Genomic DNA, 288,358 nt, shown 5'->3' with positions numbered 1-288,358 from the left:
GGAATTCTTTTTTCTTACCTATATTGTGGTTTCTCTGCAACAGGGAACCTTTGAAGAATTTGAGCCTTACTGGGCAGCGTCTTTAACCGGGATTCATTATTCATGTAGATCACACTGTCTGGAAGATGCCTGTTTACGTAGAAATATAACTAATGTCATCCTCATAACCAGATAATGTATAGTAACAGAGTTTTTGTGCAGGGCAAAATGTGAATTTACAAAGAATATGGATCTCAGACTGCACATTCTGGACATATATATATATAATTGGAGGTGCTACCTGTGGAGACATTGATATATACACAAAGAAGAAATACAGGTGCACAACTCCAAATTAACTGATTATGTATAAATAAATATATTTTGCAGTAAATACAATAGAGGTATTTGGCATAATCTTATGGGCCTGCCCACCATATCCGGGTAACCTCTTGTCAGCCAATCCACCCCAAAGCACCGCTCTAATAAGAAAAGTGAAGTGTTATATATATGTATTTCACTTTTTAATTTTTATGCTTTATATGCGGCCAGTGGCTGCTCTTAACACTTCACTTTTCTTATTAGAGCGGTGCTTTGGGGTGGATTGGCTGGGCTAGTTTGGGGGTAACCTACACTCTGGATTTGAGCCTTAGTATGTTAGGGACCTGCCCGACAAGAGGTTACCCAGATATGGTGGGCAGGCCCATAAGCTTGGCCAAGATTATGCCAAATACCTCTATTGTATTTACTGCAAAATATATTTATTTATATATAATCAGTTAATTTGGAGTTGTGCACCTGTATTTCTTCTTTGTGCAAAATGTGAATTTCCCTGATCAAACAATTGATGTGTCTTTCATGGCTCCCGTGTTACTCCAGACCCCCTTACATCTTTCCATCCTCAGGCCCCCTATGGTTCTCCGGGCTCCCTGTGTCTCTCCATCTCCAGGCCTCCATGTATCTATCCAGGACCCCATATGTCTCTCCAGGACCTCCTGCGTCTCTCCATACACATGCCCACCTGTAGCTCTCAGCCTCATTTCCCCAGCCCCCGTGTGTCTCAGCCTCATTTCTCAGCCCCATTCTCCCAGACCCAGTCTGTCTCTCAACCCCATTCCCTCAGACCCAGTTTGTGTCTCTCAACCCTATTCCCCCAGATCCAGCCTGTGTCTCAGCCCCATTCCCCCAGACCCAGTGTGTCTCTCAACCCCATTGAGTCAGGCTCATTACCCCCAGCCCCAGTGTGTCTCAGCCCCATTCCCCCAGCCCCAGTGTGACAGCCTCATTCCCACCAGCCCCAGTGTGTGTCTCAGCCCCATTCCCCCCAGCCCCAGAGTGTGTCTCAGTCCCAGTGTGACAGCCTCATTCCCTCCTGCCCAAATGTGTGTCTCAACTCCATTCCCTCAGACCCAGTGTGGGTCTCTTAGACCCATTTTTCCCAGCCCTAGTGTTTGTCTCAACCCCATTCCCCAGCCCGTGGGTCTCAGCCCCAGAGTGTGTCCGCCTCATTCTCCCCCACTGCAATGTGTCTCAACCCTGTTCTCCAGCCCCAGTCTATCAGCCTCATTCCCCCCAGCCTCAGTATGTGTCTCAACCCCATTCCCCAGTCGCAGTGTGTCTCAGCCCCAGTGTGTCAGCCTCATTCCCCCCAGCCCCAGTGTGTCTCAACCCCGTTCCCAAGCCCTAGTGTGTGTCTCAGTCCCAGTGTGTCAGCCTCATTCCCCCCAGCCCCAGTGTATGTCTCAGCCCGTGTGTGTCCACCTCATTCCCCCCAGTCCAGTGTGTGCCCACCTCATTCCTCCCAGTCCCATTGTCTCAACCCCACTCCCCAGCCCAGTGTGTGTCTCAGCCACAGTGTGTCAGGTCCCCAGCCTCAGTGTGTCTCTCAACCCCATTCCCCAGCCTCAGTGTGTCTCAGCCCCATTCCCCCCAGCTCCAGCGTGTGTCTCAGCCCCAGTGTGTGTCCACCTAATTCTTTCCAGCCTGTGTCTCGACCCCATTCCACAGCCCAGTGTTTCAGACTCATTCCCCCCAGCCCCAGTGTGTGTCTTAACCCTGTTGCCCAGCCCCAGTGTCTCAGCCCCATTCCCCCCAGCTCCAGCGTGTGACTCAGCCCCATTCCCCCCAGCCCCAGTGTTTGTCTCAGCCCCAGTGTGACAGGCTCATTCCCACCAGCCCCAGTGTGTGTCTCAGCCCCATTCCCCCCAACCCCAGTGTGTGTCTCAGCCCCAGTTTGTGTCCGCCTCATTTCCCCCAGCCCCAGTGTGTGTCTCAACCCCATTCCAAAGCCCCAGTGTGTCTCAGCCCCATTCCCCCCAGCTCCAGTATGTGTTTCAGCCCGTGTGACAGCCTCATTCCCCCCAGCCCCAGTGTGTTTCAGCCCCATTCCCCCCAGCCAAAGTGTGTCTCAGAGCCCCAGTGTGTGTCTTAGCCCTACTGTGTGTCTCAGCCCCATTTTCCCAGCCCCAGTGTGTCTCAGCCCCAGTGTGTCAGCCTCATTCCCTCAGCCCCAGTGTGTGTCTCAACCTCATTCCCCCCAGCCCGTGTGCCCTAGCCTCAGTGTGTCTCAGCCTCAATCCCCCAGCCTCTGTGTCTCAGCAGTGCCTGTGTGCCCCAGCCTCAATGTGTGTCAGGCTCATTCCCACCAGCCCCAGTGTCTCTCAACCTTTCCCCCCCATTCCCCCCGTGCAGCCGCTGCTGCCGCCACTTACTTGCAGCTCTTCTGTCTGCCCGCTGCTTGTCTCGGCTGCATGGTGTCACTGTATGCAGGCTGCTGTCCTGGTTGTGGGAAGCCTCAGGAGGGCCGCAGAGAGGCTGGACGGAGGCGGAGGCGTCAGTGATGATTGACAGGCTCCGCAAACGCTTGTGGGAGGAGCTCCCCATCAGACTTTTTTTTCCATCAGCAGCGTTTGCGCATGCGCTGCAGAACTTGTAGTGCTGCCCGATCGGAGCTGAGCTTCGATCGCGGCAGCATTGGGTGGACAAGTGCTGGGTGGCCGCAGGCCACTGTGGGGATCGGCCCAGCGGGAACCAGCCAGACTTCCTGGCGGCCCAATCTGCCCCTGGTTGTGGGTGAGGGGGAGCACAGGGACTGTTGCACGGGTTTGAGGCTAGACCTGCCACCAGGGAGGAGTGAAATGGAGAGTTGTGGTTGAGGGGGGCACCAGACATGTCACACTGACATAAGAAGCTGCTGAGGAGCAGCTACACCAATGAGTAGGGACAGGCTATAGAAAGAAGGAGGCAGCAGCAGATGGCCTGACACAAAGCTCTCCACTAGTGTATCATGGCTTCTCAGGTCCAGGAAGAGGTGCCATGTATTGGGCAGTACTCTATGGTACATAGGGCCTGATTCAGAGCCGCTCGTAAGCGGCCGCTCTTTCGTTCCGAGCGATGTTTGCCCAACTGCGCATGCGTACGGATCGTAATACGCATGCGCGAACTAGTCAGTGCGGCCGAAAATCGTTTGTTCGCTAAATAGCGAGTGCCTGCTAATATGAGTGACAGGAGGAGGCGTATGTGGGTGGTAACAGGGGAAGGTGCTTGAAAACGGGGAGTGGAGATCAGAACGCAGGCGTGCTTAAAGGTCAAAACGGGCGTTTTAAGGGAGTGCATAATTAATACAGCAGCGTCACTGACCACGTCACTGGGTTATTTTATAGTCAGAACTGCTCGCAAATTTGTGGTAGGAAAAACCAACCACAAGAATAGCGAGCAGTTCATACGCTGTTCGATGTACTCGATTAATCTAATAAATAGCGGACATGACGTAGGACGCGAGCAGCCAGGGGGCGTAGTTATCCAAAAAACGACTGCAAGTTTTGTTCGGTCGTTCAGACATAGAGGCGTGAACAGACCGCAAAGAGCGAACGGTTCATTTGAATAGCCACCCCTTTTTTCTGAACGAACGACCGCAAATAGCGTCCGGCTCTGAATCAGGCCCATAGTTACAAGTAGGGTGAATATATTGTGGGCAATGGAGGAGGTGCCCCTTCAGTGCTCACACCGGCAGGCACCTCCATTGTCTCCCATAGTTCTGCCTCTGCGAAGGAGTAAGAATTGATCAGCGTGTTTCCTTTATATACATCCTCTTTGGTAAGACCTATAACATGTAGTACGGCTCTCTCCATTAGCTTATAACAAATTATTTATTTGTGTTGATATTTGTACCTACAACCATAGATAGCTTTTAACACTGTCGGTGCCACTTCAAAAGAACCGCAGGAGGCACCTGGTTCACATGTAGATAGCAATCATGTGGCCTCCTGGAGGCCCTGTATCTAATTAGACATATGCGGAAAGTGATCTCATAGGTATCACTGCCCAATAGCTTATAATAGCACCACTAATGTGGCAATATCACTGGTGTATTCAACATCAAGGAAACAATGTGGGCTAGTAAACCCAGATCCTTTGGCTACAGTGCCTCTAGTGTCAGATAAGGGTATACCCTGTGATATCTATCACATCCAAGTCTTTTTAAAAAATATTTTATTCTAGGCTTGTCAGAAACAAATCAAACAAAAGTGGCATTTCTGGTATATGATACATAATCTTTTGAGTTTAAAGTAATACAGTATTGCATTTAAACACATGCTTTGGTGAGTAAATGTAAAGGTTAAAGTTGGCATGCAACTTAAAAAAAAAGCGTTAAAAGAAGAATTGAAAAATACATTAAATTAAAGTGTAATACAAAAAAATTATATTTGTGTCCATTTAAATCTTACAGTAGAATCAGCAGAATTAAATAAGCAGATTGTTCTGTTGATTTCACTAGTAATAAATACAAAGAAATATATTCCTGCAGAAATCAACGTACCACGAAAAGTGTGAAATATGTTGCATCCTTCCGATGTACAATGTTGGCATTGACCCCTGACAGCAGAAAGGTTACAGAGAGCCACTTGACATATTTAGACAGTGCTTTTTCTTTAACGAAATGGAAAAAAGAACGTGTACTTATCAAGGTAAGACCTCATCAATATGTGTCATTCATGCTGTTAGCTTTTAGGACAAATTCACTAACAATTTATCAATCCAGCCCCATTTCCTTAATTAAGTCACACTTGCCTATCTATGAAAATGCATTTCATAGAGATTGTGAAAGCATCACCTATGTGCAGCTGCTGTGAAGAAAGTGTGTACGACTGCATCCGTGAGGCATCATAAAATTGAATTACTGTACATCCAACTGTAACTGTTTCCCATAGCTTGGCACACATAGACCAAGCTAGATTAAATGGGTAGGGTGCAAATCTGATAGGAGGCTGTTCTTTGTACCTAGTATTTAAGTGTTTCACAGTTGTCACATTTTACCACTTGTATAGCGTGGCTTTACCTGACATGGTCGCATCTGATACGATCAGTCAGAAACAAAATACCCACTAGGCGGCTGCTAGAAGATATTGAGGGAGATGTATGAATGGCCGATATGGCAGAGGAGTGGTATCAGCGCATGTTATGTGCGCTGATACCGCTTCTCCCCTAATGTATTATTTTGGGGTTCATTAAGTGATTGGACACTTACAGCAAACATATCAACAAGATCTTATTGACATCAGTACTTTGTAGGTCCACCACATGCAGTGAATACTGCAGACAACCTTCTTGGCAAACTATCCACAAGTCCCTGAACAACAGCAGGCGGTATGTTTTCACTCCCCCACTCCGGCAGATAAGATATTCATACATCTCATCGGTAGTGCTTCCTGCTTCGCTTCGGTAAAGGAACAAAGCAGGAAGAGTTATAGCGGCACAGTGCGTGCCATTATAACACATCTGACACATTATTCCTGAGAGAGGTATAGAACCCAAATTCACCAGAGACCAAACTCAATACTTAAAATATTTTAAAGACGGGGGAGATGCACTAAGCCTTGAAAAGTGATAAAGTGGAAAGTGATAAAGTACCAACCAATCAGCTCCTAACTGTAATTTTTCAAACACAGCCTATAAAGTGACAGTTAGGAGCTGATTGGTTGGTACTTTATCACTCTTCACTTTATCACTTGTCAAGGCTTAGTACATCTCCCCCTATACTGTGAAAATAATTTCTCTCCCATCCATTTTTTTCTATCTTTGACATTTTTTAGTTGCCATAAAGTGAAACCCAAGATGGTAACTGCATAGAAATGTGATACACCTGGTGCTGACAGGGCCAATGCACATTTCAATATAGGAGACTTCCACCAGGTAGTGCCATTGTGTGCCAAAACTGAGACAAGTCAGCAACATAACAGTGTGTTTGTTGGTTGCACATGTGCAGTGGAGATCAGGAGACACCAAGGAGCAGAGTGCAGAGCGGGGGTGAACTGCTGCAGGTGTGCTGTAAGAGACAAGAGACTAGGCAAAGCATTATCGCTGAAGTGGTGAGGTGACAAAACCATTGAATAGCCGCTGATGATGTGCTGAGTAACCACTGCAGAAGCTCCAGCTGATAGCCGGTGACAGTTTGTGAGCACTGGGATCCACATTTGAGATCTGTGGAGGATGCGAGTGAGTATATAATATACAATATATACTGTGCTCTTTTCTTATGTGTAGTAAAACAGGAATGGTATTACAGTGAGCTGTAATAAATACTGACTGAATAGATACACATATGTGGGCAACATGTCAGAATAGAAGGTGATATCAATAGGTCGGTATAGTCTTTGTTCCTCTACATGATTGGCTATAAAGTCAGATGATGGGGTAATATATAATTCAGGAGCCCTGTGTGGTCTTAATTCTACAAGTAATAAGGTCTAGGGAGGGGATGTTGCTGGTTGGGTTCCTAAGAACTTGTCCCTTCCACTGCAGAGACTTACCTTCCTGTCCTTCCACCATTGCTGGGTCTGTATTCTCACCAGCTTCCATCTGGGGTCAGTTGCTTCTGGCCTTCCCGTTGGACTTCCTTGTTGGCACACCACCAGGGCCAGCGCCACCATTATGCAGCCTTGGGCAGCTGCGTAGGGGCGCTGATCACTGAAGGGCACCATACGCCACTGATAAATGCACTTGCTTGCGCTGTTGGCTGTCTGTGATAGTCTAGCGGCGGTGTGGCACTGGTCTAGCCAGCCGCAGCCACCGCTGTTAATGACTGTGACAGTACACACTGGTCTCCTTGCTCATTCCCCGCAGCATCACGATCTGCCCGCCATTCCCGGGGTGTCTGTCAGTGTCAACGCTGATGGCTTGCTTTCACTTCTTTACAAGTGAATGAATCAATCACCTCTGTAGAGCCCGCCCCCTAGCTTCCTATTGACTTCCCTTTGCTCCTCCTCTTCCTCTCAGGGATGAGGAGCCGTCTGAGCTTAGAGCCTGAGAAGAGAGGAGAGACTCAGTCAGTCACAGTCTTCATAGTAAGTGTAATGACGCTGTATATAATATCTATTAACAAGAAATGTTTGTGTGTGTCTTGTGTCAGTAAGTGTAATGTTACTGTAGAGAGCATATTATATACTGTCTACAGTGCCTTTACACTTACTGACACACAACATACATTTGTTAATATATATAAGATACTGTATATTATATATATTAACAACAAATGTATGTGTGTTGTGTGACAGTAAGTGTAATGGCACTGTAGACAGTATATATAATATAATATATATATATATATTTATAAAAAAATGTATGTTGTGTGTGGCACAAGGCAAAACATAAAAATAATTAAAAAAATCTGGGGGACAACGACAGTGGGCAGAAGGTTTGCCAAGGGTGCAGAGCAACCTTGTACTGGCCCTGCATGTCATGTGACTGCTTACTATGGAAGTTAGGAGAGCAATCTTAGTATACTAGCAGCACACCCCTCACATTGTCCTTAGTCCTCAGTGTGCTGGTGCACGTAACATTGTGAGTAAGTAAAAGAGCTGTGAAAGGGAGACATCCTTACTAAGCTGTAGTGCCACTGAGAATTGTTTAGGAGCTACTGAAAACTGTTACAGAGCTATAGTGAGAGTATATGAGAGATACTGAGAATTATCAACAGATACTGATAATTACTGATAGAGAGATCTGCTATATTTCATATATATTTAATCCTGACTTGTGCAAGAGACTGAGTATGAGAAAACAGCTTGATAGTCCTCTTGTTTGAGCTACTAGAGAAACAGTGCCTGAGTTTGTCAAGAGTGGCAACCATTTTGTGTGAATAATGAACTGAGTTAAGGAACATGTTGGGACTGAGTTATTTCTACTATGTTGTGCTGAAGATAATTGGGATATATTACAAGTGGAACTGCATTTATTAAGCCTTATCATTGGAATGCCAAAGCTATTGATCTCTGGAATCAGGAAAGAACGGCATTAGATGCTAAGCTTATTGATGTTACTAATTATGGATTATGAGTACATGCATTTAATAGATCAGTGATTGTCCACTAACACAATACTCCAATGACAGAACTTTGCATGCACTTTAATGTAAAATACTGAAGTTTTGGGTGTTTTGCTAAATCTGTGTTGCTATTACTGTATGTCTGTGTTTTGCAAAGTTAAATGTATGTTTAAAGTATAGTAAATTGAGATAACTGAGAAATTGCCTTTTCCTAGTTATAGCTAAATAGGTGCTGCAACAGCAAAGATAAAGCCAGTTTAACTATTGGAAAAAGTTATTGTTCATTGCCTATACAACTAAATTGCTAACTAATTTGTTGAAAACTTGAAATTTCTACAGATGTGTCCTCATACATCTAGCTTCAATACGCCATGCAGCATGACTTGCCTGGCATGAGTGAGCCTCCAGGCCCCTTTTTTGACAGAAAATTCATGTTGCAATGCGATGTGACTATAATGCACCAGCCAACTGTGCTGATTAACACTTGTATATCTGTGTGCACCTGAGTCTGAATACTGTATGAAGCACAACTGAACCTGGAATAAAAAAAGCTGTGGCCGCTACATAGTAGCATTGCGTATACAGATTCAGGGACTCAGTCGCACACAAATATATACAGATATATAACTGTCACATATCAAATTTATTAGCAGTCTGCTGGTGCATCTTAGTCGTATCGCATTGCAACTTAGATGCATTTTTGGCAAAAAAGACACCCAGCACTAGCAGAGGCTCACGGGACCTGGCATGCCGATAAGGGATTTATGGCGCAACTGCAGCAAAGATGAGTAGGGGCACGCCTGTAAATTCCTTTTTATGCTGCAATCTCCTGTCATATGTATGGTGTAACACTGGGTATTAAAATGAGGATTCCAGACAGGCAGGTATATATTTTGGTAAAGCAGGCTTTAAAGCAGGCTTTTTAATAGCAGCATACGTGAGTTTAGGCCTGCACACATACAGGCATATGACATAAAATAAACAAACATAAAAGTCTCAGCACTCCTTGCAGCCACAATTTGGGCATGCTTTCCCTATCGCCTGGCTAGCTTATCCAGCATCAGGAGCAATGAGCAACAAGTGTGTGAGAGTTTTAAATCATTCCAGTGCTGCTGACTTCCTGCTGGCTCTGGGCGACCTGGAAAACGTGGAATTCTATATGTCCAGTTTGAGCTGCGCAGCCCAGAAAACCCGGAATTCCAAACTTCTATTGTAGGTGCAAAATGTGCCAATCTTGTTTTCCTCTGGTAATCATCATTATCATAGTGACCTGCCCTGGATCTAAGTCCTTGGCAAATGCCAAGGTACCCAGAAGGCTGCAGAATGCCAAGCTGAATGAGAGGCTGCAGAAAGAGAGACTGAATGCAGGTACCAGCTAAAATTGACAGTCACTCTGCAGTCAGAGACCCAAATATATTATCGGGAATCTGCACATGTGCAGGGCCCATTCTTAGAGTGTGCAGAATGGGTCCTTCTAACACTTATTGACAGACACAGGCATTTAAGGGGCGGTGCGGGGGCACCCCATTTTCCGGGAGTGGCTATCCCAGAGATTGCGTGGATGTATGCAGTTTGCTGGGCTCGCAAGCCGGCTAGCCTGATTGAGCTGAGGCTTACTCAGCTGGCCGGGTCCCCGGCGCTGTCATACACCTCCTGCTGCATTTGCATGATTGCAAGGATTGATTGCGATCCTTGCTGAATCAAGCCCTCTATCCAGAGTACGTCCCTGTGCTGGAGGAAGATTGGGATTTGGATACTTTTCTCAGGGGATTTGAAAAAACCTGCAGACTGTATGCACTGGCCCCTAGTCAGTGTGCCCTTTATTTAACTATTGGGCTTTGAGGTAAAGCCCTGAAGGCCTTTGCAGACTTTCTAAAACCCAATATTAATAATTCAAATAAATATAAGTAATCAATAAAGAATAAACTACACCATCATCTTAAACAAGGACCAAAACCAATTTAGACACAAAGAATACTATACAACGCTATTTTTTCCTAAGGGGAGAACAGAATAGACTCAGATACAGAGAGCATTATGCAAGATTACTCCATATTAGGAATTAACAGACCTTAATTCCAAAGGTTGCAGTACAACAGGATTCTTTGTGAAGAGATACAAAAATAATTATCTATTTGGCAATAATTGAGAAAGAATTCTATCTCACTTAAACCACCATCTATATTTTATGTTTTGATTTAATGTAACACAGTATCCGACTGTACAATTTAATAAAAAATAATAAAATGTATATTTTAACCAAACTTTTTCACAATGAAAATAAAATGTGTAACTGTATGTAAATTAAGGGTATGTGCACCAAGTAAGAAACCCTTTCTTCTATTCTTCTCCAGATGGTGGAAAAACCTGTAGGTGTAGGGTGTGCCCTTCTTATACCCCTGCCCATCATAGCAGTGCCCTTTGAATGGGTTGCTATAGATAGTGAGAGGCTCCTAGCAGTGATGTGCAGTGAGGTCAATGGCTAGAGAGGCACACATGAAGATGGGTCTGCATGCTGGGAGCCTGTCTCACCTCCTCCTCACTGTAACTCTGCCCTCACTACACTAAGCTTCAGTGTCCATTGATTCTCCTACCTGCATCACTGTGTCCTTTCTTGCTGCTGCTGACTGAGCTTTGATCTCTAAACACTGCAGTGCACTTCTAAGGTGTCCATCAGTGCTCAAGGCAAGCCCCCCATACTCAGAGGCATGCCTCTATTAGCTCTCTTTCTGTGCTGCTTCCTGCCCGTGGTGTGGTCCTGTCCCCAGCTCTGCAAGCAGTGTATCTTGGAACTGGGTCTGTGACACTATAAATAAAGTCTTACTTTAAATTGGCATGCTCACAATTAGGTTAAAAAAAAACATTTTTATAAACATTTTATATAAAAAAAAAATTTTAATTGACAAAAGCGGAACTAGAAACTCAAATCCAGGGTTACAGTTCCATTGTACATCCACGAGCCGACAAACCGGCTCAGGCATGCCCAGATCCCCCCAAGATAAAAGGTGAAGGGCTAAATCGAACAACTCGCGATTTGCGGGAGCCGGCACGATTCTGGTGATATAATCACTAGATTTAAAATGGCAATTAGTTTAAAGACAAAACCAACCTGATTTTCCCTTTAAACTAATTGCTGCTTTAAATCTAGTGAATATCTCACCGGAACTGCGCTGGCTCCCGCAAATCACGGTCTATTACATTGGCCCCAAGTGTTGAGAATGCTCTTAGTTTTGCCGGCAGCTGAATATCGCATAGCTGCTCAAGTGAAATTTTCTATTTCTGCAATGAGTTATGATAGAAAATCTATGTTATCACTGCTTCTTAACAAATAGGGTCCTGATACATTAATGTCAGGACTCATGACACTGCTGGAATTAGAGTAGGGGAAATTGTTGGAGAAATTGCTAGGGTCAAAGTGCATGTTTAAGTGGAATTGTAAAGAGAACAGAATAAAAACAGAATTGCAGTATATGGGCTGGGGACATGGACAGGTTTATTTGACTATAATGCATTTGTATACATTATTTTCAAATGGCACTCTGTGTATAAGTGATGCCTGGCAGTTATCAGTGGCGGAACTCCCGGAGACAATGGAGTCATTTGCCGCCGGGCTCCAGCCCTTAAGGGGGCATCTGGCTCCCTTGTCCCCCGGGCCGTTTCGGGCACTGCTATGGAGATGGAGCGCCGCTGGAGGTGGAGCACCCCCTATTTGCCGGGCGCACGCTGAGTGTGTTACCAGCGGGCACCCGGCTCCTTCTTTCCCCCCCGGCGGTAGTCGGAGGAACGGAGCTCACTCCTGAGCTCCGCTTCTGGGTCCCGCAATGCACTATGCAAGTGACGTCATGACGTCACTCCCATAGTTCTGAGGAGCGGGTGCCAGGGACGGAAGGCAGCAGCACTGGAGCGGGGTTTCAGGTAAGTATTGTTATTTTTTTGTATGTGTGTGCGCTCGCAGGGGGGGGGGCTCACTACATGGGGCATTATTGGTTGCTCACTACAGGGGGCATTATTGTGGGCTCACTACAGGGGGCATTACTGGGGGCTCACTACAGGGGGCATTATTGTGGGCTCACTACAGGAGGCATTACTGGGGGCTCACTACAGGGGGCATTACTGGGGGCTTACTACAGGGGGATTGAATGGGAGCTCTACAGGGGGCATTACGGGGCTTACTACAGGGGGCATTACAGGGGGCTTACTACAGGGGGCATTACTGGGGGCTTTCTACAGGGGGCATTACTGGGGGTACTACAGGGAGTTTACTACTGGGAGCACTACTGGGGGCACTACAGGGGCCCTTACTACTGGGGCACTGCAAAGGGGGACAACTAGTGGAGGTTCTGCATAGGGGGACCATTACTGGGGGGCACTACATAGGCGGCACTGTATAGGGGGACCTCCACAGCTGCATAGGGGGGCGGCAGCTGGGGCTGGCATAGGTGCTGGGGGGATGGTACATTTTAATTTGGGGGGGGGAACCAACATTTATCTTGCCGCCAGGCATCTGGGATGAAGTTACGCCACTGGCAGTTATAAATCAGCATTAACTTACTGCTTTGGTCTCTTACGGGTCATGCTACTTGCACATTCTTACTTCAGCATTTAAATGTCATAATCACTTTATACAGATGTCAAACACATTTTCTGTATGTTATAGATAGGAAAGAGGAGCTATCAGGTATATACTATCTCCTTTATTGTACAATAATTCGGCATCCATATCATATTTTGGTTGCTACTTTGCTGCAAAGCCTGGACACCGCTGCCACAGCACAGTGACAAGTGAAGCAATTGTTTTTTCAGGTGGGGGAACTCATTATGTGCTGCAATATATAACGCTTCATCATGTTTTTGATGCTGTAAATCTGTAACTAGAAATGCTTATTTTCCTAAATTTCTAACTCCAGATGTGCGTAGAAGATTAACAACATTTGTAGGACAATATTACAAATCCTTCAACATAGTTCAAAGCTAAAAGAAACCAGGAGCATCTTTTATCTGGTGAACAAATCTGATGGGGGTGTTCTAGCTTTAAAAATATGAGAAACTTGAATCTTCTGTGAGAAGCTTCATTCACTAGTTCAAATGACACTGCCACATCAAGGGCTCTATTTACTACTACTAATGCAGATTGTAGAGTGATATTACTGACTGAATTCGCATTGAGAATTCAGGCAATATCACAGGGATTTATTACAAATCCCTTGCAGGGACAGAGAATGCGAGAAAGCTCTGTCCCTGCGAATCCCCTCCGCACACTAGTTACGGTATTTTCGCAAAAAAATACCATGACTAGTGCCGCCGCAGCTACCCCCCGGCGCTAAGCCCCACCCCCGCGATCGCAGACCCCCCGCGACCCCACCCTCTCCCTTACTTACACTTACCTGCATGATCCGGGCTCTGGTGATGTCCTCCGGTCAGGTGATATCCAATACTGCGCTGGGACCCGATCACCTGATGACCGTACCGCAGTGCAGCATTGGAGACCAGCTGACCGGAGGGGAGACATCACCGGAGCCCCGACCACCGGTCCCTGGAGTCAGGTAAGTGAATTTTGTTTTTACTTTTTTTTTACACTGTATCAGCTTGCGGTCTGTTTAGACCACACAGCTTATCCCTGGGGCCGCCACCCGGCTCTGCTCTCCCCGTTAGAGCAGGGTAGGAGTCCGGTAACAGGGGGAGACCCTGGATAACGCCACCTCCATGTGGTGTTATTATCACAGGGCTTTCTCCAGTATTTTTTTACAATTTATTTTTAGTAACTTTGGCCAGATCACATTTCCCATTACAATTATTGGAAATGCGATCTGCTTACTTAAAATAAGTGATACTTAGGGGTTGGAGTAGAATTTTATGAATTCTACTCCAATTGCCCTGTAGTAACTTTAGGTGAAACTAAAATAATGTGAAAAGGGTGTGAAAACACCCTTTTTCATTTTATTTTAGTAAAAATAATGTTAATAAATAGAGCCCCAAGTGTCTTACTCAGCCAGAGTGAGCTAGCAGCAATGGAGATAGCTGGTATATAAAATTAAGTGATTGAGAGGTCCATTCATCATGTTAATTATGGGGGCCAGGTGGCTCAGATACTTAAGTATCCAACTCGCTGCGAGTAGCAGCGGTGGTAACATATTCACCTAAGCAATGAAACATTGCTCCAGTGCAGAGACAGCTGATCAGAAAATCAGCTGTCTTCACAATCCCCTTCGCTGCTACTTTCGGAGCAGTGAATGTTAGCACTGCCGAATCTGACTCAGCAGTGCTAGTGCGCCCGCGTGAACTGAACTTCACGCAGGCACACAATGCCCCGGTGTCTGGCGGAAGCAGTCGGACAGGGGCGGGGGGTATCCTAAAGAATCCCTCTTCGCAAACTGGGACTCCTTCCAATAGGGAATAAGCAGGATGCGGGAGCAAACACAATCTGAATATGGAGAAAGCTCCCGCAGTCAAGCTCTGAAAATATTATATTTGTTATTTTTCACCTACTTTTCTAGAAATGAAGTGATGATGAATGGACCCCGATAGGGATTATTAGAGCCAAGGAGTTTGAGTAACCACAACCTTTATTTTGTGATAAATATCAGATGGTTAGACAGCACAAGGATTTAGATCTCTAGAATAATATAAATCCACAGACAGTAGCCACTGAAGGCCTATCTAGCTGGTAGTCATGGTTTATCATTTATTGTTCTTATTTATTTTTGATTTATTTAAAAATTTATTTTTTAGTTTTGCATGTTATATTTTATTATTCAGGCCTTTTATTGTTTTATGCCTCTTTATCTATCTGATACTGATTCTTGTTGCAATATCTTTATTTACCAACTGCTTTTATATTACCTCTAACTTCTTACTTCCCCACTTTCCTACCTCTCTCTTACCCTTAAACTAAAATTTGCAAGTGTGGTGAAGCATTTGTCTACCGCTCCCCGCACAGGGAGGAAGGGAAGAGAGAAAGAGAGTGAGCCAGATGGAAGGAGGGGGAGACAATACACACAGAATTAAAAGAGGAGGAGGGAAGAAAGGTCTGGAGTTTATCCCAAAAATGTATTGTATCTGCCACATCAGCACCACACTAACTAGTCACTCAGATGTGGTGCAGATGGGAAGAGAACATTGGCTTGCAAGGGGTTATTCAGGAATGATTTGTAGGTTTGGGGTTGGAGACGGGTTAATGGTTGCACTGCAGAAAAGTTGAAGTGAATTTCAACTTTCTTTAATACGTGGACACCACCAGGTGTCTTCTACATTACACCACTGTTATAAGAGTACAGTCTCTAAGTTACGGAAATCTTCTACTCCCCTAATTTATACTTATTAAAGATGACTCCGGGGTTTGTATTGCATAGTAATACAGTATTTTCTATTTTAATAGATTTGTCCTTTTACTTAGAGGTAGCTTTGTTCTGGAATCTCAGAGCCAGAGAGTCAGATGCTGGCAGATTGGTGCAAATAGCAGTATCAGCTGAGTCTAATGACTTCAGTGCAGGGCACTATGAATATTTATGTAAACTACATAAGGGGGCGTTAAAGAATTGTTCTGTTTGATACTGTAGGTATTATCCTTTCTTAGTCGTGAGCTATTTGGTATGTTTAGGAGCCTTTTTTTTTAACAATATCATGGTTCTAAGTCCTCTTAATAGCATTAGAAAACTTCAAATACATGTTGGTTTGAATAAAAGAGCTCCTAAGAATGGCTTTTATTTAATGTATTGGGTGTGTGTGTGTAAGCGTTATCCCCCCCTCCTGACAAACTTCTGTTTAGTCTCAGCGTTAAAAGATCTGAAAAGAAATACAAGCATACCTGAACTGTAAAACAGGACTGACTGTCCAAACTATTTTCTGGAGACATACGGGAGATGTACTAAGCTATGGAAAGTGATAAATTGAAAAGTGATCAAGTACCAGCCACTCAGCTTCTAACTGTCATGTTACAGGCTGTGTTTGAAAAATAACAGGAGCCGACTGGTTGGTAGTTTATCACTCTCCAATTTATCACTTTTTATAACTTAGTACATCTCCCCCATATATCAGCAAAGTCACGCTGATGTGGCGAAGGCGGTTTTGTTACTCCTGGAACCCAGAACTCTCTAAAAGGCATCATCTGTCTGTGTCACACATGGTATAAGAGACTCTAGAGTCAACGGGAAACCACTGAATCATGGGACCATGGGCCTGATTCAGATGTGTACGCAATGTCGATATTTACAGGGGTGATCAGTTATCAGCAGACTGCGCATGTATCTTAGCCACAATGCGCATGCGCAGCAATTGAATTGTAATCAAAGTTGGCTACGGTTGAAGTGAGGATTTATTTACAAGTGATTGACAGACAGAGGCACGTGTTGTGGGAAGTAGCAAAGAGTGGAGGCAAAGACATGGGCAGGTCGTGACCATTTTTAGGGTGTGTATCTGCCTATACTTGCGATCCTGTACGCAGAAAATATGGTGCAAGTGTCTCCGTTCCCGCAGCAATTTAGCATTGCCATAGGATTACTGAGATGGCCGATTATGGAAGGATCTGCGACCACTGCTACGTGTTTGTACGCACTTGCTTGGATCTGCAATGCTGCCTGGGGGCATCTTAATACATTTCCAGGCAGCTGCATGCATTAGCGTATAATTGCACAGCAGAAGCGTACGGGATGGCAGCTGTTATTGCATTAGCATACATATCTGTATCAGGCCCAGAGTGCACTGGACATTCACCACTCAAGGGCTTCAGTAAGTTGGCTGGCTGTAAATAGTGATAGACACAAGGGCACAAACACAGAGTGGCAGATAGGACGTTTGAGAATAGAATATAAACCAAGGTGTATATTTGTGTATGCGCAGCAAAACCCTAATTAATAGTGTAAAAAAAAATGCAAACAAAGTTCAAATGTTTCTTGATTTACAAATCATGGTGGTTAAGTGTGGTGGGTATTGTGTGAGTGTCAGTATCAAATCGCTGATAGCAGGCAATACAAATACATGGTGATGTTTACTGTAACTCTGAGCAAAACCCCAAAAAGAATAAAGCTTTTTATGTTAAACAAACCAATTATGTCAGTATGAATGATATTGTGGGGCAGTGTCTGAATTATAAGATAACCGTCTTTCCTTTCTCTATTTCATTGCGTGTTCACTTAGGAGTATATTTACCAACAACTGCGAATACGGTTGTGGTAAGATCATTTTGCCTCAACTCGCAACGTGGTCATGAAAATGCACTTATCAGAGTTCGGTCTCTTAATAGCATTAGAATACTTAAAATACATGTTGGTTTGAATAAAACAGCTCCTAAAGAGGGGCTATTAATGAGGAGCTTGTTTCCATGTTATATTATATGGCGTTAGTTTCCAGGGGCAAGCTTGGTAAATCCGACTTTCATAGCAACCCCAATAAAAACCTGTGGGGGATGCTTTTGTGGTTGGAAATGAAGGGACCATGGCAGATATGGGAGATATCTTCTGTAATCTCTCCTTGTTATATCTAAGCATGTAGAAATAATTATTGCATGAACAGCAGAATTCAAATATTAGGGCACTTGTCATGGTATTTGAATTCTACACGCTGTTGCTGACAAGTGAGTGCTGTTCTCTGCTTTGTCTGGATGGATGGGGTAAGTGTTGATATACAGTAGCAAGTATGATTGATGGACCCTGCACCTTATATTGGATTTAAATGAGTGCTGCCTCTCAGTAACTACTCGCTTGTTAATCTAAGGGATGCTTAGTTTTTGCAGGGATCCCCTAAAAATATCTGTTTATGGGGGATTTCCTGCAAAATACGAGGGTGGATCAATAAGTACCTCTCACGTGTGTAATGTTCTCTATTTCATTCTAATTTCCCACCAGACCAGAGCAGATAGACCACTGCTCCACCTTTAGACTGCACCTCATATCAGTCATATTGTCCCAACATTAGTTTTAAGATGGCGGGGCTGGCGGAAACATGGCCAAACATTGAGGTGCGTAGTGTGATCACATTTGTGCATCTAAAGGGCACATCAGCAGCAGTATTCATCGTCAACTTGTCAAGGTGTATGATGATAATGATAATGTCATGTCATGGAAATAGGTTTGGGTTTGGTGCAATGCCTTTGATAACGACAAGAAACACATCCAAGATGAGCAGCAATCCGGCTGCTCATCTTGAATGCATGAGCAACAAGCACATCCACCACTGATGACAATTTGTGCCAAACTGAAGGTCTGATTCAGGAGGACAGACGCATTCAAGTTAGTGATATTGCTGATGAACTGAACATCTCAGTGGGTTCTGTGCACAATATCATCCATGAGCAACTGATGTACAGGAAAAAGTGTTCATGCGGGGACTGAAGCAACTCACAGAAGATCACAAAACCAATAGGATGGGATTGTCTCTTGTGCACTTGACATGGTACTATGATGAGGGAGTGCAGTTGCTACACTGTATTGTTGCAGGCGATGAAATGTTAGTGCATCAAGTGACACCGGAGATGAAGCAAGCACCCATGACATGGTAACACACATCATCCCGACCTTCAGAGAAACTCAAAACAAATCCATCAGCAAAGAAGGTCAGGGTGACCATGTTTTGGGACCACAAGGGTGTGCTTCTTGTTGATTTCCTCACCAAGGTAGATACTGTGAATGCTGTCCACTATTGTAACATATTGAGCCGGTTGTAGAGGGCAATTCGTTGACCTGAGTCATATTGCTGCACGATAACGCCAGGCCACATTCAGCCAACTGCATGCATGAGTTATTACAACGTTACCATTGGGAGGTACTGGAGGGATTTCCATCTTTTTGGACCATTGAAGAAGCACCTGGGTGGAAGGTGATTCACACCTGACGGTGAGGTTCAGCAAGCCATCATGTCCTGGCTTCAGGCACTTAACACTGATTTCTTCTGTGCCAGGACAGATGCCTTGGTGTACTGTTGGAACAAATGCTTAGTATGGGGAAAAATAATCTGTACCAAGACCATACTATTCTATTGATTATACGTATAAGTTGAATAAATTTAAGCAATGAGAGGTCTTGTTAACTGATTTTTTGAACCACCCTTGTAGCTTAAATAAATAGGCCCTTAGTGTGGTGGCACTACAAGTATGTATCAACATCTTTAATGAAAATAGCTAACATCCTATACACCACCTAAAGTGATAAGTAAAGGCACAGACTATGGGTATTTTTTTACCAGTAAAGGTCCTACTACTTATGATTAGACAATTAGAGGGAGGAGACCGGGCCAACAAATTACTTAAGTTGGAATCTAGATGGATTTACATACTTAACACTACAGCACCCAATGGTTTGAATGAAAAGATGCAGTGGACTGTATATCTTTAATATACATTGACATTTACTCCACTGAACCCGTATATTTAGTCTGTTTTAACTTCCTAATTTAGAAGTAGTTTTACTGTGTATACGATATTATGACCCTATTGCAGTGGTTCCCAAACTGTGCCGTGGCACCCTGGGGTGCCTCAGGGCACTTGCAGGGGTGCCTCGGGTTGGTGGTCCAGTTCCAAATAAAATTATTTTTAGTCAGTATGATAGGCAAAACCAGTGCTAATGACTGTCAATCAAACAATATGTGGACACAAAGAAGCGCAGCCCTATCAGCCACCACATAACTGAACCTAAGGGTGACATAGAAGCACAAATGACTCCCATTTAATTTTTGCTGAATTTCTCAGTAAGAAACTTCTGGCTTAGGGGTGCAATGGAAAAAATGCTGATATTCTAGGGTGCTGTGATTCGAAAAAGTTTGGGAACCACTGCCCTATTGGGTGTTACCTATTATGTCCTTGCTTTATTATTCCAGTGCATCTGTTCATGCACTTTAGTTGGAACCCATTGACAGTTTCTGCAGGCTTTCTATTGTATATAGCTTATTAAAGTGCTTGAGACCCATTAACAGATCCCTAGTACTGGTTATAATTAATTTCTCTTGGTGGAGGTATCTGATTCACATAACACTTTGTTTATTCACATTCTCCGACAAGGGTGCGTGGCTAGGCGCACGCTGCATCTGGGTGCCTTGGTTACCAGCTCTGCAGTGTGTAGGTGGACACGTTATCACCCCCGGACACCGATGCACCACACGTGGGCGGCCAGGACCAGAACAGGAGCTGCACAAACACCGGTGGCTTAGTACGTAAGGTAGAGGTTTCCAAACTCGGCCCTCAAGGCACCCTAACAGTCCAGGTTTTAAAGATATCCATGTTGAGCTCAGGTGACTTAATTAGTACCTTAGTCACTTTGATTCAACCACCTGTGCTCAAAAAATATCTCTAAAACCTGAACTGTTGGGGAGCCTTGAGGACCGTGTTTGGGAACCTTTGACTTTAGGTAAGATTATTTTATTATACACGTTACCTTGGCAAAAGAGCGGTGTGCACTATGAAATGTTGGAATTGCTTCAGTATATATATATATATATATATATATATATATATATATGTGTATATATATATATATATATAAAATAAGCAAGAAAGTGTCTGTGTGTCCTGTATGCACGGCCACAGTTTTGGGCCTAGCTCCACCAAATTTGGCATGGTGGTGCAGTTTGACCAGGATTAGGTTTTTACTTAGGTTTGAACTTCGTCAGGGCCACACATTGTCACATAATCGCTGAAAATAGGAACACTCTTAAGGCCCCCATACATCAGAGATTGATTGCAGCAATCGTGCAATTTGCAATCGATTATGTATAAAAATCTTTCCCTTTTTCAATCGATTGCAGATTGCAGAATTGCCACAATCGATTGAAAAAGGGAAAGATTTTTATACACAATCGATTGCAAATTGCACATTTGCTGCAATCAATCTCTGATGTATGGGGGCCTTAGATTACACAAATTCTAGGGCTGGTTCCAGTGGAAATGAGCAGTCTGCCAAAAACCTGTGAGAATGCAACAAAAGTATAATTTTCACCTCTGAGCAAGCTTGATGACTCATGCAAGTTCATATTAAATACAAAGCATCTATATTTGCATGCAAGGGTGTAATCACCACATGTGGTGATGTGTTGTCCTGTTTGCACCTTGTGCTATTGTCTTGATGATGTTTCTGTGAGGACCGAAACGTCGACTGCTATGACATTTTAGTAAGTTCTAAATAAAGATGTGATTTTATTTTTCAAATAGCTTGTGAGTGCCCTTTTTTTCTATTTTTCTATATATTTGGATATCTCTGGGATTCATGAGGAGCACCGCCGTGACATGTCTTTGATTAAGATTTTAATGGGAACTTAGGGCCCGATTCAGCAAAGAACGCAGTTGCTAATACGCACGTGCGCGAACCAGCCACTGCAACCGAGACTGCGATCGCAGACCCATCGCAGAGTGATTGACAGGAAATGCCATTTGTGGTGATGGGGAGGTGGTCGGGGAAATGCAGGCGTGCCAGGGCATTTGAACGCCATTGCAGGGGCATGCATAAATTATTCACTGCGATGCTCTATGCAGCCTGAGGCCTGATAGCGTGCGTGGCAGTTAGCAATTACTGAGTAAGATCAGGGCTTGTGTAAGTGTGCATGAGGCTGCTATGGTACTTGATTGTACTGATGGTTTCAAAGTCCTGCTAAACATTATGGATGTGTGTAAGGTAAAGTGGGCGTTCTTATGTAGCACAAAGGCGGCATTGAGATCACAATGAATTAGCAAACTATCGCAGTTGAACTGCGTGCGTAGTTGCTATTGCATTCGCAGTTGTGTTCCGTAGTGAATCAGGCCCTTAGACATATATATATAAATAAACAGTATGTATATATATATATATATATATATATATATATATATATATCTATATATATAAACAGTATATATACAGTAATAAATATGCTTGAGCCGGCACTCAATTGGTTCACTCAAACTACATACTAACTGCATAAACTATAGTACCCGGAAGTGCAGCAGTGTTTGGAGTATCTTCGGGAGTTATTATGTCAGGTTTGCCTTTAGTGAATCCAGGGGTATCAAAACTGCTGGAAAACCGCAAAAACTGTAAATGCAATCCTAGAGGCTGACTCTGAGGTAGTCACAGTTCACGGTCTCAGAAAACATAAACATACAAAAACATACACACATTTACTGATTTTTCATTTCTAACACCATCGAAACTAATGACCTACCCTCCAACATGACCCTCCCATCAGGTACATAATGCTCTGCTCCTGGATTTCCCACCTAATGTATGATTGCAGTCACCTGTGTTGAACTAGTTAACTGTGTAGAAAGGTGTTTCAGCTCAGGTGTGTGCAATCATACATTAAGAGGGAAGTCCAGGAGCAGAGCATTTTGTACCTAATGGAATGGGTCATGTTGGAGGGTCTGTAATGATAACATTATTTTTATATATGCTTTATATATATATTGAATTATTGAATGCTCATATCCAATTTCAGGTGTCTGCAATTTTCCCTCTGGGCAGATTTACTGATTAAATATGAGTAAAAACTATTCCACTGCTATTAGCCCAAACACTTGCATTGGCTCCTCTTAGCAAAGCAGGGTACACATGTAATATTGGCCACATATACTATATGCAGCATCTGAAGAGTCTGTATATACAGAATAGAAAAGCATCCCACCACAATCACATTTTGGACCCTGTTTATTGCATTCATACTCTGATAAAATTAGAATTTTGTCCTCTTGACTATAGAGGACAACATAATCAAATGTCCACCGGCACTAGTACTATTCACTTGGTGAAAGCATAGTGAAATTCCAGTCTTGCATGGAAAAGGCTGTTTCGCAGACATGTTCAGTGTTTCTCTAACTTGGTCGTCAGGACCTCAACAGTTAATAATAATATAATAATAATAATAATAATAATAATAATAATATTATTATTATCATTTATTTATATGGCGCCACAAGTGTTCCGCATGCTGTTCATGCTTTCCAGGTACATAGGTACAGTCATTACTAATGGTCACATTTTAAAAGATGTGCTGAATTCATTACTAATTAATTGATACATTCTAAAGATCCACAGGTGGTCTGGAAATGTGAACTGTTAGGGCTCTTGGGGATCGAGTTTAAGTTGAGAAACAGTGAGTTATACAATCTTTGAGTACAAGCATTTCATCAGTGCCAATGCAGGGCTCAGTGCTGCCCTGTGTGTCCCCCGAATACGTGATATCATCTGAGGGGGCGGGGTCACCAACAGGCAGAGCATAGGCATTTTAAGCGAATGCCTAGGGTGACAGGAATGCCCTCTGAGAGGGGCTGGGTGCGTGTGTGTAATATTATATACGCTAGGGGGCACCAGCCAAAGTTTTCCTAGGGCACCGAAATGGCTAGGGACGACTCTGCCAACAGGAGAAAATATAGAGAGCTCCCCGGACACTCTGAGTTGACTCTACATGCTGCAGGGTGCAGCACTGCTACTGGACACAGGATGTCATTCCACGTACCCTGCTAGCCAGATGCAGGGGCTGTAGGGCAGCAACTGTGCTGCCTGTAGGGCACTGTGATTCGGGCAACGGCACTGTGCGCACAGCTCTCTCTGCAGCCCTACGTTTCATTCACTATACCACCCTGTATTGGTAAGTTTGAATTTCACAGAATTAATAGAACTGGGACAATAGCTGTTAATTAATTAAGGCAGATATTTTTTTTGTAGACATGCTTATTAAAGGCAAATATATCACATATTGACTATATTAGGGCTCTATTTAATAACCTTAAAAACATCTTTTCTCCAGCATCTTAGTTGGTGAAAACAAAACTTTTCTCTGCCTTTTTGTTTCTCCATTAATGATCCTGCAGCCCCCATTGGTTTTAATGGGGAGTCTCACCTTTTTTTGACAAACATATTGGCATCTCTGTATGACGTTATGTTTCTTTTTTTAACTGATGAAGTGGAGAAAAGCAGGGAAGAAGCAATCTCTTCCTGCTGTCCCCCAGTCTCCTAGCCGGCTCTCTGCCCAACGGCTTACTCTCTGCACCCCTGGCTGGCTCTCCCTCTTTAGCGCTCCATCATCCAGCTCTCCATCATGCGCAGTGGCATTAAAAAAGGAAGCAGGCGTCTTTCTCTTAGGAGAAAGATGTAAACTCTCTCTTTGCCAGGACAACCCATTTTCGCATGGACTGTCCAGGCAGAAGCTTTCATATAAACATGGTAAAAAAAAAATATGCCTGTGAAAAGCAGTGAAACATATCAACAACAGTAAGTAATATTTAAAATAATAGAAATGAAGGTAAATGGAAAAAGCATTCCCCATATCTGCAGACCTCAGATAAGGTACTCTTACTATTATAGGAATTTATCAAAATAAAATCATGGTGTATGCAATGGTAACTAAAATACACAAAATTACACATTATGAGTTATGACATATATTTTTCTCTTAAATATAGGGACCAAATTATTGGCACTAGTTATGTTCACATCTAAGTTTGAAATGTAATCATTCCACAAATGTATCTGTTTTATAACTACAAAAAGAAAGAGAAGGGAAGGACCAGGGCTGTAATTACACGTGGTCTTTGCGAGCAGTAGCACCAGAAGGTCACAGGAGTGCATAGGAATCATAGTCACACCCTCTCCAGAGGCCACACCGCCTACAGAGCCCGGGCCTGCAATGATTGACCACAAAGGGCGCAAAGCTGAAGGGGGGAGCAGGGGACCTAATATTTTAGGTTCATTTGAGGTTATTGGTCTTCCTTATTGTCTCAGGCATCAAAATATCTACAGCTTTGGATAGAACATCAGAGTGAGAATAAGAGCTGCAAAAGGTAAGGTATTTCAAAGAAATAAAGGTTCTATAAAAATAGGTGTTGTAGGTATACGCCTGTGACAGAAAAAACAATTATTAAATGGAGATGAGAAGCTCAAGTTTGTTGAAAACCGAACACACCCAAACTTTGGGGCTCCAAGTTGAACCGAGGCATGCCTCAACACTCCCAGCAAAATCCAGGACTGAAATTGAGGCAAGATATCATAATCCCGGAAATGTCAGATCTTGCATGTTTTGGATTGCATATAAATCCATACTTGCCTACATTCTGATTTTCCTCTCCAGGAGAAGCCCAGAAAGGAGATTCAGGTGGGGGGTGGGGGGGGGGCAGACTATTGGTGTCATTATACTTCACCCCCTCTTGCTACAATATAGCAAATGCCATATATTTAAATAAGGGGCGGGGCCACATGGCATGATTCTCATAGAATCACATCATTAGGCTCCACTCCCTGCTCACGGACCACTGATCCCTGGGAAAATTCTCCCCATTCTGTCCTCTAAACTAGGAAGTGGGCGGGAAGTGGGAGAAAATCCTACTCCTCCGGCGGTGCGGGCAGGGGTGCAGAGAGGGGGGGGGGCAGGTACTAATTACCTGGGCCTGGTCTTTTGGAGGGATCCGGCGGGGGCCCGGGTCTGACACCACCCCACCTCCCTCTTACCTGTCAGCACATGCTGCTGTGTAGTGGTCTGCAGAGGGAAGCCAGGGAGGCTGCTAGCTGCCTTTGAGAAACAGTAGCAGCAGTCTCCTCTCCTCTGGCTGCGGGGGGGAGCGATTACACTGATCGCAACCCCCTGTATTTGCACCAGGCTAACGGTCGCACAGCGGCCCCTCCCCAGCGCATAGCTCTGCAAATAGGGTTTTTTTCCTAAGGGGGTGTGGCCACGCCTCCCACGATTAGTCCACGCCCCACTGCTGTGCCACAATATGTGCTATAATCTTTTAAACTGCCATGTGTTTGTGCCGTTGTTCTGTCACTTAGTTTAGCTATCCAGCTCGCTGCAGCCTGGAAATTACTGGGATTTAATTTTAATAAAGTTAATAATACTGTAGGAACAAATAAAAGGTATAATTTTCATGATTTTAGCAGTTTTTATCAATCGAAAACCAAACCATTTTAGGGTGGTTTTACCAAAACCAAAACACAATGAAGATTTAGTACCAAAATATGTGGGTCAAATCTCCACTATTAAAATGAGATATATATATATATATATATATATATATATCAGTTTAACAAGTCAAAGTGCTATATACTGTAAATGGAATGTTTTTCCAATAAGATTAGACAAAATAATCTATTTAAATAGCAATGATGCTTCTAAATCAGACACTGGAGGTCATTTATTTACCACAAAACAGTCACTCCACCAGACACCCTGATTTCAGTAAGTGCACCTAGATTTCCCATATCTTTATTGAGCAGGGTGACTACATTCACAGAGGAGCAGTGGGTTGTTCAGGTACAGGAGAGAAGCTGGGAAGACTGATGACAGTCCCAGTAAAATATGGACGAGGTGCAAACCTGCACTACAATTTTCTGGAGCAGAGCAGACAAAAAGATTTTATTATTTTTTGGAGCAAGCATATTGCATATTCTAGATAAAGGTAAAGAGAGGATACAGTACGTTTAGTGGTGGTCTTTGGGTGTTATCCGACACTTTAATTGTCCCGTATTACTCCCCTATGCTGAAATTTCTTGAAGTGCTTCAAACAATGTTATACAAAATCTACGCTCAAATGTAACAAAGACAGTCTCACTGTCCCTTCATCCATTTCAAGGGTGTGGAAACATCTAATGAGACCAGAGGGTAAGTTAACAACTTAAAGCGCACTGGGCAGGTGCAGAAACTTAAGTGTTGCATATATCAATTACCTACAATGATGTTTTTGAGATTTTGTAGAATAAATGTAATAAATTATACCCAATAAACTCTAAAATGCTCTTAAAACTTCCTTACCATTTGTCTTGTTTTGAAAACTGATTATGTGCTGCCCTCTAGTGGATATTGTGTAAATCTTGAGATAAAGATCTTTGAGCATCAGGGCTCATTAAACACAGCCTTAATAGTTTACATGGTGGTTACATTAAGTACTCTGGTAAATAACTTTGGTAATGGTGCAAAAATAAATTAGAGACTGTAATGTAATGACGTAGTGCCAAAAAAGAAATTGCCTGATCTGCAAGACTCTATTATGGAGCAGTCTTATAGCCTATATAAATATTGAAATAAAATAGGGGTGTGCACCGGCCACTTTTCGTGTTTTGGTTTTGGATCTGGATCTTTCTTCGTGTTTTGGATCTGGATTGGTTTTGCCAAAACCACCATTCCTTGTTCTGGGTTCTGGGTTTTGTGTTTTGGATCTGAATTTTTTTTTTTTTTTAAAAGCATAAAAACAGCTAAAATCACAGAATTTGTCGGTTTTTCTGCTCCTATGCTATTATTAACCTCAATAGCCTTAATTTCCACTCATTTTCAGTCTATTCTGAACACCTCACAATAGTGTTTTTATGTCCAAAAGGTTGCACCGAGGTAGCTGGATGACTATGCTAAGCGACACGAGTCGGCGGCACAAACACGTGGCCCGTCTAGGAGTGACACTGCAGTGGCAGACAGGATGGCAGTTTGAAAAACTAGGCCGCAAACAGTACATAATGCAAAGAAAAAAAAGAGGTGCAAGATGGAATTGTCCTTGGGCCCTCCCACCCACCCTTATGTTGTATAAACAGGACATGCACACTTTAACAAACCAATCATTTCAGCACCAGGGTCTGCCACATGACTGTGGCTGAAATGATTGGTTCGTTTGGGCCCCCACAAAACAAGCTGGCAATTAATCTGTCCCTGCACAAACTGGCTCTACGGAGGCAAGATGTCGTCCACATCCTCCTCATTCACCGATTCCTCACCCTCTTCAGTGTTGTGTACATCCTCATCCTCACAGAGTATTAATTTGTCCCCGCTGGAATCCACCACCACAGGTCCCTCTGTACGTTATGGAGGCTGGTCTCCCTGGAAGAGTTGATAATTCATTTTTATGAACATCATCTTCTCCAGATTTTGTGGAAGCAACCTCCTACGCCTTTCGCTGACAAGGTTCCCGGCTGCACTAAACACTCTTTTGGAGTACACACTGGAGGGGGGGCAACTCAGGCAAAACAGAGCCAGTTTGTACAGGGGCCTCCAAATTGCCTCTTTTTCCTGCCAGTACATGTACGGACTGTCTGACATGCCTACTTGGATGCGGTCACCGATGTAATCCTTTAGCAGACAGACGCACGCTTGTCGCTGCTGCTTTGAAGATTCAGGTGCGGCTACAGCCCACACAATTCACAAAGACAGAAAAAAAAAAATTTAAAATTTTTTGTGGAGCGCACTTTGGGGGTTACACCACCCTTTAACAGACAGACACTCGCTTGTCGCTGCTGCATTGAGGATGCAGGTGCGTCTACTGCGCATACATTTCACACACAAACACAGAAAAAAAGATTATTTTATTTTGGTTGGAGTGCACTTTGGGGGTTACACCACCCTTTAACAGACAGACGCACGCTTGTCGCTGCTGCTTTAAGGATGCAGGTGCGGCTACAGCCCACACAATTCACAAAGACAGAAAAAAAAAGATTTTTTTTATTGTTTGTGGAGCGCACTTTGAGGGTTACACCACCCTTTAATAGACAGATGCACGCTTGTCGCTGCTGCTTTGAGGATGCAGGTGGAATCTAGATGGGATTTGGAACCGGGGACACACTACCTCCATCAATTGTCTAAATCCCACTGCACTAATGGCGGATACCGGACGCACATCTAACACCAACATAGCAGTCAAGGCCTCAGTTATACGTTTTGCTTCAGGATGACTGCTGTCGTACTTCATCCTCCTCGCTAAGGACTGTTGGAGGGTCAATAGATTAGTAAAAGTAGTGGTGTTCCTACTTCCTGTCTGGGATGATGAACAACTCCCAGCAGCAGCAACAGCACTAGGAGGAAGTGGTTCTTGATCTTTCCCTATTTTATTTTTATCGGAGAAAGTTTGGTCCTCCATTTATGTTATATTGATATATACGTGCGGCTAAGGCACACACAAACACAGAAAATATTTTTTTATTTTTGTTGGAGACTAGTGCACTTTGTGGGTTATATCACCCTTTAAGAAATGAGCCAGCCGGCCCTTTACTTATGAGACACAGGCGCATGCTTGGAACTGCTCCTTTGTTGATGCATGTGCAGCCACAGTGCACACAATTCACAAACACAGAAAATATTTTTTTATTTTGTTTGGAGTGCCCTTTGGGGGTTACAGCACCCTTTAACGGACAAGCCAGCCGGCCCTTTACTTATGGGACACAGGCGCACGCTTGGTGCTGCTCCTTTGTTGATGCACATGCAGCCACATTGCACACAATTCACAAATACAAAAAAAAATATTTTTTTATTTTTTTTGGAGTGCTCTTTGGGGGTTACAGCACCCTTTAACGGTCAAGCCAGCTGGCCCTTTACCTATGACACAGGCGCACGCTTGGCGCTACTTTGTTGATGCACGTGCGGCTACTGCGCACACAATTCACAAACACAAAAAAATATATATTTTTATTTTCTTTGGAGTGCACTTTGGGGGTTACAGCACCCTTTAACGGTAAAGCCAGCCGGCCCTTTGCCTATGGGACACAGGCGCACGCTTGGCGCTACTTTGTTGATGCACGTGCGGCTACTGCGCACACAATTCACAAACACAAAAAAATATATATATTTTTTTTTTTGGAGTGCACTTTGGGGGTTACAGCACCCTTTAACGGTCAAGCCAGCTGGCCCTTTATCTATGACACAGGCGCACACTTGGCGCTACTTTGTTGATGCCCGTGCGGCTACTGCGCACACAATTCACAAACACAAAAAAATATTTTTTTTAATATTTTTTGGAGTGCACTTTGGGGGTTACAGCACCCTTTAACGGTCAAGCCAGCTGGCCCTTTACCTATGACACAGGCGCACGCTTGGCACTACTTTGTTGATGCCCGTGCGGCTACTGCGCACACAATTCACAAACACAAAAATATATTTTTTTAAAATTTTTTTGGAGTGCACTTTGGGGGTTACAGCACCCTTTAATGGTCAAGCCAGCCGGCCCTTTACCTATGTCACAGGCGCATGCTTGGCGCTACTTTGTTGATGCCCGTGCGGCTACTGCGCACACAATTCACAAACACAAAAAAATATATATTTTTATTTTTTTTGTAGTGCACTTTGGGGGTTACAGCACCCTTTAACGGAGAAGCCAGCCGGCCCTTTACTTATGGGACACAGGCGCACGCTTGGCGCTGCTCCTTTGTTGATGCACATCCAGCCACAGTGCACACAATTCACAAACACAGAAAATATTTTTTTATTTGGTTTGGAGTGCACTTTGGGGGTTACAGCACCCTTTAACGGTCAAGCCAGCCGGCCCTTTACTTATGACACAGGCGCACACTTGGCACTACTTTGTTGATGCACGTGCGGCTACTGCGCACACAATTCACAAACACAGAAAAAATATTTATTTTTTTTGACTTGGGGGGAGCAACCCTGATGGAAGAGCACCCCCTAGACAACACTACAGCACCCCTTTAGGACTGGGACACTGCACAGGACTTTGGAGTGGACACAGCCCCTATGGACAACTGACTGCACAACACAGTCCAGCCAGCCCCTATGGACTTTGGACTGGAGGAGTGGACACAGCCCCTATGGACAACAGCAGCACAGCGCAGCACAGCACAACAGTACACTGCATTACACTACACTGCACTACACAGCCCAGCCAGCCCTAACTCCCACCCTCCCTCTTCATTGTCCAAAGCCGAGTGAGAAAATGGCACCGATGCGGGTACCTTATATAGAATCCAAAACCCGCGAGACCTGGAAGGCGGGATGATGACGTTGTGCCTCGATTTCAGATCCGAGTCAGGCGGGAAAAGTCGAGCCTAACTCGGATCGGCCTCGGATCGGGGGGGCTCGGGGGGGTTCGGATTTCAGAAATCCGAACCCGCTCACCCCTAAAATAAAATTTAACTTTTAATGTATCAAGAAAATAGATTAAAATGGATTTACAAAACATAAACAATGAAATAATTATTATTTTGTTTTTTAAAGAAGATGTGTAAGGTTTACGGAAAGGGCTGTGAGGGATTAACCCTCGTGGGGCGGCGAAGTATGAAAAAAGTGATAAACTTTAACCGATATATAAAAAGAACTGCGCAGTGTGGGACACCCCTACACCCAGATTTTATGAAGACACATGTCCTTGATTAATTAATTGCTGTTATACATCCATGCTTTCATCTATTATTCAACTGCAATAAGTATCTGTCAGTTCTTTAAACAGACTGCAGTGTGACAATGCGATGTGTTTTTTCTTTTAGAGAATATATACTGCATACGTTTTCTCTACATTACTAGGAGATTTCTCTTTATGGTGCACTTTATGCTAGTACTGCTGCTAAATGATTATCTAATACCCCTTTTACACCGGAGCTAAAACCCGGGTTTTCGAAGGGTTAACCGGGGCAGCTCCCTGGTGTAAAAGGGGAGAGAGTTGGATCGCTGGGTCGAGGGACCCGGCAATCCAACCCAGGTAACTAGCAGGGTTTAACACGGGCGTAGCCCGTGAAACCCTGCTGTGAGAACAGCGCACTCCGGGTCACGATGACCTGGAGCGCGCTACTAGCCGGCCGATTGGTCCGGCTTCAGTGGCGCTTGGAGATGATGTCATCTCCAAGCGACCACTTTGACTCCGCAAAAGCCGGGTCTATGCAGACCCGACTGCGGTGTGAGCGGCGCTGACTCGGGAATATCCCGAGTCGTGGCCGGCAAAATTCCGGGTCTGATCCGGATAGGAACTTTGTTCCAACTCCGGGTCAGACCCGGAATTTAGGTGGAAAAGGGGTATAACTGTGCACCATATGCTGTTCTATACTTGCTGCTACAGGTAATGCACAACTCCACTTTATTATTGAGAAATAGCTACCTCAGCAAGGTGTTTTTTCCTTCAAAGAATATATACTGCATATATATCTTCTCTATAATACCAGAAGATTTTTTAATTTATGATGCACTTTATGCATATACTGCTGCTAAACAACTGTCTTTGAATTGTACAATTTATGCTGCTTTATACTTGCTGCTATAGATTATGCACAATTGCACTTCTTGATTGAATAATAGCTACTTCAGCATAATCCTTGACAATACTATTGTATAGTAGATGACTAATGCTGGGCATCCACTATGCAATATTCTGTCAGATATCTGTCCAATCTGGCTGGTTGGAATGAAAACCTGGTAATGTATGGGAGCAAATGACAGTCATCATATGGTTTTAAACACTAAAAAAAGGACAAAAAAATTGTTCAAATTGGTTAAATGTTTGTGTTTTACCCAATTTGTCTGAACGACCATTTTGGCTATTTTCCAGTGTTTGTGAGCAAATGGACGATTGTCATTTGCTCCCATACATTACCAGATTTTCATTCCAACCAGCCAGATTGGACAGATATCTGACAGAAAATTGTATAGTGGATGCCCAGCTTTAGACAATTATGTTGTGATTACAAGAATTTCTGCACTGGCATGTAATAAGCTGATACTGACATCAGAGGGAATCAGCATGAAGGACCGTCGGACGTCAGCCCGGCAGTTCAAATCCCGACGCCGGCAGCCCGATGGGTGGAAATCCTGACAGCACAGGTAAGTATACTATCCCTACCCATCTCCCCCCCTAACCCTAACTCTCCCTTAGGGGTGCCTAACCCTAACCTCCCCCCCTAGTGTCTATATCTAACCCCCCCTCCCCACACCCTAAACCTAACCCTCTCGGGGGGGCGCCCAACCGTAACCCTCACCCTAGTGCCTAAACCTAATCCCCGCTTCCACTAGCCTAACCCTAACCTTCCCCGGGGGGTACCTAACCCTGAGTCCCCCTGGGGGTCACTAAACCTAACCCCCCCATCCCTCCACAGAGGATGAACGGTCCGTCATCCTCTCATCGTTCCGGCACCGGGATTAACATAGGCGATGTTTTCCACATCCTGACAGTGATGAATGCATTATCATTTATCACAACCCTATTCTATATGAGCACTAATAATACCCTTGTCATAATCCCTTCCCATTTTCACCCAGCTAATTACAACACCATTCACTATCACTACCAGATTAGCCTCCCCTATCAGGTGTCCCATCACAGTTGAGGCAACAGTCAGGCAGGAGAATACAGTGCTGCATCATAGGTCCCTCCATTTATACCAACTGAGCCATATGCAAAGAAACTGCATTCCAGCCTAGTATATAGAACTGGAAGTGACACCGTATCCTGTCACCCAGTCACACAACATAAAAACACTGATTACGTAAGAAATTTATAGCAATGACAGGTCTATTGTCAAGCTGGTCAAATAATACTTTATTATACCCCTTTTACACCTAAATTCCGGGTCTGACCCGGAGTTGGAACAAAGTTCCTATCCGGATCAGACCCGGAATTTTGCCGGCGCTGACTCGGGATATTCCAGAGTCAGCGCCGCTCACACCGCAGTCGGGTCTGCATAGACCCGGCTTTTGCGGAGTGAAAGTGGACGCTTGGAGATGACGTCATCTCCAAGCGCCACTGAAGCCGGGCCAATCGGCCGGCTAGCAGCGCACTCCAGGTCTTCGTGACCCGGAGTGCGCTGTTCCCATAGCATGGTTTCACGGGCTACGCCCGTGTTAAACCCTGCTGATTACCTGGGTTGGATTGCCGGGTCACTCGACCCGGCGATCCAACCCTCTCCCCTTTTACACCAGGGAGCTGCCCGGGTTAACCCTTCAAAAACCCGGGTTTTAGCTCCAGTGTAAAAGGGGTATAAATTTCTTCATCATTAAAGCAAATCACTCCTTGTTCAACTTGTTCCCATGGGAACGCCTCCGTCTGGGCAGCAACGCCATCGGCACGCCCACCAAAGGGGGTGTGCTGTCACTCACCATCGACAGCCCGCCCCCTTTGGTGCGAGACCCATAGCGACGGCTTGGCCATCGCTATTCGGGTCTCGCACATGCGCACGACGGAGCTCCCTCTGTCGTGCGCATGATTACTAGGGCACCATCGACCCGCTTGCGAGCACTCAGCGCTCGTGAGCGGGTCTGAATCAGGCCCAGACTCTCCTGTGTTCGCACCACCACACCCCTGTTACCATCGATCACCCCCCGTCACCACCCGCAAACGGCATGTCCTGTCACTCATGCTTGGCAAATCATCTGTATACAGGGTATGATATAGCAGAAATCTCCAGAATTTTAGAGAATGTAATGACTATTGTACATTGGTGATTACCAGCTAAGCTGGTGTAAGCTGTTTAAGTGTTTTACTTTTAAGACTCACCACCTCCAGAAGATTGAAGCTGACTGATGTGCTGCTTGAAGGCTCTGATACTATGCTGGCTCACAGGTGGCAGCCAGTGCAGCGTCTTAATGACATTGGCTGTATGTTGGGGGTCGTTGTCCTATCGTTAAATAAATTTGGAGCAACTCAGATACCTCCCTGTTAATAATGCAAGTACCTGCCTGTATTTCTCAGCATTGAGGACACCATTAATCCTGACCAGATCCCCAACTCCACTTGCTGAAATGCAGCCCAAAACTTGCAAGAAACCTCCCCCATGCTTCACTTTTGCCTGCAAGGGTGTAATCACCACATGTGGGCAGCACAGACGGTGTAATGGTTAGCATTACTGCCTCACAGCACTGAGGTCATGGGTTCAATTCCCACCATGGCCCTACCTGTGTGGAGTTTGTATATTCTCCCTGTGTTTGCGTGGGTTTCCTGCGGGTGCTCCGATTTCCTCCCACACTCCAAAAAATATACTGGTAGGTTAATTGGCTCCCAACACAAATTAACCCTAGTGTGTATGTATGTGAGCATGCGATAGGGAACATAGATTGTAAGCTCCACTGGGGCAGGGACAGATGGGAATGGTAAGATATTCTCTGCAAAGCGCTGCGGAATATGTGTGCGCTATATAAATAATTGGTAATAATTAGGGGTGAGAGGGGTTCGGATTTCTGAAATCCGAACCCCCCCGATCCGAGTCCGATCCGAGTCAGGCTCGACTTTTCCCGCCTGACTCGGATCTGAAATCGAGGCAAAACGTCATCATCCCGCCTTCCGAGTCTCGCGGGTTTTGGATCCTATATAAGGTACCCGCGTCGGCACCATTTTCTCACTCGGCTGTGGACAGTGAAGAGGGAGGGTGGGAGTTAGGGCTGGCTGGGCTGTGTAGTGTAGTGTAGTGCTGCTGTTGTCCACTACTTCAAAGTCCATAGGGGCTGGCTGTGTTGTGCTGTGCTGCTGTTGTTAATAGGGGCTGTGTCCACTACTTCAAAGTCCATAGGGGCTGGCTGGACTGTGTTGTGCAGTCAGTTCTCCATAGGGGCTGTGTCCACTCCAAAGTCCTGTGCAGTGTCCCAGTCCTAAAGGGGTGCTGTAGTGTTGTCCAGGGGGTGCTCTGTCCATCAGGGGTGCTCCCCCCAAGTGCTAAAATAATAATATATTTTCTGTGTTTGTGAATTGAGTGCGCAGTAGCAGCACGTGCATCAACAAAGTAGTGCCAAGCGTGCGCCTGTGTCATAAGTAAAGGGCCGGCTGGCTTGACCGTTAAAGGGTGCTGTAACCCCCAAAGTACACTCCAGTCCAAACAAAAAAAAAAATTATTTTCTGTGTTTGTGAATTGTGTGCGCAGTAGCCGCACGTGCATCAACAAAGTAGTGCCAAGCGTGCGCCTGTGTCATAAGTAAAGGGCTAGCTGGCTTGACCGTTAAAGGGTGCTGTAAAACCCAAAGTACACTCCAGTCCAAACCAAAAAAATATATATTTTCTGTGTTTGTGAATTGTGTGCGCAGTAGCCGCACGTGCATCAACAAAGTAGTGCCAAGCGTGCGCCTGTGTCATAAGTAAAGGGCTGGCTGGCTTGACCGTTAAAGGGTGCTGTAACCCCCAAAGTACACTCCAGTCCAAACCAAAAAAAAAATTATTTTCTGTGTTTGTGAATTGTGTGCGCAGTAGCCGCACGTGCATCAACAAAGTAGTGCCAAGCGTGCGCCTGTGTCATAAATAAAGGGCCGGCTGGCTTGACCGTTAAAGGGTGCTGTAACCCCCAAAGTACACTCCAGTCCAAACCAAAAAAAAAATTATTTTCTGTGTTTGGGAATTGTGTGCGCAGTAGCCGCACGTGCATCAACAAAGTAGTGCCAAGCGTGCGCCTGTGTCATAAGTAAAGGGCCGGCTGGCTTGACCGTTAAAGGGTGCTGTAACCCCCAAAGTACACTCCAGTCCAAACCAAAAAAAAAAATATTTCCTATGTTTGTGAATTGTGTGCGCAGTAGCCGCACGTGCATCAACAAAGTAGTGCCAAGCGTGTGCCTGTGTCATAAGTAAAGGGCCGGCTGGCTTGACCATTAAAGGGTGCTGTAACCCCCAAAGTACACTCCAGTCCAAACCAAAAAAATATATATTTTCTGTGTTTGTGAATTGTGTGCGCAGTAGCCGCACGTGCATCAACAAAGTAGTGCCAAGCGTGCGCCTGTGTCATAAGTAAAGGGCTGGCTGGCTTGACCATTAAAGGGTGCTGTAACCCCCAAAGTACACTCCAGTCCAAACCAAAAAAAAAATTATTTTCTGTGTTTGTGAATTGTGTGCGCAGTAGCCGCACGTGCATCAACAAAGTAGTGCCAAGCGTGCGCCTGTGTCATAAGTAAAGGGCCGGCTGGCTTGACCGTTAAAGGGTGCTGTAACCCCCAAAGTACATTCCAGTCCAAACCCCCCAAAAAAAAATTTTCTGTGTTTGTGAATTGTGTGCGCAGTAGCCGCACGTGCATCAACAAAGTAGTGCCAAGCGTGCGCCTGTGTCATAAGTAAAGGGCCGGCTGGCTTGACCGTTAAAGGGTGCTGTAACCCCCAAAGTACACTCCAGTCCAAACCAAAAAAATATATATTTTCTGTGTTTGTGAATTGTGTGCGCAGTAGCCGCACGTGCATCAACAAAGTAGTGCCAAGCGTGCGCCTGTGTCATAAGTAAAGGGCCGGCTGGCTTGACCATTAAAGGGTGCTGTAACCCCCAAAGTACACTCCAGTCCAAACCAAAAAAAAAATTATTTTCTGTGTTTGTGAATTGTGTGCGCAGTAGCCGCACGTGCATCAACAAAGTAGTGCCAAGCGTGCGCCTGTGTCATAAGTAAAGGGCCGGCTGGCTTGACCATTAAAGGGTGCTGTAACCCCCAAAGTACACTCCAGTCCAAACCAAAAAAAAATTATTTTCTGTGTTTGTGAATTGTGTGCGCAGTAGCCGCACGTGCATCAACAAAGTAGTGCCAAGCGTGCGCCTGTGTCATAAGTAAAGGGCCGGCTGGCTTGACCATTAAAGGGTGCTGTAACCCCCAAAGTACACTCCAGTCCAAAACAAAAAAATATATATTTTCTGTGTTTGGGAATTGTGTGCGCAGTAGCCGCACGTGCATCAACAAAGTAGTGCCAAGCGTGCGCCTGTGTCATAAATAAAGGGCCGGCTGGCTTGACCGTTAAAGGGTGCTGTAACCCCCAAAGTACACTCCAGTCCAAACCAAAAAAAAAATTATTTTCTGTGTTTGGGAATTGTGTGCGCAGTAGCCGCACGTGCATCAACAAAGTAGTGCCAAGCGTGCGCCTGTGTCATAAGTAAAGGGCCGGCTGGCTTGACCGTTAAAGGGTGCTGTAACCCCCAAAGTACACTCCAGTCCAAACCAAAAAAAAAAATATTTCCTATGTTTGTGAATTGTGTGCGCAGTAGCCGCACGTGCATCAACAAAGTAGTGCCAAGCGTGTGCCTGTGTCATAAGTAAAGGGCCGGCTGGCTTGACCATTAAAGGGTGCTGTAACCCCCAAAGTACACTCCAGTCCAAACCAAAAAAATATATATTTTCTGTGTTTGTGAATTGTGTGCGCAGTAGCCGCACGTGCATCAACAAAGTAGTGCCAAGCGTGCGCCTGTGTCATAAGTAAAGGGCTGGCTGGCTTGACCATTAAAGGGTGCTGTAACCCCCAAAGTACACTCCAGTCCAAACCAAAAAAAAAATTATTTTCTGTGTTTGTGAATTGTGTGCGCAGTAGCCGCACGTGCATCAACAAAGTAGTGCCAAGCGTGCGCCTGTGTCATAAGTAAAGGGCCGGCTGGCTTGACCGTTAAAGGGTGCTGTAACCCCCAAAGTACATTCCAGTCCAAACCCCCCAAAAAAAAATTTTCTGTGTTTGTGAATTGTGTGCGCAGTAGCCGCACGTGCATCAACAAAGTAGTGCCAAGCGTGCGCCTGTGTCATAAGTAAAGGGCCGGCTGGCTTGACCGTTAAAGGGTGCTGTAACCCCCAAAGTACACTCCAGTCCAAACCAAAAAAATATATATTTTCTGTGTTTGTGAATTGTGTGCGCAGTAGCCGCACGTGCATCAACAAAGTAGTGCCAAGCGTGCGCCTGTGTCATAAGTAAAGGGCCGGCTGGCTTGACCATTAAAGGGTGCTGTAACCCCCAAAGTACACTCCAGTCCAAACCAAAAAAAAAATTATTTTCTGTGTTTGTGAATTGTGTGCGCAGTAGCCGCACGTGCATCAACAAAGTAGTGCCAAGCGTGCGCCTGTGTCATAAGTAAAGGGCCGGCTGGCTTGACCATTAAAGGGTGCTGTAACCCCCAAAGTACACTCCAGTCCAAACCAAAAAAAAATTATTTTCTGTGTTTGTGAATTGTGTGCGCAGTAGCCGCACGTGCATCAACAAAGTAGTGCCAAGCGTGCGCCTGTGTCATAAGTAAAGGGCCGGCTGGCTTGACCATTAAAGGGTGCTGTAACCCCCAAAGTACACTCCAGTCCAAAACAAAAAAATATATATTTTCTGTGTTTGGGAATTGTGTGCGCAGTAGCCGCACGTGCATCAACAAAGTAGTGCCAAGCGTGCGCCTGTGTCATAAGTATAGGGCTGGCTGGCTTGACCGTTAAAGGGTGCTGTAACCCCCAAAGTACACTCCAGTCCAAACCAAAAAAAAAAATATTTCCTATGTTTGTGAATTGTGTGCGCAGTAGCCGCACGTGCATCAACAAAGTAGTGCCAAGCGTGCGCCTGTGTCATAAGTAAAGGGCCGGCTGGCTTGACCGTTAAAGGGTGCTGTAACCCCCAAAGTACACTCCAGTCCAAACAAAAAAAAAAATATTTCCTATGTTTGTGAATTGTGTGCGCAGTAGCCGCACGTGCATCAACAAAGTAGTGCCAAGCGTGCGCCTGTGTCATAAGTAAAGGGCCGGCTGGCTTGACCGTTAAAGGGTGCTGTAACCCCCAAAGTACACTCCAGGCCAAAACAAAAAAATATATATTTTCTGTGTTTGTGAATTGTGTGCGCAGTAGCCACACGTGCATCAACAAAGTAGTGCCAAGCGTGCGCCTGTGTCATAAGTAAAGGGCCGGCTGGCTTGACCGTTAAAGGGTGCTGTAACCCCCAAAGTACACTCCAGTCCAAACAAAAAAAATATATATTTTCTGTGTTTGTGAATTGTGTGCGCAGTAGCCGCACGTGCATCAACAAAGTAGTGCCAAGCGTGCGCCTGTGTCATAAGTAAAGGGCCGGCTGGCTTGACCATTAAAGGGTGCTGTAACCCCCAAAGTACACTCCAGTCCAAACCCCAAAAAAAATAATTTTCTGTGTTTGTGAATTGTGTGCGCAGTAGCCGCACGTGCATCAACAAAGTAGTGCCAAGCGTGCGCCTGTGTCATAAGTAAAGGGCCGGCTGGCTTGACCGTTAAAGGGTGCTGTAACCCCCAAAGTACATTCCAGTCCAAACCAAAAAAAAATTATTTTCTGTGTTTGTGAATTGTGTGCGCAGTAGCCGCACGTGCGCCTGTGTCATAAGTAAAGGGCCGGCTGGCTTGACCGTTAAAGGGTGCTGTAACCCCCAAAGTACACTCCAGTCCAAACCAAAAAAAAAAATATTTTCTGTGTTTGGGAATTGTGTGCGCAGTAGCCGCACGTGCATCAACAAAGTAGTGCCAAGCGTGCGCCTGTGTCATAAGTAAAGGGCCAGCTGGCTTGACCGTTAAATGGTGCTGTAACCCCCAAAGTACACTCCAGTCCAAAAAAATATATATTTTCTGTGTTTGTGAATTGTGTGCGCAGTAGCCGCACGTGCATCAACAGAGTAGTGCCAAGCGTGCGCCTGTGTCATAAGTAAAGGGCCGGCTGGCTTGACCTTTAAAGGGTGCTGTAACCCCCAAAGTACACTCCAGTCCAAACCAAAAAAATATATATTTTCTGTGTTTGTGACTTGTGTGCACTGTGGCTGCACGTGCATCAACAAAGGAGCAGCGCCAAGCGTGCGCCTGTGTCCCATAAGTAAAGAGCCGGCTGGCTCATTTCTTAAAGGGTGGTGTAGCCCACAAAGTGCACTACTCTCCAGCAAAAAAAAAAAGATATTTTCTGTGTTTGTGTGCGCTTTAGCCGCACGTATATATCAATATAACATAAATGGAGGACCAAACTTTCTCCGATAAAAATAAAATAGGGAAAGATCAAGAACCACTTCCTCCTAGTGCTGTTGCTGCTGCTGGGAGTTGTTCATCATCCCAGAGAGGAAGTAGGAACATCACTACTTTTACTAAACAATTGACCCTCCAACAGTCCCTAGCGATGATGATGAAGTACGACAGCAGTCATCCTGAAGCAAAACGTATAACTGAGGCCTTGACTGCTATGTTGGTGTTAGACGTGCGTCCGGTATCCGCCATTAGTGCAGTGGGATTTAGACAATTGATGGAGGTAGTGTGTCCTCGGTTCCAAATCCCGTCTAGATTCCACCTGCATCCTCAAAGCAGCAGCGACAAGCGTGCGTCTGTCTGTTAAAGGGTGGTGACACCCTCAAAGTGTGCTACACAAACAATAAAAATATTCTTCTTTTTTTTCTGTCTTTGTGAATTGTGTGGGCTGTAGCCGCACTTGCTTCCTTAAAGCAGCAGCGACAAGCGTGCGTCTGTCTGTTAAAGGGTGGTGTAACTCTCAACGTGCTCCAAAAACTAAAAAACTATTTTTTTGAAGTGTTTGTGACTTGTGTGCGATGTAGCCGCACTTGCATCTTCAAAGCAGCAGTGACAAGCGTGCGTCTGTCTGTTAAAGGGTGGTGACACCCTCAAAGTGTGCTACACAAACAATAAAAATATTCTTCTTTTTTCTGTCTTTGTGAATTGTGTGGGCTGTAGCCGCACTTGCATCCTCAAAGCAGCAGCGACAAGCGTGCGTCTGTCTGTTAAAGGGTGGTGTAACCCTCAAAGTGCGCTCCACAAACAATAAAAATATTCTTCTTTTTTTTTCTGTCTTTGTGAATTGTGTGGGCTGTAGCCGCACTTGCATCCTCAAAGCAGCATCGACAAGCGTGCGTCTGTCTGTTAAAGGATTACATCGGTGACAGCATCCAAGTAGGCATGTCAGACAGTCCGTACCTGTACTGGCAGGAAAAAGAAGCAATTTGGAGGTCCCTGTACAAACTGGCTCTATTTTACCTGAGTTGCCCCCCCTCCAGTGTGTACTCCGAAAGAGTGTTTAGTGCAGCCGGTAACCTTGTCAGCGAAAGGCATAGGAGGTTGCTTCCACAAAATGTGGAGAAGATGATGTTCATAAAATGAATTATCAACTCTTCCAGGGAGACCAGCCTCCAGAACGTACAGAGGGACCTGTGGTTGTGGATTCCAGCGGGGACAAATTAATACTCTGTGAGGATGAGGATGTACACACTGAAGAGGGTGAGGAATCGGTGGATGAGGAGGATGAGGATGACATCTTGCCTCCGTAGAGCCACTTTGTGCAGGGACAGATTAATTGCCAGCTTGTTTTGTGGGGGCCCAAACGAACCAATCATTTCAGCCACAGTTGTGTGGCAGACCCTGGCGCTGAAATGATTGGTTTGTTAAAGTGTGCATGTCCTGTTTATACAACATAAGGGTGGGTGGGAGGGCCCAAGGACAATTCCATCTTGCACCTCTTTTTTTTCTTTGCATTATGTACAGTTTGGGGCCTAGTTTTTCAAACTGCCATCCTGTCTGCCACTGCAGTTTCACGCCTAGATGGGTCACGTGTTTGTGCCGCCCACTCGTGTCGCTTAGCATAGTCATCCAGCTACCTCGGTGCAACCTTTTGGACATAAAAACACTATTGTGAGATGTGAGGTGTTCAGAATAGACTGGAAATGAGTGGAAATTAAGGTTATTGAGGTTAATAATAGCATAGGAGCAGAAAAACCTACAAATTCTGTGATTTTAGCTGTTTTTATGATTTTTTTCAAAAAAATACAGATCCAAAACACAAAACCCAGAACCCAAAACACGGAAGGGTGGTTTTGGCAAAACCAATCCAGATCCAAAACACGAATAAAGATCCAAAACCAAAACACAAAACACGAAAAGTGGCCGGTGCACACCCCTAGTAATAATAATAATAATGTGTTGTCCTGTTTGCACCTTGTGCTATTGTCTTAATGTTTCTGTGAGGACCGAAACATCGACTGCTATGATATTTTAGTAAGTTCTAAATAAAGATGTGATTTTATTTTTCAAATACCTTGTGAGTGCCCTTTTTTTCTATTTTTCTATATATTTGGATATCTCTGGTATTCATGAGGAGCACCGCCGTGACATGTCTTTGATTAAGCTTTTAATGCGAACTTAGGGCCCGATTCAGCAAAGAACGCAGTTGCTAATATGCATGTGTGCGAACCAGCCACTGCAACCGGGACTGCGATCGCAGTAACTGTGCAGACCCATCGCAGAGTGTATGACAGGAAATGCCATTTGTGGTGATGGGGAGGTGGTCGGGGAAATGCTGGTGTGCCAGGGCATTTGAACGCCATTGCAGAGGCATGCATAAATTATCCACTGCGATGCTCTATGCAGCCTGAGGCCTGATAGCGTGTGTGGCTGTTAGCAATTACTGAGTAAGATCAGGGCTTGTGCAAGTGTGCATGAGGCTGCTATGGTACTCGATTGTACTGATGGTTTCAAAGTCCTGCTAAACATTACGGATGTGTGTAAGGTAAAGTGGGCGTCCTGTTAAATTCGTCAATAAACCTTTTAATATATTCCTTCCTATAAACCTCTAAGATTCACCTGCCTAGAACCTCTAAGACAAAAACCTGCCTAAAACCTCTAAACAGAACGCTAATTGCGTACGCAGTTTAACCGCAAATAAGGACAGGAGTGGAATCTGTGTTTCCAATGCACAAGTATTATTCAGGTAAAAGTACAGTCAGTTACACGCAATATATGCATACACAAGTTAGGCGTAAAAGGAAATAATACAGACCCAAGTACGGTTATACATACGCTTCGCCTCTGGACCCAGAGATAGACTTCTGACTAGATATCCTCAGTTCACCCAAAATTCAGCATGAACTGGCAAACCAGTGTTCGGACACATGTATTTGTTCCCCCCCAGACTGAAACAGGACAAAGGGGGAACTTCCTGCTGATCTCATTGGTTCCCAGAGGAGAAGCATATGTAACGACACATTTAACAGGTTGTTTCAAATAGACTTTCCCTGCCTCTAACAGCCAGAGTCTTTCTGGTAACGCCTCCTGTAACATTCCATCAACTAAACATTTTGTTGCTTGTAAGTTCTGCTATCCGTAACTTGAGTTTGCATGATGCGATCTCTCCACCGATAACACCGGGATTCTGTAAAAAGCGTACGCATCAGAACAAAACCAAACACACCTTGCTTATCATGTATAATACCTTAGATATCAAAAACCTCTATTTCTTAGCATTTAAACTAACTTAACCAACTTGAATCATACAATTTGATGCTAATGGAACCTTGTGTGCGAATATGTAGTGTGTGAGTATTCGGGGTTTGATATAAGGACGCTAGTTATTAATGGGTGAGATTTAAGTGCATAATTTCTCATACACGAAGTGAACATCCAGCAGTGTGGATGGCTGAGGGTTGTAGTTCTACATGCCCTCTGTCAGCAGGCCCCCACCTGTTGTGTGTTCAAAGGAAAACAAAACCTCTTTTGTTCTCACAGACTCTTGTGTGAAATGCAAATGTATTACCACCTTAAGCTGTGGAATTTTGGGGCCATCCTGTCTAGGATTCAGACAAATCCAATTGTGTAGATATTATATTACAATTGCCACAACTATACTTTATCTGCATCCAGGGATTCCCAATTTGTATGTAAAAATACCCATTGTCTCTTCTTATTTACTAATACTCAGAAAGCTTGTTTTTCCAGTTGCCCTTGGTAGGTTAACAAAAACATTGCCATCTGTTCTTAGCTCCTGAGTTATAACTTGAATTGACGCTGACCACAAAAATGGTGTCTTGCGATCTCATTTCCAAAATGGAGTCTTGCGGCCATTCGCAAGATGGCATCGCCGCGATTAAATTTTAAACTGAACTTGTCTCAGCCAATTATTCAGCTTCAACAGTCCACCCTTTGATAGCAAACAACATGCTATCACAATCTGCTATTAGAATTTAATTTAGGCTTACATTTACATATTATTTGGTGTTATTATGGGATGGCACAAGGTGGTTCTTAATCCATCAATAATGTGTCTCTAGGCGGGGGCATAAAACTACTATTATACGCACACCACGGATCTTGGGAGATCATGTGACAGATGTGGGAATGCACCAGTCTTATAACAGCAGTTTTGAAGGGGAATTTGAGACTTTACATTGTCTGGGTGTTCTATAAATAAAATTTCAATAATATCTTCTATGCATGTCTAAATATTATACATTTAAATGATGGTACTTCCTAGCTCAGGGTTGTAGTGCAGCTCTGTATCTACCTCGGTATACATATTATCATTTCTGACCACCATCATAGTTTCATTCCTTCGTTTCACTCTGTTTTCACATTTTCCACACTTCAACACAATAGGAACACACCGGACGCATATGCCAATTACTATGATGACAATCAGTATAAGGATCAAGAATTTGCCTACGCTGGCGACCACTTCCTGGATCCACTCTCCTAGACCCGAGAATCATTTCACTGGGTTCAGCCATGACACCCATCCTTCTATCTTTTCCCCTGCTTCAGCCACTGATGCGTTATGGTTCTTACGAAATTCCCACTTTAGCTGCAGAATCTCATCCATCTTCTGGTCTATCACCTCCTTAGGGTTGCTGGCATCATTGGTGACATAAGTGCAACACTTTACTCCAAATTGGGTGGCTAACGTTACGCAATACCCTCCAGTAACAGCAGTTAAATAATTCAACACTAGCCTGTGTTGCACTAGTTCTTTCTTGTACGCTTGCAATTCTCTCCCTGTGTACCTGAATGTGTCATCGTACATCTCGGTGATATTATCTATTAATTTAGCAAGTTCCTGGAGATATCTAAAATTTAATGTACCCCTAGCAATTCTGGTGGGATCCAGGGCGACTAAAACTTGGAAGCCAGTTGTCTCACTGATTAACTGAGCGGCTTTATGCATATCACCAGGTATCATATTTCTCTTGCCTCTGTGTTCATATTGTGTGTGAAGATATGGTGACGGTGTGTTTTTATATATTCCCAACATTTCAACATGTGTGAGGGTCATAACTTCTGGGACAACTCTTCCCAGATAACACAAACCTTCGGAACTCGGGGAGAGCCATTTATACGCTTTTCTTCCACATATAAAATATACATTATCAGGGAGAATATAAGGAATGGTATGCATCATTATCATTAAACACATTTCTCTTGCAAACAATCCTATCTCAGGCTCTTCCATCTGGTATATGCAAGTTTCTGGTTGTATTATTTTTGCACAATAACCATCAGGTACTTTACCAATCATTTCTTTGGTGGAACTCAATGTATACCGGTACCTAAAATATTTCCCACTTGATTTAATTGAGCGTAGCAGATCATAGTTTATGGACTCATTATCAGCTCTTTGTGAGAAGGTCATCGTCTGATTATTCCCTGTCACTTCCCAACCTCCGGGTTTATTGGGGTTGGTTATGTTTAAACACAAAAGTGATTTATCTACTTGAAATTGATAGAGTTTGAAATGAGGCGGTTTGGATGAGAGGAATTTTCCATCCAATGTGTTCCCCTTCTGTAATTCTAAAATTTCCGTGATATTCAGCGGAAATGGCACCAACCCTACATTATGCTGTCCCTGTGGCACATGTGAACACACCCAGCAATCGGTTTGATTTAACACTTTGCCTACCATGCTGTGATAATCCTCTAAAGGATACCCTCCCCAGTACGGGTTATATTTAGGTTGGCACCGTTGAATACAGTTCTCATCAACTAGGGACCCACAAAACTCACAAATACAGGAATCTTCAGACGATAACCCTTCACACCTTCCCCGAGTATCCGGAATGACAGCTCTCTTAACAATAACAGTACTAAGATTGGTCAGACACTCCCCTGATTGGCATTGCACTCCTCCTGACTCCACTCCATCAGCTCCGCCATCAGCTCACATCTCCTTTATCGGTCCCCCATCACAGACACTGAGTATCCCCAAACAGATCATCATGACAAAAACTCTGGAAAGAAAAAGAACTAGGATGACCACAGCAGACCACTCCATTGCTGGAAGCACTGATCTACACATTACTTTAGCTAAGATATCTCACCGTCACCTTTTTAATCCTTCCGGCACAAGCTCGCAATCGACAGGTCCACGTTATCGGCCTTGTCTCTGCCTTGTATCTCCACCGGTTGGTTAACCTCCCTATAGTGAGTGGAATGGACCCACGTATCTTCCCCGGCCACCCTTTGAGGATGCTGTATCGTCAGATACGGACCTTTCCACCGATAAGTCAAACAACCTGAGCTAAAAAAAATTTGGATCATAACAAATTCTTCCAGATTTTGACATCATGACAGTTTGCATTAGACATGTTAGTTAATAACACTTTCAATTTCGGTTATTCTCATTCATCTTCGTGAGACCCTGCACAGTAACCTCATTATCATATTTTCACATGAGGCTGCCTGTTTGGACAGTATCTCAAAGGGGGGGCAAATAAAGGAAAAGACAATCTGGGATAATCTCAGTGTTGTTACCCATCATCTTACACATGTTCTTGGAAACGTCACCTATAAAATAAGTCCCCCTATCATTTTTAATAATTCTAGGGATATAGGCCCTCATTCAGAGCCAATCGCTAGCGGCAGTACGCTCGTTCCGAGCGATGTTCGCACATCTGCGCATGCGTACGGTTTTTAGTACGCATGCGCGAACCAGTCAGTGTGGCCGAAAATCGTTGGTACGCAATATAGCGAGGGCCTGCTATTTTGAGTGACAGAATGAGGCGTATGTGGGTGGTAACAGGGGAAGGTGCTTGAAAACGGGGAGTGGAGATCCGAACGCAGGCGTGCTTAAAGGTCAAAACGGGCGTTTTAAGGGAGTGCATAATTAATACAGCAGCGTCATTGACCACGTCACTTGGTTTTTTTTAACTCAGAACTGCTCGCAAAATAGCGGTTGAAAACACCAACCACAAGAATAGCGAGCAGTTTATACGCTGTACGATGTACTCGATTAATCTAATAAATAGCGGACATGACGTATGGTGCGTGCGGCCAGGGGGCGTTTTTATCAAAAAAACGAGCGTATGTTTTGCTCGCTCGTTCAGACTTAGAGGTGGGAACAGACTGCAATTTGCGAACGGATCATTTGAATAGCCACCCCTTGTTTTTGAACGAACGACCACAAATAGCGAACGGCTCTGAATCAGGCCCATAGTATCTGCATACAGGTTCCTGCAATTAAATCTTGTTATCAATAGCTACTGCTCTAAATAATGCCTGTGCCACTGGGTTGGATAGTATTCCGAGTAGTCGACCTCAGCCTGGCATGGCTGCCGTTTATCCTTAGCAACCTTGTGTCCTATGAGTGGGAGATAAAGCAAAACAGTTTAATATCATTTAAACATGCAACAATAAATCGTCCACATTTTTCATTAGAACAGATCCATTGATAGGTTGAAAAGATTGTAAACAGTCATATAAGGCCTGGGAGAAGATACTGGGGTTACCTATGAACCCATGGGAAACTCGTGTTCCTGTGTGGTGTTCTTCACTTTGCAGTACTTACTTATGTGTCCCACTTGGTGACAGTTAAAACATAATTTTGAACGGGGTGGATGAAAAGATTGTTGTGGGATTTGAGCAAGAGGGAAAGGTGGTGGGTATGGGTAAGGATAGGGAGGGTAAGGATATTGTGGGGGATATGAGTATGGGACCTGTGGTTGTGTATGATATGTGGGGTAAGGATGTGTTTGCTGTGGTGTGGGATTGGTGAGGACGTGTAATTGTTCAGGTGCAGGTGTGTGTGTGGGTGCAGGTGTGTCGGTTGGCTGTGATGTTAACGTCATTCTCTCCAGAGCTTGTATACTGACAGCCATTAATTTTTCGCTCTGGGTCTCCCTCTTTTTTTGAGATGTTTTTGTCATGTTCTATGGCAGACTCTATGAGGTTTTCTATTGTAAGTCCCCGCCAGCCAGGCTGTGAGGTCTGAACCCGAGTCTTTAAATCGTCTTTCAGACCGTCCATGAGTACCGTGACTATCATTCCCCTATGGTGAGTGCTATCTTTAATATCTTCTATCCCAGTGTACTGGGTGATAGCCTGCAGAGCCCGGTCGCAATATTCTTCTGCAGTTTCACTCTCTTTTTGTTTGATTGTGAAGATTTTGTTCCAGTTAACTACTACTGGAAAATATACACCCAATTGAGTCACAATGCGGGAAATGTTACCTTGGTTTACTTGGTCTGTTAAGGGAACGTCGCCATCCAATACACAGTCCGTGATAAATTTTGTCACGTCGGTATTGTGTGGCAGGCAGGCCCTTAACACCACACGCCAATCTTTATTAGTGGGCTCATGAGAACTACCCAAATTTCTCAAAAATCTTTGACATTTGGCTAGTTGCTTTTTGGGATTGGGGAAATCATTTATGATGGAATTCAGTTCTGCTCTTGTCCATGGACAATGCATTACGACTTCCCTCGTGGGCACTACATCGTTTGCATCTGCATTTCCATTTGGAACAGTTATTGTCCGAATGGGATGCAGACCTGCAGCGTTGCTACCTCTGACCTGGTTACCTGGCTGGGGGTTTAATCTGCTGCTGCTACGTATGGTATTAACAACTTCCTCAATGGGTGCCGAGTGTATTAACACTTCCCTTGCTGTTACCGATGGAGATGGCGGCACCACCCGTGATTGTGGTGATGCAGCATCTATCATTTGCACAGCATGGGAAATGGCAGACATTACAATAGGCTCATCTTCTACATCATAAACATTTTCTTTATGGTTACTTAAGAGGGGGTACAAATTACTTGTTACATTTTTATTGGTATTTTTGGTAACTGTACTTGCACCTCCATCCACATAAGGTGGGGGAGGTGAGAGTGAACTGCTGGCAATACTCTCCACAACGCTACTTTGCCGTCCGTGTGCGCCAATTTGCGGCTCGCCCATATTGCAACTCAGCGTCGCGGATGTATTTTCTGGCAATGCGTTCGCAACGCTAGTTTGCGTCATTTGCACATTTTTAAGCCAAGCATCCCCTTCATGCTGCCATATTTTTAAACATTCAAAATACTTAATCTTTTTCTCTCGGGATCGCACCATACTGATGTGATCCTGGACATTATCTAACACATTTTTGTCAAAACTACCAATTCTGGGAAACGGTCTAACACTCTTTCTCGTCATATTAAACCATATATAGTATGCATAATACGACGGGCTGATCCACCTCCATTAGCAGCACATCATTGCTTAACCATTCTACCGTTTGCGTGGCTCCCATTTTGAGACAACTCCTACGCTTTTCAATAAAAATTTAAACTGGTGAACGACAATCAAGATACTTTCACTTACCTGTGAACGATTTAAGTCGGCGGCGCCCACACACCTGGATAAGATTTCGTAAGGCCACTTCCACACCTAGATAAGTTTTGAAACAGGCAACTTCCAGACCCGGATAAGCTTTAGTAAGGTAACTTCCAAACCTATGAGAGTTTGTATGTCGGCCACTCTCACGCACCTCTATACAACAAAGACAACATGTACACCTGCTACTGTGTTTAGAACGGTAAAGCTGCTTACCGAGCGACTAGGCTAACCCTTGCACCTAGCCCTTAAGGATCATACGGTACCCTTAACTTTAGGGAATAAATTACCCCTACCAACAATACACACACTGTTACACACTTTTTCTCTGCGCAGAAAATAAATGTTTAACCCAGATATTGGTAGATAGAAAAAAATGTAAACCTCAATGGCTTTGTTCAAACACGTGGCAGCAGAACCGGAAATGCGTATACGCTTATTGTGCGACCGGCCGCATACACAATTATGCGACTACCACACAAGCGTATAATTACTTTTTAACTGCGTACGCAAAAATGCGTCTCAGCCGCATACTCAATACTGCGGCACCCCTCTAAAGGTAAGGTTCTATCAACAGAGAAAAAAAAAATTTTTTTTTTCTCTCTTGTCCCTGGATTCTGATCAGCGCTTCCTCTACACAATAACCGGCAGTACGCTCTCAGCAACACTGTGGTAATGAAAGACTAATGCGTCTCCCAAAAGGCGCCTCCACCCTTTTGCTGAGAGAGGACTGACCGAGTGTTATCGTGTATCAGATAGTGTGATATCCCGGATAAGCCCCCACTGTTAAATTCGTCAATAAACCTTTTAATATATTCCTTCCTATAAACCTCTAAGATTCACCTGCCTAGAACCTCTAAGACAAAACCCTGCCTAAAACCTCTAAACAGAACGCTAATTGCGTACGCAGTTTAACCGCAAATAAGGACAGGAGTGGAATTTGTGTTACCAACGCACAAGTATTATTCAGGTAAAAGTACAGTCAGTTACACGCAATCTATACATACACAAGTTAGGCGTAAAAGGAAATAATACAGACCACAGTACGGTTATACATATGCTTCGCCTCTGGACCCAGAGATAGACTTCTGACTAGATATCCTCAGTTCACCCAAAATTCAGCATGAACTGGCAAACCAGTGTTCGGACACATGTATTTGTTTCCCCCCAGACTGAAACAGGACAAAGGGGGAACTTCCTGCTGATCTCATTGGTTCCCAGAGGAGAAGCATATGTAACGACACATTTAACAGGTTGTTTCAAATAGACTTTCCCTGCCTCTAACAGTCGGAGTCTTTCTGGTAACGCCTCCTGTAACATTCCATCAACTAAACATTTTGTTGCTTGTAAGTTCTGCGATCCGTAACTTGAGTTTGCATGATGCGATCTCTCCACCGATAACACCAGGATTCTGTAAAAAGCGTACGCATCAGAACGAAACCAAACACACCTTGCTTATCATGTATAATACCTTAGATATCAAAAACCTCTATTTCTTAGCATTTAAACTAACTTAACCAACTTTAATCATACAATTTGATGCTAATGGAACCTTGTGTGCGAATATGTAGTGTGTGAGTATTCGGGGTTTGATATAAGGACGCTAGTTATTAATGGGTGAGATTTAAGTGCATAATTTCTCATACACGAAGTGAACATCCAGCAGTGTGGATGGCTCAGGGTTGTAGTTCTACATGCCCTCTGTCAGCAGGCCCCCACCTGTTGTGTGTTCAAAGGAAAACAAAACCTCTTTTGTTCTCACAGACTCTTGTGTGAAATGCAATGTATTACCACCTTAAGCCGTGGAATTTTGGGGCCATCCTCTCTAGGATTCAGACAAATCCAATTGTGTAGATATTATATTACAATTGCCACAACTATACTTTATCTGCATCCAGGGATTCCCAATTTGTATGTAAAAATACCCATTGTCTCTTCTTATTTACTAATACTCAGAAAGCTTGTTTTTCCAGTTGCCCTTGGTAGGTTAACAAAAACATTGCCATCTGTTCTTAGCTCCTGAGTTATAACTTGAATTGACGCTGACCACAAAAATAGTGTCTTGCGATCTCATTTCCAAAATGGAGTCTTGCGGCTATTCGCAAGATGGCGTCGCCGCGATTAAATTTTAAACTGAACTTATCTCAGCCAATTATTCAGCTTCGACAGTCCTTATGTAGCACAAAGGCGTCATTGCGATCACAATGAATTAGCATACTACCGCAGCTGAACTGTGTGCGTAGTTGCTATTGCATTCGCAGTTGCGTTCCATAGTGAATCAGGCCCTTAGACATATATATATATATATATATATATATACAGTAATAAAAATGCTTGAGCCGGCACTCAATTGGTTCACTCAAACTACATACTAACTACATAAACTACAGTATATAAAGTATATATACTGTAGAATCTGTCACCAGCAGGGACTTTCTTGCAGTGGCAGTGACTTCCCACTGGAATTATTCACTGCTAATCACAGACAAACAGGCAGTCTCAGGGAGAGGTGTTTTCTCCTCCTGGGATTGCCAGTCTGGACTGCTATAGCAGAGAGAGCGCTTCCAATGGGAAGCCCCTCCCCTGCTATTACAGCAGTAATATCTCCAGCTGTATTTTGACAATAGATTACTAGTAAAAATTCTTACCCTGAGTCACAGCTCACATGAGCAGCAGCAGATATGAAGGTTTGATCATCAGGGCTTTAACAGGGCTTAACAGCAACCCTGTGCTGGCCTTTCCCCCTTTGCGCATGACATCATGATATTGTGCATAGAGGGCGGGGCCACCAGCACCCGGAAGTGCAGCAGTGCTTGAAGAATCCAGCGGTATCAAAGCTGCTGGAAAAACCACAAAAACTGTAAATTTACTCCTAGAGGCTGACTCTGAGGTAGTCACAGTTCACGGTCTCAGAAAACATAAACATACAAAAACATACACACATTTACTGATTTTTCATTTCTAACACCATCGAAACTAATGACCTACCCTCCAACATGACCCTCCCATCAGGTACATAATGCTCTGTTCCTGGATTTCCCAGCTAATGTATGATTGCAGTCACCTGTGTTGAACTAGTTAACTGTGTAGAAAGGTGTTTCAGCTCAGGTGTGTGCAATCATACATTAAGAGGGAAGTCCAGGAGCAGAGCATTTTGTACCTAATGGAATGGGTCATGTTGGAGGGTCTGTAATGATAACATTATTTTTATATATGTTTTATATATATTGAATTATTGAATGCTCATATCCAATTTCAGGTGTCTGCAATTTTCCCTCTGGGCAGATTTACTGATTAAATATGAGTAAAAACTATTCCACTGCTATTAGCCCAAATACTTGCATTGGCTCATCTTAGCAAAGCAGGGTACACATGTAATATTGGCCACATATACTGTATGCAGCATCTGAAGAGTCTGTATATACAGAATAGAAAAGCATCCCACCACACTCACATTTTGGACCCTGTTTGTTGCATTCATATGGTGCATACACACTGGGCGATTAAAGTGGACGACTGAACGATAACGATATCGTTATCGTTCAGTTGTCCACTTTATCGTCCATTTTTAACACAAAAACGATGAACGATAACGACGACGCGCGTTCCCCCGGGTCGTTTGTCATCATCGTTCATCGGGTTAACATGCAGGCCAACCTGACGATGTTGTGGAATGGGGGAGAGAGCCCGGCGCTGAACGATATCATTAATGATATTGTTCAGCGGGTGTGCTCAATGTCATCGCTCAGGGAGCATATCGTCTAGTGTGTACGCACCATTGCTCTGACAAAAATTGAATTTTGTCCTCTTGACTATAGAGGACAACATAATCAAATGTCCACCGCCACTAGTACTATTTACTTGGTGAAAGCATAGTGAAATTCCAGTCTTGCATGGAAAAGGCTCTTTCGCAGACATGTTCAGTGTTTGTCAAACTTGGTCGTCAGGACCTCAACAGTTAATAATAATAATAATAATAATAATAATAATAATATTATTATTATTATTATTATTATCATTTATTTATATGGCGCCACAAGTGTTCCGCATGCTGTTCATGCTTTCCAGGTACATAGGTACAGTCATTACTAATGGTCACATTTTAAAAGATGTGCTGAATTCATTACTAATTAATTGATACATTCTAAAGATCCACAGGTGGTCTGGAAATGTGAACTATTAGGGCTCTTTGGGATCGAGTTTGAGTTGAGTAACATTGAGTTATACAATCTTTGAGTACAAGCATTTCATCAGCGCCAATGCAGGGCTCAGTGCTGCCCTGTGTGTCCCCCGAATACGTGATATCATCTGAGGGGGCGGGGTCACCAACAGGCAGAGCATAGGCATTTTAAGCGAATGCCTAGGGTGATAGGAATGCCCTCTGAGAGGGGCTGGGTGTGTGTGTGTAATATTATATATACGCTAGGGGGCACCAGCCAAAGTTTTGCCTAGGGCACCGAAATGGCTAGGGCCGGCTCTGCCAACAGGAGAAAATAGAGAGCTCCCCGGACACTCTGAGTTGACTCTACATGCTGCAGGGTGCAGCACTGCTACTGGACATAGGATGTCATTCCACGTACCCTGCTAGCCAGATGCAGGGGCTGTAGGGCTGCAACTGTGCTGCCTGTAGGGCACTGCGACTCGGGCAATGACACTGTGCGCACAGCTCTCTCTGCAGCCCTGCGTTTCATTCACTATACCACCCTGTATTGGTAAGTTTGAATTTCACAGAATAGAACTGGGACAATAGCTGTTAATTGATTCTGCTGTTGTGTGGTTGGACTGGGAACATTTTAAGGCAAATATTTTTTTAATTAATTAAGGCAGATATTTGTTTTGTAGTCATGCTTATTAAAGGCAAACATTTCACATATTGACTATATTGTAGGTGACAATGTAAGGAGAGCCTTAGGGCTCTATTTAATAACCTTAAAAACATATTTTCTCCAGCATCTTAGTTGGTGAAAACAAAACTTTTCTCTGCCTTTTTGTTTCTCCATTAATGATCCTGCAGCCCCCATTGGTTTTAATGGGGAGTCTCACCTTTTTTGACAAACATATTGGCATCTCTGTATGACGTTATGTTTCTTTTTTTAACTGATGAAGTGGAGAAAAGCAGGGAAGAAGCAATCTCTTCCTGCTGTCCCCCAGTCTCCTAGCCGGCTCTCTGCCCAACGGCTGACTCTCTGCACCCCTGGCTGGCTCTCCCTCTTTAGCGCTCCATCATCCAGCTCTCCATCATGCGCAGTGGCATTAAAAAAGGAAGCAGGCGTCTTTCTCTTAGGAGAAAGATGTAAACTCTCTCTTTGCCAGGACAACCCCTTTTTAGCATGGACTGTCCAGGCAGAAGCTTTTATATAAACATGGTAAAAAAAAATATGCCTGTGAAAAGCAGTGAAACATATTAACAACAGTAAATAATATTTAAAATAATAGAAAGGAAGGTAAATGGAAAAAGCATTCCCCATATCTGCAGACCTCAGATAAGGTACTCTTACTATTATAGGAATTTATCAAAATAAAAACATGGTGTATGCAATGGTAACTAAAATACACAAAATTACACATTATGAGTTATGACATATATTTTTCTCTTAAATATAGGGAACAAATTATTGGCACTAGTTATGTTCACATCTCAAGTTTGAAATGTAATCATTCCACAAATGCATCTGTTTTATAACTACAAAAAGAAAGAGAAAGGAAGGACCAGGGCTGTAACGTAGTCTTTGCGAGCAGTAGCACCAGAAGGTCACAGGAGTGCATAGGAATCATAGTCACACCCTCTCCAGAGGCCACACCCCCTGCAGAGCCCGGGCCTGCAATGATTGTCTACCCTGTGTGTGAGAGGATTAACCACAAAGGGTGCAAAGCTGAAGGGGGGAGCAGGGGACCTAATATTTTAGGTTCATTTGAGGTTATTGGTCTTCCTTATTGTCTCAGGCACCAAAATATCTACAGCTTTGGATAGAACATCAGAGTGAGAATAAGAGCTGCAAAAGGTAAGGTATTTCAAAGAAATAAAGGTTCTATAAAAATAGGTGTTGTACGTATACGCCTGTGACAGAAAAAACAATTATTAAATGGAGATGAGCAGTTCAAGTTTGTTGAAAACCGAACACACCCAAACTTTGGGGCTCCAAGTTGAACCGAGGCATGCCTCAACACTCCCAGCAAAATCCGGAACTGAAATTGAGGCAAGATATCATAATCCCGGAAATGTCAGATCTTGCATGTTTTGGATTGCATATAAATCCATACTTACCTACTTTCTGATTTTCCTCTCCAGGAGAAGCCCAGAAATGAGATTGAGGTGGGTGTGGGGGGGAGAGGGCATGGTGGGGGGCAGACTACTGGAGTCATTAAACTTCACCCCCTCATGCTAAAATATAGCGAATGCCATATATTTAAATAGGGGGCGGGGCACATGGCATGAATCTCATAGAATCACATCATTAGGCTCCACTCCCTGCTTACGGACCACCAATCCCTAGGAAAATTCTCTAAACTAGGAAGTGGGTGGGATGCGCGAGAAAATCCTACTCTTCCGGTGGTGCGGGCAGGGGTGCAGAGAGGGGGAGGGCAGGTACTAATGGGCCTGGTCTTGTTGGAGGGATCCGGCGAGGGCCTGGGTCTGATGCCACCCCACCTCCCTCTTACCTGTCAGCACATGCTGCTGTGTAGTGGTCTGCAGAGGGAAGCCAGGGAGGCTGCTTGCTGCCTTTGAGAAGCAGCAGCAACAGCAGTAGCAGCAGTCTCCTCTCCTCTGGCTGGGGGTGAGCGATTACACTGATCGCACCCCCCCTGTATTTGCATCAGGCTGAGGGTCGCACAGCGGCCCCTCCCCAGCGCATAGCTCTGCAAATAGGGTTTTTTTCCTAAGGGGGTGTGGCCACACCTCCCACAATTAGTCCACGCCCCACTGCTGTGCCACAATATGTGCTATAATCTTTTAAACTGCCATGTGTTTGTGCCGTTGTTCTGTCGCTTAGTTTAGCTATGCAGCATGCTGCAGCCTGGAGATTACTGGGATTTAATTTTAATAAAGTTAATAATACTGTGGGAACAAATAAAATGTATAATTTTCATGATTTTAGCAGTTTTTATCAATCCAAAAGCAAACCATTTTGTAGTGGTTTTACCAAAACCAAAACACAATGAAGATGTTGAACCAAAACATGGCTCTACTATCTAAATCTATTTAAATAGCAATGATGCTTCTAAATCAGACACTGGAGGTCATTTATTTAGCACAAAACAGTCACTCCACCAGACACCCTGATTTCTGTAATACCCCTTTTACACCAACTGAATAACCCGGGTTATTGCCGGGTCAATCCGGGTGGATGGTCTGTGTGAACGGCTTCCAGAAAAAAATCCTGGGTTGATTTACCCGGAAATCTTACTCGGGTTGAGAGCAGGGTTGAAAACGGGTTGTTCCCGTGTCATGCGGCAGTGTGAACGGGTGCTACCCAGATTATTTTTCCCGGCTACATTCTGCTATTAGCTGATTGGAGCTTCTGGGGCGCTGGCAGATGATGTAATTTGTCAGGGCCCTGCAGAGAAATGCACACGCAGCCATTACTTACCTGCCTGACCACCTGCACACAGCCTGCACCACAGCCTGTCCAACTCCCACAAAACGCAGGCTGATACACAGGCTGCCACAGTCAGAACTGCAGCCTGCACCACAGCCTGACCAGCAGCTCCAAACGCAGGCTGATACACAGCCATAACAGCAGCCTGATCCACAGCCTGTTGCTACAGCAGCATGTGTGCTGCATCAAACTGGACCGATGCCGATATCCGAGAGCTACTGCTCATAAGGGTCGGAGGAAGAAATTAAACGCCAGATGACCGGCACAGTGAAAGATGCAGTAGTGTACCACAATATAGCCCAGATGCTGGAGTCCCGAGGGATAAAACGCACGCAGCAGCAAGTGGTCAATAAATTGAAGGTCTTGCGTAAGCAGTTCACTAAAGTGCACAATCATAACCGCAACAAAAGTGGTGCAGGCCGCAAGGAATGGGTGCATTACCAATTGTGCTACAGCGCTTTTGGAAATACAGCGCTTTCAAACCCCATAGCACTGTCCTCCCCAATTGTGCCATCCTGCTCCAGCCAGCAGGAGGACAGTCAAGAGGTACCGGCTACACAGGTTACCCTGCCGTCCTCGCAAAGCAGACCAACATCACAGCTCCTACTGACCGATGAGCCTGGAGAAGGAAGTGGGATGGATTCATCTGTGAATGCTGACAGGATGGATTCATCTGTGAATACTGACAGTGTCACTACCACCATAGATGAGGTAGTTGAGACAAGCTCAGAGACTGCGCCCCCTAAAAAGACCCCTCCGCTACGCGCTAATAGTAAGTATTTTAAAAAAGAAAAACACCCACATTACACACACACACACACACTGCATTCACTTAAATCCAAATGGTAACTGTTGCAGAGTGCTGCTAGCGTGCAGGTAGACAGAAGGCCACAAGCACATGTACGCAAACACCACTGCTATCTTTATGTCGGCTCAGTGCATATTATATATATATTTTTTTTTTTCCCCTTTGCAGTCTACAATGTGCCACCCAGAAAGAAGAAGTTCAACAGGTCGGAGCAAGCGGCTAGAGCGATGACTTCTGTGATCGTGGAGCATCTCCGCAAATTGGATGCCGACATTCAGGCAGGAGGATGCTAGATTGGATCGGTTTCTAGAGTCCGAAAGGCAAATGCAGCAGTCATTTATGAGGCAATTAATGGATATGCAGGAGAGACAGATGTCTTTTTTAGAGCGCACATTTGCTCGTGGTTATCCCAACCAAACACAGCCATTACCACAGGCCCCAGTGTACCCAGAACACAGATTTGGGCAGTGCAATATGGGGCCCAATTATTACAACCCTAGCACTAACCCTAACACAACCAAACCAAGTGTCACCACAGTATACAGTGTATAGGCAATTGCCGTAAACATGGCCATTTTAAATATTTTATCGTTGTACCAACCGGTACATGTTCTATTTTAGTTTTTTTTTATGTTGTGTGGCTAAAATTATAATGTTTATTGTGTGAAGGCACTTTTCATTTTTTTATTACTTTTATAGTATATTGTTTTGCCCGCAGGGATCTATAAGGCACTTTTCTTTTATACTGGGCATACGATGTTTTACATATGTTTTTATACTTTTTCAACAATCTGAGAATGTGTTAAAACTGTTCTATAAAAAAACACAATATATGCACATGGTTAAAGTAAAAAAAACAACAACTTTAAAACCAAATAAACCAAAAACATGTTTGGAATATGAAATTTTGCCTTTTTATTTTAAATCAATAAGGGAAGGTTTGTTGCAATGGTGACCCGGATGAGCTCGGCACTGTCCTCATGCTCCCCCACGTAGCTTACTGCATCACTTGTAATGCCCCCCACCTCAGTGTCCTGCACATTCCACTCGGGAAGGAAGTGGTCCTTTTGAATTTCGCAAATGTTATGAAGTACGCAGCAGGCTGCTACTACATGGGGCATGATTTTTAGGTCCACATCATTCCTCTTCATGAGACAGCGCCAACGTCCTTTTAAACATCCAAAAGCATTTTCCATAGCCATCCGGGCAGAGCTAAGGCTGTGAGTGTAGGTGACCTTTTCCGGGGACAACTGTACATGTTGTGTATAACCCTTCATTAGCCAATGCTTCAAAGGATATGCCGCATCGCCAATGATGTGGGCCGGGACCTCCACGCCATCTACGGTCACCGATTTCTGTAAAAAAAAAATATGGTCACTATAATGAGAAGTGGCATAAGGTGTATTCACATGGTGGTCAAGTAGGTTTCAAAAATGTCATGTATTTAAACCTTCTATCGGATGAGGTGTTGTCATGTGTGCAAACCACTTATCATACTAACATAAAATAAAGACACTGAGACGTGGATTTGGCAGATAACTTGATGGCGATTTATTGGAGCAATAATAATTATTATTTATTTAAGGATGTATGGTGGCAAAGAAAGGACGGCCAGAAATCAGCCAGATCTGCTATGCCCACACACAAACAACAAAAGGCATAGCAGGCGTAGATCGCCCAGAGTGCATACACATAACCATGTAACTCATATCATCAACAAAAGGTAACGCTCACCCCCATCTTGACTTCCCACCCGTTTAGGTGGTGATACTGCCCCCCGTTAGGTTGGTACAGCCAACTACCAGTCAACGAAGGGAGCGCCCTTAAATCATAATTGCACCCGGACTGGCGACCTGCCGTTCTTTCCCGCCACAGCAAGGTTCAGCTTATAGAACCGCCGCACCGCCACCATACCAAGTACTACCCCAATAACGCCAACTCCTCAAAAAGATCCCCAATAAACAATGACACACCCTCCTCTGTTAAATGAACTCCATCGGGTCTATACATATAACTAAATCGAAATTGAATGTTATTATGGTAAATGAAACGGCCATAATTGGCCATCACAAATTTGGCAACTGCGAAATTAAGTTTCTTCCTAGCTTCGTCATTAGTAGGAAAACTCCTAACCCCACGCCAGACCTGTCGAGGTACAATGCAAGACCAAATTAATTTACACAAGGGCCAGGCCAATAGCACCCTCGCCAAATCGTTGACAATATCAACTCGTAATTCTACAGTGGACCTCTGCCCTAAGTCGTTGCCTCCTAAATAAGCCACCAAAATACGTGGCCTACCAAAAAGCCTTGCATACTCTAACAGTTTAGGACAAAAGGAATGCCATCTCATACCTCTGGAACCTATCCAACGGACCCTAGCTGAATATTCAAAAATTGGAGCTTGATCTGAACTCAAACCTAGCAGCCCAGAAAATATATGAGTGGCCTATAACCCAAATGTCCTGCGTGTCAAAGAGCAATCCTAAAGGTGGAGGAAAGCAGTAAATAAAAAATTAGTAATTGTCATAAAACAATAAAATTTTATGGTGTATTAGTGGGATCTGATAGAACATAAGTGAGTATCTGCCAAAAAGAAAAATTTTCTATTGGTCGCCGACTTTACTATTTGAAGTGGCTGAGACAAACAGAAGACACAAAGGGGAAGAATGGGTGGGGGGGAATTGGGAAAAAACAGGTGAACTCGGCAAGAGGTAAAATAAAAACCTGCTGAGGGATGGACTATGGCCTAATTAAATGATTGAGAATAGCCGAATTGAATCCGTCAGTTCAGGTAAAAATTGTAAAATCCCTCAAGACTCCCATTGCCAGCAATGGCGAGTAGCTAATCCCGAGTAGGACGGACAGGGGTAACAGACAAGACAGGACAGTACATGAGACAAGACAAAAACCAGGCAAGCATAAAATATAAACGTAACCGGAACAGACTGTGAAATGACTTTAAACAAAGGGCCTTCATGCCTAGGTCGAATGTAACCTTTATAACTATCCGATTTCCAATGTCCTAGGGCCTTAATTTCTGATGCCGAGAAACCCGCAGCTGCCGCCGAAGTTGCGGCTCCGATCAGAAACGAGTGTGTACCAAAATCTTGAGGCGGGAGGCCTAAAACTGATACACACCTCTTCAAAAACCAACCAAACTGGTATTTGGTAAGCGGAGTCCTGTCCATATGCATGAGTCATGAACCAGGAACATCCGGCCGCAATAACTCATACCGCATAGCTAGTGCCACGGGGCAGATCTGTTCGTCCCTAGATGGACCCAACGAGATCCACCTACCCCTACCAGTCTGGTCGGTCTTCGACTGCCGAATCCTACAGAGAACAGACCTCTCACTGACCAGGATATCCGAGAGGAGCATGGCGGCATCAACCCATTTGGATGATGCCACCAGCTCCGATACCCTCAAGGTGCCGTGAAAAGCCTCCGAAAACACCACTTGAATCAGGACCGCCTCATACGCAGTAAGAGCCACTCCGAGAACCGCCCCTAATACTGCCGGAAGCAGATGAGCGTCCACAGGTCTCCTACGGTCAGCTACTGGCCGGGAGACCCGTGCCCAACCCTTTAAAGCCTTCACTATCAGAAAACTTTTAGTAAAGTCAGGTTGGCCCTTCAATTTACAATAAAATGCAATGCCCCCCAAAGAGCGCGCAACAGAAGCCCTGGATCTGCCAGCCAAACGGAGACTCCAAATAAAAGAAAGCATCGAACGATGCTGACTCTTACCTGCCTGTTTGCTGCTACGGGAATAATCTTCCCATTCATTCCATGCCTGCCAATATGCTCGCAACGTGGAGGGGACTAAAGACTGTTCTGCTTAGCCCTCCATGCCGGCTCGATCACCTGCCAAACATAAGAGGGGCAAAGCACAACGTCAGCACCAGGGGCCACAGATCGGGACCTAGCCCACTGGAAACGTGATAACGCATCGTCTATCTCATTCTCCACCCCAGGAACGTGTCTTGCCTTAAACATGATGTTACAGCGCAAACATGTGAGCACAGCTGCGCTAGCAAGCGCAAAACCAGCAGGGAAGCCGCATGTTGCTGATTGTATCGCATGGACCATGCCCAGGTTGTCACACCTGATAATGATGCTGCGATTGCGTAACCATTCCCCCCAGATTTCCAAGGAAACCATTATGGGAAAGAGTTTGAGAAGGAGTAAGTCCTTAGTCAAACCCTTTCCCACCCATTCTTCCAGCCAACGGCCAACGCACCAGGAGCCATCAAGGTAACATCCGAACCCCGTGGTGCCTGCTGCGTCGGTGAACAGCTGCAGCTGCAAATTGTCAGCGGCTGGAGACATCCACAACCGAACGCCATTAAAATCCCGAAGAAACGAGAACCAGACAGAGAGGTCCTGCTTAATCTCTGAGGATAAACGTAGCAAATGTCTCGGTTAGTGACACCAGCCGTGGCCCTTTCCAATTTACGTGAAAAAGCTCTGCCCATTGGAATTACTTTACAGGCCCAGGAGGGATTGCGCCTGCCGCAGGGTAATTCTACTGGAAGCCGTGCATTCCGCTATGGCATTACTTGACAGGCTTATCGAGAGGAATGCGACAAGAACCCACCGAGGTACAGATCTCGATACCCAGGAATGACAAGGGAAGGGCCCTCCATTTTGTCCACAGCAACGGGAACTCCAAATGAAAAAACAGCGCTCGTAAAGAAAACAAAAGATAACTGCATCTGCCTGAACCGGAAGGGCCGACACACAGAAAGTCATCGAGATAGTGGGCTATTCCATGACTACCGCAAAAATTAAATAAATAAATTCCGCGCACCAGTGTAGGAAGGTGCTAAAATGCTCGAAAAACGCACAGGACACAGAACACCCCATAGGCAAGCATTTGTCTATGCAATATCCGTTGTCCAAGCTAAAAACCCATAAACTGGAATGACTCTGGGTGCAAAGGAAGTAGACGAAAAGCTGACTCAACATCTATCTTAGCCATCAGTGCGCCCGGACCATAACACCTAATGACGTCCAAAGCATCGTCAAAAGACTGGTACACCACCGAGGAAACCTTAACTGGTATGGCATAATTTACTGACGAGCCTGGCGGATAAGACAGATGTTGCATGAGCCCTTATTTTCCTGGAATTTTCTTGGGAACCACTCCCACCGGGGAATTCACAAGATCCCTAATGGGGGTTCTGCAAAAGGCCCAGCAATGCGCCTGCGCTAACCTCGCCAGCCACTTTTTCCCTAAGAATGTGAGGCAATTCAAAGGCAGACTTCAAATTTCTAGGCGAATATGTGTCGACATCCCTGCAAATAGGTAAACGAAAACCAAAACTGAAGCCTTTTAACGAAAATTCTGCGTCCTGCAGAACCGGGTACCAACTCAACCATTTTGCTATCGCTGTGACACGGACAGGGGATGGAACTTTACTTAGCACTTGTGCCTTTTGCTGGCTGTGCAGGCTGCTGCTGGGCACCCCCCTTGAAACACTTGGCAACTGGGTGATTGCCACCACATCGCAAGCAGAGGTGACGAAAACGACATTTTAATGTGGAATTATTAAAGGCGAAGCATTTTCCCCAGACGCCTGCTGTTAGCCCTGACGAACTGAACTAGCTGCTTTGCACGCGTTGTACCCCTCATAGGCAGGACGCGAAGGCTGCGTGACCTCCAGCAATGTATATTTGTGGAAGTAGGAGCATAGCTGAGAATGGAGCTTCCCGGTGATAGCTGCTTGGGGCAGTGATTGCAATAATAAGCTGTGCACCCTGTAGAAATTCACTGTAGCACATGTATTCTGTCTATTTTGTAAGTTAAATGCTCAGAATACAGTATATAATACAATCTCCTCTATTGGCTGATAATAATGATTCAAAGGAGATAAAAGCTAGATCTTAGGTGCTATAGATAAATAAAGCAGTGTCAAAGCCATTACCCCTTACTGTCATATAACGCATCACTAAAGCATTCTATTCCCCCAATGATACCTCAATGCCCAGCATAATACTGACACTGTTTGCTGCAACTGTTTTCTACCATTAAGAGGGCATAATCAGCACTTAGACCATCTATAAAATACATCATACGAATGTACTGAATGATATAATTCTGGCATATACAGGACCAGCAGACACAGTAAGTAATTATATGTAGAAGTAGAGCCATCCTGTCTGAGCTGAATCTTTTTATTTCATGTGCCGGCTCCTTTACAGATCATATGAGCAAGTTGGGGAATCTGGGAGAGGGCAGAAAAAGAAACCATGCACTGTCCTGGACATAGATGCACAGATTGGTCCCCTTATGTACTGGATGGTGTATTATCCAGTATTAATAATTGATCCAATAGGTGGTCCATATCAGTGCACCCCGTACAGTGCATGTTTTCCAGATCTAGTTGGTGCACAACAATATTCATTACTGGCTTTTTAACTTTTTCTACTGGCTGACACATTTAAAAGATCAACAGGGACTGTAGTGCTAGTTATTTCATTTGTGACACTGAGGGGATCCTAAAAAACATGCAACTTTAGTATTATATGCTATTTCTATTGTAGTCATCATGGTGTGGGCTGAGGGGGGGGGGTTCAGGCAAGGCACTCATAAACTAGGGGTGTGCACCGGCCACTTTTCGTGTTTTGTGTTTTGGTTTTGGATCTGGATCTTTCTTCGTGTTTTGGATCTGGATTGGTTTTGCCAAAACCACCCTTCCGTGTTTTGGGTTCTGGGTTTTGTGTTTTGGATCTGTATTTTTTTGAAAAAAAGCATAAAAACAGCTAAAATCACAGAATTTGTGTGTTTTTCTGCTCCTATGCTATTATTAACCTCAATAACCTTAATTTCCACTCATTTCCAGTCTATTCTGAATACCTCACACCTCACAATAGTGTTTTTATGTCCAAAAGGTTGCACCGAGGTAGCTGGATGACTATGCTAAGCGACACGAGTGGGCGGCACAAACACGTGACCCATCTAGGCGTGAAACTGCAGTGGCAGACAGGATGGCATTGAAAAACTAGGCCACAAACTGTACATAATGCAAAGAAAAAAAAGAGGTGCAAGATGGAATTGTCCTTGGGCCCTCCAACCCACCCTTATGTTGTATAAACAGGACATGCACACTTTAACAAACCAATCATTTCAGCGCCAGGGTCTGCCACACAACTGTGGCTGAAATGATTGGTTCGTTTGGGCCCCCACAAAACAAGCTGGCAATTAATCTGTCCCTGCACAAACTGGCTCTACGGAGGCAAGAAGTCGTCCTCATCCTCCTCATCCACAGATTCCTCACCCTCTTCAGTGTTATGTACATCCTCATCCTCACAGAGTATTAATTCGTCCCTGCTGGAACCACAGGTCCCTCTGTACGTTCTGGAGGCTGGTCTCCCTGGAAGAGTTGATCATTCATTTTATGAACATCATCTTCTCCACATTTTGTGGAAGCAACCTCCTACGCCTTTCGCTAACAAGGTTCCCGGCTGCACTAAACACTCTTTCGGAGTACACACTGGAGGGGGGGCAACTCAGGTAAAACAGAGCCAGTTTGTACAGGGACCTCCAAATTGCTTCTTTTTCCTGCCAGTACAGGTACGGACTGTCTGACATGCCTACTTGGATGCTGTCACCGATGTAATCCTTTAACAGACAGACGCACGCTTGTCGCTGCTGCTTTGAGGATTCAAGTGCGGCTACAGCCCACACAATTCACAAAGACAGAAAAAAAAAAAGAATATTTTTATTGTTTGTGGAGCACACTTTGAGGGTTACACCACCCTCTAACAGACAGACGCACGCTTGTCGCTGCTGCTTTGAGGAAGCAAGTGCGGCTACAGCCCACACATTTCACAAAGACCGAAAAAAAAGAACAATATTTTAATTGTTTGTGTAGCACACTTTGAGGGTGTCACCACCCTTTAACAGACAGACGCACGCTTGTCGCAGCTGCTTTAAGGATGCAGGTGCGGCTACAGCCCACACAATTCACAAAGACAGAAAAAAGAAGAATATTTTTATTGTTTGTGTAGCACACTTTGAGGGTGTCACCACCCTTTAACAGACAGACGCACGCTTGTCGCTGCTGCTTTGAGGATGCAAGTGCGGCTACATCGCACACAAGTCACAAACACATTAAAAAAATAGTTTTTTATTTTTTGGAGCACTTCGTGAGTTACACCACCCTTTAACAGACAGACGCACGCTTGTCGCTGCTGCTTTAAGGATGCAGGTGCGGCTACAGCCCACACAATTCACAAAGACAGAAAAAAGAAGAAGAATATTTTAATTGTTTGTGTAGCACACTTTGAGGGTGTCACCACCCTTTAACAGACAGACGCACGCTTGTCGCTGCTGCTTTGAGGATGCAAGTGCGGCTACATCGCACACAAGTCACAAACACATTAAAAAAATAGTTTTTTATTTTTTGGAGCACTTCGTGAGTTACACCACCCTTTAACAGACAGACGCACGCTTGTCGCTGCTGCTTTAAGGATGCAGGTGCCCACACAATTCACAAAGACAGAAAAAAGAAGAAGAATATTTTTATTGTTTGTGTAGCACACTTTGAGGGTGTCACCACCCTTTAACAGACAGACGCACGCTTGTCGCTGCTGCTTTGAGGATGCAAGTGTGGCTACATCGCACACAAGTCACAAACACATTAAAAATTTTTTTTTGATTTTTTGGAGCACTTTGAGAGTTACAACACCCTTTAACAGACAGACACACGCTTGTCGCTGCTGCTTTGAGGATGCAAGTGCGGCTACAGCCCACACAATTCACAAAGACAGAAAAAAAAAGAACAATATTTTAATTGTTTGTGTAGCACACTTTGAGGGTGTCACCACCCTTTAACAGACAGACGCACGCTTGTCGCTGCTGCTTTGAGGATGCAAGTGCGGCTACATCGCACACAAGTCACAAACACATTAAAAAAATAGTTTTTTATTTTTTGGAGCACTTCGTGAGTTACACCACCCTTTAACAGACAGACGCACGCTTGTCGCTGCTGCTTTAAGGATGCAGGTGCGGCTACAGCCGACACAATTCACAAAGACAGAAAAAAGAAGAGGAATATTTTTATTGTTTGTGTAGCACACTTTGAGGGTGTCACCACCCTTTAACAGACAGACGCACGCTTGTCGCTGCTGCTTTGAGGATGCAAGTGTGGCTACATCGCACACAAGTCACAAACACATTAAAAAAAATTTTTTTATTTTTTGGAGCACTTTGAGAGTTACAACACCCTTTAACAGACAGACGCACGCTTGTCGCTGCTGCTTTGAGGATGCAAGTGCGGCTACAGCCCACACAATTCACAAAGACAGAAAAAAAAAGAACAATATTTTAATTGTTTGTGTAGCACACTTTGAGGGTGTCACCACCCTTTAACAGACAGACGCACGCTTGTCGCTGCTGCTTTGAGGATGCAGGTGGAATCTAGACGGGATTTGGAACCGAGGACACACTACCTCCATCAATTGTCTAAATCCCACTGCACTAATGTCGGATACCGGACGCACGTCTAACACCAACATAGCAGTCAAGGCCTCAGTTATACGTTTTGCTTCAGGATGACTGCTGTCGTACTTCATCCTCATCGCTAGGGACTGTTGGAGGGTCAATTGTTTAGTAAAAGTAGTGATGTTCCTACTTCCTCTCTGGGATGATGAACAACTCCCAGCAGCAGCAACAGCACTAGTAGGAAGTGGTTCTTGATCTTTCCCTATTTTATTTTTATCAGAGAAAGTTTGGTCCTCCATTTATGTTATATTGATATATATACGTGCGGCTAAAGCGCACACAAACACAGAAAATATTTTTTTATTTTTGCTGGAGAGTAGTGCACTTTGTGGGTTACACCACCCTTTAAGAAATGAGCCAGCCGGCTCTTTACTTATGGGACACAGGCGCACGCTTGGCGCTGCTCCTTTGTTGATGCACGTGCAGCCACAGTGCACACAAGTCACAAACACAGAAAATATATATTTTTTTGGTTTGGAGTGTACTTTGGGGGTTACAGAACCCTTTAACGGTCAAGCCAGCCGGCCCTTTACTTATGACACAGGCGCACGCTTGGCACTACTTTGTTGATGCACGTGCGGCTACTGCGCACACAATTCACAAACACAGAAAATAATTTTTTTTTTGGTTTGGACTGGAGTGTACTTTCGGGGGTTACAGCACCCTTTAACGGTCAAGCCAGCCGGCCCTTTACTTATGACACAGGCGCACACTTGGCACTACTTTGTTGATGCACGTGCGGCTACTGCGCACACAATTCACAAACACAGAAAATATATATTTTTTTGGTTTGGAGTGTACTTTGGGGGTTACAGAACCCTTTAACGGTCAAGCCAGCCGGCCCTTTACTTATGACACAGGCGCACGCTTGGCACTACTTTGTTGATGCACGTGCGGCTACTGCGCACACAATTCACAAACACAGAAAATAATTTTTTTTTTGGTTTGGACTGGAGTGTACTTTCGGGGGTTACAGCACCCTTTAACGGTCAAGCCAGCCGGCCCTTTACTTATGACACAGGCGCACACTTGGCACTACTTTGTTGATGCACGTGCGGCTACTGCGCACACAATTCACAAACACAGAAAATTATTTTTTTTCGGTTTGGACTGGAGTGTACTTTGGGGGTTACAGCACCCTTTAACGGTCAAGCCAGCCGGCCCTTTACTTATGACACAGGCGCACGCTTGGCACTACTTTGTTGATGCACGTGCGGCTACTGCGCACACAATTCACAAACACAGAAAATAATTTTTTTTTTGGTTTGGACTGGAGTGTACTTTCGGGGGTTACAGCACCCTTTAACGGTCAAGCCAGCCGGCCCTTTACTTATGACACAGGCGCACGCTTGGCACTACTTTGTTGATGCACATGCGGCTACTGCGCACACAATTCACAAACACAGAAAATAAATTTTTTTTTGGTTTGGACTGGAGTGTACTTTGGGGGTTACAGCACCCTTTAACGGTCAAGCCAGCTGGCCCTTTACTTATGACACAGGCGCACGCTTGGCACTACTTTGTTGATGCACATGCGGCTACTGCGCACACAATTCACAAACACAGAAAATATATTATTTTTTTAGCACTTGGGGGGAGCACCCCTGATGGACAGAGCACCCCCTGGACAACACTACAGCACCTCTTTAGGACTGGGACACTGCACAGGACTTTGGAGTGGACACAGCCCCTATGGAGAACTGACTGCACAACACAGTCCAGCCAGCCCCTATGGACTTTGAAGTAGTGGACACAGCCCCTATTAACAACAGCAGCACAGCACAACACAGCCAGCCCCTATGGACTTTGAAGTAGTGGACAACAGCAGCACTACACTACACTACACTACACAGCCCTAACTCCCACCCTCCCTCTTCACTGTCCACAGCCGAGTGAGAAAATGGCGCCGACGTGGGTACCTTATATAGGATCCAAAACCCGCGAGACTCGGAAGGCGGGAAGATGACGTTTTGCCTCGATTTCAGAATCCGAGTCAGGCGGGAAAAGTCGAGCCTGACTCGGATCGGACTCGGATCGGGGGGGCTCGGGGGGGTTCGGATTTCAGAAATCCGAACCCGCTCACCCCTATCATAAACCCCTCCTGCATTTGCCTATGGTGCTGGCCATTGCAGCCACAAAGATGATATTGACCAGGGGCATTAAGGACTAAAGGGAAGCACCCCTCCCCCGCACTGGCACACCTTCCACAAAGCTGCTGCAGCCTGAGGGGGGATAGAACTATCAATAGGGGAACCACACCTGCAGCTCCTAATAACATGGGGGCACTGTGGAGCCAGGGACCAGGGTCTGGGGAGGCTCATTACTAGGCAGGACATAGCTACACCCACCCCCAGCAGAACAAGAAATCAGAAAAGACAGTGATTGAGGACAGAAAGGAAAAGTAAAAGCAATGATATGAAGTAAATGAAAAGAGACTAAATACAATAAGGAAAAGGAGGAGAGAAGAGGAGAAGAAGGAGAAGCACGAAGAGAGATTTATTAAGGAAAATGACAACTGACAAAATGCACTTCCCTGTCCTGGAGGAATCTGGAACAAAGAGGCTTTGGCCCACACTTTTATCCCACTATATAATGTTCCTGTTACAAACCCGCCCCTGCTTGCCCTAGGCTAACTCCCACAAGTAATTTGCATACATGCCTGCCCCCATCCTAGAGGTTTAAAACACCTCTTTTCTTATGCAATCTTTCGGTTTCTCTTATAGCACAATATGTATGTTGGCAAATACTTTGGAATATCATGCATTCCACACCATTTCACACTTCATATTTTGCTAAAGCACATAAGTATAGTGGACAAAAAGAGAAAAAGGACCATATATTCTTTCTTACCTCTCTAGGGAAAAGCCATCCACCCCGCTTTTCCTCTGCAATATTGTACAAGTCAGAGTTGGCTAGTACTCTGGCATCATGTGCCCGTCCAGGCCACACTATGAAAACATCTGTAAAACTAAAAAAAAAAAAAATGAGTATTCTACCAACAATAAACATAATATAAAAGTAGATATAAAAGAATAATTAGTACAAATTTACTTACCAGTATCGGTGGTCCACAACAACTTGAAGAATAATGTAATGCCACCCTTTCCGATTATAATAATCCACAGGGTTTTCATGGGGGACGATGATGGGAATGTGGGTCCCGCCTATGGCACCAGCACACTGCGGATACCCACGCCTGAGGAAGCCTTGGATGGTTTCATCTAGGTGCTGTCCTTCTGGCAAGGAGATAAAGCGCTGGTACAGGGTATCCACTAATGCCCGCGTCACCTGGTAAATGATCTTGCAGACTGTGCCAATCCCAACACCAAATAGACAGGAGAGTGTGCGGTACTCTCCGGGGGTAGCATACCACCAGAGTGCAATGACTAATCTCCCGATTGGGGTGATGGGCTTTCGGTAGTTGGTGGTCTGCATCATCAGTGCTGGTGCCAGTAATTCCAATATATAATAAAAGGTGGCAAGCGACATCTGAAAGTGTTCCAGCCACTGCTCCATTTGGAAAGCTTCTACAGTCTGCATGAAAGCTTCTCCATGGTGGCGGTCTCTGGCCCACATTCATCTATTTCTCATGGTGGTCAATCTCATCATGGTGGTGATATTGACTAATATCAGTGCTCAAATATTGCCATCGAAATCTGGCCCTCTCAGCCAAGAATTGCGCTCTCCTCCTCAAACCCTGCACAAGGTGCCACATCATAAAAAGCTGCATCCAATTCTCTGTTGCTGAAATCAACAGAAAGCTAAAAACAGTGAGGACATCGGGAATACCCACATGTGCTCCGTCTGCCATCATTGCTGCAATGCTGTAAGCAGTCCCCACCCCTCTCTTTTTTTGTTGCCTTTTGTGACCTCATCTTTGTCAGCCCTTAAAAAAGTCAATTTTTAATAACATCTATAGGAAAAAGCAGGGAAAAGCAGGGATTACCCAGGTTCAGTGTGAACGGGGCAAACCCGGGAATAACCCGGGTCAAGTTGCAGTGTAAACGGGGTGTGAAGCCAAGTTCGACCCGGGATTGACCAGTGTTCAAATTCCAGGGTCGGACCCGGGATTTTGGTGTAAAAGGGGTATAAGTGCACCTAGATTTCCCATATCTTTATTGAGCAGGGTGATTACATTCACAGAGGAGCATTGGGTTGTTCAGGTACAGGAGAGAAGCTGGGAAGACTGATGACAGTCCCAGTAAAATATGGAGGAGGCGCACTTCTGCACGTCAATTTTCTGGAGCAGAGCAGACAAAAAGATTTTATTATTTTTTGGAGCAAGAATATTTCATGTTCTAGATAAAGGTAATGAGAGGATACAGTACGTTTAGTTGTGGTCTTTGGGTCTTATCCGACACTTTAATTGTCCCGTATTACTCCCCTATGCTGAAATTTCTTGAAGTGCTTCAAACAATGTTATACAAAATCTATGCTCAAATGTAACAAAGATAGTCTCACTGTCCCTTCATCCATTTCAAATCTTGAGATAAAGATCTTTGAGCATCAGGGAGATGGCTCATTAAACACAGCCTTAATAGTTTATATGGTGTTACATTAAGTACTCTGGTAAATAACTTTGGTAATGGTGCAAAAATAAATTAGAGACTGTAATTAGGGAACAGTTATCAGAGGATTCTTTGATGGACGTAGTGCCAAAAAAGAAATTGCATGATCTGCAAGAGTCTATTATGGAGCAGTCTTATAGCCAATATAAATATTGAAATAAAATATAACTTTTAATGTATCAAGAAAACAGATTACAATGGATTTACAAAACAAAAACTAATAAATATATATATTTTTAAAGAAGATGTGTAAGGTTTACGGATAGAGCTGTGAGTGATTAACCCTCGTGGGGTGGCGAAATATGAAACAAGTGATAAATTTTAACAGATATATAAAAAGAACTGCGCAGTGTGGGACACCCCTACACCCAGGTTTTATGAGGACACATGTCCTTGATTAATTAATTGCTGTTATACATCCATGCTGTCAACTGCAATAAGTATCTGTCAGTTCTTAAACAGAGCAGTGTGACAATGCGATGTGTTTTTTCTTTTAGAGAATATATACTGCATACGTTTTCTCTACATTACTAGGAGATTTCTCTTTATGGTGCACTTTATGTTAGTACTGCTGCTAAATGATTATCATTAAACTGTGCACCATATGCTGTTCTATACTTGCTGCTACAGGTAATGCACAACTGCACTTTATTATTGAGAAATAGCTACTTCAGCAAGGTGTTTTTTCCTTCAAAGAACAAATACTGCATATATATCTTCTCTATTATACCAAAAGATTTTTTCATTTATGATGCACTTTATGCATATACTGCTGCTAAACAACTGTCTTTGAATTGTACAATTTATGCTGCTTTATACTTGCTGCTATAGATTATGCACAATTGCACTTCTTGATTGAATAATAGCTACTTCAGCATAATCCTTGACAATACAATTGTATAGTAGATAACTAATGCTGGGCATCCACTATGCAATTTTCTGTCAGATATCTGTCCAATCTGGCTGGTTGGAATGAAAACCGGGTAATGTATGGGAGCAAATAACAGTCAATCATATGGTTTTAAACGCTGAAAAAATTGTTCAAATTGGTTAAATGTGTGTGTTTTAACAAATTTGTCAGAACAACCATTTTTGACTATTTCCCCGTGTTTGTGAGCAAATGGACGATTGTCATTTGCTCCCTTACATTACCAGGTTTTCATTTCATTGAATATCTGCACCTTGGCAAAAGAGCGGTGTGCACTCTGAAACGTTGGAATTGCTTCAGTGACATGCCATAAAAGATTTTTCTGCATATTAAAGACTCAGAGTGCCGCCCTTCATTTCTGTACCACTATATATATATATATATATATATATAATTATATATATATATATATATATATATATTAGGCAAGAAAGCGTCTGTCTGTTTATCCTGTATGCACGGCCAGAGTTTTGGGCCTAGCTCCACAAAATTCGGCATGCAGTTTTACCAGGATTAGGTTTTTACTTAGGTTTGAACTTTGTCAGGAACACATACTGTCACTCAATCGCTGAAAATAGGAACACTCTTAATTACACAAGTTCTAGGGCTGGTTCCGGTTGAATTTAGCAGTCTGTGCGCGAACCAGCCAATGCAACCGGGACTGCGATCGCAGTGACTACTCAGACCCATCGCAGAGTGTATGACAGGAAATGCCGTTTGTGGTGATGGGGAGGTGGTCGGGGAAACGCAGGCGTGCCAATGCATTTGAACGCCGTTGCAGGGGCATGCATAACTTATCCACTATGATGCTCTATGCAGCCTGAGGCCTGATAGCGTGCATGGAAGTTAGCAATTACTGAGTAAGATCAGGGCTTGTGCAAGTGTGCATGAGGCTGCGATAATACTCGATTGTACTGATGGTTTTAAAGTCCTGCTAAACATTATATATATATACAGTAATAAAAATGCTTGAGCCGGCACTCAATTGGTTCACTCAAACTACATACTAACTACATAAACTACAGTATATACAGTATATATACTGTAGAATCTGTCACCAGCAGGGACTTTCTTGCAGTGGCAGTGACTTCCCACTGGAATTATTCACTGCTAATCACAGACGAACAGGCAGTCTCAGGGAGAGGTGTTTTCTCCTCCTGGGATTGCCAGTCTGGACTGCTATAGCAGAGAGAGCGCTTCCAATGGGAAGCCCCTCCCCTGCTATTACAGCAGTAATATCTCCCCCTGTATTTTGACAAAAGATTACTAGTAAAAGTTCTTACCCTGAGTCACAGCTCACACAAGCAGCAGCAGATATGAAGGTGGGATCATCAGGGTTTTAACAGGGCTTAACAGCAACCCTGTGCTGGTCTTTCCCCCTTTGCGCATGACATCGTGATGTCGCGCATAGAGGGCGGGGCCACCAGCACCCGGAAGTGCAGCAGTGCTTGGAGAATCCAGGAATATCAAAACTGCTGGAAAACCACAAAAACTGTAAATTCACTCCTAGAGGCTGACTCTGAGGTAGTCACAGTTCACAGTCTCAGAAAACATAAACATACAAAAACATACACACATTTACTGATTTTTCATTTCTAACACCATCGAAACTAATGACCTACCCTCCAACATGACCCTCCCATCAGGTACATAATGCTCTGCTCCTGGATTTCCCACCTAATGTATGATTGCAGTCACGTGTGTTGAACTAGTTAACTGTGTAGAAAGGTGTTTCAGCTCAGGTGTGTGCAATCATACATTAAGAGGGAAGTCCAGGAGTAGAGCATTTTGTACGTAATGGAATGGGTCATGTTGGAGGGTCTGTAATGATAACATTATTTTTATATATGCTTTATATATATATTGAATTATTGAATGCTCATATCCAATTTCAGGTTTCTGCAATTTTCCCTCTGGGCAGATTTACTGATTAAATATGAGTAAAAACTATTCCACTGCTATTAGCCCAAATACTTGCATTGGCTCCTCTTAGCAAAGCAGGATACACATGTAATACATACTTGCCTACCCTCCCGATTTGGTCAGGAGCCTCCCGAAAATCGGGTGCCGCTCCCGGCCTCCCGGAAAGGTAGGCAAGCCTCCCGGTCCCCGGCGATCTATCTACCCCCCCCGCGACTACAGTATAATCCCCGGCAGCGGGGGGCCGGTGACGTGATTCGCGCTGAATCGCGTCATCGTGGCCCCGCCCCCTGCTTCACAATGCCATTTATCTCGGCATTGTGAAGAGGGGGCGGGGCCGCGATGACGCGATCGTGCTGTCACGCCCATGCCCCGCCCCCATTGTAGAGTCATTTTCTGGGCCAAGCCCCCTTTTGATGTGGCACGCCTCCCTGCTGAGGACACCCGACAGCTCCCTCCCGGAAGGAGGGAGCTAGAAGTCGGCAAGTGTGATGTAATATTGGCCACATATACTGTATGCAGCATCTGAAGAGTCTGTATATACAGAATAGAAAAGCATCCCACCACACTCACATTTTGGACCCTGTTTATTGCATTCATACTCTGGCAAAATTTGAATTTTGTCCTCTTGACTATAGAGGACAACATAATCAAATGTCCACCGGCACTAGTACTATTCACTTGGTGAAAGCATAGTGAAATTCCAGTCTTGCATGGAAAAGGCTGTTTCGCAGACATGTTCAGTGTTTCTCAAACTTGGTCGTCAGGACCTCAACAGTTAATAATAATAATAATAATAATAATAATAATAATAATAATAATAATATTATTATTATTATCATTTATTTATATGGCGCCACAAGTGTTCCACATGCTGTTCATGCTTTCCAGGTACATAGGTACAGTCATTACTAATGGTCACATTTTAAAAGATGTGCTGAATTCATTACTAATTAATTGATACATTCTAAAGATCCACAGGTGGTCTGGAAATGTGAACTATTAGGGCTCTTTGGGATCGAGTTTGAGTTGAGAAACAGTGAGTTATACAATCTTTGAGTACAAGCATTTCACCAGCGCCAATGCAGGGCTCAGTGCTGCCCTGTGTGTCCCCCAAATACATGATGTCATCTGAGGGGGCGGGGTCACCAACAGGCAGAGCATAGGCATTTTAAGCGAATGCCTAGGGTGACAGGAATGCCCTCTGAGAGGGGCTGGGTGTGTGTGTGTAATATTATATACGCTAGGGGGCACCAGCCAAAGTTTTCCTAGGGCACCGAAATGGCTAGGGACGGCTCTGCCAACAGGAGAAAATAGAGAGCTCCCCGGACACTCTGAGTTGACTCTACATGCTGCAGGGTGCAGCACTGCTACTGGACATAGGATGTCATTCCACGTACCCTGCTAGCCAGATGCAGGGGCTGTAGGGCAGCAACTGTGCTGCCTGTAGGGCACTGCGATTCGGGCAACGGCACTGTGCGCACAGCTCTCTGTGCAGCCCTGCGTTTCATTCACTATACCACCCTGTATTGGTAAGTTTGAATTTCACAGAATTAATAGAACTGGGACAATAGCTGTTAATTAATTAATTAAGGCAGATATTGGTTTTGTAGACATGCTTATTAAAGGCAAATATATCACATATTGACTATATTAGGGCTCTATTTAATAACCTTAAAAACATCTTTTCTCCAGCATCTTAGTTGGGGAAAACAAAACTTTTCTCTGCCTTTTTGTTTCTCCATTAATGATCCTGCAGCCCCCATTGGTTTTAATGGGGAGTCTCACCTTTTTTTGACAAACATATTGGCATCTCTGTATGACGTTATGTTTCTTTTTTTAACTGATGAAGTGGAGAAAAGCAGGGAAGAAGCAATCTCTTCCTGCTGTCCCCCAGTCTCCTAGCCGGCTCTCTGCCCAACGGCTTACTCTCTGCACCCCTGGCTGGCTCTCCCTCTTTAGCGCTCCATCATCCAGCTCTCCATCATGCGCAGTGGCATTAAAAAAGGAAGCAGGCGTCTTTCTCTTAGGAGAAAGATGTAAACTCTCTCTTTGCCAGGACAACCCATTTTCGCATGGACTGTCCAGGCAGACGCTTTCATATAAACATGGTAAAAAAAAAATATGCCTGTGAAAAGCAGTGAAACATATCAACAACAGTAAGTAATATTTAAAATAATAGAAATGAAGGTAAATGGAAAAATCATTCCCCATATCTGCAAACCTCAGATAAGGTACTCTTACTATTATAGGAATTTATCAAAATAAAATCATGGTGTATGCAATGGTAACTAAAAATACACAAAATTACACATTATGAGTTATGACATATATTTTTCTCTTAAATATAGGGACCAAATTATTGGCACTAGTTATGTTCACATCTAAGTTTGAAATGTAATCATTCCACAAATGTATCTGTTTTATAACTACAAAAAGAAAGAGAAGGGAAGGACCAGGGCTGTAACGGGTCTTTGCGGGCAGTAGCACCGGAAGGCCACAGGAGTGCATAGGAATCATAGTCACACCCTCTCCAGAGGCCACACCCCTGCAGAGCCCGGGCCTGCAATGATTGACCACAAAGGGCGCAAAGCTGAAGGGGGGAGCAGGGGACCTAATATTTTAGGTTCTTTTGAGATTATTGGTCTTCCTTATTGTCTCAGGCACCAAAATATCTACAGCTTTGGATAGAACATCAGAGTGAGAATAAGAGCTGCAAAAGGTAAGGTATTTCAAAGAAATAAAGGTTCTATAAAAATAGGTGTTGTACGTATACGCCTGTGACAGAAAAAACAATTATTAAATGGAGATGAGCAGCTCAAGTTTGTTGAAAACCGAACACACCCAAACTTTGGGGCTCCAAGTTGAACCGAGGCATGCCTCAACACTCCCAGCAAAATCCGGAACTGAAATTGAGGCAAGATATCATAATCCCGGAAATGTCAGATCTTGCATGTTTTGGATTGCATATAAATCCATACTTGCCTACATTCTGATTTTCCTCTCCAGGAGAAGCCCAGAAAGAGATTCAGGTGGGGGGTGGGGGGGGGGCAGACTATTGGTGTCATTATACTTCAACCCCTCTTGCTTCAATATAGCGAATGCCATATATTTAAATAGGGGGCGGGCCACATGGCATGATTCTCATAGAATCACATCATTAGGCTCCACTCCCTGCTCACGGACCACCGATCCCTGGGAAAATTCTCCCCATTCTGTCCAATAAACTAGGAAGTGGGCGGGATACGGGAGAAAAGCCTACTCTTCCGGTGGTGCGGGCAGGGGTGCAGAGAGGGGGGGGGCAGGTACTAATTACCTGGGCCTGGCCTTGTTGGAGGGATCCGGCGGGGGCCCGGGTATGACACCACCCCACCTCCCTCTTACCTGTCAGCACATGCTGCTGAGTGCTGGCCTGCAGAGGGAAGCCAGGGAGGCTGCTTGCTGCCTTTGAGAAACAGTAGCAGCAGTCTCCTCTCCTCTGGCTGCGGGGGGGAGCGATTACACTGATCGCAACCCCTTGTATTTGCACCAGGCTGAGGGTCTCACAGCGGCCCCTCCCCAGCGCGCAGCTCTGCAAATAGGGTTTTTTTCCTAAGGGGGTGTGGCCACACCTCCCACGATTAGTCCACGCCCTACTGCTGTGCCACAATATGTGCTATAATCTTTTAAACTGCCATGTGTTTGTGCCGTTGTTCTGTCACTTAGTTTAGCTATCCAGCTCGCTGCAGCCTGGAAATTACTGGGATTTAATATTAATAAAGTTAATAATACTGTAGGAACAAATAAAAGGTATAATTTTCATGATTTTAGCAGTTTTTATCAATCGAAAACCAAACCATTTTAGGGTGGATTTACCAAAACCAAAACACAATGAAGATTTAGTACCAAAATATGTGGGTCAAATCTCTTCTATTAAAATGATATAGATATATATATTAGGGGTGTGCACCGGCCACTTTTCGTGTTTTGGGTTTTGGATCTGTATTTTTTTTTTAAAAAAAACATAAAAACAGCTAAAATCACAGAATTTGTGGGTTTTTCTGCTCCTATGCTATTATTAACCTCAATAACCTTAATTTACACTCATTTCCAGTTTATTCTGAACACCTCACACCTCACAATAGTGTTTTTATGTCCAAAAGGTTGCACCGAGGTAGCTGGATTACTATGCTAAGCGACACGAGTGGGCGGCACAAACACGTGGCCCATCTAGGAGTGACACTGCAGTGGCAGACAGGATGGCAGTTTGAAAAACTAGGCCCCAAACTGTACATAATGCAAAGAAAAAAAAGAGGTGCAAGATGGAATTGTCCTTGGGCCCTCCCACCCACCCTTATGTTGTATAAACAGGACATGCACACTTTAACAAACCAATCATTTCAGCGCCAGGGTCTTCTACACGACTGTGGCTGAAATGATTGGTTCGTTTGGGCCCCCACAAAACAAGCTGACAATTAATCTGTCCCTGCACAAACTGGCTCTACGGAGGCAAGATGTCGTCCTCATCCTCCTCATCCACCGATTCCTCACCCTCTTCAGTGTTGTGTACATCCTCATCCTCACAGAGTATTAACTCGTCCCCGCTGGAATCCACCACCACAGGTCTCTCTGTACGTTCTGGAAGCTGGTCTCCCTGGAAGAGTTGATAATTAATTTTTATGAACATCATTTTCTCCACATTTTGTGGAAGCAACCTCCTACGCCTTTCGCTGACAAGGTTCCCGGCTGCACTAAACACTCTTTCGGAGTACACACTGGAGGGGGGGCAACTCAGGTAAAATAGAAACAGTTTGTACAGGGGCCTCCAAATTGCCTCTTTTTCCTGCCAGTACATGTACGGACTGTCTGGCATGCCTACTTGGATGCTGTCACCGATGTAATCCTCCACCATTCTGTCAATTGTGACAGTATCATATGCAGTGACAGTAGACATGTCAGAAATTGTTGCCAGGTCCTTCAGTCCGGACCAGATGTCCAAACTTGGTCCTGCCTGCCCTGCATCACCGCCAGTGGGTTGCTTAGGATACCTAAGTTTATTCCAGGCAGCCCCAGTTGCGGGAGAAAATGAAGAAGGAGTTGTTGACGTGACACGTTCCGCTTCAGCTGACAGTGTTTTCACCAGCAGGTCTTTGCACCTCTGCAGGCTTGTGTTGGCCAGAAAGAGAGACACCACATAGGCTTTAAACCTAGGATCGAGCACGGTGTCCAAAATGTAGTGGTCTGATTTCAACAGACTGACCACCCTGGAATCCTGGCAAAGCGAATGAAGGGCTTCATCCACAAGTCCCACTTGCCGAGCGGAATCGCTCCGTCTTAGCTCCTCCTTCACTTTCTCCAGCTGCTTCTGCAAAAGCCTGATGAGGGGAATGACCTGACTCAAGCTGGCAGTGTCTGAACTGACTTCACGTGTGGTAAGTTCGAAGTGCTGGAGAACCTTGCACAACACAGAAATCATTCTCCACTGCGCTTGAGTCAGGTGCATACCCCCTCCTTTGCCTATGTCATAGGTGGATGTATAGGCTTGAATGGCCTTTTGCTGCTCCTCCATACTCTGAAACATAAAGAGGGTTGAGTTCCACCGCGTCACAACCTCTTGCTTCAGGTGATGGTGGGGCAGGTTGAAGAGTGTTTGCTGGTGCTCCAGTCTTCGGCACGCAGTTGCTGAATGGCGAAAGTGGCCAGAAATATTTTGGGCCACCCAAAGCGTCTCCTGCACGCCCCTGTCGCTTTTCAGAAAATTCTGCCCCACCAAGTTTATTGTGTGAGCAAAACATGGGACGTGCTGGAATTTGCCCAGATGTAATGCCCGCACAATATTGGTGGCATTGTCAGATATCACAAATCCCCAGGAGAGTCTAAGTGGGGTAAGCCACTGGGCGATGATTTCCCTCAGTTTCTCTAAGAGGTTGTCGGCGGTGTGCCTCTTACTGAAACCGGTGATACACAGCGTAGCCTGTCTTGGAACGAGCTGGCGTTTCTGAGATGCTGCTACTGATGACGCTGCTGTTGTTGCTGTGTAAGGTGATACATCTACCCAGTGGTCTGTCACAGTCATATAGTCCTTAGTCTGCCCTGTTCCACTTGTCCACATGTCCGTGGTTAAGTGGACATTGGGTACAACCGCATTTCTCAGGACACTGAGGACACTTTTTCTGATGTTTCTGTACAGTCTCGGTATCGCCTGCCTAGTGAAGTGGAATCTAGACGGGATTTGGAACACACTACCTCCATCAATTGTCTAAATCCTACTGCACTAATGGCGGATACCGGACGCACGTCTAACACCAACATAGCAGTCAAGGCCTCAGTTATACGTTTTGCTTCAGGATGACTGCTGTCGTACTTCATCTTCCTCGCTAAGGACTGTTGGAGGGTCAGTTGTTTAGTAAAAGTAGTGGTGTTCCTACTTCCTCTCTGGGATGATGAACGACTCCCAGCAGCAGCAGCGGCACAAGGAGGCGTAGCTATGCAGGATCCTCCGGAGGAATCCCGGATAGGAGAGTCAGTCATGCCAGTGACATGGCCTGCAGGACTACTTCCGATCCTGACTAAGGAGGAAATTGACGAGGAGGCAGTTGATGGTGTGGTTTGCAGGCGCTTGGATACAACAGGACAACGGGATGTAGGTGTCCCTGGACTGCTTACGGTCTTAGCCAAAGTTTCTGAACTTGACAGTAACTTTTTATGAACGCGCTGCAGGTGCCGTATAAGGCAGGATGTTCCTAGGTGGTTAACGTCCCTACCCCTACTTATTTCACCTTTACATATTGTACATATGGCAAGACAGTTGTTGTCCGGATTTGGATAGAAATATTGCCAGACCAAAGAGGTGGACTGTTTGGTCTTCTGCCCAGGCATGACCGTGATGGGCTTTTTCATCCCACGGACAACAACTGTCTCCCACAGAGCCTGATTTAAACAAACCACATCACCATCAGAATCCTCCTCGCCAACTTCCTCCTCAGCGCCAGCTACACCAGTATCCTCATCCTGTTGTACTTCAACAGTGACATCTTCAATTTGCATATCAGCAAGTGGACTGTGGGTGCTCCTTTCAGCACTTGCAGGGGCCGTGCAAATGGTGGAAAGAGCCACCTCTTCCCGACCAGTGCTGGAAAGGTCAGGCATCGCAACCGCCACCACACTTGGACTCTCCTTGGGGATTTGTGATATCTTCTTAGAACGCACAGTTCTTCGCTGTGCTTTTGCCAGCTTAACTCGTTTGATTTTTTTAGCGGGAGGAGGGCTTCCATCGTCATGTGAAGCTGAACCACTAGTCATGAACATAGGGAAAGACCTTAGCCGTTCCTTGCCACTCCGTGTCGTAAATGGCATATTGGCAAGTTTACGTTTCTCTTTAGATGATTTAAATGTTTTTTTCAAGGTCATTTTCCTGAACTTTGTCATTTGGGATTGTATGTGCCCTCTACTATGACATTGGGCATCGGCCATGGCAGACGACGTTGATGGCATGTTATCGTCTATGTCATGACTAGTGGCAGCAGCTTCAGCACTAGGAGGAAGTGGTTCTTGATCTTTCCCTATTTTATTTTTATCTGAGAAAGTTTGGGCCTCCATTTATGCTATATTGATATATACGTGCGGCTAAGGCGCACACAAACACAGAAAATATTTTTTTATTTTTATTGGAGACTAGTGCACTTTGTGGGTTACACCACCCTTTAAGAAATGAGCCAGCCAACCCTTTACTTGTGGGACACAGGCGCACGCTTGGCGCTGCTCCTTTGTTGATGCACGTGCAGCCACAGTGCACACAATTCACAAACACAGAAAATAATTTTTTATTTTTGTTGGAGACTAGTGCACTTTGTGGGTTACACCACCCTTTAAGAAATGAGCCAGCCGGCCCTTTACTTATGTGACACAGGCGCACGCTTGGCGCTGCTCCTTTGTTGATGCACGTGCAGCTACAGCCCACACAATTCACAAACACAGAAAATATTTTTTTATTTTGTTTGGAGTGTACTTTTGGGGGTTACAGCAGCCTTTAATGGATAAGCTAGCCGGCCCTTTACTTATGGGACACAGGCGCACGCTTGGCGCTGCTCCTTTGTTGATGCACGTGCAGCCACAGTGCACACAAGTCACAAACACAGAAAATAATTTTTTTTTTTGGTTTGGACTGGAGTGTACTTTGGGGGTTACAGCACCCTTTAACGGTCAAGCCAGCCGGCCCTTTACTTATGACACAGGCGCATGCTTGGCACTACTTTGTTGATGAACGTGCGGCTACTGCGCACACAATTCACAAACACAGAAAATATTTTTTTATTTTGTTTGGAGTGTACTTTGGGGGGTACAGCATCCTTTAATGGACAAGCCAGCTGGCCCTTTACTTATGGGACACAGGCGCATGCTTGGCGCTGCTCCTTTGTTGATGCACGTGCAGCCACAGTTCACAAACACAGAAAATATTTTTTCATTTTGTTTGGAGTGTACTTTGGGGGTTACAGCACCCTTTAACGGACAAGCCAGCTGGGCCTTTACTTATGGGACACAGGCGCACGCTTGGCGCTGCTCCTTTGTTGATGCACGTGCAGCCACAGTGCACACAATTCACAAACACAGAAAATATTTTTTATTTTTGTTGGAGACTAGTGCACTTTGTGGGTTACACCACCCTTTAAGAAATTAGCCAGCCGGCCCTTTAATTATGGGACACAGGCGCACGCTTGGCGCTGCTCCTTTGTTGATGCACGTGCAGCTACAGCCCACACAATTCACAAACACAGAAAATATTTCTTTATTTTGTTTGGAGTGCCCTTTGGGGGTTACAGCACCCTTTAACGGACAAGCCAGCCGGCCTTTTACTTATGGGACACAGGCGCACGCTTGGCGCTGCTCCTTTGTTGATGCACGCGCAGCCACAGTGCACACAATTCACAAACACAGAAAAAAATTTTTTATTTTGTTTGGAGTGCCCTTTGGGGGTTACAGCACCCTTTAATGGACAAGCCAGCTGGCCCTTTATTTATGGGACACAGGCGCACGCTTTTCACTACTTTGTTGATGCACGTGCGGCTACTGCGTACACAATTCACAAACACAGAAAATATTTTTTTATTTTGTTTGGAGTGTATTTTTGGGGTTACAGCACCCTTTAATGGACAAGCCAGCCGGCCCTTTACTTATGGGACACAGGCGCATGCTTGGCGCTGCTCCTTTGTTGATGCACGTGCAGCCACAGTGCACACAATTCACAAACACAGAAAAATGTTTTTTATTTTGTTTGGAGTGCCCTTTGGGGGTTACAGCACCCTTTAATGGACAAGCTAGCTGGCCCTTTATTTATGGGACACAGGCGCACGCTTTTCACTACTTTGTTGATGCACGTGTGGCTACTGCGTACACAATTCACAAACACAGAAAATATTTTTTTATTTTGTTTGGAGTGTCTTTTGGGGGTTACAGCACCCTTTAACGGTCAAGCCAGCCGGCCCTTTACTTATGACACAGGCGCACGCTTGGCACTACTTTGTTGATGCACGTGCAGCTACTGCGCACACAATTCACAAACACAGAAAATATTTTTTTATTTTGTTTGGAGTGTACTTTGGGGGTTACAGCACCCTTTAACGGTCAAGCCAGCCGGCCCTTTACTTATGACACAGGCGCACGCTTGGCACTACTTTGTTGATGCACGTGCGGCTACTGCGCACACAATTCACAAACACAGAAAATATTTTTTATTTTGTTTGGAGTGTACTTTGGGGGTTACAGCACCCTTTAACGGTCAAGCCAGCCGGCCCTTTACTTATGACACAGGCGCACGCTTGGCACTGCTCCTTTGTTGATGCACGTGCAGCCACAGTGCACACAATTCACAAACACAGAAAAAAAATTTATATTTTGTTTGGAGTGCCCTTTGGGGGTTACAGCACCCTTTAACGGACAAGTCAGCCGGCCCTTTATTTATGGACAAAGGCGCACGCTTGGCACTACTTTGTTGATGCACGTGCGGCTACTGCGCACACAATTCACAAACACAGAAAATATTTTTTTATTTTGTCTGGAGTGTACTTTGGGGGTTACAGGACCCTTTAATGGACAAGCCAGCCGGCCTTTTACTTATGGGACACAGGCGCACGCTTGGCGCTGCTCCTTTGTTGATGCACGCGCAGCCACAGTGCACACAATTCACAAACACAGAAAAAATTTTTTTATTTTGTTTGGAGTGCCCTTTGGGGGTTACAGCACCCTTTAATGGGCAAGCCAGCTGGCCCTTTATTTATGGGACACAGGCGCACGCTTTTCACTACTTTGTTGATGCACGTGCGGCTACTGCGTACACAATTCACAAACACAGAAAATATTTTTTTATTTTGTTTGGAGTGTATTTTGGGGGTTACAGCACCCTTTAACGGTCAAGCCAGCCGGCCCTTTACTTATGACACAGGCGTATGCTTGGCACTACTTTGTTGATGCACATGCAGCTACTGTGCACACAATTCACAAACACAGAAAATATTTTTTTATTTTGTTTGGAGTGTACTTTGGGGGTTACAGCACCCTTTAACGGACAAGCCAGGTGGCCCTTTACTTATGGGACACAGGCGCACGCTTGGCGCTGCTCCTTTGTTGATGCACGTGCAGCCACAGTGCACACAATTCACAAACACAGAAAATATTTTTTATTTTTGTTGGAGACTAGTGCACTTTGTGGGTTACACCACCCTTTAAGAAATTTGCCAGCCGGCCCTTTAATTATGGGACACAGGCGCACGCTTGGCACTACTTTGTTGATGCACGTGCGGCTACTGTGCACACAATTCACAAACACAGAAAATATATTTTTTTGTTGTTTAGAGTGTACTTTTGGGGTTACAGCACCCTTTAACGGACAAGCCAGCTGGCCCTTTACTAATGGGACACAGGCGCATGCTTGGCGCTGCTCCTTTGTTGATGCACGTGCAGCCACAGTGCACACAATTCACAAACACAGAAAAATATTTATTTTTTTTGCACTTGGGGTAGCACCCCTGATGGACAGAGCACCCCCTGGACAACACTACAGCACCCCTTTAGGACTGGGACACTGCACAGGACTTTGGAGTGGACACAGCCCCTATGGACAACTGACTGCACAACACAGTCCAGCCAGCCCCTATGGACTTTGATGGAGTGGACACAGCCCCTATGGACAACAGCAGCACAACACTACACTGCACTACACTATACTACACAGCCCAGCCAGCCCTAACTCCCACCCTCCCTCTTCACTGTCCACAGCCGAGTGAGAAAATGGCGCAGACGCGGGTATCTTATATAGGATCCAAAACCCGCGAGACCCGGAAGGCGAGATGATGACGTTTTGCCTTGATTTCAGATCCGAGTCAGGCGGGAAAAGTCGAGCCTTACTCGGATCGGCCTCGGATCGGGGGGGGCTGGGGGGGTTCGGATTTGTGAAATCGGAACCCGCTCACCCCTAATATATATATATATAATCAGTTTAACAAGTCAAAGTGCTATATTCTGTAAATGGAATGTTTTCCCAATAAGATTAGACAAAATAATCTATTTAAATAGCAATGATGCTTCTAAATCAGACACTGGAGGTCATTTATTTAGCACAAAACAGTCACTCCACCAGACTTCTGTAAGTGCACCTAGATTTCCAATATCTTTATTGAGCAGGGTGATTACATTCACAGAGGAGCAGTGGGTTGTTCAGGTACAGGAGAGAAGCTGGGAAGACTGATGACAGTCCCAGTAAAATATGGAGGAGGCGCACTTCTGCACCTCAATTTTCTGGAGCAGAGCAGACAAAAAGATTTTATTATTTTTTGGAGCAAGCATATTGCATATTCTAGATAAAGGTAAAGAGAGGATACAGTACGTTTAGTGGTGGTCTTTGGGTCTTATCCAACACTTTAATTGTCCCGTATTACTCTCCAATGCTGAAATTTCTTGAAGTGCTTCAAACAATGTTATACAAAATCTACGCTCAAATGTAACAAAGACAGTCTCACTGTCCCTTCATCCATTTCAAGGGTGTGGAAACATCTAATGAGACCAGAGGGTAACAAGAACTTAAAGTGCACTGGACAAGCGCAGACACAAAAGTGTTGCATATATCAATTACCTACAATGATGTTTTTGAGCTTTTGTATGAGAAATTTAATAAATTAATAAATTATACTCAATAATTTGAATAAATTATACCCAATAAACTTTAAAATGCTTTTAAAACTTCCTTACCATTTGCCTTGTTTTTAAAACTGAGTATATGCTGCCCTCTAGTGGATATTGTGCAAATCTTGAGATAAAGATCTTTGAGCATCAAGGAGATGGCTCATTAAACACAGCCTTAATAGTTTATATGGTGGTTACATTAAGTACTCTGGTAAATAACTTTGGTAATGGTGCAAAAATAAATTAGAGACTGTAATTAGGGAACAGTTATCAGAGGATTCTTTGATGGACGTAGTGCCAAAAAATAGATTGCATGATCTGCAAGAGTCTATTATGGAGCAGTCTTATAGCCAATATAAATATTGAAATAAAATATAACTTTTAATGCATCAAGAAAACAGATTAAAATGGATTTACAAAACAAAAACAAATAAATAAAAGAAAATATTTTTAAAGAAGATGTGTAAGGTTTACGGATAGGGCTGTGAGGGATTAACCCTCATGGGGCGGCGAAATATGAAACAAATGATAAACTTTAACAGATATAAAGAACTGCGCAGTGTGGGACACCCCTACACCCAGGTTTTATGAGGACACATGTCCTTGATTAATTCATTGCTGTTATACATCCATGCTGTCATCTGTTATTCAACTGCAATAAGTGTCTGTCAGTTCTTTAAACAGAGCAGTGTGACAATGCGATGTGTTTTATCTTTTAGAGAATATATACTACATATATATACAATTGTATAGTAGATGACTAATGCTGGGCATCCACTATGCAATATTCTGTCAGATATCTGTCCAATCTGGCTGGTTGGAATGAAAACCTGGTAATGTATGGGAGCAAATGACAGTCAATCATATGGTTTTAAACACTGAAAAAAGAACTAAGAAATTGTTCAAATTGGTTAAATTCGTGTGTTTTAACCGATTTGTCTGAACAACCATTTTTGTCTGTTTTCCAGTGTTTGTGAGCAAATGGCCGATTGTCATTTGCTCCCATACATTACCAGATTTTCACTCCAACCAGCCAGATTGGACAGCTATCTGACAGATAATTGTATAGTGGATGCCCAGCTTTAGACTATTATGTTGTGATTACAAGAATATCTGCACTGGTATGTAATAAGCTGATACTGACATCAGAGGGAATCAGTATGAAGGACCGTCGGACGTCAGCCCGGTGGTGCTGAGCTGCTAAGCCCGGGACCATATGACTATAGAGCACTAGCCCAATGCAGCACCTATCATTGGTGAGAGGCTGAACATTGGAAAACTCATCTTATTTTATGATTTGTTTATTTGTTCTTTTATCTATTTTGCCTTTTAAAATGTTGTATGCAGGAATAAATAGTTTGTCCCTTAATTGGGTAATTTTACTATCCAAAGTTTTGACTCACCTTCTAATTCCGATTTAACAAGTAGCACCAACCAATTACACTAATTTATTTTGTAATTCCTGAGTAAGGTCAGAGCTTGTGCGTGAGGCTGCGATTGTACTCGATGTTACCTTTGGTTTCTCAGTCTTGATAAGTATTATGGATGTGTGTAAGTTAAGTTGGGTGTCTTTATGTTGTGCTGTGACAGAATAGAGATCGCAGGACTAGCATATCTTCACAGTGAGACTGCTTGCGTAATCACTATTGCAACTGCAGTTGCGATCTGTACTGAATCAGGCCCACACAAATAAACACAAATAAACTTGTTGGTTCAGAATTTCTTAAAAAATTACAGGTACGTGTAAGACATGCTGCCTGTGGCTCGAGATATTTCTGGCCATTTTTGGCATTCAGCAACTACATGTAGAAGATTGAAGTAGCTGCAAGAACAGTTCCATTAACCTTGTCACCAACTGAAGCAAGAGGTAGTGACCAGGTGGAATTCCACCCTTTATATGCATTAGCTAATGGAGGAACAGCAACAAGTCATCATAACGTACACATGAAGCCATGATATAGGGAGAGGAGGGACATGTTACCACCTTACTGCAACACACTGGATAATACTCTCGGTTTTATGCAAGCAACTAAAACCATTTGAAATTATAACCTGTGAAGTGAGTTCAGACTCTACTAGCCTCAGCCAGGTCATACCCTTAATTAGACTACTTGGAAAGCAGCTGAAGGAGGAGATGAAGCAAAGCAATACTGCTAAGTATGTTCAATGTGTAGATCAAGTTCTTTTATCAGTTTGCAAAGGACCAAAGGGTTTGCAACATCTGACAATTGGATCAAAACATTTGGCAACTATGCTTGACCACAGATTTAAGTTATAATGTCTTTGGCACACTCCTGTTATTCTGTAGATCCAGCTTGGGACCCTTAGGTATGATGGATGTGCATAGGAAATGTGGAGGCTTAATAATACTTTGGCTCATGGGTATAAACAGGAATGATAGGTACACTAGTGACGATGAAGACAGACTTTTGATATGCATGGATACTGAACTGGAACTGGAGTAAACAGACCAGATCCACTGGGCAATCCCTCGCCTAGTGACCTGTGAATGCCAGCAAGTCCAGGGTCACACTACAGGGACAAAGGTGACCGGAACTCAGAACAATACAGTACTAGTAGATTGGAACTCAGAACTCAGGCCGGAAATCTGAGTCTAATGTAGTACAGCTTGAGGAAGCTGCAACTCTGGTTCTGCTCTAACACAAGACCTGGAACTGGAACTCGGTGAGAAACTCAGAAACTGAGAGTGAGGATAAGTAATACAGCTTACTGGAATCCTCAGTGTACAGACCATATTCTGCACACTGGACTCTAGCCTTGGAACTTGCACCCTTCTCGGAACCAGCCCAAGACAATAGCACACAGTACAGGGAAACCAATACAAGGTCAGCACAATAGTATAACCCAATAACCTGAATAACCGCCAAGCTCAGAGTAATGTAGTATAGGTAACTTGCATGCACTGTCCCAGCGGTATGATGAAATGAAGGCTGTGGCTACTCTCACCGGCACTGCACTTTGTAGTAGCAAGTTGGTATTCAACATGGAAGCTGCCATGCTGAATACCAATGCATCTGCCGCTGTGATGATACACAGTGTCAGATGGAAAACATGTAACGGTATACTTGCTGGCTGAAGGAAGTGGTTGGAGCAGGTCGATATGCAGCATAGAAGCTGTGGTGGTAAATAGTGATGAATCCACACAGTAGCAATGAGAGCTCAGAATACAACGAGTAAACCTGGAGCCTAGAACTGTCCTGGGAAAGGAACAGGTTGTTCAAGCAATGTACTGAATCCAGGTGCAGCTTTAAATATCAGACGATCCAGCCCCATTGGAGCATAGGATCAGTTAAACACTGCTGAGTTACTCAGGTGCATTAGGTAATTGCAATGGACTGTTTCTGCATAGGCCTGGAGTCAGCTATGAAAGAGTGTCTGAGCTTGTAAGAAATGCTAAGACCCAGATTTGTGACAGTCTTTCTGTCAAACTCACAGAGATATTAAGAAATGCAAAGAGCTCCTTGAGTGCAACTTGTCAGCTCAAGTGACAAATGAGATGATAATATCTCCTGCTTCAGTTTCTCCTGAAAATGCTGCTGCCAGGAAAAAAACTGACCTTTTCCAAGAGACCCACTGGTGATAATGATGAGGCAACTCAGCACACCAGAGTGAAACAACATTATGACATCTGACCAGGCTTAAAAGAATTGCCCACAATTATTGACATCTCTACCATGACTCACTCTGATACAGTAAGCATCAATAGAATGGTGGATAAATATTTTAATGAAACAAATTAGCATGATTAGCATGTCACAGTCCCTTTGAAGGAGGAAAAAAAGGCAATTTGGAGCCCCTTGTACAAACTAGCATTGCTTTTACTTAAACTGCCCAACCTCCAGTGTGTACTTGGAAAGAGTGAGTGATCAGCGTAGGAGGCTACTTTCCAAAAAATGTGTTAAACCTGATGTTTATAAAAAAATAAACTATAAATTCTATGAGGAATACCTTTGCCGCCAATGAAAACAAAGTACAGAGACTTTTGTAACGGTGGATTCTAGTGAGGATGAGCTAATATTGTGTGATGATGATATTAACACAGATGAAGATAAGGATTATAATGACATCTTCCAACAGTGACAATGATTAACAACACTGTTGGCTGCCTTAAGCCAATTTGTAGCTTTGTTTATGGGGGCCCAAACAAAACAAGCACTTCAGCCACAAAAGTGACAGTCCCTGCTGCTGAAGTGCTTGGTTTGTTTAACTGTGGATGGGAGTTCCCAAGGACAATTTCATTGTGTGCCACTTTTAATTATGGGCTTTGCCAAGTTTGTGTGTGTTTAAAAGGCAATTTTTATTACTGGGGTGCTCATGTTTTTTTGCATCTTGCAATGCCATCCATCATTAGCTTCTTATCCAGGAGTATAATATAATATACAGTATATATAATAATAATAATAATAATAATAATAATAATAATAATAATAAAAAGAATACGATATAAATAAATGAAATATTGTTTAAAAAAAGTTACTTTTTTTCCAAAGGGATTCATGTGAACTGAGTAGATTACCCCTTCTTGATCTTCCCTCTTCATACTCTAAACTTGGGGTCATCAGTAGCACTCCTACATATAGGATATGATCAAATATGTGTTTTTTTTTGTCTATGTGTGTAAGGGCACTGGCACTGGCACTGCATAGGGGGGGGTGGTACTGGGGGCACTGTATAGGGGGTTGGCCACTACTAGGGGCACTGTATGGGGGGGTGCTACTGGGGGCACTATATAGAGGGGGTGGACGCTATTGGGCACTATAGGGGGGACTACTACTGGGGGCAATGCATAGGGGTGATTACTAATCGAGGCAATGCATATGGGGGACTACTACTGGGGGCACTGCATATGGGGGGACTACTACTAGGGGCAATGCATAGGCTGACTACTACTGGGGGCACTGTGTAGGGGGGACCACTTCTTGGGGCATTGTATAAGGGGCACTACTGGGGGCACTGCATAGGGGGACCACTACTGGGGGCACTGTATAAGGGGCACTACTGGGAGCACACCATTGGTGGACCACTACTGAAGGCACTGCATAGGGGGGCCCAAAGCAAATTCTTGCACCTGGGCCCACCACTCTCTAGTTTCGCCACTGATGTGCGGTGCTGAATAAAACGGCCGATCTGCATACGTAGTTGCAATTGTGGACGCTGCTGAATCAGGCCCAATATATGTTTTTGCATACAAGTGTTCATGTTGACTGTTTTGTTCTTAGAGTATTGTTGTGTTAAATAAAGATTTAGATTTTTTCAAAAGTGAATGTAATTGACTAATTATGTAGATATTAAAAAAGATTGCACAGCACCAGCAACATGAGCATTGGCAAATAATAACTCATCCGAGATTGGCAGTAATTTGTGTGTGTGCCAACTGAAATAAAAAGAGAGAGTATGATCTACAATTTGATTAGTACTCCGGGGGCTACTGCAGATCGTGTGTGGAAAGTAAACCAAGACTGTAAATGGATATAGTGCAGTGGTTCCCAAACTGTGTGCCGCGGCACCCTGGGGTGCCTCGGGACACTTGCCTCAGGTTGGTGGTCCAGCACCAAATCAAATTCTTTATGGTCAATGTAATGTAAAAATGTGCACAAAAAGGAGCACAAACCTGTTCACCACTATATAACCAGACCTAAGGATGACAGGTAAGCACAATTTACATCACTGTACTACTTCACTACATTTTTTTCTGAATTTCTCAATAACAAACTTTTGGCTTAGGGGTGCTATGAAAACAATGCTGGGGTACTAGGGTGCCGTGATTCAACAAAGTTTGGGAACCACTGATATAGTGTGAAAATGTTGCCATCTAGTGGACAGAAAGCATAACTATTTACCTGTAATGAGAAAATTAAATTCAAGCCCTAAGTAAAGTATCACTCACAGTGGTGTATCTATAATTACCTGGATGCAGGGTGTGCGGTGCACATGGGGTCCCCAGGGAGGCCCACACCCTGCACCCATTTCTTCAATACTTGCCTCTCCGGAATCTCGCATTGTTGGTAGCATCACTGTAGAAATCACCAGCAAAATGGCACGGCGGATAGAAAGGAGAGGGCCCCAGACGGAGACTGCACACAAACCCCTCCTCTCTTAATATGCCCCTGGTATCATTGTTTAATTCTTTGACCAAACCACCAGGACAGCCACCTGGCAAAGCTTCATTTGGTTCATTGAAAGTTACTTTGTGAAACCCTACTGTTTCCAGTTGAACTTGTTAATACATATCACATGGATCACATGGTACATTTATTATTATATATTCTTGTTAAACAGTTACAAATACTTGGTAAAATTAATAAGACCTCTAATAATATTATCAGTGAGCTACAACATCAAATAACCTGTAAAATTATCGTTACTGGTATTTACACCATTATAAATGCATTTAACACTTCTAACGATTCGATTTTGTCTTTTATATTGGAGCATATTGAGACTTTGAGCAGTATTACAGGAGTTGATTATACAGTCAGGTCCATAAATATTGGGACATTGACAGAATTTTCATATTTTGGCCTCTATTCACCACCACAATGGCTTTGAAATGAAACAAACAAGATGTGATTTAACTGCAAACTTTCAGATTTAATTTGAGGGTAATTACATCCAAATCAGGTGAACGGTGTAGGAATTACAACGGTTTCTATATGTGCCTCCCACTTTTTAAGGGGCCAAAAGTAATGGGACAAACTAAACAATACTAAATCTAACTTTCACTTTTTAATACTTTGTTGCAAATCCTTTGCAGGCAATTACAGCCTGAAGTCTGGAACGCATAGACATCACCAGACGCTGGGTTTCATCCCTGGTGATGCTCTGCCAGGCCTCTACTGCAAATGTCTTCAGTTCCTGCTTGTTCTTGAGGCATTTTCCCTTCAGTTTTGTCTTCATCAAGTGAAATGCATGCTCAATCGGATTCAGGTCAGGGGATTGACTTGGCCATTGCATAACATTCCACTTTTTAGCCTTAAAAAACTCTTTGGTTGCTTTTGCAGTATGCTTCGGGTCATTGTCGATCTGCACTGTGAAGCGCCGTCCAATGAGTTCTGAAGCATTTGACTGAATATGAGCATATAATATTGCCCGAAACACTTCAGAATTCATTCTGCTGCTTTTGTCAGCAATCACATCATCAATAAATACAAGGGAACCAATTCCATTGGCAGCCATACATGCCCACGCCATGACACTACCACCACCATGCTTCACTGATGAGGTGGTATGTTTTGGATCATGAGCAGTTCCTTTCCTTCTCCGTACTCTTCTCTTCCCATCACTCTGGTACAAGTTGATCTTTGTCTCATCTGTCCATAGGATGTTGTTCCAGAACTGTAATGGCTTTTTTAGATGTTGTTTGGCAAACTTTAATCTGGTCTTCCTGTTTTTGTGGCTCACCAATGGTTTGCATCTTGTGGTGAACCATTTATATTCACTCTTGTGAAGTCTTCTCTTGATTGTTGACTTTGACACATATACATCTACCTCCTGGAGAGTGTTTTTGATTTGGCCAACTGTTGTGAAGGGGTTTTTCTTCACCAGGGAAATAATTCTTCTGTCATCCACCACAGTTGCTTTCTGTGGTCTTCCGGGTCTTTTGGTGTTGCTGAGCTCTGCGGTGCGTTCTTTCTTTTTAAGAATGTTCCAAACAGTTGATTTGGCCACACCTAATGTTTTGCTATCTCTCTGATAGGTTTGTTTTGATTTTTCAGCCTAATGATAGCTTGCTTCACTGATAGTGACAGCTCTTTGGATCTCATATTGAGAGTGGACATCAACTGATTCCAAATGCAAATGTCACACCTAGAATCAACTCCAGACCTTTTACCTGCTTAATTGATAATGAAATAACGAGGGAATAGCCCACACCTGTCCATGAAATAGCTTTTGAGTTGATAGTCCCATTACTTTTGGCCCCTTAAAAAGTGGGAGGCACATATTGAAACCGTTGTAATTCCTACACCGTTCACCCGATTTGGATGTAATTACCCTCAAATTAAATAGGAAAGTCTGCAGTTAAATCACATCTTGTTTGTTTCATTTCAAAGCCATTGTGGTGGTGAATAGAGGCCAAAATCTGAAAATTCTGTCAATGTCCCGATATTTATGGACCTGACTGTACATTGGATTATTGTATGATTATATGCAGAGCCACTAGATTTGATTGTATTTAGAATGGCACAAGGCAGTACTGATCTATGATGAGGTATTGTTATCGCAAGTTGAACAAGGAGTGATTTGCTTTAATGATGAAGAAATTAATAAAGTATTATTTGACCAGCTTGACAATAGACCTGTCATTGCTATAAATTTCTTACGTAATCAGTGTTTTTATTGTTGTTGTGACTGGGTGACAGGATACGGTGTCACTTCCAGTTCTATATACTAGGCTGGAATGCAGTTTCTTTGCATATGGCTCAGTTGGTATAAATGGAGGGACCTATGATGCAGCACTGTATTCTCCTGCCTGACTGTTGCCTCTACTGTGATGGGACACCTGATAGGGGAGGCTAATCTGGTAGTGATAGTGAATGGTGTTGTAATTAGCTGGGTGAAAATGGGAAGGGACTATGACAAGGGTATTATTTGTGCTCATATAGAATAGGGTTGTGATAAAATTGATAATGCATTCATCACACTCAGGATGTGAAGAGATATTGACACTTTTGATAGATATCCACAGAGAATGGGAAATAAGCACCATTTAATGGTCTTGACCATCGCGACCATCACCTTAGGTGGTCGTAAGGCTGTGGGTGTTAACCCACAGCCTTACCACCGCAAAGGAGGACGTCTTCAAAATTCAAGACGTCCTCCCCTCATTCAGACTGACTGCACGCTCTGTGCGACCGGCTCTGAATGAGGTCCTCAGTACCTGAGCTTCGACGTACAAGGCTCAAGTTCCCTGGCTTGTTAGCTTTAGTCTCCTTGCCTTCTCCAGCTGTGATTTCACTCCGGCTCTAGTTGCTAAAGCCCGGTCCCACTCCGGCTCCAGTTACTAAGTCTGTATCCACTCCAACTCCAGTTGCTAAAGCCCAGTCACAATTTGGGTCCAGTTGCTAAGTCCAGTCACACTCCAGCTCCAGTTGCTATAGTCCAGTCCCACTACGGCTCCAGTTGTCTGATTCCACTCCGACTCCAGTTGCTAAGTCTGGTCTCATTCCAGCTCCAGTTACTAAGTCTGTTTCCACTCCGACTCCAGTTGCTAAAGCCTGGTCCCAATCCAGCTCAAGTTGCTAAGTCCGGTCCCAATCCGGCTCCAGTTGCTAAGTCTGGTTCCACTCGAGTTGTGCTGCCATCCAGTACATGTCCCAGAGGCTTACTCCAGTGCCCTGCTCTCCATAGTATTGTCTTGTCACTTACTCCGGTTACCTTGCACACCTATGAGGAAGTGGTACATCCTCACTACTCCAAACCTCCTGAGTTGTTAGCGAGCAGGTACCTAGACCTCATCCGGCAAGTCCAGAGTCCCCTTTCCTGACAACTGGCCAGTGTCTTTGAATTATATTTCTTAAGTCTCTGCAATCATGACATGAGTCACTTACAAGTCTAGCAAATTTGTTGGACATTTTGTCTTTGGTATTTTCTTTAAAGAAGATGGACTCCCTTTTGTTTTTAGAAATGACTACTAGGCTTTGTTGATACATCTGCCATTGTAGCTTCTCTCTTTTATCCTGTGTGATAGTTCAATTCTTTTTTTTTTTGTAGGTCTGATCATCCAAGCAGTTCCTGTGCAATGTCAGAAATCCATGGGATGTTTTCTATAGTGGCTGGGAAGTGTAACCTAGACTGATGCAGAAAACTATTGCTTACTGTCTTCTTCCTATATATGTCAGTTGCCAACATGTCATTGGGATGCCTTTAACTTTTCAAATCAAGGAAGTCTTCATTGATTTTGTGGTTTAGTCTCATATGGAAATTGTTATTACCGAGAGTCTGTATAAAAGGGAGGAGCAGTTTTTTACTCTCTTCCCAGATGAAAAAAATATCATCTATGTATTTTAACAACAAGATGACATGTTTGGTTACATGATTATTCTTGTCATTAAACACCCATTTGTGCTCCCACCAGCCAAGAAAGAAGTTTACATATGTGGGGGAACAAGGAGCCCCCATTTATGTGCCTCTCACTTGCAGGTAGAATTTATCATAGGAAGTGAAATAGTTGCTATATAGGACAAGTGTAACATCATGAAGGAAAGCATGGAATTCACTGGAACCTTTCTTAGTGAAGAAGTATTTAATGGCTTTGAGACCAGTTTCATGCCTTATACTGGTATACAGTACAGCGACTTGTCTTCAAGCCAAACTAGAAGTTGTTTTTTATCCAGTTTAATGTCATGATTTTTTCTGGGGAAGTCCTGAACATATGAAGGTAAGTTGAGAACATGATGTCTGAGGGTTACTGTAATGGTACTTGCTTTCTTAGCGGTTCCACCTAAACCTGATGCAATTGGTTTGCCCAGTATACAGTATGTATGCATCTTTGTGGACTTTGGGCAGTAGGTAGATGGTTGGTGTCTTAGGTTTATCCATTTTTAAACATTCATAGTCTTATTTTGTGATTATCCCAATAGTAAGAGGTCCCTGTATTATTCTCTCAAGGTAAAGGTTACAGTTGTCAGTGGGATTAACAGTGGCGTAACTAGGGTATTTGGAGCCCAGGGCAAATTTGAAAAGGGAGCCCCCCCCCGATGTGCGAAAAAAAATGGGCGTGGTCACTTAAAAATGGGGCGTGTCAACATGACACACCCCTTTATTTTCACACTGAACATTCCTATCCATATGCACCTTTACCCCAGTAGTACCCCTTATACAGTACCCCCAGTATGGAGTTGTGGTCCCTCTTATGCAGGCCCATAGTAGTGCCCCTTATACAGTATCCCCAGTAGTGGTCCCCCCAAATGCAGTGCCCCATGTAGTGTTCCCCCTTATGCAGTGCCCCCAGTAGCAGTCCCCACAATGCAGTGTGCCCAGTAGCGGTATCTCCTTATGCAGTGCCCTTTATATGGTGCCCCCAGTAGTAGTCCCCCCCCTATGCAGTGCCCTTTATATAGTGCCCCCAGCAGTAGTCCCCCCCATGCAGTTTTCCCAGTAGTGGTCCCCTTATGCAGGCACCCAGTAGTGATCCCCCCTATCCAGTGCCCCCTGTAGTGGCCCTTCCTATTATTGCCCCCAGTAGTGGTCCCCCGAGTGCAGTGCCTCTACTAGTAGGCCCCTTTTATAATGCCCCCAGTGGTAGTTCCCCCCCAAGTAGTAGTCCCCAGTAGAGGTTCCCCCTCCCGATTAAGTGCCCCCAGTAGTAGCACCCCCCAGTAGAGGTCCTCCCAATAATGGTGCCCCCACCCCCAGTAGAGGTCCTCCCAGTAGTAGCCACCCCCCCTCCCCCGTTCTGCAGATAGGTTAAAAAAAATATATATGTATATATATATATATATAAAAACATACTTACCTGCTGCTCCGGTCCGCGCCGCTGCTCCCGCCGCCGCCCGCCAGTCCTCCCAGGCTGGCGCGCTCAGCATTATGGGACAGACGTCATGACGTCAGTCCCATTACCCACTGCAGGAGCCGGACGGAAGTCCGGCTCTTGCAGTGGGTGCTGCTGCAGTCAATGAGAGTCTATCTGACTCTCATTGGCTGCTGTTTAACACACGCATCGCCGCCAGCACTGGCGGCGATGTGTGTGTTATGCACAGCCTGAGCCCGCCTCCTGGTGCTATTGGCGCCGGTCCTGTGTAAATGTGTAGCGCCGACCGCAATCACTGCGGTCGGCGCTACACTTGTGGCTAACTAGGGCAGGCCGGACCGTGGCCGGCGGCGCCCCCCCGTGCCGCCGGTCCCACGGCGCCCAGGGCACGCACCCTGCCCGACCCCTCCCTAGTTACGCCACTGGGGTTTAAACATAATCATACCAAATTTTGATTTAGTCAAGTGCTTCCTTTCAATGGTTCTGTTCTGTGCTGAGAGATTGATTCTCTTTAGGTTGTTGTCCTTGTTTAATTGCCCCAGGTCACCCAGATTTGATACCTTGGTTGATCTCTTCCTCTTTTTGTTGCCCCTCCTCATATTCCTCTTGGGCAACCTCTGCTGGTGTGCCTTGTTTTCTCTAAAAACAAAAATGGAGGTGTTGCTATTATTTCTGGAGCGGTATTTGTATAATATAAATTGTCTTCACCTTCTAATGCTGGGCATACACTGCCAGATAAAATGTCTGTCAGACCGACAGACATTTTATCTGGCTGGCTGCCAGCCGCAGATGTCCGCGGCATACACTGTGAGAGAAATCTCACAGTGTATAGCCCGACATCCGCACTCCGCCCCCGGGGGAGGAGACATTTCCCTGTTCCTTCCGTAGGAAGGAACACAGGAAATGTCTGTCTGTCGGCCGCGCTGGCATACACTATAAACTATATGAAGTCTTGTGTATTATCTATTGTTATGTGCGATACCTGACATCATGTAAATGACTCCATAGAGGGCTATGGGGGAGATTTATCAAAGCTTGGAGATAAAGTGGAGAGAGTTAAAGTTCCACCCAATCAGCTTCTAACTGTCATTTTATAGGCTGTGTTTGAAAAATGACAGGAGCGATTGGTTGGTACTTTGAGGTCTATGTACTGAGCCAAGAGAGATAAAGTGGATGGAGATAAATGGGACTATGGGCCTGATTCAGAGCCGGACGCTCTGAACGAGCGCCCGCTGTGAATCAGGGCGTGTTTTTTTTTTTGCGAATCGGCCTTTTGGACACTCGCATAGCTGTGGGTTACCACCCACAGCTTATGCGAGCGTCCATGATGATGGTCGTGATGGTCAAGACCATCGCGACCATCGGGCTTGCGATGAGACCCTTGCGGTAGGGTCTCGTTGCCGCAAGCCCTGGAGTGATTTTGGCTCTATCAGAGCCAAAATCACTCCCACTGACATCATTAGTGATGTCAGTGGGGCCGGACCCAGACGGTAGGCCACGCCCCCGGCACGCCCACCAAAGGGGGCGTGCTGTCAATCACCATCGACAGCACGCCCCCTTTGGTGCGAGACCTGGAGCGACGGCTTCCCCGTTGCTCGCCGGGTCTCACGCATGCGCACAACGGAGCTCCCTCCGTCGTGCGCATGTGCACTTGGGCACCATCGACCCGCTTGCGAGCGTACAGCGCTCGCGAGCGGGTCTGAATGAGACCCTATGTACTAAGGGGAGAAAAGGGGTAAACATGCAAAAGACAGTGAAAATCCCTGTACATATCACTTCTCAGTACGTACTAATGCGATTTTCTCTTTCGGCAGCCTGCCAATGCTAAGTGCAGGCTACAATATCGCACTGCACCAGGGTCACTTAGTGCTGCAATAGACACCTATGGCAGCGCTAAGTGCCCCAGGTGTTACTAAGAGGAGAGGTCACTTACCAACGGGGGTCTTCTCCAGTGCTGATATCACTTCATGTAGCTGCCAGTATCTGCTTCTCCTCACTGGAGCAGCAGAAAGTGAGCTCTGTAACTTTGGCAGTGTGTCAATAAAGTTGCTGAAAAAAAAAAAATTCTCTGATTCCTCTGCACAGGACTAGGGATGGACATCAGAAGCCCGACATCAAATTATTGTCGGGCTCCCAACATCATATCCAGCGATGCCTACACATCACAACCATTTCATAGTATAACCATCGCGATGGTTATACCTGCAGACAAAAAGTGGGTGGAGCCTCGGTGGAAGGGACGGAACCTCGCGGCATCCCCTGTCCACGTCACTGTGGGGGCGTGCCCAGCACTCTCCGAGATGCTGGCCTGCCCGTAGGCTCCCCCTACACTATTCTTCTGCTGCTCACTCGCTGCTCTGCATAGCCAGCCATCGGATGGGCATCGGAAAATTGCCTCTGATGGCTGGCAACCATCAAATTCCCAGTATTCGATTGAAACAGTACTTCCATCAGAAACATCGATGGTTGCTAACTATTGACTTCCGATGTCCATCCCTACACAGAACAGGACTCCAGAGAATTGGGGAGTCCAGTCTCTGCTCTACTGCCTACTTAACGTTCATCCTCCTCGGCAGGTCTGTTATTAGTAACAATCATGGAAGCAGGCTAAGCAGGAGCAGCTTTTATACCTCAGTGTCCCCTTAATACATACACACCAAAGTACAAATTAATCAGCTCCCAACTGTCATGTTACAGGCTATGTTTGAAAAATGAAATTTAGGAGCTAATTGGTTGGTACTTTATCTCCATCCACTTTATCTCTCTCCAAGGCTTAGTACATAGGGCCTGATTCAGCAAAGAATGCACAGGAGAGAATACACGCACTTGGCCGATATCTTTGCTCTGCGGATGCATCGCACTGCACGTTCCTGAACTTGCCAGTGCGATTAGATTATGGTACGCAGACTACACGCAGTGTGTATGCAGACCATTCCAAAAATGATTGACAGGAAGTGCCATTTGTGGTTGGTGGTCAGGTTGAACGCAGGCATTATAACGCCGTTATAGGGGCATGCATAATTAAGGCAGTGTGGCAGCATACACAGCCATACCGTAATCTGTACGCAGGAAGTGGCCAAATTCCTGTGGCAGGGCAGGTCAACCACTATTATGCTAATGGGTCTGATGGTTCTCGATGTTACCGATGTTTACACTATCTTGCGTGCTGATCAGGCTGTGAGTAAAGGTAGATGGGCGTCTTAATATGGGGCTTGGCGTCTGCATCTTATGCTGCGGTCTTCGTGCATTTGCATTGATTAGCATATTCTCGCAGCAGACAGGTGCGTGCGTCTGCTTGCGTGCGTTCCTTGCTGAATCAGGCCTATAGACCCTTAGTACATAGATTCCTTTATCTCTCTCCACTTTATCTTTATCCAAGTTTTAAAAAATCTCCCCCTATAACCCAGAGTCATTTTGGGAATTATAAGGAGTCACATTTGTGTGTATTTATCACTTATTGTCTAAGTGTGATATCAAAATTGATCTACTGTATCTACCATGGCTCCATAGCAGGCTATACCTGGGGCTACATTTATCAACGGTCGATTTGGCATTTTGAGTGATTTGAGGTGTGATTTTCATTCGATTTGTATTCGATTTTGCTTTTGGGTATTTACTAAAGGCCAAATCGAATGTAAAATCGAATTTCCAATCGAATTTGTAGTCAAATCGACCATCAGAAAAACATTGGTACTGTTACATAGCCCAACACACAAAACCCTTATTTACTATAATTCGATTTGAAATCGACCTCAAAATCGGACTTCAAATCGAACTTCAAATCACCAAATGAATAGACCTGCTTCATGCTTTCGATTTGAGCATGAGCAGGTCGGATTGACACAGATACCTGCACAGTGAGATGCCTGCATGTATCTGACTGTAAAAAGTAATGAAACAGTTAAAAGTAAAAAAAAATTGATGTGAGGTCCCCCCCAAAAACAGAACCAGCCCTGGACTGTTCAAACCCAGGTCTGGTTGACTAAGTACAGGGAAAAAATTACGTAGGGTCTCCCTGTACTCAGTACAACCAGCACTGGGCTATGGGAAGCAGGGCTGGTTCTGGAATTACAGGGAAAAATTTGCGTAGGGTCTCCCTGTAATTCACCGAACCAGCCCTGGACCCTTTCTAATGGGGGACTGATGCCACAGCCAGGGGAGCCCTATCACTGGGCCCCCAGGCCGCAGCATCAGCCCTGACCGCTAGTAAGCCCAGGCCAGGGATTCCTGGGGAGTTGGAGACCCCTCCAATAAAAGGGTCTCCCTCTCCAGGGCACCCCTAGCCTGAGCTGATAGCCCGGGGCTAACCCCGCCACCCCTGGGAGGTGGGTGGCGGGTTGATTGTGTTAGTGTAGTGTAAAAATAGAATATAAACATTGTCTTTACAGTAGAACTGCAGGTCCCAGCAAGTCTCCCCCGCATGCTGGTACTTGGAGAATCACCAACCAGCAAGTACCAGCATGCGGGGCATTAAGGGCCCACTGGGACCTGTAGTTCACCTGTAAAGAAATGTTGAAAGAAACACACCTTACACAGTATAAGATTAATACATACATACATACACACTCACACATACTCACCTATATTACCTCGAGTGGTCCCCTTGTCCAGTAGGCATCCATGGGTCTTCTTAAAATAACAAAACGATAAACACGACCATCGTACTTAGTAATATTCATCGAAACCAGGATGAATATTCCTTCCCGAATGAAGCGCAGACGCGGCTTCCTCCTTTTAAGCTCCGGGTCTGAGCGCTCATTGGCTGAGAGAGGTCAGACCCCGTCTCTCAGCCAATGAACGGCTAACTGAACTCAATGGTGGGAGCCGCAAGATAAACTTTAGTTACCCTGCGGCTCCCACCATTGAGTTTAGCATTTAGCAGTTATATTATTAAGTTAAGCATGGTTAGAGTGTGCACTTGCATTTGTCTCTTTTTGCTTGCAGCACTACAAGTCTCAGCAGGTAGCACCTCACATTGTGCATAGGGTGTGCAATCTAGGGCCCCTCCCCCTAAGTATTTTGCACTGTGTATATGTATGTACACCGGAAGGATGAGACTACTTCCACCTTGATTAGCACCCCTCCCACCTGTTCCTGGGTTTTTTTTAATCATCAAGGAGTCCTTGCACTCCAAGACTGCACATCTAATGAGGCACACTGAGGGTAAGACCTATTATATATATGCTGTGTCCATTTTGGGACTGGTATTGGGGTGCGGGGCTCTCTGGGCTGGTGTAGCTGGGCTGCTTCATAGCATCATAATGTACACTTCTTTAGTTTGTTTTTTATACATGTAGCACTTTATACACTTTTTATTATAACCTCCTACTTATGTAGGACTTAACACATAGGCTTTCTTTATTATTCTTTAACCCTCACTTTAAATCTCACAGTAGTGTGATGCCATGGGGCGGTTCTGCTGGGTTGGCCTGGGGGGTCCCGTGCCCTATATTTGTTCCATAGGAGTGTTAGGGACCTGTCTGATGGAGGTCACCTGGACAATAATTATGGCCATTATTATGCAAAGAACCTCTTTGATGCTATTTAGCAGTTATATTATTAGGTTCAGCATGGTTAGAGTCTGCACTTGCATTTGTCTCTTTTTGCTTGCAGCACTACAAGTCTCAGCAGGTAGCACCTCACATTGTGCTTAGGGTATGCAATCTAGGGCCCCTCCCCCCATAGCGTGTTTTATTGCCAGCATAAAATATTGAGGATTAAAACATTGGTGCATTGTGGACAGAGCTGGATTAAGGCTTCGGGGGGCCCGGAGCACTTAAGACTGGGGGGCCCTAAAGACCAACGTTTGGGATACAGGGATTGTGTTCTCATGGGCAAGCCTTCGGTGCGCACATGAAAAGGGGGGCATGGCCACCTATCACACCCCTATTCCTTTCTCACTTCCTCAGCCTCACCGAGCAGGCGAGAGTGTCCCCTAAATGTAGGACAGTACTGTCAAAATTGGGGTAGTTGAGGGTTATGCATACATACATACATAGGGAGGGATTTATAAAGCATCGCATGTGAGGGCTTCCCGGGTTTATGACCTGGGAGTCCTACTGCAGATGCGTGGCCGCGGGGGACACTGGGATAGATCTTATTGGATCCCTTTTGGGGAGTTATGCGAAATGAAGCCCATAGGCTTCTATAAACAACACCATCTATAGAAGACATTGCCTATCTGATAGCTTGATACATATGGGGAATGCGGTCAAACATTAGAAAACATCAGTTTTTAGAGGTTTGACCACACATTGCCGGTAGTACATCTTGCCCATAGCCACACACATATACACTTACATAGTCACACCCAGGGTTGCCTACCTTTAATATTCTCTTCCCGGGAGAAGCCCGGGTAAGAGAAGCAGCAGGGGGCCAACGGGGGCGGGGCTTGATGATTCGCAGAATCACAGCTTAAGCCCCGCCCCCTTCACGGAGACCCGCGATTGCCGCGGGTATTCTCCTAATTCTGCCCACTTCACTAGGAAGTGGGCAGAATGCGGGAGAAATGCCTACCCTTCCGGGGGTGCGGGGGGTTACCCGAAAAATCGGGAGCCTCCCGCGAAAACCGGGAGGGTAGGCATGTATGGTCACACCACACATATATACAAATACATAGTAAAACACATGCACACATATATACAGTTACACACACATACAGTACATACAGGACAGTTATTCGCACACAGACACACTAACACAAACACACATACATACAGTCACACACTAATACACACACTTATACACACACATGCAGGAACTCCTGAACCTCTCATTAACTATGACATAATGTCCTGGGCCAAAATATATTTTCTATAAGATAAGTTTTGTCTTCAAGACCCTTTTGAGTGCCTTCCTTTCTAAATACTATATACTGTATGTATGTATATACATATATATATATATACTAGGGGTGAGCGGGTTCGGATTTCTGAAATCCGAACCCCCCCGAGCCCCCCCGATCCGAGTCCGATCCGAGTCATGCTCGACTTTTCCCGCCTGACTCGGATCTGAAATCGAGGCAAAACGTCATCATCCCGCCTTCCGAGTCTCGCGGGTTTTGGATCCTATATAAGGTACCCACGTCGGCGCCATTTTCTCACTCGGCTGTGGACAGTGAAGAGGGAGGGTGGGAGTTAGGGCTGTGTAGTGTAGTGTAGTGTAGTGCTGCTGTTGTCCACTACTTCAAAGTCCATAGGGGCTGGCTGTGTTGTGCTGTGCTGCTGTTGTTAATAGGGGCTGTGTCCACTACTTCAAAGTCCATAGGGGCTGGCTGGACTGTGTTGTGCAGTCAGTTCTCCATAGGGGCTGTGTCCACTCCAAAGTCCTGTGCAGTGTCCCAGTCCTAAAGAGGTGCTGTAGTGTTGTCCAGGGGGTGCTCTGTCCATCAGGGGTGCTCCCCCCAAGTGCTAAAAAAATAATATATTTTCTGTGTTTGTGAATTGTGTGTGCAGTAGCCGCACGTGCATCAACAAAGTAGTGCCAAGCGTGCGCCTGTGTCATAAGTAAAGGGCCGGCTGGCTTGACCGTTAAAGGGTGCTGTAACCCCCGAAAGTACACTCCAGTCCAAACCAAAAAAAAATTATTTTCTGTGTTTGTGAATTGTGTGCGCAGTAGCCGCACGTGCATCAACAAAGTAGTGCCAAGCGTGCGCCTGTGTCATAAGTAAAGGGCCGGCTGGCTTGACCGTTAAGGGTGCTGTAACCCCCGAAAGTACACTCCAGTCCAAACCAAAAAAAAATTTATTTTCTGTGTTTGTGAATTGTGTGCGCAGTAGCCGCACGTGCATCAACAAAGTAGTGCCAAGCGTGCGCCTGTGTCATAAGTAAAGGGCCGGCTGGCTTGACCGTTAAAGGGTGCTGTAACCCCCAAAGTACACTCCAGTCCAAACCAAAAAAAATTTATTTTCTGTGTTTGTGAATTGTGTGCGCAGTAGCCGCACGTGCATCAACAAAGTAGTGCCAAGCGTGCGCCTGTGTCATAAGTAAAGGGCCGGCTGGCTTGACCGTTAAAGGGTTCTGTAACCCCCAAAGTACACTCCAAACCAAAAAAATATATATTTTCTGTGTTTGTGACTTGTGTGCACTGTGGCTGCACGTGCATCAACAAAGGAGCAGCGCCAAGCGTGCGCCTGTGTCCCATAAGTAAAGAGCCGGCTGGCTCATTTCTTAAAGGGTGGTGTAACCCACAAAGTGCACTACTCTCCAGCAAAAATAAAAAAATATTTTCTGTGTTTGTGTGCGCTTTAGCCGCACGTATATATATCAATATAACATAAATGGAGGACCAAACTTTCTCTGATAAAAATAAAATAGGGAAAGATCAAGAACCACTTCCTACTAGTGCTGTTGTTGCTGCTGGGAGTTGTTCATCATCCCAGAGAGGAAGTAGGAACATCACTACTTTTACTAAACAATTGACCCTCCAACAGTCCCTAGCGATGAGGATGAAGTACGACAGCAGTCATCCTGAAGCAAAACGTATAACTGAGGCCTTGACTGCTATGTTGGTGTTAGACGTGCGTCCGGTATCCGACATTAGTGCAGTGGGATTTAGACAATTGATGGAGGTAGTGTGTCCTCGGTTCCAAATCCCGTCTAGATTCCACCTGCATCCTCAAAGCAGCAGCGACAAGCGTGCGTCTGTCTGTTAAAGGGTGGTGACACCCTCAAAGTGTGCTACACAAACAATTAAAATATTCTTCTTCTTTTTTCTGTCTTTGTGAATTGTGTGGGCTGTAGCCGCACCTGCATCCTTAAAGCAGCAGCGACAAGCGTGCGTCTGTCTGTTAAAGGGTGGTGTAACTCACGAAGTGCTCCAAAAAATAAAAAACTATTTTTTTTATGTGTTTGTGACTTGTGTGCGATGTAGCCGCACTTGCATCCTCAAAGCAGCAGCGACAAGCGTGCGTCTGTCTGTTAAAGGGTGGTGACACCCTCAAAGTGTGCTACACAAACAATAAAAATATTCTTCTTTTTTCTGTCTTTGTGAATTGTGTGGGCTGTAGCCGCACCTGCATCCTTAAAGCAGCAGCGACAAGCGTGCGTCTGTCTGTTAAAGGGTGGTGACACCCTCAAAGTGTGCTACACAAACAATTAAAATATTGTTCTTTTTTTTTCGGTCTTTGTGAAATGTGTGGGCTGTAGCCGCACCTGCATCCTTAAAGCAGCAGCGACAAGCGTGCGTCTGTCTGTTAAAGGGTGGTGACACCCTCAAAGTGTGCTACACAAAGAATAAAAATATTCTTCTTCTTTTTTCTGTCTTTGTGAATTGTGTGGGCTGTAGCCGCACTTGCATCCTCAAAGCAGCAGCGACAAGCGTGCGTCTGTCTGTTAAAGGGTGGTGACACCCTCAAAGTGTGCTCCACAAACAATAAAAATATTCTTTTTTTTTTTCTGTCTTTGTGAATTGTGTGGGCTGTAGCCGCACTTGAATCCTCAAAGCAGCAGCGACAAGCGTGCGTCTGTCTGTTAAAGGATTACATCGGTGACAGCATCCAAGTAGGCATGTCAGACAGTCCGTACCTGTACTGGCAGGAAAAAGAAGCAATTTGGAGGTCCCTGTACAAACTGGCTCTATTTTACCTGAGTTGCCCCCCCTCCAGTGTGTACTCCGAAAGAGTGTTTAGTGCAGCCGGGAACCTTGTTAGCGAAAGGCGTAGGAGGTTGCTTCCACAAAATGTGGAGAAGATGATGTTCATAAAATGAATGATCAACTCTTCCAGGGAGACCAGCCTCCAGAACGTACAGAGGGACCTGTGGTTCCAGCAGGGACGAATTAATACTCTGTGAGGATGAGGATGTACATAACACTGAAGAGGGTGAGGAATCTGTGGATGAGGAGGATGAGGACGACTTCTTGCCTCCGTAGAGCCAGTTTGTGCAGGGACAGATTAATTGCCAGCTTGTTTTGTGGGGGCCCAAACGAACCAATCATTTCAGCCACAGTTGTGTGGCAGACCCTGGCGCTGAAATGATTGGTTTGTTAAAGTGTGCATGTCCTGTTTATACAACATAAGGGTGGGTGGGAGGGCCCAAGGACAATTCCATCTTGCACCTCTTTTTTTTCTTTGCATTATGTACAGTTTGGGGCCTAGTTTTTCAATGCCATCCTGTCTGCCACTGCAGTTTCACGCCTAGATGGGTCACGTGTTTGTGCCGCCCACTCGTGTCGCTTAGCATAGTCATCCAGCTACCTCGGTGCAACCTTTTGGACATAAAAACACTATTGTGAGGTGTGAGGTATTCAGAATAGACTGGAAATGAGTGGAAATTAAGGTTATTGAGGTTAATAATAGCATAGGAGCAGAAAAACCTACAAATTCTGTGATTTTAGCTGTTTTTATGCTTTTTTTCAAAAAAATACAGATCCAAAACACAAAACCCAGAACCCAAAACACGGAAGGGTGGTTTTGGCAAAACCAATCCAGATCCAAAACACGAAGAAAGATCCAGATCCAAAACACAAAACACGAAAAGTGGCCGGTGCACACCCCTAATATATACATATATATACATTCTATAGCTCTACCCCCAATTCCTGAACCTATTTATTTTCAGAAAGATAGCCCTTCACACACACGCATACATCATACTTGCCGACATTCAGCTCCCTCCTTCCGGCGTTGTGAAGCAGGGGGCGGGGGCACAATGACACGATTCAACACGAATCGTGTCACACCCCACCCCTGCTGCGAGAGTTTGTATATTTACTCTGAGGAGGTCCGGTAGGGTCAGCGGTTGCCAGGAGGCTTGCCTGCCTTTCCGGGGGGCCCGGATCGGCACCTGATATTCGGGATTCTCCAGCCCAAATCGGCAAGCCTGACATACATGCAGTTACACACACACACACACACACAAAATATGGTGGTCCCCTACACCCTCTCATTTTACAGAACACACTGTCTGTATCAAAGTAGCTCTTCCGTCCCCTCCTCTCTCTAATCTCTCCCATGCTGCTGGCCTTGCACTGACGGAATCGGTATGATATCCCGGCTGCCGAAAGGCCGGGAGTTCGAATCCCGGCAGCCTGACAAAACAGCAGAGCCCGGCAGCGGAAGCCCGACAGAGCTGGAAATCCCCGATCGTGGTAAGGTAAGTATCTACTAATCTACCCTAACCCCTAACCTTAACCCTTACCCCCCAGGCTAAAAGTTGCCAGCCAGCCCCTGCTTAGGGGTGCCTAACCCTAACCTCCCCCCCAAGTGCCTAACCCTAACCCCCCCTTCCCTGCTGCCTAAACCTAAGTCCCCCGGGGGGGTGCCTAACCCTAAGTCCCTCCCGGGTGCCCTAAACCTAACCCTCCCCCTCCGAAGCTGTCTGTTCGCGGCACCCGGCATCGGCTTGATCGGGATGCCGGGCGCCGGTCTCCCGGCGTCGGGGAAATGAGCAGCGTCTAGATATAGACGCCGGTCATTTATCCCACGGTGGGATAAAGCAGTCGGTGAGCCGGCTGCCGGGATTCCGGCAGCCTGCTTCCCGATTGTATACCGCACTGACTGACTGTGTCGTGTAGCACCACCCTCTGCCCCAACTCCACCTCCCTCCCTTTTAGCCTCCTCCTATAGCTCGAAGTGCAGTCCTGCTGCACTGCAACTATATAATCAAAGGCCGGGGGCCCCCAGAGAGAGGGGGCCCGGGGTGGCATGCCCCTTGTGCCCCCCCCTTTAATCCAGCTCTGGCTGTGGATAGTGGCCCCCATGGGACAGTAACGGAGGTGCCTTCTCAAATTTCCAAAGTCTGTGTATTTCCTAGATCTTGAGGAACACATCATTGTGTTAGATGATAACTGGATATCTGTAATATTTACACCCTGAAAGGAACATACAGTTTTTATGGCTTGTCTCTGGAATCACTATTGTATGTCTTACAGAGAAAAGTTATATACCTCAACTTAATGGATCTTGGTAATATATTATAAAAAAAAAGTCAACATGGCTCTTCCAGCAACTGGCCAAGCCTCTTACTGGACCTCTGTGATTGCATTCTCCTGGTGAGACCTTCGTACCCCATTCCGACACTAGTGCAACTAGCACTGGTCTTCATCTGTAGAATACATCTAGGGGTATATTAACTAAAGATTGGATTTTCAAAGCTGCTGATTCTACTTGAGTTTGAGCGTTTTATTTAAAAGGGACACAGTAGTACATGCAAACTCAGGCTTGTTTTGCATGTATTACTATTGCCCTTTTAAATCCAGCCCTCAAAGCTGCCGAGAATGTGGAGCTTTGAAAAACTTATCTTTAGTAAATATGCCCCTGAGATTGAGTTAATTCGACCAAACTGTACTGAACAACATCCTGGCTTGTAGTAAATCTTCAAGGTCAAGTCCTTAGCAACTGGGGGCCTGATTCAGCAAGGATGGCAATTCTGCTTATATGTACGCACCGCAGTTGCTCATATCAGTGGTGATATTTAAATGTGTGCATTCACATTGCGAATGCAGTCTGACATAAGGACGCCCACTTCCCCTTACATCCATATACATGGGCAACATAGTGAAACAATCGGTAACATTGAGTACCATCGAACCCATACTCACAATTAAGGCCGGTCAGAATTGCTAACTTCTGCACACGCTATGAGACCTCAGGTGGTATCTAGTATTGCAGTGGCTAATTTATGCACGCCCACGCAACGGTGTTGAAATGCACTAGCACACCTGCATTTGCCCGACCACCCCCCCTTCACCACCCACAAACGGCACTTTCTGTCAATCACTGCTGCCAAACGTAGTTTCCATCGCAATTGCTAGTTTGCACACTGCGATGAATATGCATGCACAATGCAAATTAATCTACCGTTTGCGTGCATATTAGCAACTGCGTTCCTTGCTGAATCAGGCCCTGAACTAGTTGGCAAGCTTATTATGAATTTACCAAGGACTGACTTAAGATATTGGCCCTCATTCAGAGCCGGACACTCTGAGCAGAGCGCTCGCTCTGAATGAGGGCCGTCCTCCATAAAAATGGAGCGTCCTCCTGGACGCTCGTATAGCTGTGGGTCACCACCCACAGCTCATACGAGCGTGCAGGATGATGGTCGTGATGGTCTTGACCATCGCGACCATCGCCAGTGCGACCAGAAGCCTGTGGTCGGGGTTTTCGACCAGAAGCCCTGGAGTGATTTTGGCTCTATCAGAGCCAAAATCACTCCCACTGACATCACTAGTGATGTCAGTGGGGCCGGCTTCTGAAGGTAGGCGTTCCCTTGGGAACGCCTCCGTCTGGGAGGCACGCCCCCGGCACGCCCACCAAAGGGGCGTGCTGTCAATCAACATCGACAGCACGCCCCCTTTGATCAGACACAACGAGCGAAGGAAAGTCCTTCGCTCGTCGCGTCTGGCGCATGCGCACGACGGAGCTCCCTCCGTCGTGCGCATGCGCAGTGCACACCATCGACCCACTTGCGAGGGGACAGCCGCTTGCGAGTGGGTCTGAATGAGGCCCATAGTTGATATAAACTGCAACTGGAGGAAGAGTATTAATGTTGTCATGTAGTAAATGTTTACCTTTTTCTGGTTCAGTTCATAAGTATCATTCCTTTTCACAAAGGGGTAAATATAATAGCCTGTGATTTACAGGCATCGGCAAGATCCCGGGAAGTCTGGCCGATGTTTTAAAATTATGCCATTATATTAGCTCATGCATGTCACACCTCCCATTGAGTCTTATAAATGCAACTGCCATTGCAACTGCCATTAATTGGTGTAAGGCCATCAAGAGCCGACAAGAGCCTGGGTACTGGGGGGCGTGGCCAAATAGGGTTACCCTGGGCCACTCTTAGTCTAGGGCCAGGTAATTAGTACCCCCCCCTTCTAGGCACCCATGTGTAAGTGTGCCTGAATGTTTGCCTTTAAACTGCATTAGGCGTGCAGTTTTTAAGACTCTTTCTTTGAACGGAATCGGTATGATTTACTGCCGGACCCATGCCCGGCGGTTGGAATCCCGACAGCGGCATCCCGGCAGAGGAGGAAATCCTGATCGTCCTAAGGTAACTATTGACTAACCTATTTCTACCCCCTAACCCTCCCTTAGGGGCAGTGGCGGGCTGGGCTGGGGGGCAGGGTGCCATGTGCCCCCCGGGCCGCAGCGTCATGTGGGCCGCGGGCAGTCTGTGTCACTGTGACACAGGCTGCACCGCGTGTGTAGCGCTGACCGGATGGAGTTCGGTCAGCGCTACACAAGTGCCAAACACACAGCCGCCGGCTCCGGCAGCTGTGTGTTTGTTGTTATCAGCAGCCAATGAGAGTCTGTCAGACTCGCACTGACTGCCGCTGTGCCCACTGCAGGAGCCGCTCCATCTTCCAGCTCCCGCAGTGGGCAATGGGAGAGGCGTCATGATGTCATGACATCTCTCCCATAATGCAGAGCGGCCCGGGAGGACAGATGGAGGAGCGGATGGCGGCGGGAGCGGGGATTCAGGTAAGTGTTTTTTTATATTACGTGTGTCTACTGCGAAGGGGGTCTGGCACTACAATGAGGAGACCACTACTGGGGGCACTACTACTACTACTGGGGGCACTACAAGGGGGGGACTACTACTACTGGGGGCACTACAAGGGGGGGGACTACTACTACTGGGGGCACTACAAGGGGGGGGCTATTACTACTGGGGGCACTACAAGTTGGGAACTACTACTACTGGGGGCACTACAAGGGGGGGGACTACTACTACTACTGGGGGCACTACAAGGGGAGGGGACTACTACTAGGGGCACTGCATAGGGGGGAGGGGACTACTACTAGGGGCACTACATAGGTGGGCGGGGACTACCACTGGGGGCACTGCATCGAGGGATCACTGCAGGGGGCTCTATATAAAGGGCAATACTGGGGGTACTGCATAGGGGGAAGACTACAACTGGGGCCACTATTTAAGGGGCAATGCAGAAGGGTTACCACTATTGGCCCTGCATGGGGGTGGACTGCTACTGGGGGTACTATATATGGGGCACTGCACAGGCGGGACCACTACTGAGGGAACTATATAAGGGGCTTACTACTGGGGGCACAAGGGGCACTGCATAGGGGGGGATCACTACTGGGGGCACTACTGGAGGCCTGCATAAGGGTGTCCTCTCCTGTGGCACATGGGGGCACTGCATATGGGCACTACGACAGGGGGCTGCCCCTAATCTTTATTTTTACCTTACATTAATCCCATATGGATCCGCCTCCTCCCTGGAACACTTGGGGGGGCGCCATAGCACGCACATTCTTCGGGCACCCTGGCAACACGATACTCCTCTGCCAGGGCTGCCTGCATGCATTTACCCCCCAGGCTAAAAGTTGCCAGCCAGCCCCTGCTTAGGGGTGCCTAACCCTAACCTTCCCCCCCAGTGCCTAACCCTAATCCCCCTTCCCCTAGCCTAAACCTAACCTCCCGGGGGGGTGCCTAACCCTAAGTCCCCCCCAGGAACCCTAAACCTAACCCTCCCCCCCACGCAGCTATCCACGCTCGGCGCCCAGCATCCCTTCGATCGGGATGCCGGGCGTTGGGCTCCCGGCGTTTGTCTAATTACAGGCGCCGGCATGCCAACGCCTGCCTTTAGACCCTTGCCGGGATATGACAGTTGGGAAGCCGACTGTCAGGATTAGGTTCGCCGGCTTCCCGACTGCATACCCTTTGAACACATAAAAATGACTGCCAGGATGAAGTCACTTCTCTAGAACTCCTTCAGAGTCTAGTTTCCAGTGCTGCGTTTCAGTCATGCTGTATTTTGTGTTTTCCAGCACCATTTTCATCACTTGCGCACAAAAAAGTCAGTGGGAGACCATTGTAAATGTACTCTGTGCATCACCATGTCACCATCATGCATTTTTGAATGCAATTTCTGAACCTTCTGAACCTTTCCATAACAACCCATGTAATGTTTATTTGCAGACCTTCGCAATGAATATGGAAGACTTAGGAGCTCATTCAGAGTCGGTCGTGAGCGCTGAGCGCCCACGACCGACTCGATGTTGCCCCACAGCGCATGCGCACGACGGAGCCGGCTCCGTCGTGTGCATGCGCAAGACTCGGCTAACGACGGGTGATCCGTCGTTAGGGGTCTCGTCGTAGACGGGGCGAGCTGTCGATGTTGAGTGACAGCTCGCCCCGTTTGCTGGGCGGGTCGGGGGCATGCCTGGCCAAACGGAGGCGTTCCAGTAGGAACGCTTGCCGTTTGGGGGCGGCCCCACTGACATCATCAGTGATACACCGGAATAGAACCAGACTGGATACACCGGAATGGAACCAGACTGGATACACCAGAATGGAACTGGACTGGATACACCGGAATGGAACTGGACTGGATACACCGGAATGGAACTGGACTGGATACACCGGAATGGAGCTGGACTGGATACACCGGAATGGCACCTGACAGGATTACCAGAATGGCACCTGACAGGATTACCAGAATGGCACCTGACAGGATTACCAGAATACCCCTGGACAGGATTACCAGAATGGCAGGAGAGCAACTGGAGCAATGCAGCAAGATGGGAATCTAAACTGAGTAATAGAGAATTCTGCAGACACTCAACAATAGGCATGTATATGTCTGGACTGGAATAGGACCGGATAGGATTCACCGGAACGGGACTGGACACTCTGGAATGGAACAGGACTTTATACCAGTGTTCGCAAAATACGCACTATAGCGCGTATTAAGGTGTTACAGATGATTATGGACTCAGGGCCTGATTCAGAGCCGGACACTCTGACCAGAGCGCTCGCTCTTAATCAGGGCCCTCCTACCTAACATTGGAGCGGCCTTTTGGACGCTCGCATAGCTGTGGGTTACCACCCACAGTTTATACGAGCGTCCATGATGATGGTCGCGATGGTCAAGACCATCGCGACCATCGGGCTTGTGACGAGTCCCTGCGGTAGGGTCTCGTTGCCGCAAGCCCAGGAGTGATTTTGGCTCTATCAGAGCCAAAATCACTCCCACTGACATCACTAGTGATGTCAGTGGGGCCAGACCCAGACGGTAGGCGTTCCCATGGGAACGCCTCCGTCTGGCAGACACGCCCCCGGCACGCCCACCAAAGGGGGCGTGCTGTCACTCACCATCGACAGCACGCCCCCTTTGGTGCGAGACCCCGAGTGACGGCTTCCCCGTCGCTCGCCGGGTCTCGCGCATGCGCACGACGGAGCAGCCTCCGTCATGCGCATTTGGGTACCATCGACCCACTTGTGAATGTCCTGCGCTCGGGAGCGGGTCTGAATGAGACCCTCAGTTTTTAAAAATGACCGGGTCCTGGAATGACCCGGTCTGCAGCATCTTCTCCTCCAATCGCCATCTGAGTCTCCGCCTCATGGTCACGTGATGCTGCCAGGCTTTCTCTATTCAAGGTCTCTGCAGCTCCGAGTCCTGCCTCCTGTACTGACACCCTGCACGCATACAGAGGGCAGCACTGACTGGCAACACTTGCTGATATGTGACTGTGCCCCGGCCCTCCATGCTAAGGTGTGCGGCTACTGGCTAAGTGACTCAGGATCCCCCCTTCTGCTCCTGGGCCGATCCTCTGACCCCAGCTGTGTCCAATATCGTCTGCCGAGATGTCCTGAACAGTGAGTAGCTGCTGCCGGGTTCTTATGAGCTTCCCTGAGCTACCAGTGTGTGTGGTGCAAGGGTGCTCCCTCTGTGTAGTGGGAGCCTTCTTTGTGTTGCCACTATGTGTTGGGACCCTACTGTTTGGAAACAGGGTGCTGCCAGTGTAGTACCAGTGTGTGGTGGGACCCTTCTGTGCAGTGCCAGGGTTGTGCCATTGTGTTTTGGGACCCTTCTGTGTAGTACCAGTGTGTGGTGGGAGCGGACCCTTCTCTGCAGTGCCATAGTGGTGCACCTGTGTTTTGGGACCCTTCGATGTGGTGCCAGTGTGTAGTGGGGCCCTTAAGTGTGGTGCAAGTGTTTGCTGGGATCCTACTGTGCAGTGCCAGTGTTTGCTGAAACATGCTTGTGCAGTGCCAGGGTGCTGCCAGTGTGTGGTGGGACCCTTCTGTCTAATGGCAGTGAAATGTCGTAACCTCCTCCTTGTCCCCCAGTACTGCACCAGCTGCTATTTACCCTACTCCCAGTCCTGCCTGCCCCTTGTATCCTCCTTGCCCCCCAAGCACTGTCGCAACTGCTGTTTGCACTTAAGCCCTCACTACTCCTAGCACTACCTGCCCTTACTCCCCTCTACCCTCAGCGCTACCCCAACTTCTCCCTGCCTTTACACCCAGCTCTATCCTAACTGCTACTTGCCCTTAACCCCCTCTAACCCAACTGCTACTTGCCCCCAGCACTGTCACAACTGCTGCCTGCCCTCACCCTCCATAATATGTGATGGGACCCAGAAACAGTAGAGTGGGACCCCAATTTTCTAAAGTGAGGGGTCCCCGGGACCCACAATTTTTTATGCTCAGCGCGATCACTCTATATACCAGAATGGAACTGGACTGGATACACAGGAATAAAACTGGACTGGATACACTGGAATGGAACCGGACTGGATACACTGGAATGGCACCGGACAGGATTACCGGAATGGCAGCGGACAGGATTAACAGAATGGCACCGGAAAGCAACTGGAGCGGTGCAGTGAGATTGTAACAGATAATTCTGCAGGTACTCAAACAAAATCTCACAGATAGGCTGAAGATAACATTGCACTGGCAACTTGCACAGTGCTGGGAACTTCCTTAAATACCCTGGGTTAGCCAGGGATTGGATAGTGGAGTCAGGTGACGGCAGATTGGGATTCCATTGGCTGTGAGTTAGTCACCTGATTGGCAGCAACATGGTACGCCCATCTCTGATATTGGCATGGAACACACTGTGGGCATGCAGAGAGAATGGCAAGCCCTAAAGGACTGGAAACAATACATTCACATGATCTCTGCAGTTCAGGTCCAGCAGGTAAGCTGGATTGCCAAACTCTGCTTGTAATCAAAAGTCTGCAGATCTCACAGACAGAGAGGCTCTCAGATGCACAATCAGTCCAGAAGGGGAATCCATCAATTAGCAACACAGACACATGCTGCAACCTGCATACTGAGCAGATCTCCCAGGCAAATCTGGATATCCTAACCTGCAGAGATAAGTCACAGGATAAACTAGTAAATATGAGGGAAATAAGGGCCTGATTCAGCAAGGATAGCTATTCTGCTTATACGCACAAAACGCAGTTGCTAATATCAGGGGTGATATGCAAACGTTTGCATTCTCATCAGGGGCGGATTTACCACAAGGCAGTACAGGCGACCGCCTCGGGCCCGGTGGTCCCAGGGGGCCCACCTGTCAAATGCCGCTGGCAAGTACAGATGAAAAAAAAATCCTATTCTAGTTTTCACCGGCCGCTGGAACTGCACTGACCGGGCGGGGGAAGGAGATACTAGTTATTCCCACAGAGAGAAGCAATATGTGGCCATCGCACTTTCAGTGCCAGGGGGAAGTGGTGGAACAGTACGTACGGTGCGCATGCCGTGGCCCCTGACCTCTCTTCTGCTGGCCGGGTGCTCACTTCCTTCCTGGGCAAGAGGAGAGGATAAGGTACCAATGAAACTGCTGTCTGCTGAGTCTGATGACGCCCCCTGGGATTACTGTGACATGTGACGATCGTAGCAACTGCCTTGTTATTCAGTTGCACTACAGTCAGTGCACTTCCTGGACACTTCTGCTCCACCTCCTCCCCGTGCTACTATCAATGAATAGGTACAGTAAGTGTTTGTTTACCCTTTCCCAGTGTGTATGATCCCATCACCCACTGTCTCTGTTCAACCCTGTGTTTATAGGTACTGTATCTGTGACTTTAATAGTGCACCTGTGTCTAGTCCCCTAACTGTCCCTCTGTTTCTCCATCTGTCTTCGTTTCCACCCCCCCATTACATAATGTGATATATATAATGTATATGTGTGTATGTATGTATGTATGTGTATATATATATATATATTAGGGGTAAGCGGGTTCGGATTTCTGAAATCCGAACCCCCCCGAGCCCCCCCGATCCGAGTCCGATCCGAGTCAGGCTCGACTTTTCCCGCCTGACTCGGATCTGAAATCGAGGCAAAACGTCATCATCCCGCCTTCCGAGTCTCGCGGGTTTTGGATCCTATATAAGGTACCCGCGTCGGCGCCATTTTCTCACTCGGCTGTGGACAGTGAAGAGGGAGGGTGGGAGTTAGGGCTGTGTAGTGTAGTGTAGTGTAGTGTAGTGTAGTGTAGTGCTGCTGTTGTCCACTACTTCAAAGTCCATAGGGGCTGGCTGTGTTGTGCTGTGCTGCTGTTGTTAATAGGGGCTGTGTCCACTACTTCAAAGTCCATAGGGGCTGGCTGGACTGTGTTGTGCAGTCAGTTCTCCATAGGGGCTGTGTCCACTCCAAAGTCCTGTGCAGTGTCCCAGACCTAAAGGGGTGCTGTAGTGTTGTCCAGGGGGTGCTCTGTCCATCAGGGGTGCTCCCCCCAAGTGCTAAAAAAATAATATATTTTCTGTGTTTGTGAATTGTGTGCGCAGTAGCCGCACGTGCATCAACAAAGTAGTGCCAAGCGTGCGCCTGTGTCATAAGTAAAGGGCCGGCTGGCTTGACCGTTAAGGGTGCTGTAACCCCCGAAAGTACACTCCAGTCCAAACCAAAAAAAAAATAATTTTCTGTGTTTGTGAATTGTGTGCGCAGTAGCCGCACGTGCATCAACAAAGTAGTGCCAAGCGTGCGCCTGTGTCATAAGTAAAGGGCCGGCTGGCTTGACCGTTAAGGGTGCTGTAACCCCCGAAAGTACACTCCAGTCCAAACCAAAAAAAAAATTATTTTCTGTGTTTGTGAATTGTGTGCGCAGTAGCCGCACGTGCATCAACAAAGTAGTGCCAAGCGTGCGCCTGTGTCATAAGTAAAGGGCCGGCTGGCTTGACCGTTAAGGGTGCTGTAACCCCCGAAAGTACACTCCAGTCCAAACCAAAAAAAAAATTATTTTCTGTGTTTGTGAATTGTGTGCGCAGTAGCCGCACGTGCATCAACAAAGTAGTGCCAAGCGTGCGCCTGTGTCATAAGTAAAGGGCCGGCTGGCTTGACCGTTAAAGGGTGCTGTAACCCCCGAAAGTACACTCCAGTCCAAACCAAAAAAAAATTATTTTCTGTGTTTGTGAATTGTGTGCGCAGTAGCCGCACGTGCATCAACAAAGTAGTGCCAAGCGTGCGCCTGTGTCATAAGTAAAGGGCCGGCTGGCTTGACCGTTAAAGGGTGCTGTAACCCCCAAAGTACACTCCAGTCCAACCAAAAAAAAAATTATTTTCTGTGTTTAGCCGCACGTATATATCAAATCGATATAACATAAATGGAGGACCAAACTTTCTCCGATAAAAATAAAATAGAGAAAGATCAAGAACCACTTCCTCCTAGTGCTGAAGCTGCTGCCACTAGTCATGACATAGACGATAACATGCCATCAACGTCGTCTGCCAAGGCCGATGCCCAATGTCATAGTAGAGGGCACATACAATCCCAAATGGCAAAGTTCAGGAAAATGACCTTGAAAAAGACATTTAAATCAGCTGAAGAGAAACGTAAACTTGCCAATATGCCATTTACGACACGGAGTGGCAAGGAACGGCTAAGGTCGATCCCTAGTATGTTCATGACTAGTGGTTCAGCTTCACATGACGATGGAAGCCCTCCTCCCACTAAAAAAATCAAAAGAGTTAAGCTGGCAAAAGCACAGCGAAGAACTGTGCTTTCTAAGAAGATATCACAAATCCCCAAGGAGAGTCCAAGTGTGGTGGTGGTTGCGATGCCTGACCTTCCCAGCACTGGACGGGAAGAGGTGGCTCTTTCCACCATTTGCACGCCCCCTGCAAGTGCTGAAAGGAGCACCCACAGTCCACTTGCTGATATGCAAATTGAAGATGTCACTGTTGAAGTACAACAGGATGAGGATACTGGTGTAGCTGGCGCTGAGGAGGAAGTTGGCGAGGAGGATTCTGATGGTGATGTGGTTTGTTTAAATCAGGCTCCGGGGGAGACAGTTGTTGTCCGTGGGATGAAAAAGCCCATCACGGTCATGCCTGGGCAGAAGACCAAACATTCCACCATCTTTGGTCTGGCAATATTTCTATCCAAATCCGGACAACAACTGTCTTGCCATATGTACCATATGTAAAGGTGAAATAAGTAGGGGTAGGGACGTCAACCACCTAGGAACATCCTCCCTTATACGGCACCTGCAGCGCGTTCATAAAAAGTTACTGTCAAGTTCAGAAACTTTGGCTAAGACCGTAAGCAGTCCAGGGACACCTAAATCCCGTTGTCCTGTTGTATCCAAGCACCTGCAAACCACACCGTCAACTCCCTCCTCGTCAATTTCCTCCTTAGTCAGGATCGGAAGTAGTCCTGCAGGCCATGTCACTGGCATGACTGACTCTCCTATCCGGGATTCCTCTGGAGGATCCTGCATTGCTACGCCTACTGCTGCCGCTGCTGCTGTTGCTGCTGCTGGGAGTCGTTCATCATCCCAGAGAGGAAGTAGGAACACCACTACTTTTACTAAACAATTGAGCCTCCAACAGTCCTTAGCGAGGAGGATGAAGTACGACAGCAGCCATCCTGAAGCAAAACGTATAACTGAGGCCTTGACTGCTATGTTGGTGTTAGACGTGCATCCGGTATCCGCCATTAGTGCAGTGGGATTTAGACAATTGATGGAGGTAGTGTGTCCCCGGTTCCAAATCCCGTCTAGATTCCACTTCACTAGGCAGGCGATACCGAGACTGTACAGAAACGTCAGAAAAAGTGTCCTCCGTGTCCTGAAAAATGCCGTTGTACACAATGTCCACTTAACCACGGACATGTGGACAAGTGGAACAGGGCAGACTAAGGACTATATGACTGTGACAGCCCACTGGGTAGATGTATCACCTTACGCAGCAACAGCAGCAGCGTCACCAGTAGCAGCATCTCAGAAACGCCAGCTCGTTACAAGGCAGGCTACGCTGTGTATCACCGGTTTCAGTAAGAGGCACACCGCCGACAACCTCTTAGAGAAACTGAGGGAAATCATCGCCCAGTGGCTTACCCCACTTAGACTCTCCTGGGGATTTGTGATATCTGACAACGCCACCAATATTGTGCGGGCATTACATCTGGGCAAATTCCAGCACGTCCCATGTTTTGCTCACACAATAAACTTGGTGGTGCAGAATTTTCTGAAAAGCGACAGGGGCGTGCAGGAGACGCTTTGGGTGGCCCGAAAAATTTCTGGCCACTTTCGCCATTCAGCGACTGCGTGCCGAAGACTGGAGCGCCAGCAAACACTCTTGAACCTGCCCCGCCATCACCTGAAGCAAGAGGTTGTGACGCGGTGGAACTCAACCCTCTATATGCTTCAGAGGATGGAGGAGCAGCAAAAGGCCATACAAGCCTATACATCCACCTATGACATAGGCAAAGGAGGGGGTATGCACCTGACTCAAGCGCAGTGGAGAATGATTTCCGTGTTGTGCAAGGTTCTCCAGCCCTTCGAACTTGCCACACGTGAAGTCAGTTCAGACACAGCCAGCTTGAGTCAGGTCATTCCCCTCATCAGGCTTTTGCAGAAGCAGCTGGAGAAAGTGAAGGAGGAGCTAAGACGGAGCGATTCCGCTCGGCATGTGGGACTTGTGGATGAAGCCCTTCATTCGCTTTGCCAGGATTCCAGGGTGGTCAATCTGTTGAAATCAGACCACTACATTTTGGCCACCGTGCTTGATCCTAGGTTTAAAGCCTATGTGGTGTCTCTCTTTCCGGCCGACACAAGCCTGCAGAGGTGCAAAGACCTGCTGGTGAACACACTGTCAGCTGAAGCGGAACGTGACACGTCAACGGCTCCTTCTTCATTTTCTCCCGCAACTGGGGCTGCCAGGAAAAAACTTAGGTATCCTAAGCAACCCGCTGGCGGTGATGCAGGGCAGGCAGGACCAAGTTTGGACATCTGGTCCGGACTGAAGGACCTGGCAACAATTTCTGACATGTCTACTGTCACTGCATATGATACTGTCACCATTGACAGAATGGTGGAGGATTACATCGATGACAGCATCCAAGTAGGCATGTCAGACAGTCCATACCTGTACTGGCAGGAAAAAGAGGCAATTTGGAGGCCCCTGTACAAGCTGGCTCTATTTTACCTGAGTTGCCCCCCCTCCAGTGTGTACTCCGAAAGAGTGTTTAGTGCAGCCGGGAACCTTGTCAGCGAAAGGCGTAGGAGGTTGCTTCCACAGAATGTGGAGAAGATGATGTTCATCAAAATGAATTATCAGCTCTTCCAGGGAGACCAGCCTCCAGAAGGTACAGAGGGACCTGTGGTGGTGGATTCAAGTGGGGACGAGTTAATACTTTGTGAGGATGAGGATGTACACACTGAAGAGGGTGAGGAATCGGTGGATGAGGAGGATGAGGATGACATCTTGCCTCCGTAGAGCCAGTTTGTGCAGGGACACATTAATTGCCAGCTTGTTTTGTGGGGGCCCAAACGAACCAATCATTTCAGCCACAGTTGTGTGGCAGACCCTGGCGCTGAAATGATTGATTTGTTAAAGTGTGCATGTCCTGTTTATACAACATAAGGGTGGGTGGGAGGGCCCAAGGACAATTCCATCTTGCACCTCTTTTTTTTTCTTTGCATTATGTACAGTTTGGGGCCTAGTTTTTCTAACTGCCATCCTGTCTGCCACTGCAGTGTCACTCCTAGATGGGTCACGTGTTTGTGCCGCCCACTCGTGTCGCTTAGCATAGTCATCCAGCTACCTCGGTGCAACCTTTTGGACATGAAAACACTATTGTGAGGTGTGAGGTGTTCAGAATAGACTGGAAATGAGTGGAAATTAAGGTTATTGAGGTTAATAATAGCATAGGAGCAGAGAAACCAACAAATTCTGTGATTTTAGCTGTTTTTATGCTTTTTAAAAAAAAAATACAGATCCAAAACACAAAACCCAGAACCCAAAACACGGAAGGGTGGTTTTGGCAAAACCAATCCAGATCCAAAACACGAAGAAAGATCCAGATCCAAAACCAAAACACGAAAAGTGGCCGGTGCACACCCCTACTTCAAAGTCCATAGGGGCTGGCTGGACTGTGTTGTGCAGTCAGTTCTCCATAGGGGCTGTGTCCACTCCAAAGTCCTGTGCAGTGTCCCAGACCTAAAGGGGTGCTGTAGTGTTGTCCAGGGGGTGCTCTGTCCATCAGGGGTGCTCCCCCCAAGTGCTAAAAAAATAATATATTTTCTGTGTTTGTGAATTGTGTGCGCAGTAGCCGCACGTGCATCAACAAAGTAGTGCCAAGCGTGCGCCTGTGTCATAAGTAAAGGGCCGGCTGGCTTGACCGTTAAAGGGTGCTGTAACCCCCGAAAGTACACTCCAGTCCAAACCAAAAAAAATATATTTTCTGTGTTTGTGAATTGTGTGCGCAGTAGCCGCACGTGCATCAACAAAGTAGTGCCAAGCGTGCGCCTGTGTCATAAGTAAAGGGCCGGCTGGCTTGACCGTTAAGGGTGCTGTAACCCCCGAAAGTACACTCCAGTCCAAACCAAAAAAAAAATTATTTTCTGTGTTTGTGAATTGTGTGCGCAGTAGCCGCACGTGCATCAACAAAGTAGTGCCAAGCGTGCACCTGTGTCATAAGTAAAGGGCCGGCTGGCTTGACCGTTAAAGGGTGCTGTAACCCCCGAAAGTACACTCCAGTCCAAACCAAAAAAAAATATTTTCTGTGTTTGTGAATTGTGTGCGCAGTAGCCGCACGTGCATCAACAAAGTAGTGCCAAGCGTGCGCCTGTGTCATAAGTAAAGGGCCGGCTGGCTTGACCGTTAAGGGTGCTGTAACCCCCGAAAGTACACTCCAGTCCAAACCAAAAAAAAATATATTTTCTGTGTTTGTGAATTGTGTGCGCAGTAGCCGCACGTGCATCAACAAAGTAGTGCCAAGCGTGCGCCTGTGTCATAAGTAAAGGGCCGGCTGGCTTGACCGTTAAGGGTGCTGTAACCCCCGAAAGTACACTCCAGTCCAAACCAAAAAAAAAATAATTTTCTGTGTTTGTGAATTGTGTGCGCAGTAGCCGCACGTGCATCAACAAAGTAGTGCCAAGCGTGCGCCTGTGTCATAAGTAAAGGGCCGGCTGGCTTGACCGTTAAAGGGTGCTGTAACCCCCGAAAGTACACTCCAGTCCAAACCAAAAAAAATATATTTTCTGTGTTTGTGAATTGTGTGCGCAGTAGCCGCACGTGCATCAACAAAGTAGTGCCAAGCGTGCGCCTGTGTCATAAGTAAAGGGCCGGCTGGCTTGACCGTTAAGGGTGCTGTAACCCCCGAAAGTACACTCCAGTCCAAACCAAAAAAAAAATTATTTTCTGTGTTTGTGAATTGTGTGCGCAGTAGCCGCACGTGCATCAACAAAGTAGTGCCAAGCGTGCGCCTGTGTCATAAGTAAAGGGCCGGCTGGCTTGACCGTTAAAGGGTGCTGTAACCCCCGAAAGTACACTCCAGTCCAAACCAAAAAAAAAATTATTTTCTGTGTTTGTGAATTGTGTGCGCAGTAGCCGCACGTGCATCAACAAAGTAGTGCCAAGCGTGCACCTGTGTCATAAGTAAAGGGCCGGCTGGCTTGACCGTTAAAGGGTGCTGTAACCCCCGAAAGTACACTCCAGTCCAAACCAAAAAAAAATATTTTCTGTGTTTGTGAATTGTGTGCGCAGTAGCCGCACGTGCATCAACAAAGTAGTGCCAAGCGTGCGCCTGTGTCATAAGTAAAGGGCCGGCTGGCTTGACCGTTAAGGGTGCTGTAACCCCCGAAAGTACACTCCAGTCCAAACCAAAAAAATATATATTTTCTGTGTTTGTGAATTGTGTGCGCAGTAGCCGCACGTGCATCAACAAAGTAGTGCCAAGCGTGCGCCTGTGTCATAAGTAAAGGGCCGGCTGGCTTGACCGTTAAGGGTGCTGTAACCCCCGAAAGTACACTCCAGTCCAAACCAAAAAAAAAATAATTTTCTGTGTTTGTGAATTGTGTGCGCAGTAGCCGCACGTGCATCAACAAAGTAGTGCCAAGCGTGCGCCTGTGTCATAAGTAAAGGGCCGGCTGGCTTGACCGTTAAGGGTGCTGTAACCCCCGAAAGTACACTCCAGTCCAAACCAAAAAAAAAATTATTTTCTGTGTTTGTGAATTGTGTGCGCAGTAGCCGCACGTGCATCAACAAAGTAGTGCCAAGCGTGCGCCTGTGTCATAAGTAAAGGGCCGGCTGGCTTGACCGTTAAGGGTGCTGTAACCCCCGAAAGTACACTCCAGTCCAAACCAAAAAAAAATTATTTTCTGTGTTTGTGAATTGTGTGCGCAGTAGCCGCACGTGCATCAACAAAGTAGTGCCAAGCGTGCGCCTGTGTCATAAGTAAAGGGCCGGCTGGCTTGACCGTTAAAGGGTGCTGTAACCCCCAAAGTACACTCCAGTCCAAACCAAAAAAAAAATTATTTTCTGTGTTTAGCCGCACGTATATATCAAATCGATATAACATAAATGGAGGACCAAACTTTCTCCGATAAAAATAAAATAGAGAAAGATCAAGAACCACTTCCTCCTAGTGCTGAAGCTGCTGCCACTAGTCATGACATAGACGATAACATGCCATCAACGTCGTCTGCCAAGGCCGATGCCCAATGTCATAGTAGAGGGCACATACAATCCCAAATGGCAAAGTTCAGGAAAATGACCTTGAAAAAGACATTTAAATCAGCTGAAGAGAAACGTAAACTTGCCAATATGCCATTTACGACACGGAGTGGCAAGGAACGGCTAAGGTCGATCCCTAGTATGTTCATGACTAGTGGTTCAGCTTCACATGACGATGGAAGCCCTCCTCCCACTAAAAAAATCAAAAGAGTTAAGCTGGCAAAAGCACAGCGAAGAACTGTGCTTTCTAAGAAGATATCACAAATCCCCAAGGAGAGTCCAAGTGTGGTGGTGGTTGCGATGCCTGACCTTCCCAGCACTGGACGGGAAGAGGTGGCTCTTTCCACCATTTGCACGCCCCCTGCAAGTGCTGAAAGGAGCACCCACAGTCCACTTGCTGATATGCAAATTGAAGATGTCACTGTTGAAGTACAACAGGATGAGGATACTGGTGTAGCTGGCGCTGAGGAGGAAGTTGGCGAGGAGGATTCTGATGGTGATGTGGTTTGTTTAAATCAGGCTCCGGGGGAGACAGTTGTTGTCCGTGGGATGAAAAAGCCCATCACGGTCATGCCTGGGCAGAAGACCAAACATTCCACCATCTTTGGTCTGGCAATATTTCTATCCAAATCCGGACAACAACTGTCTTGCCATATGTACCATATGTAAAGGTGAAATAAGTAGGGGTAGGGACGTCAACCACCTAGGAACATCCTCCCTTATACGGCACCTGCAGCGCGTTCATAAAAAGTTACTGTCAAGTTCAGAAACTTTGGCTAAGACCGTAAGCAGTCCAGGGACACCTAAATCCCGTTGTCCTGTTGTATCCAAGCACCTGCAAACCACACCGTCAACTCCCTCCTCGTCAATTTCCTCCTTAGTCAGGATCGGAAGTAGTCCTGCAGGCCATGTCACTGGCATGACTGACTCTCCTATCCGGGATTCCTCTGGAGGATCCTGCATTGCTACGCCTACTGCTGCCGCTGCTGCTGTTGCTGCTGCTGGGAGTCGTTCATCATCCCAGAGAGGAAGTAGGAACACCACTACTTTTACTAAACAATTGAGCCTCCAACAGTCCTTAGCGAGGAGGATGAAGTACGACAGCAGCCATCCTGAAGCAAAACGTATAACTGAGGCCTTGACTGCTATGTTGGTGTTAGACGTGCATCCGGTATCCGCCATTAGTGCAGTGGGATTTAGACAATTGATGGAGGTAGTGTGTCCCCGGTTCCAAATCCCGTCTAGATTCCACTTCACTAGGCAGGCGATACCGAGACTGTACAGAAACGTCAGAAAAAGTGTCCTCCGTGTCCTGAAAAATGCCGTTGTACACAATGTCCACTTAACCACGGACATGTGGACAAGTGGAACAGGGCAGACTAAGGACTATATGACTGTGACAGCCCACTGGGTAGATGTATCACCTTACGCAGCAACAGCAGCAGCGTCACCAGTAGCAGCATCTCAGAAACGCCAGCTCGTTACAAGGCAGGCTACGCTGTGTATCACCGGTTTCAGTAAGAGGCACACCGCCGACAACCTCTTAGAGAAACTGAGGGAAATCATCGCCCAGTGGCTTACCCCACTTAGACTCTCCTGGGGATTTGTGATATCTGACAACGCCACCAATATTGTGCGGGCATTACATCTGGGCAAATTCCAGCACGTCCCATGTTTTGCTCACACAATAAACTTGGTGGTGCAGAATTTTCTGAAAAGCGACAGGGGCGTGCAGGAGACGCTTTGGGTGGCCCGAAAAATTTCTGGCCACTTTCGCCATTCAGCGACTGCGTGCCGAAGACTGGAGCGCCAGCAAACACTCTTGAACCTGCCCCGCCATCACCTGAAGCAAGAGGTTGTGACGCGGTGGAACTCAACCCTCTATATGCTTCAGAGGATGGAGGAGCAGCAAAAGGCCATACAAGCCTATACATCCACCTATGACATAGGCAAAGGAGGGGGTATGCACCTGACTCAAGCGCAGTGGAGAATGATTTCCGTGTTGTGCAAGGTTCTCCAGCCCTTCGAACTTGCCACACGTGAAGTCAGTTCAGACACAGCCAGCTTGAGTCAGGTCATTCCCCTCATCAGGCTTTTGCAGAAGCAGCTGGAGAAAGTGAAGGAGGAGCTAAGACGGAGCGATTCCGCTCGGCATGTGGGACTTGTGGATGAAGCCCTTCATTCGCTTTGCCAGGATTCCAGGGTGGTCAATCTGTTGAAATCAGACCACTACATTTTGGCCACCGTGCTTGATCCTAGGTTTAAAGCCTATGTGGTGTCTCTCTTTCCAGCCGACACAAGCCTGCAGAGGTGCAAAGACCTGCTGGTGAACACACTGTCAGCTGAAGCGGAACGTGACACGTCAACGGCTCCTTCTTCATTTTCTCCCGCAACTGGGGCTGCCAGGAAAAAACTTAGGTATCCTAAGCAACCCGCTGGCGGTGATGCAGGGCAGGCAGGACCAAGTTTGGACATCTGGTCCGGACTGAAGGACCTGGCAACAATTTCTGACATGTCTACTGTCACTGCATATGATACTGTCACCATTGACAGAATGGTGGAGGATTACATCGATGACAGCATCCAAGTAGGCATGTCAGACAGTCCATACCTGTACTGGCAGGAAAAAGAGGCAATTTGGAGGCCCCTGTACAAGCTGGCTCTATTTTACCTGAGTTGCCCCCCCTCCAGTGTGTACTCCGAAAGAGTGTTTAGTGCAGCCGGGAACCTTGTCAGCGAAAGGCGTAGGAGGTTGCTTCCACAGAATGTGGAGAAGATGATGTTCATCAAAATGAATTATCAGCTCTTCCAGGGAGACCAGCCTCCAGAAGGTACAGAGGGACCTGTGGTGGTGGATTCAAGTGGGGACGAGTTAATACTTTGTGAGGATGAGGATGTACACACTGAAGAGGGTGAGGAATCGGTGGATGAGGAGGATGAGGATGACATCTTGCCTCCGTAGAGCCAGTTTGTGCAGGGACACATTAATTGCCAGCTTGTTTTGTGGGGGCCCAAACGAACCAATCATTTCAGCCACAGTTGTGTGGCAGACCCTGGCGCTGAAATGATTGATTTGTTAAAGTGTGCATGTCCTGTTTATACAACATAAGGGTGGGTGGGAGGGCCCAAGGACAATTCCATCTTGCACCTCTTTTTTTTTCTTTGCATTATGTACAGTTTGGGGCCTAGTTTTTCTAACTGCCATCCTGTCTGCCACTGCAGTGTCACTCCTAGATGGGTCACGTGTTTGTGCCGCCCACTCGTGTCGCTTAGCATAGTCATCCAGCTACCTCGGTGCAACCTTTTGGACATGAAAACACTATTGTGAGGTGTGAGGTGTTCAGAATAGACTGGAAATGAGTGGAAATTAAGGTTATTGAGGTTAATAATAGCATAGGAGCAGAGAAACCAACAAATTCTGTGATTTTAGCTGTTTTTATGCTTTTTAAAAAAAAAATACAGATCCAAAACACAAAACCCAGAACCCAAAACACGGAAGGGTGGTTTTGGCAAAACCAATCCAGATCCAAAACACGAAGAAAGATCCAGATCCAAAACCAAAACACAAAACACGAAAAGTGGCCGGTGCACACCCCTAATATATATATATATATATATATATATATATATAGATATACAGATATATATGCATCTCTGTGTGTATACATAATATAAATATATGTAGGTGTGTCTGTACAGTATGTGTGTGTGTGTGTACTGTGTATATATATATATATATATATATATATATATATATATATATATATCTCAAAGAGCTCAGCACTCGAGATCCTGCAGTATAAATATATAAGCAAATAAATAAAAAAATAAAAAAATATATATATATACATATATACAGTCAGGTGCATAAATATTGGGACATTGACAGAATTTTCAGATTTTGGCCTCTATTCATCACCACAATGGCTTTGAAATGAAACAAACAAGATGTGCTTTAACTGCAGACTTTCAGATTTAATTTGAGGGTAATTACATCCAAATCAGGTGAACGGTATAGGAATTACAACGGTTTCTATATGTGCCTCCCACTTTTGAAGGGGCCAAAAGTAATGGGACTATCAACCCAAAAGCTATTTCATGGACAGGTGTGGGCTATTCCCTCGTTATTTCATTATCAATTAAGCAGGTAAAAGGTATGGAGTTGATTCTAGGTGTGACATTTGCATTTGGAATCAGTTGCTGTCGATTCTCAATGTGAGATCCAAAGAGCTGTCACTATCAGTGAAGCAAGCCATCATTAGGCTGAAAAATCAAAACAAACCCATCCGAGAGATAGCAAAAACATTAGGTGTGGCCAAATCAACTGTTTGGAACATTCTTAAAAAGAAAGAATGCACCGGAGAGCTCAGCAACACCAAAAGACCCGGAAGACCACGGAAAACAACTGTGGTGGTGACAGAAGAATTATATCCCTGGTGAAGAAAAACCCCTTCACAACAGTTGGCCAAATCAAGAACACTCTCCAGGAGGTAGGTGTATATGTGTCAAAGTCAACAATCAAGAGAAGACTTCACAAGAGTGAATATAGAGGGTTCACCACAAGATGTAAACCATTGGTGAGCCTCAAAAACAGGAAGACCAGATTAAAGTTTGCCAAACAACATCTAAAAAAGCCATTACAGTTCTGGAACAACATCCTATGGACACATGAGACAAAGATCAACTTGTACCAGAGTGATCCAAAACCTACCACCTCATCAGTGAAGCATGGTGGTGGTAGTGTCATGGCGTGGGCATGTATGGCTGCCAATGGAACTGGTTCCCTTGTATTTATTGATGATGTGACTGCTGACAAAAGCAGCAGAATGAATTCTGAAGTGTTTCGGGCAATATTATATGCTCATATTCAGTCAAATGCTTCAGAACTCATTGGACGGCGCTTCACAGTGCAGATGGACAATGACCAGAAGCATACTGCAAAAGCAACCAAAGAGTTTTTTAAGGCTAAAAAGTGGAATGTTATGCAATGACCAAGTCAATCCCCTGACCTGAATCCGATTGAGCATGCATTTCACTTGATGAAGACAAAACTGAAGGGAAAATGCCCCAAAAACAAGCAGGAACTGAAGACATTTGCAGTAGAGGTCTGGCAGAGCATCACCAGGGATGAAACCCTGATGTCTATGCGTTCCAGACTTCAGGCTGTAATTGCAGCAAAGTATTAAAAAGTGAAAGTTAGACTTAGGATTGTTTAGTTTGTCCCATTACTTTTGGACCCTTAAAAAGTGGGAGGCACATATAGAAACTGTTGTAATTCCTACACCGTTCACCTGATTTGGATGTAATTACCCTCAAATTAAATCTGAAAGTCTGCAGTTACAGCACATCTTGTTTGTTTCATTTCAAATCCATTGTGGTGGTGAATAGAGGCCAAAATATGAAAATTCTGTCAATGTCCCAATATTTATGCACCTGACTATATATATATATATATATATTAGGGGTGAGCGGGTTCGGATTTCTGAAATCCGAACCCCCCCCCGATCCGAGGCCGATCCGAGTCAGGCTCGACTTTTCCCGCCTGACTCGGATCTGAAATCGAGGCAAAACGTCATCATCCCGCCTTCCGGGTCTCACGGGTTTTGGATCCTATATAAGGTACCCGCATCGGCACCATTTTCTCACTCGGCTGTGGACAGTGAAGAGGGAGGGTGGGAGTTAGGGCTGGCTGGGCTGTGTAGTGTAGTGTAGTGTAGTGTAGTGCAGTGCAGAGTAGTGTTACGCTGTGCTGCTGTTGTCCATAGGGGCTGTGTCCACTACTTCAAAGTCCATAGGGGCTGGCTGTGTTGTGCTGTGCTGCTGTTGTTAATAGGGGCTGTGTCCACTCCTAAGTCCTGTGCAGTGTCCCAGTCCTAAAGGGGTACTGTAGTGTTGTCCAGGGGGTGCTCTGTCCGTCAGGGGTGCTCCCCCCAAGTGCTAAAAAAAAAAAATATTTTTTCTGTGTTTGTGAATTGTGTTCGCAGTAGCCGCACCTGCATCAACAAAGTAGTGCCAAGCGTGCGCCTGTGTCATAAGTAAAGGGCCGGCTGGCTTGACCGTTAAAGGGTGCTGTAACCCCCAAAGTACACTCCAAACCAAATAAAATATTTTCTGTGTTTGTGAATTGTGTGCGCAGTAGCCGCACGTGCATCAACAAAGTAGTGCCAAGCGTGCGCCTGTGTCATAAGTAAAGGGCCGGCTGGCTTGACCGTTAAAGGGTGCTGTAACCCCCAAAGTACACTCCAGTCCAAACCAAATAAAAAAATATTTTCTGTGTTTGTGAATTGTGTGCGCAGTAGCCGCACGTGCATCAACAAAGTAGTGCCAAGCGTGCGCCTGTGTCATAAGTAAAGGGCCGGCTGGCTTGACTGTTAAAGGGTGCTGTAACCCCCAAAGTACACTCCAAACCAAATAAAAAAATATTTTCTGTGTTTGTGAATTGTGTGCACTGTGGCTGCACGTGCATCAACAAAGGAGCAGCGCCAAGCGTGCGCCTGTGTCCCATAAGTAAAGGGCCGGCTGGCTTGTCCGTTAAAGGGTGCTGTAACCCCCAAAGTACACTACAAACAAAAAAAATATATATTTGTTTGTGAATTGTGTGCACTGTGGCTGCACGTGCATCAACAAAGGAGCAGCACCAAGCGTACGCCTGTGTCCCTTAAGTAAAGAGCCGGCTGGCTCATTTCTTAAAGGGTGGTGTAACCAACAAAGTGCACTACTCTCCAGCAAAAATTAAAAAAATATTTTCTGTGTTTGTGTGCGCCTTAGCCGCACGTATATATCAATATAACATAAATGGAGGACCAAACTTTCTCCGATAAAAATAAAATAGGGAAAGATCAAGAACCACTTCCTCCTAGTGCTGTTGCTGCTGCTTGGAGTTGTTCATCATCCCAGAGAGGAAGTAGGAACACCACTACTTTTACTAAACAATTGACCCTCCAACAGTCCCTAGCGAGGAGGATGAAGTACGACAGCAGTCATCCTGAAGCAAAACATATAACTGAGGCCTTGACTGCTATGTTGGTGTTAGACGTGCGTCCAGTATCCGCCATTAGTGCAGTGGGATTTAGACAATTGATGGAGGTAGTGTGTCCCCGGTTCCAAATCCCGTCTAGATTCTACCTGCATCCTCAAAGCAGCAGCGACAAGCGTGCGTCTGTCTGTTAAAGGGTGGTGTAACCCTCAAATTGCGCTCCACAAACAATAAAACAATTCTTCATTTTTTTCTGTCTTTGTGAATTGTGTGGGCTGTAGCCGCACCTGCATCCTCAAAGCAGCAGTGACAAGCGTGCGTCTGTCTGTTAAAGGATTACATCGGTGACAGCATCCAAGTAGGCATGTCAGACAGTCCGTACATGTACTGGCAGGAAAAAGAGGCAATTTGGAGGCCCCTGTACAAACTGGCTCTATTTTACCTGAGTTTCCCCCCCTCCAGTGTGCACTCCGAAAGAATGTTTAGTGCAGCCGGGAACCTTGTCAGCAAAAGGCATAGGAGGTTGCTTCCACAAAATGTGGAGAAGATGATGTTCATAAAAATGAATTATCAACTCTTCCAGGGAGACCAGCCTCCAGAACGTACAGAGGGACCTGTCGTTGTGGATTCCAGCGGGGACGAATTAATACTCTGTGAGGATGAGGATGTACACAACACTGAAGAAGGTGAGGAATCGGTGGATGAGGAGGATGAGGACGACATCTTGCCTCCGTAGAGCCAGTTTGTGCAGGGACAGATTAATTGCCAGCTTGTTTGGTGGGGGCCCAAACGAACCAATCATTTCAGCCACAGTCGCGTGGCAGACCCTGGCGCTGAAATGATTGGTTTGCTAAAGTGTGCATGTCCTGTTTATACAACATAAGGGTGGGTGGGAGGGCCCAAGGACAATTCCATCTTGCACCTCTTTTTTTTTCTTTGCATTATGTACTGTTTGGGGCCTAGTTTTTCAAACTGCCATCCTGTCTGCCACTGCAGTGCCACTCCTAGATGGGCCACGTGTTTGTGCCGCCCACTCGTGTCGCTTAGCATAGTGATCCAGCTACCTCGGTGCAACCTTTTGGACATAAAAACACTATTGTGAGGTGTGAGGTGTTCAGAATAGACTGGAAATGAGTGGAAATTAAGGTTATTGAGGTTAATAATAGCATAGGAGCAGAAAAACCCACAAATTCTGTGATTTTAGCTGTTTTTATGCTTTTTTAAAAAAAAATACAGATCCAAAACACAAAACCCAGAACCCAAAACACGGAAGGGTGGTTTTGGCAAAACCAATCCAGATCCAAAACACGAAGAAAGATCCAGATCCAAAACCAAAACACAAAACACGAAAAGTAGCAAGGAGCGTACACACTAGACGATATGCTCCATGAGCGATATCATCCACTGTGTCCCCGGCAGGGTGTGCTCAATGTCGTTCATGACATTGTGCACACCCGCTGAACGATATCATTAACAATATCATTCAGCACCGGGCTCTCTCTCCTATTCCCCAACATGCAGCAACCTGACAATATCATCAGGTTGTATATGGGAAGGATTCCTGGACTGCACACCCTGAATATATATAATGGGAGGTGCTACCTGATGAGACTAATTGCAGGCACAGAAACAGACAAACTCCAAATTATTGATAATATATAAATGCAATAAAATGTTGCAATCAATAGAGTTTTTTAGCATAATCATGGCCAAGGTTATGGGCCTACCCACCATATCCAGGTAACCTCTTTAGGTTAGGTCCCTAACATACTAGGGTTCAAATCCAGAGTGCAGGACCCCCCCTAACTGGCCCAGCTAAGCTTCCCCAGGGCACTGCCATAGTAAGAAAAGTGCAGTGTAAAGAGATAGTTAAGAGCAGCCACAGCTGCATATAGAGAATGAAAATAACAAAGTGAAGTACATATATATTAAACACACAGTGAAGGGTTAAAATGTGTTATAAAAGAAAAATGTGTTATAATGCTGTGCCCTGAAACAGATCAACCAAAGCAATCCAGGGGGACCCACGCCCCAAAAATGAACCAAAGTTGCACTACAGTATATAACTTGTAGGACTTACCTAGAATTGTGCCTAATACCAGTGTGCATATACATTACCAGACTCCATGCTTTTAAACCAATAAGGAAGGGTGCTTTCCAGACTGAGGGCATCTCCTTTCCCTCAGATGTGCAATAAAGCACATTAAATGGACTATATGGAAAAGATTCCTGGACTGCACAACCTGAATATACTGTATATAATGGGAGGTGCTACCTGATGAGACTAATTGCAGGCACAGAAACCAACAAATCTCAGGTGCACAACTCCAAATTATTAATAATATATAAATGCAATAACATTTTGCAATCAATAGAGGTTGTTAGCATAATCATGGCCAAGGTTATGGGCCTACCCACCATATCCAGGTAACCTCTTTAGGGTAGGTCCCTAACATACTAGGGTTCAAATCCAGATTCATGTCGTCAGATTGGCCTGCATGTTTGCCGGATGAACGTCAATGACGACCAACCCGCGGGAACGCGCATCGTTGGTTGTTTGTCGTTATCGTTCATAGTTTTGGTGTGAAAAATGGACGATATAGTGAACGATAATGATATAGTTACTGTTCAGTTGTCCACTTTATCGCCCAGTGTGTATGCACCATAAGTCGCTTATTACTGCTGCCAGCCAATAGCGCCAAGGAGCTGAACATCACTCAGCTGTCCTGGCTTTATATGTTAAATTGAATTAATAGAATATTTTATGTCTCTGCAATAAGTGGCAGCAGAAATTTTAATACCGTCCCAAACAGTAGATATACCCATAAGGTAGAGTGGAAGCGGATGGAGAAGGTGGGGGGGGGGCAAACTTGCACTGTGCCTAGGGCCCTTTGGGGCCTAAATCCGGCTCTGATTCTCATTGCGATCACAGCCTAACATAAGGACGCCCACTTCCCCTTGCTCACATCCGTATACTTGGGTAACATAACGAAATAACCGGTAACATCGGACCCATACGCACAGTTAAGGTAGGTCAGACCTCACTCAGGAATTGCTTCAGCGCACGCTATGAGACCTGCCTCAGGCTGGTATTGCAGTGGATAATTTATGCACGCCCATGCAACGGCACGCCTGCGTTCGGCTGACCACCCCCCCTGCCCGTCATCACCCACAAACGGCACTTCCTGTCAAACACTTTGTGATGGGCCTGCGTGGTCACTGTGATGGCAGTCCCGATCGCAGAGGGCGGTTCACGCAGGCGCAACAATTGCCTGATTGTGTGCGTATAAGCAACTGCAAACCTTGCTTAATCAGGGCCTAAGTCAGGATCATGACAATCTGAAGCCAAGCATGCCAGTAATGACCTTCCGCTGAACCTAGTGGAGGCCATCCGGACTTAGGGGCCTATTCATCATCACTTAATTTTACAAAAGCAGGTGAAAATGCACATTTTCACCTGTAATTGTAGAAATTAAGTTATCGGGTCATTCATCAAGAGGGTAAAGCAGGAAATACCACAGATATCTCCTACCTACCGTCCTTTTGCGGAATGGCCTGTAATATTTTTGGAGCTTGACTGCAGGAGCATTCAGATGGCGAATGGTACTGCTCCAGCCTCGCAAAACACGCTCCTTCCCTATGGGAAGGAGGTCCGGGTCGTGAAGAGGGATCCTTTTGGATCCTTCCGTCCCTGTCCGGCTCCTTGTGCGCATATATGACCTGTAGGTCGCGCATTCACAGTCCCGTCACTGCTCCGACAGATTACTGCTCTGAAAAGGAGCAGTGAAGCTGCTCATGGGGACAGCTGATTTCGCATCAACTATCACCGCGCTGGAGCAATAATGAATTTCTCCAGCAGCCGCGGTGAGTTAGAATGGTATGATAATTAACATCATGAATAGGCTCCTAAGGGCCTTATTCAGTAGTGGATGTATGTATGCATATGCGCAGTACGGGTCCTACTGCGTCCTCTGCTGAATCACCCTCTTAGTGCATTTGCCTTCCTTTGCAGGGTCTGGGATCGGGATTTTCCAGGTAAATGCCCAATTTAAGGATTGCCCTGCCATTTTCAGCCAGCCCTAACACTGGCACAGCCTGGTGCTGGTTTCCACTTGTGCTGGGGGACGCCACACTTGTTGTCATCCTGTTTAAGCAGTAAGCAGCCAAGGCTATAGTTTTGCATCTAGGGATCACTATGTCAATTTTTACTGTATGTATTATTTTTATATGAATGTGGCATTTTGAAAAAATAACCTTCACAATTTGTGGCAAGAGCCCTAAAGCAACCAGCACTGTTGCTACATGCAAACCACAATTACAATGTAAAATAGTAACCCATTAATGGAGTAATGTGGTAAAATGTGATGCTCTGGGTGTCCATTTTTAACTTACTACAAGAAGTCATCAAACACCACACTATCATCACGGAATGGAATTGATATGGCGGCGGCTTCAAATCCCGACAGCGTCAGGCAGAGAGAATGAAATCCCGACAGCGTGAGGGTAGTTACCTAACCCTCCCCTCTCCCCCACCTAACCCTAACCCTTCCTTAGGGGTGCCTAACCCTAAACTCTGGGGGTGTTGCCTAACCCTAAGTCCTCTCAGGGGGTGCCTAAACCTAACCCCCCTCCCCGCACCCTAAACCTAGACTTCCCAGGGGAATGCCTAACCCTAACCTCCCCCCCAGTGGTGCCGAACTCTAACTCTCCCCCCTAGGGGTGCCTAACCCTAACCCCCCCCAAACCTAACGCTAACCCCGTTAGAGCTACTAATCCTAACCCTCGCCCCCCCTGCGGTTAACGCTAAGGACGCCCTGGACTCACCTTCATTCGGGCTGGCGTCCTCGGCGTTCCGGCTTCGGGATTAACATAGGCGTCGGTATTTCGATGCCTATATTAAATCCCTTGCTGGGATTCCGCTGTCGGGATTGAGACCGGTGGCTATGTGGCCGCCGGTCTCATAACTACATCCCATCATCGCTATTACTTGACTCAAGGCCTGATTCAGTAAGGATTGCATTTGCAATAACGATTACGCACGCAGTTCAACTGCGATAGTATGCTAATCCATTGAGATGGTTATGCCGCCACAGCACTACATAAGGACGCCCACTTTACCTTACACACATCTGTAATGTTTAGCAAGACTGCAAAACCATTGGTACAATCGAGTACCATCACAGCCTCACGCACACTTGCACAAGGTCAGACCAAGACCAAGGTCATAGTGTGCGCTAACTTCAGCGCACACTATGAGTCCTCAAGTTGCGTAAGGCATCGCAGTGGATAAGTTATGCACACCACTGCAACAGCGTTCAAACGCACTGGCACGCCTGTGTTTCGCCAACCACCCCCCCGTCACCACCCTTCACCCCTTATCACTTCCAGCCAATCACTCTGCGATGGGTCTGCATAGTCACTGCAGATCGCAGTGGATGGTTCACGAATGCACACTGCGATGCATATGCAATGCATGCGCAGTACGCAACAATCGGCCGGTTGCGTGCATATTAGCAGTTGCGATGCAGGCTGAATCAGGCCCTCAGATAAGTCTAACTGATCACCACCTTCAGAAATACAATAATCAATTTTAAAGTTACCCCATTCATCACTGTCAATATCACTTGTCGCACTGGCAGACAATCATCACTATTATAACCAAAAATGTAATACATCCTCTCTTGGTTTCATCCCCAGTCCTAAGCCCCCATACTTGTTCTGCGATTTTAATAGTTCAAAATGCAATTGTGGAACTATCACCATTGTTGAGAGTACCCGTCCTCACCTCTAGCCACAGCATCCACTCCAGTAGTTCTGCCACTGATTGTAGACAAAGATTCTCTTTAACAACCATATTTTGAATCAACATTTATATTACACCATTCTTTGTCACCATGTCTAATTAAAATTATTAATAAAATAAACAAAATTATATATTGGAAGAAGGTGAGAAACAGTGAAAAAATGTTGCACAATTGACAAAACAGTATGAAATGTCACAGAGCAAGGAAAAATCAATTCTCACAGTGATCAGTAAGTGTAAGCTAATAGATCGTTGGCATAAATGAGTAACCAACAAACAAAAATGTCAGCTGCTCAATCAATCTAGCAGTACTAATCAGGTACATGAAAGGGAGGGGTCATACTAAGTAGAAAAAGGAGGGGTGTTTAACCCTCTATTGTTCCTCAGCACACTGAATAATACTTGCAACAATATATGAAGACTATATGGTCATAGAAATTCAGAGATATTGGTTGCATGCATTTGCAAATACATGGGAAGCTGCTAGGCCACGTCACGGCTTCTCTGTCACTAGCAGTCCCTAACACTAAGGGGTTCACACCCAGGGCGCAGTGCACCCTGAAAAACGTCCAGCCCAGGACCCCCCCAGGGCATCACATGAAAAATGGAAAAAGAGTGACAGTGCAAATTATAGATGTGTAAGACTAATTAATAAGTGTTGAAAAAAGGGGTTAAAATATATGTGAAATATTACATGAATAGAATACAAACATAACAGGTAATGTGAAAAGCAACTATGGGCCTGATTCAGAGCCGTTCGCTATTTGTGGTCGTTCGTTCAAAAACAAGGGGTGGCTATTCAAATGATCCGTTCGCAAATTGCAGTCTGTTCCCACCTCTAAGTCTGAACGAGCGAGCAAAACATACGCTCGTTTTTTTGATAAAAACGCCCCCTGGCCGCACGCACCATACGTCATGTCCGCTATTTATTAGATTAATCGAGTACATCGTACAGCGTATGAACTGCTCGCTATTCTTGTGGTTGGTGTTTTCAACCGCTATTTTGCGAGCAGTTCTGAGTTAAAAAGAACCAAGTGACGTGGTCAATGACGCTGCTGTATTAAATATGCACTCCCTTAAAACGCCCGTTTTGACCTTTAAGCACGCCTGCGTTCGGATCTCCACTCCCCGTTTTCAAGCACCTTCCCCTGTTACCACCCACATACGCCTCATTCTGTCACTCAAAATAGCAGGCCCTCGCTATATTGCGTACCAACGATTTTCGCCCGCACTGACTGGTTCGCGCATGCGTACTAAAAACCGTACGCATGCGCAGATGTGCGAACATCGCTCGGAACGAGCGTACTGCCCTATGTGTATTAAGTGGTGATTCCCTGAGAAGGCCCTGCCCCGTGGGCACTACGCCCAAACGCTCACCCCAGTTCTCAGGGGTGACTCCCAGGTAAGCTGCCTCTCAATTTGGATGCATTTATGTAGTCTATTCCATCACAGTGGTATAGCACTGACTCCGCAGGTCCACCCAATGCGTTCACAATGTGACTCCATATTTGGGTGCAAGAAAACTCTACAATAATAAAAAAAGTAAAAAAAAATAAAAAAGTTAAACAAATAAATATTAAAATAGTTGTATTTGTTTGTACTGTGCACTGCATCCCAGTACGTTGTAGTACCCCAGAGCCAGTAGCGCATGCAGGTGGGGTTTCTGAGTGCCCAGATACCCCCCCTGACAGACTAGAGTGCAGGCAATGTGTTCTTAAGCCCCGCCCCCTCGCTGCAATTTTGTCGCGATTCGTGTGTCAATATGGAGATGGCGGAGCCAGTATGACACAATTTTATTAGATTAGAGTCATTTGGCTCTGCCCCCTCCCGATTGACACGCGAATAGCGGCAAAATTGATGCGAGGGGGCGTGGCTTAAGGTCATGGTGGCAGCCTACTAGATCCTGTCTCTATCAGATCTGCTGCAAGGTAAGTTCTTTGTAATGTATGTGACATATGTTTGTGTGTGTGTAAGGTATGTGTGACATATGTATGTGTGTATGTATATATGTGTGTATCCATGTATATATGTGTGTGTGTGTGTATGTAAATTTATGCGTATATCATATGTATGTATGTGTATACAAATATATATATATATACTAGGGGTGAGCGGGTTCGGATTTCTGAAATCCGAACCCCCCCGAGCCCCCCCGATCCGAGTCCGATCCGAGTCAGGCTCGACTTTTCCCGCCTGACTCGGATCTGAAATCGAGGCAAAACGTCATCTTCCCGCCTTCCGAGTCTCGCGGGTTTTGGATCCTATATAAGGTACACACGTCGGCGCCATTTTCTCACTCGGCTGTGGACAGTGAAGAGGGAGGGTGGGAGTTAGGGCTGTGTAGTGTAGTGTAGTGTAGTGCTGCTGTTGTCCACTACTTCAAAGTCCATAGGGGCTGGCTGTGTTGTGCTGTGCTGCTGTTGTTAATAGGGGCTGTGTCCACTACTTCAAAGTCCATAGGGGCTGGCTGGACTGTGTTGTGCAGTCAGTTCTCCATAGGGGCTGTGTCCACTCCAAAGTCCTGTGCAGTGTCCCAGTCCTAAAGGAGTGCTGTAGTGTTGTCCAGGGGGTGCTCTGTCCATCAGGGGTGCTCCCCCCAAGTGCTAAAAAAATAATATATTTTCTGTGTTTGTGAATTGTGTGCGCAGTAGCCGCACGTGCATCAACAAAGTAGTGCCAAGCGTGCGCCTGTGTCATAAGTAAAGGGCCGGCTGGCTTGACCGTTAAGGGTGCTGTAACCCCCGAAAGTACACTCCAGTCCAAACCAAAAAAAAAATTATTTTCTGTGTTTGTGAATTGTGTGCGCAGTAGCCGCACGTGCATCAACAAAGTAGTGCCAAGCGTGCGCCTGTGTCATAAGTAAAGGGCCGGCTGGCTTGACCGTTAAGGGTGCTGTAACCCCCGAAAGTACACTCCAGTCCAAACCAAAAAAAATATTATTTTCTGTGTTTGTGAATTGTGTGCGCAGTAGTCGCACGTGCATCAACAAAGTAGTGCCAAGCGTGCGCCTGTGTCATAAGTAAAGGGCCGGCTGGCTTGACCGTTAAGGGTGCTGTAACCCCCGAAAGTACACTCCAGTCCAAACCAAAAAAAAAATTATTTTCTGTGTTTGTGAATTGTGTGCGCAGTAGCCGCACGTGCATCAACAAAGTAGTGCCAAGCGTGCGCCTGTGTCATAAGTAAAGGGCCGGCTGGCTTGACCGTTAAGGGTGCTGTAACCCCCGAAAGTACACTCCAGTCCAAACCAAAAAAAATATTATTTTCTGTGTTTGTGAATTGTGTGCGCAGTAGTCGCACGTGCATCAACAAAGTAGTGCCAAGCGTGCGCCTGTGTCATAAGTAAAGGGCCGGCTGGCTTGACCGTTAAAGGGTGCTGTAACCCCCAAGTACACTCCAGTCCAAACCAAAAAAAAAATTATTTTCTGTGTTTGTGAATTGTGTGCGCAGTAGCCGCACGTGCATCAACAAAGTAGTGCCAAGCGTGCGCCTGTGTCATAAGTAAAGGGCCGGCTGGCTTGACCGTTAAGGGTGCTGTAACCCCCGAAAGTACACTCCAGTCCAAACCAAAAAAAAAATTATTTTCTGTGTTTGTGAATTGTGTGCGCAGTAGCCGCACGTGCATCAACAAAGTAGTGCCAAGCGTGCGCCTGTGTCATAAGTAAAGGGCCGGCTGGCTTGACCGTTAAAGGGTGCTGTAACCCCCGAAAGTACACTCCAGTCCTAACCAAAAAAAAATTATTTTCTGTGTTTGTGAATTGTGTGCGCAGTAGCCGCACGTGCATCAACAAAGTAGTGCCAAGAGTGCGCCTGTGTCATAAGTAAAGGGCCGGCTGGCTTGACCGTTAAGGGTGCTGTAACCCCCGAAAGTACACTCCAGTCCAAACCCAAAAAAAAATTATTTTCTGTGTTTGTGAATTGTGTGCGCAGTAGCCGCACGTGCATCAACAAAGTAGTGCCAAGCGTGCGCCTGTGTCATAAGTAAAGGGCCGGCTGGCTTGACCGTTAAAGGGTGCTGTAACCCCCGAAAGTACACTCCAGTCCTAACCAAAAAAAAATTATTTTCTGTGTTTGTGAATTGTGTGCGCAGTAGCCGCACGTGCATCAACAAAGTAGTGCCAAGAGTGCGCCTGTGTCATAAGTAAAGGGCCGGCTGGCTTGACCGTTAAGGGTGCTGTAACCCCCGAAAGTACACTCCAGTCCAAACCAAAAAAAAAATTATTTTCTGTGTTTGTGAATTGTGTGCGCAGTAGCCGCACGTGCATCAACAAAGTAGTGCCAAGCGTGCGCCTGTGTCATAAGTAAAGGGCCGGCTGGCTTGACCGTTAAGGGTGCTGTAACCCCCGAAAGTACACTCCAGTCCAAACCAAAAAAAATATTATTTTCTGTGTTTGTGAATTGTGTGCGCAGTAGTCGCACGTGCATCAACAAAGTAGTGCCAAGCGTGCGCCTGTGTCATAAGTAAAGGGCCGGCTGGCTTGACCGTTAAAGGGTGCTGTAACCCCCAAGTACACTCCAGTCCAAACCAAAAAAAAAATTATTTTCTGTGTTTGTGAATTGTGTGCGCAGTAGCCGCACGTGCATCAACAAAGTAGTGCCAAGCGTGCGCCTGTGTCATAAGTAAAGGGCCGGCTGGCTTGACCGTTAAAGGGTGCTGTAACCCCCGAAAGTACACTCCAGGCCAAACCAAAAAAAAATTATTTTCTGTGTTTGTGAATTGTGTGCGCAGTAGCCGCACGTGCATCAACAAAGTAGTGCCAAGAGTGCGCCTGTGTCATAAGTAAAGGGCCGGCTGGCTTGACCGTTAAAGGGTGCTGTAACCCACAAAGTACACTCCAGTCCAAACCAAAAAAAAAATTATTTTCTGTGTTTAGCCGCACGTATATATCAAATCGATATAACATAAATGGAGGACCAAACTTTCTCCGATAAAAATAAAATAGAGAAAGATCAAGAACCACTTCCTCCTAGTGCTGAAGCTGCTGCCACTAGTCATGACATAGACGATAACATGCCATCAACGTCGTCTGCCAAGGCCGATGCCCAATGTCATAGTAGAGGGCACATACAATCCCAAATGGCAAAGTTCAGGAAAATGACCTTGAAAAAGACATTTAAATCAGCTGAAGAGAAACGTAAACTTGCCAATATGCCATTTACGACACGGAGTGGCAAGGAACGGCTAAGGTCGATCCCTAGTATGTTCATGACTAGTGGTTCAGCTTCACATGACGATGGAAGCCCTCCTCCCACTAAAAAAATCAAAAGAGTTAAGCTGGCAAAAGCACAGCGAAGAACTGTGCTTTCTAAGAAGATATCACAAATCCCCAAGGAGAGTCCAAGTGTGGTGGTGGTTGCGATGCCTGACCTTCCCAGCACTGGACGGGAAGAGGTGGCTCTTTCCACCATTTGCATGCCCCCTGCAAGTGCTGAAAGGAGCACCCACAGTCCACTTGCTGATATGCAAATTGAAGATGTCACTGTTGAAGTACAACAGGATGAGGATACTGGTGTAGCTGGCGCTGAGGAGGAAGTTGGCGAGGAGGATTCTGATGGTGATGTGGTTTGTTTAAATCAGGCTCCGGGGGAGACAGTTGTTGTCCGTGGGATGAAAAAGCCCATCACGGTCATGCCTGGGCAGAAGACCAAACATTCCACCTCTTTGGTCTGGCAATATTTCTATCCAAATCCGGACAACAACTGTCTTGCCATATGTACCATATGTAAAGGTGAAATAAGTAGGGGTAGGGACGTCAACCACCTAGGAACATCCTCCCTTATACGGCACCTGCAGCGCGTTCATAAAAAGTTACTGTCAAGTTCAGAAACTTTGGCTAAGACCGTAAGCAGTCCAGGGACACCTAAATCCCGTTGTCCTGTTGTATCCAAGCGCCTGCAAACCACACCGTCAACTCCCTCCTCGTCAATTTCCTCCTTAGTCAGGATCGGAAGTAGTCCTGCAGGCCATGTCACTGGCATGACTGACTCTCCTATCCGGGATTCCTCTGGAGGATCCTGCATTGCTACGCCTACTGCTGCCGCTGCTGCTGTTGCTGCTGCTGGGAGTCGTTCATCATCCCAGAGAGGAAGTAGGAACACCACTACTTTTACTAAACAATTGACCCTCCAACAGTCCTTAGCGAGGAGGATGAAGTACGACAGCAGTCATCCTGAAGCAAAACGTATAACTGAGGCCTTGACTGCTATGTTGGTGTTAGACGTGCGTCCGGTATCCGCCATTAGTGCAGTGGGATTTAGACAATTGATGGAGGTAGTGTGTCCCCGGTTCCAAATACCGTCTAGATTCCACTTCACTAGGCAGGCGATACCGAGACTGTACAGAAACGTCAGAAAAAGTGTCCTCAGTGTCCTGAAAAATGCCGTTGTACACAATGTCCACTTAACCACGGACATGTGGACAAGTGGAACAGGGCAGACTAAGGACTATATGACTGTGACAGCCCACTGGGTAGATGTATCACCTTACGCAGCAACAGCAGCAGCGTCACCAGTAGCAGCATCTCAGAAACGCCAGCTCGTTACAAGGCAGGCTACGCTGTGTATCACCGGTTTCAGTAAGAGGCACACCGCCGACAACCTCTTAGAGAAACTGAGGGAAATCATCGCCCAGTGGCTTACCCCACTTAGACTCTCCTGGGGATTTGTGATATCTGACAACGCCACCAATATTGTGCGGGCATTACATCTGGGCAAATTCCAGCACGTCCCATGTTTTGCTCACACAATAAACTTGGTGGTGCAGAATTTTCTGAAAAGCGACAGGGGCGTGCAGGAGACGCTTTGGGTGGCCCGAAAAATTTCTGGCCACTTTCGCCATTCAGCGACTGCGTGCCGAAGACTGGAGCGCCAGCAAACACTCTTGAACCTGCCCCGCCATCACCTGAAGCAAGAGGTTGTGACACGGTGGAACTCAACCCTCTATATGCTTCAGAGGATGGAGGAGCAGCAAAAGGCCATACAAGCCTATACATCCACCTATGACATAGGCAAAGGAGGGGGTATGCACCTGACTCAAGCGCAGTGGAGAATGATTTCCGTGTTGTGCAAGGTTCTCCAGCCCTTCGAACTTGCCACACGTGAAGTCAGTTCAGACACTGCCAGCTTGAGTCAGGTCATTCCCCTCATCAGGCTTTTGCAGAAGCAGCTGGAGAAAGTGAAGGAGGAGCTAAGACGGAGCGATTCCGCTCGGCATGTGGGACTTGTGGATGAAGCCCTTCATTCGCTTTGCCAGGATTCCAGGGTGGTCAATCTGTTGAAATCAGACCACTACATTTTGGCCACCGTGCTCGATCCTAGGTTTAAAGCCTATGTGGTGTCTCTCTTTCCGGCCGACACAAGCCTGCAGAGGTGCAAAGACCTGCTGGTGAACACACTGTCAGCTGAAGCGGAACGTGACACGTCAACAGCTCCTTCTTCATTTTCTCCTGCAACTGGGGCTGCCAGGAAAAAACTTAGGTATCCTAAGCAACCCGCTGGCGGTGATGCAGGACAGGCAGGACCAAGTTTGGACATCTGGTCCGGACTGAAGGACCTGGCAACAATTTCTGACATGTCTACTGTCACTGCATATGATACTGTCACCATTGACAGAATGGTGGAGGATTACATCGGTGACAGCATCCAAGTAGGCATGGCAGACAGTCCATACCTGTACTGGCAGGAAAAAGAGGCAATTTGGAGGCCCCTGTACAAACTGGCTCTATTTTACCTGAGTTGCCCCCCCTCCAGTGTGTACTCCGAAAGAGTGTTTAGTGCAGCCGGGAACCTTGTCAGCGAAAGGCGTAGGAGGTTGCTTCCACAGAATGTGGAGAAGATGATGTTCATCAAAATGAATTATCAGCTCTTCCAGGGAGACCAGCCTCCAGAAGGTACAGAGGGACCTGTGGTGGTGGATTCAAGTGGGGACGAGTTAATACTTTGTGAGGATGAGGATGTACACACTGAAGAGGGTGAGGAATCGGTGGATGAGGAGGATGAGGATGACATCTTGCCTCCATAGAGCCAGTTTGTGCAGGGACACATTAATTGCCAGCTTGTTTTGTGGGGGCCCAAACGAACCAATCATTTCAGCCACAGTTGTGTGGCAGACCCTGGCGCTGAAATGATTGGTTTGTTAAAGTGTGCATGTCCTGTTTATACAACATAAGGGTGGGTGGGAGGGCCCAAGGACAATTCCATCTTGCACCTCTTTTTTTTCTTTGCATTATGTACAGTTTGGGGCCTAGTTTTTCAAACTGCCATCCTGTCTGCCACTGCAGTTTCACGCCTAGATGGGTCACGTGTTTGTGCCGCCCACTCGTGTCGCTTAGCATAGTCATCCAGCTACCTCGGTGCAACGTTTTGGACATAAAAACACTATTGTGAGGTGTGAGGTGTTCAGAATAGACTGGAAATGAGTGGAAATTAAGGTTATTGAGGTTAATAATAGCATAGGAGCAGAAAAACCTACAAATTCTGTGATTTTAGCTGTTTTTATGCTTTTTTTAAAAAAAATACAGATCCAAAACACAAAACCCAGAACCCAAAACACGGAAGGGTGGTTTTGGCAAAACCAATCCAGATCCAAAACACGAAGAAAGATCCAGATCCAAAACCAAAACACAAAACACGAAAAGTGGCCGGTGCACACCCCTAATATATACCGTATATACAGAAATGCCCCCACCATTCGTTAAAGCATTGAGGCCGTACTCCCTTCGTGCCATGCCACATAATATCACAGATGTTTTGACATTAATAGAAAAAGAAGCATTGTGCAGTTATCTATGCATACATAATAAAAACAGATAACGCCTGCATCTCCATTATAAAGTTATTCTGTCATACAAATTGCCAGGCATGCTGCCAACACCACAATGCCATCTGCATTCCACAGACAAACCAAATCATTTTGCTATTCCCTGGGACCACCGCACAGACGGGGTTCTTTAGTTTTCAAGTAGACCTCTCTGAGATTTTCTTGCTAAAGTTAATATGCATCCTCTATCTAACTTCATTGTACAACAGAACAGTAAAGGTGCCCATACACGGTATGATTCTTTACCAGATATGGACAGTTTCGACAGGTTATACAGACCAATCGTATGAAAATAGGTGTTTTTTGTGTGTTCTGCGACCCCGATGCGCGTCCCCGCTGTCCTCTAGTTGCATCGCAGATCAGATGGTTTTGCAGAGAGATCTACGATCTTTTGAGTACTGTCACGGCCAGTGTATTTCAGCATGGCGCTAGGCGGGTGTTACCTGTGAGGTCATTGTGGCGTGGGCTGTCTGGTGGCGGAGCTGGTGTCTGGCGGGGGGCTTTGATTGCGCGCGTTGTTGTGCGGCCCTGTTGTCACACTGCGCTGGTGAGGCCTGGCGGCGTCTCTGTTCCGTTTGGCATGGGCGCCGCCATCTTGCCTTCTGGCCATGTGATGCGGCTGGCCAATCCTGGTGAGTCACATGTTCCCTCCGGCCAGTAACAGCACGGCATGGGGTATTTAGGAAGGGTCAGTGCCTTCCTTCTTTGCCAGTGCAACATGTATCTCAGCCTAGCTGAGAGGGAGTTCTCTGTGCTTTCCTGTTCCTGTGAATTCGCTGTCTGTCAGTCTGCCTGTCAGCTCCTAGCTCCCACTGGACTACCCCGCTTCCTCCATCACCCTTGCCCATACCTGAGTGCCTAAGACTGCTGACATCCTGCGCTTCAGTTCACTACCTGCAAACCTGGCTTGATTATTTTCAGTTTCACTACCTGCACACCTGGACAGCTCTAATTGTTTCTATTTGGACATTAACCCTTTTGCACCCACCACAGAACTCTTGTGCACATTTATATATTCCTGGACTTTTATTTACTGCCACATTATATGTCTACTCAAGCACTTATTAAAAATCCTAGTTTTATTTTCAAATCTGCTTCTGTGATCGCTCCTGCTACCACCCCGGGTCCACAAACAACCCAGAACATAACAAGTACATTGTGATACACTTCTATGCATCTTATCCTATGATCTTAACGATCAATCGTACACCATTTGACCACATCGTATGAAGAATTTCAAGGAAAGAATTTCATGGGCAATTGTACAACACATCTTACCAACTTTGAATTGCACCGTGTATGGGGGCCTTAACTTCTGTCTGTGCCTGTTGCTCCTTCTGTTGCTGCTTTTACAATTCTGTTAGTAGCAGACAGGCCCTTACATGGATTATGGCATCATTAAAAGTAGAAGCAAAGAGTTAATAATAGGAAATAACAGGTTGCAAATAGTACATGAATTAACAAAAGGTGTAAAGAAAAATGTAGACCATGCCCGTATTATAAATGATTAAGCATATAATACCAAAATCTGGACAAAAAGTAAAAACAGGTGAGAAATATTAATAGAAAATAATAAAAAAAACCTTCAAATATAGAGGGGACCATAGTGAATTGCATAGGAGTTTGTTGAGTATAAGATAATTCTCTTCAAGGTTTATATAAAAGTAACCTGATGCAAACTGAAATAATCCAAAGTCTTTAGCACATGACGAAGCTGAAGTTGGCTTCTTATTCGGCCAGCTTCTTATTCACTTCTCATTCAAGCTCTAGCGTCTTATTCACGCTCCAGCTTCTTATTCACTTCTCATTCAAGCTCCAGCTTCTAATTCACTTCTTATTAATTTTCCAGCTTCTAATTCACTTCTTATTAATTTTCCAGCTTCTAATTCACTTCTTATTAATTTTACAGCTCTTATTCAGAAAATGTTGTATTAAAACATTTAAATAAAGTTAGATCACTAAACTAACACTATGTAAGCAAAGAATTGTGTCCCTTACACAGTTTTCAATTGTTATTTTCCTGGCACAATAAGGATTTGAGCATAAATAGGGCAGTAAAGCGGGCACAGGCACCACATTTTGTCATTTTGAATAATAAGCTGTAGTTGTGCAGGGGTTAACTAGCTTCGGTCATCAAATTTTACACTTAAAACCCACAGAGGGTGATCACATACATATGACCCACTTGCCATTTGCCTTGACCAAAAAGGATTTTGGCATAAATAGGGCAGTAAAGCGGGCACAGGCACCAGATTATGTCATTTTGAGTAAGAAGCTGTAGTTGTGCAAGGGTTAACTAGCCTCAGTCAACCAATTTTACACTTGGAACCAACAGAGGGTGGTCAGGTACATATGACCACTTGTAAAAATTAGGAAGGGGACGCGCTAAACTGTTATAGTAGGGCTGTGGTATGCGCTTAGTGCCTTTTCTTTACATATGACCCACTTGCCATTTGCCGTGACCAACAAGGATTTTGGCATGAATAGGGCAGTAAGCGGGCACAGGCACCACATTTTATCATTTTGAATAAGAAGCTGTAGTTGAGCAGGGGTTAACTAGCTTCGGTCATCAAATTTTACATTGAAATCCACAGAGTGTGGTCAGGTACATATGACCCACTTGCCATTTGCCTTGATCAACAAGGATTTTGGCATAAATAGGGCAGTAAAGCGGGCACAAGCACCACATTTTGTCATTTTGAAAAAGAAGCTGTAGTTGTGCCGGGGTTAACTAGTCTCGGTCATCAAATTTTACACTTGAAACCCACAAGTGGTCACATGCATATGACCCACTTGCTATTTGCCTTGACCAACAATGATTTTGGCATGAACAGGGCAGTAAAGCTGGCATAGGCACCAGATTATATCATTTTGAATAAGAAGCTATAATTGTGCAAGGGTTAACTAGCTTCGGTCATCAAATTTTAAATTGAAATCCACAGAGTGTGGTCAGATACATATGACCTACTTGCCATTTGCCTTGATCAACAAGAATTTTGGCATGAATAGGGCAGTAAAGCAGCCACGGGCACCACATTTTGTCATTTTGAATAAGAAGCTGTAGTTGTGCAGGGGGTTAACTAGCTTTGGTCAACAAATTTTACACTTGAAACCCACAGAGGGTTGTCACATACATATAACCCACTTGCCATGTGCCTTGTCCAACAAGGATTTGGGCTGCCTCAGGCCTAGTGCCTACCTTCTAGGGGATCAATGACACTATATAGGGCCTATTGCCCACATAACAATGGGTTAATGATGTGGAACCCAAATGAACCCTATAGGGCCTAATGCCCCTTATACCTTGTGGGACTAGTGCCCTCTCTGGCTCAGGCTTATTGTCCGCCTAACAAAGGCCGTCCCTGCTGATTAGAGCTTAATGCTCACAGTGGCCACGGGCCTAATGCCTGACAATTTAAATACCATGCAATTGAATGAAAATACAATGCAATTAGACTTACCAGTCCAGTAGTCTTCGACTGAACTAAGCCTAGTTCAGCCACGACCACTATGTGTTCTTCACCTGAGGTGGGCTGACTCCCACGATCTCAGGGCTTCCTGTAGCATTTACCTTGAGCTGGCAAACTCCCACTGCCAAAGCAGTCTTCACCCCGGTAGCAGTGACCAAGGTCCAGGGGCATAATTAGGGTGTTTGGTGCCCAGGGCAAGATTAGAAGTTGGCACCCCCCTTATTTATTTGACCTGGGCCTATTGCACAGGGTCACTTATAGCCTTAGGAGCACCAGCCTAATGTCCACTTATTTGTGCCACATGCCTAAGGCCTGGTGACCCCCACGTGCCTACTGATTGTCAACCTGTTGGTCTAAGGAGGAGTTAATGATGGTAAGTCCTCATAGAAGGTATACCTGTCCGGTGGGAGAGGCTGCAGTGAGGAGCTTCATTTGGTCTTTTACTTCCCAACCACTGCAGTACTCTCCGGTCCGCTGCCGGAGCTACTCTATTGAGACCGGTGTCTCCTGGCGTCTTCTGCAGCCGCTGGAGCTCTTCTCTTTTGAGCACAGTGTCTTCTGGACTCTTCCATGGCCACTGGAGCTCTTCACCCATTTCCGCCAAACTGACTCTTCCAACCAGAGCTGTCTGATGTCAGACGCTACGGGCTCATATTCAAATTGTCACCCCTCTTCAATGGGCGGCGGTCCATGAGCTGCATGTAGCTAGCAGCCAATGCCACATGTCAGCCTCCGCTGATCCTAGACATACTGTCCCAGCGCCAGACACTTATATGTCCTGGTGGGGATACATCTCACCGGACTGCAGGACTAAGACGCTGGTATCAAACACATGGGCACAGCACTGGTTGTGGCGTAACTAGGGTATATGGAGCCCAGGGTAAATTTAAAAATGGAGCACCCCATCCCCATGTGGGCGCGCTGAAGAATGGGCATGGCCACTTAAAAATAGGGCATGTCAACATGACACAAACCCCTATCTCATGAACATTCCTTTCCATTCCATATGCACCTTAATGCAGTGCCCCTTATACAGTGCCCCCTGTAGTGGTTCTCCTTATTCAGTGCCCCCAGTAGTAGTCCCCACCCCCCATGCAGTGCCCCCAATAGTGGTCCCCCAATACAGTTCCCCAGTAGTAGTCCCCTCCCCAGTAGTGCCCCCAGTAGTGGCCCCCCCTGATGCAGTGCCCCCCCTAGTAGTCGTCCCAAGTAATAGTCCCCAGTAGAGGCCCCCCTGATGCAGTGCCCCCAGCAGTACTAGTTCCCCCCCTCGTTAGTAATAGTCCCTAGTAGAGGTCACCTCTCCCCCGATGCAGTACCCCCAATAGACAAACGCACAAGTAAAAAAAAAAAAATACCACTTACCTGAATCCCCGCTCCAGCTCCTGCTCCCGCTGCCGTCCGCACCACCGCAGTCCTCCCGGACTGGCATGCTCTGCATTATGGGAGAGGCATCATGACGTCTCTCCCATAACCCACTGCAGGAGCCGGAATGCAGAGCTCATGAGTGAGCTTCAGCCAGGCTCTTGCAGTGTGCAAGAGTCTGTCTGACTCTCATTGGCTGCTAAAACACACACATCACTGCAGGGGCAGCGGCGATGTGTGTGTAAATGCACTGGCAGCTCTACGGGCTAGCCTGAGCCCGCCTCCCACCCTTCGCCTGGCGCTATTGGGTAAGCACTCAGGGGGATGGAAGGGGCGCGGCTCTGCAGCACAGGACGGCGCTGGGCGCAGGGAAGCCTAGTGCCGGTCCTGAGCAAATGTGTAGTGATGACCGCACTCACTGCTGTCGGCACTACACTGGCCAACTAGGAAAGGATGGGCCGGTACCGTGGCCAGTGGCGCCCCAGGCACATGCCTCGGCAGTCCTGCCCTAGTTACGCCACTGCCAGTGTACCAGCTGTCCGAGAGATTCCAGAACTGGGCTGAATAGTTTAGGGCTGGCTAATTTGATGGCAGGAGGACACCACGCTGTGTGTCTCCCTGCTATAGCGTTGCCCACCTAACACCCTATAACCAGCCAAGTGCTGGTTATCGGAATAAAAGGTGAACCCCGCACCAATTTTTATTCCTGTATTCCAATACCGAACCATGCTTAGAGGTGTGGGGCTTTTACTAATTTGGGAAATGACTCCAATTGTCAAATTTGTTGACCAAGGCTAATTAACCCTTGTAAAACTACAGCTTCTTCAAAATTACAAAATCTGGTGCCTGTGCCCGCTTTGCTGCCCTATTCATGCCCAAAACATTGCTGGTCAAAGCAAATGGCAAGTGGGTAATATGTACCTGACCACCCTCTGTAGGTTCCAAGTGTAAAACTTGATGACCGAAGTTAGTTAACCCCTGCACAACTACAGCTTCTTATTCAAAGTGAAAAAATGTGGTGCCTGTGCCCGCTTTACTGCCCTATTCATGCCAAAATCCTTGTTGGTCAAGGCAAATGGCAAGCGGGTCATATGTATATGACCACCCTCTGTGGGTTTCAAGTGTAAGATTTGATGACCGAAGCTAGTTAACCCCTGCACAACTACAGCTTCTTATTCAAAATGACAAAATGTGGTGCCTGTTCCCGCTTTAATGCCCTATTCATGCCAAAATCCTTGTTGTGCCAGGAAAATAACAATTGAAACTGTGTAAGGGACACAATTCTTTGCTTACATAGTGTTAGTTTAGTGATCTAACTTTATTTAAATGTTTTAATATAAAATTTTCTGAATAAGAAGCTGGAAAATGAATAAGAAGTGAATAAGAAATGAATAAGAAGCTGGCAGAATAAGAAGCTGGAAAATGAATAAGAAGCTGGAGCTTGAATAAGAAGTGAATAAGAAGCTGGCAGAATAAGAAGCTAACTTCAGCCTCGTTTGGTCATGTAGCTCTAAGTATACTATATGTGAAACTGAGATGTGAGGACCAGTCAATGTGTCCCGGGTAATTCATAGTAAAAGAGGAAGAGAGGTCAGAAGATGGAGAAACAGGTGTGCAAGAATTACTGTGACAAAGGAAGAGGAGGAAGTGTAGCAGCAGAATGGGAGGTGAGAGAGGGGGAAGGTGTGAACCAGGAAAAGAAGGACAATGAGGGTCAGAGTGAGGCGGTGAAAGAAGTTAAGAAAGAGGAGGTGGGTGGAGACCTGATGTGTAAGGAGGAGAAAGGAAGAGGCACAGACAGTAGGCAGACAAGGAAGAGGAGAGGATCATCATGTGAGCAGGACAGATCAAAAGTGAAGGAGAGAAAGACGTGAGACAGAAGAAGTGCAAACCACACAGGGAGTGTATAGGAGACCACAGCGAGATAACGGAATACAGGCATGGCAGGATGCTCCTTCTCCAGGAAAATCCATACAAAGTTTCTGGCCAGCTGTTTTGTACCTGTCAGTGCATCGGTAAGAAGTGACACTCCTATCATACAGCATACAGTTCATCACACACACACACACACACACACACACACACACACACACACACACACACACACACACACACACACACACACACACACACACACACACACTACCACTAGTGTAGCACATAGACTCACCACATACCACATGTGTAACACACACACACTACATACCACATGTGTAACACACACATAGTACATACCACATGTGTAACACACAGACACACCACATATGTTACACACACACACTACAAACCATGTGTAGCACACACACATACAGCGCATACCACGTGTAGCACACACACATACAGTATATACCACATGTGTAACACATACCTATCATGGAGCACATACCACATGTGTAACACACACATCTATCATACAGTAGATACCATATGCGTAACACACACATACCACATGTGGAACACACACAGTGAATACCACGTGTAGCACACACACATACAGTACATATCACATGTGTAACACACACCTATCATGGAATACATACATGTGTAACACACACCTATCATACAGTACATACCACATATGTATAAAACACACACACACACAAACACAAACCCAGCAGCACTTCACAAAGAGCACACAAACACTAGAGCAACTCAGGTTTCTCTGCCATTGCAAAGGCCTGCACCTCAAGTTTACAAAATATCTGGCAAAGCTATAGCAAACACTACAGAAATATAGTAAACACTAAAAAGGTATAATAAACATTGCAAAAAAGTATAGTAAACATTTAGCTCTGCTTAATCTCTGACATTTTAGGGCTGTGGGCGTACATAGCAATAGTTCATTTCACTTCCTTAATAGTAAAGGTTAATAGTAAAGGTTGGAATACAAAGGACATTGTTTAAACACATTTTATACTGAGATAATCAATGTTCAAATGATATAGCATACAGGTATTCACAATGTAACAGATGCTCCCTGCAACAATCCTCATACTCAAGCCACCTCAATTTAGTGGTAAAATACAATCATTTGTTTTACCAATTGTTACAAGAAAGTAATAGTTGTCAGTGGGTATAACTAAATAGGATGAAACATAAGGGAATAAATAGGACTCCTATCTCGATGAATGGAACAACTGTATCTAAAATCAGATGCAAATGTGAATTTAAATTTAACTGAATCTTTTCTGTACTGTATCTCCCATGCTCTAGATCAGGGATGGGGAACCTCAGGCCCTGGGGGTCGTATAAGGCCCACGTAATAATTTAATCTGGCCCTTTGAGCTTTTTTTCTGCTGGCCTCATCTGGCTAGCAGGGTGCCTAGAATGTTAATCTGCAGCCAGAATCTATGCAGCAGTGCCGCCTGGAGCATCCTTAGGACGCTTCAGATGGTCACACCGCTGCCCTTACAGTCATTGCTGTAATCACCAGCGATTGTGATCCGCCCCCGTGTGATGTCACATGGAGGGGGCGTGGCCTGCACTGGGCCCACAAAAGTTTTTATATATATCAAAATGGCCCTCGGCAGAATAAAGGTTCCCCACCCCTGCTCTAGATTACTGATGTATGACACATAAGTTTGTGCTTAAAATTAATCAGCAGTTTATCACAGGTAACCAAAGTCTGGCGGACCATGCTTGGACTTGTAGTTCAAAAAAGTAGGAGATCTTCAGGTTTTCTATGCCTGGACTGTAAACACTAACATGAGTACACAATTTCCTGCACTAACATCCTGCTTATTTCCATGCACTGATGAACAAGAACACATACATTCACTCAGGTATCTTTGCAACTTTATACTTTAGAAACATACTGTATACTTTTACATGTTGCTGGGCTAAAGGCATGCTGTACTAGCTACACATTATTTGAACAAGGTGCATAATCTTATCTTTGCTGTAACCAATTTATCTTAAAAAAAAACTGCTATGCAAATACAGGTGATTTATCTAACATTAAATGTACAATACATCATGTGAGATTAGTTGCAGCATTGCTACAGTGTTGCATGTAAATTGCAGGAGAGAGAACTAGAAGCAGCCAATTGCTTCTTTAAAGGGTTTTCCCATCTCTATTTTTTCCTAACTCACTCCTAGAGGCCATTTATTTTAATATTAACTTTAATATAAAATATTGCTACACATATACTGTGCATATATATATATATATATATATATATATATATATATATATATACTATAATGCACTGAACGATATTGCTGTACTTTAATTTTCTGGGTTCTGGCTTTCCTGGCTCGCCTGCCATAACTCACTGATTATAATATGGCAGTATGCTATAACTATATTTCCCCAAATGATAATGTCCCATAACTGTATAGCATGTTACAATCACACGTGTACTGTATGACAGGGAAGCCAATATCTGGGAACAACGTCAGTCACTGTAACCATAACTGCCTGCAGCCAGCTCACATTGGCAGAGCAGAACCTGCAGTTGTAGCTCTCAGACCTGAATAGTGTTTGTAATATAATAGTGTTCTTAATATAATAATGGCTGGTCTAATATTATTTTATTTTAGTCTATAAAGTGGGGAGGGCCGCTCTAGGAAGGGTTGCAAACCATCATAAATTTGCTGACCAGGAAAATAGATGTGAAGGAAAAATTTTAAGTGAAACCCTTCCTGCACTACAATACACAAAGAAGTGTCAATCCAATGTTTTTGACATTGTGTAAGGTGTTGAGCACCTTTTCTACAAACCTGTGTCCAGTCGTGTAGATTGATTTACTTCTTTCAGTTCTTATTTTATATATATAGATAGTTAGAAGCAGGCGGCATTCATCCGGACTTATTCAAAGTGTAATATGCTTTTTATTACGCCGACGTTTCAAGGCCGGAATGGCCTTGTCATCAGGGTGTGAAATACAAACAGTGAAAGTGCTTACCTTATACAGTATAAGATACCAGTAACGGTAAAAGTGCAGTTGTGCTGGTACCATTACTGGTATCTTATATAAGGTAAGCACTTTCACTGTGTATTTCACACCCTGATGACAAGGCCATTCCGGCCTTGAAACGTCGGCTTAATAAAAAGTATATTACACTTTGAATAAGTCCGGATGAGTGCCGCCTGCTTCTAACTGTAGGAGAACTGCTTGGTATACATCACCCCTAGGAAGGCACCACGGCAATAACCATTGTGATACCCTGAGTGCCCATCTACATACTGCTATATATATATTTTTTTTTTCTAGGAAAATACATGGGAGCGCATACTGTAGTAAGACTGTACATTTTATGTAATAAGAATCTCATAAAAAACGTACATTGAGGTAACCATTAATCAGCTCACGAAAACAGCTTGATAGCCTGTGGATTGCCCGTCACTCCAGACACTACCGTTCACCGCTACTTCAGCTTTATGCCAAGCCTTGACTCCGATCCCCAGTGGGAGCTCTTTTCAGCAGCCACCGTCAGCACAATGGATGTCTCGCCACAGAGTTCATGGAGTTTCTCATGCACAGTGCTAGTACACGTCACCGTCCTAGGCATGCCCGAACGCGCTTCGTCATATGAAGGACTTCATCAATGGTCGAAGTCCTTCATGTGATGAAACGATTTTACGTTTACAGTTTTACTACAGTGTGCGCTCCCATGTTTTTCCTAGCAAAACAGCAAACATACAATGGAAGCTGCTCAAATGAATTTGGCAAAATGCATGCAACAAATATCTCTGAATTTCTATTACCATATAGTTTTCATGTATTGTTGCAGGTACAATTTAGTGTGCTGGAGGATATTTAGGGGATGCTCCCCTATCTGTTTTTCAGTTCTGTAGAATAGCCTATTCCGCTGTCAAATTTGGTTCATGCCAAATGCACTCACAACTTTGCTCATCTCTTATAGAATAATAATGTGTTAGGAAAAATTATACTTGTCAGTAAGTTTGCTTTTAATTAAATTGTCAGTAACCATATTTTCAAGGGTAGACCACACTTACACTTGTGGAAGAACCTCTTTAATAGGTTGTAAAAAATTAACCAAATTGTTATGAACATACACAAACACCATATTTTGCTTAGCCACAAGCTTGTTTCTAAACGTATAATATTACAAATATTTATATACAGTCAGGTGCATAAATATTGGGACATTGACAGAATTTTCATATTTTGGCCTCTATTCACCACCACAATCGTTTGAAATGAAACAAACAAGATGTGCTTTAACTGCAGACTTTCAGATTTAATTTGAGGGTAGTTACATCCAAATCAGGTGAACGGTGTAGGAATTACAACGGTTTCTATATGTGCCTCCCACTTTTTAAGGGGCCAAAAGTAATGGGACAAACTAAACAATCCTAAATCTAACTTTCACTTTTTAATACTTTGTTGCAAATCCTTTGCAGGCAATTACAGCCTGAAGTCTGGAACGCATAGACATCACCAGACGCTGGGTTTCATCCCTGGTGATGCTCTGCCAGGCCTCTACTGCAAATGTCTTCAGTTCCTGCTTGTTCTTGGGAATTTTCCCTTCAGTTTTGTCTTCATCAAATGAAATGCATGCTCAATCGGATTCAGGTCAGGGGATTGACTTGGCCATTGCATAACATTCCACTTTTTAGCCTTAAAAAACTCTTTGGTTGCTTCTGCAGTATGCTTCGGGTCATTGTCCATCTGCACTGTGAAGCACTGTCCAATGAGTTCTGAAGCATTTGACTGAATATGAGCATATAATATTGCCCAAAACACTTCAGAATTCATTCTGCTGCTTTTGTCAGTCACATCATCAATAAATACAAGGGAACCAGTTCCACTGGCAGCCATACATGCCCTCGCCATGACACTACCACCACCATGCTTCACTGATGAGGTGTTATGTTTTGGATCATGAGCAGTTCCTTTCCTTCTCCATACTCTTTTCTCCCCATCACTGGTACAAGTTGATCTTTGTCTCATCTGTCCATAGGATGTTGTTCCAGAACTGTAATGGCTTTTTTAGATGTTGTTTGGCAAACTCTAATCTAGTCTTCCTGTTTTTAAGGCTCACCAATAGTTTACATCTTGTGGTGAACCCTCTATATTCACTCTTGTGAAGTCTTCTCTTGATTGTTGACTTTGACACATATACATCTACCTCCTGGAGAGTGTTCTTGATTTGGCCAACTGCTGTGAAGGGGTTTTTCTTCACCAGGGAAATAATTCTTCTGTCATCCACAGTTGTTTTCCGTGGTCTTCCGGGTCTTTTGGTGTTGCTGAGCTCTCCGGTGCGTTCTTTCTTTTTAAGAATGTTCCAAACAGTTGATTTGTCCACACCTAATGTTTTTGCTATCTCTCTGATGGGTTTGTTTTGATTTTTCAGCCTAATGATGGCTTGCTTCACTGATAGTGACAGCTCTTTGGATCTCATATTGAGAGTCGACAGCAACTGATTCCAAATGCAAATATCACACCTAGAATCAACTCCAGACCTTTTACCTGCTTAATTGATAATGAAATAACAAGGGGCTAGCCCACACCTGTCCATGAAATAGCTTTTGAGTTGATAGTCCCATTACTTTTGGCCCCTTAAAAAGTGGGAGGCACATATAGAAACCGTTGTAATTCCTATACCGTTCACCTGATTTGGATGTGATTACCCTCAAATTAAGTCTGAAAGTCTGCAGTTAAAGCACATCTTGTTTGTTTCATTTCAAAGCCATTGTGGTGGTGAATAGAGGCCAAAATATGGAAATTCTGTCAATGTCCCAATATTTATGCACCTGACTGTATACACACTTACAATAACTTGTTACATAGAACACTTAAAATAGCATGACCAAACATATTGCATTTATGTGACATATGTAGCATAAACAAAAGTATGTGTACATGTATTATACCAAACAAAACCATAGATATATATGTTCTGAAAAAAACAGTCACTCGCTCAAAATAAATCTTTAAAGCCCAGGTGTCAGAGTCCAGTATTGTTAGTAAGAAATGAAAAAACTCCCTGAGCTTGGAAAAGACACTTACTGATTTGAAATGTTGATGCTTGTACAATAAACACATTGGTTTATTGCAATTAACCCTGAGTGCCATTTAATTGCATTTCTGTATTGGCCATTTCCATGTCAACCTTTTGTACGAGTTGACCTTCTGTACCATCTAACTTTTGTAATGTCAACCTTTTGGTGTCGACCAAATTATTGTCAACCTTTTCATTGTTGACCTTTTGTACCACACTCATGAAATCATCACCAAATTTTCTCTTTTCAGATGCCATGTCGTGTCACAGAGTAAGTTAATACTATTTTAATACTCAACTCACTTAACCTATTATTATGTTTGACTTCTCCTAATAGACCCTCATATTATTCAATATATTCTTTACATGTGACCTCTCCCATTAACTCCTCCTGTTAATTGATTTAACCTCTCTATAACTTCTCCCTATTACTCAGTAAAACCTATCCTTATTCCTCACGTTACTCCATATAACCTCTCCAAATAAAACCCCTACAATTCCATTTACCCTTTTCTTGTATCTAGTCCTGTTGCGTCATATAACCTATTCCTCTCACTCTTATTACTCCGTACGTCATCTCCACATAATTCCTTCCTTATTACTCCATATAATCTCTCCCTATATCTCCTCCTATTATTCCACATAATCTCTCCCTATTACTACTCTTATTACTCCACCCAACCTCTCCTTGTAACTTCTACTATTACTCCACATAATCTTCTGCTATTACTACTCCTATTACTCAACATAATCTCTTCCTATTACTACTCCTATTACTCCACATAATCTCCTCCTATTACTACTCCTATTACTCCACATAATCTCTTCCTATTACTACTCCTATTACTCCACATAATCTCCTCCTATTACTACTCCTATTACTCAACATAATCTCTTCCTATTGCTACTCCTATTACTCCACATAATCTCCTATTACTCCACATAATCTCTTCCTATTACTACTCCTATTACTCCACATATCTCTTCCTATTACTACTCCTATTACTCTATATAACATCTCCCTATGGGGCCTATTCATCATACCTAAAAATTCAATGGAGGTAATTCGGTTTAGAACTTGCATGGAGTTCTACCTAATTACAGGAGGAATTCATCATTCCTCCTCTCCATAACTATTTCGAAAAGCTGCCATTTTTGCGATGACAGCTTTTCAGGAAATAGATAGTTATCTCTATCTACACTAACTTACCGCAGCTGGAATCCGTTCTGTGCATGCGCTGTTACATTCGTAAAGCCAGCGCATGCGCAGCACTGCCTACAGTGGCGGTAAGTTTGTATCCCCCCCAACCCCCTCTTCTCCCCCGCTCACCTCCCCCCGTCCCCGCACTTACCTGCCCGCTGTAGCGGATCCGGTGGCTGTGCTGACACATGGTCTCCCAGCAGCACACTGTACAGTTTAGATTTAAAAAACAAAAAAGGTTTTTTTTTCTAAACTTTATTGTGTTCTGCTGTGAGAACACGTCTCAGAACAGCCAACAGAGCCAGAGGAGGGACCAGAGCGACGGAGAGAGCCGGGGGATCTGCCCACGCTGACACAGGTAGGTTTTACCTGCTATTCGCCACCTCACAGTGGTGAATAGTAACACCATCAACTTCCGAAAATACATAATTTTCGGAATTTGAAGAATACCATAATTTCCACATCCCCATACTAATGTATGGGGAGTGTGGAAATTAACGCAGGGGGACTTAACCAGGAGATATCAGTGTTAAGTCTCTTCATGAATACTAAAATAACATTAATTAAGGAAAATGTCCTTAAAAACGTTATTTTAGTGTTGATGAATAGGCCCCTATATCTCCTCCTATTACTCCACATAACCTCTCCTTGTAATTCCTTCTATTACTCCATATAAGATCTCTCTAGGTCTCTACCTGTTATTGTTATAACCTGCAGTAGATATTATAATATGTGGGCTTTTGGCTACAAATTCTTGATTTTCTGGTCTTCTTAGTCTTGCACAATGATGCTCTCAGTGGAAATATAATTGAGAGGTATCTTTGTCCAGGAAACACGGTCTTAAAGGGACACTTTCATAAACATATTATTTTGTTTGTATTTAACACAATAAAGTGCAAAAAGTGTTTAAGCGCTTGTGGTGATCTGAGCGGACAAACAAAACAAACATACAAATAACACATATATGTTTATGCTCTTTTGTTACTAATGAGAGTGGCAGCTTGCTGGTATCTTATCAGCGTTGCTGTGGGTGGGAGTCCGTATGTCCGTTCCTCTCCTAACTGTCCCTTACTATACCTCAGAATGTCCGGTGATAGCGGCGGTCTTCTCCCTTGCACGGGGTGCCTTCTCACTCCGGAACACGACTCTGCTTGCAGCGCTGTAAGTGCGGCCGCGGCAGCCGGGTATCTGCAGGCTCTAGCGGTGAGGACTGTTCCACGTGACTCCAAACTCTCCTGCTCCAACGCGTTTCGGACCTCGCTGGGTCCTTTGTCATCCTTGACAAAGGACCCAGCGAGGTCCGAAACGCGTTGGAGCAGGAGAGTTTGGAGTCACGTGGAACAGTCCTCACCGCTAGAGCCTGCAGATACCCGGCTGCCGCGGCCGCACTTACAGCGCTGCAAGCAGAGTCGTGTTCCGGAGTGAGAAGGCACCCCGTGCAAGGGAGAAGACCGCCGCTATCACCGGACATTCTGAGGTATAGTAAGGGACAGTTAGGAGAGGAACGGACATACGGACTCCCACCCACAGCAACGCTGATAAGATACCAGCAAGCTGCCACTCTCATTAGTAACAAAAGAGCATAAACATATATGTGTTATTTGTATGTTTGTTTTGTTTGTCCGCTCAGATCACCACAAGCGCTTAAACACTTTTTGCACTATTACTATTTTAATTTTAAGCAGCTAATTAGTCAAGCGCATACACTCCATTTCTTCCATTAACACAATAAAGACCAGTAATAAACACAGTAGACATTTATTCCAATTATAAAACATTGGAAGCAAAAACTTTTTGTGGCGGATTTTACCTAGAGGCTGCCATATAATACAGAGAGGTTCGCAGTGACAGCCAGATCAGGAAGAATCACAGTGACTGCTATATAATGTAGAGAGGTTTGCAGTGCCTGCCAGATCAGGGAGCGTCGCAGAGATGTGCCATATACTACAGAGAGGTTTGCAGTGACAGCCAGATCAGGGAGTGTTGCAGTGATGTGCTATATAATGAAGAGAGGTTTAAGTGACTGTCAGATCAGAGAGCGTTGCAGAGATGTACCATATAATACAAAGAGGTTCGCAGTGACAGTGAGATCAGGGAACATCACAGTGACTGTCCTATAATGCAGAGAGGTTTGCAGTGCCTGCCAGATCAGGGAGCATCGCAATGGGTGCCAGATAACTCAGTATCAAATCATGCAGAGACCATCAGTGACCCACATATAACACAGATATTATGAATATACCCTTCACACACAATAATAATACCCCCCCCACACACACATTATTACACCACCCTCAGCACCTACGGTATTAAAACAACCTCCTCCCCACAAAAATAAAAACAACTACACCCTCCCTCATTGCATAAGTATTCCAACCCCCCTACTCCCCCTCAAATATCATTTAAACATTTTCACACCTCCCCTGGCACTTACCTGCCTAGAAGGATGTTCTGTCTCTGGTCCCTGAGGAGCTCCAGGGTACAGGAAGAGATGACACACACAGGATAGACTAGTGAAGGGGCGGAGACCCGGGGGTGAGGGGGCAGGGACAGACTATTAATATAGTCAGACATGGTAGGAGAGGGGGTGGGCCTCCTGGTGAGGGGGCGGGATCTTAGCCAGGGACAGGAAGGAGCCAGACACAGAGAGCCTGAGGAAGATAGTGTAAGTGTACCAGTACAGCCCCTGCAGCGGAGCAGTCACGGAAGGAGCGCTGCTCAGTGTGCAGTCACAAGCTGCATAGATGTGACAGGCAGCCAGGTAACAGGCAGAGAATGCTGCCCAGCCGCTCTGATGCTGCTATAGTCGGAGCTACTGAGAGCACTTTCTGCCTGTCACCCAGCCGTCAGTCCTGCATGTGTAGCAGGGTGTGGGGAGCCGGCTGTGCTCTCTCTCCTCGGCTCCTCGATGACAGCATGTCACTGACACCCCCCCAAGACACGGAGCACATTACACAGGCTCAGATCACAGCACAGGCTGAGCACAGCCTTCTCAGCTCAGTGCATGATGCGGACTGTGGGCCTAATTCAGAGCCGGACGCTCTGAACGAGCACCTGCTCTGAATCAGGGCGTGTTTTTTTTTTTTTGTGAGGCGGCTTCGTGGACGCTCGCATAGCTGTGGGTTACCACCCACAGCTTATGCGAGCGTCCATGATGATGGTCGCGATGGTCAACACCATCGTGACCATCGGGCTTGCGACGAGACCCTTGTGGTAGGGTCTCGTCTGCCGCAAGCCCTGGAGTGATTTTGGCTCTATCAGAGCCAAAAACATTCCCACTGACATCACTAGTGATGTCAGTGGGGCCGGACCCAGACGGTAGGCGTTCCCATGGGAACGCCTCCGTCTGGGCAGACACGCCCCCGTCATGCCCACCAAAGGGGGCGTGCTGTCAATCACCACCCTTTGGTGCGAGACCCATAATGACGGCTACCCCGTCGTTATTCGGGTCTCGCGCATGCGCATGACGGAGGCGCCTCCGTCGTGCGCATTTGGGAAACATTGACCCGCTTGCGAGCGCTGAGCGCTCGCGAGCGGGTCTGAATGAGACCCTGTGCTAGGGGGGGGGCGATCGCTCCAACCGCCCAACCCCCCCCGTGGATCCGCCACCGCCTAGTACTGGCTCCCATTGGAAGTGCTCCATGCTAATCACAGCCGGACAGACAGTCCCAGGGGGAGGTATTTTCTCCCCCTGGGCTGCAAGTCCAGACTGCAATTAGCAGAGAGCGCTTCCAATGGGAAGCCACGCCCTGCTATAACATCAGCCCAAGCTGATACAGGACCTCATTCAGAGTCGGTCGTTGCGGCCGCACGGTCGTATGGGAAAAGGGGCCGGATATGCAAATGATGCACTCGCATGTTGCGTCCTTAAGATCGGATCGTTAGCTGGTCGACCAAAGGGAGGAAGCGGCCGGAAGACAAAAAATACGCCCCCTTCTTGTACGCAATACACGTCATCTCCGGGCATATAAGGATTAATAGAGACCATCGGGAACCATCGAAACTGGTCGTAGAGCTTAAGGTTGACCATACCCTCTCTTAAGCACTACGATCAGGTCAGTGTACAAACCACCCATGTCACGTGTGCCATGACACTACTTTGTTAATTATGCACTCCCATTAAACGCCGTTCGCATAATTAGGCATGCCTGCGTTCGGATCTCCACTCCCCCGTTTTCAAGCACCTTCCCCTGTTACCACCCACAAACGCCTCATTCTGTCACTCAAACTACCGACCTGGCTGTGTTCAAGGAGAGAGAAATTTCTGATCGTAGCAGCTAGTTTGCGCACGCGCATTGCGAACTTTACGCATGCGCAGTTCAGCGAACATCGGTGGCGTACGAACGTGTGGCCGCAACTACCGACTCTGAATGAGGTCCACAGTCCCTAGAAGCCTGCTTGTTGATTTGTGTGCATGCACCTGCGCACTTTTCAGACAGCTTCGGCAGTGGGCACCAGGCCCCCCAGGAGCTAGAGGTATAGAGGTAGGATTTGCTGCTGATTATAAATAATGCATTATGAAATTTCCATACTACTAGGGCTGCGTCATGTTTAGTTTAGTATCACAGTGATACTAACAAAAATACCACAATATAAACTACCAGCCAATCAGCTCCTAACTGCCATGTCACAGGCTGTGTTTGAAAAATGACAGTTTGGAGCTGGGTGGCTGGTACTTTATGTCTGTTCACTTTATCTCCATCCGAGTCTTAGTAAATAGACCCCAAAATCACATAAGTTATATGTGGCCTTAATATGTAAAATTGGAGAGAGAGGATACTAAGCTTTGGAGAGAGAGAAAGTACCAAACAATCAGCTTCTGTCTCTCCAAGGCTTAGTACCTAGACCCCATAATCTTTACTGAATCAAAAAGGTTACGTCAATTGCATCTCTTACTGTCATATATGAGTGTAGTGAAGTTAGACAAGTAATCCATTTCCAATCAGACTGCCATAATGATCACCAATGCACAGCATGAAATGAAGTCAGCAGATTATTTACATCTGTAGCTAATACCCCTTTTACACCAACTGAATAACCCGGGTTATTGCCGGGTCGACCCGGGTCGATGCTCTGTGTGAACGGCTCCCAGAAAAAATTCCCGGGAATCTTACTCGGGTTGAGAGCAGGGTTGAACACGGGTTGTTCCCGGGTCATGAGGCAGTGTGAACGGGTGCTACCCTGCTTATTTCACCCGGCTAGCTCTGAAAGATGCTGATTGGAGCTTCTGGGGCACAGGCAGGTGATGTAATTTGTCAGTGCCCTGCAGAGAGAGACACACATGAAGCCATCGCTTGCCTGCTTATCCTTCTACACCACAGCAGCCTGACCAGCAGCCACAAAAGTAGGCAGGCACACAGCCTGCCACAGCCAGAACTGCAGGCTGCACCACAGCCTGACCAGCAGCCACAAACACAGGCTAATACACAGCCTGCCACAACCAGAACAGCAACCTGTAGCAATGCTGTAAGCAGTCCCCACCCCTCTCTTTTGTTGCCTTTTGTGACCTCATCTTTGTCAGCCCTTAAAAAAGTCCATTTTTAATGACATCTATAGGGAAAAGCAGGGATTACCCGGGTTCAGTGTGAACGGGGCAAACCCGAGAATTACCCGGGTCGAATTGCAGTGTGAACGGGGTCTGAAGCCGAGTTCGACCCGGGATTGACCAGTGTTCAAATTCCAGGGTCAGACCCTGGATTTTGGTGTAAAAGGGGTATTATTGTAGTTTACTTCAAATTTATGTTTCAAAGCATAAATATTTTATGGGAACTGTTGGAGCATTACATCATTGTGTGTTGTTAATGTCTTAGTAACATGATATGTACAGGTCTATGAGATATGTTAATGCTTTTTAAATAAAAAATAATAGTGTAGGATCAGGCGGCTTTTATAAAGTAGTATATGATATAATAGCAGATATTTATTTTATTTTGGTCTCATTTTTCTGGCATGTCTTACTCACACAGTGCATTTCTTGTGTAGGTGTCTGGATGGCTTTTCCTGTTGTGATTCACAGAGCAAAGTCTACCTGGACTACAGCTGGTATGGGTAGGTCACTTACACCATATCTATTCTTAATTTTTTGGTACTCTGCTGAGCATCTGTCTGGATTGTGTCACATGTGACAACAATGGAAAAAGACATCACACAAATAAATATTTAGACTAGGTTGATGTCACATTCCTCTTACTGACAAAGACAGATTACTCATCCTGAGTCGGCAAAGGCATAAAGCCTGTAGTAATTGCAGCCTTGTACTTGTTGATCCCCCTAGAATAATCAGCATGCTTTTTTCCTAAGTGTCAGACCAGTGCCAGGAAACGTTCTTATCTAATAACCTTGCCAGCGCAAGGCAAACAAGAGCAATGCTGACAATTACAGCAAACATCAGGCTATTTGACTTGCTTGGTAATGATGCCAGTATGTTCACTCACCAACTGACACAATGTTCTGGGTGGAGGAAATTAAAATAAGAAAATGATTCCCATAAAATAAAAACAGAATATATCTAATAAGGTATTGTCTAACTTTAGTTGGTTAAAGCCAACTCTGCATCCTCTGCATTGGTGGACTGCAAATCTCTCACACATTAATTTGGTGTGAGTTCTTTAGTGATCCCTCCAGTGGTAGATTTCCCACTGGGTCCTTAAGGCACATGCCTAGGGGCACCACCTGCTAGGAGCAACACAGCAGGCTGCCCCCTAGCCCCGTCCCTGCCTGCATTAGAGCTGCTGATCTATGTAGCACCAGCAGGGGGAGGGGAAGTCTATAGAGGATGCACTTGTCACGGAAAAATGGCCGCGGCGGACATTTTCCAGTAGTTTTTACAGCGCCGGACACCCGCGCCGACTTGGGACTCCAGAGAGGTAAGTAATCCTATGGGTGCAGAGTGTACGGTGCGAGGCCCCCTTGGACCCAGGGGCCCGTGTTCCCCGCACACCCTGCACCCATTATAGATACGCCCCAGCAGTTAGGGTCATATATATTTGGGCAGGTTGGGTACGGAATCCTGGTGGTTGGGTTTCTGGCTTCATAATACCGACAGCAACATCCCGACAGTTCTAGACCTAACCCCTAACCTACCTTTCCCGCAGCCTAACCCTAGCCCTCCCTCTCCATAGCCTAATATTAACCCTCCCTTCCGCAGCCTAACCCTAACCCTCCCCCTAGTGCCTAACGCCTAACCCTCCCCCTAACCCTAATACTTACTGTCAGGATTCTGGAGCCGGTATTACGACTGCTATCGAGGTTCCGGTGACAATATTCTGAGCGCGGGCATCCCACAATTTTTGTAATTTTAGTTGTTTACCAAAATATATTAAAGTTACAGTTATATAATTACAGTTATATAATTAAATATATTATACATTATCCAAGTCTAGCATAAAGAGGAGACTTCACTAGAGCAAATACAGAGGGTTCATCACAAGGTGCAAACCGTTCATAAACCTCAAGAACTGAAAGGCCAGATTAGACTTTGTCAAAAAAAAACATTGAAAGAAGCCAGCCCAGCTCTGGAGCAGCATTCTTTAGACAGATTAAACTAACATCAACCTGTACCAGTATGATGGGAAGACAACAGTATGGACAAGGCTTGGAATGGCTCATGATCCAATGAATACCACATCCAGGGCCGGCTCCATGGGCAGTTGTGCCCCTGTGCCACCCGGGTGATGGTCGTCCCTGTAGTCGCCCCCATTCCTCTCCCAGCACTGAATGAATGCCGCGCGCATGTGCGCAGCATCCATTCAGACTCCGGGGTCCGGCACCGGCACACAGCTGCGGCGGTGGGGGTACCCAACCTCCCGATTTCACCACCCGCGGGCCACTTCAGCCCACGGGCGGAACATTGGGACAGTGCTCTGGTGGTCGCATGCTCCAGCAGTGTGCTACGCAGGGCAGGCACACCTCCTCTCAGCCATGTCTCCTCCCAGTATCAATGAGGAGAGGCGGGGCCGACCGTGAGGGCAGATGTGCCACCTTGCACAGCACACTGCTGAAGGACATGATCACGGCAGCGGATGGCCTGGCAGCGTAGGTGCAGGGGGACGGGGGTGGTCCCTGGGTCGGTCTGGGCCCCATAGCAGCCGTACCCCCTGCACCTACGGTAGTTATGCCAGTGTCTGTAGTGTGCATTGGTGGCTAGTACTCATGAGTACGGTTCAGCATTAGCTAGATGCTCTATCCCAGAGAGCCTCCAATATCCCAGCTGGTCTAGTGGACAAGTGTGAGGAGGATCAGGCACAGCAGCATCTCTCACTTCAGCTCCTTTATACAGCAGGCTGCCTCCAGGTACCGAGCCCCGTAGCAAATATTTAGCTCCCCTTCCTGACCTTTGATAGTGCCGGCTGCTGCAAGGGCTGGAACACACCGGGCACAATGTCAAGGAGCTCCGCCCTGGCAGACAGTGCTCCTGCTTCACTGTCTGCCCACCATCCTCCTGCCAGCAGCAGGTCACCCCTTCTGCTCCACTCCCTTCGACCAGCTGCTGCTCACTTCCAACTGTCACTTTTATTATCACCTGACGCTGATCATGTGATGTTTTCCTGATCTCTTCAGGAGCTGCAGAAGCTGCTGGGAGTTGTGGTCTGCCTGTGTAATGGCATACACATGTGCTGGAGCACGATGCACAGCGGCAGACGTAATACCTCGCATAGCGGGGTATTACACACTAATAATCCCAAACCACACATTATACCCCACTCCTTCCCCCCGTGAAACAAACACAATCAATCGTGTCTCTGAGGTCTCAGGGGAAAGTTATTGAACTGCACTGCGTGCGTGCCTGCTCACTGACACAGTCTGAAGAGGTTGGTCCAGGCAGAGGGGCAGGCTAGGAGGTGTGCCACAGACATGCCAGGGGCGGGCAGAGGTGGATGGTTGCGCCCTTCCAGGCTACATCACTCCGGATGATGGCCATGTCAACCCACCATTCAAGCCTCCCATGTTACTCACAATAAAGCACTATTCTAATCTCTACTCTGAGTCATATTCACTTTGTCTACCTTGCACGTATCCCCTGTTTTATGTATTTCATTTTACTCTACTGTCTAGAGCTGCAAAGCACTGTGGTATCTGACAAATCACTAATAAAGTTATGATAATAATATAGATTGAAAGGTTGCGAGCTCGGCCCTCTCTCCTTTTTGTCTGTCAGTTATTTATTACCCAATTATTACCCAGTTTTGTTTTATTACTGTATTGTTCCCAATTGTAAAGCGCAATGTAATATGCTGGCGCTATATAAGTTTATGTTAATCATACTTGTCGACTTTTGATTTGTTCTATCCAGGAGAGGTCTGATCACTTTGGGGCTGGGCTCTTTGCGTCAGTCCGCCCCATTACTGCAAAATTACGCATATCATGGATCCACCTTAAGGGGGTAGGGCTACTATGATGTCGATTGCACCATGTTGGCACTGCCCCCACCCTACAGACCCGTGATTCTATGTATTATCTCCCAATCCTGCCCACTTCAGTAGGATGTGGGTGATCCACCCACTCTTCTGGGGACTATATGAAAAATTTGGAGTCTTCCTTGAGAAAAGGCAAATATGATGTAATAAAAATTTCAGAGACTTTCACTCCTTAACGTTTTACTCCCTATAAGTTGCATCAGGTCCATGTTTAACTTAGAGCATATACAAAGGCTCAATTATACTACATTTAAGTGCTAAACCAGTCATATTTTCATTTAACTTTAACTAAACAGATAAGAGAGTATATTTTCTAAAGATTGTTTTTAGTTTTATGTTGTATTTGTTGTCAATTTTCATTCTTTTTTACAAATCAGAGATTTACTAAAGGCAAAATGGACTATAAAACCAAATTCCAACCAAAACCAAATATCGATACTTTTACAGACGACTACAGGAACCCCGGACTTATTATCAGTCAGTTTTAATAATAAACCGACTTATTAATCACCCAAACAAAAGACCCATTTGAGGCAGTTGTGTTTGGGAGAAGCACTGCACAGAAAACTATGATCTGTGCAGGCTTCTTAGGGTTAAAAGCAATTCAATAGTTAAAAATTAAAAAAAAATTGGTGTGGGCCCTTCCCCTCACCTCAAAAGCATAACCAGCCCTGGACCTCTGAGCCCATTCTGGTACAGGAAAATTGGTGGAAAAACTGGAATGAGATTCCCCCTATTTTTCTATAAACAGCACCGGTGAGCCAGTCGAGGTAGTAATGCCATAACAAGACACACAGCGTGGTTTTCCCCTGCCTAAGCTTTAATCAACCCCAAACTGGTCATCCCAGGGTTGGCAATCCTCGAAAAGTGGGGTCCCCAAAAATAAAATGAGCCCCGCCCTCCCGAGGATCATACCCTGTTATAATTCATATGCATGCAGTATCCATATTAGTGACCACCATGAATCACTTTTCAGTAAAACGAAACCAGTAAAAAAGTAACATCACTTTACGTGAAATCTTAAAATAGCGCTAAAATATGATCTTGACATTGATATATCTTTAGTTGAAAATGATTTTGTGCCCACAATCCATGTTGATGTGCTGCACAATACGTTATCTGTATTATTGTGTCTGGATGAGCCTTGAATCATAAATAAATAATACATACAATTTACAGTGTTTCAGTATATTTTTGGTATCAACTATAAATTATTTAACATGATTTTCTATCTTAGTGTCTCTGTGATTAAGCATAGTGTCCTTAACTTTCACTAACAAGCTGCAGATGCAGTTACCTTAATGTCTCCAAGGCAGTTTCTCCTCTTGCATTAGGTGAGAATAGTGATAGTCCTGCAATAAAGCAGTATACATCACTTTTTTGTACTATGAAAAAAGGGAATCAGTATGATTTACCGCCGGCCGCAAGAATGAAAGCCTAACCCTAACCTCCCCCAAGTGTCTAACCCTAATCTCCCCTCTAAGTGCCTAAACTTAACCCCCTCTTCCCCTAGCCTAAACCTAACCTCCCGGGGGAAGGCCTAACCCTAAGTCCCCCCCGGGAACCCTAAACCTAACCTTCCCCCCCCTACAGCTGTCCGCGCCCGTCGCCTGTCTTACCTTCAATCGGTAAGCCGGGTGTCGGTCTCCCGTTGTAGGTAAAATGACAGGCATCGGGATTTCGACGCCTATCATTTAACCCTTGCCGGGATTGTACAGTCGGGAAGCCGGCGGTCGGCATTACGTCCATCGGCTTCCCGACTGTTTCCCGAAAAAAGGTAGTGGTACTCACCTAAGTTGCTGTATTTATAATAATTTCATACTCCGGCCAAAGCTTCAGGCTCTTTTTTTTATTATATTCTGAAGTGATTGAACTAATTTCTTCCTGTTTCTAGAACTACTGTAGGTACAAGAATAAAAAATCATACTAGAAAAAAAGTTGCCGCTACTGCATATCATTGAAGTTTCACTACAACAAAGCACTGTCAGTATGCACAAAGTCTGTGCCTTACTTCACACATCTTCTCCCAAGTCTGTCCTCTTTGATTTTTCAAATGTCGAATCCTATACACGAGTTATGACTAGGGGTGTGCACCGGCCACTTTTCGTGTTTTGTGTTTTGGTTTTGGATCTGGATCTTTCTTCGTGTTTTGGATCTGGATTGGTTTTGCCAAAACCACCCTTCCGTGTTTTGGATTCTGGGTTTTGTGTTTTGGATCTGTATTTTTTTTTAAAAAAGCATAAAAACAGCTAAAATCACAGAATTTGTGGGTTTTTCTGCTCCTATGCTATTATTAACCTCAATAACCTTAATTTCCACTCATTTCCAGTCTATTCTGAACACCTCACACCTCACAATAGTGTTTATATATCCAAAAGGTTGCACCGAGGTAGCTGGATGACTATGCTAAGAGATGAGTGGGCGGCACAAACACGTGGTCCATCTAGGAGTGACACTGCAGTGGCAGACAGGATGGCAGTTTGAAAAACTAGGCCCCAAACAGTACATAATTCAAAGACAAAAAAGAGGTGCAAGATGGAATTGTCCTTGGGCCCTCCCACCCACCCTTATGTTGTATAAACAGGACATGCACACTTTAACAAACCAAACATTTCAGCGCCAGGGTCTGCCACACGACTGTGGCTGAAATGATTGGTTCATTTGGGCCCCCACAAAACAAGCTTGCAATTAATCTGTCCCTGCACAAACTGGCTCTACGGAGGCAAGATGTCGTCCTCATCCTCCTCATCCACCGATTCCTCACCCTCTTCAGTGTTGTGTACATCCTCATCCTCACAGAGTATTAATTCGTCCCCGCTGGAATCCACAACCACAGGTCCCTCTGTACGTTCTGGAGGCTGGTCTCCCTGGAAGAGTTGATAATTCATTTTATGAACATCATCTTCTCCACATTTTGTGGTAGCAACCTCCTACGCCTTTCGCTGACAAGGTTCCCGGCTGCACTAAACACTCTTTCGGAGTACACACTGGAGGGGGGGCAACTCAGGTAAAATAGAGCCAGTTTGTACAGGGACCTCCAAATTGCTTCTTTTTCCTGCCAGTAAAGGTACGGACTGTCTGACATGCCTACTTGGATGCTGTCACCGATGTAATCCTTTAACAGACAGACGCACGCTTGTCGCTGCTGCTTTAAGGATGCAGGTGCGGCTACAGCCCACACATTTCACAAAGACAGAAAAAAAAAGAAGAATATTTTTATTGTTTGTGGAGCACACTTTGAGGATGTCACCAACCTTTAACAGACAGACGCACTCTTGTCGCTGCTGCTTTAAGGATGCAGGTGCGACTACAGCCCACACATTTCACAAAGACAGAAAAAAAAGAAGAATATTTTTATTGTTTGTGGAGCGCACTTTGAGGGTTACACCACCCTTTAACAGACAGACGCACGCTTGTCGCTGCTGCTTTAAGGATGCAGGTGCGGCTACAGCCCACACATTTCACAAAGACAGAAAAAAAAGAAGAATATTTTTATTGTTTGTGGAGCGCACTTTGAGGGTTACACCACCCTTTAACAGACAGACGCACGCTTGTCGCTGCTGCTTTGAGGACAGTATCATATGCAGTGACAGTAGACTTGTCAGAAATTGTTGGCACGTCCTTCAGTCCAGACCAGATGTCCAAACCGGCCCTTGACTTATGACACAGGCGCATGCTTGGCACTGCTACTGTGTTGATGTGTTGATGCACGTGCAGCTACATCGCACACAAGTCACAAACACATAAAAAAAATAGTTTTTTATTTTTTGGAGCACTTTGAGGGTTACACCACCCTTTAACAGACAGACGCATGCTTGTCGCTGCTGCTTTGAGGATGCAAGTGCGGCTACAGCCCACACAATTCACAAAGACAGAAAAAAAAAGAAGAATATTTGTATTGTTTGTGGAGCGCACTTTGAGGGTTACACCACCCTTTAACAGACAGACGCACGCTTGTCGCTGCTGCTTTAAGGATGCAGGTGCGGCTACAGCCCACACATTTCACAAAGACAGAAAAAAAAAGAATATTTTTATTGTTTGTGGAGCACACTTTGAGGGTTACACCACCCTTTAACAGACAGACGCACGCTTGTCGCTGCTGCTTTGAGGATGCAAGTGCGGCTACAGCCCACACATTTCACAAAGACAGAAAAAAAAGAATATTTTTATTGTTTGTGGAGCGCACTTTGAGGGTTACACCACCCTTTAACAGACAGACGCACGCTTGTCGCTGCTGCTTTAAGGATGCAGGTGCGGCTACAGCCCACACATTTCACAAAGACAGAAAAAAAAATAAGAATTTTTTAATTGTTTGTGGAGCGCACTTTAAGGGTTACACCACCCTTTAACAGACAGACGCACGCTTGTCGCTGCTGCTTTGAGGATGCAGGTGCGCTACAGCCCACGCAATTCACAAAGACAGAAAAAAAAATAATATTTTTATTGTTTGTGGAGCGCACTTTGAGGGTTACACCACCCTTTAACAGACAGACGCACGCTTGTCGCCGCTGCTTTGAGGATGCTGGTGGAATCTAGACGGGATTTGGAACCGGGGACACACTACCTCCATCAATTGTCTAAATCCCACTGCACTAATGGCGGATACCGGACCCACGTCTAACACCAACATAGCAGTCAAGGCCTCAGTTATACGTTTTGCTTCAGGATGACTGCTGTCGTACTTCATCCTCATCGCTAGGGACTGTTGGAGTAAAAGTGGTGGTGTTCCTACTTCCTCTCTGGGATGATGAACAACTCCCAGCAGCAGCAACAGCACTAGGAGGAAGTGGTTCTTGATCTTTCCCTATTCTATTTTTATCGGAGAAAGTTTGGTCCTCCATTTATGTTATATTGATATATATGTGCGGCTAAAGCGCACACAAACACAGAAAATATTTTTTTATTTTTGCTGGAGAGTAGTGCACTTTGTGGGTTACACCACCCTTTAAGAAATGAGCCAGCCGGCTCTTTTTACTTATGGGACACAGGCGCACGCTTGGCGCTGCTCCTTTGTTGATGCACGTGCAGCCACAGTGCACACAATTCACAAACACAGAAAATATATATTTTTTTGGTTTGGACTGGAGTGTACTTTGGGGGTTACAGCACCCTTTAACGGTCAAGCCAGCCGGCCCTTTACTTATGACACAGGCGCACGCTTGGCACTACTTTGTTGATGCACGTGCGGCTACTGCGCACACAATTCACAAACACAGAAAAAAAATTTTGTTATTTGGTTTGGAGTGTACTTTGGGGGTTACAGCACCCTTTAACGGTCAAGCCAGCCGGCCCTTTACTTATGACACAGTTGCACGCTTGGCACTACTTTGTTGATGCACGTGCGGCTACTGCGCACACAATTCACAAACACAGAAAAAAATTTTTTTTATTTCGTTTGGAGTGTACTTTGGGGGTTACAGCACCCATTAATGGTCAAGCCAGCCGGCCCTTTTCTTATGACACAGGCGCACGCTTGGCACTACTTTGTTGATGCACGTGCGGCTACTGCGCACACAATTCACAAACACAGAAAAAATATTATTTTTTTAGCACTTGGGGGGAGCACCCCTGATGGACAGAGCACCCCCTGGACAACACTACAGCACCCCTTTAGGACTGGGACACTGCACAGGACTTTGGAGTGGACACAGCCCCTATGGAGAACTGACTGCACAACACAGTCCAGCCAGCCCTTGACTTTGAAGTAGTGGACACAGCCCCTATTAACAACAGCAGCACAACACAGCCAGCCCCTATGGACTTTGAAGTAGTGGACAACAGCAGCACAGCGCAGCACAGCACAACACTACTCTGCACTACACTACACTACACAGCCCAGCCAGCCCTAACTCCCACCCTCCCTCTTCACTGTCCACAGCCGAGTGAGAAAATGGCGCCGACGCGGGTACCTTATATAGGATCCAAAACCCGTGAGACCCGGAAGGCGGGATGATGACGTTTTGCCTCGATTTCAGATCCGAGTCAGGCGGGAAAAGTCGAGCCTGACTCGGATCGGCCTCGGATCGGGGGGCTCGGGGGGGTTCGGATTTCAGAAATCCGAACCCGCTCACCCCTAGTTATGATGCATGGGGCTTCTTCCTTGTGTTCATACACCTGACAGACACATCAGGAGAGTAGAATGTTTCATTATCTTCTGTAATATTTTTGTGCAGTTATAGATGGTGATATGTGCACTGTACAGGTCAATAAAAGGATGTTAGCAGGTCAGTCATTCAGAATCAAACACGGCAAGTGCAGTATGCCTGCTGGTGGTACAGTATTTGTGAAAGACATGGTGCTAAGGAGCTCATTCAGACCTGCTCGCAAGATGCAGTCGCTCGCAGACGAAAAGGGGCCGGATATTCAAATTCGTCAATCGCACTGCGTGGCATAAGGGCGCCAACTATGTCTTAGCGAGCTATGGCACAGAGCGCTCGCTAATGTATAAAGACGCCTCCTTTCCCCTCGCAACACATGTCATCTCCTGGATTTGTTTGATTAATATGTAACATCGAGAGCCAATGGAGCTGCTCGCAACCCTTGAGGTAGCCTTTCCCCGCTGCAAGCACTGCGATCAGTGCTGGCTGAAATGCATTCAGGTGACAATGACGCTACTTTGCTAATTATGCACGCCCATTAAACGGCATTTTGGCGGCCTGACACGCCTGCGTTCGTAACACCACTCCCCCGTTTACAAGCACCTCCCCCTGTTACCACCCACAAACGGCACTCAAAGCAGCAACCTGATAGTGGCTTACGATCACAAACACTGGCTTGCGCACGCGCACTGCGAATTATACGCATGCGCAGATGGGTGAAAATCGCTCAGAGCGAGCGAGCGCGACTTAGCGACCGGATATGAATCAGGTCCTAAGTCTGTTATCCCAATGGACCTTAGGGCACTTTAGTCCTGCCATGTAATGTTTATTGAGTGTGATTATAATGTTCTATTTTGCATTTTAAATGCTTCACTTCAATATATATATATTAAGGTTACAGAATTAAGAATAGATTGTGATGTTTTTTTTTATAACAGCTATGCATTCATTCCTGGTTTATGCACTTTAATGTTACACAGGGTTGTCACAATGTTCATATTTCAACTTTGTTCTCTGGATTATGCACTTTTTTGAATATAAAGAATTCCCAGATTTAAATGGGTGTACTGGTGTATTTGTATGGGTGTATTTGTCATCTTGTGTGCAATTGACCTGTTTAAGGACCGTTTACTGTAACATTTTACATTTAGTTGTGCCTATGTAAAAGTCCTAATTTTTTACACAGTACACTACACACTCACACACATTTCCCAACTCCAGTCCACACCCCTAGCAATCATGTTTTCCAGTTCTCCATTGACCTATGAACTCAATGTCCCTTTCAGTCACTCAAGGACCTTCAAATAAAGTATTTTTCACTACATATGAACTGGTGTGCATATCTATCGATCTATAGTTTGATAGGCATATATAAAAATATATATTTTTTTCTCTTTCTTCCTACAGGCCCCTGTTTATCTGTATGTTGATAGTTTTCACAGTTCTGTGCCTTTGTGGGATCTGTAATAATGTCTGCCGCTTCCGACAGCGATCCCCACCATCACCACAACAGACACCATTCATAGACATGAGTGCACCACCACCGTATAGCGAGGTAAGTTACAGCAATGTCATAACATGTGTTACCTACACTACATTGCTGCTGAACAATTTAGTCACACACCCTTGTGTATGAGAGAGTCAGAGAGACCATAATCTATTTCCAGGTCACCCACACCACTTGTACAAGAATAATCTATTATTAAAAGTATCTCAATAACTCCAGTATTTTTATCACTTTCACTTAATGGTGCCATTAAGGATATTTGCATTGAACATCAAAGAAGCAGATCATTGGACAACTTGGAAGGCTATGTTCCACTGATCTTGTTGTTCACATAGCAATTCATGTCGCTGAATACTATTTTAAAATATTTTTTAAAACTTACAAATGGCACTTAGAGGCAAGAGATTTATAGTACATTTAACTAAAACATACACGCCATACCATACCTCCCAACATTTATATAGGCAAATTCAGGGCATAGTAAGTGATGCCCGACCAGCACAAATCACTATCGCTATTCATACCAACCATGCCAAATGTACATAGACATGCCCACGTTCTGACTCACTATGGCATCTCAGTGACAAATTCACAGTGAAATTGGGACAGAAGTGAGGTATGCCATACATTGATTATTGTTATGTATGACATACATTGCAATAATCATATTCTAATTGTAGAAGCAAGAGCACTTTAAGAAGGTTATACTTTTAAGTTTACCTGGTTGCATATTTCAGATTTGCCTTCTAAGGCATGCTTAGCCACTGCATTTATTTTTCAGTAAACCCTACAGATAACACTGTCAGTTGCTTGCTTATTACAATGTGTTGTGATATTCACTAATATGAGAACTCTTATTCTCTCACTTCCCACAGGTTACTGCCAAGCCTTTCCTTTACCCTCCAAGTACAGCAAGTCCGCCGTCTTACAGCAGTGTGGTACAGACAGGACAAGCGCCTCCTCTTATGGGAGATCAGAGTTGATGATAAAAACATTGGACTGTCTGGACAGAAGTTCCTCTATTTATGTTCACTCAAAGACGTTGTCATTCAGAACAATAGGAGTGCCATATGGAGCAGTTACATGGAGCAATAGCAGGAGTTGTAGTAGTGAAGGTGTATACTGCATGAAACCGTGGTAGGGGTTGTTAGCCATGGTTATTTGCAGTCATTGAATGATTTAAACAATGGATATCCTTTGTAGTAATAATAGCAGGACTAATAGGGAGAAGATTGAAAAGTAATAAGAGTTATATGAAGAGGAGGGGAAAGGGAAAACTTATATGGAGGAAAAGCTTATATGGAGTAATAGGAAAATTTGGGAGGACAGGGTATATGGAGTAAATGTTATGGGTGTAATAGGAAGAGTTAATGGGGTTTATTTTCTAAACCTTGGATGGAGATAAAGTGAACGGAGATAAAGTTCCAGCCAATCAGCTCCTAACTGCCATGTTAAGGGCTGTGTTTGAAAAATGACAGTTAGGAGCTAATTGGCTGGAACTTCGTTCACTTTATCTCCATCCAAGGCTTAGTTAACAGATCCCATAGGGAGATATATGGATTAATAGTCGGATTCATAGGGACAGGTTGCTGTATATAGAGTAGTAGGAGGATTCATAGGTACAGGTTGCTGTATATGGAGTATTAGGAGGATTCATAGGGACAGGTTGCTGTATATGGAGTAATAGGAAGAGTCATAGGGACAGGTTGCTGTATATAGAGTAACATGAAGAGTTATAGGGACAGGTTGCTGTATATGGAGTAACAGGAAGAGTCATAGGGACAGGTTGCTGTATATGGAGTAACAGGAAGAGTCATAGGGACAGGTTGCTGTATATGGAGTAACAGGAAGAGTCATAGGGACAGGTTGCTCTATATGGAGTAATATGAAGAGTCATAGGGACAGGTTGCTGTATATGGAGTAATAGGAAGAGCCATAGGGACAGGTTGCTGTATATGGAGTAACAGGAAGAGTCTTAGGGACAGGTTGCTGTATATGGAGTAATATGAAGAGTAATAGGGACAGGATGCTCTATATGGAGTAATAGGAAGAGTCATAAGGACATGTTGATGTATATGGAGTAATAGGAAGAGTCATAGGGACAGGTTGGTGTATATGGAGTAATATGAAGAGTAATAGGGACAGGTTGCTCTATATGGAGTAATAGGAAGAGTCATAAGGACATGTTGCTGTATATGGAGTAATAGGAAGAGTCATAAGGACATGTTGCTGTATATGGAGTAAAAGGAAGAGTCATAGGGACGGGTTGCTGTATATGGAGCAACAGGAAGAGTTAGAGGGAGATGTAATATGGAGAAATAGGAGTTGAGGGAGAGGTTATATGAAGTTATAGGAGGAGTTACAGAGATGTAGGAGTTATAAGAAGATGTTATTTGGACTAATAGGAAGATTCACATCAGTTATATGGAGAAATAGGAGTTATATGGAGAGATTATAATTGGAAGAGATATAGGGAAAGGTTACGTGAGGTAACAGGAAGAGTCATAGCGTGTATATGCAGTAATATGTGGAATAAATGAAGAAAATAGAGAGAGGTATTTTATGGAGTAATAGGAGGAGGTATATGGAGGAGTTATAAGAGAAAAAAAATGAATTTTGAGTAAAATCTTAGATGGAGTAATAAAAGTTTTAGAAGGAGAGGTTTTATGGAATAATATGAGGCATTATAGGGAGAGATTATATGGGTAGGATGAGTTATATGGAGAGCATATATGATTGAATAGGAATCTTTGGAGGACACGTTGTGTGGAGTATAGTAGTAGGTGTTACAGGGAGAGACTATATAGAGTAGTAGAAAAGTTATATGGAGAGGTTATATAAATGAATATGAATCTTTACAGTAGAGGTTATGTGGAGTGGTAGGATGCATTATAGGGAGAGATTGTGTGGAATAATAGGAAGATATATAAGCAGAGAATATATGAAGAGGAAGTTTTAAAGGAAAGGTTATATGGAGTACTAGGAGGAGTTCTATGGAGATATTACATGGAGTAATAAGAGGAGCTACAGGGAGAGATTATGTGGAGTACTAGGAGGAGTTCTATGGAGATATTACATGGAGTAATAGGAGGAGCTATAGGGAGAGATTATGTAGAGTAATAGGAGGATTTAGTGGAAGGGATTATATGAAATATTAGATGGAGTTAATAGGAGATGTCCCACAGAGTAATATAAAGCGTGTTGGATAAGGATATCAGGAAGACATTATGTACAGTAATAAGAGGAGTCCAGCATAGAAGGAAATGCTTTTTTATTATTAAAGGTAGCAGTAAAATGGTTATATTAGATATACATGGACCAAATATAATCTCAGCTTCTGTTTTTATTGAGGAAATGTTTGCATACTGAAAGAGTGTGAGATGCAGTGATTACATGCTTGGATGTATATATATATATATATATATACTGTATATATGTATAATGTGTGTATGCAATATGGCTATTGAAGCGCAGTTTGTGAAAGTGGTAACCTGGACACTTGCTGCCACAGCTGCAGTAAATCATTCATTTCCAATAGGACCATATAGAAAAGGCAGCACTATCTTTTCTCTTATCTCCAATACCAGTATATTTAAAGATAAGTTAATTATAATGACAACACTCTAAATCATTTAGATTTATTAAATAGCAATCATAAATCAAGAAAACTAAACATGTTATGAGTAACAACATAGCAATATGTAATAGTCAGATATCTATTTTAAAAATACAGCAATGTCTGGAACCCTTTATATCTATGTTAATTATTGACAGTTTCACCAGATCATTGTAATTCTGCTTTATTTGGTAATTAGATGTTCTTCAATGTATATTCCATACTAGTGATACAGTATATACAAACATTGCAAAACTCTTTCTTAGGAACATACACTTCCACTCAATTATAGAGCTAAATGTGACCCATGTTATGGTCAACAGTCAATTGCGGACTCCAGCTTCACTGTTCCCTACCTGTTCTCATGGCGCAATGTGTCAGTCATTTGTTCTGTGTGCGGACACTTTGATACTTTATGTAAAAATACAGGGTTCCAGCATCAAGTCTATTCTTCTTTTCTTGAGATACATTTAGTAATACATATACACATAATATAGTTTTAAGTTCACAAATGAATTATCAATAATATATAACAAAAGGAATGATATGATTTGGAGGTGCTATGCACTTGTGGTGCATGATGAGAACAGACAGATATTGCTATTGATTCATCTATAAGTGTCTCTTGCTCATCCGTTGTTTGAGCCTCTTTTTCAGCATCAGTAAGTCCACATACAGGATTCTATTAAGAACAGCTGAAGCACAAAGCAATCCTCCGTGTACAGCACCTGCTATACCACTACTGAACACATCCTGTCCTGTAACAACAAACATGACAAGATTATTTCTACAATTTACTTGCGACTTTCTGAAGCCAGTTGCTATTAGGTTATTTTAGTACATTCTTTGGACTTATGTACAAATTTCACTCCACTGTTGCTACCTGATTTATCATCAGCCTAAATGCTCTTGGATCTATACTTTTGACCTTCACTGCAAATAACTTTATCTTCCTGTCAGATGATCATTTGAAACTTTCCACTCTTTAGGTAGATATACACCTGGTATTTCCCTGTAGCTCCAGTCAGACAGAAACCTTACTCTTCCTGTACTCTAGTTACATTAGGTAGCTGGAACACCCTTTTCTCCTGTCAAATATACACCTGGCATTGCTGCCAGAGACTGGGAATGGACTGATTGTACTGCTAGCGGCTGGCGCTGAGGCGAGGAGTCTACACAAGCTTTTTGTTTTCACTAGAGACTTCTGTCTCATGTACGCCCATTACTCTGCTGCTCTCCTGTCTCATATGTACCCATCACTTCTCTGCACTGCTGCTTATACACAACCATTACTCTCCTGCCCTCATGACTCATACACAACCATTACTCTCCTGCCCTCCTGTCTCATTCACACCTATTACTCTCCTATCTGATACACATTACTCCCCTGCCCTCCTGTCTCATACACACCTCCTATCTGATACACACCCATTACTCCACTGCTCACCTATCTCATACACACCCATTACTCTCCTATCATACACACCCATTACTCTCATGCCCTCCGATCTCCTACACACTCATTACTCTCCTATCTGATACACACACATTACTCACCTGTCTCATACACACACATTACTCCTCTGCCCTCATGTTTCATACACACCCATTACTCCTTTGCCCTCCTGTCTCAAACTTCTCTGCCCTCCTGTCTCATACACACCTAATACTCCCCTGCCCTCCTGTCTCATACGCACCCATTACTCTCCTGCCTCATACACATCTATTACTCCCCTGCCCTCCTGTCTCATACGAACCCATTACTCTCCTGTCTCATATGCACCCACTACTCTCCTGTCTCATACACACCCATTACTCCCCTGCCCTCCTATCTCATACATACCCATTACTCCCCTGCCCTCCTTTCTCATCCACACCCATTAGTCTACTGCCCTCCTGTCTCATACACCCAGTACTCCCCATTCCCTCCTGTCTCATACACACACACATTACTCCCATGCCCTCCTTTCTCATACACACCCATTACTCTCCTGTATCATATGCACCCATTACTCCTCTGCCCTCCTGTCTCATACAAACCCATGACTGCCCTGCCCTCCTGTCTCATACGCACCCCTTACTCTCCGGTCTCCAACACACCCATTACTCCCCTGCCCTCCTGTCTCATACACACGCATTTCTCTCCTTTCTCATTCACACCCATTACTCTACTGCCCTCTTATCATACACACCCATTACTCCCCTGCCCTCCTGTCTCATACACACCCATTTCTCTCCTATCTCATACACACACATTAATCTACTGCCCTCCTATCATTCACACCCATTACTCTACTGCTCTCCTGTCTCATGCACCCCCATTACTCCCCTGCCCTCCTGCATGATATGCACCCAGTACTCCCCTGCCCTCCTGTCTTATATGCACCCATTACTCTCCTGCCCTCCTGTCTCATATGCACACATTACTCTCCTGTCTCATACACACCCATTACTGCCATGCCCTCCTGTCTCATACACACACATTACTCTCCTGCCCTCCTGTCTCATACGCACCCATTACTCTACTGTCTCGCACACCCATTACTCCCCTGCCCTCTTGTCTCATGCGCACCCATTACTCTCCTGCCCTCATGTCTCATACACACCCATTACTCCCCTGCCATCCTGTCTCATATGCACTCAGTACTCCCCTGCCCTCCTGTCTCATACACACCAGTACTCCCCTGCCCTCCTTTCTCATCCACACCCATTACTCTACTACCCTCCTATCTCATACACACACATTACTCTACTGCCCTCCTGTCTCATACACACCCATTACTGCCCTGCCTTCCTGCATCATATGCACCCAGTACTCCCCATGCTCTCCTGTCTCATACACACACATTACTCCCATGCCCTCCTTTCTCATACACACCCATTACTCTCCTGTATCATATGCACCCATTACTCCTCTGCCCTCCTGTCTCATACACATGCATTTCTCTCCTTTCTCATACACACCCATTACTCTCCTGTCTCATACACACCCAATACTCCCCTGCCCTACTGTCTCATACGCACCCATTACTCCTCTGCCCTCCTGTCTCATACACACGCATTTCTCTCCTTTCTCATACACTCCAATTACTCTCCTGTCTCATACACACCCAATACTCCCCTGCCCTACTGTCTCATACACACCCATTACTCCCCTGCCCTCCTGTCTCACACACACCCAATACTCCCCTACCCTACTGTCTCATACACACCCATTACTCCCCTGCCATCCTGTCTCATATGCACCCATTACTCCTCTGCCCTCCTGTCTCATACACACACATTTCTCTCCTTTCTCTTACACACCCATTACTCTCCTGTCTCATACACACCCAATACTCCCCTGCCCTACTGTCTCATACACACCCAATACTCCCCTGCCCTACTGTCTCATACGCACCCATTTCTCCTCTGCCCTCCTGCCTCATATGTACCCATTACTCTCCTGCCCTCCTGTCTCATACACACACATTACTCTACTGTCTCACACACCCATTACTCCCATGCACTCCTGTCTCATACACACCCAATACTCCCCTACCCTACTGTCTCATACACACCCATCACTCCCCTGCCCTCCTGTCTCATGTGCACCTATTACTCCCCTGCCCTCCTGTCTCATACACACCCATTTCTCTCCTATCTCATACACACCCATTAATCTACTGCCCTCCTATCATACACACCCATTACTCTACTGCACTCCTGTGTCATGCACCCCCATTACTCCCCTGTCCTCCTGCATCATATGCACCAAGTACTCCCCTGCCCTCATGTCTCATACACACCCAATACTCCCCTGCCCTACTGTCTCATACACACCCATTACTCCCCTGCCCTCCTGTCTCATGTGCACCCATTTCTCTCCTATCTCATACACACCCATTAATCTACTGCCCTCCTATCATACACACTCATTACTCTACTGCACTCCTGTGTCATGCACCCCCATTACTCCCGTGTCCTCCTGCATCATATGCACCCAGTACTCCCCTGCCCTCATGTCTCATACGCACCCAATACTCTACTGTCTCACACACCCATTACTCCCATGCCCTCCTTTCTCATACACACACATTACTCCCATGCCCTCCTGTCTTATACGCACCCATTACTCTACTGTCTCATACACCCATTACTCCCCTGCCCTGTCTCATACACAAGCATTTCTCTCCTTTCTCATTCACACCCATTACTCTACTGCCCTCTTATCATACACACCCATTACTCTACTGTCTCATACACACCCAATACTCCCGTGCCCTCCTGTCTCATACGCACCCATTTCTCTCCTATCTCATACACACCCATAATCTACTGCCCTCCTATCATACACACTCATTACTCTACTGCTCTCCTGTCTCATGCACCCCCATTACTCCCCTGCCCTCCTGCATGATATGCACCCAGTACTCCCCTGCCCTCCTGTCTCATATGCTCCAATTACTCTCCTGCCCTCCTGTCTCATATGCACCCATTACTCTCCTGTCTCATACACACCCATTAATCTACTGCCCTCCTATCATACACACCCATTACTCTACTGCACTCCTGTGTCATGCACCCTCATTACTCCACTGTCCTCCTGCATCATATGCACCTAGTACTCCCCACCCTCATGTCTCATACGCACCTATTACTCTCCTGCCTTCCTGTCTCATACACACACATTACTCTCCTGTCTCATACACACCCATTACTCCCCTGCCCTCCTGTCTCATACACACCTCCTATCTGATACACACCCATTACTCCACTGCTCACCTATCTCATACACACCCATTACTCTCCTATCATACACACCCATTACTCTCATGCCCTCCGATCTCCTACACACTCATTACTCTCCTACCTGAAACACACATTACTCACCTGTCTCATACACACACATTACTCCTCTGCCCTCATGTTTCATAGACACCCATTACTCTCCTTTCTCATACACACCCATTACTCCTTTGCCCTCCTGTCTCAAACTTCTCTGCCCTCCTGTCTCATACACACCTAATACTCCCCTGCCCTCCTGTCTCATACGCACCCATTACACTCCTGCTCTCCTGTCTCATACACATCTATTACTCCCCTGCCCTCCTGTCTCATACGAACCCATTACTCTCCTGTCTCATATGCACCCACTACTCTCCTGTCTCATACACACCCATTTCTCCCCTGCCCTCCTATCTCATACATACCCATTACTCCCCTGCCCTCCTTTCTCATCCACACCAATTACTCCTCTGCCCTCCTGCCTCATACACACGCATTTCTCTCCTTTCTCATACACACCCATTACTCTCCTGCCCTACTGTCTCATACACACCCATTACTCCCCATGCCCTCCTTTCTCATACACACCCATTACTCTCCTGTATCATATGCCCCCATTACTCCTCTGCCCTCCTGTCTCATACAAACCCATGACTGCCCTGCCCTCCTGTCTCATACGCACCCCTTACTCTCCGGTCTCCAACACACCCATTACTCCCCTGCCCTCCTGTCTCATACACACGCATTTCTCTCCTTTCTCATTCACACCCATTACTCTACTGCCCTCTTATCATACACACCCATTACTCCCCTGCCCTCCTGTCTCATACACAGCCATTTCTCTCCTATCTCATACACACACATTAATCTACTGCCCTCCTATCACTCACACCCATTACTCTACTGCTCTCCTGTCTCATGCACCCCCATTACTCCCCTGCCCTCCTGCATGATATGCACCCAGTACTCCCCTGCCCTCCTGTCTCATATGCACCCATTACTCTCCTGCCCTCCTGTCTCATATGCACACATTACACTACTGTCTCATACACACCCATTACTCCCCTGCCCTCCTGTCTCAAGTGCACCCATTACTCCCCTGCCCTTCTGTCTCATACACACCCATTTCTCTCCTATCTCATACACACCCATTAATCTACTGCCCTCCTATCATACACACCCATTACTCTACTGCACTCCTGTGTCATGCACCCCCATTACTCCCCTGTCCTCCTGCATCATATGCACCCATTACTCTACTGTCTCACACACCCATTACTCCCATGCCCTCCTTTCTCATACACACACATTACTCCCCTGCCCTTCTATCTCATATGTACCCATTACTCCCCTGCCATCCTGTGTCATACGCACCCATTTCTCTCCTATCTCATAAACACCCATTAATCTACTGCCCTGCTATCATCCACACCCATTACTCTACTGCCCTCCTATCTCATACACACCCATTACTCTACTGCCCTCCTGTCTCACACACCCATTACTCCCATGCCCTCCTGTCTCATACACACCCGGTACTCCCCTGCCCTCCTATCTCATACGTACCCATTTCTCCCCTGCCATCCTGTGTCATACGCACTCATTACTCTCCTGTCTCATACACACCTATTACTTCAGTTTCCTCCTGTAAGATATGCACACTCTAAATTGTTAATTAAAAATTAATATTCTGTCATGATCCATATGCATTCATTAAATTTTTACAAGCTTGACCTTTCTCTCACCTGTCAAGTATAACCCAGGGACTGCAGTCTGTGACCTCATCTTGCTGATAATCTCACACTGGTATCTGCTGCAGTTCTGTTCAGCTCCATACATGGATCCTTTTGGTGCCCGTAGGTAATACTCATTACTCACTGGCGTGGCAGCTTCCATGTATTCAATCTATGTTTGTGAAAGTGCAAATACTCATTGACCACATAACATTGTGTATAGTGCTGTGTATAGTGCTGTATGGATGTGCATATTATTGTGCATCAGCAGGTAATGCCTCTGACCAAAAGGCAGCCCTAGCACACAAACCACACCAGCCCACATTTAGGCATATGCTTAAAGCTATATATACCAAAATGCCACTTGGACTGCAAATTAAAGGTCAACACCAGCACAATATCTTACAGGCCAGGCTGGAAAGAATATTCCAGTTATTAATGTGGAAAAACAGTATTTTTTATTTCAAGAAAAGGTGGCAACATGTACTGGCTGCAGTCCAATGCTGTCAAATGCAGGGCTGTGATTTTGTCTGAGGCTAAGGGACCCAATTTATCAAAAGTGTGGAGGCCCAGAACACCCAACATGTTTATTCACACGCACAGCCTCCAACAAGGGACAGAGGGCCTGATTCAAACATGTGCGTTAATTCAATGTTGACGCACATCTCCGATGTCTTAAGAATTGCTCATGCTCAGAAGCCGCACTGCACGTGTGCAGATCTGGCTCTGCAATGTTGTTTGCAGTGCCCCAAAAGCCGCAGCATAATTGATATGTTGCTGGCCTTAGGGGGTGGCATTCAAGAAAACAGGGGCATGTCAGTCTCGTTTTCTTGACGTCCCAAAGCCAGTGGTTTCACTGGTCCCAGCTGTATGATTTCACCAGACATCCTGAATACCCTGGTGGTTACTGAGATATCCGATGTTCACGCTGCTGATCAGAGAAGCCAGCAGTGGGTGTCTTTTTACATAAGACGTGTCCTGCAGCTTTTGCATCATTTTGCACAGCTACCAGCATACAAAGACGCATTGGCTGTGTGAATAGCGTCCATCACTGAACCAGCCTATCGGGAATCTGCGTGTGCGCAGGACCCATTTTGCGAGTGTGTGGAATGGGTCCTGCTAAGACGCCTGCAAGCTCTTGAATGCCTCTGCCTGATTGACAGAGGCATTTAAGGGGCGGTGCGGGTTGTGGGGGCAGCCGTTTGCCAGGAGTGGCCAGCCCAGGGACTACGTGGACATACGCAGCCTGCTGGGCTGGCAAGCCGGCCAGCCTGTGTAAGCTGAAGCTTTATTGCATTACTGCAAGGATCGCAATTGCAAAGCTGCTTTATATAAAATCACTTGAAATTTACTTAGGGTCTGGGTAAACAAATCCAAGTCTTCCATACAGTATTTACAAATACTAATGACACATTTAGAGAATGTAGTTTTGGAGACCAATTTCAATTATAAGCAGACAGGCATTATATGATAGATACGCTTAGGTAATAGGCGTTTATTATACACTATTACATAGAAGACCTTGAAATTGTTTACAATAAATGAGCATTGCGTGCATGGAAATAAGTGCATAAAGTAACAGGTGTGCAGAGTCATATGTAGAATATCTTTGCTGTTCGCCTCCCCCAATTTGTACGCTAGGTTTTTCTAAGCATCAGCATTTCAGTGTATTCTTGCACAAGCCTATACGTAGTGCAAATGATACAGCTGGAAACAGGACTACAGGTATATGCTGTACACTTCCGTAGTACAGTAGTTTGCACACTGGACTTTGGCTTTGTGAGGCCTCTTCAGTCACAAGGGGAAATGCAGCTGAAATACATAGCATATGACCCCGCATTGACTGTAATTGCGTACACTCAGGGCCTGATTCAGACCCGGTCGCAAGCACTGAGCGCTCGCAACCTGGTCGATGGTGGCCCACAGTTCATGCGCACGACGGAGCACTGGCGACGGGCACTCCGTCGCTCCAGGTCTCGCACCAAAGGGGTCGAGCTGTCGATGTTGAGTGACAGCTCACCCCTTTAGGTGGGCGGGCCGGGGGGGGAGTGGCTGCCCAAACGGAGACGTTCCCATGAGAACACCTGCCGTTTGGGGGCGGCCCCACTGACATCACAAGTGATGTCAGTGGAGAGCTTCCGGCTCTGTTAGAGCTGAAAGCTCTCTGGGGCTTGCGATGAACAAGACCCTACCACAAGGGTCTCGTTGCAAGCCCGATGGTCACAATGGTCTTGACCATCGCGACCATCATCATGGCCACTCGCTATAGCTGTTATCCAAAAAAAAAAAGGCCCGGCCCTGATTCAGAGCGAGCGACTCTGAATCAGGCCCTCAGTTCTGGAGCACGCTCAGTGTGAAAATACGCAAGATGACCCTGCAAAAAGGCGTCGGACCCAGGGTGTTTGCAGTTTCTGTATACTCCTATATAATAAGATAGTGCTTTTCCATGTCGATTTAAAAGTTCAGTGTAACTGGTGTGGGTTTTTTTTTTTAAATAAACAGTGCACCAACACATTGTAAAAATCAGTCAAACATTGGCTTATATACTGTAAACCACACTAGAATAATTGACAGCTGGAATCTGATTGGTTGGTATGAGATGCATAATATTGGAGTATAAAGCACCATTTTTAAGAGATGGGTAAAATGACTAAGAATTGTGTTTGACTTCTAAACCAAATTGGTGGACATCACCAGAATGTTTTAAGCTCAAAATCTCAAATTTACTAAGCATCGTGTTGGATTGTCTATTTTGATTCGATGGCGATACTCATCAGTTTCTGCTGTGTGTGATGATATCAGTTGATTTTCAGTGTTTACAATAGACTCTGCTGACAAATAGAAGTATGAATCTGATTAGTCAGCAGCAAATTCAGAGCACTGTACAGCTCAGTATGACCTGTGCAGGCTTTTGTGTGTAAAGTTGTAATAAATTATTCTGACTCAGCTAATCAGTGGACGGTTTCTATGACAGTGTCCGCTAATTGGCTGAGAGTTTCCAGCTCCTAGCCAAACAACGCTTCCTCCTAGACTCCTATGACAGTGACCCATGTGGGAACTGTCATTTCAGGAAGCGCTGTACACGAGTCCGTGGGATCGAGTCACAGCGTATTTTTTGTTTTACCAAGATCTGTGAACTACTACCAAGCACATCCAAGGAGTAGGTAAGTATGAAGCGTGATCCTTATTTTTAATAAAGGGTTAACACATTCAGCTTGCGTGTCCTGTCATTTTTTAAATATTTTCTTTACAGTAGGAGTACGGATGCCAGCAGGACCAGAATGTCAGGGCATACCACTGTAAAGAACAATATTATTTTCTATATTTTATATAATTACAGCTGCATTCAACACCACAAGGGATGTGGGATAGAGCCCCAGGCTTTCAGTCCAGGCCTGGTTAATCTTCGCGAGGGAGACCCCCATTTTATTTTTGGGGTCCCGAAGACTCCAGCCCTGGGATCACCAATTTGGTTCTGGTTTTACATTAGGACAGGAGGACTCCATGTTGTGTGTCTGCCTGCTATAGTGTAAGCTGCCCACTAGGTTCAGCCTGGCTGGTCACTGGAAAATAGGGGGGACCCCACATCGGTCCCCCCCCTGGGGCTTGTTATGCTTTTTTTGGGGGGGGAAGGGGACAACCCTTTGGTTACACCATCATACGACAAAGTCTGCACAGATCATACTAATATGTGCAACGTTACAGACAAACCTGCCACTCACAGGTAGATCTATTGGTTTCTTCTATTTTGATGTGATTTTGGTAGGATTTGGACAACACGGTTCTTAGTAAATACGTGATTTCTATTCTCTAGTTTATGTAAACCATACAATGTTTGACCCCGATTGTCTGAAGAAGGCTATTGCCGTCTAAAGTCATGTTTGAAATATGATTTCAATGCAAGTTTGTCTTTAGTAAATCTCTGATTTGCTTAATTGGGGAGATATCACAGAAAAAGTCCAATTCGACCAAACACGATTCTTAGTAAATTTACCCCCCAGTGTTCATGTTTACTTGCTCATATTTGTGCTCATACTTTGCCTTCAAGTTGTGGAAATTTCTGTATGGCTCTTTCAACCATACATTCCGCCAATTTCATCTTGATGCTGTGGTATTCCTCACCGCGGTGCCGTGGCTTCTGCCCTCTCCACTGGCAGAACCAGTCATAAGGAGCCATTGTCAGCAGAGTCATACAGGAGTTGCCTATAGAATAGTTAATACGGAAATAAATAAAATAAAAAATGTATTATTCATAGTGCAAATTAAATGTTTTATGGATAGAATAAGGTTATTAGAGAACAGTCACTCATATTGCTGAGACATTTATTATTCTGTCACTCCTGCTTATCTGCTGTAATTTCCTCCCTTAAGTATCCTTTGTACTTATTCTGGAATCGATATATGAGCATTATAAATTCACAAAGTCCACAAAGCAGAATAATCAATATTTAGATATAGAAGCTGTCACATGTGTGGAGTGTCCTTCAAGTTATGATACCCATAGATGATCAGATACATTGATGTATGTGAACTTGTGTTTTTCTTGCTGACCTTCACTATGGTTACATCAGTTCCAATACCTACCGCTGGATTTCTTAAATATTAGACATGGCAATCAATAGATCAGGACCAGATTTAAATATTTTGTACCACTAGGCGACTTGCCTGTCTCTGTCACCACCCACCCATACTTTCATAGGTCTCCATAAATGAATTCTTCACTAGGGATGGTTTTTATCGATGGTGTAATCAGTGATAGTCAATGTCATGAACCATCGTTGTTGGCCCATCGATGGTTTGCACCCACTGTTGGCCATCCCTGCCACGGGGCATGGTGGGACTGCGGGGCAATCAGGTTCTGGGGTAGGGGATAACAATGCAGTGCAGTGGGACTTAATTATATGGGATGAGGCAAAGCTTTGTGTCCTCTGCATCAGAGAAAAAAAATATATTGCTGTCAGGTACTAGACCATTGTCGGCAAAACTGTCACCCATCCGTGGCAATGTGTGGCAATGGCCATCCCTATTACTGCCATAAAACTGATGCAAAGTAAACATGTGGTAAGGATCAATACATAACATAAAACAACAAAAAACAGTAATGTGCAAAGTGTACAGAGTGCTGTACTTGATACTCTTAGGTACAATCTGGGCTTGCACTGGATAATCTAGATGGAAACCAATGAGACAGACATACATACATACATTGCGACAAAGTCACTGGTATAGTGCTGGAAGGTCACTATATTTCCCCTAGGTTCCTTACCTATGTGTTCTAAAATAAAACAGGAAAATGTCTGTGTTGATGTTATCAACTTTGTGGGTTTTTTGACAAAGCTGGAAAAGGGTTCCTGGGGTTTATGAATTGAGGGAGAGGGCGGGCTCCATTCATTAGGACCAGACCGGCTTTTGGGGTTTTTGGCCTCACAGGAGACTAATTAGGGCTTGCAGCTGTGTATGTGTGTTTTAAGGCTGTCAGGCTGATCATTCGGGAGACACTGCCTGGGGAAAGGAGAGTCTTTCGTGTCTCCGTGAGAGAAACAGGTTGATGAAACCAGGTGAACTATGCCTGGTGAAAACTTCTTGTACTTTGTTTTATTAGTGAGCTAGGATCACTTCTGTGTTTAGTTAGTGCCAGACGGCAAGGTGTTTATTCTGTTTATTATGTTTTGCTGCATAATAAAACTGGCTGAAGCCAGTTGCACCAGACCAGCGGACGTTGAGTGATTTCTCAGCTGCTGCGCAGTGCCATCTACTCCAGGAGATGGTATCGGTTCCCCAACCCGGTTACAATATAAAAAAATATATATATATATATATATATATATATATAAATAATTTGCTTAGTCCCTTTATCCAGAACACTTTTTGAATTTTAATATATTAAAGACTAATTAAGATATTAATGTGATTTCAAATCAGCAACAAAATACAAAATTTGGAATAAAACTCTTTATAAAATTTGATAAAAATATGATAAAAAAAAAAAATCGACAAAAGCCATAATAAATGCTTTGGTATAGCTTTTGTCAAGAAAACAGTGACCCAGGGGAAGCGGGATAGGGTTGACCGCCGCCGGCTGTTGTTCTCACGCACTACTGGTGGTCTGTGCTCTCACGTGGCCCTAGCCTGTTTACGTTCTGCCCAGTTCGGCTATTGATTGGCCGTGTGACGTAGCTATCACATAATGAGGGAGGACTCGCAGGCCGCACAACAGATGAGGCTGCTTCCGTAGGGGGCGCTCTTCCCTCACCTACTTTCCCAAACAAGTAGATTCCAGTATCACAATTCCCAGCCAATCAGCACCGGGTTTGCGACTCGAAAGCAACGCCTCTTTTCTCTGCTTTCCACGAGAGCTGCCGGATGCCGCTGATTGGTGGGAGGCTGGGAGACGGTGAGCCGGAGTAACAGTGTATTATCATTTGCATCTTTAAGGGCTCAGCTTGCAATACTTCGTGGAAATGGTCCATTTTGCTTCAGAGTCCATGGCCAAATATATCAACATGTCGAATCCAGGCTTGCAACTCCCATCCAATCAGTGCCGGGTTTGCGCCTCAAATGTTACTGTAAAAACGATGATGGTCAAATACAGACCACTATGTTCTATTAAAAAAAACTGATAGAAACACGCTTGTACTAGCAGTCATCATCATCCACAAATAGTGAGGAAGTGATGACAGCCAAAACATGGTCTATTGTATCATCAGGCAAACAGTTACCTGCTCTATATGGATCCACCATATTACCTTCTTTTAAGAGAGGATGTAACATCAGAGACATACTAGTGCACAATGATATCAGGCTACAATCTAATAAACCCACACATTTTTTGACATGTAAACCTGGTAATTACAGGTGTGTAGGTTACACTACATGCAGTTTTTAGAGATTGGTAACACTTTTGTATATCCAAGGTCAGAGAAAATATTCCACATCAGATATCTGTAGATATATTGTTTATTACATCAGATCCCCCTGCGGCTTGTTATATATCGGAAAATCGACACACCAAATTAAAGAAAGTATGGCAATGCATCGGCTAAGTATACGGGGCGACCCTTGAGGGCAAAAATTGTTACCAACCAGTTGCACGCTATTTCTGGGACTTCCATTATAACCTATCCACAATCAGGTATAAGATCATTGACTGGGTCCCACCCAGCATCAGAGGTGGCTATAGAGATCATATCCTGCTGCATAAAGAAGGAAAATGGATCTATAATCTGCAAATGGTCCATCCATTGGGACTCAATGAGAATTTATCATTTCCGTGTTTCCTGTGAGCTATAGTAGCTCAATGATTGATAGGTATAAATTAGGCAGGCTAAATAGTTAGCTTTTGTTTATTGGTTGAAGAAATAGTCACTGTCAGTACTTGATACATCACTTTGGTTAGATCATGTATTCTTCCAGATATGTATTTATATTTACAGGTATAGGATATAGAACGTTTTTGTTTATTATTGGCAGATTTGCCATATATTGCAATGTATTGGTCCTCTAGGTTGTATGCTCCTCTATATGAGTACATCGTAGATAATACATCCACTTTGCCAGTTTTTCTGTTTTTAAGACTTTATGAATGTGGATTTATAGATCTAACTCTAGATGTTTTAGTAGTTAGGTCTAGATAATTGTCTACAAGAATATGCTATCTCTGCTTTAGGACTCTAGCCAGATGTGTGTTCTGACATCAGAACATGTGATTTAAGAGACCTTTTTCCCAGTGCGTCTGTTTATTTGTTTGTTATGTTGTCATGGTGTTGGCACCATGGTGATTTTGACAGCGCCCCCCAGCGCTGTCCGTACCGGCCGGTGCATCTCAGTCTGATGACATCATCGGTGTGAGCGGCAGCGTTCGTGGGCCGGAAGGTGATGGAAATGGGGTGTTTCAAACTGGTATTTATTCGGTTTTATCTTTGTATATTGTGTATGTTTGATAAAAGCGCTTCTTTGCTGAAACGTTGACTATTTACACCGGCTTGGTCAGCTGTTCTCTCTATAATTTATCAGTCTGGGAGTGCCATCCATACGTATGTGTGTGTGTCATTGTCCTGCTGCAGAATAAATTTGGAACCAATCAGACGCCTCCCTGATGGTATTGCATGATGGTTAAGTACATGCCTGTATTTCTCAGCATTGAGGAAACCATTAATCCGGGCCAAATCCCCAACTCAATTTGCTGAAATGCAGCCCCAAGCTTCCAAGGAACCTCCACCATGCTTCACTGTTACCTGCAGACACTCATTGTACAGCTCTTCAGCCCAACTAGGAAACACTGCTGAAGTAGAGAGACAAGTAAGGTGTTTACCTGGAGCCACAGCTCCAAGGGATAAAGAGCGCATGCTGAGAATTGTGAAGGGAGCAAGAAAAGATGGAGAGGTGGATGTCATTGTCCACCTAGGGACAAATGACCTGGCCAATGCTGAAGTCATGGCAGTAAAAGATGAATTCAGGAAGTTAGGGACTGCTCTAAATCAGGTGGCAACCACTGTAACTTTTTCAGAAGTATTGCCAGTACCCAGAGTGGGAGATAGAAATCATTGCATCAGAAACTTCAATGTTTGGTTACAGAAGTGGTGTTATGAGGAGGGATTTGTATTGACAGTTCATAGCCACGCCATCTGGCAAGATAGAAGCTTATACAAATAAGATGGCCTGCACCCATCTTCAAAAGGAACTAGAATACTGAGTGAACAGTTTGAAAGTTTCACCAAGAACTATTTAAACTAGAAGAGAGGGACAGTGAACCAAACAAGAAAAAATAAATCTGCTCCTCCAACCAAGAGGTATTATTTCTGCTGGCAATTGGAACAGGAAGCATATCCACAGCAACAGAAGATAATTCAGAACAAAACCAACTAAACATAGGCAGAGAGATGAACATACATAGAAATAAACAAACAAATAAAAGTCTAAGGGCCTGATTCAGAGCCGCTCGTAAGCGGCCGCTCGTTCGCTCCGAGCGATGTTTGCCCAACTGCGCATGCGTACGGATCGTTATACGCATGCGCGAACCAGTCAGTGCGGTCAAAATTCATGTGCTCGCAAAATAGCGAATGCCTGATAATTTGAGTGACAGGAGGAGGCGTATGTGGGTGGTAACAGGGGAAGGTGCTTGAAAACGGGGAGTGGAGATCCGAACGCAGGCGTGCTTAAAGGTCAAAACGGGCGTTTTATGGGTGTGCATAATTAAAACAGCAGCGTCATTGACCACGTCACTGGGTTCTTTTAAAGCCAGAACTGCTCGCAAGATTGTGGTAGCAAAAACCAACCACAAGAATAGCGAGCAGTTCATACGCTGGTCGATGTACTCGATTAATCTAATAAATAGCGGACATGACGTAGGATGCGAGCAGCCAGGGGGCGTATTTATCCAAAAAACGACCGCAAGTTTTGTTCGCTCGTTCAGACCTAGAGGCGTGAATAGACCGCAAAGAGCGAACGGTTCATTTGAATAGCCACCCCTATTTTCTGGACGAGCGAGCGCTAATTGCGTCCGGCTCTGAATCAGGCCCTAAGAGCAATGTGTGCAAATGCTAGGAGCTTAGGAAATAAAATCCCCAAACTAATTGCAATAATGACAAGGGATGATCTGGATATTGTGGCTATTACGGAGTCATGGTGCAATGAAAATCATGACTGGGACATAGCTATACCAGGATATATTTTATTTAGGAAGGACAGAATGGGAAGAATAGGAGGAGGAGGAGTAGCAATGTATGTCAAGGAAAGCATAAATACTACATTAATACATAGTATTGAAGAAAGAAGGAAGAGGAACTGGACAATAAACTATTGCAGGACATAACTAAAATGGCATTAAAAGGAAAGGTTATAAAATAGGATTTTGGTACTTACCGATAAATCCCTTTCTCCGATTCCACAGGGGACACTGGAGCCGCAGTACAATGGGGTATAGGAGTGTGTTAACCGGGAGCTGGCACCTTTAAATAAAAAACTACTGGTAGCTAGCTCCTCCCCCTCTATACCCCCCCCCAGGTTAGTCTAAAAACAACTGTGCCTGAGGGGAGCTGGAAAGTAAGGAGAAGGAGACAGAAAAGCTACATTAATCACATATACATAAGAAAACAACATATACATGAAAACAAGAACAGGTCAGTCAGACAACACTAAACGCAGCGTCTGAACCTGTAAAACAGTAACAATGCAGGTAGAACAGCGTAGGGAGGGTGTCCAGTGTCCCCTGTGGAATCGGAGAAAGGGATTTATCGGTAAGTACCAAAATCCTATTTTCTCCTTCATCCATCAGGGGACACTGGAGCCTCAGTACAATGGGGACGTCCCAGAGCTTACATCCCGGGTGGGAGAGCGCTGAGAGCCCTGCAACACCGCACGACCAAACTCCGAAGCGGAGGCCGCAAAAGTATCAAAACGATAGAATCGTAGGAAGGTATGCGTGCCGGACCAAGTGGCTGCTCTACAAAGCTGGTTTAAGGAAACCCCGCGAGCAGCAGCCCATGAAGGACCTGCCGAGCGTGTAGAATGCGCCGTAATAGGACCCGGTGGTTGTTTGGAAGCCACCACGTATGCTTGCCTAATAGTGAAGCGAATCCATCTAGAAATGGTCTGTTTGGAGGCCGGCCAACCTGGACGGGCCACATCAAACCGAATGAACAAAGCATCTGATTTACGGAGGGAGGCAGTCCTGTCAACGTAAATCTGGAGTGCTCTGACTACATCCAGGGATCTTGAATTGGAAGAGTCATCCTTAAACACCGGAACCATGATAGGCTGGTTTATATGAAAAGCTGTCACCACTTTTGGAAGAAAAGCCCTTTGAGTACACAGCTCCGCCCTATCTTCATGGAAAATAAGATAAGGAGGGCGGCAGGATAAAGCACTGAGTTCTGACACACGCCTTGCCGAAGTGAGTACCAAAAGCAGAACCACCTTCCAGGTTAAGTACTTTATCTCCACTCTCTGTAATGGCTCAAAGGTATCAGACTGGAGGAAGGCCAACACCAAATTCAAATCCCATGGTGCCATGGGAGGCACAAAAGGAGGTTGAATCCTCACAACTCCTTGGAGAAAAGTCTGTATATCCGGGAGCAAAGCCAATTTTCTCTGAAAGAAAATGGACAACACGGATACCTGTACCTTTAATGAACCAAGACGAAGGACTGCTGTGAGACCAGCCTGAAGAAAAAGAAGGAGACGTGATACCTTAAAGACTGACGGAGGAGAATTACGTCTCTCACACCAAGCCACATATGTCTTCCATATGCGGTAGTAATGTTGAGAAGTGACTTCTTTCCTAGCCCGAATCATTGTGGGAATCACACTAGACGGAATACCCTTTTTTCTGAGGACGGCCCTTTCAGTAGCCAGGCTGTCAAACGAAGCCGCCTTAAGTCACGATAAACAAATGAAGAAGGAGGTCGTCCTCAAGAGGCAGTGGCCACGGCTCGCCTATTAACAGATTCTGTATCTGGGAGTACCACGCTCGTCTGGGCCAATCTGGTGCTATCAGAAGCACCTTGATCCCTTCTCGCTTGATTCTTTGAAGCAGACGCGTAATGAGTGGAAACGGAGGGAATAGGTAGACGTAATGAAACTTCCACGGAGCCGTCAGTGTGTCCACTGCAGCTGCTCGTGAGTCCCTTGTTCTGGAGTAGTAAACTGGTAGTTGGTGGTTTAACCTTGACGCCATAAGGTCGGCTTGAGGATAGCCCACCTCAGAGTTAGTTGCTGGAACACCTGAGGATTGAGTGACCATTCCCCTGGATGAACATCCTGCCGACTGAAGTAGTCTGCCTCCCAGTTTTCTTCTCCTGGGATGAAGATCGCAGAAATCGCTACTGCAAATTCCTCTGCCCAAAGCAGAATCCTTGTTACCTCCCTCATGGCGGCTCTGCTTTTTGTGCCACCCTGCCTGTTTATATACGCCACTGCAGTGGCATTGTCCGACTAGACTCTGATTGCCTGCCCCTCCAGCAGCGGATGCGCCAGCTGGAGAGCATAAAATGCTGCTCTCAACTCTAGGATATTTATGGGCAATCTGGCTTCCTGCTGCGTCCAGTGCCCCTGAAAATGCTTTCCCAGAGTCACTGCTCCCCAGCCCCTCAGGGTTGCATCCGTGGTGAGGAGGGTCCAATCCCACTCCGCAAACCTTTTCCCCGCCAGCAGGTGGGGAAGGTTCAGCCACCAAATGGGAGATGTTCGAGTCTGAGGCGCCAGGAGAACTCTCTGATGGAGAAAGAGGTGGGATCCTGACCACTGGGAGAGGAGAACCAGTTGAAAAGGCCGGGCGTGAAATCTTGCATACTGAATCACCTCGAAAGCCGCTACCATCTTCCCAAGAAGGCAGATACAGAGATGTACAGACACTCGGTGATGTTTTAAGACCAGGCGCACCATATGCTGAATGGAGGCAGCCTTGTCTTGAGGCAGGAAAACTCTTTGCTGCACTGTGTCCAGTATCATTCCCAGGAATAGTAAACGCTGTGTAGGGATCAGGGAGGACTTTTTGAAATTTAGTATCCAACCGTGTTGCAGGAGGATGCTCTGAGTTAAGCGAATGTCCCTTAACAGCCGAGCTTCCGAAGAGGCCTTTATCAATAGATAGTCTAAGTATGGAACAATGATGACTCCCTGACCATGCAGTAGGGCCATCATTGCCGTCATAACTTTTGTGAATACTCTTGGGGCTGACGAAAGTCAGAAAGGTACGGCATGGAATTGAAAATGTGACTCTAGGACAGTAAAACGAAGAAAGGCCTGATGGGGGGGCCAGATTGGGATGTGGAGATAAGCGTCCTTTATGTCTAAGGACACCAGAAACTCGTTCCTGTTGAGACCAGCTATAACGGATTGGAGAGATTCCATCTTGAATTTGAAAACTCGAAGATGAGTGTTTAAATCCTTGAGATTGAGTATGGGCCTCATGGAGCCGTCCGGCTTGGGCACCACAAACAGGCTGGAATAAAACCCTTGACCTCTCTGGTGGGTCGGAACATTCACTATTGCCTGAGACAATAGAATTTTTTGTATTGTCTCCTGAATTTCCCCTCGTTTTTCTGCAACCAGAGGTAAACCGGTTCTGAAAAAACGAGAAGGAGGTTGTACCCTGAAGTCCAATTTCAGGCGGTGAATAATGATGTCCCTGACCCAGGCATCCTGGCAAGACTGGATCCAAATGTAATTGAAGCATAAAAGGCGCGCCCCAACCCTGGGATCCCCCAAATGAGAAGGAATGGCGTCATGCAGCAGGCTTGGCAGCTGCCTTGTCCTGCTGAGTGTTGGAGGCGGCTGATGCTGAAGCTCTACCTCGGCCTCTGGAACCTCTTGAGAAGGCTGGACCTCCTCTGGAACGCCCTCTAAATCTTCCAGAGGCACGAAAGGATCAAAAGGAGGGACCTGTCAAAGGTCTTCTAGTAGGAGGAGGAGCTGCAGATGGTAGGTAAGTGGATTTCCCACCTGTAGCTTGTGAGATCCACTTATCTAACTCCGATCTGAAAAGTACCTCCCCAGTAAAGGGAAGGGCCTCTACCGCTCTCTTGAACTCTGCATCTGCCTGCCATTGATGCAGCCACAGAGCCCTTCTAGCAGATATAGCTAATGCTGAAGATCTGGCGGATAGATTACAAATGTCCTTAGACGCTTCCCCGAGGAAAGCAGCCGACTCTGCAATCTGTTCGGCTGACTGAATTAAGTCGTCAGTTTGCGTACCTGTCTTAATCCCCTCAGCCAGCTGCAATGGCCTTATTTACCCAGCAACTAACTAGTGCTGGATGCATCAAAACCCCTGCAACTGTATACAAGGATTTCAATGTGTGTTCCATCTTCCTATCCGAGGTTTCCTTTAGGGAAACTGCGCCAGGCACCGGAAGCACCGTTTTCTTAGAAAGACGGGCTACTGACGGGTCCACTGCTGGAGGAGTTTCACATAATCTCCTACTGCCAGGTGGAAAAGGGTAATAAAACAAATATTTCTTAGAAATTTTAAATTTTTTGTCTGGGTGTTTCCATGCGGAAGAAAGAATCTCATCCAGCTCTTCTGATGCTGGAAAGGTAACAGACTGTTTAAATCTTTTACCGAACATAGATGGTTTTTCAGTAACCTCTAAATCCTCTACATGCAACACCTGGCGTACTGCTGAAATTAAAACATCCACGCCCTGAGATGCAGGTTCGGGGTCCTCAGGAATGTAAATTTCCTCTTCCTGAACCTCGCCCTCTTCAGTGTCCTGCAACTCCTCATCTGACTCATCCCAGTGCAAGGGATTATGAATCAATCTCCTATTAAGGACCTGAGCAGGAGAAGAAGAAGCAGGTGGGGCTTGGGACATTGCTTTTGTAAGTCCCTCAACAGATCTGGCCAGAGACAGCTGTTGTTTGTCTCAGCCTCTCCCTGTCCTTACGAGCTGCTTTCAGCTCTGATGACAGATTTGATATAACTGCAGTCAATTGATCAGACCACCTAGGCTGGACTACAAGATCAGTATCTTGAGGTAAAAACACACATTTATCACACAGTAAGGAAGTATTAGACTTTCCCTGTGTGAATTTTTCACCACAAGCCTTACATGAAAAAGACTTTTATGTAGCTTTAGACCCCTTGGTAGACATGTCTCTAGTACAGACACCACACCCACACACACAGAGAAAAGGACAGTAATGCAATAACAGATTATACAATCACACTACACAGAGACCCTGCTGAAAGGGGCACAGAGGGAGATAAACTATGATCTTTGCAGCGCTAACAGAATAGTGCTGATAACAAGAATAAAAATGCAAGTGCTGATACACAGAGTACTAGCCTGACTCCTGACACAGCTCTCTCTCCACCCTGTAGTGCGTGTAAAATGGCCACCAGTGTCCTTCTGGAAGCACTGAGGCTGCTGGGAGGCAGGAGCAGAAGGAAAACTTAGGCTCCACCCCCCCCGCTATGGCGTTCTCAGCGCTAGCGGAGCGCACTGTGAATACCCACCTAAATACTTGTCCTGGCTCCTCTGCTAACCAGGGAGCCAGGGAACACTAACCTTATCCCTGCCTGTGCTGCCGGCGGCGGGCATATGCTACTGGGTCCCACGACGTGCACTGCATGCAGCGCGTCTTTGGGTACCCAAGAGACTGAGGTCTCTGTAGCAGGAGACCTCAGCGCAAACCGCATGCAGCAGCGGTGAGGATCTCTCCGGCAGCTCCCTCGGCGCATACAGGCAGGGGCAGTAGGCTGCCTGTCTGTCCTCATGCTGATAGAGATCATATTTTCAGAGCCCTAAGGAGGCTTACGTCCAGCTCCCGGGGCACATTTTTTAGACTGACCTGGGGGGTATAGAGGTGGAGGAGCTAGCTACCAGTAGTTTTTTATTTAAAGGTGCCAGCTCCCGGTTAACACACTCCGATACCCAATTGTACTGAGGCTCCAGTGTCCCCTGGTGGATGAAGGAGAAATTATAATCATGGGAGATTTTAATCTACCCGATGTAAACTGGGAGGTGTCTGTGGCAAATTGCAGTAGAAGTAGGGACATCCTGAATTCATTGTAGGGAACCTCCCTCCAGCAATTGGTGAGGGAGCCCTCTCGGAAAGACACAATATTAGACTAAATACATACAAATGGAGACAGAATATCTGATGTAAAAGTGGGTGAAAACCTGGGATCCAGATGGGATACATCCAAGGATACTAAAAGAGCTTAAAGGGGTGCTGGTAATACCGTTAACAGAATTATTCAACCAGTCACTAGCTACTGGAATGATTCCAGAGGACTGGAAAAGAGCAAATGTTGTCCCACTGCACAAAAGTGGAAGCAAGGAAGAGGCAAGCAATTACCGACCAGTGAGCCTTACATCAGTAGTAGGGAAATTGATGGAAACACTCTTAAAAGAAAGAGTCATAGATTATCTCAAATACAGCAATTTGCAGGACCCCAAACAGCATGGATTTATTTGGGGGGATATCATGTCAACAAATCTTATTGACTTTTTTGACTGGGTGATTAAGGAAATAGATAAAGGGGGGGCCATAGATATAGCTTATCTAGTAAGGCTTTTGACACTGTTCCATATCGCAGACTGTTAAATAAACTGGAAAGCATGGGATTGGATACAAAGATAGTTGAATGGATAAGATCATGGCTGCAGGATAGAAAATGGAGTTGTAGTAAATGGAGTGCAGTCTCAAGAGGGAAATGTTACCAGTGGAGTACCTCAGGGATCTGTACTTGGACCAGTGGTTGTTAATATCTTTATTGTGACATTGCAAATGGTATTGAAGGGAAACTATGCCTTTTTGCAGATGACACAAAGGTATGCAACAGGGTAGACACAACAGGAGGGGTAAAACAAATGATTGATGATCTAGGTAGACTAGAGGAATGGTCAAGAACGGGGCAACTACAGTTTAATGCCAAAAAATACAAGATCATGCACTTGGGTCTCAATAATAAGCTGACATAAAGGTAAGCAAACATTGTAACAAAGCAATGGGGAAGGCAAGTCAGATGCTCGGTTGCATAGGGAGAGGAATCAGTAGCAGAAAGAAGTGATAATACCACTGTATAGGTCATTAGTACATCCTCATCTCGAATACTATGTTGAGTTCTGGAGGCCATATCTCCAGAAGGATATTAATACATTAGAGACTGTACAAGGAAGGGCAACTAAAATGGTGCCAGGTCTACACCACAAAATGTACCAGGAAAGACTAAAAGATCTTAATATGTATAGTTTGGAGCAGAGAAGGGAAAGGGGGGACATGATAGAAACGTTAAAATATATAAAGGGTTTTAACAAGGTAAAGGAAGGAGACATTCTTCAAAGAATGAGAAGTATTAGAACAAGAGGACATGTTCTGAAACTGGAGGGTGGTAGGTTCAGGGGAAATTTGAGGAAAAATTACTTCACAGAAAGGGTAGTGGACAAGTGGAATAGCCTCCCATCAGAGGTGGTAGAGGCTAAGATAGTAGAGCAATATATCCATGCATGGGATAGACATTAGGATAAGAAGAAGAAGTAAGGATCACTAAGGGTTCAGGTAACAATATGTTTAAAAATGGGGCAGACTAGATGGGCCAAGTGGTTCTTATCTGCCGTCAAATTCTATGTTTCTATGCAGCCAAGATCATTGAGAGCTATCTTCAGCGTAAAGAAGAACAAGGAGTCCTGGAAGTGATGATATGGGCCCCACAGAACCCTGATCAACATCATCGAGTCTGTCTGGGATTAAATGAAGAAACAGAAGGAAATGAGCAAGCCTACATCCACAGAAGATCTGTGGTTAGTTCTCCAAGATGTTTGGAAACTCCCTGCCAAGTTCCTTCAAAAACTGTGTGCAAGGGTTTGTTTTATTATATCTCTAATAAAACAAAGCCCAAGTCTAAATTCATCCTATACCCTGACTTATGCCTTCCCAAAAATCCCCCATAGACTACAGCAGAAAAGTGGTCCTAACTGAAAGTGGCAGAAAAAGCTGACAGTTGGAAATGTAGATTACTCCTAATTACTCATTTGGAAACTTGTTTGCCCTGAAATTTGGTATGCAGCACCGAACGACAGTTCTACCTGTCCATGCCAAATTTCAACTCGGTACATCAAATAGCTTTTGAGGTATAGACCCTTAAACACCATGCTCCCCTCCCAGGAATTCTCTATGGGAGAATTCAGTTTATTCAATTCAGCCTCAATATAAGGGCACGACTGTGCCCTTATAATATATATTACTGTTGTATAGTAAATATTTATAAACAAACCAGCAGACATAGGGGCCTATTCATCATCGAAGGTCGTATGGCCTCCGATGATTTATTATTAAACTCGCAGCGGGGGGTAGATTACACCGAAGCAATTTATCATTCCATAGCTGTGTTACTTACCACCTCCCCATCGGCACGAATGATAGGAGGGCTGCTTGCTGTCCATTGCTGTTCCATATCAGTGAATATTTCTAATATTGCCAGCATGGATATCACTGGGCAGCCTAAATATTACCAGTATTGCAATAACTAGGCAACCTGAATATTACCAACTTGGCAACCTCTTAGCACCTTAAATATTACCAGTGCAACCGCTGTACAGTTTATAGGGGATGCAGTCGGGATGGCGACGGTCTAAATGCCGACCGTCGGCATCCCGACTGTTTAATCCCGGCAAGTGTCTAATGACCGGCATCGAAATCCCGATGCCTGTCATCAGACCAACGTCGGGAGCCCGACATCCGGTTTACAGATCGAAGGTAAGCCGGGCGGACAGCCGCGAGGGCGGGGTAGGGATAGGATAGGGCTCCGGGGGGGGACGACTTAGGGTTAGGCACCCCTAGGAGGTTAGGGTAGGGCTAGGGGAAGGGGGGGTTAGGGTTAGGCACCCCTGGGGGGAGTTTAGGGTTAGGCACCCCGAGGGGAGGTTAGGGTTAGGCACCCCCCCGGGAGACTTAGTGTTAGGCTGCGAGGAAAGGGGGGGTTAGGTTTAGGCACTTAGAGGAGGGTTAGGGTTAGAAACATGGGGGGGGGGTTATGGTTAGGCACCCCTAAGGGAGGGTTAGGGTTACGGGGGGAGGCTAGATTAGTGAATAGAAAAAAATACTTCCCTGTCGGGGTCTCACTGCCGGGCTTCCACTATCAGGATTTGAACCGCCAGCCATGCGGCATGGCCGGCGGTATATCATACTGATCCCGTTTATAGTGCATGTTTTCATCCTTATATAATAGGGTCAGACATTTTGTTAGTAGCAACAATGAAAATGCAGCATATTAGTTCACCAAGAACCAATGCAAAGTTGGCAATTCAAATAAAAGCAATGGCCACAAGTTGCTGGAGTCGAGACAGTTTCCCCAGCATCTGGTGGCCAGAGACAGCTCAGATTTTAAATCGCAGCCCATAGAGGTGCTGTGCGTTTGTGCACGTCAATGAAAACTGAATCACCCTTCAAGCATTATACCTTATTTTATGATGTGAAGTTTCTCTCTCAGCCATTATTTAGATTACCATGGTCCTTTTTATTTATATACTATGTATTTCCTTCTACATCTTTTACATTTAATACATTGTATTAAATGTTTTGCGACTAGCTACTGTACTTCTGTATTGTCACTGGTTACTATGTATCAATGATCTGCATTCTTATGACTAGTTCAAGCCTATCAACTGCTTCCTAAACTGCTTTCATGTACAATTTAACTTCCTAAACTGCTTTCATGTACAATTTAATCAGTTGATACTTTGAGGAGAGGCATTTGAAATGCACTGAAAACTATGAAATTCCTCATATATGTGTATAGAACTTTATATAATATGTATTTTTCATCTGGTGATCATTACCTGGGTGTCTCTGACTGTAAGTGGGATCCTTAGCAGATGGGAAAGTGATAAACATTAGTGGTAGGTTCTCACATACTTCCTCCCATGCTGAAGAGAAGTATTTCTCCATCCTGTATAAGAGACAACAAAGTACTGTAAACAGGAAAGCCTTAACTAGCTCACCTACAGCCTGATTCAGAGGTGCATGCAATTTGCATGTAATGCCGATATTCACGTAGTTGATCGATTATTTACAACTGCGCATGTGCAAAAAATTCTGAAAACCCCTACGGGGCGTACGTTATACAGAGCGTACTCACAAAGATGCTGCATCAGATAAGGGACATGCACTAACCCATGGAGAGTGATAAAGTGAACAGTGCTGTCCCTGCTGTGGTGATAGGGCAACAACAGCTGTCAACAGGGCTGCCATCAGAAATTGTGTGGCCCTGTACTGACAAAATAGACAGGGGCCACCCAGGGGGGGATGGGGCAAAGGTGGGTGGAGCTACACTGGGGGGTTGGACACCAATTGTTGCGTAAACCAGTTTAAAAATTCTCAGTATTTGGGCTGTGGTCAGAGGAGTAGCGTGGAACCATGACACCAGGAGAAAGTGCATGTCATAGCGCCCCCCCACCCTGTACTGAACTGTGCCAGTGGGGTATGGCCAATCTGCGGGGGAATACTGAAGTGAAGAGAATAAGAGCTAACAGTGACAGTATCATGCTGGAGTATGGAGGCCCCGCTGGGGGAATAGAATGCTTTGGTGATACACTATCTGACATTAAGGAGTAGCTCCTTTGGCACTGCTTTATTTATGTATAGCACCTAGGATCTGACTTTTATCTCCTTTGAATCATTGTTATTAGTCAATAGAGGAGATTGTATTATATTTTCTGATCATTTAACTTAAACTGACAGAATACATGTGCTAGAGTGAGATTCCACAGGGTGCACTGCTTATTACTGCAATTACAGCCCCGAGCAGCTATCACTGGAGTGGGGACACCTATAGGAAGCTTCATTCTTAGCTATTCTCCCACTTTGCAAATTTACATTGCACCTATATCAATGTGAGTATTACTAATCATGTTCTGTCTACCACCATTATTATTATTTCAGGTCTCCTAATATTTTTTAAAAGACCTTTCAAATAACACTGTGTGGTCAGGCCTAGGAATATCTCAATACTTTGAATTGAAGTTTAGGATTTTACCACAGATGTGTAACTATTAAGTCCATTGAAGCACAATGATTGAATAAATGAATGAATGAGGAGAGGAGGGAGGGGATCAAAGAGGAGATTGGAGAGGAAAGTGCTGATAAGAGAGGGGAGGTGTCAGAGGCCAATACAAAAGAAGAGGGGAAGGCCAAAGCCAAAAAGAGAGGGCCAGTGCCAGAAGCCAATAAAAAAAGGAGAGGAGAGGGGTGGTCATGGAAGCTAATAAGAAAAGGAGAGGAGAGGGGTGGTGACAGAAGCCAATAAGAAAGGAGTGGACAGGGCTAAAGAGCCGATCACAGGGTAGAGAAGGGAGGGAATTAGAGAGGCGAGAAGTGGATGTAATCAATCTGACAGGAAAGGGGAGGTGACATAGCCAAAACCACATATAATACATAAATAAAAATCCAGATCCACATAAAATACACTGAAAAAGTCAGATCCATATAAAATACACTGGAAACGCCAAGTCCACATAAAATACTTTGAAATAGCCGGATCCACCTACAATACATTGAAACAGCCAGACCCACATATAAAACCAGAAGGGAAGTGCAGGACAGAGAGAGCTGCACCTATTGGGAGCACAGGAATGGCTAGACATGGTTAGGGGGGGTGGCACACAGGACAGGGAAGGGTGTCTGGACTAGGGTACACAGGGCTGGGTAGGCTGTCTGGACTGAGGGGGGGACAGGGAAAGCTGGCTGGATTACGGGGGGAGGCACAGGGCATGGAAGGCTGGCTATACTAGGGGGGGGGGGAAGGGCAGGCTGGCTGGACTGGGGGGGAAACGGAAGGCTGGCTGACTGGGGGGGGACAGGACAAATTGAGGAACTATGTAGTACCTGGTTTAACATTTTTACTTTCTTCAGCTAGTGCAGCCAGCCAGGTGGAAACAGCACCAATGGCTCACTCACTGGCCTTGCCCCTCCTCCTGCCTTCCCAGTCACTTCTATCTAGCATAAACCCAGCGTTGAATGCATTTGAAATATGGCGCCTGCTGCGAACTCTGGATGGGTTGCGGCTGGCGCCATATTTGATATGCTGGCGGTGGCCAGCATAGCGCTCTATCTATTCTCTCTGGCTGCTGGTGGAGCCACCCAGGCCCACCTCTCTCTCTGCTCCCTCCGGGCCCGGTACTCTAGGCCCAGCGGTCCCCCTACTGATGGCGGCCCTGGCTGTCAATATCTGCAGCTGTCAGAACGGTCAGTGCCACTGACCGTTCATACATTGCCCAGCACATCAGTGCTGCTATCTTGTAGCAGCGGATCCCACCAGACCCCACAATAATACATGGGGGAGAAGCTGTGTCAGCGCACAGAACGTGTGCTGACACCACTCCTCCCCAATATCGCCCCTTCATGCATCTCCCCCGGTGTTTGGAAAATTACAATTAGGAGCTGATTGGTTGATACTTTATCACTCTCCAAAGCTTAGTGCATTAGAAATGGGGCAGTAAAATGATGGGTGTTCTTGGGATGTGGTTAGAAGTGAACGCAAAAAAAAGTCTGTCTCATAGGTGTGTTATGTGAGTGTCAGTGAAATCAGCTGCATTTCCAAACGCACAGCCACTTCTTAAAGAATCACCGGTGGTGTTACAGCATGCAGAGAAGCAGAAAGTGGGCATGTCACTCCTTGCAAAGTCCGATACATGCTTGTACTCCAGGAGCAGGCTGATACTAGCATCTGCACATTATAGCAGCCACAACTCCGGCAACAGAAGCAAGAACTGATGAAGTAGCCTCCACCTCTAAATCATTCCCTTAATGGGCATAGTAACCAATCAGATTCTAGCTATTGTTTATCTAGTACATTTTATAAAATTATATCTAGAAGTCGATTGGTCGCTACATGCCACTTCTCCAACTGTCCTTTATTGAAGGTTTGATAAATCTCCCTCAAAATTAGAAAGCAATAGTAGACCTTAGTTGTAGGAAGATCATAGCTGATCCTTTTAATTGTAAATCAAAATGTTCAAACACAGCCTGTAAAATGTAAGTTAGAAGCTGATTGGTTGATACTTTATCATTCACACTTTTATCTTCCTCCAAGCTTTGATTAATACTCCCCCTAGTTTGTCTGTCATATATGTATATTCAGCTTCCACTGTCATACCAGGGGTAAATTTACTAAGCTTCGAGTTTGGGGCAATTTACTAAAGACAAACTCGAGTGAGTTTGGAAGTCTCTTTTTTCACTGTTAATACTCATGTGAGATTGCAAACTCGAAAAAACTCACCATCAGCCAAATTAGGAAGTACTTTACATGAAAAAGATGGAACTCGCAAATTTACTAAGAATCGAGTTTTCAATCTTGTGTGAGATTGTAGCAAACTCACTGTGAAATAGAAGTTTTAAATACTCATCTCCTGAGCTGTGAGTTTGGCAGAAACATACACAGATCAGTGTGATTTGTGTATGTTTCTCCCTGCATACCTAATATAAAGTGTTTGTTTTAAAAAAGATGACATAGGGTCCCCCCCTAAAGCATAACCAGCCCCGGACTTGCCAGCCAGTCCGGGTTCCTAAAATTATGGGGAACAAACTGAATAGGGTTCCACTGTAATTTAAGAACCAGCACCAGGCAGCAGGGCCAGACCTGGTTTTAAATATAGGGAGAAAAAAAATGGCGTGAGGTTCCCCATATATTTAAAACCAGTTCCAGACCCTTTCTAGCAGGGGACCAATGCCACAGCCAGGGAAGCCCTTTCACCGGGCCCCCCAGCCTCAGCATAAATAAAATCACAGACACCGCTCCCGGTAAGAGCTGTCCTTTGCGATAGAGGGACTTCCGGGTTTATGACCCAGAAGTCCCTCTGGCATCCTTCTACGGAAATGGTATGAAATACCGGAAGCCCGAACGCTGAAAATCCTGACAGGGGTGGTAAGTATACTATCCCTACCCTCTCTCCCCCCCTAACCCTCCCTTTTTGGTGCCAAACCCTAACCTCCCCCCTAGTGCCTAACCTCTCCCTGATGGTGCCAAACCTACCCCCCCCCTTACATCACCCTAAACCTATCCCTCCGGGGGGTGCCTAACCCTAACCCCCCCTGGAGGTGCCCAAACCTGCCCCCAGTGTCCAGGCGTTTGGGATTCCGGCGATTGGGATTCCGGGCAGCGGGATTCCGGCGTCAGTATTTCAGCAGCTGGCATCCTGTCCGCCGGCAATTTAACTACATCCCCCTTCTACGCATGTGCAGAAGGACACGCTCCGTGGGGAGTGCTGGGAGGGATCCAATTGGAGGGGAGTCGAATTACAAGCCCATAGGCTTCTATTGGGCAATGCCATCTGAAGATGGAATTTCCCCTCCATATCCAAGCCCTGGAATGTATCGCATGTATCGGGGCTTGGTGCATATGCAGTGAGCGGTCAAACCTCAGGAAACTTCATTTTTGGAGTTTTGTACAAAAAAAAAGCAATAGTGCATCCCACCCTTGACAATGTTTCTATGGATCTATGGATCTAGGGCCTGCACGCAGCCTTACTGCAAAAATATGCTAATGATTGCAATCGCAATGTCGCAGCCTAACATAAGGACGCCCCCTTTACCTTACACACATCCGTAATACTTAGCAAGTCTGCGCAACCTTCATCGAGCATCATCAGAACCTCACACACATTTGCACAAGGTCTGATCTTACTCAGAGATTGCTAACTTCATCGCACGCAGTGAAAGTATAAACTGCGTATGGCATCGTAGTGGCTAATTTATGCACGCTCCTGTAATGGTGTTCAAACGCACTGACATGTCTTTGTTTCGCCTACAATCCCTCCATAACCACCCCCAAATGGCACTTCCTGTCAATAACTCCGCGATGGGTCTGCGCAGTCCGATCGCAGTGAGACCTTCGCGCACGTGCATTGCGATGCATACATATAATGCAAAAATCGTCCGACTGGGTGCATAATTGCAGTTGTGATCCTTGCTGAATCAGGCCCCTAGTTTGCAGCTACATGTGAATAACTTGTGCTATTTGGGGAGATTTGATAATAATTTTTCCATAACACTCACAGTTTATTGAGATCACTCTTCTGGTAGATCCAGAGATTGGTGGATTTAAGCCCCAGCTCATCACTTGTCCCTCGTAGACCAACAAAGACTAAAAAGCAACCCATCCCATGCTGCAAACTGGACAGGAGTGACTCCACTTCTAGTGAGATAAAAGAGATGATGATGGCAAAGAAAGAAAGCATTTTTCAGTTTTGTACACTAGTAAGCAATTTCCCAGTAGCCATAATTTGAGTGAAATACTATGTAAAGCAGCATTTCTCATTCCTGATCCCAACAGCCCACTAGCAGTGTGTTCTAGTGCCCTATCGGTAACACACGTGTGTTATTTAGTGACCAAATCATTTTGGAAAATCCATTTATGGTATTAAATTACTCCATCTCCGATTCTATGAGTAGTTGTTGTTCGTGGCATAACACTGACAGATAATATTTCCTATTTACATAGTAAATAAAGTTAAATAAAAGACCCTTCATTTTTTCATAAATTCTTAAACTTTCTGTCGTCAGATGATAGATGTGACCCATAAACTTAAACTAAACTTAACTAAAATAAACACAGGAGACCAAGTTATGCCGTTTAAATTAATTGGTCAGCTTTATTTGGTTACAAAGGTAGACATGGTGGCAGGAGAAAGAACGGCAACTAACCCGCGTCCGCTTGTCTTAGGCCGGAAGTAAATCACAACTTGTGAGGGCCAACTATCCCAGACAAGGGTAGGGTGATCTTAAAAACTTGCAAAGGGCCAACTATCCCTTTCAGAGCAAGTGATGCGGCCCCAACACCCATGCCAATGCACCATTCATCCTGCTCGGTCGAGAGGTGCCGCTGACCCCAATAGGGTGAAATCAGCCTATCAGTGCATTGAAGGGGTGCGCACCGCTATTACTGCTGCAAGATGGACACTTCAATATTGCCGGTCTTTCCCTGCCAATGAAATAAAGCCGACACAAGACACAAGAGGGTAGGGAGGGTGGGAGATCAATTCAAAAGAGGCAGATTTTACCACAGTAGATTCTCTACACCCTCTCACTAACTCCGCCCCTAACCCAACGTCCTATCGCATCTGCCTATAACTGTAAACAAACATTTTTAACTTTATTAACCCCTCTATCCCTGACTAGAAGTTTATGTGCCGTCGGCTCTATTCCTAACCTCCGTTATATTAAACTTTCTATCGTCAGATGATAGATGTGACCCATAAACTTAAACTAAACTTAACTAAAATAAACACAGGAGACCAAGTTATGCCGTTTAAATTAATTGGTCAGCTTTATTTGGTTACAAAGGTAGACATGGTGGCAGGAGAAAGAACGGCAACTAACCCGCGTCCGCTTGTCTTAGGCCGGAAGTAAATCACAACTTGTGAGGGCCAACTATCCCAGACAAGGGTAGGGTGATCTTAAAAACTTGCAAAGGGCCAACTATCCCTTTCAGAGCAAGTGATGCGGCCCCAACACCCATGCCAATGCACCATTCATCCTGCTCGGTCGAGAGGTGCCGCTGACCCCAATAGGGTGAAATCAGCCTATCAGTGCATTGAAGGGGTGCGCACCGCTATTACTGCTGCAAGATGGACACTTCAATATTGCCGGTCTTTCCCGCCACAGCGGCTCTCAGGAGAGAAGCAGCCCGCCACCATGCTAACCAACCAAACCCTTAAAAACTGCAAAAATATCTTCTAGAAACAAAAAATGACCCTCCTCAGTAAGATGAACTCCATCCCTGCGGAAAAGGTGGGCATCCTGAATCCGAATTAAAGGATGGTGCACCACTAGCCCTCCCATTTCCAGCACGTGCCTAGCCACCCATTTATTAACCTTCCTCCTGGACCTGTCCAAAGCCACACTATTATAGCAATAGCGCCAGGAAAGCCTGGCGATGATAGGGGACCACACCAAAAGGCAGTTAGGCAATAACCGAACCACCTCTCTCAAGTCACGAACAATCGCATGGCGCAACTCTAAGGACGTTTGCTGACCCAAATCGTTGCCCCCGAGATGGATAATTAACACTAAAGGGGGACCAAATTCAGCTACTGCCCTGTGCAAGTTGCGCAACAAAGCTTCCCACAGCATGCCCCTCTGCCCCAACCACCTAACACTCTCCCAACGTGGGAACACGGAGGCATCTTCAGCAAAGCGCGACTGCCCGGCCCAAAAAATAAAAGAGTGACCAATCAACCAAATGGGCCTAGCGTCCTGGAAACCTGCAAATATACAGAAATATAATAGATAAGTATATATGCAACATGTAAATCACGAAGGAGGAGTGGGAGGGTGGGAGGGGGGGAGGAAGACTTGACCCGAGGTGAAAACCTACAAAAAACCTGCTGGATCTTTTCTATATTTCATTCGTTCACATTAATATTATTTTAAGCTAAACGATCAATGTCCAAAGCAGGGCAAAAAACAGGGCAAAATCTCTCGGGACCCCCACCGGAAAGGCAGCGAGTTGGCCAAGGCACTCAAGTCCAAACGAATAAAGTATAACAATTTATGATTCCAGACGAACATAACTTCTGTAAGCATTGGACTTCCATCTTCCGAGAGCCTGGATCTCCTGTGAAGAAAGACCCGAGGAGGCCGCAAAAGTGGCGGCACCTATTCTAAAAGAATGGGTGCCGTAATCCGAAGGGGAAAGCCCGAGGTGCCGTATGCAGCGATGGAAGACCGATCTAAATTGGAATTTAGTCAAAGGACTTCCGTCCTCGTGCATAAGCCAAGCCCCCGGCCGCATTGGCCTGCAAAGAGTATATTGGGAGGCTAAGTGAACCGGACAAATCCCGTCATCAGGACAGGACTTCAGGGACACCCAGCGACCTCTACCCATCTGATCGGTCTTGGAACGCCGAATACGGCACAGCAGCGTATCACGCAGCAAAATGTGACAACGAAGCAGAGGGGGCTGAGCGCGGCGCGAAGACGCTACCAGCTCACTGATGTGAAACGCCCCATGAAAGGCCATCGCAAAAGCGAGTCGGAATAACAGAACCTGGAATTGCGAAGAACAAATGCCCGTCAAACTTTCACCTAGACGCGCTAACAAATCAGGACCAATAGGACGACGTCGGTCATCCGCGGCAGGCCTGACGCGAGACCAACCCCTAAGGGCCCTTTGTATTAAAAAACCCTTAGTTATGTCCCTCCGCCCCGCTAGGCGCAAAAAGAACGAAATCCCAGCAAGCCTCTGGGCAACATAAGCCCGCGACCTGCCGGAATCGAACAAGAAACAAACAAAAGCAACCATATTAGTATCACGAGATTTACCTGACGAACTCCGCCCTTGCAAAAACTTCTCCCACTGTTGCCAAGATGTCTGGTAGGCCGTCAACGTCCGTGGGGCCACGGACCGACGTGCGAGATCTTCCATTCTGGTTTGATGATCTGCCAGCAATGAAATGGACAAAGCTCACCTTTTAATGCCGCGTACGGGGCCAATTCGCGGAACCGTCGCCAATCCTGTCTGGAGAGCGCATCAGCAATGGAATTATCAGTACCCGGCACATGACGAGCTGTGAACAATATGTTAAACTGCAAAGCGCGCAGAACCAGCCAAGCAAGAAGCCGCAACACTGGCAGCGACGACGATCTTTGGTTATTGATCGCATGTACTACCCCCAGGTTATCGCACCAAAAAACTATGGAACGGTCGCGCAACCGCTGACACCATAGCTCTAATGCCACCACTATGGGAAACAGCTCCAGTAGGAGCAAGTTCTTGGTCAATCCTGCCTGCACCCATTCCGCTGGCCAAACTGAAAAACACCAATCTCCTCCCAAAAAAGATCCGAAACCTGATGATCCAGCAGCATCCGTGAAGAGCTGCAGGCAAGCATTAGGCTGAGGATCCGCAGGCCAGACGCGCACTCCATTAAAATCGACCAAAAAAACGTCCCAAACCGCCAGGTCCAGCTTTAGCTCAGACGACAGTCGCAGAAAATGGTGCGGGTGACGCAGCCCTACCAAAGCCCTCTGTAGCTTCCGACAGAAAATCTTCCCCATCGGGATAACTCGACACGCGAAGTTAAACAGCCCGAGCAGGGATTGACCTTGACGAAGAGTTACCTTTCCTCCTGCCAACGCTAGGAGGATAGTATCCTGCAAGCGACGAATCTTGTCCGGCGGCAGCCGGCAAAGACCCTCCAAGGTATCAATTTCAATACCCAAGAAAACCAGCTTAGTGGCTGGGCCCTCAGTTTTATCTTGCGCAATAGGTACTCCAAATTCCGAGAAGAGTGCTTGCAATGAAAAAAGGAGACGATTGCAGCGACGCGAGCCAGCTGGACCTACGCACAAGAAGTCATCCAAGTAATGGGCTATGCTCGTCTCCCCAGACCCCACCGCGACACACCAATGGAGAAAGGAACTGAAACGCTCGAAGAACGCGCAGGAAATAGAACAACCCATCGGAAGACATTTGTCCAGGTAATAGCCATCCGTCAACCGAAACCCCATGAAACGAAATGATTCAGGTTGCAGGGGCAACAATCTGAAGGCGGACTCAATGTCCACTTTCGCCATGAAAGAACCCGGACCCGCTGCGCGAACCAAGGCTAACGCAGATTCGAATGACTGGTACTGTACGTGGCAGACCTCAACATCTATGGCGTCGTTAACCGACGTGCCTGACGGATGTGACAGGTGCTGAATTAAACGGTAACTCCCGGGGGCCTTCTTGGGGACAACACCCACAGGGGAAAGGACCAGATCGGGTATCGGAGGCTGCGGGAAAGGTCCAATCATGCGACCCAGCCCTACCTCCTTCATAACCTTATCCTTTAGTACGTGAGGTAAATCGCAGGCCGAGCGTAATTTCCTAGGGGACCCGGAACTGACAGGCCGTATTATTGGAAGCGAAAATCCTTCTGCAAAACCCTTACGCAAAAAGGCGGCGGCGTCCCGCACAGGATACCAGTCTAACCATTTTGCCATGGCATCCAGATGAATGGGGGTCAACGCTTTACTTTGAAGTCCCGGCCCCTGACCGTTTGGCAGAGGGTACTGCAGAGGAGGCCTGAGCTCCTCCTGGACCGCGGGAGCAGTCCTTACTGGGGTGTGCCGCGCCGCAGCGAAGGCACTGGTGTCGAAAGCGACACCTGTTACCAAGGGTACAATTCCCATTGTTGTATGCGTAACACTTCAGCTTGTTTTGCCCTCCATTGGCTGTCCTTGGTGCCGAGGGGGACGAGGGTTGAACTGGCCACCCAGGGGACTGATCAACAAGGACGCGTGTAGGCTGGGTCACCTCCATCCACACTTCAACATCTTTACAACCCAATTCCATGACCTTAACCCGATCTTGTTTTCGACGAAACTCTTCGTCGTATTGACGCCAAGCCGTACTGCGTGAGGCCTTGAATAGGCCATGTATCAGGTGTAAGTATCGTATTACGTTAAGGTACTCGGAAGGCCTGGTTTTGAGATAGCAAGTTGAAAACACGCAGAACCCAGATATCCAATTCGTGTAAGACTTAAAGGCCTCCAGACCAATACCCCCTTTTGCCTTTGCGGTCGCAGCAGCTTTCTTCGCCGTAGCTGTAAGGGTGAACATATCTACGTAGCGCCCTTTTTTGATCCGCTGCTTAACCCTGGTACGCATACCTCGAGTGACAGCTGTATTAGCGCAGTGTACAACATCCTCCGGACCCACTCCGCGATCTACACTGGTACTACTGCCAGAGGACCGTTCGCTAGAATGCCTGTGACGACGTGAGCGACGTCTGCGAGACCTCCTTGCCCTTTTACGCCTAGCCTTCCACGAACTATCGCTTGAAGAGGAAGAGGAAATGGAAGTAGACCCGCAGTCAGACGTACTGTCACACTCACCAGAAGCGCTGGCGAGGGCATTGGAAACTCCAGCGCCCGCGTTAGCTCCGACTTCCGCCGTCGCACTTCTGGTCGGGGCTGCGACCACTGTTAACTCCTCCAGACTGTCGTCTGTAAAAGAAGAGACTGAGGCGGCATTGTGCGCATTGTCTGTGTCCGTAGCCTGATTGGGCTGAGGAAGGGAGATGGCAGAGGGAGAGAAAGAAACGGAAGGAGCTGCGGGCATGGGAGCGAGGGAAAGACCGCAAATCCTGCATAATTGCTGCACCAGAGGGCCAAGCTGCGTCTGCACGGTGGACGCCGCTGACGCAGAAGGGCCTCCAGTGTCAGCGTTTCCAGGCTGCTGGGTCAAAAGCGGTGTCAGTGCACCCACCACAGACACCAGCAGTCCGGCTATGGCACCAGCATCCAGCAACGGAGCACTCCCTGGTGCCGCAGGCCCTGCAGGCATAGCAGACGCCGGAGCAGCTGCCACCCCCGCAGGCCTGGAGGAGCTGGCTACTGCAGACATGGGGGACCCCATGTCTGCATCATTATGAACAGAGGGCAGCAGAAGAGGGGGCGGATTAACCTGCCTGTCACTATGCAGGCGTTGGCTCCGCCCCCTTCGTCTCCGCCCCCCGCCTGTATTAATGTGGGCCTGCGTGCAAGCCGGCGCCATGACAGGCATCCGGCCTGCACGCTTATGTGGCCGCTTCCGCCGCCCTTCCCCCCGGACTTCAGCCGGCTCCCTCTGAGCGGCCACCGGGGAAGAAGGGACGGGCGGTGTGACTGCCCGCTGCTGGCCGCGAGAGCGGCCGGAGCGCGCACCCGCGACTCGCGCAGGCACTATAGTATGCCTGGCCGCCCCCGATCCCCGCCCGCCCTGGTCCCCAGTCGCACTAGTACTGGCGACCCGCGGGGAACCAGGTGCAGGCGGAGGCAGCACCTGTGGCGTCTCGCGGGACCGCTGCGGCCGCGTGCACGTGACCGCAGCGTTGTCCGCTAAGGGGCCCGCTGTACCTGACCCTCCCGAACGCCGGGAGGGCAGTACCTGAGGGGAATAAAGTGCGCCGGGCCCGCCACCGTCTGACAGACGGGCGGGTACCGAGCGCGCGCGCTGGGGGCGGCTCATAGTGCAGGGAAGCAAGATAGGTAGGTAAAGAAAGAGAAAGAAAAGTTAGATAAGAAAAAAGAGTGTATATATAGGGAAAGTATAGAGAATAGAGTAGGGAAAGATATAAAGTAGGGAAAGAGAAAGTAGGGATGAATAAAAACAATTATCCCAACAGACAGATCTGCTAATAAAGGAACTGCACTTCCCTGGTCGCAGATCAATTCAAAAGAGGCAGATTTTACCACAGTAGATTCTCTACACCCTCTCACTAACTCCGCCCCTAACCCAACGTCCTATCGCATCTGCCTATAACTGTAAACAAACATTTTTAACTTTATTAACCCCTCTATCCCTGACTAGAAGTTTATGTGCCGTCGGCTCTATTCCTAACCTCCGTTATATAATTGTGCTGCTCTTAAAGGAGGCAAAACATAAATTGACAGTGGCCATGGGATAAATTTCCTGGATCAGTCTCACTCCCGAAAAGTCCTTTACTAATAGCTATGGAGACATCTCCTATAAGAAGAGTATCCAGATGTCATAAAGAGGCCCACAGTTTTACCTCTCATACCAGGGCATACATGGGATCTCTAGAGGCAGGTTTCTGAATCCTTGATTTTATGGAGACTGTGGACAACCCATGAAGAGGGCATAAATAGCACTTAACAAGCTATAGTCTGCCTCATACAAAGTGCAGTGTGTGTAAGTAATACTTCAGTCATATAGAAGGCCAGCAATCACACTAAGCCGTTAGATGTCGCAGTAGGGCCAGCCCGACTAAGCTGAAAGATTTTCTTCAAGATGTGGGCTCCATTCCACAACCCGAGTCCCTTGTTCTGCGGGGTAATCAGAGAGCACAAGAACCTAGTATCACCTCTGGATATACAGTATATTGTGTACACATCGTTCTCCTTATGCATTGGATGGTAACTGTTATACAATATTAATAATTAACACTAAGGATCAAGGGTATTCAACATATGGCTCTCCAGCTGTTGTGGAACTACACATCCCAGCATATCCTGCTACAGTTTTGCGATTGGAGCATGTTAAAACGGTGGCAGAACATGCTGGGATGTGTAGTTCCACAACAGTTGGAGGCCCACATATTCAATACTTCTGATAGATATAGTCTATAGCAGTGGTTCCCAAACTTTTTAGAATCACTGCGCCCTAGAGTATCAGCATTTTTCCCACGGCAGCCCTGGGGCAAAAGTTTCTGATTGAGAAATTCAGCAAAACTTAAACAAGTAAATTGTTCTTATTAGGGATGAGCGGGTTCAGATTTCTGAAATTCGAACCCCCCCGAGCCCCCCCGATCCGAGTCGTATCCGAGTCAGGCTCGACTTTTCCCGCCTGACTCGGATCTGAAATCGAGGCAAAACGTCATCATCCCGACTTCCGGATCTCGCGGGTTTTGGATTCTCTGAAAGGTCCCCGCGTCGGTGCCATTTCTCACTCCGGCTGTGGACAGTGAAGAGGGAGGGTGGAAGCAGGGCCGTTTCTAGGGGCGGGCGACCCGTGCAATCGCACGGGGCGCTCCGCCTAACATAGGCAAAACTGCCTCTGCCGCAATTTCGCATTATCTATAAATTATAGAATAATGCAGTTAATGGCCGGCATCAGGGCGGCTGTAACGCCACTCAGACTGACCGGGAGGACCTTCCCCTGTGTAAGCTCCGCCTCCCCTAGGTAAGCACCAATCGGAATCAACCATTTGGTGCACGAGCGCACGGTAACGACATGACGTCGGACCATGCGCGCTAGCGTGTCAGTGAGGAGCGGAGCTCTGAAAAGGCTGGCCTCGAGTCTGCAGTGTGCCGCTGCTGACTGCCCGCCCTTCCATCCTGCGTGTGCCGGGAGCTGTCTCCTTACAGAAGGACTCTGCAGCATCAAAGCTGCAGAGTCCAGCCTTGTGGCCCGGCTCCCCCGCATGTGCCGAAAGCCCGCCCGCCGCTCGGTGTCAGGTGAGAGAGGGGTCTGGAGGTGTCTGGTTAGGGAGGGGCCTGGAATTGTCTGGTGAGGGAGGGGGCCAGGGGTGTCTGGTGAGGGAGGGGGCCAGGGATGTCTGGTGAAGGAGGGGTCCGGGGGTGTCTGGTGTAGACCCGTCATGCAATGTGACCATGCCCATTTTTTGGAGCGCGCCTTCGGCACGTGCACACATTAATTCTCTATGCCCCCACTTCAAATATCCACTTCCACCTATATATATATATATATATATATATATATACACAAATACACACATTATATTTAAACAAAATCAAATCACACAGAAATTTTTGTGAAAATATTATAACGGGGGGGGGTGCATTTTGAATGCTCACACTGGAAGCCAGATTGTCTAGAAACTGCCCTGGGTGGGAGCTAGGGCTGGTTGGGCTGCGTTGTGCTGCTGTTGTTCATAGGGGCTGTGACCACTCAGTCCATAGGGGCTGGCTGGGCTGTGTTGTGCTGCTATCATAGGGGCTGGCTGGGCTGTGTTGTGCAGTCAGTTGTCCATAGGGGCTGTGTCCACTCCAAAGCCTATAGGGGCTGGCTGGACTGTGTTGTGCAGTGTCCCATAAAGGCTGTAGTCCTAGAGGGGTGCTGTAGTGTTGTCCAGGGTGTGATCTGTGCATCAGGGGTGCTCCCCCAAAGTGCACTCCATACAAAATAAAAAATTATTTTCTGTGTTTGTGATTTGTGTGCACTGTGGCCGCACGTGCATCAACAAAGTAACGCCAAGTGTGCGCCAGTGTCATAAGTAAAGGGCCGGCTGGCTTGACCGTTAAAGGGTGCTGTAACCCCCAAAGTGCACTCCAAACAAAATAAAAAATTATTTTCTGTGTTTGTGAATTGTGTGCACTATGGCTGCATGTGCATCAACACAGCAGCAGCGCCAAGCGTGCACCTGTGTCATAAGTCAAGGGCCAGTTTGGACATCTGGTCCGGACTGAAGGACATGCCAAAAATGTCAATTTCTGACATGTCTACTGTCACTTCATATGATACTGTCACCACTGACAGAATGGTGGAGGAATTATTTTCTGTGTTTGTGAATTGTGTGCACTGTGGCTGCACGTGCATCAACAAAGGAGCAGCGCCAAGCGTGCGCCTGTGTCATAAGTAAAGGGCCGGCTGGCTTGTCTGTTAAAGGGTGCTGTAACCCCCAAAGTGCACTCCACAAAAAATAAAAAGTTCTTATTTTTTCTATCTTTGTGAATTGTGTGGGCTGTAGCCGCACCTGCATCCTCAAAGCAGCAGCGACAAGCGTGCGTCTGTCTGTTAAATGGTGGTGTAACCCCAAAAGTGCACTCCAACAAAAATAAAACATTTTCTTCTCTGTTTGTGAATTGTGTGCACTGTACTGATGTGCCCAGCTATAACGTGGCATCACAGCGTTCTCTCACGCCACACATGGCGCGCCACACACCACGCCATGAGTCGCGCCACAAAGAAAGTTTAGTAATGAAAAAAGTCATTACGTGTAATACAACATTTTGCCCACCAGATGTCACTTTTCCTAAACTACATAGCGCATGCGTCTGATTTCATTACGTGTAATACAACATTTTGCCCACCAGATGTCACTTTTCCTAAACTATATAGCGCATACGTCTGATTTCATTACGTGTAATACAACATTTTGCCCACCAGATGTCACTTTTCCTAAACTACATAGCGCATGCGTCTGATTTCATTACGTGTAATACAACATTTTGCCCACCAGATGTCACTTTTCCTAAACTACATAGCGCATGCGTGTGATTTCCAATGTACCATACGGTATGTTCTGTATCACCGCCCGATGATTGTTTGACAGAAGTGGTGATTCTGTACACTATGCAGTATTACAGCGTTTTCCACATGGAATCAGGAATGTACGGTATAATAAAGCGGTAGAAGAATGTCTAATCCAGTTTGAAATCATTAAGCTCTGTATTACCCACTGACTGTGCGGTTGAAATCGTACTGTGTTTGCGCAAATGTAAATGCACTGTCCCAGACTCAGACATTAGACTTTACAAACTACAGAACTCTAGTAATGGGTGAAGCGTGTGGCCTAGCGGTCTAATGCCTAGTCTCACTGCTTCTCCCCTCTTCTTGTTCCGTGGGTTCGAGACCTTGAAAATATGTTTTTTTAAATTATTTTTAAAATCTTAACTTAAAATATTCAGTATTCAATACAGTACATGTGGAGCGCATGCCCAGTGCTTTGGGAGTCAAACAGCGAAAATAGGATTTTTATTATTATACATACAGTACTGTACCTTAGAACGCAAACTTGCGTCAATGCCGGCGCTGACATAGACGTGGACATTATAGTGATTTTTTATGACCATCAAGTGGTAATGGGCTCTGTTAAAGAGACTGGTCTCTGTATAACAAACTGACTGCGCGTTTAAACTGCAAAATTGCGTCAATGTCAGCGCATGCCCAGTGGTCGGGTTTCAATCACAATGGAATGTGTGCCGCATGTCCAGTGGAGCCAAGCCATACACTAAGTAGCGCTATGCCATGGCGCATGCCCAGTTGTCTGTATTGCTACAGTACTGATGAATTTTCACACTTGTGCCATTCTGCACTTTCCGAGACTAACCGTACAGTATACACAATAGTAAATTCATGACTTCAGAAAGTGCTACAGTAGTGGACTTAGTTTGGAGGGAAGTCTGTGTATTACATACTGACTGTGATGTAGAGCGCAAACTTGCGTCAATGACAATGCTGTCCCAGACTTGGAAACTTTAGTGATTTAATGTGTTCAGTAACTGATAGTTGACTCTGTTTAAGAGAGAGGTCCCTGTAGTACAAACTGACTCTGCGTTTAAACCGCAAAATTGCGTCAATGTCTGTACAGTTGGCGCTGTGGTGACTTATAGCCAGTTCTGATGGGTTACGGTACAAATAGGATCTCTGGCGCGTGCCCAGTGGCGGGGTTGCAATGCATTGCCAGTGGTGCTACGCCATAGGCATACCCTTGTAGCGCTATGCCATGGCGTACAGTATGGAAGATCATACAGTAGCGGGTCATGATTCACACAGTGAAAGTGGTATCTCCGTATTACACACTGACTGTGTAATAATAATATTAAAAATAAAAAGTGTAACCTTGACTGTCTAATAATAATAAAAAAAATAAGTTTAACCTTCCAGGTAATACAGCCAACTGCGCATGCTCAGTGATGGCATAGCGCTACATGGCGTATGGCTTGGCGCCACAGATCCCATTGTACCCCCTCCATTTCTAATCCATCGCAGATGGCTGACAGCCACCATAGCGCCAACCGTGTAATACAGAAAGCTCTCTCTCATACAGATCCCACTACTACCGTACTTAGTGTGCAAGGTTGGAACAGCATCACCATTGTCATAAGTTTGCGATGCAACGCTATTTTGCGCTTCAAACGCACAGTCAGCTTTGAACACAGAGCGCTCTCTCACAGTCAGAAACCACTCTCAGACACAGTCCAAGAGACGTAGCTATCGTGTGTAAGGCCGAGACGCATCTACGTTGTCGCATGTTTGCGTTTTGCGCTTTGGGCGCACAGTATGTGATACAGAGCCCTCTCTTGGCGCTAAAGATCCCATTGTAACCCCTCCACTGAGCATGCGCATGAAATCCCATTGCAACCCCTTGAAGCAGACAGCCACCACAGCGCAGACATTGACGAAAGTTTTGCACTATTTAAACGCACAACCAGTTTGTAATGTCTTACTTTTAAGCAGCCTTTTAAACAAAAACACTACAGTATTACAGTACAACACTACTAAAGTAGTTTCACTATAGTGTCCAGAGCAGACAGTGACAATAAAAAAAAATATACGGTACGGTATATTCTTTTCCAGGGATCGAACACGGGACCATAATTCTACCAAAGTGATCACCTAACCACTTGCCCACACGACAGCTACAGTGAACCGCACAGAGCGGCCTCATCCTTGTGCACTCCTCTCGCTGCTGTTTTTAATGAAAAAAAAAATAATTGTCATACTGTAATTCATCCCATCTCAGTGAAAGCTGTGCGTGCATCTCATTAATCTACAGTATTGGTTATACCGTGACAACAACTCGGGCAACTTCTCTACTGTTCAGTTACTGCACCGTACCGTATGTACCGTACAATACTGTATGTGCAGTGATTTGCATCCTGTTATAAGATCTTACTGTACGGTACAGTACTGTACTGTATGTACATTATGTGAAATTAAAAATATAGTATTGGTTGTGCGAACATGCAAATGCTGTGAATGTGAATGTGATATCCATCCAATTTACTGTAAGTTTAACAGTATGGCATTCAGTACAAGGCATTCAGTACAAATTACAACAGTGGAGCACTCGCCACCCAGTGGTTAAGCACTGTATTACATGCAATTACAAAAGTGGAGCACTCGCCACCCAGTGGTTAAGCACTGTATTACATGCCGTAGCATATCCTTCGTTGAAGAATACCACAGTATTCCACAAGTCCATGGCGTGACTCAGAGGCCTGCATGCCACACCACACCACAAGTCCATGGCGCGACTCACGCCACGCCATGAGCAACAAAATAGCTGGGCAGATCGGTACGTGCATCAACAAAGGAGCAGCGCCAAGCGTGCGCCTGTGTCCCATAAGTCTGTTAAAGGGTGGTGTAACCCCAAAAGTGCACTACACAAAAAATAAACAATTCTTTTTTTTCTGTGTTTGTGTGCGAAATGTATGCACAGTAGCCGCATGTGCATCAACACAGCAGCAGCGCCAAGCGTGCGCCTGTGTCATAAGTCAAGGGCCGGTTTGGACATCTGGTCCGGACTGAAGGACGTGCCAACAATGTCAATTTCTGACATGTCTACTGTCACTGCAAATTATACTGTTACCACTGACAGAGTGGTGGAGGAATTATTTTCTGTGTTTGTGAATTGTGTGCACTGTGGCTGCACGTGCATCAAAAAAGGAGCAGCACCAAGCGTGCGCCTGTGTCATAAGTAAAGGGCCGGCTGGCTTGTCCGTTAAAAGGTGGTGTAACCCCCAAAGTGCACTCCACAAAAAATAAACAATTCTTTTTTTTCTGTGTTTGTGCGCGAAATGTATGCGCAGAAGCCGCACGTGCATCAACACAGCAGCAGCGCCAAGCGTGCGCCTGTGTCATAAGTCAAGGGCCAGTTTGGGCATCTGGTCCGGACTGAAGGACGTGCCAACAATGTCAATTTCTGACATGTCTACTGTCACTGCATATGATACTGTCACCACTGACAGAATGGTGGAGGAATTGTTTTCTGTGTTTGTGAATTGTGTGCACTGTGGCTGCACGTGCATCAACAAAGGAGCAGCGCCAAGCGTGCGCCTGTGTCATAAGCAAAGGGCCGGCTGGCTTGTCTGTTAAAGGGTGCTGAAACCCCCAAAGTGCACTCCAGAAAAAAAAAATTCTTCTTTTTTTTTCTGTCTTTGTGAATTGTGTGGGCTGTAGCCGCACCTGCATCCTCAAAGCAGCAGCGACAAGCGTGCATCTGTCTGTTAAAGGGTGGTGTAACCCCCAAAGTGCGCTCCAACCAAAATAAAATAATCTTTTTTTCTGTGTTTGTGTGTGAAATGTATGCGCAGTAGCCGCATCTGCATCCTCAAAGCAGCAGCGACAAGCGTGCGTCTGTCTGTTAAAGGGTGGTGTAACCCTCAAAGTGCACTCCAACAAAAATAAAACATTTTCTTCTGTGTTTGTGAATTGTGTGCACTGTACATGCATCAACAAATGAGCAGCGCCAAGTGTGCGCCTGTGTCCCATAAGGCTGTTAAAGGGTGGTGTAACCCCCAAAGTGCACTCCACAAAAAATAAACAATTCTTTTTTTTTCTGTGTTTGTGTGCGAAATGTATGCGCAGTAGCCGCACGTGCAGCAACACAGCAGCAGCACCAAGCGTGCACCTGTGTCATAAGTCAAGGGCCGGTTTGGACATCTGGTCCAGACTGAAGGACGTGCCAACAATTTCTGACGTGTACTGTCACTGCATATGATACTGTCACCACTGACAGAATGGTGGAGGATTACATTGGTGACAGCATCCAAGTAGGCATGTCAGACAGTCCATACCTGTACTGGCAGGAAAAAGAGGCAATTTGGAGGCCCCTGTAGAAACTGGCTCTATTTTACCTGAGTTGCCCCTCCTCCAGTGTGTACTCTGAAAGAGTGTTTAGTGCAGCCGGGAACCTTGTCAGCGAAAGGTGTAGGAGGTTGCTTCCACAAAATGTGGAGAAGATGATGTTCATAAAAATTAATTATCAACTCTTCCAGGGAGACCAGCCTCCAGAACTTACAGAGGGACCTGTGGTGGTGGATTCCAGTGGGGACGAATTAATGCTCTGTGAGGATGAGGATGTACACAACACTGAAGAGGGTGAAGAATTGGTGGATGAGGAGGATGAGGACGACATCTTGCCTCCGTATAGCCAGTTTGTGCAGGGACAGATTAATTGCCAGCTTGGTTTGTGGGGGCCCAAATGAACCAATCATTTCAGCCACAGTCGTGTGGCAGACCCTGGCGCTGAAATGATTGGTTTGTTAAAGTGTGCATGTCCTGTTTATACAACATAATGGTGGGTGGGAGGGCCCAAGGACAATTCCATCTTGCACCTCTTTTTTTTCTTTGCATTATGTACTGTTTGGGGCCTAGTTTTTCAAACTGCCATCATGTCTGCCACTGCAGTGTCACTCCTAGATGGGCCACGTGTTTGTGCAGCCCACTCGTATTGCTTAGCATAGTCATCCAGCTACCTCGGTGCAACCTTTTGGACATAAAAACACTATTGTGAGGTGTGAGGCATTCAGAATAGACTGGAAATGAGTGGAAATTAATGTTATTGAGGTTAATAATAGCATAGGAGCAGAAAAACCTACAAATTCTGTGATTTTAGCTGTTTTTATGCTTTTTACCAAAAAAATACAGATCCAAAACACAAAACTCAGAACCCAAAACACGGTACGGTGGTGGCTGGTGCACACCCCTAATGCTTATAAGTCACCCTTAGGTTCAGTCACGTGACGGTTGATAGGGCTCCACTTTTTTTGTCCATATATTTTTTGATTGCCAGCAGCCAGCACTGGTTTTGCCTATCACAAAGACTAAAATAATTTTATTTGTACTTGACCTCCAACCCAAGGCACCCCTGCAAGTACCCTGAGGCACCCCAGGGTGCCACGGCACCCAGTTTGGGAACCACTGGTCTATAGTATAGGCTGTAATGAAGATAGTCTAAACTTTCTGTATCATACATATTTATCACTTATAAATAACATAAGTGGTTAGGAAAAGTTTAAACATGCCATAATAAGTATACACACATACTGTAGTATAACCAGTAGGAGAAAGAACTGAGCTCTCTAAGTGCACATTCTCCCAGCTCATGTTAAAACATTTGTCTCTTCTTGCTGGTTTCTGACTAAGGGCCCGTTTTGACCTTTAAGCACGCCTGTGTTCGGATCTCCACTCCCCGTTTTCAAGCACCTTCCCCTGTTACCACCCACATACGCCTCCTCCTGTCACTCAAAATAGCAGGCATTCGCTATTTAGCGAACAAACGATTTTCGCCCGCACTGACTGGTTCGCGCATGCGTATTAAAATCCGTACGCATGTGCAGTTGTGCGAACATCGGTCGGAACGAACGAGTGGCCGCTTACGAGCGGCTCTGAATCAGGCCCTAAGTGGTCAGATCTACAGATACTGCATACTTGGTAGGAGAAGCTGCTGCCCATGGCATTTGCAGCAGCTACTTTCTGCTCTTTATACTGCATGTTGTGGCTGCAGATCTAATAAAATTGCATTATATACTACTGCTACTGTGGTCATGATTCAACTGGGGGAAAGTGAGGTAGTTCCAGGCAACTGGAAACCCCCTTTGTAGTGGTGCTCTGCATGTGCTGTTAAAATGTTACTTTATTGCAGTCACATTAATTTAATAATGGGCCAATTCATTATGTTAATTATAGTCGGCCGGGCGGTCCCTGATAATTACCATTCTGACTCGCTGCGAGCGCTGGAGCAATTCAGCATTACTCCGGCATGGAGATAGCTGATCCAAATCCTTTCATCCTACAGGATCCCTCCTCACACACCGGGACTCCTTTCTAGTGGTGTCAGTAGGGCTGCCCACAAACGGCAGGCGTGCCTAAGGGAACGCCTGGATTTGTGCAGTCCCCCCCTCCCCGCCTACAAAACGGGGCGAGCTGTCACTCACCATCGACAGCCGCCCCGTCTTGTAGCGAGACCCGCGAGACTGAGCTGCAGTCGCAGGACGGGACTCGCGCCTGCCAGAGGCGGCGCATGCGCAGTGGGGGACCATCGACCCGCTTGTGAACGCTGTGCGCTTGTGAGCGGGTCTGAATCAGCCCAAATTCTTTACAGAGACCATTTGGTCATTCACATCAGTTCCTGCCCCAGTGGAGCTTACAATTTATAGTCCCTACCACATTTTGGTCAGAACTTGAAGCCAGTTAACCTCGAAGTTTGTTTTTGATTGTGAGAGGAAACCGGTGTACCCAGAGGAAACTCATGCAAGCATGTAACATACAAACTTCACACAGTTAGGGCCTTGGTGGGAATCGAACACAAGACCTCAGTGTTGTGAGGCAGTAATGCAAACCATTACAATATCCGTGCTTCACTAAGATGCTCTGTCAATTTTGTGTGTCCTCAAAGTCTTCATGTACGGAACCATGTAGAGGAGGAGGTATGTTGGTGGGAGAAGGGTGATCGGAGATAAACTCATTTGTGCCGGCATTGCTGCTTTGACATTTGTATTCCATATCTGTTTAAGGCATGGTACAGGCTGGGCATGCAAAGGGTTAGGAGCAGGGGCATAGTCAAAACTTTGTGGGACACACAGCAACATTTTTGAAAGTGCTCCACCCTTATGTTTCTAGAGAGACATCTTTCTCTGCAGCAGTTATTCATTTTATACCCCATAGTAATGCCTTAGTTAATTTTATGTCCCATAGTAGTATCCTAGTTAACGTTATGCCACATAGTAGTGCATAATAGTGCAACATTTCAGTGCCCCAAATTTATATTATACCACACCACAATGCCCCAGTACATATTATTGCAAATTATGGTGGCCCCCAGTTCATATTATGCCAAATTACAGTGTCCCCTGTTAATATTATGCATTACTATAGTGCCTCCATTTCTTATTGTGCCACATTACAGTGCCCCAGGTCAGATTATACCACATTACAGTGCCCAGTTCAGATTATGTCACCTTACAGGCCCCCTTTACAATCATAATATCCTCTACACATATCATTTACTAAAAATAGATGTCACCCAGTGGGTCAGACCCAATTGCTAAGCAAGCAATTCTGGGAACTTCGTGGCTTAATATAAAAGCTGTGTTTGAGACCCCCTAATTCTCTGGGCATCGTAGCAATGGCACCCCCTGCACCCACTATAGCTATGCCTATTGTTAGGAGTGCCTTCCATGTTTTATTTGTACTGTGCCCCCAAATTTCTGATGGCAGTCTTGCCAAGGGTAATCACCCACAATATACAAATCGTATCCTTGGGAATGGCAATGGTGACAGAGCAGAAGCTACAATCTGTCTTCTACCTCTGTCTATCTTCCTCCATTCTTTCCCACCACACAGAGCAGGACAATGCAGCCACTCATTCAGACTGTCCAAAAAGAAGGTGACCAGAGCTCACTATGTTGATGCACAAAGTTAAGCCCTATCATACTGATCCAATCTTCAGCCCCTTTATTGTACTGATCTAATTGCCAGTCACAAGAGCCAAAGAATGTCATAATTTGGTACCTGCCAGGAGGCAGATATAGGTGTTGCAGCCACTATTTACATGAGACTTGCTAAGGGCGGGGTTTGAAAAAGGATTTGCAATGAGTCTGAGCTTACTAAATAATGTTATTGCATAACCTGGGAACATATATATATATATATATATATATATATATATATATATCTGCCCAATCTGTCTGATGAGAGGGAAAATCTGGTAATGTACGGTAGCAAATTACAATAGAAATTTGCTCCCAAACACTGGAAAACGGACCAGATTTCCAACAGATTGGACAGATATATCTATAGGTGTGTATGCAGCCTTAGGCCCTGATTCAGGGCCTGATTCAGAGCCGGATGCTATTTGCGCTTGCTCGTTCAGAAAAAGGGGCCGGCTATTTAAATTGAGAGCTCGTTCTTTGCGGTCTGTTGATGCCTCTATGTCTGAGCGAGCGAACGAAACATGCGCTCGCTATTTTGTAAAGACGCCCCCTGGCCGCTCGCATCCTACGTCATCTCCGCTATTTATTAGATTAATCGAGTACATCGAAAGGCGTCTGAACTGCTCGCAGTGCTTGTGGTAGGATTTTTCTACCGCAATCATGCGAACAGTTCAGGCTAAGAGACAACCAAGTGACGTGGCCGATGACGCTGCTTTGTTAATTATGCACACCCTTAAAACGCCCGATTTGACCGTTTGGCACGCCTGCGTTCGGATCTCCACTCCCCGTTTTCAAGCACCTTCCCCTGTTACCACCCACAAATGCCTCATCCTGTCACTCAAATTAGCAGGCACTCGCTATTTTGCGAGCGCTCGATTTCCGACCGCACTGACTGGTTGGCGCATGCGCATTACGACCCATACGCATGCGCAGATGTGCGAACATCACTCAGAGCGAACGAGCGGCCGCTTATGAGCGTCTCTGAATCAGGCCCTCAGTACGGATCTCTATTGGGATCGCAGCAGCGATTACACACGCAGTCTCATTGCGAAGATATGCTAATGATTGCAGTCGCAGTGCCATTGCAGCCTAACATAAGAAACCACACTTTACCTTACACACATCCGTAATACTTACCAAGACTGCAAAACCATCGGTTACATTGAGTACCATCGGAGCCTCACGCACAGTTGCACAAGGTCTGATCTTACTCAGGAATTGCTAACCTCATTACACACAGTGAAAGCCCAAGCTGCGTATGGCATCGCAGTGGCTAATTTATGCACGCCCTTGTAACAGCGTTCAAACGCACTGGCACGCCTGCGTTTCGCCAACCACCTCCCCATCACCACCCTCAAACGGTAGGTACTTCCTGGCAATCACTCTGTGATGGGTTTGCGTAGTCACTGCGATCGCAGTCCCGATCACAGTGGAGTCTTCACGAACACTGTGATGCATACGCAGAATGCTACAATTGGCCGATTAATCACAGTTGCGATCGGTAATGAATCAGGCCCTTAGAGTATTGAGGAATTAGTCGGGTGACGGATTAAGATATAATTGCATACAGGTGTGTTTCTATCTTAATGCAGTTTTTGCTTCTTTGTGTTATTGCAGTGTATTTGTGTGATAGTTTTAGAATGTATCACAGGGAGACAGCAGTCATGTGCTATACAAAATAAAAAAAACACTGTACGGGCTTTGCCATATAAGTGGCTTATTGTGTTGGGTCTCTGGGCAGACCCGCTCGCTAGGATGAGTTAGCACACAGCCAGCCGATGTTTGCATTCTGCGCATGCGTACGCATCCCAGTGCAAGTTCGCAAACCAGTCTGATCGATCGGGAAGCGTTAGCTCGCTGCGCATAGACAGCCCGGCTGTTTGAGTGACAGGAGAAGACGTTTGTGGGTGGTATTAGGGGCTGGCCGCTAGAAACGGGGGAGTGGAGGTGCGAACGAAGGCGTGCCTGAGCGTCTCAACGTCATCTGAGCGTCTGAGCGTCTCAACGCCATTTCAGAGGCGTGCATAATTAAGAGGCAGCGTCATAGTACACATAACTTGGCTGAATATTATACTGAAGCGCTCGCAGTGCTTGTGGCAAGGTGTGGTCAACAAGTGCTGCGTATGCATCCGATGGTACTCGATGTTACCGATGGTTGCATACACTTCCTGGAGATGACTTGCGCAAGTGGGCATCTTAAGACAGGCTGGTGGGCGTCTGCATACACAATGAAATCGCACGCTAAGGCATAGTGGGTGTGCTAATGCCTTGCCGTGCGATCGCCTGCCTTGCTGTGGGTTGGTCGGATTTGCATACGGTGGCTGTGTGCGTACACATCTAGTGAGTGGGTCTGAATCGAGCCCTCTGTTCCAAATACCCATCTGAAATTTATCTTGCCTTATTCGCTTACCTGGGGCTGTTCTAATGTCTGCAGGCAGAAGTCGCTCATAGGTATTGAAGATACCAGCATCCGATATGACCACTGGAGCATAAATACATACTTCCATATCTTTTTTCTGTACAGCCACCCCTAGATAGGAAATAAAATGCAGTGACAGGAAAGTATTTATCATTAACTCATTAAACCCTAAAGTTTCTAAAGCTTCCCCATGATGTGCCATATTCTACCAATACCATTTCTAGTATTCCCATCATCTTTTACTCCAGATCATGGGGTAAATTTACTAAAGGTCGAGTTTGCATTTTGAGTGATTTGAGGTGCGATTTTCATTCGATTTTGCTTTTGTGTATTTAGTAAAGGCCAAGTCGAATGTAAAATCGTACTTCAAATCGAATTTTGAGTCAAATTGGCCTCAAATCGACCATCAGAAAAACATTGGTACTTTTACATAGTCCAACACACAAAACCCTTATTTACTATAATTCGATTTGAAATCGACTTCAAAATCAGACTTCAAATAGAACTTCAAATCCCCAATAGAATAGACCTGCTTCATGCTTTCGATTTGAGCATGAGCAGGTCGGATTGACACAGATACATAGAGACATCAGCCTGCATGTATCTGGCTGGAAAAAGTGTCTAAAGAGTTAAAATTAAGCAAAAAAAAACGTAAGGTCCCCCCAAAACAGAGCCATCCCCAGACTGCTGAAACTCAGGGAAAAATTTGCGTAGGGTCACCCTGTAAATCACAGAACCAGCCCTGGACCCTTTCTAATGGGGGACTGATGCCACAGCCGGGGGAGCCCTATCACCCCCCCCCCCCAGCCGCAGCATCAGCCCTGACCACTAGTCAGCCCAGGCCAAGGATCCCTGGGGAGTTGGAGACCCCTTCAAAAAAAGGGGTCTCCCTCTCCAGGGCACACCTAGCCTAGGCTGATAGCCCGGGGCTATCCCCGCTAAGAGAAGTAATAAAACATTGTCTTTCCAGTAGAACTGCAGGTCCCCGCAAGCCTCCCCCGCATGCTGGTACTTGGAGAGCCACAAGTACCAGCATGCGGGGCATTAAGGGCCCACTGGGACCTGTAGTTCACCTGTAAAGAAACGTTGCAAGAAACACACACACACCTTACACAGTATATATTTACTACATACACACTCACACATACTCACCTACAGTATATTACCTCCAGTGGTCCCCTTGTCCAGTAGGCATCCATGGGTTAAAATAAGAAAACGAAAAACCCAACCATCGTATTAAAGAATAATCATTCTAACCAGAATGATTATTCCTTCCCGAATGAAGAGCACAGACACGGCTTCCTCCTTTGAAGCTCCGTGTCTGTGCATTCATTGGCTGAGAGAGGTCAGGCCCCGCCTCTCAGCCAATGAACGGCTCTTCCATTGTATTCAATGGTGGGAGTCGCAGGGTTACTAAAGTTTATCCCGCGGTTCCCACCATTGAGTTCAATGGAGGAGCCGTTCATTGGCTGAGAGGTGGGGCTGGTTGTACTGAGTACAGGGAGACCCTACGTAATTTTTTCCCTGTACTTAGTCAACCAGACCTGGGTTTCAGCAGTCCGGGTATGGTTCTGTTTTTTGGGGGGGACCTTATGGTTTTTTTTTTAATTTTAACTCTTTAGACACTTTTTCCAGCCAGATACATGCAGGCATCTCACTGATGTCTGCATGTATCTGTGTGAGAACGAACTGCTCATGCTGAAAGTGAAAACATGAAGCAGTTCTAACGTGTCGGGGATTTGCAGGACGTTTTGAAGTGTGATTTGCCGTTCGATTTGGACATAAGCATGCCAAATCGAACAGCAAATCACCGTTCAAAACCGACTCAAACCGAATTTGTTTTGCAAATCGCAAAACAATTCGAATAATAGTAAATGCAGTGAAAAAACGGTTTTCACTGCATTCGATTTGAGTTGATTTGAGAAGAGCTAAATCACCTCTCAAATCGACCTGCAAATCGGCCTTTATTAAATTTACCCCCATATCTTATTTCTTACCTGCGGCTCTACCATTGTTCAGCAAGATCCGTGTAACAGGGGCCCGTACAAGTACTCTTCCTCCAGCACGCTCAATAATGGGAACCATATGAAAGGCAATTTCACTGCTCCCTCCCCGAGGGTACCAAGCCCCTCTTTTGTAGTGATGGAGGAGAAGGGCATTGATCATGAAGCTGGAATCATTGGGAGAGACACCTGGAAAGGAAAGTAATGAGTTGAGGATGTTTATCTTCTATGCATGATTAGGCACGCACAGGATGACACCCCATACTTGCCTACTCTCCCGGGACTGTTGGGAGCCTCCCTAAAATCGGGTGCCGCTCTCGACACCCCGCAAGACTAGGCAAGTCCCCCGGAATGGATGCCGGCTCCCCGCTAACCCCCTCGCCAGTCGCAAAAGTGGGCGGTGCGGGGGTGTGATGACCCGATTTGCGCTGAATTGTGTCATCCTAGCCCCGCCCCCTGTCTTATAATGCCAGTAATATTGGCATTATAAAGCGGGGGGCGGGGTCACTATGACGCGATCACGTCGGCACGCCCCCGCTCCGAATATTTGAGCCGCCCCCATCCTCCCTGCTGGACAGACCTGCCAGCCCCCTCCCGGGTTCCCCTGCCGAAATGTCAGCAAGTATGCGACACCCCCTGCTGGGCATCTGTAAGAATAAGCGTCCGACGGAGCAAATTAACTGCTTCTCCGTTTGGGCGCCCATTAGTACTTAACGCGGGTAAAAGCACCGGGTTTAGCCGCATAAATCAGCTAAACCTGTCTAAAGATGTGATTAGGGTGCCCTAAAAACGGACTTTGCACACATTTCTTCTCGCACCTCAGGAGACTGTAGAGAAGAAATGGGGGAGATACAATTGTTTACACTACAGCTATTTTTTTTTTTAAGATGCCCGACTGAGCAATTGTTGCTCCGTCTGAGAGTGATAGCCGCCAGCGACAGGATTTCTGTTTGCACCCTCAGTAGGATGATAATTAATGGGCGCCCAGAACAAATGTATTGCAACACTGGGCGCCCATTAATTATCGCCGCCCACACAACAACTGAATTGCCCCCAATGGGTCCTCCCACAGCTTCAGGTGTCCAAACGGAGCAACAATTCAATTGTTCCGTGAGGCGCCTATTCTATATAGACACCCAGCAGGGGGTGTCTAAAACAATTGAATCGCCTAGTCAACCTTTTTAGGAGAAGTGCCCTAGTCCTGTACCTTCATTTTCTTTCTTTCTTGAGAGGTTTTGAGATTAAGGTTTAGAGAACGTCAGATGAATCTTACTAACAAGGAAAACCCCATTGGGTTATTTATGGGTAGGAGTTGTGAATCTCTAAATAGCAGACACACCACTACTAAGAGGTCTTTATTAACTAACGTGATTGTGGTCTAAAATAATTGTGATACAGCCTGTGCTTTAGATTTAGTGGTAATGTAAAGGAATATAGAAAAATACATTTTACTTATTAATATGTTTTCCTTTTAGAAAGTAATTTCCGGAATGTCTCATCGCCACAAACTGTACTACTAGTTATCACACACCAGTCTTCAGTGTACTTTGAGAGTACATAGATAATATGCCTATTTCCGCTGTTAGCATTAATTGTTTTATCAGTCATTTAATCAGCACTTCAATAAACTAATTAAAGAGAGTTAATGGATAACCAGAGACTAATTCTGGGGAGATGCAAGCTGAGATAGGTGTGAGAGAAAAGGAATGAACAAGACGTAAGCCAAGGGCGAAACTAGAACTGTAGAAGCTTTTAGCAAACTTTAGTGGGACCACTAAGTTTTAGGTAGGGTCATTCTTCCTATCTTATCTTACCAAGCTACCAGCTCTACCTTCTTCCTCCAAAGTATCTTTGTGGAATTACATAGTAATAGTCACTACAGTATATAATCTGGTTTTGCTGATTTGGAGAGCATTTATAGCACAGTTAAGTGATAAGGTTCATTAGTAAAAGTGCAAGGTTAATTTTGTCCCACCTCTGACCGAGCCAGGGCCGGATTAGCCATCTGCAACTTCTGGCATTTGCCAGAAGGGCTGCTGGTCTCAGGGTGGTTCAAGGAGGGCGGAAGTACCCCCGCCCTCCACTCCACACTGCCAGATACATGCTATTAGCTCCGGGGGAGGGAAGGGGTGGCGGCTGTGGGCCAGGCAGAGAGTGGAGTGTGCCGCGAGGCTAGGCACGTGACTGGCGGTACACCCCCCTTGAAACAAAACCTTGCCCCTTTCGCGAATGCGCACACAGGGCGGACTGCCAGGGCTAATGTACAGCCCCAGTCTGTCCCTGGACCGAGTAGAAAGGTTTCATCTGCAGCTGCACTTTTACAGAAAGGTACATTTCTTGAAGCTCCTTGACCAAAAATGTTAAATACACAAAAGTGACACATGTAATAAGTCAGTCCTTGTGGCCACGCGGATAGCGGTTGTGTTCTCGTGGCTGGGGGTGTGGCCTTGCGGCCTGAACCCCCATTTTAGTTACTCGAGAGGTCCCGGAGATGCGGACTGCCCCCTGGGACTAGTCTTTGTGCAGTGCCGTGTGTCAGGAGCCAAGTGCTGCACGGGTGACACCCCTTGTGGCGCCACTGATATGCTCCCATTTTTGGGCCAGGAACGCCCCCACTCTGCCCCCCAAACGCCGCAGCCTGTCAATCAGGCTGCAGCATGGAAACACTGTGAGTGTTCCAATTGAATAAGGCTGAAAAGCTCCGATTAAAAATAATGACATTGGGGGCGATTCAATTGTTGTGTGGGCAGCTATAATCAATGGGTGCCCACTGTTGAAATTTAATTGTTCTAGGCACCCACTAATTATCGTCATCTTCACACCCTATTAGAAAATGCAAAATGGCTAAACCTGTCTAAAGTCCTGGTTAGGGCGCCCAAACTATGGGCTACGGGCTTATCGCACATTTTTGCTGGCACCCTCCTGAGGTTATCGTGCCTGAACAGAGCAACAATTCAATTGCTCCGTTGGGCGTCCATGGGCACATGCACAGCCTAAAGTGACAGTTACAGAGAGGACAGTTAGTGACGGTTACAGGTGAGGCAGAGCTGGACAAGATGATCTGCACATTAATGTGAGAGGGGGAAAGACAGTTCTAGGACTTGGCAGGATAGCACACAGCCGCTGAGATTAAGAAAAAGGCGTCTGATGTATCAAAAATGCGGGAAACATCCACTTTTTTTCCCATCAGACATTGTGTATTTATCACTATTTTTTCGTTTTTTTTAACGTCTTCTTTATCATGTATTTTCAGCAAAAATGGGAATGTGCTAAACCCCTTGAATTATGATATTTTTTCCCATTTTAGCTTTAGAATTTGATAATGGAAAAACAACTACATATTTTTTATCGGAATTCGAAAAAAACAACTAACAACTGTGCATGCTCAGGTTCAGTTTTGGACATGTGCGGTGAATGCTAGTTCTGCGTGGGTAACGAGTGGAATTCTAGTGTTTCTTTAAATTAAAGGAATCCCTTGTTACTAGGAAGATATCCCCTCCCCTTTAGTTTCTCCTTATTTTCCCTCCAAAAAACTACTCAATTTCTTTGTCTCAAATAGAGGTTGAGTCTCCAATATCCAAATATTCCGAAATATGGAATTTTTTGAGCGTGACTGAGATAGCCACACCTTTTGCTTTTTTATGGTTCAATGCACAAAATTAAAAATATTGTATAACATCATCTTCAGGCTGTGTGTATAGGAAATATATGAACATAAATGAATTTCGTGTATGTACATAAAAATGTGTTTGATTAACAAAATGATTAAAAATATTGTAGAAATTACCTTCTGGCTATGCGTATAAGGTGTATATGAAACATAAATACATTCTGTGCTTAGACTTGGGTCCCATTCCTAAGATCTCATTATAGTATGTATATATTCCAGAATACAGAAAAATCAAATATCCAAAATACCCCTGGTCCCAATCATTTTGGATATTGGAGACTCAGCCTGTGTGTGTATAGAATAGCCAATGGTAATTTTGATTGTAAATAAGTACTTTATTTCACAAAAAAAAAATTTTTTACCGCAAGATCTATGATGCTCTAATACAATTAATGCAGCAAAAGCTGAAGAAAAAAAATGAATGATAAGTTTTGTAACAAATTGACGATAAAACAATGATACACATGAAACTCACTCATTTTCAATAGAAAAATAAATTTTGCGAAAATCAAAGCTTAACGAAAAAAATAGCGAAATTTATAGCGATAGACTTTCTTACATTCCCATGATACTTATTTACAGAGAAAATGAGACGAAAATTCCTTGTATCACTTTTTTTTTTTAAATCTGTTGATACCTCAGTCCCAAAAGGAGAAATCAGTGAACAGAGGAAGGAGTTTGAGGAAACCGCTTAAAGCAAATACAAATTGGGCTGCAAGCAACCCTGCATCCGGAGTCACTTACACTTATCGCAAAGCCAGCAGTTGTTATCATATCTGACTTTACCCAAGTTCAGAGGGAAAGCTGATTCACTAGTGATACTCAGCACCTAGAGAACTTTATTATCACACAATTATCACCTTTACTACTTCAGGGTATAAGAGTTACACACACAGTACAATAAGTACCTTGGCCAATACATGTGTATCTGGGTTTAACGTCTTATCTGGAGGACTACTGCTCTAAGCACATTCCGCTACACATACTGTATCTGTGACAGCTTTACTCTGCTACTATATTCTGCTGTCAACATACTACTCTGCTAACATCTTGCTTGTTCTTTATTTGTAGTTATGGGTATGTATTTATGATATGTTGGGCTGGGGACACACAGGGAATGAATTTGAGATTTTGATTGGGAAGAATTTTCAGAGAGAGTCAGTAAATATAAATCACTTCCATTTTTTTTATACAGTACATGTGGAGTGAGAGTAAAATAATATAATGATGATGTTTTTGATCATGAAATTATATGGAAAGAGAATCCACAGGTGTATCAGCAATGGTCCATCCCTATGCTTTACTCCACTGTGGATTCCTGTGACTTTTTCTAGTTATTATGTAGTGCAATTGGTAATGCTAGTTATGAAGTTTCCTCCATGCTAAATCTTTATCAGGAGTACCATGTATCAGTACAGATGTTCTCACTAACCATAGAAAAGATAGCTGAAGACAGTCTGTAACTCTTTATTGCTGGTCAGGGTTTCCACCACATCCTGGTGACTGGACTCTGCTAGCCGGAATATGGGAGACACTTGGTGCAGCAGACCAGACCGCAGGAGAAGCAGGGCCAAAAACTGTGGGATCATCTTTAGTACAGCCAGCAGCGGCACATGACGAGCAACCTTCTGTCAGCAGAAACATCATAAGCAATTGTTACTAAAGTAAATACTGTTGTCTATATCACTGTCATGATAGGATCCGGGAGGCTCCTTACAATGTGATACCATAGGCTAACAGACATTAGTAGTAGTTTCTAGTGAAACCGGGATTATTATAAGGAACACCGATTGTTATAGATCATGAAGTATTAATTACAATCTGCAAAAATCAGAAGACATATTCTATCTGGCCTAATGTAGGCTAGCGATTTGGGGGTAAATTTAGTAAGTAGCTCTTTTCAAAGCCACCACATCTTCTACAGTTTTGGCTTCTGGATTTAAAAGGGCAATATTATTAAATACAAAGCACACCTAGTTTTGTAAATAATATTATTGCCCTTGTAAATCCAGCAGACAAAACTACCCAAGACGCGCCGACTTTGAAACGTGGTGCTTAATACATTTAATCCATGACCAATTTCTGTACAGTCATTCTCAGACAATACTTTAGGTTGCACATCCATCAATATTCAGACAATTTGCTTTAAGTCATCTGTGTGGCCAGAACTAGACATGGTCAGGGCAGCTGATAAGGGTCAAAAAGCCTAAATAGCAAAAGAGATCATTTAAAACTAGCTGTAACATTACTGGATATAATCAACACAAACAATTTTTTAAATAATGTTTTTTCGTTTTTGTTAAATCTACTATGAACCAAGCCAGTCACTTTAGCTTCTCTGTTACACATCTTTTTTCTATAGAAGAGTGAGACAGAGAATGATCCCTCCCCAACTACACAATATAGCAGAACAAATTGATGGTCATCATCCCAACTGTATTCATAAACCTTTCCACAAACACAAGTTTGGAATGACAAACGAGAACTCAAATATTCCATCACTTCTGTGAAATGGTCTATCCCACTGAGTCCAACTTTGTCTCAGTTCTGTTCATCTATACTTCCTATTCCCAGTTGATAAAAAAAAAGGATAAAATAATTTTTCCAAGCAGATCTTTTAAAATGCCAAGTGTAAAGAGAAGTACAGGGCAGATATTATGCTGGATATAACTAGTTTTGGTATGTCACATTGCTCATATAAATTTAAGGAATAGCATGACTAACTAAACTAACAAAGCATAGCTAAAAATATTTTTCCTATATCTGAGATACAACTATAATTTAAGTAAAACCAATAACATTTCATTACCTTCATCAAAGCTGTGAACTTGTCAATGGCTTCCTCTTCTCCTGGGAATTGCTTCTTCAGTGCGTCCGGAAATTCTGTTTTTCCTGCATAAAGCCGGTACACCCTGTGGCCTAGTATGACTGAGTCATATTGATTTCCCAAACGGTTCCACTGAAGCTGTCCTTCTGTTAATTGGTCCATGATTACACGCAACATTCCCCCTTCATGCATCTGCCCCACATAGTGAAGACCTGGAAAATTTCAGGATAATGTTAAATGCCATGGCTAAAGGTTTCTTAGAAATCGAAAAAAGTCATTAGTGATCATATCACTTCTTACAAATCACAGGGACAGGCTTCTTTCTGAGCACCTGTCCATGCATGCATATATTACTACATTCAGCCGATCCCTGCATGCATATAATACTCCATCCAGCCGATCCCTGCATGCATATACAGTCAGGTGCATAAATATTGGGACATTGACATAATTTTCATATTTTGGCCTCTATTCACCACCACAATGGCTTTGAAATGAAACAAACAAGATGTGCTTTAACTGCAGACTTTCAGATTTAATTTGAGGGTAATTACATCCAAATCAGGTGAACGGTGTAGGAATTATAACGGTTTCTATATGTGCCTCCCACTTTTTAAGGGGCCAAAAGTAATGGGACTAGTAACTCAAAAGCTATTTCATGGACAGCTGTGGACTATTCCCTCGTTATTTCATTATCAATTAAGCAGGTAAAAGGTCTGGAGTTGATTCTAGGTGTGACATTTGCATTTGGAATCAGTTGCTGTCGACTCTCAATATGAGATTCAAAGAGCTGTCACTATCAGTGAAGCAAGCCATCATTAGGCTGAAAAATTAAAACAAACCCATCAGAGAGATAGCAAAAACATTAGGTGTGGCCAAACCAGCTGTTTGGAACATTCTTAAAAGAAAGAACGCACCGGAGAGCTCAGCAACACCAAAAGACCCGGAAGACCACGGAAAACAACTGTGGTGGATGACAGAAGAATTATTTCCCTGGTGAAGAAAAACCCCTTCACAACAGTTGGCTAAATCAAGAACACTCTCCAGGAGGTAGGTGTATATGTGTCAAAGTCAACAATCAAGAGAAGGCTTCACAAGAATGAATATAGAGGGTTCACCACAAGATGTAAACCATTGGTGAGCCACAAAAACAGGAAGACCAGATTAGAGTTTGCCAAACAACATCTAAAAAAGCCATTACAGTTCTGGAACAACATCCTATGGACAGATGAGACAAAGATCAACTTGTACCAGAGAGATGGGAAGAGAAGAGTATGGAGAAGGAAAGGAACTGCTCATGATCCAAAACATACCACCTCATCAGTGAAGCATGGTGATGGTAGTGTCATGGCGTGGGCATGTATGGCTGCCAATGGAACTGGTTCCTTTGTATTTACTGATTATGTGACTGCTGACAAAGGCAGCAGAATGAATTCTGAAGTTTTTCGGGCAATATTATATGCTCATATTCAGTCAAATGCTTCAGAACTCATTGGACGGTGCTTCACAGTGCAGATGGACAATGACCCGAAGCATACTGCAAAAGCAACCAAAGAGTTTTTTAAGGCTAAAAAGTGGAATGTTATTGCAATGGCCAAGTCAATCCCCTGACCTGAATCCGATTGAGCATGCATTTCACTTGAAGACAAAACTGAAGGGAAAATGCCCCAAGAACAAGCAGGAACTGAAGACATTTGTAGTAGAGGCCTGGCAGAGCATCTCCAGGGATGAAACCCAGCGTCTGGTGATGTCTATGCGTTCCAGACTTCAGGCTGTAATTGCCTGCAAAGGATTTGCAACAAAGTATTAAAAAGTGAAAGTTAGATTTAGGATTGTTTAGTTTGTCCCATTACTTTTGGCCCCTTAAAAAGTGGGAGGCACATATAAAAACCGTGGTAATTCCTACACCGTTCACCTGATTTGAATGTAATTACCCTCACATTAAATCTGAAAGTCTGCAGTTAAAGCACATCTTGTTTGTTTCATTTCAAAGCCATTGTGGTGGTGAATAGAGGCCAAAATATGAAAATTCTGTCAATGTCCCAATATTTATGCACCTGACTGTATTACTACATCCAGCTGATCCCTGCATGCATATATTACAAAATCAAGCCCATTCCAGCATGTGTGTATTACTACATCCAGCCGATCCCTGCATGCATATATTACAAAATCAAGCCCATTCCTGTATGTGTGTATTACTACATTCAGCTGACCCCTGCATGCATCTATTACTACATCCAGCTGATCCCTGCATGCATATATTACTACATCCAGCTGACCCCTGCATGCATATATTACTACATCCAGCTGATCCCTGCATGCATATATTACTACATCCAGCTGATCCCTCCATGCATATATTACAAAATCAAGCCCATCCCTGCATGTGTGTATTACTACATTCAGCTGATCCCTGCATGCATCTATTACTACATCCAGCTGATCCCTGCATGCATATATTACTACATCCAGCTGATCCCTGCATGCATATATTACTACATCCAGCTGATCGCTGCATGCATATATTAGTACATCCAGCTGATCCCTGCATGCATATATTACAAAATCAAGCCCATCCCTGCATGTGTGTATTACTACATCCAGCCGATCCCTGCATAGTGTATGTTACTACATTCAGCTGATCCCTGCATGCATATATTACAAAATCAAGCCCATCCCTGCATGTGTGTATTACTACATCCAGCCGATCCCTGCATTCATATATTACTACATTCAGCTGATCCCTGCATGCATATATTACTACATTCAGCCGATCCCTGCATGCATCTATTACTATATCCAGCTGATCCCTGCATGCATATATTACAAAATCAGGCCCATCCCTGTATGTGTGTATTACTTAGAGATGTGCGCCGACCCCTTGTGTTCTGGTTTTGGTTTTGGTTCTGAATCTGGTTTGGGATTTTTTTCTTTGGTGTTTTGTTTTTAGGTTTTGGTTTTGGATCTGTATTTTTTTCCCAAAAATCATAAAAACAGCTAAAACCACATCATTTGGGCCTGTTTTTGTTCCTACAGTATTATGAAACCTTAATAACAATCATTTTCAGGCATTTCTAGGCATTTTTAACAACCTCACAGCTCACAATATTGATTTCACTATTTTTCAACAATACAGGCCAAAGGCTGCAGCGAGCTGGCTGGCTAAAGTAAGCAACAAAGCAGCAGCACAAACGCATGGCAGTTTAAAAAAATATCAGACATTTATGAAACATTACCACACAACAGTGGCAGACATGATGGCAGATTAATAAACTATAATAATGTCAATCGGCAATGCCCCAAATTGTGCCAAATATAAAGGAAAGAGGTGCAAGATGGAATTGTCCCTCCAACCCACTCTTATGTGGGATATTAAAAAGGACATGCACAGTTTAACAAACCAAGCACTTTAGCCACTAGGACTGACACTTTCGTGGCTGAACTTCTTGGTTTGTTTGGGCCCCCACAAAACATTTTTTGGAAGGACTACCTTCAATTATTAAGAAGGAGGTTGATGATGAGGGTGTTGGTGGTGGAGATTGCATGTGCTGGTCCAAACTGCTGTTAGCTGATACTGGACTGCTTGTTATTAATTTACAAATTATAATATTGTTAAACAAATTGCATGAACTCGCTGCAAATTATGTAACAGGGAGGAGGTGCCTAGATGGCTAACGTCCCTTCCTCTGCTAACTTTGGCTTTACAAATGGAACAGATGCATTCACAACTGTTGTCAGAATTTAGATTAAAATAATTCCACACCCAAGACGCTGCTTTTCTGGCTTTCTTTTTATCATTAGCAAGAACTGCTGCCACTGGTGGCTGATTTACGCAAACCACATCCTTATCATCAACATCCACATTAGCGTCAGATAGGACACAAATTTCCCTCTCATCCTCCTTTTGCACTTCCTCCACACTATCATCCTCATTTCTTATTATTTCACCATCTAATACTATCACAGCCGTCATGGCGTCAGTGATCCACTGTGAAACTGGGTGACAGCTGTTATACTTACTTCTTCTATCAAAGGACTGTTTAATAGTCAATTGTTCTTTTAAACTACTTCCGATCACGATTGAGGATGTTGATGATGATGCAGGTGTTGGTGTTGGAGATTGAAGGCGCTTGGATCCCACAGAGAGGGAGCAGGTAGGTGACACTGGACTTGTTGAGTTTTGGAACTTGGCGACATAAACTTTAATATTTGATGAATGTGCTCCAAGTGATGTAACAAGGAGGAGGTTCCTAGGTGGTTTAGGTCCCTCCCTCTACTCACTCTTGCTTTGCATTGGTTACATATGGCTTGACAACTGTTGCCCTGATTGGGGTGGAAATAATTCCACACATGACAACAATGGGCTTTGGCTTTTTCAATCCATGGGCAACTGCTGTTGCCTTACTTACACAAAGGACATCCTTGGCATCAACATCCTCATCACCAACATCTTCATCATCAACATCCTCATCATCCTTAGCACCTTCAACTACCAAACTATCCTCCTCCTCCATGTGCAATTCCACAGAAGCATCCTCACTGACTACGTCTGCAAGATGTTGACTGCCCTTCCCCACATTTACAGAGTGCACACAAATGTTGCAACTTGGAGGATCCTCCAGTACACTAGTATTTAGGTCTGGCTCACACATGGCAACCGCGGACACACTTGCACTCTCCTCGGGGATTTGTGATTTCGATTTCTCAGGGCACACAGTTGTTTTTTCCGAAGGGCTATCAGAATCAAAACCAGCAGTCTTCATAAAGAAAGGCCAAGGCCTTATTCTTTCCTTGCCACTTCGTGTAGTGAATGGCATATTGCCAATTTTTTGTTTATCTAAAGGCAAATTTCCTTTCATTTTTTTTTATTAACTTCAGTAAAAGTAGCTTTACCATATCGATGGAGTGACTTAAGCCCTGGGGCATGGGCCTTCACAGAGGATGAGGAAGTTGATTGCCTTGCACTGCTGTCGGCAGCTACAACATGTGGTTCTTGGCCTTGCTCTCCTGTCATGTGACAGCCCTCCATATTTTCTGCGGTCTTGAAGCAGTGTCACAAGCACCAATAGTGTAGCCAAGGTGCGGTTACAAAATTCACACATGTGCAGTCATGCACACACAGGAAAAAAATGTACAAAAAAAATACACTGTTTTTTTTTTTGCTGGTCCACAACTTGGGCCCAGAGCACAGATTGATGACGACTTGAGTCAGGCAGCACTAGGTTGCGTTGCCAACTTGCTAGATCTTCTGCGGCTAAGCCTAACACGCAAAGACACACAGACAATTATTTGAAAAAAAAGACAAAATGTTTGTTTTTATTTTTTTTCCAGCTCCAGAACTTGGGCCCAGAGCACAGATTGATGACAACTGAAGTCGGGCAGCACTAGGTTGCATTACCGACTTGCTAGATCTTGTGTGGTTAAGTCTAACACGCACACAGACAAATATATTGCACAAAAAAAATATTTTTAAATTTTTGGGGGGATACAGAACTTGGGCCCAGATGGACGCAGCAGACAGCACAGCAGACAGCACCAGCCCAGATAGACACAGCAGACAGCACAACAACACCAGCCCAGAATGGATCAGCACCAGTCCAGGAGACAGCAGACAGAACATGACACAGCAGACAGAACAGCACATCACCTCTCACTAGCCCTACACTACCCACCCTCCCTGTTCAGGCTCCACAGCTGGAGTGAAATCGGGACCCGCCGCGTCCCTTATATATAGAGACGAAAGCTCGCGATTTGCCTCGATTTGAGAGATCCGAGTAAGGCGGGAACATCCGAGCGGGCTTGGACCCGACTCGGATCTACAAAATTCGGGTGGGTTCGGATCTCTGAAAACCGAACCCTCTCATCTCTAGTATTACTACATCCAGCCGATCCCTGCATGCATATATTACTACATCCAGCCAATCCCTGCATGCATATATTACTACATCCAGCCGATCCCTGCACGCATGTATTACTACATTCAGCCGATCCCTGCATGAATCTATTACTACATTCAGCCGATCCCTGCATGTATCTATCACTACATTCAGCTGATCCCTGCATGCATCTATTACTACATTCAGCTGATCCCTGCATGCATATATTACTACATCCAGCTGATCCCTGCATGCATATATTACTACATCCACCTGATCCCTGCATGCATACATTACTACATCCAGCCAATCCCTGCATGCATATATTACTACATTCAGCCGATCCCTGCATGCATCTATTACTACATTCAGCCAATCCCTGCATGCATCTATTACTACATCCAGCTGATCCCTGCATGCATATATTACTACATCCACCTGATCCCTGTATGCATATATTACTACATCCAGCCAATCCCTGCATGCATATATTACTACATTCAGCCAATCCCTGCATGCATCTATTACTACAATCAGCCGATCCCTGCATGAAAATATTACTACATCCAGCCAATCCCTGCATGCAAATAGTACAAAATCAGGCCGATCCCTGCATGTGTGTATTACTACATTCAACCGATCCCTGCATAGTGTATGTTACTACATTCGGCCAATCCCTGCATTGTGTATATTACTACATTTAGCCGATCCATGCATAGTGTATGTTACTACATTCAGCCGATTGCTGCATTGTGTATATTACTACATTCAGCCGATCCGTGCAAAGTGTATGTCATACTTGCCGACAATCAGCTCCAGCCTTCCGGGAGGGAGCTGATTGTCGGCTAATAGCAGGAGGCGGGGCCGGCCATTGGGGGCGGCCATTTGGTGTCACACTGGGGGCTGGGCCGGGGCCGCACGATCGCGTCATCGTGACTCTGCCCCCGCTTCAGAATGCCGTTATTTTCGGCATTGTGAAGCAGGGGGCAGGGCCACGATGACGCGATTCTGCGCGAATCGTGTCCCGGGCTCCCCGCTGCGGGTGTTTCTGGTGTTTTCAGGGGGGAGGTCGGGATGGTCTGAGACTTCCGGGAGGCTTGCCTGCCTTTCCAGGGGGCCGGGAGCGGCACCCGAAAATCGGGAAAATCGGGAGGCCAAATCAGGAGGGTAGGCAAGCCTGGTGTATGTTACTACATTTGGCCCATCCCTACATGTGTATATTACTCCATTTGGCCGATCCCTGCACAGTGTATATTACTACATATGGCCCATCCCTGCATGTGTACTGTATATTACTACATCCTGCCCATCCCTGCATGTGTATAATACTACATTTGCTCCATCCCTGCAATTTTATGTACATTCGGGCAATAAGAAACTACAATATTTTCAGTGTGCGCATGTGTGCGAATCGCACTGAATATGCATCCTGTTGGCTATTGCTAGGGGATGCAGTGCAAATTTGGACGCAGAGGTGTAGGATTTCAGTGGGTGTTTCTGGATGGTGACAGGTAGGTGGCTAGCCAGATGCGAGTAGGTCACGGTCAGCATCTGCGACTTTTTCCGCATTTGCACTAATCCCAGCGGCCCTGTTCAGACGGACATTCTGTGTCTCTATAAGTCTAGTACAATGTTCGATGGCGCAACCGATGTGTGACTGATGGTGCAATATTTCTATTTAATTCCACAGTAGCTAGAGAGACCCTTCTAGATACCCTTTTCTAAATCCAAATACTCACCCACATCAAACTCATATCCATGTTCATGAAAAGTGTGACAGCTTCCTCCTGCTTGGTCATGCTGTTCTAGGACCAGAACCTTTTTACCTGCCTTTGAAAGCACAGCAGCTACCGATAGCCCACCTATGCCACTGCCAATAACCAATGCATCCAGGTTAGGAGGGATCTTGTCCTGGGAGAATCCTGCACTAGACAAAATAGACATACAAAACATTAACAAACAACAGAACATAATACGTTGCTGATTAATTAAAAATATGAAATTACTAACTCTTAATTAGAAATGTGCACAGGACCATTTTTGTTGGTTTTGGTTCCATTTGTAGGCCGGTTTTGGTTTTGCCAAACTGCCGTGACTGGTATTGGATTTTTTTCCAAAAAAAGCTAAAAATCACATCATTTGAGTCTTTTTTTTATTCCTAGAGTATTAACCTCAATAACATTAATTTCCACAAATTTCCAGTTAATTTTGACCACCTCATAGCTCACAATATTGTTTTCATCCAGTTTAGGCCAAAAGGTTGCACTGAGCTAGCTGGCTGACTAAGCTAAGCGACGGCAGTGGGCGGCACAAACATGTGACATTTCAAACATGGCACATGGCTCATACTGTGTGGAGCCACAGGGTTTATATATGCACGTGAACATAGTGCACCAAAAAGTACAAACAATAGAACATGAACATATATATATATATATATATATATATACACACACATACACACACACATATATATATATATATATATATATATATATATATATTAGGGGTGTGCACCGGTCACTTTCGTGTTTTGGTTTTGGATCTGGATCTTTCTTCGTGTTTTGGATCTGGATTGGTTTTGGCAAAACCACCCTTCCGTGTTTTGGGTTCTGGGTTTTGTGTTTTGGATCTGTATTTTTTTGAAAAAAAGCATAAAAACAGCTAAAATCACAGAATTTGTAGGTTTTTCTGCTCCTATGCTATTATTAACCTCAATAACCTTAATTTCCACTCATTTCCAGTCTATTCTGAACACCTCACACCTCACAATAGTGTTTTTATGTCCAAAAGGTTGCACCGAGGTAGCTGGATGACTATGCTAAGCGACACGAGTGGGCGGCACAAACACGTGACCCATCTAGGCGTGAAACTGCAGTGGCAGACAGGATGGCAGTTTGAAAAACTAGGCCCCAAACTGTACATAATGCAAAGAAAAAAAAGAGGTGCAAGATGGAATTGTCCTTGGGCCCTCCCACCCACCCTTATGTTGTATAAACAGGACATGCACACTTTAACAAACCAATCATTTCAGCGCCAGGGTCTGCCACACGACTGTGGCTGAAATGATTGGTTCGTTTGGGCCCCCACAAAACAAGCTGGCAATTAATCTGTCCCTGCACAAACTGGCTCTACGGAGGCAAGATGTCATCCTCATCCACCGATTCCTCACCCTCTTCAGTGTGTACATCCTCATCCTCACAGAGTATTAATTCGTCCCCGCTGGAACCACAGGTCCCTCTGTACGTTCTGGAGGCTGGTCTCCCTGGAAGAGTTGATAATTCATTTTATGAACATCATCTTCTCCACATTTTGTGGAAGCAACCTCCTACGCCTTTCGCTGACAAGGTTCCCAGCTGCACTAAACACTCTTTCGGAGTACACACTGGAGGTGGGGCAACTCAGGTAAAATAGAGCCAGTTTGTATAGGGACCTCCAAATTGCTTCTTTTTCCTGCCAGTACAGGTACGGACTGTTTTGACATGCCTACTTGGATGCTGTCACCGATGTAATCCTTTAACAGACAGACGCACGCTTGTCACTGCTGCTTTGAGGATGCAAGTGCGGCTACAGCCCACACAATTCACAAAGACAGAAAAAAGAAGAAGAATATTTTTATTGTTTGTGTAGCACACTTTGAGGGTGTCACCACCCTTTAACAGACAGACGCACGCTTGTCGCTGCTGCTTTAAGGATGCAGGTGCGGCTACAGCCCACACAATTCACAAAGACAGAAAAAAGAAGAATATTTTTATTGTTTGTGTAGCACACTTTGAGGGTGTCACCACCCTTTAACAGACAGACGCACGCTTGTCGCTGCTGCTTTGAGGATGCAAGTGCGGCTACATCGCACACAAGTCACAAACACATTAAAAAAATAGTTTTTTATTTTTTGGAGCACTTTGAGAGTTACACCACCCTTTAACAGACAGACGCACGCTTGTCGCTGCTGCTTTGAGGATGCAAGTGCGGCTACAGCCCACACAATTCACAAAGACAGAAAAAAGAAGAATATTTTTATTGTTTGTGTAGCACACTTTGAGGGTGTCACCACCCTTTAACAGACAGACGCACGCTTGTCGCTGCTGCTTTGAGGACAGTATCATATGCAGTGACAGTAGACTTGTCAGAAATTGTTGGCACGTCCTTCAGTCCAGACCAGATGTCCAAACCAGCCCTTGACTTATGACACAGGCGCACGCTTGGCGCTGCTACTATGTTGATGCACGTGCGGCTACATCGCACACAAGTCACAAACACATTAAAAAAATAGTTTTTTATTTTTTGGAGCACTTTGAGGGTTACACCACCCTTTAACAGACAGACGCACGCTTGTCGCTGCTGCTTTGAGGATGCAGGTGGAATCTAGACGGGATTTGGAACCGGGGACACACTACCTTCATCAATTGTCTAAATCCCACTGCACTAATGGCGGATACCGGACGCACGTCTAACACCAACATAGCAGTCAACGCCTCAGTTATACGTTTTGCTTCAGGATGACTGCTGTCGTACTTCATCCTCATCGCTAGTGACTGTTGGAGGGTCAATTGTTTAGTAAAAGTAGTGATGTTCCTACTTCCTCTCTGGGATGATGAACAACTCCCAGCAGCAGCAGCAACAGCACTAGGAGGAAGTGGTTCTTGATCTTTCCCTATTTTATTTTTATCGGAGAAAGTTTGGTCCTCCATTTATGTTATATTGATATATACGTGCGGCTAAATCGCACACAAACACAGAAAATATTTTTTTATTTTTGCTGGAGAGTAGTGCACTTTGTGGGTTACACCACCCTTTAAGAAATGAGCCAGTCGGCTCTTTACTTATGGGAAACAGGCGCACGCTTGGCGCTGCTCCTTTGTTGATGCACGTGCAGCCACAGTGCACACAAGTCACAAACACAGAAAATATTTTTTTTTTTGGTTTGGAATGTACTTTGGGGGTTACAGCACCCTTTAACGGTCAAGCCAGCCGGCCCTTTACTTATGACACAGGCGCACGCTTGGCACTACTTTGTTGATGCACGTGCGGCTACTGCGCACACAATTCACAAACACAGAAAATATTATTTTTTTTGGTTTGGACTGGAGTGTACTTTGGGGGTTACAGCACCCTTTAACGGTCAAGCCAGCCGGCCCTTTACTTATGACACAGGCGCACGCTTGGCACTACTTTGTTGGTGCACGTGCGGCTACTGCGCACACAATTCACAAACACAGAAAATAATTTTTTTTTTGGTTTGGACTAGAGTGTACTTTGGGGGTTACAGCACCCTTTAACGGTCAAGCCAGCCGGCCCTTTACTTATGACACAGGCGCACGCTTGGCACTACTTTGTTGATGCACGTGCGGCTACTGCGCACACAATTCACAAACACAGAAAATATATTATTTTTTTAGCACTTGGGGGGAGCACCCCTGATGGACACAGCACCCCCTGGACAACACTACAGCACCCCTTTAGGACTGGGACACTGCACAGGACTTTGGAGTGGACACAGCCCCTATGGAGAACTGACTGCACAACACAGTCCAGCCAGCCCCTATGGACTTTGAAGTAGTGGACACAGCCCCTATTCACAACAGCAGCACAGCACAACACAGCCAGCCCCTATGGACTTTGAAGTAGTGGACAACAGCAGCACTACACTACACTACACTACACTACACAGCCCAGCCAGCCCTAACTCCCACCCTCCCTCTTCACTGTCCACAGCCGAGTGGGTACCTTATATAGGATCCAAAACCCGCGAGACTCGGAAGGCGGGATGATGACGTTTTGCCTCGATTTCAGATCCGAGTCAGGCGGGAAAAGTCGAGCCTGACTCGGATCAGACTCGGATTGGGGGGGCTCGGATTTCAGAAATCCGAACCCGCTCACCCCTAATATATATATATATAGAACAATGAGTTGACTGTAGAGCGACTGGTTTATAAAAAGTGCATAAATCATATAAATATTAAAACCAATTCTATGGTTAAAAAATGAAAGTGCCAGTGCTTTATAAATAAATAATTCAACAATTTAATACATATACATTATACAGTGATAAGAGAAAAAATAAAGTAAAAACATACAGCATACACATAAAAAGATCCCTTTTTTAGATGGAAGGGTAAAATCAGAGAAGGAAAAAGGTCTAAAAACTAAGCACTTTAAAAAGAAAGAAATCTTTTTTAAAAGTTTAAATAAATAAATAGCTTATCTGAACAAGGTGGATAAGGTTTGACACATTCATAGGTTCAAAAGGCAAGGCAAGCTCTCTCAGTATACTGTATATATTTCATAGACAAAAACCTTATGATTTCACATGTCCCATTAAGGCTACTTAGACTTTATTGGGGGGGTCCCCAACTCCCCAGGGATCCCCGGCCTGGGCTGACTAGTGGTCAGGGGTGATGCTGCAGGCAGAGGGCCCAGTGAAAGGGCTCCCCTGGCTGTGGCATCACCCCCCCCCCTCCCACTAGAAGGAGTCTGGTGCTTTTTATGGTAAATACAGGGGGACCTATGCAATTTGTCCTCCTGTATTTCCAGAACCAGGACCGGCTCAGAGCCCTTTGCTGGTTGCGCTAAATTACGGGGGACCCCCAGCGTCATTTATCCACCGTATTTTGGCAACCAGGACAGGTTCTGAAAAGCCTGGTGCTGGTCGTGCTTAATATGGGGGACCCCTACGTTGTTTATCCGCTGTATTTAGCACAACCAGTACTGGGGCTCAAAAGCCTGGTGCTGGTTGTTTTCTGGGGGCGGGGCCACGCCATTTTTTTTTTATTAAACATAGAAGCAGGTATCCTGGATCTACCAGATCTGAGCCTGCATTCTGTGTGCTGCTACCTCTCCCGGGTCCTAACGCCTGCACTGTCCCCAGGTTCTGGCCGCAGCTGACGCCCGCTACCCCCCCGCGCCTTTCCGCTGGCTCCTGCTGCAGCTAACGCCAGCTTCTTTTCCCCGAGCCCACCACCACTAAAGCTGCAAATGACGGCCATCTTGGTGCATCCAAGTGAAGCCACAGTTATTACACCTGCTGGAGGCTCCTACTGCAGCTGCGCAACAAGTTGAAAAGTCCTATCTTTACAATGGCGCATTCTTGAGGTAATAGTTTAAAAACTGTAACTTTTCAATTTACCTGAACCACAAAAGCACGTACCCTGGCACAATAGCTACCTGATAAAACAAACCCCAAGTCTAAATTCCACCCCTACCCTGAGTTATGCCTTCCCAAAAATCCCCCATAGACTATACCAGAAAAGGGTTCCTAATTGAGAATGTCAGAAAAAAGTGACAGTTGGAGCTTTAGATTACTCCCATGTCCTAATTTTTTATGTTTTTGCCCAGAAATATGGCATGCAGCACCCTGCGACAGTTCTACCTGCCCCTACCAAATTTCACTGTGCCCTTATAATTATATATATATATATATATATATATATATATACACACACACACATATTATATATATATATATATATACACACACATACATACACACACACACACACACACACACAGTATATATATTTATTTTATTATTATTATTATTTTTTTTTAGATCGCAGCTCAATTCAAACTGATTGGGGTCACAGGGATTATATATGCACGTGTACATCTTTAGAACGTGAACGTCTTTAGATGGACACATCACAGCCAATTTACAGCAAAGTACAGCGCAGCATACAGCAGTGTGCCCCTCTATACTTATTGACCAAGGGCCTGATTCAGAGATGGACGCTAATGCGATTGCAACTGCGTATTTGTATGCAATGCAGTTGTGAAGATATGCAAGTGTCAGCAAAGATTACCTGAGCGTTAAGATGCCCACAGCTGCCTTCTCACCTGCGTGCGGCTACACATATCATTATCTACGTAAACATCGAAGTACATCGGCGGCCATCTTACCCAGCCATGGGAGTTTCTCTGACAAGTAGAGCTGCGTATGCAATCGCAGTGGCTAATTTATGCACGCCCATGTAACGGCGTTTAAATGGACAGGCACGCCTCCATATGTAACTACTCCCAATACCACCCCCAAACGCTGGAAGTCCGCCACTCACTTGGTGATGGATTCCTGTATGCATGCCTGATCGCAATTCAATCTCAGCGCACGTGCAGTGCATACGCCATGGCAAATAATCGGATCTGCAAGAAAACTGCATTAGCGTCCATCTCTGAATCAGACCCTATGAGCAGAACAGCCACTTGTGAGTCTGGACACAGCACAACCTATACAGCAGAGTAAAGCGCAGCTTACAGCAGTGTGCCTGACAGAGAAATGGCGCAGAATCCCAGCAGTGGCGCCTTAAGTAGAATTCAAAACACGTGAGTATCCGACACCGCGAGGATGACGTTTTGCCTTGAAGTGGAATCTGAGTTAGGCGGAAAGACCTGAGCCGCTTGGATTGAGTCAGAGGACGGAAGTTCAGGCGAGTTCGGATTGCATGCAATCTGAACCACTCATTTCTACTTTTAATACAGAGCAACAAATCCACTTACCTTGTTTAAGTACTTTGTCTCTGGCACTCTTGTCAGTAACTAGAGGTCTCGGGGGCTGCACACAGTCTTCCCGAAACAGACTCCCCCATCCATAATAAAACCACAGGAACAAATATAGCAACAGAAGACACAGTAGAAAAAGGGACACAATCAAGAACACCATTATTGTGTGTAAAGTGCAATGGGTTAAAAGGTACACATAAGTACAAGGCACATCCGTTTATGAAACAATACACATATGGAGTACAGAATTACACACAGGTAGAAATAAACACAAACATACTATATAAAGAAAATCTACGCACAATTATTGCAGCAGGCACAAACTGCAAACAAAGCACAAAAATCACAGATAACCAGTATGAACACACACTGCACAATCAGCACACTGCGAAGAGACTCACACAATCATAACTCACACACTACAAACAAAACTACACTCCAATTAATCGACCCACATACACAGACTTCTTGCACTAACAATGTAATCAATGTACTTTTATATGTTTGGTATTACACAGGACAAAGGTTAATTCTTATCACAACAAATCCAGGAGAAATGCCTGCAAAGCCACTCCCCAGTACAGATCCAGCTAAATCAGAAAGACTGATAATTACTTCTATACATGGCTCTGCTACCATCAGAAGATTCAAGGTTGCCACCTAGGGTTCCAGTGGTTAATGGATGTCTAAAATACAAAATTATTTATATAATATTAATCATGCAGTGTTTTTTTTTTTTTTTTTTTTAAACTCCCAGAGGTGTCACCACTCCCCATACAGCACATTGGCTGCTAGCACTGTATGTGTGCTTTTCAGTGAGTCCTTTAAATTATGCATTCAGAGTTGTTTATTTTCATTGCTTAGAGCATAGTTGCCTACTGCACCGGAATTTGCGGGAGGCTCATGATTTTTAGGGTAGCACAGTGAATTAGGGGATATTAATCAGTCTCTTTTGGGTGGTAGAACCACCCAGAGGCATGGAGTCTAACAAACTCACCAGTAAACCAAGAACCTCCGCAAGGCGGGATGGAATTCTCCTCTGGGAGTCCTCAGGTCGCAGTGCTCTGGATAGCACCAAGAGACTGAATAGGGTCACCTGAAGAGGTTCAGGGGTCTATTTACTAAGCAGTGTTAGGAGACAGAGTGAAAAGTGATAAGAAAGGGATAAGGTGCCAGCCAATCAGCTCCTAACTGCCATCTCACAGGCTGTGTTTGAAAAATGACAGTTGGGAGCTGATTGGCTGGCACCTTATCACTTTTCACTCAGTCTCCTAACACTGCTTAGTGTAACACCCCCTAGGGAATGGTATTTGTAAATACACCCCTCTCAGTGTTAAAGCTTGCTTCCTGTTGTAGATATTGCATTCCTGAGACCCTGGGGATCGGTTTTCAGGTAAAGGAGGGGCTGGAGAGATAGACACGCAGGAGTGGGAAGACTGGGTGTGTAGCAGGCAGATTAGGGAAAGGAGGGGGGAGGAAGAACAAAAGGTTTTTGAGAAGAAGAATTTGGGAGAGAGGAGACATCTTTGGGAAGCGTCAGAGCTGGAAGCAGAAATGTAGCCCTCGTGCTCCCATCTCAGGGGGAGATTGACGGGGCCGTGGTGGCTACCACGATGCCCATCTAACGCCAAAGGAGAAAGATGTCTGGAGTGAGACCACTGAGATAAAGGGGTCTATGTACTAAGCAGTGATAAGTGACAGAGTGAAAAGTGATGTCTGTGATAAGTGTCAGCCAATCAGCTTCCAACTGTCATCTCACAGGCTGTGTTTGAGAAATGACGGTTGGGAGCTGATTGGCTGGCACTTATCACAGACTTATCACTTTTCACTCTGTCACTTATCGCTGCTTAGTACATAGACCCAGGCCCGCCAAGAGCCGTGGCGGGCCCCGGTAATAGGGGGTGTGGCCTAATAGTGGGAGGTGTGGCCATGCCCCCTTGCCGGGAAAAAAAAATGGGGATGGGGAGAGGGGGCGCTCTGAGCCCCCTCAGCCCGGCGCAAAGCCAGGGGGGCGTGATCAGTGTGATAGCTCCCCCGCACAGGCATAGGAGACTGTTGCGGCTGCTGCTCAGAGGCCACGAGCAGTCTCCAACTGCGGCTCAGCACACGCTGTGTGCAGGGCTGCTGTGAGGGGGGGGGAGTGGCGCCGGACACGGGCCCCCACCGGGCCCCTCAGGAAACCCGGGCCCGGGTAATCTGTACCTGCTCCCCCCCCTCTCGGCGCCCCTGCATAGACCCCAAAGTCTGTGAGAGACCACAGAGAAAGAGCTGGAATGTTGCAGCATGAGCAGCCCAGTGAAGTGTTTAGGCCCCATGAGAGGGGTAAGAGATGTCAGTATATGTGTTGGAGAGATGGGGGAAGAGGAATTTCCCAGGAGCTTTATTGTTAGGGGATAGGAGGAGTCCCTTATGCATAAAAGCCCACCAGCAGCCATTAAAGGGGGGGGTCACTGTGGCTGCAGTGTGGCTATAGGAGCCGTTCCTGTAGGATAGGGATGGGCGGCAGCTGAGAGTTTGATAGCTGCAATAGAAATGTCTGTATATTGCTGTCCCATGTGAAAGAGAAGGGGAGCAGAGAGAGGCAGACTGGGTATAAGACACTCTGTATATTGTCTAAGAAGAGACAAAGGAGAGGCAGAGTGCAAACGAAGTTATGTGAGATGTGTGCGAAGCTGTGGAACTACAGGCACCAGCCAGCAAAGGGCTAGGTGGACCTTCACATATGAAGTGGAGAACTACAGGCACCAGCCAGCCTAGGGCCAGGTGAACCTGCATGTATGAAGTGTAGAACTACAGGCACCAGCCAGCATAGGGCTAGGTGAACCTGCATGTATGAAGTGTAGAACTACAGGCACCAGCCAGCGAAGGGCTAGGTGGACCTGCACGTATGAAGTGGGGGAACTACAGGCACCAGCCAGCAAAGAACCAGGTGGACCTGTGTGTGTAAAATGCAAAGCATTCATTGTGACTGTGCTTAAAGACTGTGCTGGTGAAGAAGAGTGTGATGTAAGGATACTGGATTTAAACCTCTATACACTCCTGCCTATACCTTCTAAATCCTGCCTATACCTTCTAAATCCTGCCTATACCTCCTAGAATTGACTCTATTTGCGTACGCAGTCATACAGTAAATAAAAACCTTCAGTCTTCGAGAAATGTGTTTCCAACGCACAAAGGTTAGTATTCATCATAAAAACAGTAGGTTACACGCTGTGATCTAAAGACAATTTAGAGCAAAGAAATCATACAGACCCAAGGTACAGTTATACATACGCACGCGCACTGGGACCAGTTACCGGCATCAACAAGAAACCTCCATCATCAGCATCAGCAAGAAGACTTCAGATTGGGGTCAGGACACACAATTATACCCTTACAGAAATAGGCAATACAATAGGGAGGTTTGTTGTAATCCCATTGGTACTCCATCATGGTGTATCTGTTACAGGACATTTAACAGGTCGATTCAAATGGACACAGATCAGCCTCTGACAGCCTTTTGTCTCCTTTTTCCCGCCCCATGCAAATCTAACCTGCTAACATTTTGGTGTTTTAACCCTCTACAGTCCATAAGTAGAGAATGCATGTTGCGATCTTCTCACCGATGACACCGGAAAGCTGTTGAGACAGAGTAGATCAGTACACTACCAAACGTATCTTATGTAGGCTTATCATGTACTAAACCTTAGATATCAAATAATCTTTATTTCACAACATTAGTAATAACTGACTAAACTTTGAATATTACACTTTGAAGCTATGGAACCTTTTACTTGAGTGTGCAGTGTGTATGTATTAGGGATTTGGGAAAAGACGCTAGTTAGATTTATGTAGTGAGGACTTTTAACTTGGGGCTGATGTGTACGCATGCAGCTAATAAACAGCGTTCGCATGCATGATATTATCCATTCGCTAATGTGCGTATTTAATGTGCATATGGGATATGGGGAGATATGCGTTCGCATAATGCTAATAATATGCGGTCGCATGATGCTAATAATAGCATCGCCGTATGTACTTAAATGTGAGTTTCTCTAAAATGGTGCTGGACGGCCATTCGCAAAATGGCATCGTGCAGATTCTTATTTTTAAGATGGAGTCTGGTTGTCATTCGCAAGATGGCGTCGCTCCAAGCTAATTTTACACTGATTCTGTCTCAGCCACTAAACCAGCTTCAACAGTTATGTAACCATATCCATACGATTGTCATATACCATCTGACATGCCAAGTATATGAGCTGGAGGGAGAGGAGAAGCTGCTGTAACCATATTCTTGTCCTTTAAAGTCATGTACAGGAGGAGAGAAATAAAGTGGTATATTTTTATAAGAGAAGGTCTGGCGCCCAAGTTATTCAAAAGAACTGTTGCTGCATGTGTATATCTATGCCTGTATCTATATGTGTGACTGTTATAAAGCCTGCATGGGCAGGGACCCCCTTCTCAGGTATTGCCCACACCCTGGAGAGCTAGCCTGAGGCAATAGGAGGTTTATCACTCCAAATGCACCACTCCACATACTGGAGGGGGGTTACATTAGTAAATAGACCCCTCAGAATGGAGAGACAGTTGATACAAGAGCAGGATTGTCTTAACAGTATTGTAGACCCTGGGTAAAACAATGCACTGGGGCACCCACCCATTCACGAGATTAAAAAAGTAAGCAGTCAATAAAATGAAACCTTTAGATTTCAACAAAACAAATGTTTAAACATTAAAAACATGTAAAGCTGGAATTATGGACTCCTCCTTCCTCTTCTCTGCAGCTGCGATTAAAGTATGGGGGCCTGCTGAGAGAGTGGGGCCCGTTGGGACGAGCCCCCCCTTAATTCAGCTCTGTGGCTACAGGTTGGGAGGCAGGTAGAGAATGCTGCCTGGCCTTTCTGATTATGTGCAATTCATAATCAGAGCAGCCTGTGAGCACTTTCTCTGTTTGCTTCTCAGCCAGCTGCCCTATGCACGGAGTGAGTGGCTGCTCACTTCATGAAGATGCTGCTCAGCCCTGCTCAAACGTTCTTAGAATCATGGGGCCCTTAGCACCTTCCCATTGTGCCCATACATTAAGATGGCCCTGTACAATATATATATATCGTAATATAGTTGTACAGTGAGTGCTGAGGCATTTGAAGGTAGTTACAGGAACAGAAAGGTAAGATGTTTTGATTGACAGCTGCAGGAGCAACTAGGTATAAGGCACTGCAGGAGCATCAAGGTATAAGGCACAACAGGAGCAAGGTATGTTGCTGAAGCAGTGAACAAGAACCACAGATAAAGTACAGGATCCTGGAGCAAAGTCACTATGCACTAGGGACAGGAGACGTTCTGGCAATGTGTTGCAAAACTCAATTGGTTTATATAGGGCACTGACAGTGCTGATTGTCCAGCCATGTCAGGTGATTTAGAACTGCTGACAAGAATTGACTACCAGTGTCATGATATCATTGGCAAGATGGCTTTGGACAGGAGACGGAGACGCGGGAGTCATGAGGGAGGCGCCAGGGCCAGTACCCACCAGGTGGTGCAGCACACAGACAGGCCAAAAGCTGCAGAGCACAGGCCGGGGAACTGAACTGGGCACCTTACACCATCGGACCCGGTAAGTTACAGGGCGTGATGCATGACACATCACACTCAGGATGCGATGCATTCCGCCGGTCTTCGCATGCATACCGGCGTTGGTAATGCTGGTATGCATGGCGATCACCGCAAATAACCACTCTCTCAGTAACAGCGGCCCTTTGCGATGGAGGGACTTCCGGGTCTATAACCCAAAAGCCCCTCCGGAGTCCTTTTGCGCATGCAGAATCCGGGGTGTGTCAGTTCCCCCTACCACTAAACACAATTAACTCAAGGTTTCCTGGGAAATTGAAGAAGAAACTTTCTTACCAACGAGGGGGCGTGCAAATCAGAGGCAAGCTCTCTCCTCCGGCCCAGTCCTCTTCAAGTCAATCAGGTAAAGATTGGCGATGTGTGGACAAGAAGTATATGAAAAGGGTGAAGGCAGCAAGGAACCCAAAGGTGGGTGTCGAGGACTTTTATGCTGAGCTAATTTGGAACAAGCGGCAGCAAATTGTGTGACATCCTGATGAAGTGTGAGCCACCATAAATTTCGAGACATAAGGTATTGGGTCTTCCAGAATCCTGCATGTCCATAAAAGTGTGAAGAGTTGACCTAATGGAAGAGTCTTTTGCAAAATTTAGTTGGAATAAGCTTTCCCTGGATTAGGCATAGCCATCCTGGTGGGAATCAGTATGATATTCTGGTGGCTGAATAGTCCAGGATCCCGACAGGGGTGGTAAGTACCCCTCCAACCCTAACCCTCTCTTGGAGGTGCCTTTCCCTAACCTCTCCCTGGTGGTGCCCAACCCTAACCCCCCCTTCCCGCACCCTAAACGTACCCCTCCCTGTAGCCCTACCCTAACCTTCCCCGGGGGGGTGCCTAACCCTAATCTCCCCCCAGGGATGCCTAAACATAACCCCCAACTCATCACTTGTCCCTTATCTTCTGGATATCGTTGTCAGCATTATGCTGGGCATTGGGATTCCGGCGTCGGTATATTGATGCCCGGGATCACTTCCACCAGCATATTAAACACATTTACCATTCTGGTGGTAGCAACAAGGCACCTAGGATCAATGTTGGGCTGATTTTCAATAACTGAAGGTTCTTCTGGCTCAGTCAAAGAGTGGGACATAGTATCCTTTGCGGTTCTTTTGCCCAGGTTAGAATGAGATGTGCAAATCAAATCGAGAGAAGTGCAAGCGGGCCTGGCAAGGGTTCATGCAATAAGCGGTTTGTAGATAAAGTAAATTCTTGTGATCACTGTAAACGGACTCAGGGAACTGGGCTCCTTTTAAAAGATACCGCCATTCTTCTAAAGCCAGTCACATGGCAAATAATTATTTGTCTCCTATAGTGTAGTTTTTCTGCCGGCAAGAATTTCTTAAAGAAATAGCCAAAATTCTGGAATTTGTTGTCTGATGCTTTTTGAGAAAATACTGCACTGACTGCAGTAGAAGCCGGATGATTGGCTGAGACCAAATCTTTTAAATTAACATCTGGTGACGCCATTTTGCTTCACCTCTGACGACGCCATTTTGCATCGTCAGCACAATACCATCGGGTACAACGCTATACTTGGTTATTAGCGTCGTGCGTCTTCTTAACTACTGCATATTGTTGAAAGTCCAATCAAAACCTATACGCACATTAGATAATACATAGAAAATATACAAGACGCACAACGCATAATTGCGAAAGTACACAATATTCTCACACTCACATGCACACACTTAAAAAAAGTTCCAATAACCTTAATATTAGAGGTTTTATTAGCAAATGCTTATGTTGTGAAATGTAATGTATATGATATTTAAGGTACAGAAACATAGTAGACATGTCATGTTTGGAACCATTCTAAATCCCTGTTTATTCTCAGATCTCTGGTTCTATTGGCAAGGAGATCGCATCATGCGTCCACAAACTATGAATTATAGGGAATTAGTGATTAGAATGTATGCCTCTGTGTGACCGGACGCCTTTCGTCTAGGCCGGCCCTGGTCACAGGTTAGCGCTTTCGGATTCCCACTCACCGTCAGTGACCGCCTGTCACTGACTCTGCCCAGTGCACCATGGGCGTGTAACGATGCTGCCACCACCAAACTCTACCACTGGCGTTTGGAACCGCTTTTTACATTACCCTCAGGCTCCTACCTCGGCACCTGGAACCGCTTCTGCTGCGTATGTGTTTGACTAGCTGCGGACACACCTCCTGTTTGGTGTCGGCTGGTTCCTCCTGATCCCTCGCAATGGACCAGGTCTGCACGGTAGCTTGTCAGAGAGCTTGAACTTGGAGACACGGAGCTCTTACCCAGAACAGCCGAAGAACGGAATAGCGTTTGGTGCAATTCTGATGGTCGCAGGATTGAGATACAATTGAAGTCAGGCAAGATGTTTATTGCTCAAAGTCTTGAAGAAGACTCGTCCTTCCGGATGAAGGGGTACATCGCATACAAGAAATCTTATCAAGCAGTTCTTCTCCTCAAAGAAGTTGCAGGGTTGTACCAAAAAACAGAGGCTCACAGGCCCTGTATATATAGTCAGAACACATAATACAGCATGGTGAAATCTACCCACAGTTGGTCTTGTAAACCAATCAGACCATCTATCCCAAATGTATTTACAACTCACATCCCCCAGGAACTGGTAATTTACTCTCATCCTTTGATACATGTATCACACAGTGACAAAATATCTATGTAGAATAACCAGCAATAATATTCGCTTTGGTCTGCCAGCAATAATCATAAAAAAACAAACACTTTTTCCCCAGAAGTGCACACACACAGGAGGTAGTCTCAGGCCATTTGACTCTCTTCACACCACACAGGAACCTTCCAGCCAGGTCTAATCTGGAATGCACTTCAAAGAAAGCTTTGTTACACAATGGGTCTGACCACTAGCATAGGTCAGGACAATTAACATATCACTTCCTATGTCAGGAGGAGAGAGTGTCTCATAACCATTTGACTTAAATGTTACAGCCTTCTAAAACAAAACCACTTATACATTCCTTATAAGTGCATAGCCTATTAAATATACGTTGCTTCATGCACTAATGCATTACAGATCAGCTGCAGTGCATTACAGCAATACATATATACTTTAATACAGTTTATTATAAACCATGTGCAGTGTGCTTTTACACTGTCCTTTGAAAAATGGCGCAATGGCATGAGGGTTAATCCCCTCAATGCCTTGGCAGCCATTTTAATCACGTGTGGTCAGCCTCCGGCCACACTCTGTATGTAGTGTATTTGGCTAGTTTAAATCAGTTCTTCAGCGGGAAAACCACACAAAGAAACTTCTGAGTAACTGGGCAGGGTCGTAGCTAGGGTAGTGCGGCCATCGCACAGGGCACCACAGGTCAGGGGGCGCTGTTTGGGCCTGTCAAATTTGTGTTTATTATCATTCTTGCTTGTAGCTTCCTCTTATTTCATCCCTAGCATCTCCTGGCCTCCCCTATCTCTTCCCCGGCCCTTCTCCATGAAGCCATGGCCCTTTTTTGGGTGCATTATGTCCCTTTGAAAAATGAGGGGGGCGCCAATGCTCTTTCTGGCACAGGGCACCAAATAAGTCTAGTTATGGCTCTGCAACTGGGACATACCCCTAGTGACACTGTATGAACTGACCTATGACCTGCATCGTACCAGAATGTCCAGGAGCAAGAACCAATGGAAATCTGTCAACTAGTTTCTTTGTTAGAGCTGTGACCTGTAAGGTATATAGGCTAGTGCTCTAGAAACCATAGGGAGGTCATTTCCCTTCTTAGATGACCACAGGCTTCAGGATTGATGACTGAGAACTGGAATCCAGAGCGCTAGTGTATGTATTAGCTGTATCTTGTATTTACTTGCTTTTTGCGCTAATTGTTTAGATCACAGCACGTTATACTTTTCCTTGAATAATATAGCTTTTTGTGCTTTGGAACCACAATTGGATTGGAAAGCAATTATTTCTTAAGCGACTTGCAGCGCTGGTAGCGACTAGTGACTGATAGGATTCAATGCTGCCTTCTAATGAAAATGCATGGCCTTACAAATAGAATTAACAATTTACCTCTTGTTGGTGAGAATAGGAACCGAGGTGAATGCTTCCTTCAAAATTGGAAAAGCAGACAGGGTTTATTTAGACAACTCGAGGGCTAGCACCTTTCTTGGTTAGGGAAGTCAGAGAAGCAACCAGAGTGGAATAGCTTTGTATTAATTTATTATAGTAATTCATAAACCCCAAAAAGCATTGCAGAGATTTGAGTTTGGTGGGCTGAGGCCAATTGATTATGGCTTGAATTGGTACAAGAGATGAAATAACCCAAGAAGGGTATGGATTTCTTCTCAAAGAGACATTTCTCTAGCTTGCAGTAGAGTTGATTTTGGCATAGATGAGTGAGAACTTCCTTGATATATGACTGAGGAGAGGTAAGGTCAAGATATAGTCAGGCTAGACTATGACAGAACTATATAAGAGGTCTCGGAAAACTTAGTTGACAAAACTCTGAAACATGGCAGGTGCATTGCAGAGATTAAATGGTATCACAAGATACTCCTAATACCTGTCACAAGGTTTGAATACAGTTTTCCATTAATTTCCTTGATGAATTTGAGTAAGTTTGCATACCATATGTAGATCTAGTTTTTTGAAGATCTCTCCTTTAATTCTGACAAATAACTCTGGGATTAGTGGTAGGAATTATTTGATCTTAACTTTAATAGCATTGAGTCCTCTGTAGTCGATGCAGGGATGAAACCCCAAGTCCCTTTTTTGTCAAGGAAGAATCCAGCTTCTGCTGGTGATGATGATGGATGAAAGAATCCATTTTCCAAAATGTCTTTAATATATTATTCAGATGTTGCTTGCGTCGCAGGAAGAGAGAGAGAATACACTCTGGGAGGAGTCTTTCCAGGGCTAAGGTCAATAGAAAAGTCCCATTCACGATGTGGAGACAAAACGTCTGCAGAATGTTTGATTGAATATATCTCTGATATCAGAATAACAGGATGGGATGGCATTTGAATAGCCTCCTTAGAAGAATTCTGTGTGGTAGTGTGCAAATACTGATTTAAGGCATGTACAAGATGACCACCATTAGAGGATTTAAAGCTCAAACCAGTCCAGTTAAGGAGGGTGTAGATGAAGCCAAGGTAATCCCAGGACTTGTAGCCTTAGAGATCTCTAAAAATGAAATTTCTTCCATATGGAATACTCCCACCAAAAGACGTAGGGGTAGAGTCTGCAGCTGGATAGTGCCTTCAGATATTCTGCTTCCATCTATGGGGATGAGTTAGTTTGGAATGTTGACGACAGTATTGGGAAAATTGAGTATGCTCACAAATGCTGCAGAGATTAAATTGGCTGTGGCCACTGAATTAAAGGCTGGCAGGTAGACATAATTCTTGGGATACTCCTAGGTAACTGAATTGAACAGTCTGGTTTCTTTTCAATGTTTGGAGAGAGAATGCTCCTAATTTGACCTGTCTGCTATCAATTAGGAGACGGCATTTCCCGAGCACTTTGGGCAAGAACTAATCAAATGTTCTGAATAGCGCAAAACATACAAAGATTCTCATGATGTCTGCATTCCCATTCTTCAAAAGTGACTTGGGATTGTCCTAATAGCGTGGGTTCCTCAGGATGGGCAGGAGGAGAGTGGAAGCGGTTAAATTAATTTTGGGACATTCGTCTCTTGTTTTCTCCTGAGCCCTTTCTTCACGATTGAAAATCCACTTTAGGATACAGAGAGATGATTTCCTCTATGGAGGAAGGAAGTTGTTGAGCTGCTACCTCATCCTTGATTGTGTTTGACAGCCCATGCCAGAAGACAGCAACTAATCCAATATAATTCAGCTGAATGGCAATATGTTATACAGTTCTGTAGCCTAACTGTTTGGGAACCTTGACGTAATATGAGAATATCTGATGCAGAGGAGGAAGGACGTCAGGGTTCATCAAATATTCTAGAGAAGGTGGCCAGGGCATTGGCATAATTTTGTATTATGGAGTCTGTCCTTTCCCATAAAAGGTATGTCCATGCCAGAGCTTGACGACAAGAAATTGTAGTGGATCTAATTTCGTCACTGGGTCCCTGTTGACCAGATGTTACTATCACGAAAATTCTGATCAGTCTCTCTTGGATAACAGGACCACTCCAGGCTCATCGGACCCTGCTACAGCCACAAGGCTTGTCTACCTAGGCTGTACCATCACCACTTAGGTGTCCAAGCATCCTACTGCCCTCACAGTGAATTTAGAGCCTTATGGTACATTCTGCACTATAACTACTGTTTAATCCCCACATCAGGTTGGTAGTGTGGGGGTAACTCTAGCTGCTCCTGAGGGGGAAACCTTCAGCAATTTATAGGCGCCAAAATGATATCTTGGCCCCTTCAACCTAAAAGCTTTGTTGCCCCCGTCTGCGCATGTGCATACTGCAGGAACTTCTGAACGGCAGCGTTAGGTGAAACTGAGAAAACCACCACTAAGGAAGAGCTCTGGAAGGAGAAAAAACAGTCACTTACAGTACAGGGGATGCAGTACAGGTCTATCAATCTAGATGTGGCAAACACAGGATTTCCAGAGAGGGGTTTCCAAAGGCTTCATTTTAGCCAATTTATTGGCCTGTCAATGAAGAGGGCAGAATTAGTACTTAACCAGCTTTAATAACTGTCATAAAAAGTGTATTGTGTGTATTAATTCCAGCATATACAGGACCAGTGATCACAGTAACCCATTAGATGCGCCAGTAGGCCATCCTGCCTGAGCTGAACGTATTTATTTTAGATGTGGGCACCATTCCAGACTATTGGAGCAAGTCCGGGAGCATGGAGGAGTAGCTAGTACCTAGCACTGCCCTGGACATACTGTATATCTACATATTGGGCTCTATAGCAGTGCATCTCTAACAGTGCATGTTTTCCAGATCTTCTAGTTGGTGCACAGGTTATTTATTACTGGCTGATACATGTTAAAAGATCCACAGGTGGTGCTAATTATTTCATTTGTGATACTGAGAAGAACATGCAGCACTAGTAACAATCTATTATATTACTATTTCTATTGTGGTCATGGAGTGGGCTGGGGAGGGGGGTTTCCAGGCATACGGAAACCCCCCCTGCGTTTGCATATGATCTAGAGTCATGAACACAGTGATAGGAGTTAACGTTTTAAAGTAATTGAAGTGCTGATATTACTCCCTTTCCATATGCCATGCATAGGCATAGTTAGTGACAACTTACATTTTGGGGTGATTAAGCACCTAAAGCACCCATTGACCTGTCAATTGAGTACACAGTATAGTTAGGACACCAGCATGAGAAAATGAATGAAAGTAGAAACTTTTACTTGTACACAATGTCTTTGTGTCTCTTACTCCTTAAGTTGCTCAGGCTCAATCACATGAAAAAGTTTATACTGGAGCTTTTCAGCTTTTCCTTTCTAGGTAATTCTTATCAGCTGCATTCCTCCCCACCCCCTTTTTTTTTTTAATTTTCACTTGAAAGAAGTGAGTATCATTTATTTCTCCATTCTTCATCACATCACATAGGGGCCCACGCTCGCAAGCGGGTTGATGGTGAGGGCCTGCGCACGTTCAGTGCTCGCATTGTGCGTGCGCAAGCCCCGGAGCGAGTGACAAATTCACTCGCTCTGGGGCTCGCTACAAATGGGGCGGCTGTCGATCAGCTCGCCCCATTTTGTAGGCGGGGTGGGGGGGTGGACGGACAAACAGAGGCGTTCCTGCAGGAACGCCTGCTGTTTGTAGGTGGCCCTACTGACATCACCAGTGATGTCAGTAGGGAGCTTCCTGCTCTGTTAGAGCAGGAAGCTACCTGGGGCTTGCAGTAGACGAGACCCTACCGCAAGGGTCTCGTCGCAAGCCCCGATGGTCTCCACCATCGCAACCATCACCTGGTCACTCGCTAAAGCTGTGGGTGGTAACCCACAGCTTAGCGAGCGGCCAGGAGGCCAGCTTTCAAAACAAAAGCGGCCGCCCTTATTCAGAGCGAGCGGCTCTGAATGAGGGTCAGTATGTGGTCCTGTCCTGCAGACAGCTATATCACTCTCCTGTTTTATCAAATTGGGTTCTCACTTCTCAAGTTTTCATTTTGTTGTTTGCACTGTGATTGCATGCAGCAATCAAAATTAAGGAGCTACTGGTTTCACTGGCACTACAGTTGATTTCTTTCTTTTTGCTTATCCTTTTCAAAAAGTTCCTTATCTCTACAGTTTATCAAAACATTGGTGGAACAGCTGAGTGATACTCAACTTCCCTAGATATACTGGCCCAGAGCAGTAAGGGTTATTGTATAACTATGCCGGACCAGTCTCTGTAGATATGGTAAGCTAACAAGATGGCATCCACTTGCACAGTGGAACTGAAAGCCCAGATTTGAAAACTATGGGCCTGATTCAGCAAGGAACGCATTTGATAATACGCACGCAATCGGCCGAATGCGTACTGATCATGCATCACAGTGCACATGTGCAAACTAGCCACTGCGATTGGGACTACAATCACAACGGCTACGCAGACACATCGCACAGTGATTGACAGGAAGTGCCATTTGTGGGTGGTAAAGGGGGGTGGTCGGGCGAATGCAGGAGTGCCAGTGCATTTCAACAGAGCTGCAGGGGCGTGCATAAAGTCGCCACTGCGATGCCCTACACAGCCTGAGGCCTGATAGCGTGCGTGGAAGTTAGAAATTTCTGAGTAAGATCAGGCCTTGTGCAAGTGTGCGTGAGGCTGCGATGGTACTTGATTGTACTGATGGTTTTGCAGTCCTGCTAAACATTACGGATGTGTGTAAGGTAAAGTGGGCGTCCTTGTGTAGTGCAGTGGCGGCATAGCGATCATAATAGATTAGCATACTATCACAGTTGAACTGCGTGCTTTCACAGTTGCGTTCCTTGCTGAATCAGGCCTTTGAGTTCCTCTAATTTAAAAAATATATATATATATTTTTTATTTGTTTTTTTAGAAAAATTTATTTTAATCTGTTGCAATAAAATAACAGGTATTCCACAATACTTGTTTTTTATTGTCAAATACCTTTTGTAACTCTTTGTTGTGCAAGGCAAAGTGAGCAAAATCCTGTCTCCCATGAAAACATTACAAGCCAACAAACTGGCTTGTATTTTTTTTTCCAAATGACTTTTATTTACATGCCTCCCCATAGGTCTGTAAATAAAATGATAATAAATTAAATTATATTATCTTACATACAAACTGGTCCCAGAAGCTTACTTACTTGGGGTCTGGGTCACCATAATTTTTCAGTTGTTTTCAAATATTCAGTTGACCATGGGACTTACTGCAAGGCATTAACTGCTGGGTAAGTGCCCGGAGCTATTCAATTACTATGTGCCTAGCTCTAAGGGTGCGCTTAACGTGCATTTCTGCTCGCATCCTCCATGTTAACTAGTGCTTCCTAGACTAGTTGCAGGCTTACTGCAGGCGTTAATTGCATAGCTCCCAGAACTTAACCCAGGAGCTATGGCTTACTGCGCATTAGTCGTAGGTTTACCGTGGGTAATAATTAAATAGCTTCAGGCACTTAACCCGAGAGATAAAACCCAGCATTAAGTCCTGAAACTTATTGAATCTACCCCACAGGATCATCTAAAATTCCATTGTTAAATATTATGTAATACAGCTACTATTTGCTAAAAATGTAGCTGTATTTTGTTTATTATTGTAAACCCAAGAAACAGCTTTGTAGACTTGTCTGACAATCTCAGTAGTAGTTATATGGCTTAGGCATCTGCATTTTTACCTATAAGCATCTGTTATGGCCTTTATTGTGATAATATGTAGCATTGTGGCACTTTATTACCATTTATTTATGCTGGGAGAGCTGCTCCAAAAAAATATAGATCACAGTGGCAAAAGAATGCACCAAGGGGTTTTGTCCAACCTGTGTTACTAAACATACTTAAGGTCAGTGCATGAGTACAAAAGAATTGGAAGTAGTGGAGATTCCTTCACTTTTCAGAGTTTGCTAAACTGAAAAGGGCAGCCACTCCATATAGGACTATGGGATAGTGGTGCTCAGTGGTACATGGGTTTAACAAAGGAGATATCGATGATATTGCCTTTGTTAAATATCCTAATTACCTAAATGTGAGATGTGAATTTTGTGGCAAAAGATTTTAGTAGACAAGTGCCTTTGTGTTTTTCCCAAATGCAGTCCTAGTTGGGTCTCTGCATTAATATTACAGTATCCTGTATAATGAGTGTGGGAATATATAACAACTGCCATAAACCTTTCCTTGCATACATTCAAAAGCACATGTGTTATTCTTATCAGGTTCAATGTAAATGATTGTTCTTCATCCTTGGGTTAGAGCAGGAAAATGTGTTGCCAACCTGCAACAAAGGCCAATCAAATTAATTTAAGATTTACTTTATTACAGGGTTGTAGGGATCAAGATTGGGATAGCGATGAGAAGCGAATTTGTTTGACTAGGCAAGGATACACTTGTAGGAAATCTGATTAATTAACAATAATTATCACATTGAATTGTCTCAACAACTGGTCATAGGATTTTGCTACCCTTTATTCTAGCTCAATAAAACAATATAACTACTGGTAGAAAACAAAATCTTAATATCCTGTAACTTAGATTAGTTATTGTTAATTAGTTTCTACAGACTTGTCACTAATTACTGCTATTATTACAATACTGTTTGGGGCTGATAAAGTTGGTTGCAAAATGAGTGTCTACCTGAAAACGGCCTATGCAAGCAGAGTGGCTGAGTCTGTGTCAGATGAAGTTCCGGCTGTGGACCCTTCTTGCAATTATCAGCAGACTGGGCATGCATCACAGAAAGCATTGGCAGGCTGTACATGCACCATAGTGTACATTTGCTGCTTGATGTAGTATCCGACATCAAAGAGAACCCGATCTCTCAGTCTGTGAAATGGCATTTCTAGGCAGCAAATGGGCAACTAACTTGCAAATGCACAGAAATGATCCATCTCATGGGAGAGTCATGGGAGTATCGTGGGTGTGCAGCCAGATTTCCGTCTGCTTACGGAGATGGGACACCTTTTTCTGAAAGATCTTTTGCACCCAGCATGGGTTAGTTGTAAGTGCAGATACTAATGATGACCGTGCAGATACTAATGATCACCGTTGTAGACAGAAAAACAGTGGGCAGTGCAATCATGCGCCTGAAGACTGGCAGATACATGCATTAGTATAGGATGGTAAATTTGGCTGCTGCACGCACTTGCAGACACTTTGCGTCCTATCAGGCTCAAGTGCACATGTTTGAGTAAAGCATGATGATGTGCTACTAAGCATCTCATCAAGCTTTGACATGCGAGCCATCATCTTGATGATGATTATGACTGTTACCTACTGTAGTATTTACTACAGACAGTGTGGCCTATGAAAGGCTGTGCGGGGAGCATTAGTACACAATGACAGCAGTGTTTATAAAGAAAATGTTAACTGCTAAATTAGATTGAATGAACCGGCAGATACATAGTAAATGAATAACCATTAATAAAAAAAAACAGTAAGTACAATCTAGATTTATATTTATTAAATAGGCTGTGTTCAGACAAATGCGCCAATTGCCAATAAAATCAGTTTTATATAAAACAAATTCAGTCATAAAATGAATTATTAGAAAACATAGAACAATGTATGAATGTTAATCAAATAGCAATAAATATTTAATTTCCAGCAATTAATATCACCAATTGACCAGAGTTCAATACATGAAAAATTCATCAGAACACCAGAAAGGCAGCAGTATAAAGTTGCAACAATGTTGATTAGCTAATATGACTAGAATGTAGCAATAAAGAATTACATTTGTTACTTTAATAAATGTTCTTTAAGATGCTGTGAGGATGTTGTGGTTGGTTATGAATAAGCGACTCCACGCAGTTAATAAAGAAGCTGTATCTTCCAAGCAATATTGGTTAGAGTGCTTTATCCTAATGAAATATTGCAAAAAGCAACTCATTGTGGTTTTCATAAGAAAGCTATAACATTCAAGCAGTGTTAGCAGAGTGCTTTTCCTCCCAGTTGATGGTGGCGTCCAACAGCACAACTATCAAGAGGGTACAATTCATACCTGATGTTCCTGTTTGTAAAAGTCCGGGACAAAATTACCACTTGTGGTGGCACTGTGTAGCAACAATAATCCTTGATGCGTTTCTCTGCCTCGTTGTGTCAGCGGTTTCATCAGTAGGTCATGATGGAGCCTCTGTCACACTCCTATTTAAAGTCCAATGGGCCAATAGTGCAAATTTGACACAGCTGTCTCTGTAAACCACGCATGCGCAGAGCGGCAGCAGCTAAGCCTCGTTTTTCTTTGGAAAAGTGGCACATGCTCTAAGCAGCTAAAGCCAAGCCTTGACAATTATTTAACGTATGCTCAGAGCAACTAGTCCAAAACGCTTTTTAATTATAGATAAACTGAGCCTTGTTATCTTATGCGCGTAGCCAAGGCTCATAGGGGTAAATTCAGTTAGCCATGAGGGGGGAAATTTGTCATTGTAACAGAGAGGAAATGGCGCCAATGGCACCGCACCCCAGACTCGTGAATTCTTCTTACTAATAGGAGGTACCGTAAATGCAGCATACAGCTGCACTTACTCATGCTGCAAGGGGACTCACAACCTACTAAATTGACCCCCTAAATTTTATATTCCACTTTGTCCAAGCCTCACTTTCAAATAGCATATATTTGTAGAACAGATGGTTTATTACAACAACACACACACAAATATAAACATATACACAATATTAAAAGACTATTACTATAATATATATATATATATTGTGATAGGATCACTGGTAAAGTGGTCTGTGGCAGGTACATTTGTCCCAGATTCCTGTCTTTTGTGTTTTAAACCCCCAAGAGAAAGTCTGCAGTGTAGCAGGCTTGAGTTTCGGCTTTTTGAAAAGCCGGTTTGGGACCTTGGGGTTGTGGGTGAGAGGAGAGGGAGGGCTCCACCCATGGCCACTCCAGGTTTTGGTTCTCGCAGCCTGGTAACAGGATTGTTAGTTTTCCACCTGAGAGTGGCCAATATAAGCCTAGTTTGTTTAGGGCTGATTGTCTCACCTGGGAGAGCAGACAGGGAGTTTGCTCAGAGACACTTGGATACCTAACTGTGAGTGTTGTGCTGTGCTTTTGTTGCTGGCGAGGGCATTAGGCCCTGCCAGGTTCTGGTAGTGAGGGAACTACCTGTGAAGTTAGTGCCCCGACAGGGCTAGGATTTATATTTATGTTTTCTTTATGTTTCTGACATTGTACAATAAAGACTGGCGCCGACCAGCTTGTACTTGCATCCAGACTGGTGTGCTGCTTCCCTGCTGCTGTGTGTGTGTGTAAGGAAGGAGTCATCTACCCAGGAGAGGGACCCCCTAACCTAACTGTGTCACAATATGGTGGAGAATGCAGGCACCCACACACACTGAAGTTGCAGCAAGAGGAAAACTTTCCATTTAAAAATTAAAGGGACAGACACCCAATTTGTGAGTGTGGAAATAACACTGTGTCCTTGGAGTCCCATAGAGGAGGCGTCAGCCAATGCTCAGAGAGGCAAGGTTCAGCTTCCAACCTACACCCCGGGACAAAATGGAGGACATTATTAAAGCCTTGCTCCAAGCTACAGCAGCTCAGCAGGAGACAAACAAACTTCAGCAGGAATCTACCAGGGCTCAGCAGGAAGCTACAGCAGCTCAGCAGGAATCTACCAGGGCTCAGCTGGAATCCACCAGGGTGCAACTGTTGGCCTTGGAGACAGCCCAGAGGCAACAACAGGTCGCCATTGAGGAAACCCGCCAGGCCATAAGAGAGGTGGTACAGCACCTGGTCGCCCGGCCCAGAGATGTTACTACTGGTCCTCCCACCACCACTCACTCCGTACGAGCCAGTCACTTCCTCCAAAAGATGACTTCAGGCGATGATGTGGAGGCCTATCTCGCCGCATTTAAAAGAACGTCTGAAAGGGAGAGTTGGCCCAAGGAGCAGTGGGCAAGTCTGGTGGCACCTTTTTTGTCTGGGGAGCCACAAAAAGCATATTTCGACTTATGCCTGGCTGATGCCAAGGACTATAAAAAACTAAAACAGGAGATCCTAACTCGCTTGGGAGTCACCACCTTTGTTCGTGCCCAACGGTTCCACCGCTGGGAGTTCCATAAGGACAAGCCTCCACGTTCACAGATGCATGACCTCGTCCATCTGTCCTCAAAATGGCTACAGCCCGAGACGCTGACGGGACCCCAGATCGTGGAAAGGGCCGTGATGGACCGGTACCTGCGATCATTACCTGTGACTCTGCGCAAGTGGGTGAGCCATGCAGACCCTAAGTCCGTGGACCAGTTGGTCGAGCTGGTGGAGAGGTACGTGGCGGCTGAGGAGCTGATGAGTATGCCCCACCGAGCCCCGATGGCGCACCGGCGAACTCCCAGAGACACTGGTAAGACTGTTCCAGGGGAGAAGGGTGCTGGGCGGTGGAATGTACCTAAGACTGAGGGTGTAGAACCTGGAGACAGGCCTGCCAGGCCGGGAAGGTTCTTGCCCCGTAAACGACTAGACATTAATATGACTCAGTGTTTCCGATGTGGTTGCTTCGGCCATATTGCCGCTAATTGTGCACTTACAACTGAACCTATGCAATGTGATACTGCTCATGTCTACCGCAGGGGGTCTTTCTTTGCACAGATAGCCTGTACGGCTGACCGGCAGGCTGAGACTGATAAGCACATGTGTGTACTCACTGTAGATGGCAACCGAGTAGAGGCACTGTTAGACTCTGGTAGCTTGGTGACACTTATAAAAGCTGAGCTGGTGAACCCCTTGAGGCATACAGGGAAAACTGTTGGTGTGACCTGCATACATGGGGATACTCGATATTATGTTACGGCCGAGGTGAACATCGAGACACCATGTGGCTCTGCTATAGTTTCTGTGGGTTTGGTGCATGGTCTGGTGTACGATGCAATATTGGGGAGAGACTTTGCTCACTTCTGGAAGTTGTGGGAAAGCCGTTTTGTTCCAGAGGTGAACAACCCCGATCCATTTGAGAAGGTTATTGATGTAGTGGAGGAGGGAGTTTCTTCTGAGTCAGAGTTATTCCCTTTTTCTACTATGGTTGGCGAACTAGAGAATGCGGAACGTGACGGTGGCCCGCCAACTGATGTGCCTCCCATTGAGGTGGGAAGTGTTGTTGGGCCAGGTGATCGTCTGCCTGATTTAGAGGTTAGAAGAGAGGTCTTTGCCGTGGAGCAGTTGAATGACCCTACTTTGGTAAAAGCCAGGGAGAATGTAAAAGTAGTTGATGGTAAACCCGTAGACCCTGATAGTCCTTTGTCCTATCCCCACATGGCAATGTGTCAGGATTTGTTATATCAGGTGACTAAGAAGGGGGAAGATGTTGTGGAACAACTAATAGTTCCCAAAGCCTACAGAAGAACAGGGTTGGATCTGGCCCATGGTCATATAACGGCAGGCCATCTAGGGGTAGAGAAAACCACTGAGCGAATAATGCAGAGGTTTTTCTGGCCCGGGCTTCATAAAGAGGTATCTGACTTTTGCACATCCTGCCCTGAGTGTCAGTATCATGCTCCCAGGCCACATTTTAAGGGTCCACTAGTTCCATTGCCTATCATAGAGGTGCCGTTTGAAAGAATAGCGATGGATTTGGTTGGACCCTTAAAGAAGTCTGCCAGGGGACACCAGTATATTCTGGTCATAATGGATTACGCTACCAGATACCCGGAAGCGATCCCGTTGCGCAATACGTCAACCAAGACCATTGCCAGAGAGCTAGTTCATGTCTTTAGCAGGCTGGGTATACCTAAGGAGATATTAACTGACCAGGGTACACCGTTTATGTCCAAAGTCATGAAAGAGTTATGCCGCCTGTTCAAAATCGAATAGTTAAGAACTTCGGTTTATCACCCCCAAACCGATGGGCTGGTCGAGAGGTTTAACAAGACGTTAAAACACATGCTTAGGAAAGTGGTCGACAAGGATGGTAGGGATTGGGACTACTTATTGCCGTATTTATTGTTGGCCATAAGAGAAGTTCCCCAGTCCTCCACTGGGTTTTCACCCTTCGACTTGTTGTATGGGAGACACCCAAGGGGGTTACTAGACATTGCCAAAGAGACATGGGAGGGGCAGTTTAGTCCTTACAAAACGGTGATTGAGTATGTTTCTCAAATGCAGGAGAGAATTGCTGCGGTAGTGCCGATAGTGAGAGAGCACCTGCAACAGGCTCAACAGGCACAGCAGAGGGTATACAACCGCAATGCTCGGTTACGCAGCTTTGCTCCTGGGGACAGAGTGTTAGTATTGGTTCCCACTGTGGAAAATAAACTTTTGGCTAAATGGCAAGGGCCCTTTGAAATCTTAGAAAGAGTGGGGCAGGTCAATTACAAAGTTTACCAGCCGGGGAAAAGAAAGCTGGAACAGATATATCATATAAATCTGTTAAAGCCCTGGAAAGATAGAACGGTACTGTCGGCCGTCCGAGACCCTCCAGTAAGTCCAGGGTCCTTAGTTCCCGAAGTGACAGTGGCAAAAACCCTGTCGGCAATTCAACAACAAGAGGTCAAGGAGTTTCTGATTAGAAATAGGGTGCTGTTCTCTGACGTACCTGGGAAAACCTCGGTCATTAAACATGACATCATCACTGACCCAGTGGTTAAAGTTAATCTAAAGCCCTATAGGTTACCAGAAGCACAAAGAGAATCGGTGTCGAAAGAAATTAAAAATATGCTAGAGTTAGGGATTATTGAAGAATCACATAGTGAATGGTCAAGTCCCATTGTGTTGATTCCAAAGCCCGACGGGAGTGTGCGTTTCTGCAATGACTTCCGAAAGTTGAACAGTGTTTCAAAATTCGATGCCTACCCGATGCCATGAGTGGATGAACTGATTGAGAGACTAGGGACGGCAAGGTATTTAACCACTCTTGACCTAACCAAAGGGTATTGGCAAGTACCGTTAACCGAGAGCGCCAAACAAAAGACAGCTTTTTCAGCGCCAGAGGGCTTGTTTCAGTACAAGATGTTGCCCTTCGGGCTACATGGGGCACCTGCTACCTTCCAAAGAATGATGGACAGGATTCTAAGGCCCCATAGATGGTATGCGGCTGCTTATCTGGATGACGTGGTCATTAATAGTCCTGATTGGCAGTCTCACTTACCCAGGGTGCAAGCAGTGTTGGACTCCATCTATAAGGCAGGTTTGACAGCCAACCCAAAAAAGTGTTGTCTAGGCATGGAGGAAGTAAAATATCTGGGATACACCATTGGCAGAGGCCTGATAAAGCCTCAGCTCAATAAAGTTGATGCCATACAAAACTGGCCACGGCCTCTGAATAAGAAGCAGGTGAGAGCCTTCTTGGGAATTACGGGGTACTACAGGAGGTTTATACCCAACTTTGCCACCATGGCAGTCCCACTGACTGACCTGACCAAAGGCAAACAAAAAGTCATGGTAGAATGGAGTCCTGAGGCAGAGAAAGCTTTTCAGGAGTTGAAAGTAGCGTTGTGTTCCCAACCAGTCCTGATGACTCCTAATTTTGAAAGGGAATTCATAGTACAAACCGATGCATCAGAAGTAGGTATAGGAGCGGTCCTGTCCCAGAACAAGGAGGGCGAGGAACACCCTATTTTCTATCTTAGCAGAAAGTTGAATGTACATGAGAGAAACTATGCCACAGTGGAGAAGGAGGCGTTGGCCATAAAGTGGGCGTTAGAGGCTCTCAGGTACTACTTGGTCGGAAGAAAGTTCAAATTGATCACTGACCATGCCCCTCTGAAGTGGATGTCTGAAAATAAGGACAGTAATGCGAGAATTACAAGATGGTTCTTGGCGTTACAAACTTTTAAATTTTCAGTGGAACACAGGCCAGGAAGTCAGCTGGCCAATGCTGATGCGTTGTCACGCGTTCATTGTTTGGGGGCTTCAGTTGTTCCGCCCCACAGGTCGAAACAAAGGGGGGGGGATATGTGATAGGATCACTGGTAAAGTGGTCTGTGGCAGGTACATTTGTCCCAGATTCCTGTCTTTTGTGTTTTAAACCCCCAGGAGAAAGTCTGCAGTGTAGCAGGCTTGAGTTTCGGCTTTTTGAAAAGCCAGTTTGGGACCTGGGGGTTGTGGGTGAGAGGAGAGGGAGGGCTCCACCCACGGCCACTCCAGGTTTTGGTTCTCGCAGCCTGGTAACAGGATTGTTAGTTTTCCACCTGAGAGTGGCCAATATAAGCCTAGTTTGTTTAGGGCTGATTGTCTCACCTGGGAGAGCAGACAGGGAGTTTGCTCAGAGACACTTGGATACCTAACTGTGAGTGTTGTGCTGTGCTTTTGTTGCTGGCGAGGGCATTAGGCCCTGCCATGTTCTGGTATTGAGGGAACTACCTGTGAAGTTAGTGCCCCGACAGGGCTAGGATTTATATTTATGTTTTCTTTATGTTTCTGACATTGTACAATAAAGACTGGCGCCGACCAGCTTGTACTTGCATCCAGACTGGTGTGCTGCTTCCCTGCTACTGTGTGTGTGTGTAAGGAAGGAGTCCTCTACCCAGGAGAGGGACCTCCTAACCTAACTGTGTCACAATATATATATAACATTTGAAGATTTTTTTTTCTATCAAACTGAAAAGTATAGAAGAAAAATAGTTAAAAGATATACATATATACATTGTTACATGAATAAACTCTTTCATAGTCCTTGAACACTGAGGTGTGTGTATGCACTGCTACGTTTATCAGCTGCATCACACCAGGAGCTTGTAGATAATACTTCAGACATCAGCCACGTTATACCAGGAGCTTATAGATAATACTTTGGGTATGACACATTACAAAAGTAACTTGCATATGCACTGTATCTTCTTGAGACGGCGGCATCCTAATAAACTTTGCTGAGTTACAGGCACCTCAAGAAAAAGTCCAACTAAAATTAACCCTGCAAGAGTGCAATTGTTGTGCTCTGTCTTAATGTGTATGTTTGGGCCACAAATGTAGCTCACACACTAATCAAACCCCTAGATATACAGTATATCATGAGTGAGTACTGGCACAGAAGTAGTACTAACAGGACTATGCTGCATGTATTTGACAGAAGGGATTTCAGTGCAATCATCTTAATTTATGTTTGAATTCTTATTTTGGGTTTAATGGAAGAACCAGGCACCTGTAAATACCCAACAGTGATTTTTTTCAAATGAAGTCATGTTTGCTGTATATGTTTGACATGGTCACGAAATGTCATACTCGGCATAACACTTATATCTACGAGCTCAGTGCATGGCTCTTTGCATGGCTTCGGCATGCTTCACGTTGACTCTGAGGTCTGGCGCCATTTCCTTTTGTATTAGGGACTTGCTCAGGGCACTTTATTGACTTTGGGCCTGATTCAGAGATGGACGCTAATGCGATCGCAGCTGTGATATCGTATGCAACGCGAAAATATGCTAATGTTCCAAAGATCATACAAGAATAAGGATGCCCACTTCTTACATGCGTACGATGTTGCTTACCTGTGTAAATATTGGTAACATCGATGCACATTGAGCAGCCATCTTGCCCTTGCGACAGATCTGACTACTTCTTATCTATCATGCTTGGAACCAGAGCAGGGGATTGTGACCTGCGCATTGGGTGCAGCAAAGTAAAAAAAACCTTTCAGAGGGATGTGGTGAAAACCACCGGTATGTTAGACTCTTCACCCTTACCTCTGGTCATGCTAATTCTGGCTAATAGCACTGGGGACCTCATTCAGAGTCGGTCGTTGCGGCCGCACGGTCATACGCCACCGATGTTCGCTGAACTGCGCATGCGTAAAGTTCACAATGCGCGTGCACAAACTTGCTCCTACGATCAGAAATTTCTCTCTCCTTGAACACAGCCAGGTCGGTAGTTTGAGTGACAGGATGAGGCGTTTGTGGGTGGTAACAGGGGAAGGTGCTTGAAAACGGGGGAGTGGAGATCCGAACGCAGGCGTGCCTAATTATGCGAACGGCGTTTTATGGGAGTGCATAATTAACAAAGTAGTGTCATGGCACACGTGACATGGGTGGTTTGTACACTGACCTGATCGTAGTGCTTAAGAGAGGGTATGGTCAACCTTAAGCTCTACGACCAGTTCCGATGGTTCCCGATGGTCTCGAGTGATCCTTATATGGCCGGAGATGACGTGTAATGGGTACGAGAAGGGGGCGTATTTTTTGTCTTCCGGCCGCTTCCTCCCCTTGGTCGGCCAGCTAACGATCCGATCTTAGAGACGCAACATGCGAGTGCATCATTTGCATATCCGGCCCCTTTTCCCTTACGACCGTGCGGCCGCAACGACCAACTCTGAATGAGGTCCTGAATCCATTAAGACTCACAGTTATGTGGCATACACTAAATACTGTATGTGTGCACTAAATACTGTATGTGTGCACTAAATTCTGTTTGTGTGATTTGTTGTGTAGAATAACTTATATAACCCACTGGCGTCACTACGGGGCTGCGGGGGTTGCAGGCCTCACCGGGTTACACCATCCGAGGGGGTGACACCAAAATAACAGAGCTGCTCTGCTATTTTGGTGTCACCCCCTCGGATGGCGTCACCGAGTAGCCACCCTGCAGTAATAGGCAGGGGGCTGTCCAGCAGCTGCTGCTTCTGCACTGAGTAAAAGGCATATTCCGTGGACTGGAGCAGCAGCTATTGGGAAGGGCAGACCCCAACCTCTCCCCTACCTCCTAGCCCCATTAAGTGCAATGAACGGGGTGCGTGACATGCGCATGTGGTCATGCCCCCAAGAGTGGAACACTTAAGTGGGTGTGGCGTTGTAGGCGAGGCCACGGCTCTGTTGCATAATAAGATCCTTGACCCCAGCACCGGGAATCAGAAAGCTTAGTGACACTGCTGATATAACCTTATTAAAGCATTATACTTGACTCTGAAATAACATCTGGGACAACCGTCACTTCGTCCCCTTGTGTCCAGCTTCTGCCCTGTGACGTGGGCTGACTCTGGACCACAAGGTACTGCCGGTGCATGCACATTGGGAAGAAGACTTGTCAGACTCCCGTTATCTCATTGTTTCCAATGCTTGCCGGTATTGTGGAGGGGCAATTTAATGGAGAACATGTACATTTTTCGAAATGGCTACAAAACATTAGTATGTATGGCGTCAATATGATGCAATATATACTGATATTTTCCAGTAGTCATTTCATTATGTACATGAATAGAGCCCTATATATGGCTATACTAGCCAAAGTCATCCAGTCTTAGCACACTGTTAAACCCTTAAGTAAATAAACTACTCAATATTTGGGAAATCCAAGCATAAAAGTGGTTAGTGGTACTACTGTAAGTTGAGATATGAGAATGTCCCTGAGGGAAGCTGGGAATGCACAGTGTTCCCAGATGTACAAAAAGTGTCACCTGTGCATGTGTTGTGCTGGCCATACACGCTACAATTATCAGGGCGATCCGCCTGATATCGGCGGATCGCCCCGATAATTGTAGCATGTGGGGGGGCGACCGAGGGTTAAATATTGCTCGGTCGGGCATGCCAGATTGTCCAGCATGCCCGTCCGATGCGATATTTCCCAGTAAACTGTCGGCCGCATCGGGCAGTGTATACCCAGCCGCGGCCGACAGACAGACATTTCCTGTGTTCCTTCCTACAGAAGGAACAGGGAAATGTCTCCTCCCCCGGGGGCAGAGCGCGGATGTCGGGCTGATACACTGTGAGAGAAATCTCACAGTGTATGCCGGCGACATCTGCGGCTGGCAGGCTGCCAGATAAAATGTCTGTCGGTCTGACAGACATTTTAGCTGGCCGTGTATGCCCAGCATTACAGTGTGAGCGGGAGTGCAAGGGTGGTCAATAAAAACAAAACCACCTATTCTGTTTACCAATTACTAAAATCCCCCAAAGTCACTATTAACCACATAGTTTGCCCACCACTAAAATAAGGTAGTTCCAGAGCTGATATTTACATATCCCCACCAAAAACTGACAACCTAATTTAATCAGTTACTATAATCTAAGCAATCCCTGCTAATGTAGCATTCTAAAAAAAAAAAAAAAGAAAACAAGCCTACTGTATCTGACATTATTTCTTTAAGAACACAAAGACAGAAGCCCACATGTAGTAGCCTGGCAGCAGTGAGATTTTGAGGATGTTGCCACTACATGTAAAGATTTTATTATATAAAATCAGGTTGTTTTTTCCCCCTCAACGTTTCTTTTTTATGAGGTAACTGAGAAGTTTTTATTCAGACAGTTTTATAAAATATGTTTTAGTTCCAATAATTTTTTAATTAATAAAGATATATTTTACTTCAGGAGGACAATAGAGCTATACTATCCATCGCTCTGGGTAAAACAGTCCACACATATATATATATAAAACATGTGTATGGTCAATGTTATTTCTGTATCTTCCCTATGAGGCTGATATTTATTCAGTAGTTCACACACCTTCATTCACCGTTTTATTGCTTACTCAGATCCATATCCTTCCATGTAGACATCCAGGGAACTGAGGGCCTGATTCAGAGCAGCTCGTAAGCGGCCGCTCGCTCGCTCCGAGCAATGTTCGCACATCTGCGTATGGGTCGTAATGCGCATGTGCCAACCAGTCATTGCGGTCAGAAATCGTGCGCTCGCAAAACAGCGAGGGCCTGCTAATTTGAGTGACAGAATGAGGCGTTTGTGGGTGGTAACAGATGAAGGTGCTTGAAAACGGGGAGTGGAGATCCGAATGCAAGCGTGCCAAACGGTCAAAACGGGCGTTTAATGGGTGTGCATAATTAACAAAGCAGCGTCATCGACCACGTCACTTGGTTGTTTTTTAGCTTGAACTGCTCGCAGTGATTGCGGGAAGTAAAACCTACCACAAGCACTGCGAGCAGTTCAGACGCCTTTCGATGTACTCGATTAATGTAATAAATAGCGGAGATGACGTATGATGCGAACGGCCAGGGGGCGTCTTTACAAAATAGCGAGCGCATGTTTCGTTCGCTCGCTCAGACATAGAGGCGTCAACAGACCACAAAGAGCGAGCGCTCAATTTTAATAGCCGGCCCCTTATTCTGAACGAGCGAGCGCAAATAGCGTCCGGCTCTGAATCAGGCCCTGAGATCACTACCACTCACTGCCATAAGAAAGTATTGGAATGCTCTGATTGGTCAGAGCATGGAAACAGTCACCTTGTCACTCCTGATATTTCTAGCCTTAAAGGCCTAGTGGTGGTTATGAAGGCTGCCCAGATCCTAGTGATCTGTGCAGCATTTTACACAAAATGCCTCTCAGAGGAAACTCCTTTTTTTGTCTGATTTTTTAGATGTTTTCCAACCCACCCCATGGTAAATATAGTAGTTTGTATGCTTCTAACTGGATAAAATCACAATGGCGATTTCTCTTCTAATTGTGAGTTTTATGCGTTTTTGCAGCAGTTGTAGACATAGCAAATTGCTATAAACCCACTGGGATTTCCACCCAGTTTAGTAAATTTCCCAATAAGAAGTAACATCAGTCATAATGTTGTATTCATCTAGCATTAATAAAATATTGTCACACAAAAGCCACAGTTATATATATATATATATATATATATATATATATAATTTTATTTAATCAGTAATGTACAGCACAGAACACTTAATCACACAAAAAGATTTAGCTAATAATATATTGAGATTATATATTTTGGGGAATTAAAAACCATACATGTTTATTTGGCAGTGTTACGCTGTGGAGTTATTAGGTAAAACAAGTCTGGCTGTAGAGGTTTCAGAAGCCTTCAGTATAATTTCCATATTACAAACACACAAGTTGATTCTAAACTGGGTAAATTCACCAGCATCATCATCCACCTCCATAGCTTGTTAGTAAACCTACGGCAGAAGAATTTACCTTAGGCTAGAATCACAAGTAGTCTGGAGAAATGTAATAAAATATGTAATACATACAAGTAACATCTATAAATGTAAAATGCTGCTGCTCCCTAATCCTTAGTTGAGGATTATTCATGAATCTTGTACAGTACTTGGAAAATGCAAAGATATTGTAAACAGTTTGGGGTCAATCCTATTAGGTGTGATGTGTCATTGCCACGGCGTTTAAATGCTGGCAACGGCACTGCATCTCGCACTTCGCTACCCGACCCGAGCCTGGATTCGCATAATTTTGCTCGGAGCCCTTAGGAGCTGCGAGCAATATTAGGCAAATAAGGGCTGCTGTAGTGCGGCCATTGCCGTGATGACTCGCGCCAGCGAGATCATCGCGTGCAATTGGATTGACCCTTGATTATGATTAATCTTGCTATTAGAAAATACAGTATATTAAAATGTTGGCATCTGTGCAATTATATCTCTCAGGTTTTGCCATGCCTAGTAATTCTTAACCCTTGCATATATAATGTCAACATAGAACAGTATATGGAGGATTGTACATCTATTTGACATAATTACAATGTACCTCTGCACAAGGTTAGACAATACTTTAATCAGTGTGATCATTGCTTAATTTGTGTAAACGTCAAACGGCTTCAAGACTTTCATTGCATTTATAATACTGACCAAAATAATACCTAACTCTTAATTCCATGAACAGACCGATGTATATACTCTCTAAATTATTCTATGCAAAAAAAAACCTTTTCAACATCTAAGAAGTAAGAGCACAATGTTTTCTTATGCTTTTCAACACTATAGACAAAAAAACTAAGGATAACGTAACACAATAATGATAGAGATTTGGGGCTTATTCACACAATTCTGCTGAGAAAATGGATAAAACTTAATGTATATTCCTCATGCATAATGTACACTTTAGATGAATAATAATAATAATAATAATAATAATAATAATAATAATAATAATAATAATATGTCTTAAGTCATTTTTATAAAATTTTTGTGTGTTGCACATTTACCAATGCAATCTATTGTAATCTGATAGCACACATTAAAAATGAGGAATTTAGTATACTGCCTTCTAAAATTGTAAACATTATATTGTAGAATGCAATGATGGGAATAGATTTACAACAGAACCC

At 45.3% G+C, this 288,358-nt stretch overlaps 2 protein-coding genes across 3 annotated transcripts; one reads left to right on the top strand and one right to left on the bottom strand.

Moving 5' to 3' along the window:
* The first annotated feature begins 104,095 nt into the window (after positions 1-104,095).
* On the top strand, positions 104,096-182,560 carry TMEM92 (transmembrane protein 92). 2 transcript variants are annotated; one of them, XM_088443568.1, is made up of 5 exons: positions 104,096-104,128; positions 161,277-161,296; positions 168,209-168,274; positions 179,148-179,295; positions 180,123-182,560. In XM_088443568.1, exons 2-5 carry the CDS (start codon positions 161,277-161,279, stop codon positions 180,228-180,230), a joined length of 342 nt encoding a protein of 113 aa, XP_088299694.1. In that variant the 5' UTR covers positions 104,096-104,128; the 3' UTR covers positions 180,231-182,560. The 2 variants fall into 2 exon arrangements, with proteins under 2 accessions (XP_088299694.1, XP_088299693.1); XM_088443567.1 differs by lacking the exon at positions 104,096-104,128 and adding an exon at positions 154,871-155,069.
* Positions 182,561-182,991: 431 nt separating this feature from the next.
* Positions 182,992-257,963, bottom strand: LOC148509155 (all-trans-retinol 13,14-reductase-like). The gene is made up of 11 exons (XM_088443565.1): positions 257,762-257,963; positions 251,011-251,193; positions 243,375-243,604; positions 241,998-242,193; positions 236,890-237,084; positions 234,884-235,003; positions 213,859-213,997; positions 208,647-208,756; positions 193,400-193,566; positions 189,376-189,535; positions 182,992-183,621 (listed from the first exon to the last, which is right to left on the bottom strand). Exons 1-11 carry the CDS (start codon positions 257,922-257,924, stop codon positions 183,476-183,478), a joined length of 1,809 nt encoding a protein of 602 aa, XP_088299691.1. The 5' UTR covers positions 257,925-257,963; the 3' UTR covers positions 182,992-183,475.
* Positions 257,964-288,358: the final 30,395 nt, after the last annotated feature.

Source organism: Taudactylus pleione, unplaced genomic scaffold, assembly GCF_031769625.1.
Source record: "Taudactylus pleione unplaced genomic scaffold, aTauple2 ptg000331l, whole genome shotgun sequence".
NCBI lineage: Eukaryota > Metazoa > Chordata > Amphibia > Anura > Myobatrachidae > Taudactylus > Taudactylus pleione.
This window is presented reverse-complemented; position numbering and strand designations above follow the sequence as displayed.

What these genes read in the sequence shown, in the direction of transcription:
- TMEM92 (XM_088443567.1), top strand. Translation starts at nt 154,995, where the DNA reads ATGGCAGGATGCTCCTTCTCCAGGAAAATCCATACAAAGTTTCTGGCC. An exon ending in ATGCCATGTCGTGTCACAGA is followed by an intron (nt 161,297 to 168,208) that starts GTAAGTTAATAC and finishes TTTCTTGTGTAG; the next exon opens with GTGTCTGGATGGCTTTTCCT. An exon ending in CTGGACTACAGCTGGTATGG is followed by an intron (nt 168,275 to 179,147) that starts GTAGGTCACTTA and finishes TTCTTCCTACAG; the next exon opens with GCCCCTGTTTATCTGTATGT.
- LOC148509155 (XM_088443565.1), bottom strand. Translation starts at nt 257,924, where the DNA reads ATGGTGTTCTTGATTGTGTCCCTTTTTCTACTGTGTCTTCTGTTGCTA. An exon ending in AGTTCACAGCTTTGATGAAG is followed by an intron (nt 242,194 to 243,374) that starts GTAATGAAATGT and finishes TTCTGCTGACAG; the next exon opens with AAGGTTGCTCGTCATGTGCC. An exon ending in TTACAGTCAGAGACACCCAG is followed by an intron (nt 193,567 to 208,646) that starts GTAATGATCACC and finishes ACTATTCTATAG; the next exon opens with GCAACTCCTGTATGACTCTG.